At 38.1% G+C, this 230,778-nt stretch overlaps 5 long non-coding RNA genes across 6 annotated transcripts; 3 read left to right on the top strand and 2 right to left on the bottom strand.

The window, feature by feature from the left end:
* The first annotated feature begins 24,678 nt into the window (after positions 1–24,678).
* On the top strand, positions 24,679–34,424 carry LOC148114699 (uncharacterized). Its single transcript, XR_015733177.1, has 4 exons — positions 24,679–24,822; positions 28,773–28,816; positions 30,060–30,105; positions 33,830–34,424. It is a non-coding gene; the product is annotated as an uncharacterized LOC148114699 (long non-coding RNA).
* On the bottom strand, positions 27,469–40,272 carry LOC148114698 (uncharacterized). 2 transcript variants are annotated; one of them, XR_015733175.1, is made up of 3 exons: positions 40,200–40,272; positions 28,636–28,776; positions 27,469–27,615 (listed from the first exon to the last, which is right to left on the bottom strand). It is a non-coding gene; the product is annotated as an uncharacterized LOC148114698 (long non-coding RNA). The 2 variants fall into 2 exon arrangements; XR_015733176.1 differs by lacking the exon at positions 40,200–40,272 and adding an exon at positions 39,303–39,388.
* LOC117677323 (uncharacterized) lies at positions 39,493–171,654 on the top strand. The gene is made up of 3 exons (XR_004594748.3): positions 39,493–39,658; positions 84,098–84,214; positions 171,213–171,654. It is a non-coding gene; the product is annotated as an uncharacterized LOC117677323 (long non-coding RNA).
* On the top strand, positions 39,666–45,428 carry LOC117677321 (uncharacterized). The gene is made up of 2 exons (XR_004594745.2): positions 39,666–39,834; positions 45,274–45,428. It is a non-coding gene; the product is annotated as an uncharacterized LOC117677321 (long non-coding RNA).
* Positions 171,655–182,135: 10,481 nt separating the features above from the next.
* Positions 182,136–183,880, bottom strand: LOC117677095 (uncharacterized). The gene is made up of 2 exons (XR_004594654.1): positions 183,803–183,880; positions 182,136–182,523 (listed from the first exon to the last, which is right to left on the bottom strand). It is a non-coding gene; the product is annotated as an uncharacterized LOC117677095 (long non-coding RNA).
* Between the last annotated feature and the right edge of the window lie 46,898 nt (positions 183,881–230,778).

Genomic DNA, 230,778 nt, shown 5'->3' with positions numbered 1-230,778 from the left:
GTACCGTGGGCTCGGAGACACATGAGACCACTACAGTGGTTTCTCCTCCCATTTCAAAAATCGGGACGCAGTACGACACAGTCTCAGATTCTACTACCACCTCAAGTGCGCTTGTCTCTCAAGTGGTGGGTGTCTCCGGCACTTCAAAAAGGTTGTGTGTTTCTCGAAGTAAACCGTCTTGTGATAACATCGGATGCAAGTCTAGTAGGATGGGGAGCCCATCTGTTGGATCAAGTGGTACAGGGTCGATGGTCTCATATAGAAGCAACAAACAGCATAAACTGGCTGGAACTAAAAGCAGTTCGCCTTGCATTACGACACTTTTGTCCCTTGCTGAAGGGTCAACATGTATTGATAAGGACGGACAATATAACTACCAAAGCTCATATCAATCGGGAGGGAGGTACTCATTCTCAACCCCTTATGATCGAAGCAGAACGTCTACTGGCATGGGCAGAGAGACACACGGCATCTTTAAGAGCAGAACATATTTCCGGAATAACGAATGTACAAGCAGACTGGCTCAGCTGGGAACAGCTGGATCCAGCAGAGTGGCGTCTTCACCCAGACAATTTCCAGGATATAGTTCAGAGGTTCGGCCAGCCTCTGGTGGACTTGTTTGCAACGCCACAGAATGCGCATCTCCTTCGTTACTATACGAGATACCAGTGCAAAGGAGCGGAAGGAATCAATGCCTTAAGATGTCAGTGGCCTCCAGGGCTACTTTATGCCTTTCCGCCGCTCCCGTTGATTCCTCAAGTAATTCGGAAAATGATCAGAGAACGAGCGGAACTTCTATTAGTGGCACCTCTGTGGCCAAGAAGACCATGGTACGCAGACTTAGTAGGCCTATCTGTGTCTCCTCCGTGGACCATTCCGCATCAGCAGGTCTCTCTCAGCCAGGGGGTCATCGACCATCCAGACCCTCAATGGCTCAAGTTGACCGTCTGGCACTTGAGAGGGTCCTGCTGAAGAAGGATAGAATTTCTGATAAAGCAATTGAAATTATACAATCAGCGAGACGTCCATCCACGAAGCGCATTTACCAAGCTTCATGGAAAGCTTTTGCAAACTGGTGTGTGCCTCACCATGTGGACCCTACATCGGCCGATATACCTGATGTGTTGGAGTTTTTGTTGGAAGGTTTGTCCAAAGGTCTTAAGGCAACAACTTTACGTCGTCAAGTAGCTGCATTGTCTACGGTAATTAATTGTGAACCTCACCGATCTTTGTCTCAGAATCCCAGGATTCGCAGCTTTTTACGAGGAGCAGCTATTAGGTCTCCTCCTGTAATTCATAGATACCCATCTTGGGACTTACCGTTTGTACTACAGGCGCTTACTGTTCCACCGTTTGAACTGCTGGGTTCTATTCCTATAAAGTTTCTTTCCTTTAAACTTACCTTCTTGCTGGCCATAACATCTGCAAGACGCATTTCCGAGCTGGCGGCTTTATCAATTCGTAAAGATTTATGTATTTTTTATCAGGACAGGGTAGTCATGAGACTAGACCCTACGTTTATACCTAAAGTTAATTCTACATTTCATCGAATACAGGAGATCATACTCCCGAATTTTTGTCCCAATCCGAGAAATAGGCGTGAGCAAGATTGGCACACGTTGGATGTAAGACGTTCTCTGAGACGTTATATTAAGAGAACTGAGTCATTTAGATTATCTGAGGCTTTGCTGGTATCATTCCATCCATCGACAATGGGAAGGAGAGTGTCCACGGCTATGGTCGGAAGATGGATAAAAGCTTGTATATCCACAGCGTATGACAAAGCAGATAAACCTTTGCCGAGGGGAATTTATGCACATTCAACACGTAGTGCGGCGACCACGGCCGCGTGGGCAACTCAAGCATCTATTTTAGACATTTGTCGAGCTGCCACTTGGACATCGCCCTCTTCGTTTATTACTCATTATAAAATTGATTCTTTTGCATCAGCTGATGCTTCATTTGGATGTAGAGTTTTACAACAAGTAGTTTCAATACCGGAATCAGGGAGCAGTCAGCCTCCCGCCCAGGATTTGTGAGCTTGGGTACATCCCGTACTATGGATTGGAGGAGCAGCGTTATGGAAAATGAACGTTGACCTACCTGAACGTTCCTTTTCGGAACGCTGCGACTCCAATCCATGCCCACCCAGTTGGGCTTCCTGCCCCTGTTTAAGAATTATATTGTCTATGTTTATGTTACATTATTTAAGATTTTGCAGTTCCTGCGCCTTCGTGAGAAAGACTGGCGTAGGAGAGGCAGTGTGGGCGTGGCCAAAAGAAACGTTGGAAGAGATCTGCACTCAGTTCCCTAGTAACAGGAAGGAAGAAGATCCCGTACTATGGATTGGAGTCGCAGCGTTCCGAAAAGGAACGTTCAGGTAGGTCAACGTTCATTATCTCAAAAGCTCCACCTCTTTTGGTGTGCATAAGGGGTGCTATTCAGCAGGTTCTGACAGGTTCTGGAGAACCGGTAGCAGAAATTTGGAGTAGTTCAGAGAACTGGCAAATACCACCTCTGGCTGGCCCCAGAGTGGGGTGGGAATGGAGATTTTGCAATATCTTTCCCCTAGGAGTGGGGAGGGAATGGGGATTTTGCAGTATCCTTCTCCTGGAGTGGGGTGGGAATGGAGATTTTATTTATTTATTTATTTATTTATTTATTTATTTATTTATTTATTTATTTATTTATTTATTTAATTTATATCCCGCCCTTCTCCTAGTGGACTCAGGGCGGTGCACAGCCAGAACTAAAACACATATCAATACAAAATTTAAAATTATTAAAAGAATTAAATAACTGTGGCCCAAAAATTTAAAACATTGAAACCCTAAATATTTTGCAGTATCCTTCTCCTGCCACACCCACCAAGCCATGCCTACCGAGCCACAGCATGCCCACCAAGCCACACCCACAGAACTGGTAGTAACAAAAATTGAATTCCACCACTGGTGTGCATGTGGGGTGCATGTGGTATGATAAGACATATAGCAAAGGGGCTGTTTGAACCACCATGATCCTCTTTGCCCCCTTCCCTATGGGTGCCATTGAAAGAAGGATGAATTATTACTTGAAAACTCATTTGAACTAGGAAAATATCTGATGAAGCACAATTAATTACAGGTGGGTGTGGGGAAAAAAACATAGTCTTAAATCTTTACATGCCATCTCCATAGCCACATATTATTTTAAAAAAGTAGTATAGTATTCCACAATTTTGAGCAAAAAACAACCATTAAAATAAAAAAAATAAACATCAAGCTTTTTTCCCCAAACAGAAAAAGTTAGAAAACCTTTATGGTTCTCATCTGCATCATCCATCCAGATAGCACTATAACTCTGCTTCTGGGCTCATCCCATTCCTTTAAAATTTCAAATGGGATCCTGATAAACAAAAAGGCCTACCAGTATATCAGAGGGTCAAAAAGGTCAAAAGTGACCATTTAGTATTAGAAGCTCTTTGGCTGCAGAAATCATGCAGGTTCTTCTGCTGGAATGGAATGGTTTCCATCTGTTTTTCTCAATGTAAGAGACAATTATTCCCATTCAAAGGCAGCCTATCATAGTCTATCCCAGGGGTCAGCAACCTGCGGCTCTGGAGCCGCATGTGGCTCTTTCATCCCTCTGTCGCAGCTCCCTGTTGCCGGTCAGCTCCACAGTGGATAGGGCTTTTGGTTAGGATAGGTAGAAGAAAAAGGACGCCACACTAGGAGGAGACTCTATGGTGGGGGAACCAGACTTCCAGTCGGCTCCAGAATTGAATGGGGGGCTTCCGGTTAGGACCTTTATGGCTCTTTGGTTGCTGACCCGTGGTCTATCCAGAGAGGCACCCAATCTAGGAAACAACATCCTAAGTGGAAAACATTATATTTTAAGCACAAAGTGCTCTTGCAGCAACATCAAATACGTTAGCTCTTGGAGACAAATCATTCTTTCGCTTCAGCAAACAGTTGCAGAGATCACTCCTGAAGCAATATCTTCTGTTGTCTGCAAATTGAGAGAATAAAAGACTCTCTTGGTGCTTTCTCTATTTCTCTTTATTTTCTTCTTCTATGGAAACAATTCTACAAGCGGTTATGCTGTATGCTGTAAATTCTCCACCACCCCTTACAGATCATTTGCTTTGTTGTGCTTTCAGTATAAATATTGTTCATAATCATATCCAACAGAGAGAAGACACTCCATTGGAAACCTCAGTTCTCTGCAAATATTTCACTGTTTCTTGTTCCCCAGTTTTCTTTTTCTTTTCTTTTTTTTTTTTTAAAAAAGGAAGCCTAAGGCCTTGTAGGTGCTCTGCAATTCCAAAGTGATGAATCATCTAAGGAAATGTTTTTTTTTCTCCCTTGATTCATGAAAAAAGAAAAACATTGTAGAACCACTAAGCAATGGAGTTTAGATTTATTTCTTTATTTTCATTTTCACATTATTTCTAGTTTCAGCTCTTTCTAGCTATCCTACATATGTTGGTTCGTAGAGAAGTGAGCGTGAATGAAAGATGATTTAAAGTTAATAACCAATTAGTCTTTAACAAAGTTAATATGCTATTTGACAACCAGTGTTTTCTCACTCCATGTTGCCCTAGATCTGTACATTGGTCTCAGGTAAACTTGTAACAGTTAAACAGAATAATGGAGCTAGAAGGGACCTTGGAGGTCATCTAGTCCAACCCTCTGCTCAAGCATTAGATCCTATACCATTTCAGACAAGTCGCTGTCCAATGTCTTCTTAAAAGCCTCCAGTGATGGAGCGCCCACAACTTCTGAAGGCAATTTCTTCCACTGATTAATTTTTCTAACTGCCAGGAAATTTCTCCTTAATTCTACGTTGCTTCTCTCCTTGATTAGTTTCCATGCATTGTTTCCTGCCTTCTGGTGCTTTGGAAAATAGGTTGACCCCTCCCTCTTCTTTGTGACAGCTTGAGATTTGCAGATTACTATGCTCCTCAAAACTTTGGGGTTGTTATAATTGATAGCTCACATCTGTAAACATGATTCTGTCTACTCTCTCAGGTCCGTTGGAAACCAATGTCTCACAAAGAGAAGCAAATCTGGTGGGTTCTTGGGGCAGAGCCTTCTTAGCTTAATTGTATTCTACTTATTTACTATTTTGATATTATTAGTCAAAAGCATCCATTTCTTTCTGGCTTGGGAACAGAGGTGGTATTCAGCAGATTCTGACCAGTTCTGGAGAACTGGTAGTGGAAATTTTGAGTAGTTCAGAGAACCGGTAAGTAACACCTGTGACTGGCCCCGCCCCCATCTATTTTCTGAGTCCCAGCTGATCGGGAAGAAATGGGGATTTTGCAGTCACCTTCCCCTGGAGTGGGGAGGGAATGGAGATTTTACAGTATCCTTCCACTGTCATGCTCACCAAGTCACACCCACCAAGCCATGCCATGCCCACCAAGCCACGCCCACAGAACTGGTAGTAAAAAATTTTGAATCTCACAACTGCTTGGGAAGCCAATTCCCATCCAAAGACCAGCTTTAGCAGAAGGAGAAGGCAGCTCTGATGACTTCTTCAAAGTAAAACTCTTTGACAGGATCACTGTTTTGCTGTTGCTGCTTCAAAAATCCTTATTGGACAATAAAGCACTACATAACAAGATGATTATGTAGAAGAATAAGAATAGAGGAAAAGGAAGGAAGAGGGGACTTGAGAAGTTTACCTTTCCTAGCTGTCTTGATTTTTCACTAAGATACTTTTCCTTGCTCTAAAAAGGCTGAGGAAAGAAATCCCTGTTTTGCAAAGGATTTCCCAAATGTAAAGGTCGGGCAGGTTTAAGTATCAAATTGTTTGCTCTGGGAGAGATATTGTCATTGATGGCACTTTAAAATACCAAAGAAATATTTTTATTTGATTATGCTGTTAGTCTAACATCCTGGGTTTTAGCTTATTATGCTGCGTTTATATTGCTATACCGTGTCATTTTTATTCTGGACTTTGGGGGAAATAAAAAAGAGGAACAAAGATGAGAGGAATGAAAAATGAGCTAAAGTCAAAGTCTGTAGATATGATTTATTTCATCTATTTATTAAAATACTTATATAATCCTGAAGTAGTTTATATACAGCATTATAAAATAAGCCAACAAAAGAATAAATATTAAGAGAGACTAAAGGCTAAGATAAAAAGACAACATAGAAAAAGCATTTCTAGGGAAGTGGTACCGTCGTTGGGAGTCTACGGAGAGTCCAAAAGAAATAATTACACAGGGAGGTTTTGCTGTAAAGATTGTTCTCTGTATTAATTCCATTCTCCAAAATTCAGTATTATTACAACAGAAGTAATCTGTATAGGAAAAGGGATACTGAATCAAGGAGCATACAGATGTGAAGGGAACAGGGAATAGTGTTGAAGACAGGGGTGAGATGTAAAATTTGTTGCTACCGGTTCTGTGGGTGTAGCTTGGTGGGGTGGGTAATGTGATTGGGTGGGCATGGCCACCTTTTTTTTTTTTTTTACTTTTCAAAGCATTTTTTCTAATGCTTTGAAAAGCCTCTGCCGATCAGGCACTCAGCTGGGATCGTCAGAAAGGCTTTTTAAAAAATGCCTCTCTGCCGATCAGGCAACTCAGCTGAGATCGTCAGAGACTTTTCAAAGGATTTTTTTTACCACCTCTTCAGCCAAGAGGTTGCAGAAAAAATGCTTTGAAAAGCCTCTGACGATCCCAGCTGAGCCACGTGATCATCAGAGGCTTTTCTTTTTACTTTTAAAAGCATTTTTTCGTCGGAAGAGGTTGTAGAAAAAATGCTTTTAAAAGTAAAAAAAAACAAACCCTCTGATGATCGTGCGGCTCAGCTGGGCATGGTTGGGGGGTGGGATGCACAGGGATTTTTGCTACCAGTTTTCCGAACAACCCACTGCCATCGGTACTGGATCAGGCGATCCAGTCCAAACTGGGAGCATTTCACCCCTAGTTGAAGGACAGAAAGAAGGAATAGATTTCAATCCAAGCAATTATCAGATAAGTAGTGCTCAAGTCTAAGTCAAAAGACAGTATCTCAATAACTGGAGACAATATCTCAGATGAAACCCCTGCCTAGTTCGCATGAACATAAGGTGACTTGCAAGATTCTGTTATCAAAGCTATTACAATAAGTAATCATGACCTATTTGTCATTGTTTTTTTTTTAGTCAAATCTGTAGAATGTTGCCCTACTCAAAGCAGGGAGGTGGGATGCAAAAGGAGAGGAAGTTAGATGTTTATTTACAGGTATTCTATTGGCTGGAGAAAAGAAAATAGTTTAACAATACTAAAGCATTTATTTAACATTGATTCCTGAGGGAAGGGGGATTATCTGTTCTGCTTCATCCAGATTTCAGGTAAGGGAGACATCTCCCCATTCAAGAACACATGGTGACAGTTTAATTACTTTGTCAGACAATATGATTTTCTCTGAAGGAAAAGTTGTACCCAGAGGGGATGAGACAATCGACTTCCTAGAAAAGAATATGGCAGGCTTGTATGAGTCTTGGTGACAAACAGATCAACTTGTTCCTGTACCACTGGGGGTAATTCTGCTTTGATTATTTTGAACCTGTGAAAGTGCCAAACCAATTGGAGATTCAAGATCAAAATGACTAGTTTGAGAGAGAAAAGTGGGTAAAGGAAAGGCTGTGTAGAAGCAATTTATTTCTTTTTGCTTTCTTCCAGTTTAAAATCCTGTAATCTTGAGCCAAGTATCTCAGCCCATCTCTTTTCCCCACAGAAATGTTTATTAGGTCTATAAAAGGAGTTCATTTTATGTTGAGTTTACCAGGCAAAAGGGGCCTAATTTTGAAATTACTTTTATTGAATGATCTATCAAAGGTATACTTTTTTATTCTCTCCAGGTAAAAAAACAGTTTCAAGCCATGTGATTATTGAAAGTTTAGATTCAAGTAAATTACAAAATCAATGTTTTTGAAGTAGAGCATGTTGCCAATTGTGCCTGCCTAGAGATTTTGCAAAGTTCATAAGCACCCTGCGATTGTGAGAGGTGAGAACTCTTCAGCTGTGATGATGAGATTGTTGAACATCTGGAAATTAATTCCAATTTTGGGAAATTTCAAACCTTTGCCAGGTTTGGAAAAAAGATGAAATATGCAGAAAATTTAAACTGGTTTTTATTTTATTTTATTTTATTTTATTTCCAATTTATATACCGCCCTTCTCCCTGAGGACTCAGGGCGGTGTACAGCCAGAATTAAGAACATGAAATACAAATATTAAAAAACAATTAATATATATATATAAATTTGGCCCAAAAATTAAAAATCACAAACCAATTAAAACATTTAAAAATTTCTTCTTAAGCCAGCCTGGCTTGCTGGAAAAAGTGGGTTTTAAGGGCACAGCGGAAGGCACTGAGGTCTTGGATTCTCCTTATCTCTGGGGGCAACTGATTTCAGAGGGTAGGTGCCCCCACAGAGAAGGCCCTCCCCCTGGGGGTCACCAGCCTACATTGTTTGGCTGATGGCACCCTGAGGAGGCCCTCTCTGTGGGAGCGCACGGGTCGATGGGAGGTTGTCGGTAGCAGCAGGCGGTCTCGAAGATAGCTAGGCCCTATGCCATGGAGCGCTTTAAAGGTGATGACCAACACCTTGAAGCGCACCCGGAAGACCACTGGAAGCCAGTGCAGCTCACGCAGGAGCGGTGTTACATGGGAGCACCATGCTGCTCCCGTCACTACCTGCGCTGCTGCGTTCTGGACCAATTGGAGCCTCCGGGTGCTCTTCAAGGGGAGCCCCATGTAGAGAGCATTGCAGTAGTCAAGGCGAGAGGTGACGAGGGCGTGAGTGACTGTGCACAGGGAATCCCGATCAAGAAAGGGCCGCAACTGGCGAATCAGGCGAACCTGATAAAAGGTCCCCCTGGTAACAGCCGTCAGATGTTCCTCCAAAGACAGCTGCCTATCCAGGAGGACTCCCAGATTGCGAGCCCTTTCAGTGGGGGCCAAAGACTCGCCCCCAATAGTCAGTGATGGAGTCAACTGACTATATCGGGATGCCGGGAGCCACAGCCACTCAGTCTTGGAAGGGTTGAGCTTGAACCTGATCTTCCCCATCCAGATCCTCACAGCCTCCAGGCACTGGGACATCACTTCAAGGGCATCATTGGGGTGGTCTGGGGTGGAGATGTACAGCTGGGTGTCATCAGCATACTGGTGGTATCTCACCCCGAAGCCACGGATGATCTCGCCCAGCGACTTCACATAAATATTGAACAGAAGGGTGAGAGGACGGATCCCAGCGGCACTCCACAGATGAGAGGCCTCGAGGTCGACCTCTGTCCCCCTGCCAGGTTGATATGACCCCCTGCCAGATTGATATGAAAGGGCATTCTTATGCACATGCACAAGTCATTACTGGGTAACACATATACTGCAAAATGAGAAAACAGTTTTGAGTTGTATTTGTTTAGGCTTTGAAGATAGTATAATAAAAATGCTCACTTATCTCTGCCTTTCTAGGCCTTCCTCCAAAAGGGAACCCCACCTGATAGATCCCTCATCCTCTACAGCTCCCCTCTACCTGTCTTTTGTGGCTGGATCTCTCCCTGACGCTGCTCTCAGCCACCTCGGAAGGCTCTCAACTGACAGAGCCTCTCTCTGAACTGCAGTCCCCACAGCTGCAAAGTGTCCTGGGCGCCCAAAAGCCTGACACAAACTGTACTTCGACGAATGGGTTGTGGTGAAGGGACTGGGATGGAGGGGCCGTGGCCCAAAGTGCCAGGGCATAATAACGCAGAGGCAAAACCCTGGAGTAGAGAGAGGCAGCACCAAGGGTTCGAAATGAAAAGTCCCATTCTGCACTTTTTCTGATGTAATCCCTTTAGTTTTCTTTGCTTTATCTGCTGCTTTGTCTTCTCATGTTGTACCAATATTACCATAGTCCCCTTTACCACTTTTTTTGTCCCTTATATATACTAGGTTACATTTATTTATTTCTAGCCAACCAGTGGATATAAATGTGACTTCAGGTTGCATATATTAAATGAAAACCCGAAGAAAAGTGTATTGCAAATAAAATAAAAAACTATTGGTAGAACAAATCCACAAATCAATGATATACCGTACAGCTGGGGTTCACCAAATCATACACTTACACTCCTAAAAGATGGGCTTATTTTTAAGATTAGACTAAATTGCAAAATCAATGTTTTGAAATGGAGTATATTGCCAATTGTGTCTGCCTAGGTTGGGTAAAAACTAAATTTTAAAACTTTCCTGAAGGCTCACAAGGTCATATCTATCAGAATCTGGTTTGTGTGTGTGTCTGTGTGTGATTCCAAAGAACAAATGCTGCAACAGAAATGACACTCCTTCTAGATCACATCAGAGGACATTGCCTCAAGGAGAAGAATGTCAGCTCTTCAAAATGGACCGGACTTGGAAATCAAAGTTATGAATGCTAATACAAATTTTATTATAAGGTTACAGTACCAAAATGTTGCAAGTCTAAATACACATCCCCACTCCCCTTATCTTTATCAGAATTAAATAGGATTTCAGTAAGCCTTTAATTTAGACTCCTGCAAGTCCCTTGGACTGCAAAGTGATCAAACTGGTCAGTCCTAGAGGAGATCAACCCTGACTGTTCTTTAGAAGGCCAGATCCTGAAGATGAAACTCAAATACTTTGGCCACCTAATGAGAAGGAAGGACTCACTGGAGAAGAGCCTAATGCTGGGAATGATTGAGGGCAAAAGAAGAATGGGACGACAGAGAACGAGGTGTCTGGATGGAGTCACTGAAGCAGTCAGCGTGAGCTTAAATGGACTCTGAGGGATTGTAGAGGACAGGAAGGCCTGGAGGAACATTGTCCATGGGGTTGCAATGGGTTGGACACAATTTCGCAACTAACAACAACTAGCCTTTAACTATTAATTATTAATAATTTAGTTTAATGGGGGATTAATTTTAAGTGTACCATGATTTCAACGTATAAATTGGAGAGTTTATTCCAACCTTAAATGTTATAATCAACATAAAAGTGAGGTGTCACTAAATACAACAAGGGTTGAAGAGTAATGAGCAATTAATAGTAGAAATTGTAATATTGAATACTGAAATTGAATATTCAGCATTTTTCAACCATGTATGGCTTGGGAGCAGATTATAAAATGGTGCTGAACAATAAATTAACACTTCCTGCAGTAAACTGGGCATTTCATTTAAAAGTCAGCAAAATATAACAAACATTACTTTGGCAGCAGCCTCTCAATTCCAAGATTCACAAGAGAGAAGTAATACTTGCCAGCCCTTCAGATAAAAGGCAGCAGGTTGATGAAAATATTCCCAGAGCTGCAATGTAACTGGAGGAATGAGTTTTTCATGAGATAACCCTGGATATATTCTTTTATGATAAAGTTTGGTTCTATAGCTTGGAGCAACAGCACATTCTGAATAACCGATAACACAAATAGAAACCATTTGGACAGTTGCCTCTGGGAATATTTTTTTTTAATCTATAGGTTGATAGCCTCCACAGGTGACAGACCCTGACCAACCTTATCTCAGCTGAGAAGCTAAGCAGGATTGGGTTTGGCAGATAGGTGGATAGAAAAGACTTTCTTGGAATTTAAGGGTTATAACTAAGCTGGAAAGTAAAAAAAAAAAAAGCATCCAGAAGAAGGCAATAACAAACTACTTCCATATTGCTGCTGAAGAAACCTACATGAACATATCTATGAAGGCATCAAGAGTAGGGTTCAACCTGAAGTAGACTTTATCTCATAACCTGATAAGGAGAAAGGGTACAATTTTGTTATTCCATTTTGTAGATGTTAATAAATATCAGCCATGATAGGTCAAAATAACCTAGATAAAAAAAAGTAAAGAGCAGATTCATTATGTTTGTTGTCCTCAAAACCAGGAAAAAGCAAATGCAATTGTGAATGTCTTAAATGAACCTGACATAGTACAGTAGATTACGAAGCCACTTTGAAGGTCCTTATTCAGAAATACACTAGAGACCATACAAGACAAACCCATGCCACCTTGATTGACCTTGCCTCTACCTTTGATTCAATTGACTGGTTCCAGGTATGGGAAAAATTAACTAGGACATACATTGACAAGGGTTTTATCCAGTGGTGAAATCCAATTGTTTTTACTACTGGTTCTGTGAGTGTGGCTTGGTGGGCATGGCAGGGGAAGGATATTGCAAAATCTCCATTTCCACCCCACTCCAGGGAAAGGATACTGCAAAGGATCCTCATTCCCTCCCCACTCCTGGGGGAAGGATATTGCAAAATCTCCATTCCCAACCCACTCTGGGGCCAGCCAGAGGTGGTATTTGCCAGTTCTCCAAACTACTCAAAATTTCCGCTGCCGGTTCTCCGAACTGCTCAAAATTTCCGCTAAATTTATTATTTAACTTTTATAATAGTAATTTTATAGTCTTGAAACTCAGAGCCTTTAGCACTTTTTATTCATCCTCCACCTCTTTCCCTGGTGTCCTTCTTTCCTCTGTAGAAGAAAATGCTAAAGGCTCCGAGCCTCAGTGTTCTGAAATGCTGAGGCTTGGACTCTTTCAGAATGTCAGTTTTGCTAGTGGTTTCCTCTCTGGAAGAGAAAACATTAGCAAATAACATCATTCTCACAATGATTTAGAAGGCCCCTATTCTAAATCATGCTATTTGGAGAAGGAGACTACTGAATCGTCATGAGAATGGGTCTTGCATGCAGGATGGAGTGAGTTGCCAGGAAAGTAGTAGACTTTTGGGGCAGGGAGAAGGTCCACATGCCCACGGACTAAGCTAGGCAATGCCTTTCAGCCTGTGGCAGATTTCTGCCTGGTAGTGGGTGCTGGGCCTTCCAGGGCTTTCCACATCCCCGGAGGCAACCAAGTGTGGTCTCTTAACAACTGTAACAGGGAGAGCTTGTATTATGGTCATTGAGTAAGAAAGTCTCATGGGTGCCTTGCTAAATAACTGCAATGACTTATGACCAAAATTCCAGGCTCAGTTGAGATCATACATTGAAGACTACCTGTAATAACATTCACTCACAGCCTTTGCACACTTTAACCAGTTCAAAATCAAATTATTCTCTTAATGAAAAATCGGAAATAAATAAATAAATTTGAAAATTTATTTCAAATATAACCATCTCCTGCAACCTCCAGCGGCATCATGCTGAATGAAATTCAGTGGCAGATCAACAGTGCAATGTGATTTTACCATTTTAATAAATAAATAAATAAATAAAATAAGTAAATTAGGTCTGTTAAATTTTAAGAAATCTATTTTACTACCTCCCTCAACATTCCCCAATGAACGAAAGGACTGAGAATTGCAGCCCCACCGCAATCTTAATCTCCCTGGTGACATTATATTTACTAGTATTTTCTGAAGCTCTTGAAGATACCTCTCTATCATACTTTTTAGTAATAAGCCAGATATACATAAACTTTTTTGGTCCAGATAAAAAGGCATGTGATACTAATTTCAATTTGGTTCTGCACAAGATTAGCTGAAACAGACAGTTTCCATAACCCATGTCTGAAGTGCCTGGACAGCATCTCTCCCTTACTTATTCTGTCTTTGTTTTAAAATCCTTTAGTTTCACTCAGAATCCAATGTCTATGCAAAATGGCAAAGTGCTTTGCAGCAATAAATGATTGCAGAGCTCAGCAACTAAGTGCTTACAAGCCTTTTTGGATTTGCACTTGAATCTTTAATGGAGAAAAACAGTATAAAATGTGGTGTGAAATATTAACTCAATAGTTTTAAAACTTCCTTTCTTAAAGGGAACCACATTCATCAGTCGATATCATAATCAAAACTTTGTATGTGGCTTAGGATCCTAGGACAGAGTTTATAGCACATGCATATATTAAAAAACAGACTGTCTTAAATATACAACTGGGAGGTTTTTTTTTATTAATTTAAAAAACATACACATATAGAAAAAGAAAAAATACAAGTAAAACAGTAAATTACATATACAACATTAACGTAGTGTCTTATTTCTTAAGATAGTACATCGGTAACTTACATTTCTCAATATCTCTATGCACATCTCTCCTTATATAACGATATTTTTAAGTTCTATCTTAACTCTAATAAGTCTCAATTGGTACATGAATTAGTTTAAGTTTTTAAGGTCGTCTTTACTTTGTTTTCTTTTTCTCCAACCATTGATACCATTTTTCCCAAACCAGGTAGTATTCAGATTCTTCCTTTTCTTGGAGTTCTTTGGTGAGTTTGTCCATCTCGGCACATTCCATTACTTTTGATATTAATTTCTCTTGCGTTGGGATTTCCTGTAATTTCCAATTCTGTGTGAAAATGATTGTCGCTGCGGTCAAAATGTGTGTGATTAAATATATTGTTTCTTTTTTGTAATTTTTAGTGAATATACCTAATAAATATGTTTCCGGTTTTAATGGTATTTTTTGTGCTATTATTTCTTCCAGTTGGGTTTTGATTTTATTCCAAAATTGTTTTGCTTTTGGGCATAACCACCACATGTGGTAGTATGTCCCTTTTTGTTTTTTGCATTTCCAACACAGTGGTGAAGTATTGGGGAACATTTTTGAAATCCGTGCTGGGGGGAGGTGCCATCTATAAAACATCTTGTAAGCATTTTCTTTATATGATACTGATAGTGTCAATTTACTATTAACTTTCCATATTTTTTCCCATTTGGTTAGTTCAATACTGTATCCAAAGTTCTTCGCCCATGTGATGTTTTCTTTTACTATTTCCTCTTCTAATTTATATGTAAGTAAAAAATTGTAAATTTTGGTTATTAATTTCTCGTTTGGGCCCAATAATATTTTATCCAAATCGTTTGGTTCTTTTTGAATTCTGTATTTCTCCATGTCTGATTTGTATCTGGATTTTAGTTGTAAGTATGGCCACCAGTCCATTTCCTCGCCTTGTTCTTTTAATTCTTCTCTGGTTTTTAATTTCCTCTCCTCGCTTAAGAGATCTTGATACGTCTTCATTTTATTTGTGTCCATGGTATTTGGATATATTTGTGCTTCCATTGTTGAGATCCACCGTGGGATGCCATCATAATGTTTTTTCCTAATTTCAGTCCAAATTTTTAGTAGTGTGTCTCTTACCATATGCCTTCGGAATTGTTCATATTTTTTAGGTTTCTCTTCCCATAGATATGCGTGCCATCCTTTCATCAAATCAAAACCTTCTAATGTTAGTATGCATTCATTTTTGAGTTCAATCCACTCTTTAATCCAAGTTAATGTTGATGCTTTGTAGTAAATTTGCCAATCTGGGAGCCCCATTCCTCCTCTTTCTCATTTGTCCTGTAGATTTTTCAGTTTGACTCGTGCCTTCTTCCCCTGCCAGATATATTTTAATATCATCTTATCCAGATCTTTAAAATAGGTTTTTCCTGGGTTTATTGGTATCACCTGGAATAGATATAGCATCCTTGGGAGGATTTTCATCTTAATGGAGGCAATTTTACCTAGGAATGATAGCTGTAGTTTAGTCCAAAGTTGTAAATCTTTTTCTATTTGTTTGGCCAATTTATTGTAATTATCTTCTTTAAGAGTTGATATTCTATTGGTAAGCCAGATTCCTAGGTATTTTACTTTCTTTGCTGTTTGTATTCCTAGCATGTTTTCCAATTCTTCCTCTTGGTTTTTGGTAAGATTCTTGGTTAACATTTGTGTTTTTTGTTTGTTAATTTTCAGCCCTGCCACTTCCCCATATTGTTCTATTTTAGTCAATAGTTTAGGTCCTGATTGTAGTGGTTTTTCTAGGATAAGTATTATGTCATCCGCAAATGCTTGCAGTTTGAATTCCTGGTTCTTTATCTTTAGTCCCGTTATTTCTTTATCTTCCCTAATTTCTTTCAGTAGTATTTCCAGTGTCAGTATAAACAGTATGGGGGATAGGGGACATCCTTGCCTCACTCCTTTCTTTATATCGAATTGTTCTGTTGTTTCTCCATTGATCAATATTTTTGCTGTTTGAGTATTATATATCCTTTTGACCATGTTTAGGAATCCTTCTCCAAATTTCATCATTTCCAATTGTATTATTAGGAATGTCCAATTAAGATTGTCAAACGCTTTTTGCGTATCCAGAAAAATCAATGCCAATTGTTTATCTGGTCGTTGTTCCTAATATTCAAGGGTATCAATGATTGTCCTTGTATTATTTTTAATTTGTCGTCTGGGGATGAAGCCATTTTGATCTGGATGTATGTAATGATTAATGAAGTTTTTCAGTCTCTGTGTTATAATGGATGTGAATAATTTATAATCCACATTAAGAAGAGATATTGGCCTATAATTCCTTATTTCAGCCGGTCTGAGTCCTGTTTTGGTATTAATGTGATTATTGTTTCATTCCAAGATTGTGGAGTTTGGGCTTCCAGGAGTGCACCGTTAAATACCTGGATCAGAATATCATCTAATGATTGTTGAAATGTCTTGTAAAATTCGGATGGTATGCCATCTGGTCCAGGTGTTTTGTTGCTTTTTTGTTTCTTCCTTGCTTCTGTTAGTTCTAACATGGAAATTGGTCCATTCAATGATTCGGTATGGTCCTCTTGAATATTTATTTTGGCTAAATATTGTATGATGACAACTAGGAGTTTGTTTGTGGAACTAGAACTGTACTGAAACCACAATCCTTTTTAAATAAAGTCATAATCAGTTGCCTAAATAATGCAAGAAAGGATCATATTGTTTTTTCAGTTGTTAAACAGTTGGGAGAAGGAAAACCATGAAAACTTCTACAAATAATTCAGGACCTGATATACACTATTGTTCAGATACAATTCTTCTTTGTGCCTATGTGTTCTAGCATAAAGATCATTATTCAAAAAGAAAGCTATGTCCAATGGAAGTGTTCCATAGAAAACATCACATGTCCTATTTTCCCTCATGGATAAGCAGGGTTAAGCAAACAGCCACATAAAAAAGTATGTCCACCATTATAGATCGTGTCCCTGAGAAACTCAAAGCTCCTTCAACAAATTAATTTGGAAACCACTGCTAAATGCTGGATAGTTATATAGAATCCCTCTTGATGGTAAAGTAGGACCATAGAGTATCTAGATCTGCTAGACATATGGCATGTTCTTTGATCAGAGTTAAATATAATGGAAAATTATCAGATGATACAGATGATAGATAGATGATAGATAGATAGATAGATGATAGATAGATGATAGATAGATAGATAGATAGATAGATAGATAGATAGATAGATAGATAGAAAGATATGAAGGTGTGGCTAACTGATGAAGGCAAAATAAGCCGGAAATAGATCTATTTTAGTGTCCCTTAAGTCTTGCAGCAGACAGCATAATGCTGCTTAAATGTCTGATAAAGCCTAGAAAATAGTGATTTGGGATGTCACTTAACTATGGCTATACAAACATCTTGACTTATGTAGGAAAAACCCTGGCTAGAACAGTAATGCATAGATAGATAGATAGATAGATAGATAGATAGATAGATAGATAGATAGATAGATAGAGATGATAGAGATAGAAAATCTGTTTTTCCCACTACCTGAATGCCTCTAAATCTTTAAAATATGCTTTATTTATTTATTTTATTTTATTTGTTTCAATTTGTATACCGCCCTTCTATACCGCCCAATAGGACTCAGGGCGGTGAACAGCCAAAATAAAAACAGGACATACAAAATTTAAAAGCAGTTTAAAGTAATTAAATATTTTTGGCCGCAATTTAAAACAAACCCAATTTAAAATCAATTAAAATTTAACCCAAAACTGTGGGATCAAGCCAGCCCGGCTAGATATTCGATTTTTTAGATATTTGTTTTTCAGGAAAAGAAGTGGAAACTCTACAATGAATGGAAAAATGGATAAAACTGTTACCCTTTCTCACTAACTGGAGCCTTCATTGATTCATTCATGTCAGCATGAATGGAAAGTGCTTTTCCATTCATAGAATGGCTAATTTCCACCCAAAGTATAGTCTAGAATGATATATGATTACAATTACAAAGTACCACATCAAATTCTTCATAAATCTAATAACATGTCATAATTAAGAATCAATTAAATTATTTAATATATCATAATTAAGAATGCATAAGGAATTTACCTTATTATTTAAAGAATGGAATAATTCTATAATTTGTCATTTTTAGGAAGAATCTCAGTAGCTTGATGGAAAAATTATTTCCTGAAATATACAATTTTTATTGTCATATTTTCCCATTTAACTAAATAATAATAAATGGTAGAAAGAGTTTGCGATTTATTTTTATATATTATTAACTATTCTAGAATTAAAGTGATTGCAGTACATGATGAGAAAATAGAGATGTCCTATCTTTTCCCAATTTAAAGTTTTTGTAATGCTCTTAATCTTATTAACTGAATGGATTAAACTTCTTAAACTGGACAATCCATAATTTGTGAATACCATAGCTAGAACTTCTTTTCATGCCTTGCTTTGTGGAAAGATAGATATTAGACCAATGCAAGTAAAACTGAATTTATATTAGCTAATTTATTTAGAATCAGGGCAGAATTAATTTAAATCTCTCAGCAGAGAATTCAAATTAAGAACAATGTGGCATGGTCTGAAAACATCATGATGCAATCAATATAGGGATTACATTATATTAAGGGGTATGCAAAAGAAATTTCTTATTTAATTAACATTCATTTTAAAAACATAGCAAACTGTGTTGGCTCCTTTGCCACACAGTATGAATTTTTCACATCATCTGCCAGTTCTTTCAAATTGATGACTTTCAGTTTAGAAAAAGGGCTATTCTTTAAAGATAGTGACATTGGTATATAATCTTTCCATTGCATTCTATTAAAAATGTAGCCACTTTTTGATGACATTATACTACAGTACCAAAAAAGCACATCATATACAAATAGAAATTTCTCTTTTTAATTGACCCATCACACGTATATTTGTGCGTATGTGTGAATATATTATATTATATATGTGTATGTGTATGTTTATATGTACATTTCCTCATTAGTCACCCAATTCATTCTAGCAAATTTATCATCAAACTTAATGGCCACTAAGCAAACTATGAGAGAAGGGGGAGGGGGAGAAAGAGGGAGAGGGAGAGGGAGAGGGAGAGGGAGAGGGAGGGAGGGAGGGAGAGAGAGAGAGAGAGAGACAGAGACAGAGACAGAGACAGAGACAGAGACAGAGAGCGCCATCTGATTCACATAAGGTCACTGTCCTATGCCTAACCCATTTCCCCCCATTTTTGCCCATTCACAGACAAGAGAAATACTTATATCTCTTACCTACCAAACAAAACTGATGGCAATTCTATGATTCTTAGAAATATATCTCATGTGAGAATTTCTTTATTTTCTTTCCTTTTCTTGATGCATCCTGTTCCTTTCCCTGTTTTGCCAAATTTCTAAATAATTTAAACATTGTGAGTATAAATACAAACACCACAGTGTGTGTGTGTGTGTGTACATACCTACCTACCCAGACATATAGATATCTGTATCTACTTGTGAGATTACAACAAGGCAATGTGATTTTATTTGCAACTAACATTTATCTTACAAGGAGCATCTTCTAATCCAATAGGAAGGAGAGGGTCAGGCTTTTGTAGAATTGTAGTAAAGATAGTTAGGTGTTTCTAATTGTAATACCCAGGAGCCCTGATTAATATGACCAAAAGGAAAAGAGATGCCACCTCTAGGACCATAGATTCTCTTTAACATAGTATGTCCTTGTGGTAGGCAGGCGATGATATAGATATTTCTCTATTTAATATATATATATATTACACTTCAGTCACAATTGACTCCAAGCTATGTATATGATATGCACAGTAATAATAAATATAATAATACAATATTACAGAACAATAAATCAATGTGAAAGAGAAAATAGATTTTGTATGTTTTGTATGTATGTCTTGTTTTTACTTTGGCTGTTCACCGCCCTGAGTCCTATATTGGAGAAGGGCGGTATAGAAATTTAAACAAACAAACAAACAAACAAACAAACAAACAAACAAATAAATAAATAAATAAATAAATAAAATTTGATAATTCTGGTTGACAGTAGCACAATTCACTCATGGAAATATAGTATGCTATTTTTATGAAAGTCTTCTAGATTTTAACAAGCTTCCAGAAAATTAGAAGGGGAAGGCTAGTCTTAACTCCAGACAAAACTATTCCAAAGAAAATGGTTCCAAAAAAGAGGAACTCCTAAAGAAAATGCCTACTTAACCCCTTCCCACCCAACTTCTTCGTAAGAAGGAGACCTCAACTCTCTGCTTGTATACATATCAGGATGTAGGCGAGTTTTCTTTAGTTTGAGGGTAGCTTTATGGGTTTCTTTATTTTTTTGGAAAAGTAGGTTAAGACTATTTTAGGATTGTACTTCCATGTATTTTTTTGCTTCAAAATGCTGAGAAGCAGAGTTCCATGTTCAGAAAATGTGATGGAACGTATCTGGAGGAGCAGTGGGAGAGAATTTTGGCAACATAGAGCCTTCCCAGAGAGAAGCCTGGATGAAGAAGATTGTGCAGTCCCAAGCTGGATGGGAAAGGAGGGAAGGTTGAGGAGAGCCACAACAACGAATGTCTCAGGATACACCAGATAGGGTAGAAAGTTATAGATTTATCTTGACAAGATTCTGTCCATTAGGTGTAAGAAAATAAAAAATTAAACTCAATTTGCTGTATCATCTCTGTGTTTGGGCCTGACAGGAAAAAAAAATGTTTAGAGGCCTTTGGCCTTTGGGATATATTTTCCTCCCCTTCTATGGAGAATGTTTAATTTCAATTTGCAATCCGTACAAATACTAGTGGGAAATATGAATAGATATTCTTTAAGTGTCAACAGTTAAGAAGGACTTTTAAAGGATTTACAGAGATGGAAGCTAGTATGGCCCATTCCCAGAATATAAACATTTTTAAGTTCACAACTACCAAGACTGCACTGCATAATGAATATGTCAAATACTGAACAAAATTCAGCAATGAAACTTAATTCAAGAGCAGTTTGAATATCATTAAAAGTTCTAGAATTTAAAAGTGACTGTATCTATTTCCCAAATTACACTTCCAGACTAACTATAAGGTAAAGGTAAAGGTTCCCCTGCACATGCGTGCTAGTTGTTTCCAGCTCTAGGGGTGGTGCTCCTCTCCGTTTCTAAGCCGAAGAACCAGCACTGTCCAAAGACATCTCCATGGCCATGTGGCCGGCATGACTCGATGCCAAAGACGCACAGAATGCTGTTACCTTCCCACCAAGGGTGGTCCCTATTTTTCTACTTGCATTTTTTATGTGCTTTCAAACTGCTAGGTTGGCAGAAGCTGGGACAAGTAACAGGAGCTCACCCCATTACATGGCACTAGGAATTCAAACTGCTGAACTGTCAACCTTTTGATCGACAAGCTCAGCGTTTTAGCCACTAAGTCACCACACCCCCCCTAGACTATAGCAAGCTGAAATAGAAGATGAAACACACAGCTTGGGACCTTTTCCCCGAAATCAGAGGAATTCTTCTTCCTCTTCTTCCTCTTCTTCTTCTTCTCTCCCTCCTCCTCTTCCTCCTCTTCCTTCCTTCTCCTGTTAACAATTTTTCATAAACCATTATTTGGGAACACAGCTTGAGACCTTTTTCCCCAAATCATGGTTTGGGGGAGAGAGGGGGAGGGAAAGGGGGAGGAGGAGGAGGAAAAGACAAAGAAGAAGAGGAAGAAGAAGAGGAGAAGGAGCCACCACAGCATCTACTTTTAACTATGGCTGATTCATATATTTCAGTATAAGCCTAAAATTAAGTCCTATTGTGAATTTTCATGCTCCATAGAGCCAAATAAGTAGGCGTAGCAGGAAAGGGAACTTTTTCAGCCCAGAAATAAAAGTGATAGTGACATGACACCCTGTCAGCCAATCCTTGCTTCCTGCCTGCTGTTCAAATGTTTGAAAATCCCAAGCTTAAAAGGAAAACAAACCAAACAAGCTATGTTGAAGGCTTCAGATGCCTGTGGCATTTGATAACCATCTTGCTATTAATATGCATCAGAGAGCAGCACTGCAAAAAGAAGCACTATGGAAAGTTCTGTTTTTCAGGGTTGCAGCCAGCCATCTTTTCACCTCCCACGATGTGCCATTTCATCTTCTCTCCCGATTCTCTTTTCAACCAGCAAAACTCACACAGCTACCAAGTAGCCTTTGCTCTAATTATGGTGCATGAAAGGACTTCTACATTACATAGGCCTCAACCTTACTTCATCATAACGAGCCACAGAAAAGGAATTTCAGAATAAAGCTGAATAGTTCTTTGCCATATGATTTGGATTAGACATTATTAGGCAGAAAAGTGAAAAGGCAGCAAAAGGGGCAAAAGAGAATCATGGCAAAGATTTTGGACTTTTCTTATCTAGTTCGGTCTTGAGTTTTGAGTCAGTGTCTAAATATGTATCATGTTTGTCAGCTAACCCGAATCTCCAAATATTTGCTTCATCGATTTCCAATATACACAGAGATTTAAAGGAGTTAAAACATCTAAAGTATATGAAAAAGTTTATCTTTCCCTAACCCATTGCCCACAACCATGACCTCTTTCTAGCTATTAAAGTTACTTCTTGAGCCCTGAAAATGAGAGCAAGAGAACAATGAGAACAAGAGTGAGATAAGGATCTGGATCGAGTACCTTTCTATCTTCTTCTATTGTTAATCTTCATGATACACTCCAGAAGTGGTATTCAGCAGGTTCTGACCAGTTCTGGAGAACCGGTAGGGGAAATTTTGAGTAGTTTGGACAACCGGTAAATACCACCTCTGACTGGCCCTGCCCCCCATCTATTTTCTGCCTCCCAAGTCCCAGCTGATCGGGAGGAAATAGGGGTTTTGCAGTAACCTTCCCCTGCAGTGGGGAGGGAATGGGGATTTTACAGTATCTTTCCTCTGCCACGCCCACTAAGCCATGCCCACAGAATCGGTAGTAAAAAATTTTTGAATCTCACCACTGATACACTCTGTAGGAGCATGGTGGCTCACATGGTTAGGATGCTGCGTTGATGATCAGCAAGTCCATGTTCAAAACCTGAGTACTGCTGTGTGATGGGGTGATCTTCCACCATTTGCTCTAGCTCCTGGTGACCTAGCAGCTTGAAAGCATGCAATTGCAAATAGATAGATAAGTACCACTTTGGTAGGCACATTAACAGAGACATGAAAGGAGCCCTGAACTAAGCATCCCCCCTCCCCCCCCAGACAACAATGATGTCATCAATTAATCCTTTCAACCCGGAAGTGCCTTGATGCTTTTGACACAAACATGAGTGAGGGTACATTTCTGTCTTATCTTTGTTTTTTTTTCTTTTCGGTATCAGAAAAGGCTGACAGGCTAGCAATTAATATTCCATGCCAAGGAATTATATGAAAAAAGTGCAAATTTCTTTCTTTCTTTCTTTCTTTCTTTCTTTCTTTCTTTCTTTCTTTCTTTCTTTCTTTCTTTCTTTCTTTCTTTCTTTCTCTTATTTATTTATTTATTTATTTATTTATTTGTTTCTTTGTTTTCTCAGGACATGAAAGTCATACCTAATCAATGAAGCAGAAAATGTTTTAAAACAAATGTACCAGTATGCTGTCACGAACTGAAACGTAAAAGGGATAAGAAAATGATGCCATTGCAATTGTTTTCGAAGCAGAGGCATTATAAATGTGGGTATATATTCGATTTCTCGGCTAGAGAGCAAGCTTCACATTCCACCCAGTTTACCGCACTTTAATGAATACTTCTGAATCATTTCCCAAATATTCTCAGGCCTACTGAAGACTTTCCAAACTGTTCCACATGTTTGCATTAATTTTAGGCATGTTAAAAGAGCCAGAAGGCATAACAGAGAGTTTGTACCACTGTTGCTCTAATCCCTGCAGTTAGTTTTTGCACTGCTCTTTTTGAAAGCATATATTGAAAATATGTGTAGTTATGTCTTCTAAAAGGCTCACAAAGCACTATCCTGTTCAAAGAGTTGATTGCATTGGAAAATTGAATTCAGCAGGACCTCTTCTTATGCTCTTCAACCAGTGGTGGGTTCCTCCCGGTTCTACCCGGTTCCGCCGAGCCGGTAGCGGTGACGATATGAAGTCACCGAACCGGTTCTGCCCCCCCGCCCCCTGTTCCCCCACCCCCTGCATTATTCTTACCTTTTATTTGGCCCCACCCCCAATCTGTTGCTGCCTCCTGAGTCCCAGCTGATCGGCTAGAGGGAAAAAAACTGTTTAAACTCTTGCCGTGGGGCTTCAAAGGGCCGCCCTACAGCTGATCAGTGTTAAAAGAAAACAAATCAGTAGATTGGTGCCTGCAAAAATAAATGAGTAGACCGGTGCCTGCAAAAATAAATGGGTAGACCAGTTCCTCCAAAAACAAATGAGTAGACCGGTACAGCTCTGCAAGCAGTTAAAAGCCTGGTAGACCAGTATCTCTGCTAAATCCTAAATAATTGTCACATGACCATCAAGCCATGCCCACAAAATAAGCCACGCCCACAGAACTGGTAGTAAAAAAATTTAGAATCCACCCCTGTCTTCAACATAAGCAGAGAGCTGAAAGAATAAATAAGTAATATTGAGTAGCAGAATCCCATTAAAATTGTTCATAATCCAGAGAAATATAGTTGTCTTGGATTCAGAGTATGGGTTTAGTCCAGGTAGCAGAAATGCTATGAGATGTTCATTGTATTTGAAGTAGAAGCTAGAATTATCAAGAAATATATGAAGATATTACAGCGTCACCTCTTTCTAAACTACATGTTGAAGACAGGAAAAATTGATGAAGTCTGAAGTGAATGAGAGTGAAGAGAGGAAATCACCTTATCTCTTAAATAAGGAAGGTCATTTAACCAACTGAAGAGCTGGTGAGTATTTGAAAGAGATACAATGTGACACTATATGAAGATCCATTCCATATCTATTTCTCACCATTTGTCCTGATGGTCAAAAAAGCTCATAGCTACAAAGAGATGGGAAGGTACCATCTTTGAAAGTGCAGTTCATTTGCTATGAACTAAAATTTCCATGTAAGAAAACAAGACTCAGCACCTTGTTTTCTCCAGGGATACTTTACTTAATTGTTTTGGACCAAATGCTTCCATTTGATGGTTGGTCGACACTAAATTGCTGGTTTAGTTTCTTAAGACCAAATAATTTTTAGATAAGATGAAAGAGTAGTGTTAAAACAATGTATATATTATAGTTAAATAACCCTGGGATGTGGCAATTACATATGGAAAATAAACTCCTTCCTAATAATCCCTTTATCTGGATTTTTAAAATGCACTTTTAAAGGGGCGGGGACTTCCTGCCTTTATTGAAGATGATTTCAAGGATGGGAATTTGCAAGAATGCTTCTTGTTTTATGCATAAAACATAAACCAAACCTCCCATTGTTCTGTATGAATTTTTTTGGTACATTTTGGGGCTTTTTTTTGGCCCGTTTTTGCATCTTTTTTTGGCCTATTTTTTCAGAAAAAACAGGCCAACCCCCCCCCCTCAAAAACAAGCCAAAAAAGCTTCAAAAATAGGCTGAAAAAAGCCTCAAAAATGGACAAAAAAAGCCTCAAAATTGGGACAAAAAAAGCCCCCAAAATGGACAAAAAAAGCCTTGAAAACAGGCCAAAAAAGCCTTGAAAATGGGCCAAAAAAGCATAAAAAATGGGCCTAAAAAGGCCTGGAAAAGGCTGAAAAAAGGCCCAAAATGGGGTGTGCAGAGGCCAAAAAACAGCTGGTAGGTGGATGGGGCTTTGGGAATATTCAGTCTATGAGATGCACAGACATTTTCACCCCCTTTTGGGAGACAAAAAGTGCATCTTATAGTCCGAAAAATACTGTGTGTATGTGTGTGTGTGTGTGTGTGTATGCTAAATTTACATTTTTACTGACAAAGAAATAAAGGGAGACTAGTATAGATCTATTTCAAGCAATTTAGCTCTCATCAGCTAGCCATACCCTTCTGGGATACACACACACACATACATACACATACACACACGTTGTTGATAGTCACAAAGTTGTGTCTGACCCATCGTGACTCCATGGAAAATGTTCCGCCAGGCCTTCCTATTTTCTACCATCCCCCAGAGTCCATTTAGGCTCAGGCTGACTGCTTCAGTGACTCCATCCAGCCACCTCATTCTCTGCCATACATACATGCATACATAGTGTCAGCACTTCAAGCTGCATTTACTCTAGTGCTGACATAAGAAGGAGAGGTGGAGGCGTCTGAAAAGGGACGTTTGACTTTTCACCTACTTATTTTTCCTGGACATAATATCCCCTAGGGGATGGGATGGGAGGAGGGAAATTCCTTTGAGCTGGAGCAGTAGATTAGGGGTAGAATGACTTGGAAGATGGCCAATGAGTGCAGGGGAGTGAGGAATAGAAAGGGAGGGTTTTGGGTCTGGAAGTCAGTGTTGGCTTCCTTGGAGTTGGATTAGAATGTCGTGCTTAATAAATAGGAGTTTTTCTTCAAAGACTTCGTTTGAAATGCAATTTATTTGAGACGACCTCGAAACCTGACACATACATACATACATACATACATACATACATACATACATACATACAGTAATGTGGGACAAATCAGGGAAACACATTTTCCAGTGTAATAAGTGAACATTCTTTAAAGTCTGCCGAGTTCGTCCTGCTGTACAAGAAAGGTATTATGTTGTTGGGACTACTTAATAAACTCTATTAACATAAGGCACTTGCTTATAATGTGATATTTGGATCAATGTCTGCTAACTCAGATACATTCATATGACCATGTGCTCTTTGTTCCATGAATGATTAAACTGTAGAAAACATTACTCTCTGAACTGCCTTCAGTTATTGGCTGTCACATATCAGACCAAGTAAATGTTGGATGAGAAGCATAATTCTGAAGCTGGGCAGTGCCGAAATTGAATGAATGAATGAATGAATGAATGAATGAATGAATGAATGAATGAATGAATAGATCATACTCCCTCCTGGTTAATTCTTTAAATAGCAAGGACATATAATTACAATATTGTGGTTCCAAATCTAGTTGAGGCTCGGTAATATGGCTTAACTCTGCACAGAACCCAGTTTTTATTCCTATGCCTTATTATGTGTAATACTTAGTTGGGAAAGATAATTGCAACTTCTGGCATTATTCTTGGTGTCATAGAGGAGCACAGGAAGTAGGATCCAACTCAGAATACTGCCTAAGGCATCAGTGATACCCATTGGCAGTGCACCGTATGGTGCATCATCTTCTCAGCCATTTTCTTCTAGCCCACTGGCTTTCTCAAATGTCTACTATTCTCTCCACCTTGAAGGATGAGTTATGGCTGCCTAGGTATGCTAGTGAGTTTTAAATTTCCAAGTGCAATTACAGATTTCTCGATTCTTCAAATAGACACTCTTGCTTTGTCTGCTTTTCTCCCTAGGTTTCATTCTAGCATTTCATTGTTTTAATCACCTCATTTGGATATTTCACTTAGGTATCCAAATTCAAATGCCCAAACTAATTTTAAACTCATTAAGAAAAACCTTTTATTACTGGAGAAAATCAAATTTTACACATGACATATTAAACAGTGACTTCTGTAGTTCTGGTAAATTAAACTACGATGGCCATAATGTAATGGGGTGAAGAATTGCTGATGTCTTCCGATAACTACATTCTAAGAAAGAAGGAGAAAATGTAACAATATAGAGAAGATTATTATTGTTATTTTTTTTAAAAAAGAAAACCTTATATTGTGAAAACTATTTCTCCAGAACCAATTTTTAAAAACCAAATTTTATTTCTTGAAATATCATAGGAATCAGGCAGATATATTAATTCAATATATAAATGCTTTTAAGTATATTCCAAGTAGAACATAAACCAGGAAAAAAAAATGGAGGCCCGTGGGTGTGATCTATTCTTTGCTGACCCTTTACAGTTTAAGTCAAAGGCTGTAATATATTTGGGTCTTCAAACTTTGCTCATTCAAAGCAGTTTATTGTCTGCTGTCAAATTATCTGGAAGCAGTAAAATATGCCTGTTGAGTAGAATGGAATATAAATGGGCAAAAGTGGATTAGTAGTCATTTAGTTAGATAATAATGCTTAAGACCAAATCACAACCCAATTAGATATTTAAATTTTATATCAAAGCCTTATTTACACGACCAAATAAATAGATGTATAATTCAAGCTTTAAGGTGCTGGTAGATCAGAGGTTGAAATATCTGGCCATTCCCACACTAGAAATGATAGTGATTGCTAGCATTATCCAGACTCCTACCTATTTCAAGAAGAACACACACACACACACACACACACACACACACACACACACACAGGAGTGAAGGATCTGTTCTAGAGATCAGAGCAACCTATTGTACCCAAAGGATTTATACACTGTGTTCCTTCTAAGCGGGATATCATTTTCTTAAACAAGGATTCAAATCCAAAGCCTTCAGAATAGGATATATACAGATATATATATATATATATATATATATACAGATATATATATATATATATACAGATATATATATATATATATATATATATACACACATACACACACACACACATATATATGTGTATAGTTAATATTTCAGGTTTCTTCCCGTGTAATTGGGGATATATCCCTAAAAGGGTAGAAATATATATATATTTGGGGAAACCATTATCTGAGAAAGAGACAATACCTCAGTGGCAGGGCAAGGAAGGCTGCAATTCATTTCTGGAGGTTGCTGTACAATAAAGCATTTGCCATTGCTGAGAAAAAGTTTTTGTTTACTTTTTGTATTGATCTGATGTGAAGAGTTTTCATTGTTCTTTCCAGAGTTCTAGAGAAGCATAAAGAAATAAAGGCAAAGATTTATTTAGGTAGGTTTTCAAATCCCCTGCTTCATTCTCTTTCTACTTCCTTGGCTAGCAAGTCACATCATTCCGCATCCTTTCTTTCCTTCTATGGGATGGACTAGATAGTTATTAAATTGCTATTTTTTTTAATTTTCTTTCTTCAGTTCTAGTGATTGAATAAATTGTTACTTATGCTATGCTTTAGTAGATATTGGAAAGCTTTTCTGAACAGACAGCAATATGGTTCTTGGGAAGGGAATTGGAGACATAGTGGGAAATAGCTATCATATTTGAGCTAAATCATTACCACTTGTGTTCCAGAATGTTAATGCCTTAAACTTGGAAAAGTAGCAATGTGTTTTGAGAGCTAGTTTATCTACGGTAATAAAAAAATGTTTTGAAGAAACGTTTAATGGATATATCAGGAATTTGTAATGGTGCCTTAATCTCCAGGAAATACATTGCTGCCATCCATGACTCATATACCACTTGAAAATTAAATTAAAATTACTTTTCAGTAAAGATTTATAGCTGAAATATTGTAAGATCAACAATTGCCCCAGGTTTACACTAGATCACTGTATCTTCACAAAATACCATGGTAGAATACCAAACTTTTCAGAAATTTCCATAAGGTTTCACAAGATCACAGAGCAAAATTTTCAAACTGACTACAATACTTTGCCAGAATGTAATAGTATGTCAAGGCAGAAGTATCCACCATGAAGTTTATTGGCTTCAAAATAGTGGGTACAATTTGGTAATAGAAGACTCACCCATTTTGACACCATTGTACAAGGTGGGCAATGCACTTTACAAAGAGATGAGCCTCTGATTGCCTAGTTGTATCCACCATTTTGAACTCAGTGATCATCACAACAGACACCTCTGTTTCAGATTAAAACTGCCAACTTCACATAACATTTTGAGCAATTTGGGAGGCGTGGATTTCATATGGATCTAAAATTATTTCTCACTTAGTCTATATTCTTTTTTTTAAGCTTACAAATATCAAGTGACCTTTTCAAATGAAGTAATGATGTGCATCTATTATTCTACAATAACAACATTTGTTAGTATAACAGAGCAAAAGTAAATATCTAAAGTAATATTCTAAGATTTTTAACTATTGTTATTACTATGGTAGCATCCATATTAAACATAGTTGATATGTCTATTGTGATGAAGTTGGGAGAGGAAACATTGCTTTTACCAGCCTGGAATGTATTAAGAAACATTTGCTAATTTTAAAATGTTCAAATTGCAGGAGTCAGAACAATTTTAATAGCAAAAATGTGGCTTTCCAGTTTCTTGTAAGTACTAATGCCATAAAATAGATCCCAGCCCCAGTATAAAGTGTTCTGCACTTCAATATATAGTGGACATATGACTGGATCCAGATTAGGTTCACTGATACTGAAATCAAAGATAGATGTGGCTAATGTGTTAAACTCAATGAATTACAATAAGAAGCTTATCTATTTATTAAACTTATATCCCGTTTTTTCATAAAAAATAAAGCTTGCTATTCATATGTAACAGATATATAGGAATTTATAATTAAACTATTGATTAAAAAGTAATAACCAGATAAAAACATATCACATTGAATTTAATTTTCTTCAAGAAAATATGTCAGAATAAAGTAGTCTTTATAGTTCAGAGCAGGGCTGTCAAACTCCAGCCCACAGGCTGGATGTGTCACAGACTGACCACACTGAAACCGAGTTTAGCGACGGGGGAAAAAGTCCCAATATGTCATGTGATGCCACCATGATGACATGAGTTTAACACCCTTGGTTTAGAGGATAAGATGTTCACCACATGAGAGTGATAGTGTTTGACAGACAAGGGCTTCTTTGGAAAGTCCTATAACTGAGCTACATTCATTTTTGGAAGAATGTGTTATTAAATAATTTGGCCTAAAACGTTTAGTGCTTTCTAATAATCCACATTTTGGTTGCAATAGCTACCTCTAGCTGTCCTTTATTAGTGATTTCATTAAAACAGAGCCTCTTTGGAAGATTTGAATCTATTTTTTTCTAGATTTTTGGCAATTGAGCCTTTGCTGACATCTATTAGGTAACTGTGGAGTCCTGGATGCTCTTTGATTATTTGCTTGTGGAAATTTCATTACCCAACTAAGTAACATTGTCAATGCTAGGGAATGTGGGGTTGGCTCTCTATTTAATCTATAGTAGTTTAACATGCTGTGACTACCATTCAATCTCTTCCATTGAGTCTCTTCCTGCATACCAGAGGTGGTATTCAGCAGGTTCTGACCAGTTCTGGACAACTGGTAGCAGAAATTTTGAGTAGTTCAGAGAACCTGTAAATACCACCTCTGACTGGCCCCACCCCCATCTATTCTCTTCCTCCCGAGTCCCAGCTGATCAGGAGGAAATGGGGATTTTGCAGTAACCTTCCCCTGGAGTGGGGAGGGAATGGAGATTTTACGGTATCTTTCCTCTGCCACACCCACCTGGAGTGGGGAGGGAATGGAGATTTTACGGTATCCTTCCCCTGTCACACCCACCAAGCCATGCCACCACACCCACCAAGCCACGCCCATAGAACCGATAGTAAAAATAATTGAATCCCATCACTGCTGCATACCCCTGAGAGCAGAGTAATCCTATACAAAACGTCTTTTGATTGACTAGAAACATCTTATCTTTGCCTGGATGAAGTTGGAACTGTTTGTGAGGCTCACAGATGTTAATATAGGTCTTGAACAGTTTCTTTGAATTTAAATAAAATGGTAACTAAAGAGCTTGGTATTAAGCATACTGGTAATCATAAACTGTAAATCTCTAAACAAATTCTTTTAAATGGCTCTTTAAATTATCTAAATGGTTAATTATATTCTTAGTCTGCTCATTAATTATAAATTATAAATTATTTATTAATATTTAAATAATTAAATTAAATCATAAATTATTTTAGGTAAATTGTTCATTTTGTGGATATCAGTTATCCATAACTTCTGTAAAAAGCCATAAATAAACTCTTGTGTCTGGGTGTAATGCAAATAGATCCATCACTGTAAAACATATACACTATAACTTTGGCTAAGTAGCAGGTTCTCATTTTGGGAGATTTGTCTACATCAGTGATTTGTCTCACTACAAAACTTCAGTCACACTTCAGAAGTTATCCACTAATAGCACTACTAGTGGATAACTACTTATCCACAGAAAGTATCCACTATTAACCCTATTATCCACTAACACTATTAACACTATTACCCACTAACACACTATTCTGTTGCAGATTTATTTGATCTTCTCTCAGCAGAATTCACAGTGTTTGTAAACAGATAAAGCCAATCTAGTTGTGTACAAAATGATCTATGTTAGAAAAAGTTGCATATGAAAGGATCTAAACTGAAAAAAAGCATTGAAATCTCCCAATAGGCCAGAAAAATTGACCTATGAACACACCAGATATCTATTGATCCCCCTAACCTTAATCTAATATCTTGAAACGCTTTCTGAAAACCACTGAGAGAAGACACTGGGAAAAAGGGGAAAAGAACTGTATTATAGGGAAGTACCACAGCAAGAAGCTCTGAAAAGCACTTTCAGATGGATTTGTGATGTGAAGAATCTCGGAGTTTCAAAACTCTTCCCTCCAGCACAGGATTGCTAAGTATGATTCAATTTTGTAGCATATGAATGATGTCTGGATCTTTATCAGAATTCCTTAAGAACATGCCCACTGTGACTAGCAGTCATTTGCAATGTGATTTCTTTTGTTTTTTGAGACTGTTTACAGCTGCTTGCACTATGAATAGCAGTCTTCCATTATGTGTTAATCTATGTCATACAAGAATGCCTGGCAGGAGCCCTGAACATAAGGGTTGATTAGGTGAAGTTCAGCATGTTAATTGATGCATTTTTCACATGGAGTGCAACTTTTCAGAGTTAAATGCTCCTATATCACTTGAACAAACACACCCACAGTCACATACTTTTAAAGAAAATAAATCCCAATTACGGATTCTTTTGGTATCATATAAAGAAACACTGTTGTACAAAACAAACATCTAAAAACTTTGCCCAAAAGCAAAATGCTAAAATGCTATTCGCTTTTTATTCACTTCTGCATTTTATCATGTAGGGTTTTTTTATAGAAGTCAAACTGATAAAATTCAGGGTAATTCAGGAAATTAAACTAGCCAAACAATGAAACAAAAGATATGCCATCCAATGTACTAGAAGCATGAAGATAAAAGTTTAAATATTTAGAAGAACACATTTTTCTATTAAATTCTGTCAATAAAGAAGTTATAAAAAAGAGATAAGCAATAAGTTTAAGGGCGATACATACAATTATCCAATTATATATTTGACCAGAATATTCTATATTCTTATCCTTATTATCTTTACAGATTAAATTCATGAAACAATGCCATATATTATAAAGATCATTTGAATATATGTGCATTGATGCTCTTGCTGAAGAATTTTCAAATTCCATATTCATTTCCTATATACTTAAGGTTGCATAACTTCTTGTTCAATCAAAGGTGGCTCTGAGATCAAAGATTTGGATCCCTGGGCATGATTCCAAATCCTGAGATTAGAATTCTAGTCCAAGCCTGAACCTAAATACTTGGCATGTTAGCTTTAAGTCTTAAGATTGAGTTGAAGTGCATTTTGGGGTGTCAAACAAAGCCCTAAGGACATTTGATTGAATGGCTTCATAATCCCTTAGGTTTGTACAAGTTGTATCCCATATAATAGTGGGGAAACTGTTTTATAGCCATAAACAATTTGATTGCTGCTGGAGTGCAATTTGCCCCCTGTGACCTATAAAATTTAGTTACGGCTTGTGTGTTCTTTTGGGCAATAGAAGTGGCATAATTTACCTGGGCTGTTAATTTCCTAGAGGCCTGAAATACTATACCCAAGTATTTAAAACATTTGCTCTAATTCATGGAAATCAATTTTCCACTTGTGCTTTTGTCTTTTGTTGGAAAAAACTACAACTTTAGATTTATTGCAATTGATTATTAATTGTTCCTCCTTACAGTGGGATACCAGAATTTTTAGTGTCTACTTCCTGCCTATAAAAGACAAGGAGAGAGGAACTGCATCATCAGCATAGAGCAAAATTGGGAAATATTTATCAGCTGATTTAGGTGCATGGATATTAATCTTCTAAAGGGTTTTAATCAACTCTTGAAAAGCAATGGTGCTAGTGTAGGAAATTAGCACCCACCCTCCTTCTAGAAGAATGAAATATTCTAGGAAATATTAAAAAGGCAGAATATTATTTTTCCCTGGATGAGAAAAGGACTGCCTTCCCCCTCTTCAACTCCAGGATGATGGGATTAAGACATGGCCCTCAGGACATGATAGGATTAGCCCTCTACCCATCTCACCATATGGCACCTGGGAAGATTACATCACCCAGCAAGGCTCAACCAAGCCTGGGACACAGACACCCTACAAAGTTAGCTAAGACCCCCACCCCCTGGGAGTCTGACAACCAATCAGAATACAAGCTCAAATTCACAGCCGAACAGAGGGTATAAATCTCTCACTCTCTCTCAACCATGTGCTTTTTGCCCAGGACCTCAAACCATGTGATCCTGTCCATCATTAAAAAAACATCTTTCCAATCAGCCACCATGTTTCTAGTGTTTTTTTCCCCACTTGGAACTGAACCCAGAAGGATATTTCTTCCAACACTAGAATACATCCTAGTTTCAGCCTCTTGAAAGTCTGAAGCCAGAAACATCTTACTCTAGGGATGAGTTAGGTAGTCCTTAATTTACAACAGTTCGTATAGTGTTCATTCAAAGTTATGGTGGCACTGAAAAAAAAGTTACTTATGACCATTTTTCAGTTATGACCATTGCAACATCTCCATGGTCATGTGATCAAAATTCAGAAGCTTGGCAACTGACTCATATTTATGACGGTTGTTGTGTCCTTGGGTCAAGTGATTACCTTTCGCAACCATCTGACTAGTAGTCACTGGGGACACCAGATTCACTTAACAACCATGTTACTTATTTAACAACTGCAGTGATTCACTTAATAGCTGTGGCAAGAAAGGTTGTAAAATGGGGCAAAACTTACTTAATAACTGTCTTGCTTAACAACAGATATTTTGGGCTCAATGGGGGTAGTACATCAAAGACTACCTGTAGTTTATGAATTAGGAACAAGAGTCTTTTGTCTGTAGAGCAGGGCTGTCAAACTCCTGGCCTGCAGGCCAGATGTGTCATGCATTGGCCACACCCACACCCGGTTTAGCAAATTGGGGAAAAAGTCCCTATACGTCACGTGATGCCACCATGACGATGTGTGTTTGACACCTCTGCTGTGTTGTGGTCCGCCAGCAGCCTGTGGAGTCGGACAGCAATGAGGCTGAGGAAGAACATGGGCCAGTCCTGGAGGCTGGGGAAGGCCCAGATGAGGGCTCTGAATTAGAGGCAGAAATGGGGCCAGGGCCATTGGGGCGTGATGTGCAGACTTCGGAGCCTCCAGAGCTGACAGTAGAGAGGCAGAGGAACAGGAGGAGTATGTTCCCAGTGCACATATGAGAAGAGCTGCCAGAAGGCAAGAGCAGCTAAAGCAAAGAGGACAACTCAGGAGTAGGGCCAAAAGATGATTGGCCCCTCCCATAAGGCTTAAAAGACCAGCAACGGCTCTTGGCCTCTTTGCTGGAAAACAACCATTGAGAGAATTGCTTCTTGTTTCACTGTATTCATTTCTTGTCGCCGCCTTCTGTTTCTAAACTTTTGCCAAGAAAAGCCTTGGCAGTTTGCCTAATTATCCCACGGTCAGGTGATAAACTGTGGAATGGTGTTTTGAAGAATTTGCTTTAATTTAGTTTGGACTGCACTGAGAATGAGTTAATTCTCAGCTGTTCTAATAAAGTCTGTTTGTTTTCGAACTGTTTGTATTTAATACTAACTACTTGGGCCTGGGTCACAACACACTGTAGAGCAGCACTTCTCAACTGGGGGTCCCGACCCTTTTGGGGGTCGAACGGCCATTTCACAGGGGTTGCCAAAGCCCTCTCTCGCCCCCCCATGCTTTCACTCACCCTCACTCTCTGCTCTGTTGGATCGCCGGCCGTTCACTTACCCTGCCCACTCCCAATCTATTGCTACCTCCTGTCCCAGCTGATGGCTAGAGGAAAAAAAACTGTTTAAATTCTTGCCGCGGGGCTTTAGTGATGGGCGAGGGGTGAGCGAGCCAGCAATTTAACAAATGGTTCGGTGTTTTTTTGTAATTTTATTGGCCCGTGGAGCTTCAGCATAGGCTAATTAGCCCTTGATTAGATCGGCTCCCGACTCTCAGCTGATTTGCTCTCAGCTGTTTTGCTCAGGGCTCTGCTGCTTGCTGGAGAGATTTTTTTCCCCCCTATCTATGCTGAAAAACAAAACTGAAAGTAAAGCAGGCTGTTGGCTTTGCTGTTGCTGCAACGTTGGAAAATTAGCCAGGCAGATTTCTTTTCTTTTTCCTCACCAAAAAAGGTAGGTGCAAACAATGGGAAATTTAGGGAAAAAGAGGAGAGTTCAAGATTTTAAAACACCAACAGCCTTGGTAGTACAGTGGTCTAATGCACCCTGTTATTAAGCTGGTTATTAAGACCAGCTGCCTGCAATTACTGCAGGTTTGAATCTCGCCAAGGCTCAAGGTTGACTCAGCCTTCCATCCTTTCTAAGGTAGGTAAATTGAGGACCCAGTTGTGGGGGCAATAAACTGACTTTGTATAAATATACAAAAGAATGAAGGCTATTGCTTAGCGCATTGTAAGCTGCCCTGAGTCTCTGGAGAAGGCGGCATATAAATCAAATTTAAAAAAAGAAAAAAAAGAGAAAAAAGCTCTATTTAACTAGGGAATTGTAATAATTGAGATACTATTAATTGTATATTGTGTTGAAAGCAGAAATGGTTAAGTTGTGGTTTGGAGGAATATATGGGGGAAATTATTTGGTTTATTATTATTGGTAAATATAATTAATTGATTTGTAAGAAATTGGACTGCATGGAAATAATTGGAATATTCATGTTCATATTGATTAATATACAAAAAAGGTAGTTATATAACTAATTGATTTATATTAAAATGTTGAATTTATATTAAACTGTAATATTACATAATTAACAATGTGAGGATGGATATAAAAATAGATGACAATGGGAAGGGGTATAATATAGAATAGAAGGGAAAAATTAATTTGATTAAGATTAGAGATGAGGATGAAGGGTAATATTGGTTTTTTACAAAAATAGATGAGGAATAAATATGGCAAAAAGGAAATATAGATATTGTAAATTTAATTGAAATGACTAAACACTGTTTAAATTTGTGAACTGGCCAAATACTCTGTTCAAAGAAAATACATTGTATGTTTGTATGTGTGTTTCTAATTATTCTTATTTATTCATATTTGTTCTCTTTTATTCTTTAAAGTTTAACAATTCATTCTTTATCTTAATATATTTATATTTGTTTAGGGCTGGCTTTCTTCCCTTTCATCTTTTTTATTGTTCAGCAATCTTTCTCCTCAAACCTACCACCTCTCTCTTTTCTTTCCTTCTTACTTTCTCTTCCTCCCCCTCTTCTTCTCCTCCCTACTTCCTCTTCCTTTCTCCTTCTCTTCCTCTCTTCCTCCCTCTCTTACCCTCACTCCTACTCTAATTTCCCTTCCCTTCCTTCATCCCTCTCTATTGCTGTATCCTTTTATGCATATGGACTACTCAGGGGGCTGAAAAAGTTATTTCTGACTGGTCCTCGCACTTTTGACCAGTCCTCGAACTTACGACTGTCCTCACATTTTACGTTTTTGCCCTATCTTGTCACCATGGTGAAGAGAAGCAGTTGTGAAATGAGTGACATGGTTGTTAAGAATGCTACAATGGGCATAAATGATGACCAGTCATAAGTGCGAAGACCGGTCAAAAGTGCAAGGACCTGTCAGAAATCACTTTTTTCAGCCCTCTGGGTAGTCCTTTTGTGCATATGGACTACTCAGAGGGCTGAAAAAGTTATTTTTGACTGGTCCTCACACTTTTGACCAGTCCTCGAATTTACGACTATCCTCACATTTTACGTTTTTTGCCCTATCTTATCACCATGGTGAAAAGAAGCAGTTGTGAAATGAGTGACATGGTTGTTAAGAATGCTGCACGGGCATAAATGTGAGGATGGTCATAAGTGTGAGGACCAGTCAAAAGTGCGAGGATCTGTCAGAAATGACTTTTTTCAGCCCTCTGAGTAGTCCCTATACACATAGCCATGGCCACCCGGTCACATGACCAGCTAGCCACGCCTACCCAGTCACATGACCTCCAAGCCACACCCACAAAATAAGACACGCCCACAGAACCGGTAGTAAAAAAATTTAGAACCCATCCCTGGTTGGGGGTCACCCCAACATGAGGAACTGTATTAAAGGGTCGCGGCATTAGGAAGGTTGAGAACCACTGCTGTAGAGGATCTGCTCAGACTATCCCAAACTCTTACCCTTGAGAGACTGTTAAAAGCTGCCTTGAACTCAATAAAGGCTGTATGTAGATTCAAATCAGTGTGTCTAAAAAAAACCCACCTTTGATACAACTATGACCTGGATAACAGAGAATTTTCATACACATCAATTCAGGGTCGTTTGTACTGTATATTTGCCTGCCAGACGTTGAAGCACTAGGCAGTAGATTGTCCTGGTTGAAACCCTGTTTGCTCAGGGTCGATTATCTCCTTCCCTGTTACCCAGGTTTAGAATTTCATAAATAACTACTTGGTATATAGTTTACTAATGATGCTCAGTAGACTAATTGGCTTTTAATAGCCAGATCATTCCAGTCACCTTTTCTATATAAAGAGACAATTATGGCTTTCCCCCGGTCCTCTGGAATCTTGGCTGTGTAGCTAATGTATGAAAATAAAGAGGCCAGTATAGAGGCTCACCAATTTGAATAGGATTTAATTAGCTCGTGGGGGATACAGTCACCCCCGGGGGGGCCTTACCACACTTAAGCTAGTTAATGAGATTTTTGACTTCCTTACATGTGACCGGGGACCACGGCAACAGTGAAGATAATGCTATATCCATCATTTAGGTGCTAGCATGTGGATCACAGTAAAGTCTTGGAAGTGGTGTACCCAGGTACTTTAGGGCATGCTACAATGTAATTGTGTAATGTTGATATGTGAATAGTTTGTTATAATATGCCAAAATAGGGAAGCATTTTTGGCCTTTGTGGCTTTAATTAGTGACAATTTTTTTCTCTGATCTTGAGGGGTTTTTTTTCCTTCTATATTTCGAATAGAATAGAATAGAATAGAATAGAATAGAATAGAATAGAATAGAATAGAATAGAATAGAATAGAATAGAATAGATTTCTTTATTGGCCAAGTGTGATTGGACACACAAGGAATTTGTCTTGGTGCATACGTTCTCAGTGTACATAAAATAAAAGATACGTTATTATATTGTCTTTTGGGCTTCTTTAAAATGTGGGTGGAATCTAATGAATTTACCTTGAGTAAGGCAGCATAGAATTCCCTTAATGCTGTTTCGTGGCAAGGCAAGATTTTTCAAACGAACTCTTAGACCACCATCCCTGCCTGATCATATTGGTATTTGCCTTTTTTTTTTTACAAAAGGTTGGAGTTTAACTATGAGATCATGATATATATCAAGTATACTTCCGTCTCATTGGACAGTTGGGTCTGAGCATGCCTCTAATACACAATGGGCTGAAAAATATGTAATATCTTTCTCTGAGTAAAACCATTGGATTATCCTACCTTCAAGGGGCCCATTCCATCTGATCCTAAAAGAGATATCTCCTATCAAGCATTTTAAATGGTCCTTAACTTGGTCCCTAATTACGGTAGGCCTTGCCTAACTTTGCAAGTGAGAATTAAAGGGAGGTTATCATTTTCTGATCTGGGGCCCATGCCAAAATGTTTAAAGCAAGGGGCCAGATCACTAGAAATTGTTAGATAATCTACAGCAGATAATTTGTGAGCTGACCAAAATATATATTGCCTGAGGAAATCATTTGAGGTGAGCTTTTTACTCTTCTAGTTTAGCTACTTTTATTTAGCTTTAAAATCATTTACTTAGATATTTCTTTTAATGTCAATTAGTAATTTTATTCCCCTGTACTAGATTTAGTAATTTTAGAACTTTAGAATTAAGATTAGTTGGTATTTTAGAGCCTGGAATCTAACTGTTCCTAACACCTACTGAGGGTATGAAGCAGTGATCGCCACAAGGCAGGGACAAAGAAGAATTAAAAGATAAAGAACAAGCCTAGGATGTCACAAAGAGAAAATTTCAAGCATTCTGAACATTCTAAGCCTTCAGACAGTTATAACATTTTTTTAAAAAATGTTTTTTATTTTTATGTTTAAACAAACAATACATACTACGTAGCAGGTAAGTCCTCTTTCCCTTTCCTTTGCAATCTTCACTCATAAATCCTATGCCTTATCCAACTCATGATTTCCCTTCCTCCAATAACAACAATGAGGCTTCTGTAGGGGATAGAAGAGAGGACACATTTAAAGCCACAAGTAATTTAAATGTGGATGTGGACTGGCTAAGGATTGCCTTTTAACTGCTAAAATAGTTACTGCAATTTTCAATCCACTATTAGATGCCAGTCTGAAAATAGATGAACATAAGGCTATAATGGAAAAACATGTAACTAAAACTGTTAAGGAGTCAGTTACCAATTCAGTTATTCCAGAATTTACTCAAAATCCTTATGCTGCAAGAAGACCCTATATGTATGGCAACTGTCAGAGATGAGCTAGTCTTGCAGTGACACCCATATTTTGGTCCAGACTTGAATTAATCCTCTTAATGAGGGCAGGTGGCAAAATAGATGAGCAGCCCTACACCGCCTCTCACAACTCCTTTACTGCAGAGCATATTCCAGTGAGCTCACAGAAATCTCCTGGCTTTCCAGATGGCATGGACTTGAAAGAATAATATTGATTTTTAGGCATTTTGCCTTGAATGATCTTTAAACTTAAAAACATTTTCTAGGGGGGTTTGAAATTACACCAATATGTGTCTTTCACAATACTAGTGTAGGGCTTCTGCAAAATTCTGGGATGAGAGCCAAGCACACAAGAGAGGATGGCATAAACCACAGAGTTCATAAACTCAGCCAGCAATTACCTACACAGCAGAATGCTCCACCAACTCCAAGGTCAGGTCCAGATAAGCACAGGAGGCACAACACTTTCGATTTAATTAAGGAGAAGATACAGTCATCAGTCGACCCTATGGAGGATGAGAAATAACTAGCTCAGTTGTTTCACACCCTCTCTACAGAAAATCAACAATTATATGCAAACTTGAGGCAATTAAATCAATGCTTCAATCAGTAACTGCTGCAACTGAGTTTCTCAACATGTTACCACCCTCCCACTGTCCTCCTGTTGAAAAGCTGACAAGTTCATTTTCTGAGTGCTTAACACTTCTCAAAAACAATGAAAAAGAAGGTGCTCCAATTCAAAACCCATTCAGATAAATGCAGGAAACACCAAGTTAATCAATGTAACACAGCCCTTTTAGGACTTTCCAGATGTTTATCCCACAGGTGATTCTTGACTTACAACTGTAATTGAATCTGGAATTATGGTGGTAAGTCGTGGTGCTCATTAAACAGGCCATCATGTAACTATGTCTGATTTTATGACTATTTTTGTGGTGGTTGTTTAGCAAATGCTGTGGTCACTATGTAAATGCCACAGTTGTTAAGTAAAAGCCACAATCATCAAATAAATCCATTTTCTTCAATAGACTTTTTTTATTTTGGCCAAAAACACCAAGTAAATGCTGGAAACAAACAAAAACACTGAAAACCATGGTAACAGGACTGCGGGATGCCAACTAGCCATAAATGCAAGCCAGTTGCCAAATGTCCAAAATGTGATCATGCGACCTAAAGAAGGGAGGGTGCATCCATCAGAACTTTGGAACTGAGTCATTAGTAGCTGTGGGGCGTTCCATTTGGCCTTATTTGCTCTGCTCATGAAACTTTTTCTTTGAAATTACCTCATAGGCTCAGGACAATAGCCACTCTAGCTGACAGCAGAAAGTCTGCTCTGTAGGTGGACCCCTATCTATCTATCTATCGATTGAGATGATTGAGTTAGAGATCAATAATGTATATATTTTGCAGGACACATGGAAGTTGGTTTCAATTTCCAACTATTTTTCTCTACTAGGCACTACACAATGTAGCCTCAGAGATATCAGACTCAAAGGTGGACTTGGTCTATTTATAGCTTCTAAATTAGTATATTCAAACTGTAAAATAATTACCTCAGGTTAAGAATGCTGTATCAGCTTTGTCAATCTTTGAACAATTTCTTTGTTGCTCCTCAACAGCCCATTCACAGGTCACCCAAACCTAGAACCAGGTTTATTATACCTTCCATACTCTTAGCTGAATAGGTTCCAAGTAAACATAGTCGAATACATGGGGATTTCACTGTAAGAGCAGGTTGCAATGATGAAGTTCTCTATGGATGCCCCAATGCTTTTCCTTTTTAACAAGTAATTGAGCTGTCATTTAGGTCCAGATTCTTCAAAGTTAGAAAACATAACCTAATTGTCTTTAGGCTGCTATATCTCACAAATAGACTTAACCTATAAAACTCAAACCAAAATTTCTTCTCAGCTCCAAGAGAGCCATATTATCTAATTGTCTTTCCAATTCTCTAGTGTATAACTTCTGTCTTACTCTCCAAAATGTCTACTTTGTCATTAATTTGTTTTACATTTCCAGGCACTTGTTTTACTGAACTTTCTATCTTCTTAAATTCTTTTTCATCTCTTCTTTCATCTTTAGAAGTCATCTTAGAAGTCGATTTAGTATCAAATGATTCAGTTTATTGCCAAGTTATTCAAACATTTTCTGAAGCAAATCTGGTGTAATTCTTCTCTCTGCAGGTTGCCGAAGCAATCTTCTTCTTCCCTCTACTATTTTTGCCACTTTTCTGTCATTATGGTATTATAATCCAAAAATGAAACTGTTTCAAATGGGGGGGAGGCAAGCTTTCTCTCCCCTCCCCCCACTTTTCTAGCTCCTTTTGTCTCAAATGACATTCTGTATTTACAAACAGCATGACAGTCTGTCTCATATTACTTTTATATTTTGTTTTGTAAAATCCAATAGTCTGCACTATTTAATAGTAAACAAATAAGAGTCACAAGAAAGTTTGTCTAATTGAATTCCAATTTATTTAAAAGTACTTTCCAAATAACTATCTCCTTTATCCTTTTAAAACTTTCTTATGTTCACTCCTTGTTAAGCTTTTTGTCAAATATTAAGTCTTAAGACTTACTTTTTTTCTTTATTCCTTTGTAATCAAGAAAAAATATTAACTCATCAAGCAGATTTTTTTTTTTATTGTGAAGCTCAGAAAGTATCTCTAGAGCTGTAAATTAGTTACGTCCAAAAATGTTTAAGAAATGAGGCATGTGTAAACGTTGTGTCCAATTAGACTGCAATACAGCTGTGAGCTTGGTTGAAATCAACTCCAGTCATGAACTTACCGCAAAGAGCTGTCCAGAGTGCAGGTGGGTGATCTCTTGAGCTCTCCTTTTTCCAGACAGACTTCACCAGCCAGAATTCACTGTCTGGTCATTGCTCTGGATCCACTCCTTCAGGACATCTAGTTCTCCATAAAAGCTCCAGAAAACTGCATGGTGGTCATTTATATTGGCATCCTTCAGTCTCAAGAGACTATGGTATCATGCTCTGGAAAGAGGTCCTAAAACAGCACCTAGTGTGACTAAAAAGGCCAATTCGAGAGTGGCAATCCCTTCCACACTGAGGGCAGATACATTCTGTCCCTTGCCCAGCCCCCAGATTTCGCTGGTTCCAGGACTGCCTCTTTGCCTCAGCCTGTCGAACAAGGCTGAGTCATTAGGAGTCAAGATTTGAAGGCATACTACTCTCAAAGGATATATGTTACTGTTGCACTTTTTGCTTCAGGCTCTAAATACTGTTTTCCAATACTTTACTTTAAACCTTTTTTCCTGATTCTATTACCTTCCAGAAATACTTAATTACACCAGATCAGCTACTTTTCAGCTTTCTCCCCCCGGCCTGCCCCTTGCCACCACTGCAAATTATTTTCTTTCCTTTCATTCATTTCTGTACAACATGTCATCTGCTAAAAAACTTTTTTTCTCAGCTTTACTGTCAATCCTGACTCAATATTTCTGGAGTTAGAGAAATAATAAATTATGCTATATGGATAACATTCATTTCCTCCTAGAGTTTGGCAAGCAGAAAATACAATATCCGTTACTTGGCAATTGAGCACACATCAGTGCTGCTGATATCTATTTACACAAGAAAGTAGTGGTCTGTTAGTTCACACTGATTTATAACCGGCAATATATGTCAATAAGGAGATTCAGTGTGACTGTTCCTAACAGATTATGAGAAACTTGGGACTCACTGAAGTTTCGGAAATAATGTTAGATATTAGCAACTATATTTCATTGTTTTGCTGGAGGCAATGGCTATCTTCTGTTGCCCAGATAAGTGGAAAACCAAGTCCTATTGGTTCCCAAATGACTTTATTCATAATGGATGGAATAAGGAGAACTGAAATCTAACTTATCTGGAAGATGCAGGTTCATAAGATTGTTCAATGGAATCACAGTTATTGGTCAAACTGGCTTTTTTGAAATTGCCAATAAGGTAAAGGTAAAGGTTCCCCTCGCACATATGTGCTAGTCATTCCTGACTCTAGGGGGCGGTGCTCATTTCTGTTTCAAAGCTGAAGAGACAGCGCTGTCTGAAGATGTCTCTGTGGTCATGTGGCCGGCATGACTAAATGCCAAAGGCACATGTAATGCTGTTACCTTCCCACCAAAGGTGGTCCCAATTTTTCTACTTGCATTTTTTACGTGCTTTCGAACTGCTAGGATTGGCAGAAGTTGGGACCAGTAATGGGAGCTCACCCCATTATGCGGCACTAGGCACGTGCCAATAGCTACAGTTTAATTCCTGAGAAGCTGTACTGAAAAGGAGAAGCAGCCACCTCAGCTAAGATCACATCTAGGCAAGAATGCATTAGTGTTATGTGTCATTTTTCTGTCCCAGAATAGTGCGTTTTGGCTCTTCTCTACCTTTTTACCTTTACAATATCCCTGCTTTGTAGTCAGGATAGGGAAAGTGTCATTCACCAAGGGCTATAAATGAACTTTAAGGGTGGATTGGGATTTTCATTCTGTTTTTTTTTTTTCAAGTTATATCCATCAAGTTCACTGAAGTAATTTAAACTCAAATCTAGCCTTATTAGGGCAGATTGAAATCTAGGACAGTGTTCAGAGAGACTCATCAATAAATGTGTCTACAGAATCCCTTTGTGGTATGAACCACAAAGATTTGATCTTTTCACATTTTAGTGTTCTCCTGCACGTTGCAGGAATTGGACTGATCTTATATTTCTTGCTGATTTGTAGCCCTGCAGAGTCCAGAACATAGTGAGAATGTGGTCCAGGCAAAACAGAGGTCAAATCCCAGGAAAGAAGCTGCCCCAAGGCAAAAAAAAAAAAAAAAAAAAAACAGAAGCAAATGAGACACACAATAAAAGAGCAGCTTTTAACCTTTGAACAAACTGCCAGCAGCCTCATTTCAATTGTTAAATAAATCTACTGCAGGGGTAGGTAAACTGTAGCCTTAACATCATGTGGATCCCTTTGGGGCCTAGTTTCAAAGCCCCTATGTAAGCAAGCAATTAAAGTTGGGACTGCTAAAAAAAAATCTATTCATTTTTTTCTTTCTGCATTCATTTTGCTTTGCTTCTCCCATCACTAACTGCTGCAAACCCCTGCAAGATTAACATTGCAATTGAATGCATTTGTATGTGATTAAACACCCATCTAATGGATATTATTTATGAGTAACCATGTATGCTCATATTTATAATTCTGTTTATGGGATGCATTGTGTAGTAGTGCTAGAAAAGAAAAAAGGGTTTCTTTGGTAAATATGCAGGGTAACTATGACTCTAAATTTAGTCTCTAGAAATATATCAGGAAGCAAGCAAGTTTACAGCCTTCAGCAGTCTCATTTCAGCATATAAATGGGCATAAAACAATAAGAAATAATTTGTTGGACAGGATATTAGCTTATTTGCAAGAGAGGAAACAAAGAGTTAGATGGCCTTAAGCCCTGGGTTTCAGAAGAACAGACAATTCAGTGATAAAATTGGCATCAAAGGAATGGGTGTCGGAACTCAAGCAAACCAGAAGAAAAGAAGAGGAGGAGGTTAATTTCACAAAACATTAATAAATTGCTGTGAATAAACCAAAAGAAGAAATAAAGGAGAAAGCAGCCAAACTCCAGCTCTTTATCTAGTATGAACTCAGCAGCTTTCTGAGCAAAGAGAAATAGTAGCAGAAAGAGAAGAAAAAGGATTTAAGTCAAAAGGCAAGCAAGAATAGGAGGAGGAGAAAGAGGACGGCTGGCCATATCTACTTTGAGTTCTGATCCTATTTGTTTCTTGCTTCAGTCAGACGCTCAAGTTTAGATTTTTTTAATTGCTTCAAATACAGAAAGACAAAATAATAATAATAATAATCAGCAGAATTTTAAAAGTACACAACCCCCCCCCCAAAAATACTGCTGTCACGAGCAGTATATGTCAATAACGAAAAAACAAAAATTTTCATTTTCAATAACAATTAATAGGTTATCTTAGATATACATATACACTGCATCTCATAAGGTGAGATCTCCTATCATATTAGCTCCAACACCTGGGGAACAACCATGCACAAGGAAACAACTAGTGACTTACTGTGTTTTCCCGAAAATAAGACCCTGTCTTATACTTGTTTTTGAACCCTGAAATAAGCGCTTGGCCTTATTGCCATGTGCTCAAAAGCCCGATTGGGCTTATTATCAGGGGATGCCTTATTTTGAGGGAAACAGGGTAATAACTGGCATCAACACCCCAATTAACTATTAAAAGCCACACAAAACCAGGCACTGCATAAATACTACACATGGAAAAGCCCAATGTACACATTTTGGAGAGAAAAATTCCCTGAGGATGGGCTCCAACATGAGTCTGAAAGCTTGGAAGACTAAAACTCTGGTCCCGGTGACCAATTCCGATTAGTGGCCAAGGCCACTAGTCAGCAAAATGTGCCCCCAATCTCATTTTCATAATGCCAGGGGAGCCAATTACCATTATTGTCATCTCAAGGGAAAAAAATCTCAAGAGTTTCACCATTAAAGACAGGGTGATTGACAATACTTTCTGGCAGTTGATATTGTTGCTGCTCCTTACCTGCTGGCTCTAATGAGTGGTAGGATTCAAAAAAATTTACTCCTGGTTCTGTGGGCATGGCTTGGTGGGCGTGGCATGGCTTGGTGGGTGTGGCAGCGGAGGGATACTGTAAAATCTCCATTTCCTCCCCACTCCAGGGGAAGGTTACTGCAAAATCCCCATTTCTTCCCGACCAGCTGGGACTCGGGAGGTAGAGAATAGATGGAGATGGGGCCAGTCAGATGTGGTATTTACCAGTTCTCTGAACTACTCAAAATTTCCGCTACCGGTTCTCAAGAACTGGTCAGAACCTGCTGAATACCACCTCTGGCTCTAACGAGTGCCCCAACAAATGGACTCCAGATATCACTAGAGTGGATCATTTCTTAACACACCCACCTTTGTCACTGAGAGTCAGTTTGGTATAGAGGTTAAAATATCAGACTAGAAATGAGAAGACTCTGAGTTCTAGTCCCTGCTTAGGCACAAAACCAACTGGATGATCTTAAGCCAGTCACTCTTCTCAGTGCTACAAACAAGAAACTGGCAAAAATGCTTCAATAAATGCTACCAAGAAAACTGCAGGAATCAAAACTGACCTGAAAGGACAATTATTTTCCTCCATTGCTGCAGCCTTGCTGATTGTTAAACAGTTGATAGGTATATGTTGGCAGAAGTGACCCAACTCTACAGCTGCTTCTAGTCTTTCTATTGTCTTCAACAGCAACCTCCCACCCTTTCTTCACTGCACTCAGGGTGAACCATCTCCCCACTACCACCCTGTTCCCACATAAGCAATTAGCCCTTTTCTTTCTGATGGCTTGACTTGATTTTCCATATATAAGGTAGTTATTAAATGTGAATCTAATTGGCTAGTAATTACACTCATTTATAAAATTTGGTTGCAATCTAACTGGCATGATCATTCAGAATAGGGTCATTTGTTGAAAGGCAGCCTAAAAAAGGTCAATATCATATACAAATAAGCCATCATCGCCAAAACTTTAATCGTAATCATTTTTAGCTCATCCTTATTTATGCTATTGGATAAATGTGGATTTTAAGGTTCTATATATACAGCATTCATATTCAGTTACATTTATTTTTATTTCTCAGTAGCATAGATAGACCTCACATTTTAAGGTTCATTGCATGTAAAAACTTACCAAGAACAGCTAAAAAACAACAACCCCTTTTCAAGGCTGTCTCTGAGCCACAGAATACCATCCAACAAGTTTTCTTCTAAAGGGCAGCAGTTGGTCTGTTCTTTGCTTTGTAGGTCCCTGACATTCATTGCTACCCACGTTTTTAGATCTGGGAAGCCAAAGCATTGAAGCCAACTTTCAGTATGTGTATTTTGGGCCATATTAGTGTAGAGTAACACCAATTATATCTGCTAAAGGGCAAGGGATAATAAATAATTCACACCTGTCCTGTCATTACATTCTGGGCTGGGTAACTTTGCGAACACCAAATGAAATGACTTGGGAAGATATTTGTGTTAGTGTCAGAGAGATGGCATGATCAATATATTTATGGGGTTGGAGGTGAGTGTTGTTATCTATTGCACACAGACAGCCAATGCTTTTCAGCTTTAGTTGCTTTGGTATTAACAAATGATGCAGTTCAGAAGTCACATTATGCTATTTTTGGCTTACTTTTTCCCCCTCTCTATCCGTGCATAATTTTTCAAACATCGAATGAAGTATTAGAACACAACACCCCTAGTTCTAATTTCACGTATTGCTCAAAGTGCTATAACAAATTTGAATAAGTAAAATAAAGGTGGTATCACACAAGGTTATGTTCTTAATTCCTTGTAAAAATATGTCTGTGATTCAAGCTAGTATTTTTAATTAAACACTAGAATAATGTCCTAAAGAAGTCTTACTTGTTTATGCAGCGATCCCAGATGTATGTTGGATCTTAACTTCTCTCCATGATATTAAGCGGAGAAATTGAACTGATTTTTGAGAAATGATGCCAAATATGAAAGAAATCAGTGTGGGAATTTTCAGGCTTCATGCATTTATAATAGATTCTACTTTTAAAAAAAAAAGAAAACAAACGAAAATTGTCTCTATTGGTATCATTTTTGGGAGGAAATAGAAAAGTAATAGCCTTTCCTATGGGGAACATTTGTGCCAAAGTTCAGATAGATACAATTTTGTGTGAAAGGAGTCCTTAAGGAATGCTGATGTCCTTTTCTGAATAGTCAAACTGAGCATTTCTGATCTTCCAATCAGATTGGAAGGATGACTAAATATGACTAATGCACTGTTGATATCTGAAGCAGTAAATTCAATAGATATTTAGTATTTCTTAGGTCTTCACTTGGATTGCAGTTGGAACCAAGATCTTTGTCATCGATACACACACACACACACACACCCCTCCAGATGCAGGTTCAGAGGAGGAGGGTGAGTTTGAGTCCCAAGAGGAAAGTACAGAGCTGGGTATTGGTCAGGATGGGGGCTCAGAGAATGCTAGCCTGATGCAGCAGCCTCAGCTGGGTCATTGGATGAGTGAGGTGAGCCACAGCTGCAATAAATTGACTAGGAGGTTCCAGGCAAGGACTGGGAGCAACTGTCACCCATTAGCAAGGAGGAGGAGGTAGAGTCCACACCTCCGTCTGATCCAAGGATAGGTAGAGCAGGCACAACACCAATCACCTGGACTACTCATGAGGAGGCAACCTTGCCTCTTGTGAAAGGCTCTGCTGCCTACTTAACCCTGTCCTGAGGACTTGAGTGTTGCTGGAGCAATGTGCCCAGTTCTGTGCCTTCTGTTGTGTATCCTGGCCTGTTTGACTCCTAGACTACTTTCCTGGACTTTGTGTGTGCCTATTGGACTTGGTTACCCAATGACTCTTGCTGTACTGAGCTTGAAATCTGGGCCTGCACAACAGGAGTGCTTTCTGTGGACCTATTTGGGGGGTTTGGATAAACAGCTGTGGAACACTTGCCATACATGTGTGTGTGTGAGAGAGAGAGAGAGAGTGTAGCAGAACATTCTTTTTGTAGTCCATATCATTTTCTAGATAATTATCCAAAGGGTATGTATAATTGTATGGCCACCGCCATGTTGTTTTTAGTGTCCATCTATTGTCAGGTAAGTATATAGTCTTCTACATCTATATTTCTGTTCTAATGTTTTTATTATAACATCTTTATCATTAAATTTCCTAATTTCTGCTTTGATCTTTGAATGAGAAGTTTAGCATTCATCTTTCTATTGCATGCTGTTGGAGAGAGAGGGGGGGATCTGCTTTATAATTCTTAAACACTGTCTCAGCAAAAGAATTAAGTTCTGGAATTTCAATGACATTATTTCATTAAACAAAAGGATAAAGGCATATGGTTTAACCACAAACAGACAACTTCCACCAAGAACTCAAGGGCTTAATACAATACAGTAAAAATAGTGAGATCCACACTAGATGTTCTAACTAATGCCACAGAAGAGGATTGAAGATATGCAGTGGTAACACACTATATAACTCATTGTCAAACTTGATTTATCAGTGATGACACATCAGGATGCAAACCACATATTGGCCTCCTTTACTCCTTTTCTCTGACACAAGATAAAGCATTCTATGCAGCTACCAACTTTTCAAAGGTGGTGAAAAGTGAAAGGAAGGAAATAGAAATAGAAATTACTTTAATTGGTCCTTATGCATTTACCATTTGGGTCTGGATTATTCCAGAGATTCTCTTTCAAAAGACATGGTAGAAATTATGCATTTATTTAATCAATTGATTTATGCGGCCACCCATCCCTCTGTTATGACTCAGAGTGGTGAACATAGCATCCAAAAAACAAAGAACAAAAGACAATAACTAATAAGAAACAGTAGAATGCAATAGTGACATAATGGCACATAATTGAAACCAAAATCATATTCATGCAAAAAGCAGCTTGGCAATGTTCATCTGGAGGTACTTTAATGACATGATCCAAAGGTGCTTTTTTCAAGAAGACTTTCTGGTTTTTCTTTGGAAACATTTTGCTTCTCATCCAAGAAGCTTCTTCAGCCTTGACTGGATGGTGGGAAATGGAAGGATTTGTACTCCTTGCAGATAGCTGGATATTTGCATTCTTTTAGTGGGTCATTATGGTCACCTGGAAGTTTATTTGTGTCATCAGGGTCACCTGAGTGGTGGACAACTATGACCTGGAGGACTGAGAATCTCCGTAGACACTTAATGACGTGATTTGTACACATAATTACAGCATTTATAGTAGTCTTTTTCAGGTTGTATCATTACACAGATTTCACAGATGACAACAGCTCCAAGTATATCCAACATCGTTTTTCATAATTTATCAAAACTAGCCAATCATGGACTTATTTCATTTTTCTAAGCACTTCCAACCAAAACACTGAGTTGAAGCTGTTGGGTCTTCTTTGTCAGATGTTTGACTGGATCACTGCAATCTCTTCATTAATGAATTGGTAGAAATGTTTCAGATTCAACTGAAATTGGAAATTCTGCATATTATGTACATTTGCATTTTGTATCTGCTTATTTTGGCTGTAGCTGTTATTTGCTGCTTTATTATTTCCAGTACTTCCTTAATCTTCCTTGTTTCTAGGAGATATTTCATGATCAAGTATTCATTGGTCTTCTTGTTCTTCTGCTTCTTTTCTTTCTTCTCTTCTAGCTTCCTTGTATCTGATCTTACCATGCTGATTTTATTTTCCAGGCTGATCTTCCATGTTGGTAGTTTCACTGTTTGGTTTTTTTTCTTGGTTTTTTAAATTATTATTATTTACTTTATTCATTAAACATGAAACTCAAGTCAACTGAACTTTCAAAGATGCATAACATTTTATTTATTTATTTATTTATATTATAATAATTATAAAAATTAATAAATATATTATTATTATTATTATTATTATTATTATTATTATTATTATTATTATTATTATTTCTTTGCAGGTATTCAGCTATAACTGCAGAAGTGTTTCACATTGTTGCTTGCAGTGAACTGTGCTTATGTTTGATATTACAATACTAGCATATTTTAATACTTAGGCTGTTTCTCTGCAACAAGCTTCAATGAAGGAACCTTATTGTGGAGTTTTTGTGCTGTTTTAGATGCTCAGTAATCAGTAGTTTTGATTCATCACCTTTTTTTAGTCAGAGGACTTTATTTTTCTCAGGAGAAGGCAAAGGAGAGAGTGCCTGGTTTAGGAATGAATAATAGAGTCAGAAGGGAAATTCTAGGTCTACTAGTCGAACCCCCAGCTCAAGCACCATTTCAGACAAATGATTGTCCAATCTCCTTTTTTAAAAACTCCAGTTTTAGAACATCCACAACTTCTGGAGGCAAATTGTTCTATTGATTAATTGTTCTAAAAATTGTTCTGTCAAGAAAAGTCTCCTTAGCTTTAGGTTGGTTCTCTCCTTGTTTGGTTTCCATCTATTGCTTCTTCTTCTGCCTTCAGGTGTTTTGGAGAATAGGTTGACCCCCCTCTTCTTTGTGGCAGCTCCTTAGATACTGGAAGACTATCACATCATCCTAGTCCTCCTTTTGATTAAACTAGACATACTCAATTCCTGAATAGTTACTGAAAAGGAATCAACATCTATGTTGGTTTCCTCTACTGCAGTTTGCCTCTGCAGTCTGAGCTACTTCTGGCAAGGCTTCATTTTCTTTTCTGTGGGTAGACTTTTAAGTTTTTTTCAATTCTGGTTCTGTGAATATTGCATTTTATATTATAAATCAATGTTGATTGGCTTGTCTCTCTTCTGTTATTTTTTTTTTTTTATTTTGGATGTGTTCATTCCAGGACTGGTACATTCTTTCAGATAACCTTGTTGTTGAACTTAATTTGTTACAACATATATTATTTCTTTGTTTTCAATCTTTGTGTATTTGAAATAGAACTTTCTTTCAATAGTCCTGCACTGATTTTCCTGGTTCCTCAGACAACAGTCCTGAGCCCTGTAGCCCATTTGTTGGCTACAGGACTTATGTCAGACTTCGATGCTATCTCAAAATAAATGAATTTCCAAACTGCCAATCTTTAAGGAAATCTTTTCTTTATTCGAGCACAGCAACTGGATCATGACTCGATGCGGCCAAGACTGACCTTTTGCCCCCCAATTCCTCCCTTTCTGATCCCCAATTCTCTGCTTCTCATTGGCTGTCTTCCAAGTCCCTCTCCTGACTTCTTGTCTCATCATTTCACAGGAATGTCTCCCCCCCTCATTTCCACGATGACTGAGCTTCAAAAGGATTTAGCAGGCAAAAGTTCAGAGCTTATCTCTCCTCTCTATGCCAGCGCTGAGGCGCTGACAACTTGTTGATCTGAGCAACAACTAATCCAGTATGAATTCATATAAATTTCATCTCAACATATTGCTAATGGGATACAAATTATTTGTTGGCTCTTCTGATGAGATCTGCCCAATATGGTAGAACCTCTGGCATAGCTCTCATCTTCTTCAGAATACACAATCCCCTCAACTATATCAATATAGTGCTTCACTGGGGATCAAGGTAGTGCCTCATGGGGCAAGTTATTATTATACCTAGGATGGGAAACAAGAGGCAAAGGAGCTTGTAAATTCTAGTAAGTTCATGGCAAAAGCCTACACATCTCTCACTTTTGATTTGCAACTAAGCTAAATATTGCACATTCTGAATGCAGACAATCATGTATGAGCCTCATCAGGACTTCACTAACTTCCTGATTTTACAGTTCATCTTAATCTGGAAAAGATTTTCAGGCATATGTTAGGCCATAAGGCATGTCTATTGGGCTTCAAGAAGATTGGCAAGACAAACTTTTGCAGAGTGAAAGAAAGTAAGAGGGAAATTGGCTCTAGTTATTGAAGTCAAAAGATTTTGATTCCAGTTTGGCACTGTTGTATGCAAAAGTGATGCATACATCATTGCTTTTAATATGATTTTTATATAGCTTTCTCCATCACCCTCTTCACTGACTGCATGTCTGATTGTAGTATCAAGTGTAAATGGCTACAAGCTCTATCTGGACATGTGTTGAGGGCAGATTGCTATTCTGCCCTCTTTTCAGCAAATTAATAGATCTGCTTTTGATACATTAATATGAAATGTTGCTCCATGAAACTGGGTATTTTTAATGACAACATTTTTTTCACATACACAATCTAGGGCACCATATTTCTTCAAAGAATATCAGTTCTGAATGGTGTATTATAAACAATGTAAAAGAAATGATTGCTTCCAGAGAATTGAAAATATATAAACCATTTTGCATTCTTTATAATGTACTGTGAGAAGAATAAATACCTTTGGTCCATATAATGTATTAATGACTATTTGATTCAAAGATTTTGTGAATTTTAAGTAACTATTGAGGTTTGACCTAGATACAGTGGCAATGGTTGTTATCATTATCAATACAAACAAATAGAAGGAGTACCCATGGGATCACCCCCCTCACCTGTCATTGCTAACCTCTACATTGAACACTTTGAAACCCAAGCTCTAGAAAAATCTGATCACAGACCCAAACTCTGGCTCAGATATGTAGACGACACCTTCATAGTCTGGCCACATGGGAAAGAAAAACTGGACAACTTCCTCACACACCTCAACAGCCTACACCCCAAAATACAGTTCACCATGGAAACAGAAGCGAACAACCAACTTCCCTTCCTGGATGTCTTAGTCTACAAAAAATCCAATGGCTCCCTAGGACACACCATCTACCAGAAGAAAACACACACAAACCGCTATCTGCATGCACTCTCACACCACCACCCAGCACAGATCAACTCCGTAGCCAAGACACTCATCTCCAGAACAAAACGCTTAGCTGATGAACAACACCTAAAAACCGAACTACACACTCTCACTAACGTACTAACATCCAATAGATTCCAAAGAAATAAGATTACCAACCTAATCCAAAAAGAAACCCCCACTAAAATCCAAGACAGAGAACAAGAAAACGGCAAAGCCCTCCTCCCATACATAAAAGGCACCACAGACAGAATCAGCAAGATCCTCCACAAACACAACATCAAGACAGCATTCTGCACAAACCGAAAAATATCCACCATCCTAAGAAACCCCAAAGACAACATTGAGTTAGAAAATCAAGGAGTATATGAAATCCCATGCACCTCCTGCCCCACCACATACATCGGACAAACCAACAGAAGAATAAGTGCACGCATTGAAGAACACAAGAACTCAGTCAGGAAAGAGGAACCAACTTGTTCCCTGGTCCAACACCTCAAAGCCACAGGACAGGATATTGACTTTAAAAAGACCAGAACTATTGCCAAAACTGAACACTTTAACAACAGAATAATCAGAGAAGCCATCGAGATAGAAAAACGTCCACACAGCATGAATAAACGAGATGATACCTCCTGCCTACCAGCCATTTGGAAACCCGCCCTTATTGACAAATGAGTCCCTAACACAAAGAATGACACCAGACCCACACTCACGAGAGCCACACAGGATGTAAGCACCACACATCCACGCAGAAAGCAGACTCAAACCCACACTGATGATGAGGCACGACCCTGGACCAGAAGCCAGACCACAGCTACATCATTAGCCACTTTAAACCCCTCCAATCCATACATGAAGCAGACTGACACCCACCATGAAGAGGTGACACAGCCACGAACACGAAGCCAAACAACAGCAACACAGCTCACCAGCTCAAATTCCCCTGCTACTCAGACTAACCCAAGCACAACCAAGCCCCCACCTAAACAGAACACACACCCATCCAATCAGAGCACAGCCAACCCTCCATCCAATCAGAGCACAGCCAAACCCCCAACCAATCAGAACACACCTCCGCCCAATCAGAACACAGCCAAGTTACCACCCAATCAGTTCACACCCCCACTGGCAGTTAAAAGGAAGAAACAGCTGCAATCACACACATTGCTCCTAGAAGCACGAAGCCAAGAACACCAGCCTGAAGATGAAGAAATTTCGGACAGGGATTTGATTAAAACCAATTTTTTCTTAGATTGTTTGAACTTATGCATACAAACCCACGTTCTCACCTACTCATAAAAATGTTCTTTGAAACTGACCAGGCAAAATACAGAATGATGAAAAGACCTGAGGCACCCAATTGATTAGAATTATTTTTTTTAACTCCACCTGTCTTCCCCCCGCCCTTTTAACAATAAAACTTATTCCTTTCCTCTAAAGAAAGAATACTTTCTTTTAATTCTCCTAGGAAGGATGTCTGGCTTCTTTTAAGCTTCAAATAGGATGAAAGTGATCCAATGGATGGAATCTCATCCAGATGAAAAACTGCTTAATTATCCATTGTCCAGCACTCCAACCTTATCTATCCATGTACAATTATTAGCTGGAATTTAACTTATTAGGGTGAGAATGATTTCTGGACCATGGATAGTGAAGCAAAGACAACTTCTTTTCTACTTCTGTTACAACTTTTCACACAAGAGCAGAATAAATAGAACTTGCACCAGGATGTCAGAACACTTATGTTGCTATCAGCATTAGTACGTGAGGACATGCATGAAAAGGTGTGGTAGAACTTGGGGTGGAGTGAAAAGAGGGTTCAGCCTAGAATCTCTATGTCGCCACAAGTGAACTAAATTCAATCCCCACCCTTGAGTTCTATTGACTTTTAATTAACTCTAACCAGGTGCTGAGAGGAATCCTGTGCATAGGCTTTTACAATAAATCAACTAGTCTTTTGTACCTCACATGACTCGATTCTGGATATATTCTGAAATAGATTTGAAGTATAAATAATCAATATATAAACTATATGTAACATGTGTAGCATATGCCACACAGAGACACCTTGTAGGGGAGATGCGCAGCATAAATAAAATTAGTTTAAAAATAATAAATAATAATAAAAATAAAATAAAATAAATCTCACCTTAGGCATTTGTCAGACTCTCTGTCTAAACAAAAAGCAATGATTCCTTTTTCTAAGCACATTTCTCACAGAATTTCTTTTGCAAGATTTATTAAGAAAAATGGAATGAGATTACAAGTTTCTGGAACTATTTCCCGTGTACAAATCAATATAGCTGAAAGTATGTAGGGTGAAGTCTTCCTCTAGTTCTTTTTTTTAGTTTCTTTCTGTGAGCTGGCAAAGTGATGGGTCTCTTCACTAATAATAAAGGAGCTTTCAAGTAGTTATTTATAAAACCTTCTCTTGCATCAGTCTGGCTTACATCTAGTAATAATGGGCCTTCCTTTAAAATAGTTAGGCATAACATTTATGATTGGTGAGCAGATCTCTCTATGTTATTTATACTAACACTTTATCTGCAGTTGCTTTGAAACTTGAATGTGTGATTTCTATTTTTTTCTGACTAGAGTTTTAAGGTTGTTTGGACTACATTACCAAATAGATTCGTTTCTATGCTTTTATGGGAAAGGGGGATGACTCCTATTCACAAAGGCAATATTTTAAGATAAGCTATATGTTAGGGTTTTTCATAGACACACCGTCAATATTTTTACCCAAATTCTATTTTATTGCACAAAATATAAACTACTATCTTATTCTAGGGACTATTTTCTATCTATTTCTAGTCTTCTGTTTTCCCCAGGTCTTCACCTCTTCTAGCCATCTCAGTCTATTTGTACATGAAAACCCCTTTTCATTCCTTTCTACAGAGGTGCAAATGGATTTTTCTCCCCAAACCTGACCTCGTAGTCTTTTATTTCTGGAGCTGGTTTGTAGATCTCCACATCTAGGCTCCTGCAGGGGTGGGCTGCTGGGGGTTCACAGGGGTCCAGGAGAACCTCTAGCTAAGATTCTGTGCAGTTTGGAGAACCCACAAATCCCGTTCCTGGCTGGCCCCGCCCACCCCACCCTGTCCCTCCTAGTAGTCCCCATGCGGCCCATTTTGGATGCAGGTAAGTGCAGGGTGCGCATGGAGGCTTGGGGAGGGCGAAAAATGGAATTTTCCTGGAAGTTTGGGAAGGCCGGAAATGGGCCTTTCCAGCCTCCACAGGGCCTCCGGAGCCTGGGGAGACCATTTTTGCCCTCCTGGAGACTCAAGGAAAGCCTCCGGAGCCCGGGGAGGACAGAAACATCCCCACCGCTGTGGTGCAGGAGGCTGACTAGGCCACGCCCACCATGACCATGCCCACCCAACAACTGGGCAGAGAATCCCTTGCTAAAATTTTTGAAGCCCACCCCTGGGTTCCTGCATGCTGTGAGTTTGGTTTGTTTTCTCCAGGCTAGCTTAGATTTTCTCTAGCTGCCTAAAGATTACTGCTGAGGTGCTTGCCTTTGGGTTGGAGGTTTCTCTTTTCCACATCTCTGTTGTCTTCCTGCCTTAACTCCTTTCTTGACATATCTACACACATGCTTGCCTTTAGTTCTTCTTTATAGATCAAACTCTCCAATTGAGAAGAGGGTGTGGCTGGCTGTTTTAATCCTTCTCCTTAGGTAACACTGGTAACTCTGGATCCCAGGGGAAAAAAAAAAACACTGGCTCATTCCAGATTGTACAAGATCTTCTACTTAACCAGGGGTTTGGACAGGAAGACTTCCAAGGTCCCTTCCAACTCTCTTATTCTTGTCATTCTATAGGTTCTATAACTTTTAACAATCTCAGTTTCATTAACTTCTGAATCAAACTTTCACAGAATAAATGATCAAAAACAAAGAAGAGGGCTAAATGTTATCAAGGAGTAATAGAAAAGTAATTATTAATGAATGTGAATGAATAATATTGTTAATAACTATTTAATAAATTATATTAAAATGTATTGATTTTTCTTATGGGTGAAGCTTCATTCCAGGTTTGATAATATAGGCTTCTGAGTGCATCATATTCAACAGAAACCTTGCTATTTCAGTCTTTGATTCCAATTGACTTTGGAAAAGGAACATATTTGATCTGAATTTAGTACAAAGAACCAGAGTAATCCAATCCAATACAAATTCTGTTTGTGGGAAGTATAATAGAAACTCTTAATATAATCTTGAAGGAAAATGTAATAGTGTCTTTTAGCAAGATATTTGGAAGACAGAGTATTGAGTTAGGTTAATAATAGTCAGAGGTAGATTGCTTATGAACATGAAATATCTTTGTCCTCGTTGAAGCTTATTAAAATAGCTACCTTACAAAAAAGATATCTAACTCCCACTTGAAGTCATCCTGATGGCTTGCGATTTTCAAGTTTCTTTCATTTAAAAGTTGATTCCAACACAATTTTATTACATATAATCATTTAATCAATCTTTCTCTTTGAAAATGTTATCTAGAAATCAGGAAGTTGATCTGAATTGTTACCAAAGTGACCAGAGGTGAAACATGCCTAAAGTCTGCAATAGATAATATACAGAACAGGCTCAAACATCTTTCTAATTGAAAGAAATATAAGAAATAGGAGGAGGTACAACACAAACAGACTGACAAGATTATATTATTGCAGTCAATCTATATAAAAATATCCCAAAGGTGTTTTTTCAAGAGGCAACTGGACTTTCTCGTTTTTCTTTGAAGATTTTTCATTTCGCATCCAAGAAGCTTCTTCAGCTCTGCATAGCTAAATATCTATGGAGATTCTCAGTCATCCAGGTCATGGTTGTCCCAAAGGTGCTTTTTTCAAGAGGCAACTGGACTTTCTGATTTTTCTTTGAAGACGTTTTAGTTCTCATCCAAGAAGCTTCTTCAGCTCTGAAGAAGGATGAGAAGTGAAACATCTTCAAGGAAAAACCAGAAAGTCCAGTTGCCTCTTGAAAAAAGCACCTTTGGGAACACCATGACTTGGATGATTGAGAATCTCCATAGACATTTAGCTATATAAAAGTAGTTTTAATTTTCTTGTAGAGTTGATTTCCTGGTCTGATACTTCTACTTGATAGAGTTGACAGTATCAGGTTCTTTTTTTTTTCTCCCTCACAACAAAAACAGTGAAATGACAATCCACAACAGAAGGTCAAATTAAGAAAAGCCTAAAGAAATCAGATAGCAAAATAGCATGAAAAATGATTAATGCTTTAGAAACATATGTAGCTTTTAACTGATGCTGAGACTGCAATCTTCATGGTGAGCAAGAGGTATAAATTCTTTAAGGTTGTGATGATCTTAGCCATTGGCTTATTGTATAAAAAGAAAACAATGTCATCTTTATAGGAGTAGAAGAACTTTCCTTCATGGATATTTTTGCCTTTATACAGGAGATCCATGAAGTCAGCAGAGTGAATTAATCCATTCCTACTATGACTATTTGGCAGCTAGTAGTTGTTATGTCGTATCTTCATTTTTCATCATCTTCCTTCCTGAAATGGCAAACTTTCATAGGCTCAGCCTAATGCCAAATTTTTAATGAATGCCGCTGGATTCCGTTCGGAAGAAGGGAACAATCTGTTGTTATTGTATCTTATTTCAGCTTTTCTTTACTTTTTCTTTTAATCAAAGAGCAATGGCTTTTGTACATTTGCATGCATGTGCATTTTTTTCCCTTTTTCAAGAGGGTAATTAAAAACTCGGGTAATGAAACACATTTTTTCTTCTTTGAAAACTGTCTGAATGACACAGTGCCACCCTAGAATTCTTGTGGAATTCAAGTTTGTTTTGAATACACAAATTTTACAGACTAAATTTGCTTTAATTTCAAAATTGCAATTGCAAAATCTATGTGATCAGAACCTTGCAGTAAGACAAAAGGATTGATTGAATGGACAATGGGATAATGTGTAATGTCCAAAATAAGATACAGTTCTATTGTTTCATAGATGGTTTTGTTTCTCTTATGCAAACCAGTGCTTTTAAAAAAGGTAGTTTGAAGAAATTAAACTCCAAGGTAGACTAATTGAATTTGATGTGTCAAGCCTCAGGATGCACTGATTCACAGAAAGGAGAGGAACATTTTCAGTTCCAAACTGACAAGGACACTTTGCTGACTGCTCAGTGCTGAAGTCACCTAGAGATACAATAAAGTTATGGCAGCCTTTTCCACTTGGGAATAGGGTTCTATATAACATTCCAATGTTGACCGGAACTGTTAGTTACCTATTGTAGTTCCTTTGTCCTACTTCTATGCAGTAGATGCACTTTGGTCTTCAGCTGAATTTCTTTGTCAAGGAGGAAAATAGAAGTTTGCATGTGACTGTAGGGAAGGAGAGGGGGCATTCCAGGTATGCAGGGCAGAAATGTATTTGGTGAGGACTGATCTGAGTGTCAAGATATCTGGTAAGGGAAGAACTGGACACCATCCTTGATAATGGGAAAAGAGATGACTTTAATCTGCAATTCTATCTATGTTCTTCTTAGAATAAATCCCACAGGATGTCTTTTCTAAAGAGATCTGTGCAGATCAGAATTAAGTTCAGAAACAGATGGACTACAGATTACATTTCTGTACAAGTCTCTTAAATTCTGATTAACCTTAAGAAAAAATATAGCTTGAAATGTAATATATACAGTATAATATATTATATATAATAATCTCATTCTCTGTGTGTGTGCCTGTCTGCCTCTCTCTCTTTTCCTCTCCCCTCCCGTTGTCAATTACATAGTAGCCAAATAAGTGAATTTTGTACACAGCAGGAAATTTAATAATTTTGATCTTTTCTGGTGACCTTATTTATCATCTGAAAATATTCTGTAAAGAAACCTGAATAAAGGCATTAACTAATTTCTAACCAGAATCCTATAATTGATATTTGTAGAATATGTGTTTGTGCTAGTTTTTCAGGAAAAAAAAAGGATTAATATTGATATGTTGTTTTAAAATTGTGCACAGTTGATATAGAGACAGAACGCCTTTGTGGTTCTGAGGTTTTTTAGAGTTGCACATTTTTATTTACTACAATTGTAGGAAAATTAGAGAGTGGAGGGAAGTCTCCACATCATTTGAAAGGTTGAAATGTTTGAAATCTCTGAAAGCAGAATACATAAAACTGTATCTTATAGTCTCTGGAAAGGCCTTTAGGGTTTATGTATGCATATAGTATTTATTTCCAATAGCAGAAAAATTATGAAGATAATCTGATAGTAGTGACTAAAATCCACACTGAGGCAATTTCTTTATTATAACCAGTGAAAATGCTGCATAAGATGTATTTCAATTATTCTAATTAGTTCTAATAAAAAGTGCTACTCGTTATAGATTTTTTTAAACAAAATATTCTGAGTCTTTAGAATCAGAAAATATTCATCATGACATTTACTTTTGAAAAAAATATAAGTTCCTAGTTGGTAGAAATATATTAAAGTGTATTATACTGGAACTGAAACTTCCTATCTTGCATGTTCATAACCAAGCATATGATAAATAGCTGAGAGTCCAAATGTGGGTCAGTTTTAATGGTTATTGAGGGTAACAAGGAAAAATGTTGAAATCGGCTTGAGTTTGAAATGTAGCATTGCAGAAAATCCAAGGATTGTCTCTAGCACAGATGTTTTACAAAAAGAAACAAAGAGAAAATAAAGCCAGTGTTATACAAAAGAGATAAAACATATATGAAGTGGCATTTATCAGAAAGATAAAGTATTTTGGTGGGGTGGCATGCCTTTCTATGGTACAAAGGAACTAAAATACAGGGGTATTTTAGAAGACATCAGATACGTGAAGCTTTGTTTTTTAATTGGGAGAGGATTAAAAAATATCATTATTTGAAGATTCCAGTTTGGGTATCTACAATTGAAGCTTTTTCATATCCGGTGATATTTAAAGGGGAACAAATTGTTAGATATAGCAAATTATTGGATGAAAAGGGTGAACTTAAATTAAAACAAGATTTAGAAAACCAGGGATTTGGAATTGTTCGGAAGGATGATGTTTTTATGTTGTTTTTGTTTTAAAAATAAAAAACTTTTTGCAAAAAAAAAAAAGATAAAGTATTTTGGGAAGATGGTTAGTAAAAGGACAGCTTCAGACTATCTCTCTTGACTGTAAAAGTAGCTCCTAACATCAAACTGTAAATTAAGGAGTGGAATGAGCCCAATGCTACACAATGTTCATTAAACCATCTTCTTCAATCTGATATACTCTGGTTGCATCGGGCTTTAAGACTCAACTCATTTGGAGCATATTAGATTATAGAATCAATTCTGACACCTGCGCTAATCTAAGGATGTGCAGCTAATCATGTTTGGGTGCTCAGCACTTCTCAGTATACCAAACTCTTTGCTCCTCAAGTGTTCCTGGACTTAAATTCTGATCATTATCTACATTGCCCAGGGCTATTGGGAACTATAGTTGAATAACTAGTATAAAAACCAATGGTTCGCCTTTCCCACTTTAACTGGGAGAGGAAGAACTAGATCTCATTGGGAGGAGTTTTGTTTAGTGGTTAAGGCACCACGCCAGAAACCAGGAGTCAATGAGGTCTAGTCTGACCTTAGTCATGAAAACCTGCTGGATGACTTTGGGATAGTCACTCTTTCTCAGCTCAAGGTGGTTGTTGTGGTAAAAAAAATAAGAGGAGGAATAACAGAATAACAGAGTTGGAAGGGAGCTTGGAGGTCTTCTGGTCCAAACTATGGCTCAAGCAGGAGACTCTATACCAGTGGTTCCCAACCTTTTTTTGGCCATGCCCCACCTAAGCGTCTCTAAAATCCTGATTCCCCCTCCCCCCCGTGACATAATTCTTACTTTACTCAAAAAGTGAACTCTACTCGTGCGGAGGAAGCCATTAACTTGGTTTAAACAAGGTTCAAATTGCCCCCATTAAAAATCAAATTGCCCCCCTGTGGGGCATGGGCCCCACATTGGGAACCACTGCTCTGTACCATTTCAGACAAATGGTTGTCAAATCTCTTCTTAACTTCTGGAGGTAAGCCATTCCACTGAATAATTATTCTCACCATCAATAAATTTCTCCTTAGTTCTAAATTGCTTCTCTCCTTGATTAGTTTCCATCCATTGCTTCTTGTTCTGCCTTCAGGTGCTTTGGAGCATAGGCTGATCCCATCTTCTTTGAGGCAGCCCGTTAGATATTGGAACACTGCTATCATGTCACCCCTAGTCCTTCTTTTCATTAAACTGGACATACCCAATTCCTGCAACCATTCTCCATATGTTTTACTCCAGTCCCCACAGTCATCTGTGTTGCTTTTCTTTGCACTCTTTCTAGAATTTCAACATCTTTTTTATATCTTGGCGACCAAAACTGGATGGAATATTTCAGATGTGTATGTATGTGTATACTGTCTTGAATTATTAAAAAAATAAAAATAGACGCAGGATATAAAAAATTTAAACTGAAAAATATGGTGATGCCGTGATTTCTGATTCTGCTCAGCTTCCCAAAACCAGTTGTGAAAAGCAAACTTGGCTAGATTGCTTCACATTTTGCAAACCAGTCACAACTTTATCAACCAGGTCTGCATGAAAGATGAGATAAATTGTACTGGAAAAGGTCTTTCTATATTCCTTCTCTCTCATGACATTTGTCAAACACACAGTGTGCTGATGTGAACAGGAAAGAGATGTCTCTGCAATGTGTTCAGACTCAGAATGGGCTTAGCTGCTTATGGGTGCTTTGCCATATGTATCCCTGGGAATTTGTTGCTACTATTGTCACTTAGCTGCAAACGTCATGGCTAAGCATGATGTGACTGACAGCAAATCCCTTGAAAGTAAGCCAGCAAAATGAACGTAAACACATGTAAATGGGAATGATAAAAACCTGAATTCTACTCGTCACTGATGTATGTTAAATCAATAGTAAATAAGAATCTGCCTTACATTAAATCAGAGCATTAATTCATCTTCCATCTACCCCAGCATGGTCTCTATCCAGGGATGTTGTAATTTAATTCCCAGAATCCCTCAATGAGTAAAACCACTTCTCAAGCTAGTATGTATTTGGTGTGTGAAACTGAGCTGGCATGGTACTGTCAACATAGACGTTAGGTGGAAGAATGTTGCTCCTTTTTGCTCCTGTTTTAAAATGACAGTTAAATCTGGGACTTTTAGTATGCAAAGCCTGCTCTCCCTGGTTATGAGCTATAGCTTGTTCCCATGTGTCAGGAAATGTTCCACAGTGAATAGCCTCTCCATTCTTTTTAATAGCTATAAGAAAAACCAGCTTATTCTTCCCCTGAAGCACTCTGTAGATATAATCATTCTCTTTCTCTTACATCGGCTTTAGTTCATTCTTCAGCCTGTGGAATTATTTCTTGTTTAATTCCATCCACATGACAGAAAAATTTGGCCTTTGGCCTCCTTGTACTGGAACACTCTTAATGGAAAAATATTAAAAGAAATAGGTCATATGAATGGGAATATAAAATGTTCAAGATGGGGTGTCCCCTGCTATCTTTTAAGTAGAACTCTAATTTGACACTAGCACAAGAAATAGAAATAATTTCCCTCTGAGCTTTCATGAGAACTGTCAGGATGATAAAATGCAATATGCTTTAAAATCAGCTTTTCTATGGACAGCTGGTTCATCATCATTAGTATGGATATATACTTATTAATATCTAGGCCATACAGTTCTGCAAAGCATTTTATTGGAGTTTCTCAGAACACATGTCTGTTCCAGCTATTTGATGAAAGAATGTGTGTTGCTAAGCTGCCTGTAAAGATGAATTTGCTGTAGGCTTATTGGTGACTTTTAAAAAACACACATCCAGATTGTCCCCCATTCCAGCATATTAGGCATACAACTCTCTGAATTCCTAGGAGTTGCAACTAATAAAAACCTTATGGTAGGGGAATCTCCTTAGCTCACAAAGTACAATATGGTGTATACACACTTACATAGTTCAGTCTTCTTTTCCAAGGTGCCACACTTTTACTGTAATAGCAGCTATTACCCTTATTAAATCAAGGACCCTATTTTATGTTAATATATCTTTCATTTGATCTGGTGGCCTAGAGGTGGAGCTCTTGCCTCACAATCATGAGGCTATGAGTTTGATCCTAGGTAGCAGCAAATATTTCTCTTTCTGGATGCCAAAGAGAAAATATCTGCTGTGAGCTCCATGTAGGCATCAGGAATGGCATCCAGCCAGTAAATGCTCAGCTCCATTAAGTTGTCCTGATTCCATCCTGATGTGATTACAGGGTAATTAAAAATAATAATTTCATTTGATGAAAAGTGTGGGAATAAACTTTCATTGGCTTATTTGTATCTGTAAAAGGGAGAGAATACACTTTTGTTTTCTATTTCCTGTTGTAGTTTATTCCCTCCCCTTTAATGTATACAAACAATAATATGTAATGATACCCTGGCAAGAATAGTATGAAATATTAAGTTTAAGATAGAAAATATTATAATACAAGTGGTTTGATGTATTTTGCGCTGTTTATTAATGACATATTTTGGATGATACATTTAAACAGTGTTATGTTTATCAACACTGATTTTTAGAAATCATAGTTAATACTGATATATATTTATCTCTAAAGGTTTAAGTTATAAAAATATTACAGCGTTAATCATCTCTAGTCAATGTTGTATAAATACCACTGCATTCAATAGAATGTACTATTTTATAATACAATAAAACAAATTGTGGGGAAAAATGAATTGAAATCTAGATAACTCCAAGTTGCAAAAACCCAGTTAAGAATGAAACTAGCACATCAGGTAACCAATAATGAAACTACCAGAGAAAGAAACAAATTCCAGCTGCCTTCTATGATGCTGAAGAGAAGGACCAAATATTCATTAAGTCAGAAAAGCAAGTGAAACATTTAGAATTTAAACCCTGGATCACTGATTTACATATCTGAAATAATTAGGCTGTATCCAAGACTTTTCCTAAGAATAAGCCATTTCCAGAAGAAGGAGATGAGTATTTGCAGCACAGCCTAGATTTACAATCATGCCATAATCCATTTACACATGTAACGGAACAAGGAGAATACTTCTTGTTTGTCTTCACTGCATTTTGAAATAACTCTACCAATGTTTTCACAGTTTCAGAAAGACAAGAAAAGGACAAGCGCTCTGCTTCCCTGTCTTAAATAATTCAAGGAAATAGCCCAGAAAAGATAGGCCAGCAACCTTCCCAGTACACAAATAAAGTTACGCTATCTGTGTTTCAGATTGACTTTAAAACCTCTTAACAGGAGTGATCCGCTGGAAACCAATCTAGTTTGTAGGCAACAAGATGTAGAAGCTTAGCTCTCCAGTGAGGAATTTAAGTATTAGATTTATACCACAGTATTATCTCTACTAAGGTTTATAGATGTCTTAAAATAGAGAAATAATGTGACCTAAAAATCTGGAAATATTATCTGGTGAACTAGATTTTTCCCCATTGCCTCTGAAACATGACAGCTCGGCACTCCAGCTCCTTCAGGAGCTACAAAACTACAAAGACATTATGAACAACTGGAACAGAGAAGCAGTATGATAAACCTTCATAGGGAGTTCCCAGTAAGGAAGAGAAAACAAAAAAGAACTAGTGGATTAAGAATATCATCCGCAGTTTACCTAATGGGGAGTGAAACTAACCTCATATAATGTGAATTGTTTCTGAAAAGAAATTAAGGTAGGATTCTGAGATCATTGGGAAGAAGAATCTTTTGAGATGTGGATGTAAACTTTAAAAGAAAAGTTGTGATATCAGAGATTGCAAACAGATTGAGGGTGGCCCAATCCCTAATAAACAAAGCTGATAATAGTGTATTATTTTCTATGCATAAGGGGGCTAAATTAGAATTGATACTTACAGAATCTCATTTCCTTCCTTCAACATTAAAGTTTTATTTTATCTGAAACATTTATTGAAGCAGAACCGGTTAACATTGGAACATGTATTGGAGGTGAATCTTTCAGTTTATTACAATCTTAGACGAGTAAGAGCAATGTGTCCATTCATTTCAACTGGTAGTTATAAATCTACCTTAAAAGTTAGTGAATAAAATGTAAGACAAGGTTAAAATTCATTTATAAAACAACCTGATTAAAATATGTGAGTGAAGTCCAAAAGGAGCAACCTATGTTTAGGCTAACATTGGAAGCCAGACTCCCAGGATAGTACTTCCAGAATGCCGTAAACATGAACTTTCAACAATCATCCCAAGCACCATTTTCAATGGTGCTTTATTTTACTTCAAGGCTATCCTTCAGTATTTAAAGCAATTTGCATTCTTGCAAAAAGAAAAATAATCAGATCTTCAGTATTGGCATTTAACAATGGAAGAGTATTCCCTTGGAGTGGTGATTTACTTAGTCTAGTTTAAGATTGCATTTTTTTTTCTTTGCTCTCCAATTAAAATAGGAGAAAATACCACCTAAATAAAAAGAAGTTGGACTTTCTCAACAACAATAAAATAGTTTGTGTGCCTATTTTATCAACAAATAAACTGTACATTGTGCAGTTCAATGCTGCTACTTTATCATCAGCAGTGTGAGGAACTGATTTGTCCAACCCAATCCAGCAGTAGGGACACAAATACACTTATCAAACAAGTCCCAGTGAAGCACATCAGCTACTTCAAAGTGGGAATTAGATTCAGTTCCTTTTCTCCATCATGATTTTTCAGAGAGGCTAGAAATATGAAAGAATTCTACCACAAGTTTATTTTGAAGCAGAGGTTCCCCAGAGGAATCCTTTATGAGGTAAAATGGTAGCCACAGAGAAGGGTTGACCCAAAGAAAATGCGATCAGACTTGGCTTCCTCCTTTTCAAAATGTACGAGGTCACCAAGAGCATCCTCCAAGCTTCCTTCACCCTTAAAAAGCCTGCATGTTTACAGAAGAACAGAATATGTAAGGTCAGATAAAATAGTTAGTTCAGGAAGAGCAAGGTAGGGTAAAAAGTCTTAAGAAAAGAGCCAAGAGAGTTATGTTAAGAATACCAGACTTTTACAATGCTAAACAGAGTGAAGAGATCCCTTGCCTACCTTATCAAAATAACAGAGTTGGAAGGGACCTTGGAGGTCTTCTAGTCCAACTTCTTGCTCAGTCTTCCTCCTATGCCCTTTCAGACAAATGGTTTTTCAATCTCTTTTTTAAAACCTCCAGTGTTGGCGTATACACAACTTCTGGAGGCAAGTTGTCCCACTGATTAATTGTTCTAACTGTCAGGAAATTTCTCCTTAGTTGTAGGTTGCTTCTTTCCTTGATTAGTTTCCATCCATTGCTTCTTGTCCTGCTTTCAGGTTTTTTTGAGAATAGGTTGACACCCTCCCTTTGTGGCAACCTCTTAGATGTTGGAACACTGCTATCATGTCCCCCCTAGTTTTTCTTTTTATTAAACTAGACATACCCAATTCCAACAACAATTCTTTATAGGTTTTACCTCCAGTCCCCTAATCATCTTTGTTGTTCTTTGTTGCTCTTCTCTGCACTTATCCATTTTTAAAAAGTCCACCTGCCCTCTTCCTCTGCCCCAAATGGCTTTTTTTCAAACCAAAACTCTTTGTAAAGAATACCCAACAAAAGCAACCAATAGACTAAAGATTTTTGAGGATCTAGATAGCTTTACAGGACACATTTTCCCATCCCTCTCTTTATCTGTTGAAACAGATCTGGTGGCTGCAAATGTATAATGAAAACTGTTAAGGATATGTGAAGCATGGACTTCCTACAGTTCTTGTGGTGGAATTCTGTGATCCTCATTTCGAAGAGCAAGGCTTCAAAAGGAAGCCATCAATGGATGTCTTTAAAAAATTTGGAGTTCTAAGAGCACTTCTTGCTTGGCATCCCTCTTTTCTTCTGTTTCTTATGGAGAATTCTTGCTCTATTTTTAACATTTCAAGTCAGTCATGTTTGTCTATAGTAGCTGAAAATTGAGTCTGATGGCACCCTTTCAGTCTAACAAATTTATTAAAAGGGGGAAAGTTTTGTTCACTTCACTAGATATATAGAGTGGTTGGATGATTTAGGCTTTAAAATGGGATGAGATAAAGATAGTCTGGCATGCTGTAGCAGGGGTGAAATGTAAAATTTGTTACTACAGGTTCTGTGGGCGTGGCTTGGGGGGTAATGTGACTGGGTGGGCATGGCCAACTTTAAAAAAAAAAACTTTTCAAAGCATTTTTTCTACCACCTCTTTGGCCGAAGAGGTTGCAGAAAAAAATGTTTTGAAAAGCCTCTGACGATCCCAGCTGAGCCGCACGATCATCAGAGGCTTTTTTAAATTATTTTTAAAAGCATTTTTTTGGCGTAAGAGGTTGTAGAAAAAATGCTTTTAAAAGTAAAAAAAAAAGCCTCTGATGATCGTGCGGCTCAGCTGGGCATGGTGGGGGGCGCAGGGATTTTTGCTACCAGTTCTCCGAACCACCTGCCACCATCGCTACCGGATCAGGCGACCCGGTCTGAACCGGAAGCATTTCACCCCTGTGCTGTAGTAGTTAAAGTATCATGCTAGAAACCAGGAGACCATGAGTTACTAATTCCATCTTAATACAAAGCCATTTGGGTGACCTTGGATCAGTCACAAAGCCACTTCTGAAATCTTGCCAAGAAAATTGATGAGACTTGTCCATAAAGTCATGGGGGGGTCAAGACTGATGGGAAAAGATCCCCCCTTCCAGCTTTCCTCCCCCAAATAAGAGAGAAAGGAAGGGGAATACGGGTTGATAATTAGTTGTGCACATGTCTCTACATGGGAGACTTTATCAATTAACAATTGTATTGGGTTAATAACCCATTAGGCTTGTTGAAAATTTCTGAGACAGTCTGAAATCTTTTGTTGTCTGTCAGTTTAATAATCTCGGTTTCATAATTGTACATATTGTACAAATTGTACTCAAATTCCTTTTTTTTTTTTTTGCAGAACAGCTACTTTGAGATCGGTAATGGTGTGTCTCACTGGAGGGCTTTGATATTATTTTATCCCTGTTCTTGTCCTAAGATATTTGTAAGAATGGCTTTTGCTAAGAAATGTCTTTATTTGTAAACAGCTGGAGTTATTTGTAATGTCAGGAGTCTATCCAGATTTTTTTACACAAGATGCCATTTCCCTGATTTAGCTTCTGCAAAGACACAGTGGCTCTATCACTAGCCTAATTTTGCCTTGCTTGTTTTTCCTTACTTCTGTCAACAATTTCTTTCACTTTAATTTGCTTCTAAATCAGACCAATAGAAATGTATCCATAAGATTAAAAAGTTTTATGAACTTGACATTCTGTGAAGAAAAGAAATGGACTCCCCTATGCAAATATCCAGATCCACCAGCCATGCATAAAGAGATACATGTCAGCTTGTGTGACTAGCAAGTTTGGTTGGTTTGGCTAAACCATACATTTGCAATCCTGGCAACAAGTTAAATAAAAGTGAAATCTTGGATCAGTTCCAGTTCTAAAACACTCTTCTCCTGTGCCTCTTTAACACATCCCACTTTATCTGGCAACAGTTTATCAATAACATGCCTGTTCTATTCTATTCCAGTGTTTATACAGTCTCCAAAACTTGCTTAGGAAAGAAAAAGTGCCATATTTCAAGGGTAAACATATTGTGATGAATCAAATATGTTGATGAGATGGAATGTTCTGCTCTTCAGCATCTCTTTCAGAACGAAACATGGCAGATGGCTAATAACAAAAATCTTAATTGTTTAGTAAGCGAGAAGCATGAAATAGACTGCAAATTTCATCTGTCATCTCTGTTTTTTATTTGAACATTAGACCTTTCTTCTTTTTTCCCTTAAGGTCTTGAGGTGATTCTAGTAGTACTGAACTATTCTTCATTTAGCAGAATATTACACATTCTGGGGGTGCCTGTTCAAAAGAATCAATGCATTTCATTGTGTTTATTGAAGATTCTGCCTTTCCAGTTTTTAGAACATTTTTTTCCTCACTCCAAAGCTGAAGCAATCTTTTTTTCCACAGATGACACTTGAAAATTGGCATCTTATCCATGCATAATTATGCTACAGACTTATTTTTTAATGGAACTGTTCCTTTTATATAAAAGTCAGAATCTGTTACTGAAACTCAGTAACAGGCCTATCCTTCATGATGTCTATAGCTTTTGAAATGCCGGGATAAGCTAAGGGCTATCATTGACAATAATTATGTCTTTTACACAAGGGCTTTGCAGAGATCCAAATTCAAACAGCAAAACGTCATTTGGAGCATGTGTGGGTACATATGTATCACCTGATGAAAGCATTTTGAAGCTGCTGAGTCTCTCTCTCTCTCTCTCTCTCTCTCTCTCTCTCTCTCCCTCCCTCCCTCCCTCCCTCCCTCTCCCTCCCTCCCTCCCTCCCTCCCTCCCTCTCTCTCTCTCTCTCTCTCTCTCTCTCTCTCTCTCTCTCTCTCTCTCTCTCTCTCTCTTTTGCTGGGCTGCCATGTGGAAAAATGTTTTGTGCCCTACAGATTTGGCTCTCTGCACAGTCCTGTTTTAGACAACCATGTCTGACTTTTTCTGACTGAAAAACAGGAATTGTTCAAATTGACTTACAAACCACGATAATCAAAAATTGGCTATTAAAAATGTATACTAAAACAAAAGACAGCTATAAAGAAAATCACAAGGAATTTAAATGATTAGTCAAATTTCAACAAGGACAGAATGAAGTATTTAGGGTAATTCAACCACAGATGAGAGGGCTGGGGAAGCAAGAATTGACCAAAAAGTGTAATGAATGAAAATGTGGGTTTTTTCTTTTTCCTATCACATATGGTACTTTAATCTAGCTTGTGCCTAATAATTCCAAAATGCTTGAAGACTTTCAGTGGTATCTACTGAAAGGCTGGGGGGAGTCCTTATTCACACACACACATACACACACACACACACACTGATTGTGCTGTTATGATTGTCATCTTTATTTTTTGAATATGCTACTCTGGGTGCCATTGCAAATGTTTATTATTGAAGGGAGTTTTTGAGATTTAAATCTCTGGTGCGGGCAACTATTGTATTATCTAATTTTTAAGTTGATTTTTAAGAAGTTTCAAGGGATTGAGGGTTACTTTAGGTATTATCATGAACACTGTTCAGAGTCAATTGAATGGGTGATATTAAAGCAATTCTAAAATAGATAAATAAAGTGTTATGAATCAAAATAGCTACTATTTTGGAGCTCTAACGGAATGATCTTTGACACCGTAATTAAATGAGCCTTCAGTAGTTGACTATAGAACCCTAATGAAATTATTGTTTAACTGAAAGCTGCAAATATTAGCCACAAAATTAGATCCCCTTTTTAACTTCTCTTCTGTTACTTGGGTGAGGACCAGCAACTGGTCTCAACAACAACTAAAAATAATTTCTGAAGTTCTGACAACAGCCCACTTCACTGAATTTCTTCTGGAGAACCAATTGCCTCCTCTGAATGTCTGAATATATTTGAAGGGCTCTCTTTAGACGGTTCAGAATATTCACAACTTGAGTTCTGTAGCTGTCATTTGCATTTTGATGAAATATTTCAAAAATAATCCTTCATGCTGCTAGAATGAAACTGAGCATAAAATGATGATTTCTGTTCTTCCTGCCTATAAAGTGGGTGGACAAACAGTGAAAGTTCCAGAACAGTGTCTAGCATGTGGCATTTCTCAATAACTGGACTGGTTTTGCCAGTCTTCCTTCATATATTTCCCTCTTCAATGAAACAAGTTGATATTTAGGATTGGGGTTTTTTTCCCCTTAGGATAGTCCATATTGGGCCACAAAATGACTGTGGCTGAAGCTTGAAGTAGATAATTCCAAAAATAAGGAGAGACATCCATTCCCTGTCTGGTACTCTGTCAGGGTTCCAAGTAACACATCCAATGGAATCAAAACTCCAAGGCAGGCATATTCTTCAAAGTATAGATTTATTAGGCATGTCATATTGGCATATCTGGGGAAACCCGACTCTAAACCCCCCTCGGGTTTCCCCCTACTTACAAGTAAAGTTTTCTTTTCCCTGTCCATGCAGTCCATCACATGGTCCAATCAGGTCCAAGGGTCACTTGGTCTCAGTTCCCACTTCCTCACACCTGGTGGGAAAGTCCTTGGTTCTCAGAGGAAAGAATTTTATTTTGGCTACAATGTCCAGCTATCTCTACCTCCCCCCTCCCATCCCCACAGCTTGACTCATCTCCACTGTGGCAGCCAGGTGCCAGGGGAAAATTGCTGACAGTACTCCATTTTCCCTACTTTTACTGTCAAAGAGGGACAGATGGCTTTTAATACAGTCTCAATTTATCTCTTATAAATGGATTAGAATATAGAACAACAATTTAGATTACATGGAATTAATTCTAGGGAAGCAAGACACCCACCCCTAGGTTATTAATCCTTGACACTTTTAGTGTCAATTCATTTTCATTTTTTTAAGCTTTATTTCCTAATGACATTGCATATCACCAAATGTATAGAGAATTATAATTATAACAATAACTTAGAAAATATGCACATTGTCAAACATTTGCCTCTGACAAGTATAAAAGGCCACACTATTTGGATCTGCACCTATACTTTACAACATCCTAAGTTCTTAGGAAGAACTGTATGTATATGAAGGCCATTACCAACTAAAGCTGTAATTTCACATTTTGTGTATTCAATAATATTAATAATCTGAAGCTGCATGAAAAAACACCATGTGAAATAGAATCAATATCAACACTGTCCAAGCATATAGCCAAGATATTGCAATGGAGTTCACTCTTACCATCAATAGTGAAAAGTGGAGAAAATGCACTGAAGCTAGCACAGTATGAAGGATTATTAAAAATCACAAAGAGTAGAATAACCCATTTTTAAAAAGACCAAATGGAGAATAGAAAAGAGATACAGCAAAGCAAAATATTGCATGGCCAGCATATTAAAAAAAAAAAAAACAACCCAGCAGGCAAAGCAGATAACCACAAGACCTGGCAATGGCTGAGAGCAGCAAAGTTGAAGAAAGAGACAGAAGGCTAAGTCTAGTTGCACAAATGAAGCTTTAAGAACAAATGCTTACAAAGGCAGAATTGACAAGACAGCAACAGACATCAAATACTGCCTTTGTAAAGAAGCTAAAGAAACAGTGGATCACCTGGTTAGATGGCACAGACTGATGACAAACAACACAGAGCATTGGAAGATCTGCAAGAAATACCATTTGCCTGCATGTAAGAACTGGTGGGACAACAATATAAACAAAGTAATAGAAAACAAAGAAGCTAAAGTAGTCTGGGACTTTAGAATTCAAACAGAGAAGCATCTGTCGCACAATGCTGTTGACGTCACATAATTATTGATAAGAAAGATTAAAAAGTCTGATTGTGGACATTGCAATACCTGGAAAGAAGCAGAAGGGAAGAGAAAGATTTGGACAAAATCACAAAATATGAAGATTTGCAAATAGAAGTAGATTGATTGTGGCAAAAGAAAGCAAATATAGTACTTGTAGTAATAAGCAACCTAGGTGCAATCCAAAAACTAGTGGAGTACCACTGGAACAAAATCATCAACTGTTAATTGCAAAAGGCAGTTTTACTTAAAACAACTTATATCATGCAACAATTCTTTTGATTCCTCTTAATGTTTCATTTCTTTAAACAACAACTTTTGCCTATCCAGATATTTGAATGGACTCCATAGATGGACAAAAATGTCAAATCCATTCTAAATATCTGGCTGACTGTACAACCAACTATAATATATTTTTCCTTGACTGCACCATAAAATTAAGAAGGAAAAACTGATTTTGTTATATTGAAACATTAATATCCTGCTACTTCTGCATCAGTAAGTACACTCATTAGTGTTTTAATTCGTAGCGTTCTTGCATAGATACCAAGTCAGCATTATCTACATAGGTTTTTTAAAAAACTTTTTTTTAAAAGAAGGAAAAATAAATCTTTTCCTATTTCATTGTTTCTTCTATGGATGTACATATGGATCATAGTAGGGCTATTTCTTGCAGATATTAAGTATTAAGACTGGATGGCTGATCTATGGGAAGCAAGTTTATAATATATGACTGATACAAATCTATCAGTCAACAGATTGATGCAGCCATGGATCACACACTTCCTACTTGGAAAAGGGAATCTCCCCAATACCAGGAATAGGAGCCTATGCTGAATTTGGGGGGGTAAGTGGAAGCTCATGGTTTGCCTTCTGATCACAAAAAATGTATGCAATATACTTTACCACTATGCTGAATCTTTCTTGGTACTCAGAACCTGTTATGTGCTATACTCATAATTTCATTAACGAAAACTTAAATGTCTAAAACATAATATGGTTTGCTACTGCAGGATCTTTCTCTACACAAAGGATAAACTATTCAAATGAGATAAAAAGTAATTACTGTTTTCATAATGTGTGTACATGCATCTGTTTATGTGTGTAATATATAGGCATTATGCATTCAGTAATTGCCTGGTTGCAATATCTCCTATGAGAAATAATTAAAATATATGAGGTGGGTGAAAAGTTCACGAATACTGTATGAAATGTGCCCTACGTCAGTGAATTTCAGACAAAAGTATATGAAAATCTAGTTATTTAAATATGTTTTATAAATTCTTGTATTTACAACTTTTATGACTCTGTATGAGGATGTTTTGAAGAGGGAGGCTCAGCACAATTGGCTCTCTAGTCTTACAATTGCTTTACATGGTATAGTCGCAGTATTATCTAATCCACTGTGTGCACTCTATGCTGCCTGAATATATACTATGCTAAAACATTAGTTATAACAAGAAAAACATTGTATGCCTATATGCAGTCTTGCAACATCCTTCATCCTTAACTTCATGGCTTGAAGGGTAACCTCTAGATTAGAGACCCTGGCTTGTATAGGGTAGAAAGTGTGCTGGGGTTAAAACTAGATTTTGGGTAAAGGGTGCCCAAATTGACCAGTATTGTGCTTATGGCAGCTGGGAATGCTACAACTGGCACAGGTACGATTAAGGTTGATAAAATCTTCTAAAACTCCAAGTCTTGATTTCTTTATACCTCTTTGCTTGTTTAGGCTGTTCAGAGTTCAGAGTTCTGAGCTTTTCTGCTGCTTTCTTTTTCTATAGTAAGCCATTAGCAATCTCCACAAGTCACTGATTGAGTCTTCATCTAGTCCCCGCCTCTGCATTATCAAATGGTGTAGTGCCCTGTAATATAGATCACATCCTTTTGAAATTTCCAGACTCTTTGGTAAATAGTGTACTTGCTTCCCTTCTTTAATATGTTATCATGATACCTGGATTCAGAATTAAAAGGCTCTTTGTTTACTTTGAAAAGAAACCCGAGAGTAGACGATTCAGTCTTATTTGATTACAGTTGCTACAAAACTGCTGGCAAAGATGTAATTAAGCCTATTTACATTAAATGATACAGCTTTGTATTAGGAATAGTCAAGCAGATGGCAAATCTCTTAACTCTTAAATCAATTTAGCAAGGATTTAGACCCCCACCCAAGGGGAAAAATCTTCTTAAACTTGTGGAAAGCTTTCTCTTACCATATTATCAAGGAAATATAAGGGAGCTTTCTTTAAAAAAAAAATCCCCTGTATTTTATCAAGATTTCTGCAAACATGAAACCCTATCTTTTTTCCCTCCTATTGCCAGACTGTATATCTTGACAAAGCAGATTTTACAGCTCACTATGAAATTCAGGTGCAAGTAGAAGATAAGGAGCTACTGACTACTGAATTTCCAAAAGTTTATAACTTTATAAATAAAGTTATTTATTTATAAAATAAATACATTAGGCTCTGGCCCAGCTGCAGTACAGGAACTCAATAAATATGTAGCCTTGAGATAGACAGAGGATGATTTTTATATTGCAAGTCATTCAGAATTCATTTTTTCTCCTTCATCCAATCGTATGTCTGTTCAAAAAAAAGCTTTTCCCCTTCTTCACTTTAAATTATCCACCTGGCTTGAGGCCTGGCTATAGCACAGGAGGAGCCTTGGTTTTTTTCTCTTTGATGAATATTGCTGAGAAAATTATATGGGGAATGTTTATTGTATTCATTTTTCTAGACTTCTCAAACGCCTTGGCGATAGTGAACAATGAGATATTGCTGGAGTGGCTTGATAAGTTGAGAACCAATTCCATTCCAGTCTGTAGAACCACCACCAGATAACAGCAGAGGGAGATTTGAGGTGTGGTTTTTGAGTTTGTGAAATCGTACACTTCATTTTCTTACTGATATCTGGCATTTACCACAAGGCAGTGGTAATTTAATGACTGGGAGTTTGATGTTATCAGCATACAGATAATTTTCAATTTGAGCTTTCCTTTCCATCTGAATCAGGAGAGGCTGAACAAGAATTTAACAATTGTCTGGTGGCAGTGATGGGTCTCAAACTTGGAATTAGGAAAGCTGGCTGAGGAACTAGTCCATAACATGTGCATTTTTCTTGTTTCCAATCATTAAAACAACAAATAGCCTCTGTGACAAAATAGCTTAAATCTTGCTTTGATAAGCATGGTATCTATAGCCTGCCTATACCAAGTTTTAATAAGGGACACAGTGGCTCAGTGGCTAAGACGCTGAGCTTGTCAATCGAAAGGTTAGCAGTTCAGTGGTTCAAATCCCTAGTGCCACATAACGGGGTGAGCTCCCATTACTTGTCCCAGTTTCTGCCAACCTAGCAGTTCGAAAGCACATAAAAAATGCAAGTAGAAAAATAGGGATCACCTTTGGTGGGAAGATAACAGCGTTCTGTGTGCCTTTGGCGTTTAGTCATGCTGGCCACATGACCATGGAGACATCTTCAGACAGTGCTGGCTCTTTGGCTTTGAAACGGAGATGAGCACCACCCCCTAGAGTCAGGAATGAGTAGCACATAATAACCACTTAATTGGATTAGTTCAATGGTCTTTAGTGCTGAAGATGACCTGGAAGTTGCCACAGATGTAGAAGGTAGCTCTTATCTATTCATGGATATGGGGCAGCTAATGAGGACCACATATTTTTGTTTATTGATTTACTTATATATCATAATGCTTGTCTTAATAATGCTGCATTCATTGCCTATGAGCTATCATACTCTGTTCATCTTTAAATGATTTAGGATTTAGATGTGATGGAATGGAATGTGCACCTGGAGAAGCGCTCTCTCTCTCTCTCTCTCTCTCTCTCTCTCTCTCTCTCTCTCTCTCTCTCTCTCTCTCTCTCTCTCTCTCTCTCTCTCTCGTGTGTGTGTGTGTGTGTGTGTTTGTGATTTTGGCAACACAGAGCTTCTCAGAAAGATGCCCAATCTAATAGTTTCTTCAGTCTTGAGATGAAGGGGGGAAGGGGGAAAGGAAACCACACCCTAGACTAGGCCTGTCAAACCGGTGGCCCATGGGCTGGATGCATCATGCGCAAGCCACACCAACCCCGGCTCCACAAAGGCAAAAAAAGTCACAATACGTCATAATACATCATGTGATGTGAACAAGTTTCACCTCCATGTCCTAGACTCTCTGACCTACTATATCTAGTAGGTTAGAAGGATATACTGTAGCTTTAGTATGGCACGATTCTGTCCATTAAGTGTAAACAAAAATTTTAGACTTGATTGGATGTCACTGTGTCATCTTTGAACTAGGGAGTGACAACCAGTTTTTCACAGTCATAAAGTAAATTTAGTTCACAATTTAGAAATCTTGAAAATGGGCTTCTGAGTAAGAAAGGCTTATTGAGAATGTTCACATAATAAGCATTCTTACTTTTTGAACTTCTGAGTAGGACTACTTACTCATTAAGTGATATTGACCTAATTCTGTTCAGATGAACTCAAGTTTCCATTTGCTTTTATTTGAAAAAGATGAATTATATAGCTTTATCTGCCTTCTTGAGCTATATGTCTTTTAAAACTGATATAAAAGGATAATAGAATTTGTGAGTTCCTTCCAGTTGTATACAAAATGTATTATTCAGATGGCAGAAGTAGGATCTGCACATTTGTCTTCACTATTGCACTGAAGGTTACATAGGTTTATTTTAAGTTTGTTACAAGATAGTTGGATATGATATATTGCCTACACAAATAATTCTGTTGGCTAAGTTTCTAAAGCCTGTAGCTTCATATATTCTGAATCTCACATCTCATGTTAGCCCTTTTTTCACAAATCATTTAATTCGGTCAAATTTCTTTATCATTTTTTTTGAAGAATGCATATTTATGCTAAGTTCTCAGTTGCACATCCTGCTCCACCTTGAGAAAAATGTCTTAAGTCTTTTTGCTCTGCATCTAAATCAAGTGTTGCTGTGAGGTGTGTTTGTGATGCTTCATTTCATTATATGAAATACTTCCACCCTAATTGTCTAGTGCAGGGGTGTCAAACTGAATTTCATTGAGGGCCACACCAGGGCTGTGGTTGATCTTGGGGGGCCGGGTGTGCATGGTTGACTGTGTGGGTGTGGCCAACTGGATGGGTGAGGGCAGCTTGATGCCACTCACTGGACATGGTCGACTGGGTGGCCATGGCTGACTGGATGGGTGTGGCCAGCTTGACACCACTCCCCAAACTGCTGGCATGTTTCCTCTTTGCACTGGGTAGAATGGGCCAAAGCCACACTGGCCCAATGTTTCTGTCAACTTGCAAAGCTTTCAAGTTGCCATAAGCAGGAGAGTGGGGGGAGAATTGATGGAACTGCTTGATTGCCCTAACTGAAACTACATTCCACAAATGCCTTTCTATAGATTGTGTCCTAGGTTACCGGAGGAAGCAGGAAGGGTGTGGGTTTCACAGCCCGCCAATGTGGTCGATTGGAGAATGTGATTTATGACATGGTCAGGGAGGAGAGGGGAGACAGTGTCACCGTAAATCTGGGGATGTTAGTTCTGACTGCATCGGATTATTGCTGGAATGGTGCTCCTAATAAATGACTGTATTTCTTTTGAAGTTTGGCTCGTGGCTCATGAATTAATTAGGGCATCTTTCAGAAACTTCACAGTTTCCTCTTTGCATTGGGTAGACCAGGCTGAAGCAATGCAGGCCAGCCCCTTACATTTTCCAGGATCGCCTCGTGGGCCAGATCCAATGGGCCTTGTGTTTGATACCCCAGGTCTAGTGTATGTCATTGCAGACTTCCTACCTCTCCTCTAATCACTGGAAGTTGTCTACCATGGCTCTTTCATTTTGGGCTACTGGGCTACATGCTCTCCTTTAGAAGCATCCATGTAAACCTGAATGCATTTTGCTCTGATAATCACATCTCAGGCTTTATATGGGTTTCTTTATAAGCCCCGGTATTTTGGAACAATCAGACATGGGTTTCTGTATGGATATGGCACTGTTGTACCACTAATTAATTTAAGAATTTCAGCTGGTATCAATGAGTAATGTGGTAGTTGCTTCCAACCAGCATGACTATCATCCTATAGAGAAATATTCTAATGAATGCAGTGGAGCAGTGACATTTTACCTACTTTAAATGCCATTTCATTCTGGATGCTTAAGCTATGTGCTGCCATCATTTGCTTGTAACAATTACTAATTTTAAATATGTCAGAACTAGGGTGAAAGTGAGAGGAGGAGGCCTAGTTTCTCCTTCTAACCTAAGTGGCATTCAAATGTAACATGGATGGACTTTTGTTCAAAAATAGCTCAGTTGAATTTGATGGCTGAAAGATGGACAGGAGCTTCACCCAATACCATTTTTCCACCACACTGATTTTTCAGAATCTCTATTTTTGGACACAAATATCACTCTTAAAGAAAACTGATGGATTTAGATACTGGTTTAGTGTTCTTCCTATCAGCTGGGTTTCCAGAATTGTAATCTGTACCAAAAAACAAGTAACGGGACATTTCCACAATGGTGCTCTGGCAACTTGAAAAGCGATTAAAATAACTGTTTTCAGTACACACACTTGCTCAAGACTGCTAAACCATACTTTAAGAAGATAGATTAGGAATGTTTTCCCTTTGCTGAGTTTGGTGGGAAGGCGGAAATAAAGCCAAAGAATCTTGAGAAGGAAGTAGAAAAAGGATGAAGAGTTCCTATGGAGAACTACCAACAGAGGACAAAATAATTTCTGCTGCTGGTAATTGGCACCAAAGGAGGCATTCCCAATCCTTCTTGTGAACTTCTCCATACTTCTTGTGAGGATATAGGCACTTTTTACCTCATGGCTAAAATAGCATAGAGTAGGGCTGTCAAATTTGCGGCCAGTGGGCTGGATGCATCACGCACCGGCCACAACCACACTCAGTTTAGCAAAATGGGAAAAAGTTCCGATACATTACGTGATGCTGCTGAGACGATGAGAGTTTGATACCCCTGGCATAGAGGGATTGGCACATTTTATTTTATTTTATTTTTGCTTTAATTTATATGCCGCCCTTCTCCGGAGACTCAGGGTGGCTTACAATGCGTTAAGCAATAGCCTTCATACTTGTGTATATTTTATACAAAGTCAGCTTATTGCCCCCACAATCTGAGTCCTCATTTTACCTACCTTTGAAAGGATGGAAGGCTGAGTCAACCTTGAGCCTGGTGGGATTTGAACTTGCAGTAATTGCAAGCAGCAGATGTTAATAACAGTGCTTTAGTCCACTGTGTTACCAAGGCTCTTTAAGCTTGCTTCCACTCTGGATAATAGCATTTTAATGCTGTTGTGCGGAAGAGCTCTAATTGGGTCAGAATCCATCATTTTGAAGCTATAGAGTTTCTTTCTTCTTATTAGGTACCTGCCTAGCTAACTGTTCTTGCATAACTCTATCAAGGCAGATAGTGTCACTGGAACTGTTTTTGGAGAGTAATAATTTATTCTTTTTTTTCATGTTTGATCCCTCCCATTGACCCTGTATGGGAAGAAGACTATCAAGACATAACCTATGAGATTGAATTAATTAAAGGCTTTGTCATCTGTTTCTGACTCATAATTTCTTCTATCATGTATGTCTCATATTATATAAAACAGAGTAGCAAGGAATATGGCAACTATGGAAAAAATGGCTTTCATTTACTTCATTTTTTTTCCAGATTATGTCCTAGTCCTTGGGAGATATGAATGAAGAGAATATGATTTTATTTGAACTGGACATAAAATGCATTTGATTGAATACATTTAATGTGATATCTTGATATCACAAAAGTAAATTGTTTATCATAAAATACTGTATTGTATAGCTTTATTGATTAGCCTATAGGCCATATCAAAGCACAAGGTCCAGACACATATCACCAATAAAATTCTATACAAACAATTTAAGATAAAAGTAGGGTAAAATACAATAGTTATAAGATAATATACAATATAATTTAATACATAAATATGTAAAATAGAATAAAATGACATAAAATTATTTTTCAGTGTCACCCTTACAATCTGCCCCAATCAGTCCCACGTATGCAGATCTCAACCGAACCATTTTGTTTAAATAATGTGCTGTGTTAAATGTTATTTTCAGGTTTTGGCTGTACATAAAGTAAGTTGTTTTGATATTTATTTATTTATTTATTTATTAAATTTGTATACCGCCCTACTCCCTAAGGACTCAGGGCGGTGAACAGCCATAAAATAAAACATGTAGATACAAAATTTAAAATAAAGATAAAACTAATTAAATAAATTTGGCTGAGACATTTTAAAACCCCAATAAATTAAAACCAAATTTAAAATTCCATTTAAAAGAGGAAAAGTTTAGGTCAGGCCAGCTTGATGGAATAAAAACGTCTTAAGTGCGCGACGGAAGGTACGCAGATCCGGAATCCTCCGTATCTCCGGGGGGAGCTCATTCCAGATCGTAGGTGCCCCCACAGAGAAGGCTCTCCCCCTGGGGGCCGCCAGTCGACATTGTTTGGCCGACGGCACCCGGAGGAGCCCCTCTCTATGGGAGCGTACTGGTCGGTGGGAGGCTATTGGTGGCAGCAGGCGGTCCCGTAAATAGCCAGGTCCTAAGCCATGGAGCGCTTTGAAGGTGATAACCAAGACCTTGAAGTGATATGGGGTCCCAAAATTTTTAAGCAGGTGACTTTCTTTCTTGAGGGGCAGGAGTTGTGATCTAAAGTAAGAGAAATATATGCAGATATATTCTGCAAAATTGTACAACAATATTGAATCCTAACTCTTAAACAGTTTCACATCAGTTATTGCTTGTCTCACCACCAGGGGATAAATTAATATGCAAAAGCATGAGATACCTTTGTGGTTTGCAGATTATGTTAATGTTTCATAGGAAACTTTTAGTATCTTTTGAAATATCTCTAACAGCATGCCTTTCTATGTTTTTTTGAAGGACAAATGTTAATAATAATCATAAAAATGAATCTCACTCCAAACGAAGATGTTGAACTAACTGGGACTTAAATTTGAAGAAGTATTGGGGATAGTCTAGAATCTTCTCAGCAAATGTGTAAGTTACTGTTAGAGTTTGGCTGTTTTAAGACAATGTGAGAATAGTTGAGAACATTCCTGAAATATTTACTTTTTTTTCTTGTCTGATTTTTAGCATGGATTTCAGGGCTCTGAATCTTTGTAGACTGCCAATGTTGAAACTGAACTATATAGATTTTTACTCTTAAATTCTGAAAAGGCAAAATGGTAAGCAATCTAAACATTAAAGGGAGGTAGGGGACTACAAAATAGGGAGCACTATTTAAATGTGATGGCTTCTTTTAAGATTTATTCTACGGATTCATTGTTTTCCCCTAACAAATGGTAAGGCACTGCTGCTGATTTTCAGAATCCCTAAGGGGGGAGAAGAAAGAAAGAAAGAGGGGGGTGGGTGGGTTTGTTTAGGTTTTAAGATTGTTGTTACTGTTTTTTGTTTCCCTTGCCTTGTTTGAAGTTGCCAGAAAAGACAAACCTCTTTGAATGAAATATGAAATATGACACATTAGTGGGCTTTTGAATATTACAGCCATCAACATTTGGATAATTTTTCTGGGTATATAAGTGACTTGGCAGCATCTAAGCACAAAAATGTTTCACTTTAGGCTATATCTGTTCTTGCTGTTTTCTGTTTATCTTTTGCATTCATTCATTCCTTATCCAAAGCCTTATTTCTAATATAAACTTGCCTGTAACCATTTCTGCACTTCTTTTATAGTGGTTAAGCATGTGTGAGTTTAACTACTTAGTAACTTTAAGGAAGTTATAGTAAATCTCTCCCCTTTACAATATTGGGAAAACAACAACTTGTGATATAGGATGTAGGCATTACTGAGAACTTCCAGAACACTACGAACATTTTAGATGTACAATTCAAGTTATCGTAGATTAATATCACTCTACATATACGTTATTATTCCAACTGTAAAGGTAAATTTGCTCATACATTACCATAATGATACACCAGGATCATTTGATGTGTACATGGACAATGTGGGCAACTGTCTAGGACTCAGATAAGGAGGAAGCTCTATTAGCAGCATGATTTAATATTTGAGATGATCAGATGGCTTTGATAATTTTCATTCAAGAAATTAAATCTATATATTATTTCTTTCAAACATTCCTCTTTACTGAGTCATTACATTTAATTAAAAGAAGTTGAGAATTGACATATGGTACAGTTAGAAAAAATTGAGAGTAGATCTAATGAACATATTGTTCTGACCTTTCAGGGATTAAAAAAGTCAGCAACATCTAAACAAATAGTATTTTCTTACATATATTATAGATAACAAGTAGTTACTCGGTACCTTTTTTTGCAGATCATTATATAAACTTCTGCTCTTGTATGAAGGAAATTTACAATTCAGAACCTCTATATTATTACTATTTGGCCTTGAATAGATGTTTCTGTGATCACAGTTGTAAGGAAATCCTCTTGGCAATATTTTTGCCATGCATGTGAACATTAAGGGCCCATCTGGGATATATTATGTCATGGAATAGAACTGGTTCCTGCAAGTGAATTTGGGTATGCTCATATCAGAAGCCTTTTCCAGCTGTTTTATATGGTAGCTAGACCTAAGCAAACTTTGCTCTTGCAAGTAACAGGGAGGTATTCCACAATGCAATTTCCTGCAAGGACTTTACTTAATTTTTGTCAAAGCCAAAGATCAGCTTGAAGTTCTGAGTGGCTTTTTTTTAAAATACAATTTTATTAAACTTGTTAAGAGTATAAAATACAAATGAAAATGAAAATATTGGGAAAAGAGGAAATGGGAAAAAAAGAAGTATAGGATGAAGGGGAAAAGTTTGAAAAAGCATTAACTTCCTACTCTTTTCAGGGGAGTAAAATGAATATTATAATGTTGCAGGTTCAACTTTTTACTTTGCTTATTCAATGTATACTAGCCATTTCTATACCTCTCCAAAAGTGTTTAATCAGTAAATCCCAGTCAAAGTTTCATTTTTTTTTCTATCTCAAGCACAAAATCCAGAAGCAGTTTCTAGGTAGAAACAAAGTTAGATGTATTCTTCTCTTTGATTAACCTGTTAATATGGACATCTCTGCTAGTTCCATAATTTTTTCCAACTATTCTTCCATTGTGAGAATTGATATCTTTCTATTTTTGAGCCTAAAGCATTCTTTCTCCTATCAACATATATAACAATAAAGTTTCAATTTTTTTTTCAAATTCTTTAACCATTAAATTGAAAAGAAAAGTCTCTGGTTTAATTTATATATTCTATATTAAAATATGAATCATACTCCAATATTTCTTCGCTTTGTCCAACAAAGATGGCAGAAGTTCCTTCCGTTTACATTTCCAACATACATTTGAAGTATTTTATATTTTTTTAACAATTTATCAGGTGTTAAATACCAATGTTCCATCATTTTATTAAAACAATTCTTTTAAGTTATAGTTCAATGAAAATTTAAGCCCTTTGTCTACATTATTCACCTTTTCTCATTGAATCACTGTTGTTTGAAAGTTCTGAATAGCTCTAACATATTCTTCTCTTTTGCTGTTTTAACTATGTCAGATGTGCACATCTCCAGCATAGTTTTGAAGGTGTGAATGGGAATCAATTTGATTTTGATTTTTTTTAAATTTATTTATTTATTTATTTATTTCATCAAACATGTATTCGATAACAGATACAAGTATAAACATGATTATGAATACATGAAATTGATATGAATAAATGGGGACAGTAGGACAGGGATGGTAGGCATGCTGGTGTGCTTAAGCACGCCCCTTAAAGACCTTTTAGGAATGGGGTAAGGTCAACAGTAGACAGTCTAAGGTTAAAGTTTTGGAGGTTTGGGGAAGAAACCACAGAGTCAGGTAGTGCATTCCAGGCATTGACAACTCTGTTAGTGAAGTTGTAACAGTTGCAATCAAGTTTGGAGCAGTTTACCATAAGTTTGTATCTATTGTGTGCTCTTGTATTGTTTTGGTTGAAGCTAAAGTATTCATTGACAGGTAGGACATTGTAGCAGATGATTTTATGTACTACTCTTAGATCTGACCAAAGACAATGAAGTTCTAAGCTATCTAAACCCAAAATTTCAAGTCTGGTGGCATAAGGTATTTTGTTGCGAGCAGAGGAGTGGAGAACTCTTCTCATGAAATATCTCTGGACTCGTTTGATTTATGTATTAATGTCTGATATGCAGTGTAGGGTTGGATTGAAATGCAAAAAGTCCAATTACTAAAATCTAGAAAGAACTAGTATGGAGTAATGGTTAAAGGACTGGATTAAAATTTAGAAGATCCTGGATCACTCACCCAGCGAGCCATGAAGCTTAAAAGTCTTTGCTCTGTTTATCTTACCTTCCCAAATTTTTGGGTGAATACAAATGGGCACAATCTAAAGCTGTTTTGAGGAAAGTCAGGATGAATAAATAAGAGATAAAGAAACCTGCCTGTCTTTTCTGCTCAAAAGAATTTAATTGAATCTAGGTGTAAACAGAAGCAAATCAATCTACATTAATTGCTTAGAGCAGTTAACACAAATACATGAACATAATCCTTACAAAACTCAGTAGTGGTTTCTTTTGAGCAGATCGGTATATGATTGTTTGGTTAATTGTAGCTTAAATCTTTGGTCAAGGGACTTGGAATTACAGGTTTATTTATTTGTGCAAACAGAACATGTGTAACACCTGCTTTGAGAACTCAAGTTTCTAATTAGTTTCCAATTTCATGAATGAAAACAATATATAACTTCTAAACTAGCAAGTAATAAAATCCAGTAATAAGGCAGTCTTATCACTATTTGTATACATACTGTATATTATACAGCAAAAAGAAGTCTTAAAAACCTGCTAAAACGGTATTTTTCAATCTTGGAAACGTTAACATGTGTAGACTTCAGTTCCCAGAATTCTTCAGCTAGAATGCTAGAACCATGCTTCCAACAGCATGCTGGTTGAGGAATTTGGAAGTTGAAGTCCACCCATCTTAAAGTTGCCAAGGTTGAGAAACCCTGTTCTAAAAGGACAATTGGCTAGTGTGTTGTTTAGACATTAGTAGACATTAATGGCTGTGTGTTGCATTATTTTGAGGGGACAGCACATTTACACTATTATACAAGGTGTATACTCACTACTTTACATTGTAGCCAAGTGTCATTTCTTCAGTGCGGTCACATGAAAAGATATACTTAGATATTTACAAAATGTGAGGGGGTGTACTCACTTCTGTGATATACTGTATGTATGTGTGTGTATATATATATAAGTATAAATATACTATTTTAATATAAATATAATATTGTAATTTAAATATATTTATATATTAAATATAAATAAATATAAAAATTTAAGTATATCTTTTCATGTGACCACACTGAAGAAATGACACTTGGCTACAATGTGAAGTAGTGAGTATACAGCTTGTATAATAGTATAAATGTACTGTCCCCTCAAAATAATGCAATACACAGCCTACTAATGTCTAATAACGTCTAAAGGTGTACTCACTTCTGTGATATGCTGAATATATACAAACACACACCAATATCATAATAGTGGTGCGTTTCCATGACTAAGCAAAATTTAATTAAAGGGAATGTTGGCATTTGTCATGATAACTGAGTTTATGTTCCCAATCCAATTGCATTTTATTCTCTGATTATGTTTTCTTATCTAAAGAAATCCAAATAACTGTTTGAGGAAGAGTGATTTCGTGCAGATACATTATACATAACAAGATAAAAGTAGATTTATCCTAACTAAATCTAATGCTATTGCTATTTCTCATGAGTGGAGAAAAAAAGAAATGGTTCTCTTTTACATCACGTTTTTTCATTATATCATTGATTTTAAAAGGTGGTGATATACAGTATCTAACTTTCCCAGTCCTTCTGATTAAGTCTGTCCATATTACTCTATTTTTAATTTCAACAATCCACATCAAAATGGTATTAAATCAATAGCATTCTGTTACTCCCTGAAAGGATGCACCAATTATAGTAACCCACTCCATACTTTTGAATAATCTCTCCTGTTCTCTTGATATTAAACAGTATGTGGGACAAGATGAATCTCCATGGGAACAGCATTTTAGAAGCATAGCAATAGTCTCCTAGGACCATCTTCTGGATTTAGCCAATAACTGTACAGATGTCTCAGATCAAGAGAACACTTCCTTATTAAAAATCTTCCATCTGCCTCCTTTAACAGGAAAAACATTAGGTCTGCAAGGAGGTATTAATTCCCTCTTTTAATCAGGAATCCAATTTTACCTTTGCCAATCATTCAGCCAGAAAGGATGAATTCCATTTCTGTAAATTCTACAAAATAAAAAAAAATTAAAAATCGTATCTCTATGATCCATTTCAATACTGGACAGCCAGAAGATAGCAATTTGTGAAGTTTGCAATTATAAAGGCTGTTAAGGCTTCTCCTACCTGGCAAAAAAGACAACGCTATCAAGTTTTATATAGATTCAAGGGGACAGATAGGTAAGCACTCTTCATTGGCATGGTGTGTTTTTGGGAAGCTTTGAACTGTGCTAAATCTAATCCCCAGAGAGATCCTCTACTTATGCATCGTTTGTCATTCAATTTACCGTATCACCTCCAGATCTTTACCAACCAAGAGGATGATTTGCCTCTGAAAGAGGGGAGAGAATGCTTAAGAGGGGTAGTCAACTATTAAGATCATTTTGGACTTCAGTCAGAGCTTAACCAACATTGGCAATGGATAAAGTAAGAAATTCCTCAAGTGCATCCAGAAAAACATCCAGATATGGCTTCTGGGTTGGGCCACATTGATGGTCCTCTATTCATATAGAGTTTGAGAATCAGTTTGGTCTAGCAATTAAGGCACCAGGCTAGAAACCAGAAAGACAGGGAGTTCTAGTCCTGCCTTAGGCATGAAAGCCAATTGGGTGACTTTAGGCCAGTCATTCTCTCTCAGCCCATGGTATCAGACTCAGATGATAAGTCAGTCGATCAATTCCTATTGCAACCAGAGGTGGTATTGACCAGTTCTGGAGAACCAGTAGTGGAAATTTTGAGTGGTTCGGAGAATCGGTAAATACCACCTCTGACTGGCCCCGCCCCCATCTATTCTCTGCCTCCCGAGTCCCAGCTGATTGGGAGGAAATGGGGATTTTGCAGTAACCTTCCCCTGGAGTGGGGAGGGAATGGAGATTTTACAGTATCCTTCCCCTGCCACACCTACCAAGACACATCCACCAAGCCATGCCACACCCACCAAGCCATGCCCACAGAACCGGTAGTAAAAAACTTTTGAATCCCACCACTGATTGCAACTAATGGATCGATTGATCTGAAAAAAGTAGACCCTGCACTTGCAGGAAGAATATGAAGAACCAAAATATTCATACAAGAGCTGTTCCACCTGTAAATCTCTCCCTCTTTCTCTCCCTCTTTCTCTCCCTCTCTCTCTCCCTCCCTCCCTCCCTCCCTCCCTCCCTCTCTCTCTCTCTCTCTCTCTCGTCTATCTAATTTCCCATTCAATAGTTTCTCATGAAGAATTGTGGAGAATGCATTTGTTTTATATATTTTTAATTCATGTAGAAAGCCATACACAATATAAAAGGGTGCATCTGTGGACTTACCTACAGCAAGTTACAGTAGCCTCCAATTGGCCTCTTTGAAATAATTTTGTGCAATTAGCAGCTATAATTTTGACAGTTTAATGGCAATACTATTAGGTAACTGTGGATAAGGTTGCATCCTGAAACATTTATTTAAATTTGTGGGTATGAGGTATTCCATTTGCTCCAATTATTTTGAAGTTAAAATTGCTTTACAGGAATATCATCTGGATGATTCAATTTTATCGCCATTTTGCATGACAACAAAATGCTTTGATTCTGCTTGTGTGAAGCATCTATTTTGCATAATCTTTCTCAATGTGGAAACCAGCTACAGTAGTGAGTAGTTCATTTCAATTAATACACTGCTATTCATCCCACAAGGCCAATGGCAAATGCTTTCTGTTGTTATGCAAAATATTGATTGAATCTGGCAGCTGTTCATTATGCCAGAAATATTACTCGTAAAGTCGTAGCTTTAATTTCATTATGCTTTACACTGGAAAGTTGAAGTTCTTCTATATTCCAAGTATAAAATTGAGCTTCAGTTAGCTTATTGCTTATTTCATAAATGTATTTTCAATTTATTCAGTGTTCTTCCCTTCCTTATAAAGACTGCTATTATCTACCATAGGATATTTTGATTATACTTACGTTAAGCATAGATTTGCTTTATTTACACAAATTGCAATGTGAAATTATTTCCAACACTGCATCACAGCAGGAATAGAACCACTGCTGTTTCTGCTATTTCCCCCTGTAAAATAGTTGTGTCCATTACCAATAATTGGAACAAATAAATTTAGGTGAATTGTACTAGAGTTGGTCTAGGTTTTGGAGCATTCAGGAGTAATAGCAGAAACGTGGAAGAATTTAGAACCATTCATATCCAAAATAACAGAATAACAGAATTGGAGGAGACTTTGGAAAGTCTTCTAATCCAACTCTCTGCTCAAGCAGGAAACCCTATATCATTTCAGTAACAGAGTTGGAAGGAACCTTGGAGGTCATCTAGTCCAACCCCCTGCTCACGCAGGAGACCTGTACTAGGGATTCGAACTGCCGAACTGCCAACCTTTCTGATCAACAAGCTCAGTGTCTTAGCCACTGAGCCACCTAGTCAGGCACTTGATGTTGTCCAATCTCTTCCTAAAAACTTCCAATGTTAGAACACAACTTCTGGAGGCAAGTCATTCCAGTGTTAATTGTTCTGTTTGTGCGTTTGTGGGCTGAGAGGAGGAATAGAGCAGATTCTGAGGTTAGAGTTTTCTCCATTGTAAAGTCTGATAACAGTGAATTGTTCAAATTATTTTATAACAAAAACAAAACACCAGAATCCCTTCTGTTGGAATTCTTTTATATTTTTATGCATATTTGGTCATTAGTAAAGGACAATTAAGGTTCCCCTTTTCCATCTCATCATACTTGTATGGTTTATACCTCGGCAGATTTGCTTGCGCTGCGAGATGCCCCCCTCTTGCGGCGATGGCCTTCCACTCTATCGAAGGCCTACCTTAAGGACGGGCTTTGGAGCCCCGAGAGGTGGCATGTTTTAAAGCGGGGATTGAGGGGTTTTTTAATTAGGGTTTTTAATAATCTTTTAAGGGGAACTGGGAGGGTGACCAAAGGGGATGGGGGGGGGTAATCCACCTAGGTCAGGGCCCAGCCTGGCACAGGGTAACGGTCTGGAGGGCACAGGATGAGGGATTGGGGATGTCATCAGCACGGTGGATGGGAGGGGCAGATATGGCGGGAGCAGAGGACCTTATCTTGTGCCGGGGGTGTGCACTCGCTACTTGAGAGCGATTGCATGCCCCGGTCCTCAAGGCTCCCCTTGGATACTAGGTGGCTCAGATACTCAGGACCTGGGCCTCCGGCTGATGCTGTGCAACGCCAGGTCCGTGGTAAATAAGGCCCCCCTCATTTACGATCTTATTCAAGAGGGGGGAGCGGACCTGGCAGGTATTACGGAGACCTGGTTGGGCCCGGAGGGAGGGGTCCCTCTGGTTGAGATGTGTCCACCAGGCTTCAGAGCATTCCATCAGCCGAGGGCCCAGGGGAGGGGCGGGGTGGTGGTGGTTATTATTAACGAAGGTCTGGGTCCAAGGGAGACCACTGTGCCACAGATTGCCGGATGTGAGTCCCTCTTTGTGAGATGGGGTCATGGGGTTCAGATGGGCTTGCTGCTTACGTACCTGGCTCCCTGCCACGTGGCAACGGCCCTGCCCGAGCTACTCGACGTGATAGCCACGGTGGCAGTTGATACACCCAGGCTTATGGTCATGGGTGATTTCAATCTGCCGTCCGTTGGTGAAACGTCAGAGATGGCTCGGGAGTTCATGGCTTCCATGACGGCCATGGACCTGACCCAGTTAGTTCATGGCCCCACTCACAGGGGGGGACACACGCTGGACCTGATTTTTGTCTCTGGCCAGTGGTTGAGTGGTCTTATTATAGGGGATATAGACATGAAACCCTTGTCATGGTCAGATCACTCACTCCTTCGTCTGGACCTTCGAACCGCTACACCCCGCCGCAGGGAGGCGGACCCAATTAGATGGATCCGCCCCAGGTGCCTGATGGATCCTGATAGGTTCCAGACGGAGCTTGGGCCAATTCCTGAAGATCTGGCACACGACTCGGCCGAGGACCTGGTAGCTGCCTGGGATCGGGCGGCTGGTGGGGCCTTGGATCGAGTCGTGCCTTTGCGGCCTCTGACCCGGTGTCGATCCCTCGCGGCTCCTTGGTTCACCGAGGAGCTGAGGGAGATGAAACGCCAGAAAAGACGCCTAGAGAGCGGTTGGAGGGCCAGTCTCGCTGAATCTGACCGAACACTGGTAAGGTCGCATATTAAGACCTAACTAGTGGCGATAAAGACGGCAAAGTTTAACTACTTTTCCGTCTCTATTGCGTCATCAGGGAATCATCCAGCTGCCCTGTTCAGGGTAACCCGCTCCCTGCTCCATCCGGGAGCGCGGGAGGATCCCTTGGAAGGCAGGGCGGAGGATTTCAGACAATACCTGTATGACAAAATCGCTCAGATCCGGGGGGATTTGGACTCTGACTGGGTAGATCAGGGCAGGGTGACGAGGAATAGTCTTGAAAATGTTACCTGGGAGGAGTTTGATGCTGTGACTCCGGATGATGTGGACAGGATTTTGGGGAGACTTAGTGCGGCCACATGTTTACTGGACCCGTGTCTCTCCTGGTTGGTACTGGCCTCCCGGGAGGTTACACGAGGCTGGCTCCAGGGTGTTATCAACGCTTCGTTGAGTGAGGGTCACTTCCCCGCCGCCTTGAAAGAAGCGGTGGTGAGGCCTCTCCTCAAGAAGCCGTCCCTGGATCCGGCAATATTGGCCAACTATCGTCCTGTCTCCAACCTTCGCTTCCTGGCGAAGGTTGTTGAGAGTGTGGTCGCGCGACAGTTTCCACAATTCTTGGAGGAAACATCCTATCTAGATCCATTCCAGTCAGGTTTCAGGCCTGGACACAGCACGGAATTGGCATTGGTCGCGTTGGTTGATGATCTCTGGAGGGCTCGGGACAGGGGTTGTTCCTCTGTTCTGGTCCTGTTAGACCTCTCAGCGGCTTTTGATACCATCGACCATGGTATCATGCTGCACCGGTTGGAAGAGTTGGGGATGGGGGGCACTGTATTACGGTGGTTCTCCTCCTTTCTCTCCGACCGGTCGCAGTTCGTGTTGGCAGGGGGGCAGAGGTCGACCTCAAGGCCTCTTATATGTGGAGTGCCTCAGGGGTTGGTCCTCTCGCCCCTCCTGTTCAACATTTATGTGAAGCCGCTGGGCGAGATCATCCGTGGCTTTGGGGTGAGATACCACCAGTACGCTGATGACACCCAGCTGTATGTACATCTCCACCCCAGGCCACCCCAACGATGCCCTTGAAGTGATGTCCCAGTGCCTGGAGGCTGTGCGGATCTGGATGGGGAGGAACAGGCTCAGGCTCAACCCTTCCAAGACTGAGTGGCTGTGGCTCCCAGCATCCCGATATAGTCAGTTGACTCCATCACTGACTATTGGGGGCGAGTCGTTGGCCCCCACAGAGAGGGCTCGCAATCTGGGAGTCCTCCTGGATAGGCAGCTGTCCTTGGAGGAACATCTGACGGCTGTAACCAGGGGGACCTTTTGTCAGGTACGCCTGATCCGCCAGTTGCGGCCCTTTCTTGATCGGGATTCCCTGTGCACAGTCACTCATGCCCTCGTCACCTCTCGCCTTGACTACTGCAACGCTCTCTACATGGGGCTCCCCTTGAGGAGCACCCGGAGGCTCCAACTGGTCCAGAATGCAGCAGCGCGGGTAGTGACGAGAGCAGCCTGGCGCTCCCATGTAACACCGCTCCTGCGCGAGCTGCACTGGCTCCCAGTGGTCTTCCGGGTGCACTTCAAGGTGTTGGTTATCACCTTTAAAGCACTCCATGGCATAGGGCCTAGCTATCTTCGAGACCGCCTGCTGCCACCGACGACCTCCCATCGACCCGTGCGCTCCCACAGAGAGGGCCTCCTCGGGGTGCCATCAGCCAAACAGTGCAGGCTGGTGACCCCCAGGGGGAGGGCCTTCTCTGTGGGGGCACCTACCCTCTGGAATCAATTGCCTCTAGAGATAAGGAGAATCCAAGACCTCGGTGCCTTCCGCCGTGCCCTTAAAACCTTCCTTTTCCAGCAAGCCGGGCTGGCCTAATTTTTTTTTTAAGTGTTTTTAAGTGTTTTGTTTATTGTTTTTAATCAATGGGGCCAAATTTATATATGTATATTTTAACTGTATTTTAATATTTGTATTTGATGTTTTTACTTGGCTGTTCACCACCCTGAGTCCTCAGGGAGAAGGGCGGTATACAAATTCAAATAAATAAAAAATAAATGAGCAAAAAGAAGCTTTCTCTACATTAAAAAAAATATATAATTTCTATTTAGGGGTATGGGCATTGTCTCTTTCTGGAGACTTGAATCAAACTAATTGCTTGCTTGCTTGCCCATCTACCTAGTTTTCAATTCTCTGAATTGGTAAGGAAGTGTTCTGACTCAGCCTTAGCAGAAGCAAGAAACAGACTCCTTCTCATGAAAAAACCCTCTTTATTTACGTCTTGTGAATCAATTGCATTCACCCACTGAAAACTCCAGGCAATAGTCCTTCAAGGAGTTAACTGCAGTACAAACCTTATCAGTTCCTTGCAATAATTGCAAGGCCTTGAGCTCCCAGTCAAAAGGCTGCAAATTAAGTTCTGGCAATCAGTCTTTCTGACACAAAACACAATGAGCAAAATCTTCAGAAATACGAATGATTGTCACCTATGACAACCACTCCCCTTTCCTTCTATTTATTCCGCAGCCAGGGAGGGGCCATTCAGCATCCACATGGGCTTTGCTTCCCGAGACTCCTTGTCCTCCGTTGTTCACCTCTTCTAACTGTTCTCCACATATGTGCATCTAGAACAGGCCCCAGCTGTTCTTCCTCCTCACTCATTTCAGCCTCTAAAGGCAGCTGCCTCTCCGGTGACTGGGAAATGTCAGACGTCCCTGGCTCTATCTCTGCGTCCGATGCAGAGCATCCATCAGAGCCTTTCCCAGACTCTAAAGCTGGCCCAAGTTCCTCCTCAACCTCCCCATCATCAGAGTCTCCCGCCAGCTCCACTGGCAGCTGGTGGGCCACAACAGGAAGATTTGAATAGCTGGGATGCTTCCACAATCAACCATTATGGCCAGAGAGGGATTTGGAGATGTTTGGCAACCTCAGGAAATGTCATCAAATGTTAGTCCCAAGGAGAAAGACCTTTGCCTCCTGTTCAGAAACAAAAATGTCAAAAAAGATAGAGAGAATATATCTTTGAAAGCTAGGGCGCCTGAGCAAAAAGTTACATATTTTATTCTTTCTCGGTCAATCACATGGGAAGAATAGTCAACAGCATTCAAACTTTAAAAGGAGAAATGATGGAAGACATAGAAAACAGAACAGAATAAAATCTGGGAGGGAGAGTGTAGCTGAGAGCTTTCTCAGAAGAAATAAGAAATATTGACTCCAAACAAGTGTGGTATCGAAAAGGGGAGCACACTATCACAATTAGGTATATATGGGGAGAGTGGTAAACCATGCAAAATGTGTCAAGTTTGTATGTAATAATTACTGAATAATTGATTTAAAATTCTAACAATGTTAAAAGGTGAAAGAAACGCATAATTGCACTGCAAAGCAACATACTTTCAAACAATGGAATTAATGAATGGAACATAGTTGTAGATTATGAAGATCTGTAAGAAAGATGTAGGATTAAAGATAATTACAGAAGAAATATCTAAGATTTCAATATTGCTGCAAAGATAGAATTTTGTTCCTTTGTTCTCTTAATATGAAAAGATGACAACATCCAATAAAGCTAATATTTGTAATGAAAGTGAAGCAATGCTGTACCATAACTACAGGAAGCAGAATTTACATATATGGATACACATATTCCAGACTGATACTTTGAAAACTTAAAAATATAATTAACCCAATAAGATATATGCATGTAGATGTATGCATATGTGTGTGAACTAGTATTAACTATATATGGTATCTTTATCTAAACATTAAGGAAAAACTAAGGGGGAAAAGGGGGCATGATGGCTTAGCAGTTAAAGATACTGAGCTTGACAGCTGGAAAGCTGACAGTCTGAGTTCGAGACCCAAGCAATGTATGAGTTCCCCTTACTTGTCCCAGCTCTGCCCACCTAGCAGTTCGAAATCATGAAAATGTAAGTAGATAACAGTAAATAGGCACCACTTTCCTGGGAAGGTAACAGCATTCTGTGTGCCTCCGTTTATAGTCATGCTAGTCACATGATCATGGAAGTGTCTTCAGACAATGTTGGCTCCCTCAGTTAAGAAACAGCGCTACCCACTAGAGTCAGACACAACTGGTAGGGGAAACCTTTACCTTTGTCTTTAAGGGGAAAAAAAAGAAAATGGATACTTCTTGAATTCACTTTAGAATTTACAAAATAAAAAGAATTCTTTAATAAATTAGTAACAAAAATAACATCCCAAAATGTTCAAACCTTCTTAATTCCACAAGTTGCCTTTCAGGGCCCCTACTTAATTGCTGAATGAGATTTGCTTTTAATTCTTATCCATTGGAAGCTGGTAGCTCTTTCCAGGCGTCACTTTCCCCTCAGCTTAAGTTATTTGTATTTTTCACTGTCTCAGAATGGGCCAGTGAAACTTACCTGGACAAAGTTTTCATGCAAAGCATAATTAATTAAAATAATTCATAGAGTTTTCTGACACAAGATTTGTAACGTCTGTGAGTTAAGATACCATTTCAATGTGATGGGACAGATTCCTGGAAGAAAAAATATGCTGTGGTAATTGGCCATATCCAGATGCCAGCTATGTGGCAGTTCTATTCTCTTCATTGTTTGCTTGAGTGCTTCCTGGATGATTTTTGTTGGTCACTTGTAGAAATAAAATTCTGCTGCCTTTTAGCGATCAAATAAATGTGTAGGCTGTGACAACTTTGTTCTTCCAAGGTGCCAGCAGCATTTTTGTGTAAAGCAGCAGATTTTTCCTCATCTCTTAAATGACATCTCAGACATCTTACCTCTAAAGCCCATTTTTATTTATTTATTTTATTATCGGACTTATATGCTGGCCTTTCTCCATAAGGACTCAGGGCGGCTCACAGCAATAAACAACAACAAGTCCAATTAAAATGGATTATTGCAACGCTCTCTACATGGGGCTCCCCTTGAGGAGCACCCGGAGGCTCCAACTGGCGCAGAGTGCGGCCGCGCGGGTGGTAATGGGAGCGACATGGCGCTCCCATATAACACCTCTCCTGCGCGAGTTGCACTGGCTCCCGGTGGTCTTCCGGGTGCGCTTCAAGGTTTTGGTTACCACCTTTAAAGTGCTCCATGGCTTAGGACCTGGTTATCTACGGGACCGCCTACTACCACCAACAGCCTCCCACCGGCCAGTACGCTCTCATAGAGAGGGACTCCTCCGGGTGCCGTCAGCCAAACAGTGTCGACTGGCGGCCCCTAGGGGGAGAGCCTTCTCTGTGGGGGCACCTACTATCTGGAATGAGCTCCCCCCGGAGATACGGAGGATCCCGGATCTGCGCACCTTCCGCCGCACTGTGAAGACCTTTTTATTTCATCAGGGGGGCTTGGCCTAATCTCTTCCCTTTTTTAAATATCTAAATTTTAATCTGTTTTTTAAATTATTGGCGTGTTTTAATCTGTCTGGGCCAAAATGATTTAATTTGATTTTATCTGGTTTTTAAATTTTTTGTATCTATGTATTTTATTGTTGGCTGTTCACTGCCCAGAGTCCTTCGGGAGTAGGGCGGTATACAAATCAAATAAACCTAAACCTAAACCTAAACCTAAAATTCAACAATAAAAACTGAAATTCCCATTAAAACCCCATTCAGTCCAGGCCAGCTTGGTGAAACAGCCATGTTTTAAGGTGATGGCGAAAGGAGCGAAGGTCGGGGGCTACCCAGAGCTCCAAGGGGAGCTGGTTCCAGAGGGTAGGTGCGCCCACAGAGAAGGCTCGCTCCCTAGGGGCCGTCATTTTGATCAACTATTTCCATTCCTGATCCCTCATTCATAGTAAAAGGAGGGGTTATTTTTTGTTTCTTACTGCACACGCCCCAACGATATATAAATTTCCTAAAGTGGGTACCAGTTTCAGTATATCACACTTTCTGAACATCACAGCTGAACATCAATTTTAAAATATATGTGTGTTGAATAATTTCTTAACTAATTTACAAGATTTCTGCTTGCCACTTTTGCTGAACACTTCACAGGGAAATCATGTGATAATCTCAAATAGCATAAGGCTGGAAAAGGGCTTTCCAAAGTCACACAAGACAAAATAATTAAAAACTTGTAATCATTCAAATAAACAAAGGTGTGTAGTTTCATCTGTCTATTAAGTATTGATGGACTGAGTTAAAACAGAACTTTAATTCAGACTAATGACTTGTGTAGAAATCAGTGTGACAATGATGTTTTTATTTTTATACTTTTATAACTCTCTTTTTTAGTTATGTAATACTAATAGATGATGAGGCTGTATTTCAAGAACTTAGGTCAGTTAGCAATAGCAATAGCACTTAGACGTATATACCGCTTCACAGTACTTTTACAGTCCTCTCGAAGTGGTTTACAGAGTCAGCATATTGCCCTCAACAATCTGGGTCCTCATTTTACCCACCTCAGAAGGATGGAAGGCTGAGTCAACCTTGAGCTTGGTGAGATTCGATCTGCCAAATTGCAGGCAGCTGGCAGTCAGCAGAAGTAGCTTGCAGTCCTGCATTCTAACCATTGTGCCACCATGGCTCTTATTGGTTATATGAAAAAAAGGTTAGAATTTGAGTTTTACTTTCAGTTCATTATTTCTTTATTTCTAGAGCCTGTTCTCAGACTAAACTTTATTTCTAGAGCCCGGTCTTAGACTAAACTTCACAAAAAACATTTTGTTGAAGGAAATAAAATCATGTTAAGCCACAGAAAAAATTGGCACATCATTTTTTTAAAAAAAAAACACCCCTCTCAAGATCTCCAAATTGAACTGGATAATTTTGACTTTATCCCAAAACCCAACAAACTGCTTCTTGTTCTGGAAAATTTACTTCCATAAAATTGATAGATCAATCCCAGAATAGTCATATTGATCTCCTCTAGAAGATGAACAGAAAATCTAGAGTTCCCCATAACATTTTGTCTCTGGACACAAAATATTTGCACATATTTACTGTTCAGTTTTATGAAATCCATCACTTGCTGGAAACAAACAATCTCTTCAATAATTGAATACATGTATATGTACTACATATATGTAGTACATATAGCAGCATATATACCAGCTATTGTATGGATTGCACCAGTGGTGGGATTCAATTTTTTTTAGTACTGGTTCTGTGGACGTGGCTTGGTGGGTGTGGCAGGGGAAGGTTACTGCAAAATCCCCATTTCCTCCCGATCAGCTGGGACTCGGGAGACAGAGAATAGATGGGGCGGGGCCAGTCAGAGATGGAATTTACCAGTTCTCCGAACTACTCAAAATTTCCGCTACTGGTTCTCCAGAACTGGTCAGAACCTGCTAAATACCACCTCTGGATTGCACCTGCCAAGTTTGAAGGAAAAATGATTTGTATTTGTGTAGCTTGGAACTCTACACAAACTTAGCTCTTCTCAGAAGTTCTTTGGGATTGATTGTAGAGCCAGAGGCATTTGTAAGAATATATGCAAATATGTTTGGACTATCAGTAAATTTGATAATATAATAGATAAATAAGTAAATAAGTAAAAGAAAACTCATTAGGAACCTGAAGCACAAAATTTACTCTAACAAAAGGACCAGTTGTTTTTCAAGTATCTAGTCTTTGCTTAGATATCTTTTCATATTGGGTTTTTCTAGCTTCACTACTGCTATAATTCAGGAAGAATTTTTCATGATTTATTTTTATTTTATTTTCTGCATGAATCCCATAAGGAAGGGAGGGAGGGAGGGAGGGAGAGAGGGAGGACTCCAAATCTGTTTTGGAGGACTTTCTGCCCCAGAGCATGGTTAAATTCTTACTAAAAGTATTAAGTAAGATTACGTTAAATGAGAACACTTTGAATACTATCAAACCAGGAAAGAAACAGCTGGAAGTGATACTATAATTTAATGTAATGGAATTAGAACTAACTCTGTAATGCATAGAAGATCATGACAAACTGATCAGAAGCACTGATATGATATTATATTACATGATCCTCTCTTAAACTATAAACTATAGAGCCGTTCAATGGCCTTTCTCCTTAAGACTCTTTTTCCTCAGCATTTTTGTTTGAGTTATAAATATATTCAAGTTACATGCAACATAAAATTGCTACTATCATATACTAGTCATAATTATGACCATGTGATGTCTGCACAGATACCAATATTGAAATTTATATGGAGATATTAGAACCATCTGTCACTCAGTGTCTCTTTTACCCATATCTTTCTTTCTTGAAGACTCAGGCCAACTATTTCATAGTTGGTATCAAAGTATGGAACATTATAATGCTTTCAGACTGAATGCGTATAATGTTGAATTTGCTTAATTTTTGTATGGTGCATTCTGTGTATTAATTGCAATGATTGGTTATTGATGGAAATAAGTACTTTACCATAATGCTGGTCCATGACCATAATAAAAATTATTATTGTTACTTTACCCATGTCATGGTATCTGATGCATCTTTTCATGCTGTTAGGAGGTACAATAGTATTTTATGGCTAGAAGAAATTTCAACCATAGGACTTCAATTCCAGTGAAAAGTTGAGCCTTGGTAGTACAGTGGTCTAAAGCACCCTGTTATTAAGACCAGCTGCCTGCAATTACTGCAGGTTCGAATATCGCCAGGCTCAAGGTTGACTCAGCCTTCCATCCTTTCTAAGGTAGGTAAATTGAGGACCCAGTTGTGGGGGCAATACGCTGACTTTGTATAAATATACAAAAGGATGAAGGCTATTGCTTAGCGCATTGTAAGGCGCCTTGAGTCTCCGGAGAAGGGCGGCATATAAATCAAATTTAAAAAAAAAAGTTGTGTGAAACATAATGTTTAACTTGCTAATATCACAATGAAATAGCACTGCATCTTTTTAGTGCGTCTTTGCACTAAGAGTTCAAAACCATTATGGGCTTGAAGGTACCAAGGATCTTATATTACTTTCTTGAAAATATAGTAATTGCTACATCAGGAAAGCAAAGAAACATCTTCTTCAGTAATGATTAGAAAGGCAACCTGGTTCTACGTGCTAAAGTTTCCTCCCAATTGGATCTGTACTATAAAGGATTTTGGATTCCCAGATAGATAGATACAGTAGATAGGTAGGTAGGTAAGTAGGTAGATAGATAGAGAGATGATAGAGAGAGAATTTTTATTTAAGATTTTTTAAAAAGTATGAATACAAACTAATATAACATAAGAAAAGGGGGAAAAATCAAGCTAAACATTTTCTCTAGTATTTTGTATTTTCTCAAATGCCAGTCAGATGTTCTGAAAATGTCTCTGCCAGTCATTTTTTTGATAGTTTCAGACTATACAGTTCAAAAGAAGTCACAAACGACATGTAGAAGATGACATCCCAAGGATGTCACTTTGACTTGCAAAGAAGTTGCCTCTTTTGCAGACTTGCAGAGTTCTGAAATGTTAGAAGAAGCAACAGGGGTCCTAGGAAGATTTGTTGTTTTGGCACACGGTTTGAATACAACACATATATTTGTCAATCTCAAGTTCTTTCTGTATTGTTTATGAAGACTTTATGGACTCTAGTAAGTTTTTTCCCTTCCTCCCTATCTTTGATAGAAACAAATAAAATTGTTATAGTCTTTTACCTCATAATTGTAATAATTTCAAAATGCCATTGTTTAGGGTAGGAGTATGATACATAATTTTGACTTAGAAATTGTAACTTATCATCCTGATATACTATGAGATGCAGCGATATCAGTCAGAAGTGATGGGATTGAATCACCAGTGTCTGCAAGCTCTATCTAAGTGTAAATGCAATATCATGACACCTACAGAAGAGGATGGATCTTTCAACTTGTTTCAGGGATAGTTTGGAATTGGGGGCCTCCAGGAGTGGGGAGTAGCAAATTTTACCCTTTGTTTCCCATTCTCACTTCATATTTTTCTGGAATTATTTAGTAAAATGTTACCTCATGGGCTGCTAGCGAAATGCTGTGTGGCTACATGCTGTCCATGTTTTCTGCATCTTTGTCTGCATCTTCTGCATTTTATCCCATTTTTTATTGACAAATTAGGATTCCCCCAGCTAAACATATAATTGGCATCCTTATATTCCTCATGATATTGTTTAATGGAAATGGAAATTGTCTGGAAAAGTACTACAGTCAGGGGTGGGTTCTACTTACCTTTACTACCGGTTCGCAACGGGGCCATATGCGTGAGCGAGCGAAGCTTGCGCGGGCTCTTCTGTGCATGCGCAGAAGCATTCTGATGATGTCAGGGGTGGTAGGTGGAGCCTCCCACCGGTTTTACTACGGATTCTGTAGAACCAGTCCGAACCAGGGGCAATCCACTACTGACTATAGTCCATGAAAGCTGAAATAAGAAATTTGTTGTTTTAAAGACAAAATATGATATTTTATTATTTACTGACTGTGCAATCTTGTGCTGGTTAATCAGAAATAAATTTCATATATAGTTACATTGTTTGGCAATTATCTATCCATCCATCCATCCATCCATCCATCCATCCATCCAGATTGGTATTTTTTGATCTTGCTTGACTGGAAAATTCTGGGAGATTAAGTCCATAGATCTTAAAGTTGCCAAGTTTGATAAACTATGGTCTAGATCTTGCCAGCTTTGCCTTTGATCATGTTGGCTGGGACTCAACTACTTGGAGGTTTTGCATAGGATTTAGCCATTTGTTAAAATTCTATTTCAGATATTATTTTTCACTGCATTTAGATCTAACTATGGAATAATATACTCTACTAAAGAGTTGCTGCATTCTATTGAAACAAACTTGTTTTCTTTTTTCTTTCTGGTATTTTCCTGCAAGTACAGGGTCCTTTTGCAGGTGCAGGCACCCATTGGTTGCAACAGGAAATGACCAACTGGATTGTCATTTGAGCCTGACATTGAGGATTGAGAGAGAGTGACCGATTCAAAGTCATCCAGGTGGCTTTCATGCCAAAGGCAGATACTAAGTCTTTTAATTTCTAGCCTGTTGCTTTAATCAATAATCCAAACTGGCTTTCTATGAACAAATCTGGAATGTAAACAACAACAACAACAAAAAAAAACCCAATGTCAGTTGCGTGATGCAATTTATAGCAGATTGTGGATTTCCTGCTATTTGTTTGCAATTTTTAATCTACTGTAAATTACTTCAGCACCTAGTATGATTCACAGGGCATTTAAACTGATACATTTGACCTTAACAACCCAGATTTGTTTAAGTGAAGATGAAAGAAATTAGCTGATTTATATATCATTTTTCCCTATATATTTGTTTTCATGGCATTAGTAAGGAACACTGAGAAGCAGTTTTGTGTAGCAGTTGAAGCATCAGACTAGAAACTTGGACCCATTAAGAATTGCCTTCTTTTTTTTTAAAAAAAAAGGCAGAGAAGCAAAATCCTTCCCTCCCTTCAATCTGAAAGGCTGCTGCTGCCTTTAGTGTTTTCAGCAACTCAAAAGTAATCAAGAAGCAGCATCATTAAATGGAGGGTCATTATGAAAAGAGGTTCAATTCAATTCAATTCAAACCTTTATTGTCAGAGTACAACATGTGTACAATGAGATTGGCTGAGCCTCCCTTCGTAAAACCCCCTCAACACAATACAACTCACAGTGAAAGACAAAAAAAAAATCCCTAGCCCAGTGAATCCTACTACAACCACTCAGTCCTATTGCACCATTTGAACTTATTGCATGTCATGCCTGCCACGCAAGTCAATCATACTATGTTGTTGTAGAGTTATTTTTCATTCCGGAGTCCGACAGCCCATGAATAAAAACTGAACGACAGTTTTTATATGCAGCTGCCTAAGCTTCTATAACTCCTTCCAGGTGGTAGGAGAATAAAGAAGGGCTGACCAGGGTGTGAGTAGTCCCTGAGGATTTTCCTCACTCTTCAGGTGTAGAACATCTGAAAAGACCAAAAATTGAGCTACCATTTTCTGTTGTATACTACAAACATTTAAATGATTGAAACTTGAATTCAGCTCTGTCAGCCCTATAGAAAAATTGCTGTTCAACAAAACAGAATTCCTATCAATATTTTATCACTGATTGGGAGGGGAAGACTTTTGTTCATGGCCTTCTGCCACTGCTTGCAATACCTCCCCCACATTTTATTTTGGGCTAGAAACCAGCAGTTGTCAGACTGTTCCTGGAATTCAACCCCTAGTATCTCACTCTCTGGCTGTTCAGTCAAGGAATTGTCACAGCTTTGTTACTATGGGAAACCCATAGATTACGCAACTCTGGAAACAATATTGCAAGAGAGGACAAATATTGCAGCTTCTACAATTTGCCATTGGACACTTTGGCTAAAGCTGACAAGAACTAAAAGCTGATCTGCATGATGGGAATCAGATTGGCTGCCCTTGTATTAGGAACAAATTGGGCTTAATTTACTGTATGCACATTCTCTCTTGACAAACAGCAGCAATACAGATCTGCCTGAAATTTCAGGAAAAGCACATGGCTCTTATAATAAGCATGCCATGATCGAGAGGTGAAATCCAGCAGGTTCTGGAGAACCGATAGCGGAAATTTTGAGCAGTTCGGAGAACTGGCAAATACCACTTCTGGCTGGCCCCAGAGTGGGGTGGGAATGGAGATTTTGCAATATCCTTCCCCCAGGAGTGGGGAGGGAATGAGGATTTTGCAGTATCCTTCCCCTGGAGTGGGGTGGGAATGGAGATTTTGCAATATCCTTCCCCAAGGAGTGGGGTAGGAATGGAGATTTTGCAATATCCTTCTCCTGCCATGCCCACCAAGCCATGCCTATCAAGCCACACCATGCCTACCAAGCCACGCCCACAGAACCGGTAATAAAAAAAAATTTGGATTTCACCACTGCCATGGCCAATCAAAGCATCTTTGAAGATCCGCCTATATTTTCAGCTAAATTTTCAAATGAAACCTACCTTCTTGTTCCAACTTCTTACTTCTATAAGCAGCATTGCCTTTAAACACTATTTGCAAGATGTGGGGAGAAAGTTTAAGGGAATAAGGGTTCCTCATAAGCAGTGCCCTGAAATAGCTCCCTGTCTCTTCCAACATATGCTATTTTATGGAGGTACTTCTTGTATAAATCAAACATGTTGCAATATTGGGACCATAAGAATAAGAACCTCTTAGGAGAAGCTGAGAGGATGGGAGTTTATGACAAAATTACAAAACCAATAACTTCCTCCTTCGAATTCTATTTCATAATTACTTTTTCCCACTAAATTATTTTTTTCCTTTTTAGCTTCTACCCCCATGGATACATTTCTGAACTGGATTCATACTTACTCCCTGGCACTTCTCTCTTTTTTCCCTTTTCCCCTCTATTTTGGAAAGAAATGACTATCACTCAAATTATACAGTGTGAAGTAGAATTAGTCCATGGAGGAACTTTGGACTCTGCAGCTCTAGTCATTGACTCATAGCCTCTGAGACCGAAGCAGTTCTGGACATTGTTGAATGTTGGCAGACAACGGACTAGCAGGAAGTATTATGCTGCTCAGGTCAGGTTCTTTTGGAGAAAGAGCCACTTCAGGAGGTAAAACCACAAGGAGTGACCTGGAAAGGACAACTCCTGGGCAGTGGTAGGATTCAAAATTTTTTACTACGGTTCTGTAGTAAAACATGGTGGGCATGGCATGGCTTGGTGGGCATGGCATGTTGGATATGTCAGGGGAAGGTTACTTTCCTACTGATCAACTAGGACTCAGGAGGCAGAGAATAGATGGGGGCAGGGCCAGTCAGGGGTGGTATTTACCAGTTCTCTGAACTACTTAAAGTTTCCGCTACTGGTTCTCCAGAACTGGTCAGAACCTGCTGAAACCACCTCTGCTCCTGGGAACTTTACCAGGCAATCTCAAAGAGTGCTGGAAACTACATTTATACCTGTTTGGAAATACTTTCTTGGATATACCAACCTCCACTTGGAATTTATTCACTCATCTAGGCTGATTCGCCGTACCATAATTCTTGGCCTTGGACCTTTGAATAAGCCTTTTGCTTCAGTGTCTTAGCAGCCTTCAAGCTTTTGACCTTGAAACTTATGTCCAGATTATAAATTCTTTAGGGCTGAGATCAATTTTAACGAATCCTCTGTAAATGACTGTTCCTACTTATAGTACAGTAATAATAGCAACTACTGTCATCCATCTCAAACTGTTGGAAAAGAGATGAGGTAGATATTGAAACAAATGAAATAATGCAAGAGACAAAGGAAGCTGGTACTTGACAAGCCTGATGAGACTGTACAAACATATTAGTAGCTAATATGTCCTAAATTATTGTGTTACTGAATTAGTGTTATAGGAGGTATTAATTTGATGTGCAATTTAAGCTTAGTGACATTGGCTTTATAGCAAATGGTTCTAGGATACTTTTAAGCGATAGTCATATTAACAATTGTTATTACATTCTAATGAACATTGTTAAAAGGTGTATTAGATTTAATGTAGTCAAAAACTACTAAAAATAACACACCTCATGTGTCATTAAACCTATTATTAAATGTAAGCATAAATCTAATTCAGACTTTTATAACACATTCTTGTTTTAATGAATGTTTCTCTTTGTCAAGCAATAGAATTTAAATCTCCCAAATGTATAGAAAAGCACTTTCAAATAGACAATGATTTCTGGCCTTTCAACAACTTACAGGTACATGCAGGAGAATATTGTTCAATTGTATGATTCTGTGGGGACAGTATTATTTCAAATATAACTTTATTTAACTGCACTGAGACAAGTATTGCAAAATCCAAGAGCATGAGAAAGATTTCTGACTCTGCAACAAGTTGTTTTGCTGTCAGTAAATTTGTGCAACTCTTTTGCTTTGTTTTTTCTTAAAAAAAAACCTATTGTGGGACTACGGTGTTTACAGTTGCAATAAATGTATCTTGTTGAACCAAATAATTTTTTGGATGGCCTAAATCAGGGGTCTGCAACCTTAAACACTCAAAGAGCCACTTGGGCCCATTTCCCACAGAAACCAAAACATCGGGAGCCACAAAACCTGGGTGGGTGTGGCAAACTCGACATCACTCACTCCCATCCAGTCACATGACACCCCCCAGCCATGCCTACGCAGGTTTTGTGGCTCCAGGTATTTTCTTTTAAACAGGTCTCTCTCTCCCTCCCCCATCTTTCTCCCTCTCTCTCTTTCTCCCTCTCCCTCTTTCTCATCTCTCTTTCTCCCTCTCCCTCTCGTGTGTGTGTGTGTGTGTGTGTGTGTGTGTGTGTGTGTTCCCTCTTGAACTATTTCCAAAAACAGGCAAGGGTTGGGTTTTTTTTTTTCTGATGTTCTTTCTTCTTTGGGTGCTTTTTACCATATGATTTAATTTTAAATCAAGAGTCATTTCAGTTTCCCAGATAAATGAAGCTCTTTTGTCCCCCTGCTGGGCTCCCTGTCAGCTGGCTGTGCCCCCCACCCTCCACTCCTCCTCACTCCCCGCCTGCCCTGAGAAGAGAAGGGCGGTGAAGGCGGATGGAGACTCGATCCGTATTTCAGAGAGGAAGCAAAGTGCTCCTCTACTTGCCTCTTTTTCTGGCCCTTGTTGGGAGATGTGCGACTTTCTCTACCCCGAGACACTGGCTGGGCTCCCCCGGCTGATGCTCTACATCATAATGGGCTCCAGGAGGAGGAGTTGGGGATGCTGTCTCCCCCATTGTGCAGTGCACTAAGTTTAAATGCAAGAGCAGCAAGCAGCCATGGAGGCAGCAAGAGAAATATGGGGAGATGTGCGACTTTCTCCGCCCTGAGACACTGACTGGGATGCGTCTCTCCATATTCCTCTCTCCGCCTCCATAGCTGCTTGCTGCTCTTGCACCTAAACTTAGCGCACTGCACAATGGGGGAGACGGCGTCCTCTTGTCCTCCTCCTGGAGCCCATTACAACATGCAGCATTAGCTGCAGCCGGGTGGCCCAGCCAGTGTCTCAGTGCAGAGCAAAGTCACGTGTGTACCCCAGCGGCCGAGGTACATACAGCACCAACAAGGGCCAGAAAAAGAGGCAAGTAGAAGGGCACTTCGCTCCCGCTCTGGAATACGGAGTGAGTCTCTATCCACCACAGCTGCCCTTCTCTTCTCACGGCAGGCCAGGAGGGAGGGGCAGGGCCACCCAGTGGTGGGATCATCTGACAAGGAGCCACAGGAGAGGGCCCAAAGAGCCGCATGCAGCTCTAGAGCCGCACATTGCTGACCTCCGGCCTAAATTAACAAAAATGGTTTTTCATTTAAAAACAGGTGAACCTAATTGTACATATGTATTTTTCATAAGCATTTTTCTGCTATTTTCTCTGAAAGGACATGATTTTCTTTTTTTAATTTTTGGGAAAAAGCAGCATACAACTAAAATTTATTGGGAATATTTTCAAAAACAATAATGTTTTCAAAATACATAGTTCCAAAGAATAACGAATTGGGGAGATACAAGTTTTTCTAATAAATGTTATGCTGTGTGATCATTTTGATTTGGTTTCTGTTTGTGAAAGAGAAGACAAAATCAAACCAGAATGATCGTAATTGAGCAATATGAAAACTCATAATTTCTATTATGATTCTTATTGGAGTGATCACTTGACCACATAGGGCATATCAGGGCATTTTATGGCCTTGATTCAGAGTGGCTTACAAAAAAAGAAGAAAGAGGGGGTCTCTCAAATAACTCAGTCCCATGCCATATAAAGTTTTATAAGTCATTGGAGCTTTTGGTTGACAATTTTTCAAAATATGTCATTTGGAAGCGAGTTTTTCCCTGATACATGCAAGGGGTTCTGGCATTTTCTTCTAATGCTCTCTCTCTCTGTGTGTGGGTGGGATGAAGAGGTGAAGAGTTTTTCTTGATATGTCTTCATATCCATAACCTGGAACTGAAGAGACTGTTAATTATTATTGGCTGAATTACTGCCTGTGGAAAGAGTTGTTATCTGAAATCAAGGACTTCAAAATGTTCTCTAAGATTGGTTTGTTTGTGCATGTTTTATTACAGCTGTATTTCTCAACCTCAGCAACTTTAAAATGAATGGATGTCACATTAAAATGCAAACCAGATAAAATGCTTTATGCATAATTTCAGAAATCATATATATCTATATATAATCTATATCTATCTATCTATCTATCTATCTATCTATCTATCTATCTATCTATCTATTTGTCTTCTTAAGTTTTCGCGGGTGTGCATATGCAAAACATTAAAATCTTGGGTGTTTTCCCGCATCATTGTAATTGTAAACACCCGAGATTTTTTGCATATACTTACATACATACATACATACATACATACATACATACATACATATGTCTTTGGTTATTCGGGTCTTCTCCCACGTAAAATTGGAAGTGTCTTGGCGACGTTTCAACAAAGTCTCATTCGTCATTTTCAGGCTGGTGTTTTCAGCTTCGTGATTCTAGGAGCAATGTGTGATTGCAGCTGTTTCTTCCTTTTAACTGCTGGTGGGGGTGTGAACCGATTGGGTGGGAGCTTGGCTGTGTTCTGATTGGATGGGGGGTTGGCTGTGCTCTGATTGGCTGGGGGTGTGTTCTGTTTGGGTGGGGGCTTGGTTGTGCTTGAGTTAGTCTGAGTTGCAGGGGGATTTGAGCTGGTGAGCTGCGTAGCTGTTGTTTGGCTTCGCGTTCGTGGTCGTGCCACATCTTCATGATGGGTGTCAGTTTGCCTCATGTATGGATTGGAGGGGTTTAAAGTGGCTAATGATGCAGCTGTGGTTTGGCTTCTGGTTTGTGGTCGTGCCTCATCGGTGTGGGTTTGCTTTTTGCGTGGATATGTGGTGGTGACATCCTGTGTGGTTTTCATGAGTGTGGGTCTGGTGTCATTCTTTGTGTTGGGGCCTTGTTTGTCAATAAGGGTTGGTTTCCAAGTGGCTGATAGGCAGGAGGTATCATCTCGTTTATTCATGCTGTGTGGGCATTTTTCTATCTCGATGGCTTCTCTGATTATTCTGTTGTTAGAGTGTTCAGTTTTGGCGATAGTTCTGGTCTTTTTAAAGTCAATATCCTGTCCTGTGACTTTGAGGTGTTGGACCAGGGAAGAAGTTGGTTCCTCTTTTCTGATTGAGTTCTTGTGTTCTTCAATGCGTGCACTTATTCTTCTGTTGGTTTGTCCGATGTATGTGGTGGGGCAGGCGGTGCATGGGATTTCATATACTCCTTGATTTTCTAACTCAATTTTGTCTTTGTGGTTTCTTAAGATGGTGGATATTTTTTGATTTGTGCAGAATGCTGTCTTGATGTTGTGTTTGTGGAGGATCTTGCTGATTCTATCTGTGGTGCCTTTTATGTATGGGAGGAGGGCTTTGCCGTTTTCTTGTTCTCTGTCTTGGATTTTAGTGGGGGTTTCTTTTTGGATTAGGTTGGTAATCTTATTTCTTTGGAATCCATTGGATGTTAATACGTTAGTGAGAGTGTGTAGTTCTGTTTTTAGGTGTTGTTCGTCAGCTAAGCGTTTTGTTCTGGAGATAAGTGTCTTGGCTACGGAGTTGATCTGTGCTGGGTGGTGGTGTGAGAGTGCGTGCAGATAGCGGTTTGTGTGTGTTTTCTTCTGGTAGATGGTGTGTCCTAGGGAGCCATTGGATTTCCTGCAGACTAAGACATCCAGGAAGGGAAGTTGGTTGTTCGCTTCTGTTTCCATGGTAAACTGTATTTTGGGGTGTAGGCTGTTGAGATGTGTGAGGAAGTTGTCCAGTTTTTCTTTCCCATGTGGCCAGATTATGAAGGTGTCATCTACGTATCTGAGCTCCCCCAATCCATACATGAAGCAGACTGACACCCACCATGAAGAGGTAGCACGGCCACGAACACGAAGCCAAACAACAGAAACACAGCTCACCAGCTCAAATCCCCCTGCTACTCAGACTAACCCGAGCACAACCAAGCCCCTACCTAAACAGAACACACACCCATCCAATCAGAGCACAGCCAACCCCCCATCCAATCAGAGCACAGCCAAACCCCCAACCAATCAGAACACACCTCCACCCAATCAGAACACAGCCAAGCTCCCACCCAATCAGTTCACACCCCCACTGGCAGTTAAAAAGAAGAAACAGCTGCGATCACACACATTGCTCCTAGAAGCACGAAGCCAGCTCCCTCCTTCCCTCATTTGCTTAAGGGGAGATATATTTTAATCTACCAAAATATATTTCATCAATCTAATTACATCCCTAATACTGGCACCTCTAACTGTGTTTCTATATTTTGTTCTTCATAAATTATGCATATGGAAAAGTTTTCCACAGCAATATGAAAGATTATATTTTGCACTAAACATATGGGCACCAAAGCCCTTTTATGCATCTCAACTCTGAGGCTCATTAAGAGAAAAATCTCATAGTAATGCTCTTCTCAGAAAGGTGAAATTGAATTCCCCTTGGCTCATACTCTTGAGGAGGTTGGTAAAACATTCTGCTAATTGGAAAAAAAACATTATGGAAAGCTGAGTAAATATTTGACTGATTATCTCCTTTAACTCTTTGAAACTGAAATAATTTGAGTTGAGGTAATTCAGCAGTATATATTGGAATGTATGCTAGCATGTTTGATATCTGCATCAAAAGTTGATGTTAAATAACTTGAATTACATGAAATAGGTAAAAATGAAATTAGGTAAACCCTAATATATGAAATTAAATCCCTGAGGCACAACTTGTTTGTCTCTAATATTTTCTCTTCGGAGAAAAGAGGAAAACAGCTTTTCTGGAGGGCTTTTGGGATATGGTGCCAATATTATACTGTTGGGATTTTAATGTATTTTCTTTAAACATTTTTGCCATTTTTATGTTCTTCGTTATTGGAAGACACTGAGAATAATTACTTTTAGTGACTTATAATTCCCATATTTTTTAAAAGCATACTAATACATATCTATAATTTTCCATAACAAGGAAACAAACCAACCAAAAATTGGTACCAATAGAAGAGAATATATGAAGCTCAGGATTGAACTGTGAGGTCCTTGGTGTTCTCTGGGCTTGTTTGCTTGCAGATGTTTCATTGCCCAACTAAGTAACATCATCAGTGCCAACCAAAAGTTGGTGTACTGTGTTATCTTTAATTTTCTTGATTAAAGTAAAGTGTACCTTTAGGTTTAATATTGGAGGATGACTGTTCTATTCAACTGTATACATTCATTCATTCATACATACATACATACATACATACATACATACATACATACATACATACATACATAATTTTTATTATGGTCACAGAGCAGCATTACAAACAAGTTAATATTAATTAATATTTAACAGTGATTGTTGTGGGATATAAATTAGAGACAGAAATGGATAGATAGATAACAGATGAGAGATAGATGAGAGAGAGAGAGAGAAAGTAAGGATTACAACTTTTGGGTAGATCTAGGGGTGTGGGGAAAAATTATTCAAGGGAATAATTAAGGGAAATATGCACAAAATAAATCATATTTAGGGGAAAAACACATGCCAAAAATGTGTACAAATGTGACAATGGGATAAATTAGTTGCATTGATTTTAATATGATATTGGCAATCTTGCATCTGTTTACTTGGAAGTAAGTTTCATTGCATTTACTGGGACTTCCTTCCAAATAGATTACAGTTGAAAGTACTTTCAGTAGTTCTTGGATAGAGGAACTATTGAACTTGATACTTTGGTTCAGACCTTTATTTTAACCTGAGTGTTACTCAGTGATACTGGACAAATGATTAGGACTTAATGTAGTACGTGCATTCAAAACACCTTGTTTGCAGCAATCAAATGTTTAATAAGCTAGCTATTCTTTCATTTATTTCATGAAATATTTACTGCATTTATCAAGATAATTTGTTATTTTTTGCCACAGAGTACATTTTTTCATATGGGTTCATTCCATATGGGTGGGCAATTCTAAAAAATGTAATCCAGGATATCTGGAAAGCATCCAATAAGAATAAAGGTGGAGTTGGAAGCACTGGAGGAAGCTTGACTTATATGTGATGGCTATTTCTTTACTGGCTTTGTGGAAATGGATATAATTCAGAAAACCTAATAAAAATAAAAGAAATTAGCAGGATTATTTTGTTACCTTAATAGTAATGATATTGTCTATTTAGCAATCAGTTTTTTCCGAACCTACTAAGAATACTTTATAAATAAATTTAAATAAATTTATTTTTTTTAAAAAAAACAGTCTTTTCCAGTAAAATTTAAAAGCTTTGGTTTTAGAAATGGAAGGTAAATCATTAAAAGTTTGCTACTCAAATAGTTTGAGGTGCGGATTTATTGATTTTAAACAGCCTGACTCAACTTTGGTTAGTGCAGGGATAGACCTTTCCAACTAGCTGTTTTTCCAAGGTGTAATTTGGGGGAGCGGGTGGGGGGGAAGTGCTTAAGCTTCCCATATTTCACAGAATAAAAGTGAAAATATCTAAACAGTTTTTTATTTAGTCAGAAGCTCATGAAAAAAAAGACAAAAACAAAAAGAAAGAAAGAAAGAAAGAAAGAAAGAAAGAAAGAAAGAAAGAAGGAAGGAAGGAAGGAAGGAAGGAAGGAAGGAAGGAAAGAAAGAAAGAAAGAAAGAAAGAAAGAAAGAAAGAAAGAAAGAAAGAAAGAAAGAAAGAAAGAAAGAAAGACCCAAATTGAACCTGATGTAAGGGACTGAAACAAATCATATTTCATGGAAATTTGTGTTGTTTGTCAGCGATATCTTTATAATTGGGGTGACAAAAGATAGATTGTCTGCAGAGTTCATTGTGTTGAAGACAAACTACTTGGTTATTGAATTTGATCCTCACTCTCCTTCCCTTCCTGACATGGCATTTTATAAAAGCATTAAGAAGATTTTATTTGTTTGCTCTTTTTGGTCAATTAGAACCAGAGTTTTGCAGAACAATTTGAACTGGGGTTAGAACAGGGTAGGTTAGCGCAGTCTGATCTGCCTTATGAAATGCTAAATTGTTCAATTTTTTTCCTGATCAACTTCAAAATCCACATTTTATCCCTGCACAGTTCTTATTTATTTATCATACTTCTACTTTACCATAATCAAGTAATCTCAGTGGCTCTCAGGTTGTATAAACAAAGTTAAATCATCTACAATGAAGTGAAATCCAATCCACTTTTGGATCAGAGTTCCATCCTACAGGGATTTCTGACTAGTTTATATAGGCGCTGAACCACTATTACTCATACTTGTTTTTGATGGTTTTATCTCACTGAGTTTTCCAAGGAAATGTCTATTTCATCTTGTGTTTGTAATGTTTTACCAGTTCCTGTCTAGAACGAGAACATCTCAAATGTAAGGAGTAAGTTTTTGTCACAGTTTTTGAATTGAAGATGGGAACAAATTTCTTACCCTACAAAGGTGGCCCAACAAGGATAGGGCAAAAACAATGTATAATCCAAGCACAATTCTTTCCTGGCTACAATAAAAGTTTGTTCGGTTCTGTATATTATGTACTTAAACATTGCATGGGAATATAAGACTCTAGGTACCATGTGTCTAAGGGACAGAAGTACACATCATTCTCCAATTCTCCCTCACCAATCTTCCACTACCACTACAGAAGGTTGTTATGCAGCAACACAGTCAAAATAATATCAGAATACCTAAGATGATAGAAAATGTGTGTGTGTGTGTGTGTGTGTGCACTTCTGATACAAATGTTGATAACCCAGACAAATAGCAAAATATGCACTGTGACATCATGCCACATTTCTGTCCATTTGTACTTAGTTTATCATATTGCATACACTATTAGCCCCCTCTTGCAAATGTCAATGTTCTATACTACACTATAAGTACATGAACAGATTACAGCACATTCAGTCAAGCACAGTCTGTTTTAGTGGTATGTAAATAGTAGATATTATGTTTAGATAGCTTATTTTCTCAAGAAAAAATGGAAGGTAAGGCCTAAGTGATTCTGAGTTCTGAAACATTGCATGAAACATTCCTACTTCAGGGTCCCTTACTTCTAGGACATGATGACACAGTGAAGAATTATAGTTGACCAATATAGAAAGTTTGGTCATGAAAACTCCAGCTGGAGTTCAATTCATGCATCCCGAGGGGGAGAGAAATAGCTCTTCTCAAATGTATAACCATCACATTTATTGAGACTATATCTTTCCAGATCTCAAGAATTAAAAAAAAAAATGATGTAGACATGTATACAAACTTCCATTTTTCATTTCTTCTTTTTATGAGAACTTCACTGTCATACCAATCAAATTCCTCATCTTTAGTCTTGTCGAAAGATGACAAATCCAAAACTGAGACTACTGATTTTTTACACCAGTCAACAAGCTTAATATTGTAATTTGATTTTTCTTGGTTACTCTGCTTTATGGCTACCCAGCTGCTTTTTTCATACATTTGGTTAGAAAACACAACTGAAATTTGGAACAAGGAGAAAAAAATCACCCATGGCCATTGTCTTTCAATCAAAGCAGCTGTCAACTATTAGGATAACAATATGAACATCTGTCCTAATAGTGGGTTTATTAGGAAATTAAATCTGTGCCAACACTTTTTCAAAGAATATATATTTAACTGTGTGTTCTTTTGACCATCTGGTCTTATAGGTTCCCAAGCCTGTTCTTCCCACTTACAAATACTCATCATAGCCCAAGAGGATCTACTAATTAAGGTTCAAGGAGGACACATGGATTTCCTTATATGTTTTTCTCAATGAATCTTTTCCCCAGAAGTATCAATAACATTAGTTATCCTTCTCTAGTCATCCCACTACAAAAAACATATTATCAGATAACTATGATGCATGCCTATGTGGATAAACCTATACTTATCTCATGGTGTGTCCATTAGAAATATCCTTTGACAAATGCCTTTGGGCCAGTTGGCAGAAGCAGCAAGCCCACAAAGAGTCGTAGCCTGTAAATATAATGAATTGGTTCCTTCAGCAATAGCTTGCAATGGTAAGATGGTCCCATTCAATTTTCCATCCCAGGCTTGTAACTAAAATAGCCACTTTGTTGAGCCCAAGATGGGTCCAGAAATTGAGGTATTTCAGGTCAGAGAAGTGTAATAAAAAGTATGTGTGCTTTGCTTTCTCCCATCCGGTTTCCACCAGTTATATTCCTTCACATGCTTAATATAGGGCAGATTTAACTGAAAATTAATATAGGAGTAAAGACTGTTATAAAAGATTATCACAGGTATCAATTTGACTCCTGTTAAAATAATAGCACCACTAACAACATTTTCTGCAAGTAAATAAGATTATTTTATCTTTTAAACAGATAAAACCCAGAGTCAATAGGAGAAAAATAATTCACCCCACTACAGCAAGTCATGATTATTTATTGATTTATTTATTCTTTCTCCTTTGTAAAAATTAATAATACTAATAATAATTAAAGCAGCTTCCTTTTCATCAAATTGATTAAAAGCTATAAAGGGGAAGTGGATGAAAATTGTAAATAAACAAACATTCCTCAAACATTTCATTTGTATTAGAGTATTAGTGACTTAAATATAGGGGGGAAAGTTGGCCATTAAAATGGAAAAAATATGAGGACATATTGAAATATAATTATTGAATTTGGTAGAAAATAGAAAGATTGAATTTAATAGAAAACTATCTATATTGCTTATTCCAACCATGGAACCAGGGAGAATCATAACATGAGGAGTATTATAACAATACATTACTTACGTTGGCAGATTTTAGATTGGCAGATCTCTGGAAAGAGACAAAAAGTTGTGAGGGATGACACAGCTTAGATATTCCAAATTTTGGAATAACGTGATTTTAATCTATATAAATCTGTCACAGAAAAATATAAAACGATAGAAATGTTTCATACAGGAATGCTTTGATATATTGGGAGGATAAATTATTCATAAATATAATGTCAAACATTATACTATTTTTAAGCAAAAATGATTTGATCATAGACCAGCAGATAAAACACAAAAATCATAAATAGTATAAAGAAGGAAAAAATAATTGATCTAAAAAGTATTAGGAAAAATACTACAATGTACTGAACAAACTAGAATGATACTTAGCTAAGGTCAAGGAAATAAAATTGATCCTGTAATAAAGGTAAAGGTAAAGGTTTCCTTTGTCCAGTCATATCCGACTTTAGGCGTCAATACTCATCTCCATTTCTTAGCTGAAGGAACCAGCATTGTCTGAATACATCTCCATGGTCATGTAGCCAGTACGACTATACACCAAGGTACACAAAACACTGTTACCTTCCCACTGAAATGTTACCTATTTATCTACTCACATTTAGAATAGAATAGAATTCTTTATTGGCCAAATGTGATTGGACATACAAGGAATTTGTCTTGGTGCATACGCTTTTGCATGCTTTTTTTTTTTTTTTTTTTGCATGCTTTCAAACTGCTAGGTGGGCAGGAGCTGCAGCTAGGACGAAAGCTCACCCCATCACATGACACTTGGGTCTTGAACCCCAAGCTGTCAGCTTTTCAGATGACATGCTCAGCATCTTTAACCACTGAGCCATCACATACACATACCCAATCCTATAATAAGTTAAGCTACTCAAAATGACCCTGATGTTTAATAAAAGATGGAGATAATAATTTCTGGTGAGGACTTGTGTAGTTCAGGCAATTCAGAATAATACACGTTCCATCATTTCAAAATTCACTGCATGGACATAGTTTCTGTTCAAAGGGGATCTTTTCGTATCTTCCTTCAGTAATGGCTGTTGGAAGAGCATTGAATCTAAGGATAAATCCCTTCTGAATTTTGTAATCATTATGGGACTAATTCATCTAGCTGGTTAGGGAATGTGTGCAGAGTGACTGAAGAGAGTGTTACTGGGTAGAATAGTAAAGTTTGCTTGCAGCTGTAAATCAATCCCCCACTGTTTGAAATCAGCTAGTGTGCATCCACAAGCCCATCAAAGTGATGACTGGCCATGAAAAGCCATACAGTTGCTGTTTGGCATGCTTTGTCTGGCACCAGGAAGACTGAAAGCTGTCAATCATAATTAAAGCGGCCAAGCTGACTGGAAAAAAAAGGAGAGCTTAAACCAATAAGAAAAGATGAAAAGCTACTTGATTTTAAGTAGAGAATTTTCACAACAAAGGACCACATTTTAATCGAGCTCCTTTGGAAAAATAGAAGGGTTGGAAAGCCACTGTTTTTTCCTGGATTTAAAGTAATATAGCTGGCATGAGATTTACAATTGCCCATAGCATGGAAAACAATCCCCAGATATTTAAAGGTCTTGACTTTTTCTATTAAATAGTTATTTAGTCACCAGACATGTGCCTTAGGATGCTTAGCAAAAACCATGACCTTGGTTTTAAAGTAATTAATTTCTAGCCATTCTTCTTGACAGTCCTCAGCTACAATATGAAATACTCATTTCAGGCAATCTGTGTCTGAGAAAGCAGCACAGCATCAGAAATGTGTCCATCTCCCAATTTTGGTGGATGAAGAGATGGGCTTTTCAGTTTGTCTTTAAAGAAAGTTAATGAGAGCTAGAATACATCCTTATTCTACTTTCCCCTTTTAAAAGGAATTTCTCTGGTGCAGTGTCCTTGGGCATTGCATAGACTAGACTAGACTAGACTAGACTAGACTAGACTGAAATTCTTTATTGGCCAAGTGTGATTGGACACACAAGGAATTTGTCTTGGTGCATACGCTTTCAGTGTACATAAAAGAAAAGATACATTCTTCAAGAATCATAAGGCACAACACTTAATGATAGTCATAGGGAACAAATAAGCAATCAAATCATATTAGGAAACAGTCAATATAAACATAAGGATACAAGCAACAAAATTACAGTCATACAGTCATAAGTGGGAGGAGATGGGTGATAGGAACGATGAGAAGATTAATAGTAATGCAGACTTAATAACTAGTTTGACAGTGCTGAGGGAATTATTTATTTAGCAGAGTGATGGCATTTGGGAAAAAACTGTTCTTGTGTCTAGTTGTTCTGGTGTGCAGTGCTCTACAGCATCGTTTTGAGGGTAGGAGTTGAAACAGTTTAGGTCCAGGATGTGAGGGGTCTGTAAATATTTTCACAGCCCTCTTTTTAACTCATGCAATATACAGGTCCTCAATGGAAAGCAGGCTGGTAGTAATTGTTTTTTCTGCAGTTCTAATTATCTTCTGAAGCCTGTGTTTTTCTTGCTGGGTTGCAGAACCAAACCAGGCAGTTATAGAGGTACAGATGACAGACTCAATAATTCCTTTGTAGAACTGTATCAGCAGCTCCTTGGGCAGTTTGAGCTTTCTGAGTTGGTGCAGAAAGAACATTCTTTGTTGTGCTTTTTTGATGACGTTTTTGATGTCAAGACCATTTTAGGTCTTGAGATATGGTAGAACCTAGAAATTTGAAGGTCTCTACTGTTGATATTGTGTTGTCTAGTATTCTAAGAGGTGTTAATATTGCACTTTTTCCAAGAGTTTTCATATAACTTATATATAAGAACAAACAATCTTTTATCAACCGAGGAGCAGCTCAATTTCTCTTATAATTTGGATCTAGATATGAGATCAAAAACACATCTAAGATACACTGCGTGGAGTGATGAGGGAGCTCCGGAGGAGTGTTTCTCAACTAGATATTGGGGGTGGGGTGGGGGTTTGAAGCACGGACAATGATGAGTAGCCTTCTCTGAAGCCTGCCTGCTATCAGCCACATTTTTCTATTATAAACTAATACAGTAGCTTCTTATGTAAATGTCTAGCATATAAATAACTGACTACACTAAAGAAGCTAATGGGATGGTAATTGGTAGGTAAATCTCTGCCTACTTTTTTGTAGATCAGGATCACCATTGCTACATCCCAATCATCAGGACCCTTAGCATGTTATCAGTGTGAGGGAAGGCAGAATGGGTACCAGCCAATCTAAATTGTTTTGGATACCCTCCAAGGAAATAAAGTATCCTGAAGCTTTATTCAGATTCAGGAATTTAATCAGTTTTGTGATTTTAGAGCCTGATACAGGGGGGCAAGAAGGGATAGAGGAACTTTATAATCTAATTTCCTCTTTGGGTGGAGTAATTCCACCTGTGTGTACAGCAATCTGAAGTGTTCTTCCCAAACTGAAGTGGGAATGAAAGATGAAATTTTTTAAACCAAAGGAAGCATTTGCAGAATAGAGCTGAATCCTTAGAAAAGTATCAGAAATTAGTTGATTCCAAGACTGATCAAAGCCTTCCTTATTCTTTGCTTGTAATGACCAGTGGTAGGATTCAGCCAGTTCACACCACTTTGGGAGAACCGGTTGTTAACTTTCTGAGCAGTTTGGCAAACTGGTTGTTGGAAGAAATCATTAGGGCAGAGAATCGGTTGTTAAATTACTTGAATCCCACCGCTGGTAATAACTATTTATATTTTCTCTTGAAGAACAACAAATCTTGGATTGAATAAGAGAGAGGATCCTTTTTATATTCTTTAAAGTAGGAAAATAGTTGTTCTTTCGCTGAATGGCATTCACTATCAAAACAAGGTTGGTTAAAAGAGTACTGATTCCTTTAAACATAGATGGATGAATAGATAAAATTGGTTGAAAAAGCTGAACTAGTTGAATGTAAGATGGCAAAATCTGATTAGGGAATCTATCAACTGGAATAGATTTATGTAGTTGAAGTGTCTTATTGGTAGAGAGTTTTTGGGATAATTTGTCCTTCAGCTGATCTGTCCATTTTGTTCATATTTCTCTCTTGGGAATCTCTTTGAGTAGAATAGGGTGCATTTCCAAAAAGGGAATACCAAAGTGTTTCATTATATAAACCTCTAAATGAGTCATTCAGTGAATTATCAGTATTGTCTGAATTTATTTTTAATTTACTTTTACTTGTCATCATGTTTGCAAACTCCAACTTGCTCATCGTGTTTTTGTTTTGTGTATGATTCAACATCTTTTACTATTTTGATCATGTATTTTAATAGGTCCTTTAGATTAAAATGATGCTAATAAAATGTCAGTTTCATTTTCTGATTTTCCACTTTTTCTTTCTTCCTTTTCCTGTGTCTATTAAACTTGTAGTTATAATTATTTATAAGGCTTCCCAAAACATAGATGCCAGCACATGTTCTTCACAATTATTGTCTAAATAATTACAAATAACTTTATAATTTTTTATTTGGCATTTTTCATTGGATAGAAACACTTTTGTGGTTAAATTTCCACCAAAAAAAACCTAATAGCAATTTTTACTTCTTCAGTTCAAAAAATTGGTTAAAATTTGTAATTTGATTTATAATTTTAATCCAACCTGTGGAGACATCTGTAATTATACTAAGATTTTAAAAATCTGAATGTAGTCTATTTGTATGAAGGTGCTTTGGGCACCTAAAAATATAATTAGCATATAATGATATAGCATTATTATTATATATTTTTGTAAAATATATAATATTTTAATATATTTGAATGGCTGTCCATCTCACTTAAGTGACTCTGGGTGACTTACAATGGTTAAAAACAACAGCTCAATTTAAAAAGTAAAAGTCATACAAATAAATAAACCATTAAAACAAATTGATCATGATTAATGGCAAAACCCATTGCGAACCAGTAGTAAAGGTAAATAGAACCCACTCCTAGACTGGATACTCTTTAAGTATAACCCCATCTAGAGTGCAATACAGTAATATGTGACCAGGACAAGAGAGATGACCAGGGTATGACCAACAGTGGACAGAGCCTTCTAGTCCAGGAATGGGTATAATTGGCATACAACACGAAACAGTACAGTGGTCTTCCTGGCCATGGCTTCACCTGCCACTTGCTTTTTGAATAGGAGTCAGGAGTCCAGAAGAACCTCCAGAATGCACACCAGGTCTGATTGGAAGACATGCCACCCCATCCAGAACTAAAGATAAGTCCCTGGAAACAGTATGACCCCAAAACCAAAATCAATTGTATAATTTATTTTTAACTTGAGGTGCTCTTTGAAAGAATGTGAGCCTTTAATAATTCCAATTGTTCGATTTTAATTTTCACTTATCATTATTTAGCATTTCACAAAAATGTGATTTCTTTTTTAAACAGTCCCCACATTCAGTAGTATGAGATGAACTAAAACCTGAACATTGTTTACTAAACAATGTATGTTTTAATTAAGCTTTTAATTAACTTCATAAGTTTTTTAATTACAAATAATATCTCGTTTCATTTTCTTTCAAATAAGGACTGATGTATCTCTTTTAATAATATCACCCACTGTCCTAATACTGAGATAAACTAACTTGATTTCCACTAGATATTATAATTATATGAAGTTGATGGTATTGACCCTATTTCTTCTTTCTATGATTCTTAAAATTTTTGTACCTAATATTAGCTGCAGTATAATTACTAAAAGATCCATTAGTAGAAAATGTAAAAAGCTTTTTTTCCCCCTGACATACTTCTCTTTATTTGTGCATGATCATTCCGGGAGGGGGGGGATTTACTCATTAGCCATCTCCCATTAGAGATTTAATGCATTAATATAGCACCATCCAATAATGTTATTTTGGAATAACAAAGGATGATGATATAATACATTATAAGTGGTTAATGGGTGTTAATATATTGGATTGCATTATTTGTAAGTAAGGTATAATGAATGGATAAAAGAAGCCCAGGGGAGGGGATGCGGTTCTATTTGTGATGTAATCTGTAAACTTCCACTAAAACCTAGCAATGTATTGGATTTATTTTATTAATTCCTCTCTGTTTGTTGTGCTATCAAAAAGAACAAAAGAAAAACAAGCAATGACTAGAACTCTATTCTATCTAGGGCAGGGGTGAAATCCAGCAGGTTCTGACAGGTTCTGGAGAACTGGTAGCGGAAATTTTGAGTAGTTTGGAGAACTGGCAAATATCACCTCTGGCTGGTCCCAGAGTGGGGTGGGAACGTAGATTTTGCAATATCGTTCCCCCAGGAGTGGGGAGGGAATGGGGATTTTGCAGTATCCTTCCCCTGGAGTGGGATGGGAATGGAGATTTTGCAGCATCCTTCCCCTGGAGTGGGGTGGGAATGGAGATTTTGCAGTAACCTTCCCCTGCCATGCCCACCAAGCCATGCCCACAAGTCACACCATGCCCACCAAGCCATGCTCACAGAACTGGTAATAAAAAAAAATGGATTTCACCACTGATATAGGGGTTACATCATGCCCCAATAGTTCTTATGAAATGTGCTGTGAGAATAACCTTGGGAGACAGAAAGGATGAAAAGCTACAGCCTAGACAACAGCCTGATAAGAGAAATCTGGGTTCAAAGAAGGGGCAAAGTTGGAGAATGCATTTGGAGCAATCATCTCAGAAGAGACCTTGTCCGGTTCTCTTAAGTAAAGGAGAGGAAGAAGTGCTTTCAGGCTTGTAAGATTCTGTTGAAGTAACCTTACAATAAAGGTAACATTAATATTCATAATATTGGTTTCTTATCTGTATTACCTTGAAAGGCTGACATTTTGTGAATTAATTAATTAAGATGTGCCCTCAAGTTATTCTCATTGATATTCCTGGCCTCAATTCCAATGGTTTTTACTGATTTATAATTCCTATACTTTTTAAACACATATCTATAATTTTCTATAACAATGAAACAAACAAACCAAAAATTGGTACCAATAGAAGGGAATATATGTACCTCAGAATGTAACTGTGATGTCTTTGGTATTCTTCGGCTTGTTTGCTTGCAGATGTTTCATTGCCCAACTAAGTAACATCATCAGTGCCAACCAAAAGTTGGTGTTCTGTGTTATCTTTAATTTTCTTGATTAAAATGAAGTGTATCTTTAGGTTCAATATTTGATTATAACTGTTCTATTCAGCTGTTTATAAAGATACTCTGTTTCCCCAAAACTAAGACATCCCCTGATAATAAGCCCAATCGGGCTTTTGAGTGCATTATAATAAGGCCAAGCACTTATTTCAGGGTTCAAAAAAATATAAGACAGGGTCTTATTTTCAGGGAAACATGGTACATACATACATACATACATACATACTGTATTTTTCAGAGTATAAGACATTCCAGACTATAAAACACACCTACCTTTCTTAGTGAGGAAAACAAGAAAAAGAAATCTGCCTCTGCCTCCCAGCAATTTTGCCTCATTGCAGCAAACAGCAAATAGCCTGCTTTACTTTCATTTTTGTTTTCAGCATATCTTGATTAGCACAAGAAAAAAAAAATCTGTTCCCAGCAATTTACCTCCTTGCAGCAAACAGCAGAGGCCTGCGCAAAACAGCTGAGAGTCGGGAGGCCGATCCAACAGACAATCAACTTGTGCTAATTAGGTTGTGCTGAAGCTGAAATGGGATGTTTCTTTTTGCTGCTTGCTGCAAAGAGGTAAATTGCTGGGAGGCAGAGGCCAAAGGGTGGGGGCCAGTGGGTGGATGGGGCTATATTCGGTGTATAAGATGCACCTAAATTTTCACCCCCTTTTAGGGGGGAAAAAGTTGCATCTTATACTCTGAAAAATACGGTACATCATTTTTATTATGGTCAAAGACCAGCATTACAAATGAGAAGCATTAAAAATAAAATAATAAAAATACAAGATAATATTTAACAGTTAATGATGGGTTCTATTCAACTGTTTTTCCTTCTCCTACTATTTCCAATGTTTGTTTTTGTTTTCCCTTCTTCAGGATTTCTCATTCTTTCAGTTCAGACTCCTTGATTTAAAGAGCAATAGAAACTCTCAGGTGTTATCAGAAAGGTCTTAATTATTTTGTAATAAACAGATTTACTGGGAGAGGCCAATGATATATTATTCTCAATCTTGTAATTGTTGGGCATTGTCATGAAGATGACTTTCTGCTAACTTCTTGAGCCAAACCTTGAAGCATTGTAGCTTAATATTCCTCTACAGTATTTTGTTTATATTTCTTCAAGCTGCCAATACATTATGGAACAATTTTCTCTTGAAAAAATTGCCAATCTTCCATGAAGTAAGAGTTCTATAGTTTATTTGTGGTTCTATTACATTCAGAAAACTTAAAATTATGTACAGTCTGTTTTACACACATGGACAATCAATTGTAAATTTGCATATATTTGTTGAGTGATAACTGTTTCATATTCATAATTTTCAATCTATTTTCAAAAAGGCATATTCAACCCTTGCTAAACAACTAGCCTCACTTCCCAACATCTTCTTCACTGTGATACCTATTGCCCGGTATCACAATGAAAGTTTGCAATATCAAAGCCTAGCTCAGAGAATTCCTAGCAACATAATTTGTCAATCTTGAGCTGTACATATTTTCTACCATCTTCTTTTTTAGAAGGGTTGTTGGTTGTGATTTTTAATCTCTAATCTTTGTCCTATTTCAACAGCTGTTAAGGCAGTTTGATTTGATGAGTATATCTATTTCCGTGTGAGATTTTTTTTTCCCTTTTCAAATTAAAAAGAAAGCATTGTCAGGTTTCCATTAGGTTTTGTTGAAAAGAAGACTACTTTAAATCATCTTTAAAATCAGCCTCTTTTCCCTGTTAATTTTGTAAATCTTTAGACACTTTATTGCTTGGTGGTACCATTTTATTAGTAGTTTCAGCAATTGGAGACACTTCGTTATCTTTTTCCATTTGCTTAAAATATGAACTAAGCACTCTTTCATTTAATTTAATTACAGGAGTTTGCATTCCCATTACCTTCTTAGTAGACTTCATACATCTTTAGTTTTAAGATTTGGAAATGCTAATTAATAATTGGGAGAGGAGTGTATATTCATACATTTGTTCTTGTTCTCATCTTAGCTATGACCCAAGAAATATAACACAGAACGAGATTCCTTTTCAATATTTTTTGTCTAATATTAAACCATTATATCAAGAATTTGTTGCCCCATCAATGAGAAGAATGCCACAGTCCCTCTGCCAATATTGATAAGGGTGAAGACAAGTGAAGATGCAGATGAGTTGCACAAAATTTTGCTGGAGAAAAAAGAGGAGGTCTGAGACATGGCATTTCCAGCATCACATGGAAACACCACCAAAACCGCTGCTGCTCTTTTTCCCCACTTGACTCTTTAGCAGTAAACTTTTTAACTCATCGCTCTCATATTTTAAGGACCGTCTTGGAAATTCTGAAGGGTTTGAATGAGGGAAAAAAATAGAAGGTGGGGCCGATGAAACCTTAGCATGGATCTTTTCTCCCCTTCTGATTTCGAAATATCTACTGTGCAAACCATCCGTCAATAAAACGTGTGAACGAAATGGGGAAAAAAAGAAAAAGAAAAAAAGAAGAACTTGTTGCCTAACTGTACCACTGCCTTCAGGGAATTTGTTACAAATTCTAGATCTGTATTTCCACATAGACATTTGGTATTCTCACTCACAGTTGCTTGGTGTAAATCTATGGAGACACTTCTTTGTTGTCATCCTCTGTGATTCCAGGGCATCACCAGATGTGTATCCCACTGGATTTCTGACTACAGCTGATCAGTGCTGCCTAGTAATATTTCTCTAGAGCTATGTTATAGAATAAACTAATTAGAATCCCCACTTGCATAAGTGATACTGCATCCAGCTGAAAGCTAAATGAACAATTAACAATTCAGCTTCAAGATCATGATGCCCACAGAAAGAGCCCGTGGAAACATAGTAGAAAGAAAAGGCAATTTTGAACTACCTTAGAATATAAGATAGAATTTATAACTTCACTCTGCAAGAGGCAAATCAACTGGAATCTTCCTAGCATAAAATATGGATCTTATTCAGGGATGTTGTGAGAACCTGTAACTGGGTTAATCCTATGTAAAAAGTAAGGAAGAGGACCTTGACAGAGATATGCAAGATATGTTGCCAGGGCAATAGTCTGTGAAACATATTTTAGGTCCACAACAGACAGATGACATTCAGAAGCAGCTCCCTAAATCCCTAAACTATAAGAAGGAGGAGGAAGTACAGAACTATTAAGTTTGTAACATTCTCTTATCGCCAGTCTCAGTGAAAGTAACCTTCCTGTGGAATTAATTTCTTGGTTTGATCAGGGATTAATGTCTTGATCTGGTCTCAGGTAGCTGGGTAATTTCACTTGTGTATTTCTGAAGGATAAGGAAAAAGAGTCTCTATCATTTTTAAAGTTCCTTTTTGACCGTTGTCAATGACTTCCAAAAATATATGCTCCTTGGATCTCAGCAGGCTCAGATGTACATTAATGCTAAATGATATCCAAGATATATCATGAGGGAGAGATGTTCTTTTGTCAAGTAGGCCCAGAAGTGTACCACCAACCCTTTTCTTTAAAGGTTAAAGAGAACAACATTTTGTCATTTTCAATCTTGAGGCAGAACTTGAGGAGGAAACTGAAGGAAAAGCTTTAGGTTGAAGCTGAGTAAAAAGAGAGACTAGCACCATTCCCCAGAGGCTCAGATTAAAGATGGAATTTCCAAGAAAAAATGAAAATCCAGGCAAAAGGAATCATGGGTCAGTTTATTTCCAGATAAATAAATAAAACAAAACAAAACTATGTATTCTAGACAGAAATATATTAATCTTATTTATAAACTCTTGTAGCTGATACGAAATTGCATCATTCTTTTTTCATGAGAAACAAAAAAAAATCACTTGTAGCAGACCATAGCCTTCATGTAGTCTACCTAGAACAGTGATCGCGAGACCTGGACTCAGTTTGGCACTGAGTGCCAAAAAGATAGTGCAGAAACATCATGCCTGCGTGCGCACGCTCATCGGCTCATGTTCCAGAAAAGCCAAACTTCTGGGTTCTGGCATGCATATGAGCACACCATTTTTTGGCATTGCCGCATGCACGAAGGAGAGCTGATCGTTGAGCGCACATGCATGCCAGAAACCGGGAAGACAAACAGGCAAGGCTGTACGTGCTGGGCAACATGGCTTTGCGTGCCATTTTGGGCATGCGTCAGTGGTGGTTCCTCCCAGTTCGGTCCAGTTCGGCCGAGCCGATAGTGGTGACGATATGACATCACTGAACTTGTTCTCCCCCCTGTCCTCCCACGCCCCCACCCCCCCACGTTATTCTTACCTTTTATTTGGTCCCACCCCCAATCTATTGCTGCCTCCTGAGTCCCAGCTGATGACTAGAGAGAAAAAAACTGTTTAAACTCTTGCCGCGGGGCTTCAAAGGGCCGTCCTACAGCTGATCAGTGTTAAAAGCAAACAAATGAGTCGGGTCGTAAGTGCGAGGACTTCCAGAAATGACTCTGACCAGCTAGCCACGCCCACCTAGTCACATGACCTCCAAGCCACACCCACAAAACAAGCCACGCCCACAGAACCAGTAAAAGAAATTAGAAACCACCCCTGGCACGCATGCCATAGGTTCGCCATCACGGGCTTAGAATATCAACTATAATGTTATACCTTTCAAGATTCGCACACTCAAATTTAAAATTACATTTGATTTTGTTTATCTTTGGTGAAACTATTCTATCTCTCAAGGAAAGGAAGTGCTGAAACCTCTTGCCACATACCTTTATAGCAGGGGTGAAATCCAGCAAGTTCTGACAGGTTCTGGAGAACCAGTAGCGGAAATTTTGAGTAGTTCGGAGAACCAACAAATACCACCTCTGGCTGGCCCCAGAGTGGGATGGGAATGGAGATTTTGCAGTATCCTTCCCCTGGAGTGGGTGGGAATGGAGATTTTGCAGTATTCTTCCCCTGCCATGCCTACCAAGCCACGTCTACTAAGCCACACCACATCCACCAAGCCACGCCCACAGAATCGGTAGTAAAAAAATTTGGATATAATATTGACCAGGAGAAAGCCTTATTGAAATTGATTTTCAACATTTTTCTTTTTATGTTTTTATTGCCAGAAAGATATAGAAGTTTATGAGAGGCCTATATTTCACACATCAAAGTTAGATAAAGGTGGTAGGCAAGGCATCTCCTGAAAGTAGACAGGAACAGCCAAGGTGTTATACCAAAGCAGGAAATGCAGTTAGTGTCTACAGAACTCAATATCTAGCCTACAATTTGATTGTTTCAGCAGTTTTGATACAGTGACATTCCTTTTATTGTTGTTATTATTATAAGGAATCAAAAGAAAATAAGTCATGAAGTACACTTAGCATATTTCAAGGCTGCCTTGTATATAGTTTTGAAGTATAGCATCTGAAGTAAACAGGTGGGGGGCCTTTAAACTTCAATATTACTCTAACTCCCAAGGCTCCTAAAATGAGGCTCCAGGCTCATCTTTTTGTGTAGTATGTGATTTTATTCAATGTGGAAATACAATAGGTTTAGAAAGATAAAGAGAGAAGAATCTAAAGAGGGCTCCAATCTCTTTAGAATATGCTTGAATGAAAACCACTTTTGAATATTTTCTTACTTGCTTGTATAATGTTCTATTTCAGAAATATGATTCCTCATTTTTTTTTTAATCACAGAATCTATAATACATTTTTCTTTTTTCCACGGCTATCCTTCATAAAACCATAGAAAATCTATTTAAATAAAGCAAATTGATTGGTGGAAGTGCTTGTAAGCAGATGCCGAGAATAAGAGTATGGCTGCTTTACTGTAAATGTATTTTTGGAATGTATTTTGAGGGTGCTTTTAAGCTTTGCTATTGAAAGGTGGCAAGGAATGCTAACATTATTGCTTTTTTTCCTATTATTTTGATAGTTATGCTAACTGTCCAGCTGCCCGTATTTCCTGGTCTAAAAAACAAATAACTGATTTTAATTAATTAATTTTTATTTTATTTTATTTAGGAGATTTATATTGCCGCCTATTCTCACATGACAACTCAAGGCGGCTTACAAGAATATAAAAAACCATCATATAAAAACAATAAAACTAATAAAAGAGAGAATCATATATAACAAAATAAAATAAACCCCCACCCCCTGCCCTGGCAACAACACATCATATGAGCCATTTAATGGGCTCCATCCCGCTCTGCATTCCCCAGACCTGCTGGCAGAACCAGGTATTCAGCACCTTCCAGAAGAGTGTTAGAGTGGGAGGCATTCTAATCTCTGGGGGAATGATGTTCCAGAGAGAGGAAGCTATCATGGATAATGGCCTTTCTTCTGGGTCCCAACAGGCGAATCTCCCTAGGGGATGGGAACTGCAACATTCCTTGCCTCCCCGCTCTGATCGGTCGGGTAGATGTGACCGGCAAGAGACAGTCCCTCAGATAACCTGGTTCCAAGCCATGAAGAGTTTTAAAGGTGATAACCAACACCTTGAATTGCACCTGGAAGCAAATAAGCAATCAATGCAGCTCCTGCAGGAGAGGTAATACATGTGCACAATGAGGTCTGCAGAAAACCATGCAGTTCACTGCATTTTACACCAACTGGAGCTTCTGGATGCTCTTCAAGGGTAGCCCCATATAGAGCATGTTGCAATAGGCAAAGTGGGAAGTGACTAGGGCATGAGTGACCATGAGTAGGGATTGTTGGCCCAGGAAAGGGTGTAACTGGCACACAACCCACAGTTGCTCAAAGGCCCTCCTGGCCATGATCAAGAGTGAGAAGTCAAGACTTTGGTGAAATGATTGTAGAGGGAAAAATAAGACATTTAAGGACATCATGTTTATCACTCTTCAAATTAAAGTAAATGCAAGAATCTTACATCTCACTAATAAAAACATCAACTTTTTCTTCAGCACAAGAAGGGAGGGAGGATTGTTTCTGATGCTAAAATAATTCGCAGAAAACACAGTTTTTGTTAATTTAAAATTAACATGTGAAGATTTTTGAGGTTCCCTTTCATCTAATTTTTCAACAAAATCTTTGGCAACTTTTATAGTTCCAGTATCTCTAGAGGTAGGAGGAAAAAGAGTTTTTTAATTATCTTACCATGCAACTTAGTAGATTTATCTGAACTTAAATGCCTTAATTTTAAGGAGTTAGAGATAAGACGCTTGGCTGTTTAAAATTATAATTGAATAGATGGGTAATTACTCAGGACACCTCTTCTGCCTAATGAAGAATGCATGCGATCATCATAAAATAACACAAAATAGGGAACAACTTAAATTGCTCAAAATTGGGAGGGGAAGGAACCAAGGTTGTGCACTGTATCATTCATATTATTTCATTTATATATTAAATTCATTTATTTATTTAACTTATAAGTAGTCTATAGGGTGAGAAATGCTTGCCTAGAAGATACAAAATTAAAAATTCTGATACCACTTTAGATACATTGATAATACAACTGTGATTGCAGCAAAAGAGAACAAACATCTACTATCTCTTGTTGATAGTAGAAGAGAGTGCAAAACAGGGTGGAGTAGCTACAAACACAGTAGGTAATGTGAGGTAAAGTTAATAGGTAATGCTAGTCCGTAGAAAAGCTGAAATAAGTAACAGAATAGCTTCTTCAGTTTTTTAGAAAAATCATAGGAATGGTGTATGGTGCTATACAGATAGTTGCTAAATGGGAGAAAGGCTTTGAGGGCTCTAGACAAAACATTAAAGTGCAGGGACATCACACTGCCAGCAAAAGTCTATACTACTCAAGTCTTCGGTTTTTCTTAAGAAAAATTGGAAAGGATGAATAAAGAAAAATCAATGCTGTTGTACTGTGGTGCTGCAGAAAATACTTGAGAAAAGCTTGGATTGTGAAGTGAACAAATCATTCAATACTACATGAAGTAGCACCACGTTGCTTACTGGAACAATTACGAATGAATCTAAAGCTAAGGTTTGATGGACTTAATGTTCACTCAAGAGTAATTTAAGAAGAAGGTCTTGATACTTGGGAAAATAAAACATTCTAAATAGAGGCTGACAGATAATAAACCTACTAACTGTACTAATACTATAGATACTATAACCGATGACATGCATTAGAACTCAAGAACTCATAGAGCAGTTATTGGAAGACACTGCAACTGATATCCAAACGTCTGTCTGTCTGTCCATCCATCCATCCTTCCCGTCATGGAATCTCTGATACTCTCTGAGCTTGATAGTTTGCTTGCAGACATTTCATTACTAGTGCTAATGAGTGTGGGATTTAATCCCTGTTTATGTACAGTAGATTCTCCTGCCATTGATGGTTATATCCTTGCTAGTTGCTTGATTTGGGTATTGTTTTCTACTTGACTTTTCTGGTATTAATCCCTGCACAGTTAGGTATTGGTTGTTGAAGAAGATATGTTCTGATCTTTTTGTTTCCAACTTTTTGTTGTTTCTTTTCAATGATGTATTTTATCTCTATGTGTCTATTTAAAGCTGATTTTCTAAATGCAAGATTTCCAGGAATTCTCTAACATTTTTATTTAACTTGGTCTAAGATTCTTGCAGTTTCCCAGTTGAAAACTATGGTTGATTTTGTCCAAGTCTTCTGAGATTAAAGACTTTTCATTGTGTCTTCTGACTGCTACCCGATATTCATGGACACACTCTAAAAAAATACTTCTAAAAAACCAGGAGTTATGTACAACACACAATGTAATGACTGTTACAGTCCCTATGTAGAACAGACAGACAAAAGACTAAAGGAAATCTTTCCCCTACAGATAATTGAGAAATTCAATTTGCATAAATTCTACTATGAATTGCCTGATCCACAATTCCCAAATGGATAGTAGATTGAAACATTTATTTTCTACAGTTTTTAATGTTTTCTGCTTTGTGAAGAAGAGGATGGTGAAACAGGAGAAACACATAACAAATATTTGGATGTGTATATTTAATATACAAAATTTCTGATATATTACAAGAAGCCAATTAGCCAATTAGGTGGTCCCAAGATAGAATTGCAAATTTTGAGTTCCATTAAATTGATACTATCAAAGCTTTTCCATCTGTTTTGTTCTCTCCCAGGTCCTCTCTTTTGTATTTCTCTCCTTTGAAACCTATTTCATTTTATTGTCCATTTTGGCAGAACAGTTTTGCAGTCTGTTGTTTGTACATAGAAATATAAAAAGAAAATTTATACAAAAGTTCATTAAATTGTGCTTATATGATTTGTTGTTTAATTAACAGATGAGCTGAGAAGTCACATTCACATCATTTGGTTAAGTTGTAAAATCCTCTGGGTGCTCATAGACCACAACCGAGAAATTTTTATATTGCTTCCTAATTTCCTTATGAGGAGGAGGGGTAGGGCAGAGGAAATACTGTTGCTTTAAGGAAGCCAGTGTATCTCTTAAAGAAACAGTATCTCTTTTGCAGGTTTGTGAAGAAGTTTGACAAAAGTTGGGGTTTCTTTAACCAATATCAAAGCAGTGCTTCACTCACACACGAAGCATCTCTCTTGAACCATTTTCAAAGCATGTCCAGTCCTAGCATTGAATCTCTCATAGTTTGTAGTAGGTGTAGAAGGGACAAGGATCCTAAATCCTTCCTAGTAGATTGATTCGCTTACCCTTCTGAGTTTGGATGCTGCAGACCAGTGGTGAGTTTCAATTTTGTTTACTACTGCTTCTGTGGGCATGGCTTGGTGGGCATGGCTTGGTAGGCATGGCAGGGGAAGGATACTGTAAAATCTCCATTCCCTCCCCACTCCAGGGGAAGGATACTGTAAAATCCCCATTTCCTCCCGATCAGCTGGGACTCGGGAGGCAGAGAATAGATGGGGGCTGGGCCAGTCAGAATTTTTACTACCGGTTCTCCGAACTACTCAAAATTTCTGCTAGCAGTTCTCCAGAACAAGTCAGAACCTGCTGAAACCCACCTCTGCTGCAGACTATTATTATCAGTTCAAATGGGGTATAGTTAGGATCCCAGTCTATATATTGTAAGTCAGTGGTGGATTGCCCCCAGTTCACACCGGTTCTATAGAACCGGTAGTAAAACTGGCGGGAGGCTCCGCCCACCAACCCTGACATCATCAAAACGCTTCTGCGCATGTGCAGAAGAGTGCGCGCGTGCTTGCTTCGTGCGCGCACACAGCCCCATTGCAAACCAGTAGTAAAGGTAAGTAGAACCTACCCCTGTTGTAATTGCTTGGTTTTACTGTCTAGAGAGGAAATAACCACTTGCATAAGGCTACTAGCAATTTAAATCCCACTCTTTGTCAATCATCACAATCTCACACTGTGGAATTTATTCTGATCTAGCCCCAGCTAGACTTTCAACTGTTCCATTTATGCCTGCTCTAGAAATGTTTCTACATGTGTAGGAAGACAATAACAGTGCAAAAACTAGTGCTGGAAAGAGCATAAAAGAAAAAGAAGCATCCATTTGCTAGTAGTGTTATGACATTCTGTGTCTGAAGGGACCTGTTTGCTGCATACTTGTCTATATGTCTGAATGGTCCTGGACAATACAGGATTTGTTTTGAAAATATACCATGGAAATATATGAACTCTATGCCTGCAAGAATCCTATGTGTCCAGAAATGGAAAGAAGCATTAACTCTCACAATGGAGAAAGGATTGAAATGATGGTGTAATTAATGGAGATGAAGTTCACTGTAGTAATTAAGGACAAAAATGTAAATATTTTGTTGTTATTTGGAAGCAACCTCTGGACTTTCTGTGAGAAAAAAAAATGAAATTTTGATTTTGGGTTTTGATATTAAGTTGATTGTTGCTATAGAAATGACTAGTAATTATTTGGTATAGGAAAAAGTTGATACTATAACTTTGTTAGATACCTTACCAAAAAGGCAGAACTCACTGTTTTGTTTTGTTTTTTTGCTTCCCCCCCTTCCCTAACTTTATTTCCTTTTCTGTCACACGTTTCCATTGTTTTTATTTCTATTTTATATTTTTAAATAAAATATATTTTTAAAAAGGAAATATATAAATTATTTTTCCCTATATATCTCTGATACTGACCATAGCTCTGCCTAATTCTCCTGATGTGCTTGCCTTCTTTTCTCTCATCATTTTTCTCTCAACTTTGTGTCAGAAGCATCACAATTAAAATAAAGCGTAAAGGTTCCCCTCACACATATGTGCTAGTCATTCCCGACTCTAGAGGGCAGTGCTCATCTCTGTTACAAAGCTGAAGAGCCAGCACTGTCTAATGACAACTCCGTGGTCATGTGACCGGCATGACTAAATGCCAAAGGTGCACGGAACGCTGTTACCTTCCCACCAAGGTGGTCCCTATTTTTCTACTTGCATTTTACTACTTTTGACCTGCTAGGTTGGCAGAAGCTGGGACAACTAATGGGAGCTCACCCCATTACACGGTGCTAGGGATTCGAACTGCTGAACTGCCGACCTTTCGATTGACAAGCTCAGCGTCTTAGCCGCTGAGCCACCATGTCCCCTAAATAAAATATTTATTTTCTTTTCTTATATTATGTTATATATATATATTTATATTATTTTATTATAAAATAAAAAAATAAAGCATACTATATGACAAAAAAATTAAAATATAAAATGCATGTGTACAATATGGATATATTAAACAGAACTTGTCCATTAATTGCATTCTGTCATGATGTCCTCAAGTGTACACTGATTGGGGCACGAAGGGCAGGTTTACATATGTGTTTGTTGTCTGCATGTCGCCACAATCGCAAAGAGCAGAAGCAACCGGATAACCCCATTTGTTCAGAGTGCCTCTACCCGTGTGCAGTCTTTTCAATGATTTCCATACTTCCCAGCTTTCATCAAACCCAGAAGCCAGCCCCTCCATTGGTTCCACCCAGTCTTGGTTCTTTGTTACTTTCCTTCATCTCACAATTGTCCCAAAGGTGCTTTTCAAAATGCAACTGGACTTCGTTTTTGTTTTTTCCCTTTGAAAACATTTACCTTCTCATCCTTCTTCTTCAGTTCTGATTGAACCACAGGGAATGGAAGGATTTATATTCTTGCATCTGATCGTTAGCACTCTGAAGGTCAGTCATTAGCTCTCTGAGAGCCATTGAGGCCACTTCAGGGGTTTATCTCTGCCCTTAGGTTCACCTGAATGAGAATAATTTGAACTGCTGCTCTCATATCAGTACCATGGCTGGAGATTGGGAAAGACCAGCTTGAATGATTCCATCCTCCTCTCTTTTTCTCTGATTAAACTAATGTATGGAAGGAATTGAATAATTCTGTCTTTAGCAGTGGCAATCTGTTTCTACTCTGCTCAGTTATAAGGTACTTTCGGTCTAACAGCAGGACCAGATGGAAGGATTCATCCAAGAGATGTTAATTCAAGCCAGCAACACAATGAAAAAGCCATTGGAGAATTATTTCTTTTGAAAGATGAGTATATCTGATGGCCTTGCCCTTTTAATTATTCATTTGGTTCAATGTGTTTGAGGAAATTGGAAGGGGGAAAAAAATACCCAACCATATCTCATTTCACTTTTGAAATGTGGCTTTCTTCTCCCATTGTTCTCGGGCCTTATAGGATTATGTAACATTAAAAAAAGGATCCTATTTTTGCTATGGCTGTCAGATTTATTGTGGCAAAACACTGGAAAACTAAAGTACATTTTTCTGCAGATCAAAAGTGTTTATAAATGTGAGACGTTGCAGAAAATTAGCACAATAGAAAACAGTTTTAAAGAATTCTTTAGTTAAGAATAGTTTCATTCATATCTTACACCCATAGTTTAGTTATATTAACATAATTTCTAATACATTATCTCTTTCTGTGCAATGTTTTTGAAAAGAACATTAACCATGTCTATGTACATTTTCATAGCAGTCCATTGCATTATAAACAAATAGTACACATGCATATGTGAGGCCATATTTCGCCACCCTCTCTCTCTCTCTCTCTCTCACACACACACACACATACACACACACAAACATCTATCTGCCATCTATTATCAATCAATCAATCAAAATGCATATGTGTGGTTTGGGGTGTTTTATTGAACTATTTCAATAAAAATGTAAAGAAAAGAAGAAAAATGCCTCTCATGCATTATTTAATTTCTGCTTACAGTGTTTTATACTTCAGAGGCAAACATTTTATCTAATCTTAAGAGCTCCTTGCTTTTCTACCATCTTGTTGTATTTATAAATGTTAAGGTGGCATTCAATCATTAGACAGACTTATTGTATTAAAGAGCAGATTTTTTTTTCTAATTTCAGCTGTACTGTTCACATAAGTATTTCCCTATTTTAAGGTTAGTTATGTCACTTCTGTGTTTAAAGTTGTATTTCATCAGTAAATAAATTGCAGTTACAAGTAAAGTAAACTGGCTTGTCTTGGGCAGGGATTCCCACTGCCATGAGAGGGCAGTTGTGGTTCTATGACATTGAACTGACTGTGCAGGGGTGGGAGCTCTGCAGTGGCCAAGAATATCGTCGGACAGAACTCCCAGTCAAAGTTCGGGATGCCGCCATGGTGAGAGGAAGATGGTGGTTACCAGCTATGCCTCACCCAGGTGTTGTGAGGGGACGCCTGGGTGAGGGGGTTCCCGATGTTTGGGAGAATCTTAGCCAGTTCCTAGCCCACTATTTGCCATTTTCGCACCCTCTTCCATGGCTGCTTATGGCTCCATGATTGTATTCAAGATTGGATTTATGGGCTTTGAGGAATACCCCCCATTCCTGGAAGTGGCCTACTGGCCTTGCCAAGAAATACCTCAAAGACGGGTCCTGGGATCCCAAGAGGTGGCATGAAGGCGTTGGGGATTTTAAAAGTTCTTTTTCCTCTTTTTTAATTTGCTTTTTAAGGGGTGGGAGGGAGAATGTAATATGTACGACCGGGGTGGGTTTGGGGGGCAACCCACAAGTGTTGGGGGGTTGGGGGGGATAGTTCCTATATTGGGGAGGGCATTTCCATTGGCATTGTGGGTGGGAGGGGCAGATATGGGGGAGCAGGGGGCCACATCGTGTTAGGGGAGGACGCACTCGCTACTTGCGAGCGATTGCGTGCTCCAGCCTCCAGTGCTCTTCTCGCTCCCCAGGTTGTTCAGATCCTCAGGCCCTGGGCCTCTGGTTTATGTTGTGCAATGCCACGTCCATGGTAAATAAAGCTCCCCTCATTTGTGATCTGGTTCAGGAGGGGGGTGCGGACCTGGTAGGTATTACGGAGACCTGGTTGGGCCAGGAGGGGGGGTCCCCCTCATTGAGATGTGCCCACCGGGTTTCTATGCATTCCATCAGCCGAGGTCCCAGGGGAGGGGTGTGTGTGTGTGTGGCGGTTCTTGTAAAGGAAGGTGTCACTCCAAGGGAGGCCACTGTACCTCAGATAGCTGAATGTGAGTCCCTCCTGGTGAAGTGGGGACAAGGGAGGCAGATGCGCTTGCTGATTACGTACCTGGCTCCATGCCACATGTTGGCTGCCCTGCCCGAGCTACTCAAAGTGATTGCCAAGGGGGGGGGGGTGCAGACCCCCAGCCTTATGGTCATGGGGGACTTCAACCTGCCATCTGTCGGCGAAGCGTTTGAGGCGGCCCGGGAGTTCATGGCTTCCATGACGGCCATGGACCTGACCCAATTAATTCATGGACCCACTCACACGGGAGGACACACTCTGGACTTGATTTTTGTCTCTGGGCAGTGGATGAATGATTTTGAGATAGGGGCGGTAGCGATTGAGCCCTTGTCATGGTCGGATCATTCCCTCCTTAGGCTTGACTTTCTAACCACCACACCCCGCCACAGGGAAGCGGAACAAACAAGATGGTTCTGTCCCAGGTGCCTGATGGATCCTGATAGGTTCCAGATGGAGCTTGGGCCATTTCCTGAGGCTCTGACTCATGACTCGGCTGAAGAGCTGGTGGCCACCTGGGATAGAGCAGCCACTGATGCTTTGGACCGAGTCATGCCTTTGTGGCCTCTGACCTGTCGCCGAGTTTACCTGGCTCCTTGGTTCTCTGAGGAGCTGAGGGAAATGAAGCACCAGAAAAGACGCCTAGAGAGCAGTTGGCGGTCTAGTCACTCTGAATCTAGTGGCGATAAAAGTGGCAAAATCTAACTATTTTTCCGCTCTTATTGCATCAGCAGATAACCGCCCGGCCGCCCTGTTTAGGGTGACCCGCTCCTTCCTCCACCTGGGAGCACGGGAGGATCCCTTGCAGGGTTGCGCTGAGGATTTTGTTCAGTATCTGCACGATAAAATCACTCAGATTCGGGAAGGCTTGGTCTCTGACTGGGTAGGTACAGATGGGATGATGGAGGCCGGTCTTGAGAATGTCATTTGGGAGGAGTTCGACCCTGTTGCTCCCGAGGACGTGGACAGGATACTGGGGCGGCTGAACATGACCACTTGTTTATTGGACCCGTGTCCCTCCTGGTTGGTGCTGTCCTCCCGGGAGGTTACACGAGGCTGGCTCCAGGGGATTATCAATGCTTCCTTGAGTGAGGGTTTCTCGCCATCCGCCTTGAAAGAGGCGGTGGTAAGGCCCCTCCTCAAGAAGCCCGCTCTGGATCCAGCTGTTTTGGCTAACTACCGTCCGGTCTCCAACCTTCCCTTTGTGGCGAAGGTTGTTGAGAGTATGGTGGTGCGACAGCTTCCTGGGTACCTGGATGAAGCTGTCTATCTGGATCCGCTCCAGTCCGGCTTTAGGCCTGGGCACAGCACGGAAACGGCATTGGTCGCATTGGTGGATGATCTCTGGAGGGCTCGGGATAGGGGTTGTTCCTCTATCCTGGTCCTATTAGATTTCTCAGCGGCTTTTAATACCATCGACCATGGTATCATGCTGCGCCGGTTGGAGGGGTTGGGAGTGGGGGGCACCATTCTGTGGTGGTTCTCCTCCTATCTCTCCGACCGGACGCAGTTGGTGTTGGCAGGGAGACAGAGGTTGACCCCGAGGCGCCTAGTTTGTGGGGTGCCACACAGGTCAGTCATCTCGCCCCTTCTGTTCAACATTTATGTGAAGCCGCTGGGCGAGATCATCCGTGGCTTTGGGGTGAAGTTCCATCAGTATGCTGACGATACTCAGCTGTACATCTCCACCCCAGGCCATCCCAACGATGGAACGATTTGCCCCCGGAGATATGCATGATACCAGATCTCTGGGCTTTTCGCCATGCCCTAAAAACTTTTCCACCAAGCAGGGCTGCCGTAACCCCCCCCCCCCTTTGAGAGGTTAGATTTTTAATTGTCTATGGGTTTTAGTTGGGATGTTTTAAATTTTGGGCCAAAGTTGTGTAATTCTTTTTAAAAATTTTAAATTTTGTATTGGAATGTTTTTTTTTTATTTTTGGCTGTGCACTGCCCTGAGTCCAGCAGGAGAAGGGTGGTATACAAATTTAATAAATAAATAAATAAATAAATAAATAAATAAATAAATAAATAAATAAATAAATAAATGAATAAATAAAGTAATCTAATTCGTTTTTCAGGTCGCTTCTTGAAAAGATTAAGTTTTGTCATTTAGTTTTAACCTCATGCTGACCACTACGACATTTGAAGATGTGAAAATTACAAGCTCCAGTTGAGTTGCTCTGTCAAGATCAAATAAACTGGTGTTGGAAAAAGCTGAATCACACCCAATGCCATTCTCAGGGTCACCTTTTGATGTATTCTTGGCTTGAGTTAGTTATAGCAGATAAGTACAATATGAAAAATCACCACACACCTCACAACACAGTTTGAAATGAAAATGTTTTCTGACTCATACTAGAACTTTTGTCACATAATAATTTGACCAAATTATTTATTCTGCCAGGTTCTTTGTTTGTTTACTTTTTAAAAATATGTTATTACATTTTTAGCTGAAATGTGTTGGTTACACTAGAACTCAGAGAGGCAACTGAATAGTTCTGCTTTTTTACACTCAATCCTTGAAAATAGATGAGCTAAGTAACTGAGTAGGGGAAGAAAATTGATACATGAAAGGAATGAATTGTTCCTGCATTACCGAGAAATAGAACAACTTAATTTCATGTATATATTTATTATTTTGATCGATATAGCTACCCATTTCCAATGTTTTATTATGGCTTACAATTCAAAGCAATACAAAAAGAAAACAAACAAAATACAATACAATATAAAATTTATAAAAAACCTGTAAATCTATGTAAAAGAATTCTAGGAGTTGAAGTCCACATGTCTTAAATTACCTGAAGTTAAGAAACATTGTTTTACATTGCATTGTTTCATTAATAATGATATTTTATTAGTAATCATGCATTTAAAATTATAAAAAAAGAGGTTGTTCTTAAATAAATACATTCAGATATAAACAGCAAGACAAGTAGTTTGTTAGTAATTTCTTGGCTTGAAACATAAAATTCAATCATTCATAATGACTTCTACAGTCTGTGGCTGTAGAATACAGGCATGAAGAAATGACATGGGCAAAATGTGAATATGCCATTTTACTAAGGATGAAAAGAGAAAAGGGCTGAGTAAAGAGATGTCTGTAAGTCTAGAAACTCTAACAACAGTTGCAGGTGCTAGCAAGGAGCACTGGAAGCAGAGAGAGATCATCTGAATCTTCCAGATAGTTTGGACTATAACTTGCATCAAAATATACATACACACATCTAGCATGAGCTAGACTTGGATGATAGTAAGTTGACCAACTAGACTTGGAGGATAGCAAATTAACCAACTAGACTTGGATGATAGCAAGTTGACTTACTATTGCCCATTCTGAGTCAATTTAACTCTTGCATAAGGGAATTCAGTGCTTTTCTGAGCAATCACCACTTTTATTTGAGATTGCCTAGCTTTCACAAAGTATCAGTATGGTAAGTGATGTCAATTATTTTTCTTTTAAAAAAAGCTTATTGAAAGGAATTTCTAGGTTAAATTATTTCCTTCCATCCTGGATAAGATATTGATTTTCCTAGTGAGCATGACCATAACAGACAAGCCTGAAATTTTCTTAAATGTATCATATTTATTCAGAAGCAGTATTATAAATTTTCAAGGTGCTTCAGTATTTGATACAGAAATATCAGATGAAAGACAATCTCATTTCTGCCATGTCCAAAGGTGCTGTACTCTCAAACAAAAAATTCAAGCACCAAATATTCGTTGTTAAATAAGATTAGAAGTGGCTTCCAAGCAGCTATTTTAGAGGTGATGTGGGATTTTTTTTTCTTTGATGTGCTATTTAAATGTTTATATAATACTCGGAAGTCAAATACCCCAAAGTTAGCTGTTCCCAGCTGTTTGTATAGTACTCGGAAGTCAAATACCCCAAAGTTAGCTGTTCCCAGTAAATATGGATTTAGATATCAGATTATAACCCTGGACTGAGTTTAAAGATATTGAAAAAGACACCCACAGAGAAGCAATTTCAAAACTGGATGGAACTGTCTCTAATTGACAAGTGTCATATCTTTTAATGATTCTACAGATTATATGTCTCATGTAACTCTTTTGTATGTAGATCTTATGTGCCATGAAATACAGAAACAGCTCTAGGTGGTTCTAGTAAAATGTATTGTTATTATTTTGGGCAATTAATTATTCATTATGGTTATGAATTCCAAATTAAGGCACTAAAATTCTTTGCGTAATTATCTATTTTTCTTCTTGACTCTTTTCTATAGTACAGTGATGGCTAACCTTTTTTTGCTGTCGCTTGGGGGGAGCACGGGAGGCTTCCACGTGTGTGTGCCCACACCCATAATTCAATGCACACACATGCACGCGTGACCCACCCCCACTCCCCCAGCTTTTGGCAAGTGATGGAATGGTGGGCCCGTTTTTCACTCTCCCCAGGCTCGAGAGGCTTTCTAGGAGCCTGGGGAGGATGAAAACTTCCTCTCCCCCCCTGGAGGCCCTCCGGAGGCTGGAAATAGCCTGTTTCCCGACTTCCGATGGGCCCGGAAGGGTTGAAAATCAGGTGGCTGGTGCGCGCATGCATGGTGGAGCTCAGCTAGGGCAACGCTTGTGTGCCCACACATACGGCTCTGCATGCCATCTGTGGCACACGTGCCATAGGTTTGCCATCATGGCTATAGTATATATTTAATGATCAACATCCCACAACCCCAGCAAACCCATAGGTTTTTGATATGTTTGGCCAAAATCTTACAAGATTTTAGTTGGGAACATTATTATCCCATGAGATTTAGTGACATTATTAATTTTTGCCATTAAAAAAAAAAAAAACCTAAATAACATTGTGTGCCCTGGATAATATATCGAGGTGATGGTGGAGATGGTGATGTGTATTATAGTGTACAGTGTTAGAAACTAGCTCAGTAGATATACTTAAACACCTTTCTTACACTATAGACTTTGCAGGAGAAAGTCTGTTAGTCTTTGGTCCATAAAAACAAGGATGACTTTGTTAGCACTTTTTTTGACAAACAAATTTTATTAAAAGATGGACACTTTGTGAACTTGAGCTTTCTTCCTTAGTTGCTTACAGTGGCTAGATTGATGTAGGATTTAATCAGGATGACTTCTTCTAAGTCTATTGAGCCTGTTGACCTTCTAATGGAATTCTTTCCCATTTGTTTTGTCAGAAAATTCTATATTGTTATGGTTGGCTGCATAGACAGCTAGATATTTAGATTGGATTTGACATTTTGGTCCACCTATAAGATCCTTCCCATGGACCTGGGATAGGCAGAAGTTGTTATTTAATACTTCTAAAAATTTTGCTACAGAAAGTAAACTGTTTCAAGTAAAGCTGCCTTTGGCAATTTCCTGATGGTGATTTTGTCGATGCCGATGGTATTCAAGGAGTGCTCCAGATGTTTTGGGATTGCACCCAAGGTGTCTATTACTATTAATACTATTGGTACTATTTTTGCTTTCTCTTGCCACAGTCATTCTACTTCTATTTGCACTTCTTTGTATTCTGTGATTTTCTTCAGTTCTTTCTCTTCTATTCTGCTTTCTCCAGGTACTGCGATGTTGTTATTATTATTGCATTCCTGTTCTTTTGAAGAGATAGAGTAAGGATAAAAACAAGAGTGCTACTTCAATCTTTTTTTTCCCTCTTGCCTTACTTATTTATTGCTTTTGTTGCACACAATGCTTTACTGCTCACATTCCATCTTGTTTCCTTCTTCCTTAAAACAAGGTTTTGGCAGTATAAAAATATAGGTGCTCAATCATTTATACTCCTTATGGATTTGGAAGCAATTTCTCCACTTTCTACTGTTACGTAATGAGGAAAGGTAATTCAGAGTAGATGTTTTCTTTGCTCTCTCTCCAGAAAAGAACAAGGCGATTATTTATAACAATTTCCCAAATCTTATGAAGGCACCAAAAGCATCTTCTGCCCTTCGTTATATAGTTTCTGTTGTAGAGGATGCCCTGTATACTCCTCCACAAATTTTTAATAACATTGTTATGGTGAAGATGGTGTATTTTCAAATATTTTCAATGTTTCATAATAGCTACCTGCATTTCAGCTCAGTAAACTTTATTTCAGTTCTCTTTATATACTTGCAGCTGTCTTTCTTTCTCCTTATGAAGGCTCCTAATTGGTTGGCACCGAAATATGTGAGATGTCACTTCTGATTACATCAAAAGAAGATATTTTGTTAGTCACTATAATGAAACATTGTTAGATGATGTCTTTGTGGAAATATGTTTATTTTGATAGAATGAGACATGGAATATCTGCATTGTGATCTTCTTCCCCCACTGGATGTGTTGCTTAATAAACCTGATGAAAAGCCTAGAGTGAGAAAAAGACTCCATTTATGTAACAGCTTCAGTTTGATGATTTTTTCCCCCTTTTATTAAAAGCTCTCCTATCCTGCACATCTTTTGTGGAGTTTTTCTTTGTTTCTAGCTTATACTCCTTTAATTAACCTAAAACTACAACTTGGTTAAAAACTTTACCAGTCATGACAGCTAATTTTGTCACACATGAAAAAAGAATTAGAGAATAAGCAATTTATATCAAAGGAAAAGGCTGTTTTCCTTTGAATATTCTCATTTTCAAATGAAATTGAGTTTTCGAGTAACTCCAGGATCAGCAAGATAATTGTAGAAATGCCTACAGAGAAAAAGTCTTATGAAAATGTTTAGGATATTCCAATCAAATTATTTTATGTGACATAATAAAATGCATTGCTACTGAATTTGTGAAAAAAACATAATTCTCTTTCTAGCTATGGGATAAAAAATGGTGATTTTAAGAAAATGATGGGTAGACAAATTACTTCTTCAAGGAACTGAAATATATATACTGAAATATATAGAACTTTGTGTCTGGTTGAAATAGATCTTGCAGTGTGCTCCTCTTGAAATTAATATCATATTTGCTCTTAAGGATACAAAATAGACTCTAAACTCTCTTCTGTTTCAGGGGTGGTTGTAACTCTAGACAATCCTTTTTTCTTTTTGCTTAACTTTTTTTCAGTCAAAGTGTAAATTTCTCCAATTTAAGCCAAGGTCTATTAACAATTAATTAGAGACCACTGCTCTGAGCTACTTAGAGGTTCTCTAAACTCAATTGCCCCCAATTAGCAGCCATTTTGAGAAGAGACCAGCACCAAAAATGGTGTTGACCACCTTTGTGAAAAAAAGCCCACTAAGATTTAAATATCACTCCATCCAAGGGAACTATGGTTATTTTTCCCCACAGAATTGAGCCATTAGTTCCCAAAAATATTCATAGCTCTGGCTTTACATTATCCTTCCATTACTGACTTTTTTGTCAATAAGTTTGAATACTAATATAAATATTGATAAGACATTAAGCATTATTATATTTAGGCTGCAAAAATCTGAACACCCACAAGATGGCAATACAAGTTTAGAGGTTATTGGTGTTGATATCTTGCGACCAGTGATGTGAATGAAATCATTTGAAGAAAAAAAATTCTGCATCTTCTTCCTCATCTTTTTCTCCATCTTCTTCCTGTTCCTCACTTAGTGTAAATTTCGGTCCTTTCACCCACATATTTTCCCATTGTTTCATATTTTATTTTAACCATTTTTAGCCCACTTTATCATACATTATTTCTGTTGTTTTTCACCTGTTTCAAGTTTCATACGAGTTTATACCAGCGGTGAAATGTACTTACCTTCACTACCGGTTCAGGAGTGGGAGTGCGTGTGTGCATGCACTTGCTACACTCGCACACGCCTCTTCTGCGCATGCGTGGAGGGTCATAATGGGACATAATGACGTCCTGGCAGGTGGGCGGAGCCTCCGGCCACCAGCACTTTTGGTTTGCGTGAGCCAGTTAGATTCAACTGGATTTCACCGCTTGTTTATACATTTTAGCAATTACATGGTCTTCATTTGTACACAATTCTATTTCAACCTTAGCCTTACAATGTTCAAAGCCATAACCTCTTTTGTCTATTTAAATTTTTCTAACAACTGTAAATCAGAGAACCATTGACAAATGGTAGGACAAGAAGCAATGGGTGGAAACTAATCAAAGAGAGTGTCAGGTTTTGAGGTCGTCTCAAATAAATTGCATTTCAAACAAAGTCTTTGATGAAAAACTTCCATTTATTAAGCACAACATTCTAACTCCAACTCCATCGCAGCCAGCACTGACTTCCAGACCCAAAACCCTCCCTTTCCGTTCCTCACTCCTCTGCACTCATTGGCCATCTTCCAAGTCACTCTACCCCTAATCTACTGCTCCAGCTCAAAGGAATTTCCCCTCTCCCATCCCATCTCCTAGGGGATATTATCTCCAGGGAAAATAAGTAGGTGAAAAGTCAAACGTCCCTTTCCAGATGCCTCCGCTTCTCCTTCTTATGTCAGCACTAGAGTAAATGCAGTTTGAAGTGCTGACAGAGAGAAGCAACTCAGAACTAAGGGGAAATTTCCTGATAGTTAGAGCAATTAATCAGTGGAACAACTTGCGTCCAGAAGTTGTGAATGCTTCAACAATGGAAGTTTTTAAGAAGATGTTGCATAACCATTTGTCTGAAGTGGTGTAGGGTTTCCTGCCTAAGCAGGGGGTTGGACTAGAAGACCTTCCAACTCTGTTATTCTGTTAAATATGTCCAGCAGCCACCAGTTTTTCTCTTTAATTTTTCATTTATCTTGATAAAATTCTAGTATCTCATAATAAGTTAGCCATTTGTTTTTACCTATTATTTCCCATCTAAAAAAAATGAGAAAGCCACAAGTTGTTTTTGGGCACAACTTCAGTTTGCATTTATTCCATATTCTCAGTATGATATGTTAACATATTTATATTTGACATCAAATATCCATGCCTCCCACATTTCAGGTCACATCCTTTTAACTCCTAGAGCCTTTGGTTTCTCAGTAGCACCTACTTTTTCATTCAAACCAAATACTAAACTGCAAAATACCGTATTTTTTGGAGTATAAGATGCACCTTCCCCCCTAAAAGGGGGTGAAAATTTGGGTTGTCTTATACACCGAATGTAGCCCCTCCCACCCACTGGCCCCCACCCTTTGTCCTCTGCCTCCCAGCAATTTACCTCCTTGCAGCAAGCAGCAAGAAGAAACATCCCACTTCAGCTTCAGCACAGCCTAATTTGCACAAGTTGATTGTCTCCGACTCTCAGCTGTTTCAGGCTGTGGGGATTGCCATTGCCTATTGCTGTGTGGGCCTCTGCTGCTTGCCGCAAGGAGGTAAATTGCTGGGAGCAGATTTTTTTTCTTGTGCTAATCAAGCTATGCTGAAAATGAAAATGAAAGCAAAGCAGGCTGTTTGCTGTTTGTTGCAACAAGGGAAAATTGTTGAGAGGCAGAGGCAGATTTCTTTTTCTTATTTTCCTCACCAAAAAAGGTAGGTATGTCTTATAGTCCGATGCGTCTTATACTCCGAAAAATATGGTACAATAACAAATGAAGTAAACCCAATCCACCCATTTTCTTTACATCTTGTAACACCTAATAAATATCTTGCAATGTTAGTTCTCCATTAACAATTATCTGTGCTTTCTGTAAAGTGTAAATGAGTCTTACCTATATTATAATATTCTCTCCAAAATTCATATCTTCCAAAACCTTGAACAAGGAAGATAAATTCAAATTGTCAGAGGCCTTCTCGGAATCTATGCAATGCAGCTTGTTTTTCATTATGATGGTGAGAATCTTCCAAAATGTCCATTGTCCTTTACTTGTATTTTTAAGTAAAAATACACATTAATACTCATGAATAAATTCTTGCAAAACTGCAAAATCTATGTCTGGAATGCGAATAAGCGATCTCATGAACTCTCCTTTTTCCAGACAAATTTTGCTGGCCAGAATTAATTGTCTGGCCTCCATTTCCTTGCCACCACTATGCCATCTCTTTTCCTTCAGAGATGTCTATTTCACCATGAATCCTCATCAGAGGCAGCTAGACTTATTTTAGGGAGCACAACTGGAACTGGCAATTTGATCATTAAGCCAATCAGTCACTAAGTGAAATATCATGATTTTGCAATCCTTCAGCTTTTGTAAATGTGAGGACTGGTCTCAAAGTTACATTTTTTATCACTGTATTAATTGCAAATGACTACTAAACAAAACAGTCACTAAATGAGGACTACCTGTAGAGAAAATACCAAAGTAGAATAGGGAGAAAAGAAAAAAGTTTGAATTTCAAAGGGAGTTGTTTTACTTGCACAGCTGTCCAGTTTCATATATTTATAGTATGTATGTGTTTGTGTATACAAACACACACACACAAACACAAACTGTGAAACTGTATGTCCAGCTAGAACAAAAGAATAGGAAAACACAACAAATTGCCAAAGTATCTCAGTCTGAACTATTATTTCCTTAAATCATTTTAGAGTTAAGCTGACAAGAGCTCACAGGACACAAGCAGTTTAGGTGCTAAGTGTGGATATGCCCTCAGTCTAAAAAGGTCAGGTAAATGATGCACTGGCTTTACAACTGATTTATTTAATTGATTTATTCTTGTAACACCTTGGCTGATCTTGAAAATGACTTTATCGTTGCCTTCTGCAACTTTTCTACAGTAAATTGAATCAAAAGAAGATCGCCACAAACATGAATCTAACAAAATAACACATAAACCTTTGTGAACAATTTGATTTAACACACAGCAAATGTGAAGATAGAAACAGTAACACAATAAGCAGAGCATAAGAGTTGGGAATCTTGATGAATTCAATTGTTTCTTTCAATCCTTTAGAAAGTAGAAACGAAGCTATACTTTGCTGACTCAAATTAAAGACTGAAAGTATCGATGTTTGATTTCCATAGAAACAATTTTCACAAAAAACAGTCTTTACTTGAGAATAGCAGCCAAATCTTAAGTAGTTTATGTAAAAATGTCAAGTGATATTGAACATTCAGAGTATTACAATATCTAAAATTTAATATACATCTTTGCAATTATGCTAATGTTGGATGATTGCATTGTGTAGATAATGAACATGCCAGTTACCTCTACAATTGGACTCTACAATCCACCGCCAAATTGCATTGAATTATTTTGACTGGATTGCTACATGATCTTGAATATTATTAAGAGACTTATGGTTCCATGGATTTAAATATGAAGAATCTTTTTCTATTTATCTTTATAAAAATGCTCATTCAGTTTGAATCCTGCTGCATTTGTCACAATGTTTAAAGAGGTATCATAATGTCATGCCCCAAGTTTTGCTCTTTTGGATGCAGGTGCAACATTATGATGCATGTGAAAAAGAGGTAGGGATTGCATCCCAGTGCCATAATTCTAATTTCATTTCTGACCCTTTGTAAATGGTTCTCATGTCATCAAAAGATGCTCAGTAATCTATCTATATAAATCATCTGTATCAGCGGTGGGATTCACTTACCTTTCTTACGGTTCGCAAATATGAGCATGTCCATGTATGCTCACTTCGCTCACATGCACCTCGTCTGTGCATGTGCATGGCCTTATGTGCATGCATAGTGCTCATGCATTACGTCCAGGTGGGTGAACGGAGCCTCCCGCAGTTGGCACTACCTGTTTGCCCAATCTGGGGCAAACTGGCTGAATCCCACCACTGGTCTATATCTATAAGGGGCAGGGGGAGAGAGGGAGATCTACATTCATTCCTCTTTGGGTTTTCTGTCCCATTTTTGCATCTTTTCAAATTGAACACAACAGACTGTTGTTGTTGTGCATTGCACTACCTATGGCTGAATAGCCAAAAGGGATGTGTGGAGCAAACCATAGTACAAAGACATCACCTTCTATATATTGTTTAACAATTTTTTGCTTGTTGGTGGGTATGCCTACAAGTTCATATGATATGAGCAGGAAGTGTCTTTTAATATGTAGATGGATCTAGAAGGATAAAGGCAAGTCCAGATAGCATTTTTGAAAGTTTGTCTCAAATTTGTAGGATATTTTTCTGGAAAGTAGGAAATAATTCAGGCCTATAGTAAGCTTTCACTTAGTCTCCAATTGTACTGAGGAATCTTGACCACTTGTCTTTCAACAGAAGTGTAATTATAACTCAGATGACATGTTCTACAGAGAGACAATCATGTAACACCTAATACTGAAACTGTGAGGAATCCTGTTTAGGGTCAGAAGCCAAAACAAAGTGCATTAGAGTCTAGAATTACTGAAACACTAGCATTAGGTGTTAGCTATGCCATTTGGTAAATCCTCTGCCTATTGGCTCTAAAGGGTAAAATATATATATTTCCTAAAAACCGCTTTCATTCCTCTTTGCTGTAATGTAGCTGCAAAACTGCTAACCTGTTTCTGGAAAGTGAAAAATAATCAGGTGAGGGGAACAATTGTAAAAACTGACTTCACAAGCATTACTAAAAAGCCTGAGCTAGAAAGCCAAAGTGCCAAGTAACTGTGTGAATAAACATGGATTTTAAAAGGCAATTTACATGAAAAGGACAAATGATATCAAATAACAATTTTTCTGAGGAATCTCTCTCTCTTTCTCCCTCTCCCTCCCTCCTTCCTCCATTGGTTGCTTATCCTGCCTAAAATAGGGTTTATTAAGAATAAAAGATCAATAATCATGAATTAATAAATAATAAACAATATTTGCTACAAAACTCTTTTTTGCTGTTAAATAGCAAACAACAGAGGAAAATAAGCAGATTACTAAGTATGAATTAATAGCTAGTGGTGTACATGGTTCTTAACCAAATGTCATGTGTGTTTACTTGATATATTCTTATGAGAAAATTGATATATTCTTATGAGAAAATTTCCATTATCAAGAAAAAACCCTATCTTAAATTATTAATAATTTACATAAATCATCATAAAAATATGCAAGTATACTTAGGACTTCTTATCAAAATTCAGATACGTAAGACATCCAAGGCAAATGATGCAACTCAACATGCCTCAATTCATATAAAATATTCTCTTTTAGACATAAAACAAAGGAGATTGATATTTTTATTATGCATGTACGTATGTCTCTATTGAGCTGCTATCCTTACTTCAAAAAGCAAACATTTCTATGTGTATATGTTTCCACTCTTTTAATCATTGTAGTAACTTGCAATGATTGTAAGTAACTTGCATTAGGAGGAAAGTGACAAGTGGCTCAATATTATCCATGCCTGAGTAAAGATTTGATCTTAGTTTTTTCCATCTATAATTCTGACCCATTAAAACTGAAAAATACAGGCGTGCATCAGTGGTGCGTTACTACCAGTTCACCCTGGATCAGCTGAATTGGTAGCAGCGGTGGTGGAAGGCTCCAGGATGTCTCTGCACATGAGCAGAAGCGTCACACGCGCCTATGAGCACAAGTGTGCCTGCGAGCAAACTGGTAGTGACCAAAATTGAAACCCACTACTGGTGTGCATGTAGGAGGAAGATGGCATAATCCAGTCCTTCACTCAGGAAGTAGTAGTTAATAATATTGGTGGTAGGTCAAGCAATTGATCTTCAATTTGTATTCCATTTTTCTAGCTCAAATCCAACCAAACAAAATTAAAAAGATAATCAGTGATAGCATAAAATATAATTAGAGTATAGTGATGTATACAGTGACCATTTGTGAATTCAGAAACTTGTAATACAAGCACATGTGATGGATGGTTGTGATAGTGGACTTCCTCAAAGTTCATGTTGCTAAACTGAAAGTCATCCTGTGTGATAAATACTTTTGTATATGAACTTCTAGAGGCTGGGGTGGGAGTAGTAGAAATCTAAAATTTATGAGCTTATCTACAGAGCAATTTTGGCATGTTGCAACAAGCTTTCAAACCTAGGAGACCAAGATCCTCTTTCAGTTTATGTTTAAGAGGCCCATCAATGATGATGAGCGAGGAGGCTATTTCTTGGGCCACTTGAGAATTAGCTCAGTCAAGGATGCACTTTGAGTAGAGACTAACCTCATATTCATTAAAAGAAGTCTATTCCTCTCGGTGGTATTCAGCCGGTTCGTACCAGTTCAGGTGAACTGGTAACCAAGATTGCGGTACTATGCCGTCCTATTTAGCCATGTTTTTGGGGCCGGGTGCATGTGCAGAAGGTGGCATGCGTGCATCGCGAACCAGTAGTAGAAATAAGTGAAACCCACCACTGATTCCACTGCTGATGGTGGAACAGCAATCAACCTTATTTTGAAATTTTGACTAAGAGTTGAAACTATGGATCTATGGAATGAGGTGGGGATGGGGGAACATAGGAGTAATTTCAGTCTGAGATCTTTTAGTAGTTTTGAAAGGAAAAAAAAGTTTTCCCGGCAAAAAAAAAAAAAAAAAGTTTTCCCGGCAGCTGGAAAACCCTTCTGAAAGAACATTAATTTCTCTCCATAGTCCCTAAAAAGCTAATTTATTTTAAAAAGAACTTTAATTTTTTAAAAAATAAAGATAATGCCACCAAGAGCAGTAGCATAGCAATTATAACTCCAAATAAGATATTGCTCTATTCTGTAGTACAGTTGTTAAATAACAATACTATTGTACAACTCACTGAAAATGCTGTTGATGTTCTTTCTGTAATATAGGGAAGTTGTCTCCATCTGCCATCTTCCTGCAGCACTTTACAGTGATGTTTGAGTGAAATTATCCTTCAAAACCTCTCCTTCAAAACTGCAGTGCTCTCCTTCCATCCTAGTGGAGCAGAGAGGTTGAGTGTGTCTCAACTTCAAAGAGAATAGGCTGATTGAAGCAGAGATTAGTTCAATCCTTACACTATGAGGAGGTGGAGCAACTTGTATACCAAGGTGCTTCATTGCATAAACATTGTCAATTCAGTTGAACAAGGAGCTTCATTGCCTCTGTGAAGTAAATCTGTTTGTTCAGTTTGATTGACTACAATCACTGGAAAGGGTGCTAGCGGACAAAATAGTATTACTGTTATCTAAAAATTCTTCTACTCCCTCTTGCTTCCTTCTACTATGCAAGGAATTCATGCGGTAGTTTATGGTAACACACAAACCTAAAGATATAAAAATACAAGTAATTAAAAATGACTTGTTCATGGAAGCAAGAGATAATGAATGAGCAAAGCATGAGTTAAATATATGTTATAAGGAAATGTATCTTTAAATTCAAGAGGACATACATTTGATAGCTTGAGCAATACCAGGGATGTCTCAAATGGAAAGATGTCAGGATTCAGATAATGAAACTTGGGGTATAAAACTTCTAACTCAGTTATTGAGCTGTTTTTTTAAAAAAATCACTGGTTTATTTTCTTTTTTTTTTCTTTCCAATTTTTATTTATAAGTACAAACTAAACAGAACAATGAAACATACAAAACATATAAACATCTATTTCAATACATGTCCAGTTTGTCGCAACTGTAATATACATTTCTCTTTGTATTTTGACTCTTCCTTATTTGGTCATTCCCTTTTGTCTATCTACTATTGATCTTTGTTGACCTATGTCTGTTTTTTGTTTCCATCATATTATATTTGGTCATTTTGTTCACTTCCTATTGCTTCATCTCTTTCCTATCTTTCAACCAACTATACCATTTTTCCCATACTAAGTAAAAGTCATGTTCTTCCCTATTTTGTAATTCCTTTGTGAGTCTATCTAATTCCGCACATTCCATAATTTTATTGATTACCTTATGTGGTGTTGGTATATCACTACTCTTCCAGTGTTGCGCGTATAATATTCGTGCTGCTGTTATCATATGTATAATTAAATATGTTATTTCTTTTTCGTAGTATCCATTCACTATGCCTAGTAAGAAGCTTTCTGGTCTTAATTCTATCTTTTGGTGTGTTATTTCCTCTATTTGTATTTTGATCCTTTGCCAATATTGTTTCGCCATTGGACAGGTCCACCACATATGGTAATAGGTGCCTTTGTGGTGGTTGCATTTCCAACATGATGATGGCGTGCCGGGGAACATTCTTGCCAATCTGGCTGGTGGCAAGTGCCACCTATAAAACATTTTATAAATATTTTCTTTATAGGGTACAGACATTGTCAATCACTGGTTTATTTTCACTGCAAATTAAAATAGGTTGGTTTTGGGGGCAAAGAAACAAACATAAAAAAATCTGCAAAGAAACTAAGAGGAGTTTTGAAACATTATCTTGAGTAGTCAAGATGACCAATCTAACATAAACAAGAGTTTATTAGTTTCAGAGAGAATTTGTACATGCACACTGCTCAGACTATTAGAAATGTATAGATAGATTCATATATCCACAGTTGCATTTTATCTTTTGTTGTCCCCTCTCCTATCTATCTATTGCCAAATTATGAAAAAGGCTTCAATCTGCTGAATGTTTCAAGTGTACCACTCATACTGTGGGGAGCAGCACATTCAAATCACGTATGACAATAAAAAAAATCACTATAAAACTAAATATTGTTTTCCAGCTTTGCAATATTTTATTTAAAGACAGTGTATAATTTATTTATATCCTGCAATTGCCTTCAAGGAGCAAAAAGCAACATTTATGATTTTCTTTTTGTCATCATCACTACAATTGCTCCAAGCTGAGAGAGTAATTTTGTTTCTAAGTCATCCTGGCCATTTTCCCCTGAAAGGGGATTTTAAACCTGGGTCTCCCCAGTACTTTTCTGACAACCTTTTATATCAAAGCGATTCTCACTGAGTATCAAATCCCATTTTCTATTCCTCAATAAATAAGCCAGTTCTTTTGATATTCAGAGAGAGTGATTTCAAAGTTCCATAATTTAATAACACATGGGGTGAGGTGTGTACCTTTCTGTAGGTAACTATACATTAAATATTATCTGAGAGGGGAGAAAAGATTTCAATCAGAAGTGAGAAAATTGCTGGTTTTATTAACACCCTTATTCCCAATTTGAGAAAGAAAGAAAAAAGCAAATCCTGCTTAAGCGTTGTTAAATTAGGAAGAACAAATCTGTTTGTGAAGAATTGGTATTCAAATTCAGTCGCTATCAACAAAAAAAGCAGTTTCCAGCCAGTCGCTGTGAAGATGATTAATTTATTTGGCAGCAAAATCAAGATTCCCTATAAAAAGGGGAAAGAGGGAAGGAAAAGGTCTGGGATGCAGAGTTTGTTTTAAATTAGTAGAATAACTACCCACACTAATAGCTCAGTGGTGTGTACGTTTCCTCAGAAGCAATTTCTTCTGAGTTGATTGAGAATGGCTCCCAGCTTGCTAAGGATAGGGTTTCATCAGCCTTAGCACATTTCCTGGACTAATCTGCTCTGACTTCAGATGAGAGGCTATGTTCAAAGACTGTTTGCCACCAGAAGGTTTAGCACTTAGAAGCCATCTTCAATCTGGTACCCTCCAGAGATTTACTGAGTAAATCTCCTAGCCCTGTTTTTTTTCCCCCCAAAGTAATTTGAGCATCTCACCCAGATTTAGCTCTGGAGAATGCTAACTTCAGACAACATCCGCTCATCAAAATTCTTTCTCTGTCTCCAAAAGAAATCTGAAGGAACGATCCATTTCTAAAAGTTGCAGGCAAGACTAACAGTGAATTTAAAAAGAAAGCCTTCTTTGAGAAAACCTGCAAGAAAAGAAAGTAGTGTGATTTAGAATAGAATAGAATAGAATAACAGAGTTGGGAGTGACCTTGGAGGTCTTCTAGTTTAACCCACTGCCCAGGCAGGAAATCCTACACCACTTCAGACAAATGGTTATCCAACCTTTTCTTAAAAACTTCCAGTGTTGGAGCATTCCAACTTCTGGAGGCAAGTTGTTCCACTGATTAATTGTTCTAACTGTCAGGAAATTTCTCCTTAATTCTAAGTTGCTTCTCTCCTTGATTACTGCTTCTTGTCCTGGCTGCAGGTGCAGCCAGGTGTAGCTTGACTCCCTCTTCTTTTTGGCAGCTCCTGAGATATCGAAACATTGCTATCATGTCTCTCCTAGTCCTTCTTTTCATTAAACTAGACATACTCAGTTCCTGTATTTGTATGTGGGTGTGGGTGGGTGGCGGATAGACAATTATTTTAAATTTTGAATCAGGAGGAGATGTGTAGTAAGCCTACATATGCAATGAAAGGGAACGTAAGCAATGACAATATTGTCTATAATTCCTTTAACATAATCTGTAAAAGCATAGTGGATTGGAATGCTGCCTACTAGCACAAGCTATAAAGCTGATAGTATATATATTTTTTTTACGGATTTGCAGGCCATAAATATTAAACTAGTTTTCATAGTGTCTAGAGGATTACAGGAGTTGAAGTCCAACATTCTGAAGGACACTAGATTGAAAAAGTAGAGTCAAAGGACACAAAACAACTATAAATTGGTAAAAAATGTGAGAGAATACATTGTGTGAGTTCATAGCAGAGTAACTCTCAATAGCAAGGTGGCATATAAATTTAATAAATAAATGTTATATAAGTATATACCCATACATATTTATACATACATATCAGTGGTGAAATCCAATTATTTTTACTACCGGTTCTGTGGGCATGGCTTGGTGGGCATGCTGTGGCTTGGTGGGCATGGCTTGGTAGGCATGGCAGGGGAAGGATATTGGAAAATCTCCATTCCCACCCTACTCCAGGGGAAGGATACTGTAAAACCTCCATTCCCACCCCACTCTGGGACCAGCCAGAGGTGGTATTTGCCAGTTCTCCGAACTACTCAAAATTTCCGCTACCGGTTCTCCAGAACCTGTCAGAACCTGCTGGATTTCACCCCTGATACACACACACACACACACACACACACACACACAAATATTTTCTCTTCAGGGTATACAATATAGTAATAACAAGCAGCTGACTTCCTCCAGGTAAAATAAATGCCCTTTCTCTTATACATTTATAACTGTTACAAAGCAAATACTTACGGATTTTATTTTTACTATTATATGCTCATTGGTTGGGATTCTACTTACCACTGAACATTAGAGAGACAAGACCTAAAAGACAGAAAACTACATTTATGCATGATTTCAGAGAAGCCTGAAATATGGATTCCCATTTCAGAACATTTCCCCAGCCTAGGATAATAGGGAAGGACAGAATCTGCCAGGCTGTACAATACAAGAAAGGGCCAGGCAATATGACTCTGCTTTTTCTTCATGTAGTCATGGTCAGATCTAGGCAAATGCTTGGAGGTAGCTACTTATGGATTAAATTATGAGATTTATGACTCTCCCTAGACACCATTTTCCTAAAAGTCTCCCTGTCTTGGGGGGGGGGATCAATATATGAAGAGAAACAAGCTAATTTTTGTTTTTTAGGCTTGAAATTTTTAAAAGAAAGGAGTTTATTTTGACATTTATTGAGAAAGGCTTTGAATAAATACCTCTTCATCTACAAAGTAAAAGAAGAGAATCCCAGAAAAGTTTTAGCACTTGATGGTCTAAACAATCAATGGAATAAGTTTTATTACCCAACATACAAAAATTAATGAATAAATAAGATTTAATATACTTGTTGAAACTGCTGCAATGAAACCAATTTCTCAAGTTTGAAAAACTTACAGGCCTTCACCGAAATGCCTTGAGCTCTTGTTTGATTTTTTTTTTTGGCGGGGGTGATGAAATGTAGCACAAAAGAGCTTTATGGTTTACCAAGGCAACTAGTCTCATTTATGGAATCCTGATTAAGCAAAAAAAGAAGGAAAAAAAAGTACAGGATGAGGAAAAGAGTTAATCAGCATCCATTGTCATCCTCTCTGAGCTTATAGACTATCAAAACAAGTGTGTGTGTATGTCTCTCTCTGTGTGTGTGTGTGTGTGTTACACATGCATTAGAAAGGAATACTCAGTGATACAATGAAATCCATGCTGCAGCACAGAGACATGGGAAAACTAACATTTGCAAAAAAAAAAAAAATCTGGATTTTTAGGTACTTCATGAAGCACTGGAGGTGGTTTTAAAGTTATTTTCTTTACCATTGCATTAGAGAGTTTCTGCTAATATTTACTCTTGGTCAGTGGTGAAATCTAAAATTTGTTACTATCAGTTCTGTGGGCGTGGCTTGGTGGGGGTGTAATGTGACTGGGTGGGCATGACCATTTTTTTTTTTTTACTTTTAAAACCATTTTTTCTACAAACTCTTCGGCAAAGAGGTTGTAAAAAAATGCTTTCAAAAGGCTCTGACGATCCCAGCTGAGTTGCCTGATTGGCAGAGACTTTTTTTCTTTTAAATGCCTCTGCTGATCAGGCAACTCAGCTTGGATTGTCAAAGGCATTTAAAAGAAGAAAAGGTTTTTTTTTCTTTTAAAAGCCTTTGAGGATCCCAGCTGAGCCATGCGATCATCAGAGGCTTTTTTTTTTTTTTTTTACTTTTAGAAGCATGTTTTTGGCCAAAGAGGTTGTAGAAAAAATGCTTTTAGAAGTAAAAAAAAAAAAAGCCTCTGATGATTGTGCAGCTCAGCTGGGCATGGGGGGGGGCAGGGATTTTTGCTATTGGTTCTCTGAATCACCCGCCTCCATCGCTACCAGATCGAGCGATCTGGTCCGAACCGGGAGCATTTCACCCCTGCTCTTAGTTCTTGAATTGTTGAACCAGCATTGGTGTTTTGCAGTGTGTCTGTTATGTATATAGCCGCCCAAAATGTTTGCATATGGGGGGGGATATTTAATAGCAATAGCAATAGCATTTAGACTTATATACCGCTTCACAATGCTTCACAGCCCTCTCTAAATGGTTTACAGAGTCAGCATATTGCCCCCAACAATCTAAGTCCTCATTTTACCTACTTCAGAAGGATGGAAGGCTAAGCCAACCTTGAGCTTGGTGAGATTCGATCTACCAAACAGCTGGCAGCCAGAGATCAGCAGAAGTAGCCTGGAGCAGTGGTGAAATCCATTTTTTTTTACTACTGGTTCTGTGGGCATGGCTTGGTGGGCATGGCAGGAAGATACTGCAAAATCTCCTTTCCCACCGCACTTCTGGGGAAGGATACTGCAAAACCTCCATTCCCTTTTCCTCCTGAGGGAAGGATATTGCAAAATCTCCATTCCCACCCCACTTGGGGGCCAGCCAGATGTGGCACTTGCAGGTTCTCCGAACTAATCAAAATTTCTACTACCGGTTCTCCAGAACCTGTCAGAACCTGCTGGATTGCACCCCTGGCCTGGAATAATACACTCTAACCACTGCACCACCGCACTTAATAATAATATTGTGCCCCAAACTTACACTCCTCTGAGAAAAAAGTATATGCATATCTACATGATTCTCAGGCAGTCTGATGCTTTTGAGACGTAATCACAGGAAGTTTTAAATCTCTCTTGGTCATTGTGATGAGTTCATTGTAAGGTGCTGCTAATATTGTTTTATTTTACACTTCCTTCCATCATTGGGAAGCTCCATTTTCCAATCTGAAAAAAAAAAAAAGGAAGAACTTCCCCTCAAATGCCTTTCCTCACGATTTATTTGGCCTATGGCAAACCAAGAAGGTAGCCAATTACTGGAGAGAAGATGATAAAATTAAAGATGGGACATGGGCATAGAATACTTGATCATTTCATAACTAAATAAGCAAAGAAAACACCATATTCTATCCATAAGAATTTCAGTGGTATTCTCCCTTGCTTTTTTTTTTTAAAAAAAGAATGTTTCAGGAAACAAAATGTGAAAGTGATTAAAAATGAAGATTTCTCTCCTCTTTGACACTACTTTAAAACAAATTTTAAGTAATTCTACATCTAATTAACCAGGCTTCATCTAGTGACATACAAAGATCTATCTCTGACTCAGTTATTCATTCTTTATATTGGAAAATATTTTCTTTACCATCTTCTGTTTCCTGGTGGCTTGATTTGCTGACCTTTGAAATGTGATTGTTTTCTGTTTAAATCTTATCTTCTTGTATAGTAAATTTATACAATTTTGAATTTCATGTGTAAAAAGGTCCCCAAATTGTTCTGTGGGTCAGGAAGAGGAAACAAAATGGCAGTGTTTTTGTATTATTGTTATTTCATCTCACTAAACCTGCTGATTCAGCCTGGTTCCCTGGAATTCAATGTATAATAGTTTTAGACATTTAATGACACAACCAACCCAAGTCCTCCCAGCAGCCATGTAATTATTGATTTCCTTTAGTTGTCCCAGATGGGCCTCAAAATCAAATTGTCTTGACTAAGGATGTTTAATATTCAGGTTCATGTTATCAGTTTTTAGACAAATTAGCCTAAAGGACATTTCCAAGACTAATAAGTGGATCTGGATGTAACAGTTGTTTACATTAATGGAGTTTTCTTTTCTTTTTTTTCTTCTTCTTTTTTTGCAAAATTATTCTCTGCTCTCAGTATTCTTTATTTGAGTAACCTGCACAAAAACTTCCATACTGTAATTTGATCCCCCCCCCCCGTGTATACATTAAAATCATTCACAGTTGAATACCAGGGTTGGAAGAGTGGATTTGTACACACTACATAAATTGATACATTTGTAATTAATTAACCATTCATATGAATAAAAGCATTTCATTATATATTTGAGGGCTGCCCTGCAAAAGAATATTATCTTCCTGTTTTCAATATTCTAGTATACTATCTCTAATAATATTTTACAGTGAGACCTGCTATTGAAGAGATATAAACCCTTTGGAATTTATTTTATCTTTTAATCATATAACATCTAACATCACAACACCCTTCTTAAAATTATGGGCTCCTGTACCATGTTAGGACTCAATTTATGTATCTCAGAATTGAATTTTCTCAAAAAAGCAATAAAATAATAACCTTCTTTTTGCAGCAGAGATATAACATTCAAAAGACTGTTACTCAATAGGGAATTAATTAGAAAATGTGGTGTAGGGTAATATAACAGATAAACACTCTTCTTTTCAAGGGGCATTATTCTATACAGCTTCACCCACATGATAATTAAATAGATCAGATTTGTATTCAACAATGTTTCTGTAGAGTGACAGCTAACATGTTTTTTTTTTCTTAATTAAAAAAACCCTAGCACTATGAACAAGACACAAATATTTTGGTCAGACATTTTCTATGGAATTAATGCCAGAACTAGAATTCAGTGAAAGCTTTTCACAATGAGAAAATGCTTTTCAAAGATAGGGATCTGGCCCATCACAGGAATAAACAAAACTGGTAATTTAGGTTCCAGAAAAAAAAAAACTACTCAATGAACCCTTCTATTGTTCTATTGAAGAAGAACTGCAGAAGAATTTCATCAGGCGTAGCTGCAATTGCACTAGTGTTGCCAATTTTCTAATATGTAAACAGTTTCTAAGAAGGAATCTAGAACAATTCATCCTATATTCTTCCTCCCCCAACTCACACACCCAGTGACACACACACAAATAAAAAAAGTTGCTGTAGAAGCTCCCAACCTTGTAGTCCCTTGAGCTTGACTTCAGTGACTTCTTGAGTTTTACTCTCTTGATCACAATGGGTCTGTTGTTTGCCATTCCCCCCCTTTTTTTATTTCTTGTTGTATCATACAGTTCCCCTAATGCCAGTGGTCTCATTTCGAAGTATTAACCAGCTAGGTGAGATCTGGAGCAGAGAAAGGAAAAAGAATATATCAAAACATCACTAACAAATAGCATAGGTATGTCTCAGTATCAGGTTGGGAAAAGAGGCCCTCAGTTTTACACCTGGGAAAAAAGAGAGGTTCAGATAAGTCCCAGAGATATCATCTTAACAAATGCACTTATAAACAACAAGATGAATTTTGTTTATTCTATTTCCAAGAGTCTGTATCCCAACTCTTCCTTTTGTTGTTGTTAAACCCAATTAATAAAACTCTATGTGAAGGCGAATATACGTATCCCAGGATAATGTTGCAGAATAAAGTTGCGGGATCCAATCTGGGTCAGTCACCGAGACAATTAATAACTTAAAAGCCAGTCATCAACATATCCCAATCAACATCTAAAAAGCCACTTACAACAGGCACCTATAAATACCACACCCAGAACAGCACACACCCTGCTAGAGAGAAGTTCCCTGAAGATGGGTTGCAGCACGAGTCCGAAAGCTTGGAAGACAAAACCTCTGATCCCGATGACCAACCCAGATTGGATCCTGCAAAACTCTATATGAATCTTGTTCCTCATACTTGGCTATTAGGTGCCTGTCAAAATTTGGGGATCAGCTAATAAGTGCCAGATGTTGCCATCTACTGGGAATGAAAGAATAATATCAGGGAACAATAATATCAGAGGTTCTGATGGGAATAGTGCTCCAGAAGTATCTACTTACCTAAAGGACCTGACTTTAGATTTTATGAATGGATTGACTTTATTCACACAATTTATTAATGCAATCTTCAGCATCAGGGCCGGATTTAGATGAAAAGAGGCCCTAGGCTATTCCACTTATGAGGCCCTTTCACCTATAGTGAAAGTTTAATTTTAATTTTGCTAACAATTTGAATGTAGGCCCCTCTTGATCTTGAGGCCCTAGGCTAAAGCCTAGTTAGCCTATAGGAAAATCCGGCCCTGTTCAGCATGTAGAGTAAATGATTACAGCTAAGGTTCTCATCCCTTTTTGTTTGCCAAAGGATTATGGGCAAACCCAGGAAATAAAAAAAAACTGAGTACATACTTTAGAGTTGCTAGCAAAAGCAAAAATTGTTTTGATAGAGAATTGACAGAATTTTAGGCGACTAAAAACCATAAGGTCATGGATATATTTTTGACCCTTTAAAAAAAGATTATTTTTGAGATGCCAAGGAGAAGCCAAGAAGCATATTGCAAATTTAGCAGCAAGCAGAATCTGGAGAAGAGCAAAAGTCATGGAATACCAGTGGTGAAGACCAATGAGGATGATCTGATGACAGTGAGAGTTTGAATTTTGATTCATTTAAAAAAGGTGAAATGTGGGACATGAGGAAAGGATTATATGAGAACAAAAACTATACTTTGTAACAAGAGGCCCAATGCAAGAAAGAAAATATGTGTGCATGTTAATGAGATGCACAGTACTAAAAATTTCAATTGAGATAATCTTAATTGGATTAATGCTAAAGAGCCTCTACATGTTTTAAAAAAACTGTTAGGAATGTGCTAAAAGTGAAGAAAGATGCTAGTTTGTGATATGCAAGAAACAATTTAGAAGGTGTTTAATAATTTGAAAAGATTCTAACAAGAAATAAGGAGGGAATGGAAAAGATGAATTTAAAAGGGAGAGGTTATTACCTCAGGGGCAGAAAAACATGAATTGGATAGACTTGTGAAATGCTGTAGGATTGTAAAACTCCGATTTAACTAACAGATTTTTTTAAAAAATGCTTAAAGCAAAGGAGCTGCAAGACTGGAACACAAACTATAAAAAGGAGAATAATAAAAATCTAATTATTGAAATGTCTTTATATGTTTTAATGCTAGATTCCAGTTTGATATCACTGATGTATATTACCATGACATAACACTTAAAGAAGGCTACTGCTTTGTCATGGACTAGGATAAGTATGAAAAATATCTCAAATGGAATGGCATATTTGAAATGGATTATGAGGCTAGAAAAGACAAACTTGTACGCACGTAAGAAATATTTAAGCTGTCAACATAAAACACTGGTTCACAATATTCAAATACAGTAAGCAAAAGATGTGAAGTTAAAGCCTTGCTTATGGACTCTAATTGTATATGTGATATAGGAAATTGGATCTACTTTTCTTCAACCTGAAAGAGAAATAGAGTGTCTACTTGAGATTATTCAAAACAGTATCTGTGGATCACTAGGTATGATGATACCTACAGTACGGCATCCACCCAGCTGTTTTGAAAGAACTCAGTATTGCTGGCCTCCTATCCATAATTGGTAAATTCTGCAAATCAGAGGACTGGAAAAGAGTTATACCAATGGATGTTGAAAAGTTAAGGAATTACAGGCCAGCTGTTTAAATCCAGGTAGAAATGCTAATTAAAGAAATAATAATTAATGGCAGAGATAAAAAGAAATCCTTTTTTTTAAAAAAAGTCAGCGTGGATTCTGCAAAAATAAGTTCTGACTTGCTAACTTAGAGTCTTTTTTTTACATCAAGTTTTTATTTTTTAAAAAATGTATACATATCATTATGTTGATGGTGTGGTGTTTGACTATCATACATTTGAGTACAGATAAACATATTCATAATTATTACATTCCATTTTCCTTATTCCATATTATAATAATATGAAATAATATGCAACAGAGTCTTTTGAGAGCGTGAACTGCTCTATGAATTTAGATGACCCTACTGTCATTAAGGGGAACAGCTATGTTGGTGTGTAGCCCACAAAATGGATATGGAGTCCAGTAGCATCTTTCAGACTAGCAGAGTTTTGGGTATTTTTTTCTTTTTCTGAGTAGTAACTCACTACCAGATTCATGTTGACATTTTGTATTTTTGTATTTTGTATTTCACAAAATTCATTATCAAATCCTCTTGAACAAATTGAGCAGACATGGAATAAGCAGTCTTTTCTTTTTATAGACTCTTATGTGATTAAAAAAACAGAAAACAAAGCATACAGATCAAGGTTCTCAATGAAGAGAAGTAAGAAGTGATATTATGTTGGGATCACTGCTTTTTAATTTGTTCCTAAACTATCTTGCTTTAGGGTTAACAGTAAGCTGGTCAAAGTGTTCAGGTTGGTGCAATCCAAGGCAGATTGTGAAGACTTCTAGAATGAATTCTTAAAACTGGGTAAATGTTCAAAAATGGCAATTACAGTTCAGTTTAAGTAAGAGTGAAGGGATGTACCTTGGAGCAGAAAACATTAACCTCTCCTTTACTCTGATGAGGTCTGAGCCAGATAAAAACAATCTTGAGGTCATAGCTAATAACAAAATGGAGATGTTGACTTAGAATATGGCATACTGTAGTATAACATGGCAACTTCCATGCCAGGAATCATTAGAAATATGATTGAAAATTAAATTGCCAACACTATAATTCCATATTCAAATTATAGTATATCCACATCTAGAATCATGTATACTGTTCCACATTCTGTTCCACAGGATTGTGTGGTGTCATAAGGAACACTTCCTTATGATACAATGCAAGAATGTTCAGGACTCTTTAGCCTGAAAAAAATGATGAAATGGGTAGGGACATGATAATATTGTAGAAAATCATGTATGGCAAAGACAAGTAGCACAGGAAAAAGATTTTTTCTTCATTTCCCCAAATACTAGGAGAAGAACTAATAAACATTTATAAAACATTACTGCATGTAACAATAGCAATAGCACTTAGACTTATATACCGCTTCATAGTGCTTTGAAGCCCTTCCTAAGTAGTTTACAGAGTCAGCATATTGCCCCCAACCAGCTGGGTCCTCATTTTACCGACTTCAGAAGAATGAAAGGTTGGGTCAACCTTGAACCATTCAGAATCAAAGTCCTTGAGTGAGCATTGAGTTAGCCTGTAGTACTGCATTCTAACCATTCCATCACCATGATTCTTACATGGTCATTGCTTTTAATTTAAAAATTAAATTTAAATTTAAAGGGGATTGGATAAATGCAAGTCAAACACGCACTTCTAGTATTGAATATTAATGGTAATTTTGCATTAGTCTGAGAGCAATAGCCAAACAAGAGTGTAAACCAAAAAAAAAAAAAGATTATTAAGAAGAAATTGTTCTCTGGGTTTCTAAATTCAGCAGAAGTTCTATGGAGAAGAACAAATTACCAACATAGTCTACATATGTAGGACTATATGAATTAGGCATGAAACCAAGCCTGGTATGAGCCATGTTTGGATTCAAAGTTTATATGTACATTTTACTGATAAAATGAACTTTACTGATTTTTGGTGGGTGACCACAATAGTGTGAAAGATACAGAATTCTGGATGAATACACAAATAGGATCAAGCTGGTAGACTTTCTCCAGTAATTCCAGCTATTGCCCCAAGCATCCCAGTAGAGGAAGAATCAAAGCAGCAGTCACAGCTGAGTGACAAACTAATTGTGTGATTTGAGCCAGCTAGAAATCCCTGAATGAGAATTGGATGTATAAACTGAACGAGAACCAAGACAACAGTGAGACAACAAGACACCACAAGAAATTTCCACCTAAAAGAATCTGTAAAGCAGGGAAGAAAAAAGCCATTTGCTCCAGCTGTGAAACATACTCCCCTAAGGATGCTCTCTCAGTAACTGCAAGGAAGATGCATGTAGATTACTTACTGTAAAGACTGCTACTTGCAAGGAGAGATCAAGGAAGGCATTTGTATGGAACTACCACTAATGTTTGAAGAACCCGAAAAAGAAAGATTTTCAAGCTTCAAAGGAGCATTTATGATGTGAAAGGAGGAATAAGGGCTTGGAACAAAAAGCTGAAACTATACAGTGCATAAAGAGGTGCTTCTGCAAAGAGAATCTGATTCCTGCCTGTTCTTAGGTCTCAGGAATGACAAATGGACATTCCTTCTAAGCTATGTAAAAAAAAAACCTGATTATATGTTACTAAGAGACAGAAGGTAGTCAAGACAAGCTACATAACATTGCGAAGTACCTAAATAAAAAGCTAGAGATAAAAGAAGTAGGAAATTTATCTTGACATTTAAACAGGAAAAAAAAAGGAATTTCTACAATACCGAAAGAGTTTGATGGTGGTGGTGATGATGATGATGATTATGAAAGACATTTTGGAATATTTCCAATTAACAGAGGTCAAAGAAATGGAATAATAAGCTTGATTAAAATTAAAGCAAAATTAAAATGAGCATTTATCAGATAACCAAATAGATAACTGGAAAACTCCTGTATGTATCCACAGAAACAAGGCATGACACTATGACAACTATAGGAATGTTAAACAGAAGAAAAAAAACCCATTACTCTGAGCTTGCTTGTTTTCTTGCAGATGTTTCATTACCCTAACTAGGTAACATCAGTACTCTGATGATGTTACCTAGTTAGGGTAATGAAACGTCTGCAAGAAAACAAGCTCAGAGAGCACCAAGGACCCCTCATTTCAATCCTGAGCTACAAATATTCACCTTTATTGGTAGAAACATTACTGAATTGCTATGCAAACTCTTGGAAGATATCCGAAGAATTACCTTAAATCTACAGAATGTCGAAGTAATAGGCAGCAGGAATCCCAGACAGATGGGATATATTCAATGGTGGGATTCAGCCAGTTCGCACCACTTCGGGAAAATCGGTTGTTAACTTTCTGAGCAATTTGGTGAACTGGTTGTTGGAAGAAATCATTAGGGCAGAGAACCGGTTATTAAATTATTTGAATCCCTCCACTGGATATATGGATATGTAGCAGGCCAAAGACCAGAAGGATACAAGCGGCATGTGTTATACTATGCAATTTGGGTAATCAGGTGAGTCAACTAGAAGTAGTCAGTTGTTGCTCTGTAATTAAAAAAGTAACATATGTGTCAATGGCACAGGCAGGAGTGTTACTGAACTGTTGAATTAATGAGCAAAAGTCAGTTGAGATGTTTGAAAGTAACCATGATGTGTTCCATTCTCACAGGTACAACCAAACAATTAAGTCTTAAATAAGTAAATTGAAATGAAACACCTTTCTCATACAAAATACTCAATAGAATGTGAAAAAAAGATGCCAGGTAGCTTAACCAACATCTTATCAATGGATTATGTTGTATCATCTAGTTAGAGGTACAAGTTTGTTTTATTTGGTGGCAACAAGTTTCAGAAGCATCATCACTAGTAGAAACATTTGCTCTCTGAGTCAGTATCAAACGTATTTGAAATCTAGATCTGACCATTTTTAACACATTGCTATGCCACACCACCAATTGTCAAACAGCTGATCAGCACACCAGTAAACAGCAATACCAGACTCCACACCCATCTCCAATCCTCTGGCTAGACACTTTGTTAACCCCAAGGTATACCAGACCATGTAACCCTTATTGCCTGCACACACTGTCCACACCTCTCTGCCCTTCTTTTGCCACTTTTCTGTGGTATTTGTTATTTGTCTTCACATCAGTGTTGATGCTTGATGACTGTCTGGAAAAGTCTCTGGTTTGAGAAGTGGTTCACCATTGGCCACTGCTTAGAGAGTAACTGACCCAGGGCCATCAGCTGGCTTTGTGTGCAAGGCAAAATCAGAACTCCTGGTCTACTGGTGCCTTAATCTGACTGGTTCTATGTAGAGACCAATCATGTTCAAGGTGTATGGTGTTGGTGACAACCTTTAAAGCATTCCATGGCTTAGGACCGGGGTATATATGAAACCGCCTTCTGCCACCAACAGCCTCCCACCGCCCAATACACTCCCACAGAGAGGGGCTCCTCAGGGTGCTGTCGGCTAAACAATGTCGACTGGCAACACCCACGGGGAGAGCCTTCTCTGCGGGGGCACCAGCCCTCTGGAATGAGCTTCCCCTAGAGCTTCGTCTTAGCCCTGACCTGCATACCTTTCGCCGCACCCTGAAGACCCTTCTGTTCCAGCAAGCTGGATTGACCTAATACGAATTTTATAAGGGGTGTATGTATGTTTTAATTTTTGAGCCAAATTTTATACATTTGATTTTAATTGGTTTTAAATTTTGTAAATCTATGTTTTTTAATATGGCTGTACACCGCCCTGAGTCCTTCGGGAGAAGGGTGGTATAGAAGTCTAATTATAAATATAAATAAATAAATGTTCTATTCCTGGCTGGGACACTGTAGATGACAATATGGGGTGGGGGTGGGGCGGGGAATCTCTTATTAAAACTTCCGTATGCAAAGATATTTTTCATGAAGTACATTTATTTACTATCGCCTGAAGCAGGTGGCCAATTTCTGTACATTGTAGAAAATATTTATACTATATTACATGGGATAAGTGTTATTGCTAGGATTAAGGGAAAAAAAATATGCACAGCACCTTTCAATTAAATTGCAGTGGCTAGCTTTGCCAGAGTACATTCTCATGCATTAGTAATTTGCATTTGTCAATATCTATGTAAATTTAATGCTGCAGACTCATTAGCATTATAAATGCTAATTTTTAATATGGTACATCCATACTAACTCTCCTCTAACTCTCAGTGTAGCTTCTCAGTAGCTGAGTATGGTTCTCTGGTGTGTCTCCTCCTTTCTCTGTAATTGGTTCCAATGGATATTAATGGTATGTTGGGTACCTAAGATTTAGAGTTCTCACCCCTCACATTCAATATCTACTACATCAGGGCTGTCAAACTCATGTCAGCTTGGCAGTGTCATGTGACATATCCAAACTTTTTTTCCCTTTGCTAAACCAGGCGTGGGCATGGCCAGCATGTGATGCATCCAGCCCATGGGCCAGGAGTTTGACAGTCCTGGGCTACATGAAGCCATTGTGATGCCATCCAGCAGCAAGAGCTATCATCCATATATTGATGATACACACTTGTACATCTCTATTCCGGACTGGAAAAGTGATCCCATTCAGAGGCTAAGCTTTGGTTTTGGGCTTCTTTGGATCACAAGGGGTTAAAATCCATAACTCTTACTGGTGTTGCTTTCCCTAAGACACACCTGGTGCATAGTTTGAGGATCCTCATGGATTCATGACTCCTGCTTGAGCAGCCATAGTTAGAGGAAGCTTTGCCCTCATCTTGTGTGTCAATTGAGCATAGGCATCTGGTATAAACCATGATGATAATCATCTGCATCATGAAGTCATTGCTCAACTGACAGAATGGTAATAGGTAATGTACATCAGTGTACATTATGTAATTATGTAATTTGCACCATTTGAACAATAACCCACATGATGTCACATGTCCTCTTCCCCCCTTTGCAGATGCCCATATCAGAAGAAAGGGTATAAATTGACACCTTGCTGCACTTCAACACCGGACCTTTTTTTTCCCCAAATAAAGAGAGAGTGAGAGAAAGGAAGGAGGGACATGGGACATGCTTTTGAAGACTACAGGTGTTTTTCCTTACTGCAAGGCAAATCCTCCTGCTGAGAGCTGGACTTTGTTTTTCTCCAGTTAATTTCTGCAACTGAGAATAAATTGAGATAGATCACCCTGAAACTGATCCAGTGTAAATCAGCTATTTCCATAAGGTGACCAACTTTTTTTTACAATGAGAAGGAGGACACAAATAAATTGAAGAAAAAAAATGTCATAAATAAAGGAAACATTTTATTCATTGCAACAATAATACAGAATACACTATAATATGATAAAGGCATAAAAGGCATTTGTAACAATAACATTTTATTTGGTTTTTTTTTATTAAAAATTTATAAATTTTATTAAAGCACAAATTTGACATTTACACAACATACGACATATAAGCTTATCCTTTTTAAGCATTGTTTCATAGTGGTTTTCCATCTGATATTTTATACTTCTTCCCCTTTTTCTTAGTCTAATACTCCTTCTTTTTCCCCTCCTTCTCCTTTTCTTCTCTTCTCTTTTTTTCTCCCCCTCTTTCTCCCTATAAAGATCTATATATTTTGATTATATCTTTACTGTTTTACATTTCTACATTCATATTATATACTATATATATATATATATATATATATATATATATATATATATATATATATACAGCCAACCAGAGCACAGCCAACCCCCCTTCCAATCAGAGCACAGCCAAACCCCTAACCAATCAGAACACACCTCCGCCCAATCAGAACACAGCCAAGCTCCCACCCAATCAGTTCACACCCCCACTGGCAGTTAAAAGGAAGAAACAGCTGCGATCACACACATTGCTCCTAGAAGCACGAAGCCGAGAACACCAGCCTGAAGATGACGAATGAGACTTCATTGAAACGTTGCCAAGAAACCTCCAATTTTACGTGGGAGAAAACCCGAATAACCAAAGACCTATATATATATATATATATATATATATATATATATATATATATATATATATGTATATATATGTATATATATATATATATATATATATATATATATATATATATGTATGTATGTATTTAATTTCTGTTCTTTTCTCCTTGTATTTATTTTTCTTTATTGATAGTGTTAAACCAATTATACCATTTATTCCATATTCTGTAGTAGTCTGTCTCTTCTTTTTCTTTAATTTATTTTGTTAATCTGTCCATTTCAGCGCATTCTAAGATCTTATCTATTAGTTCTTCTTTAGTTGGGATTTTTTCCTGTTTCCAATTTTTTGCATATGTTATCCGTGCTGCTGTTAAGATATGTAGCATCAACATTTTATATTGTAATTATGCTTACATGCCTATTAATTATTATTTAAATGAGTACTTTTCCATTGAATGAATATTTTTTGTCAATGTATCATCTTCTAACAATATATTGGAAATATCTGAACAAGAAATATCCTTCATATAGAATTTTATGGCAAGTGCTGCAGCTAGAGTATCAACATTCAGTCTCGATTTCTCACTTTTCCAAAAATCATTAGCATTTGAAAAAACCCTTTCAACTGCTGCATTAGTTCCAGGGCAGCACAACGTAAATTGAACAAGAATAAATAAATTTTCACATGGAATGTGTTCATTTTTGAAATGGCTGAATATTTCCACCCATCTTTTATCAATTTCAACATGTTTATTTTCCCATTGTATTAATTTTTCAGAATTTAAAAATACATTCAGTCTTCTAATTTCTTCAAAGAGACAATTGTCATCTATTTTAATGTCTGGCATTTCTTTAAATAAAAACTCAACACAAGATTCAATATCTGTCCAATATACTTGTGATGAAATCAAAAAACACCATTGAAAACTGTTATTTCCTGTGATGTTTGTTTCAGACCATTCTTCAATATATTGAAAACATGTTTGGTAAAAATTCTGCACTTCTTTGATAAACTTTTCTGTTATGCCCGGATTTGATTCCTCTAAGTATGACAATTTTCTTTTTATAACTAAAGGAAGAAATTTTTCTTCAAATCGAGTTTTATATTGAAGGATAAAGTCATTCAAAATAAGACTAACTTCTGGAGCTGAAATGTGTTCACTTTCAATCTTTTGAATCATTTTGAAAAATAGATGCTTGATTATGTACAAAATACATTAATATCACAGATATTTCATTATTGACAAACGATTCCAAGATTTTAGGACATTTGTCTCAACTTAAAAAATATGAACGGAGGGGCTCAAATAATTGTAAAACATGCTGTATAGCAGGTGTTAGAGCAAGCCATCTAACTTTTGAATATCCTAAAAGTTTTTTGTATTGAACATTCGCTTCTTCACAAACTTGTTTTAAAATAGTCACACAAATGGTAAAATGACTAAAATACAAATAAATTGTAGTTATTATTACTTCTACATCAATTGCCATGGCACATGATGCCATGTTGATTGCATTTGACAAAATATGTACATTACAACCTATTCCTAGTATTTTCTTTTGGAGTAAATCTTGTAACTTTGCATACACATTATTCACCCTTTTGCATCTTCAGCACCAAAATTTGTGTTTGTATTATCAGCTGTTAGTGCAACAACTTTGGATTTCAAATTATTTTCATTTATTACTCTGTATAGATGGTTTGACAAAATTTCAGCAGTTTTGCCCTCAATGGATTGTAAATTTAAAATTTTTACTTGAATGCCCTTGGTAACATTAAAATATCTTACTAGTATTGGATACAATTTAGTTTCATTATGATTGGATACATCAGATAAAACCGTTACAAATGCTGCAGTTTCCAAGTCTTCTATAAGTATTTTGTCACAGTAATTTTTAAATTCTGATTTAATAATAGCCTTGCACTTTGTCCTGGCACATGAAAATTTAGCATCGTGAAAATTTTTCAATAATTTACTTGTACAATCCATACTATGAAAACTTTGATTATGAATTATGGTATGAAATGCAAATGCTCCCTCCATTGCAGCTGTTTTTCATCTTCAGAATAATTTGAAGTTTTTAAAAAAACTTGTTACTTTACAACTGGAAGCAGATGCATCTGATGATTGCTTATTTTCTTGGTGGTCAAGTGTTTTGTAATAGCTGCCCCAACTGCAATACAAAATTCTCCACTGCAAATATTGCAGAAAACAATGTTATCCTTCTTTGATATGAGGAATGAAAATTCCTTATTCAATTTATCGTTGAAATGGCATTTCCTCTTTTTTGATTTTTCCATCCCTAAATGAAATTTAAAATTAAAATTAAAATATAGAGCTACACGAATGATGCAAGCACATACATTATGAATCAATAAAATTAATCATTAAAACTGAAACAATAACATAAGTGAATAAATTTGTAAATAAAATTACACATATTTGGAATAATACATAATTATTAAATAGATAATGATAATAAAACATGAATTATTGGGCTCACCTGTGTATGTTTGAATATTCACTGAGAAAGAAGTGAGTCTAATGCATGCATGTGTGCCATGTCATGTTTTGGTAAGAAGTAAACAAAGCCACTTGCGTGCAGCACACTCTTGCACATGGCACACTCTTGCGCAGGGCGCACTCTCTCAAAACAATTCTCCTGTGCGGAGTGCAAGCGTCTCATAATCGCATCTCACCGCACTGTAACAAGCCTTAACAAATCATCATGTCAAATACAAATATGTCACATCACATGCAATGGAAAGGCTCGGCATTGATCGAATACGGAGATTTACAGATTAGCCTTCAAATATCAAAAAGGAGGACAGGTAGAAGGACACTTTTTGAGAGAGGACAGAACTTACAAAAGAAGGACTGTCCTCCCTAAAGGAGGATGATTGGTCACCTTAATTTTCAGAGTCTCAGTCTCAACAGAGTCTTATACACGCACACACACACGTGCGCGCACACACACACACAGACACAGAGAGAGAGAGAGGGAGGGAGAGAGAGAGAAGGAGGGAGAGTGAGTACAACTATTATCAAATAAGGCCCTGAGAGAGCGTCTTCAGTTTTAAAAGTTGTATCACAAGGAAAATCTTAGCAAGTAGACTTTCTATTCAGGCAGGACTATAGTAGCTCAGGGGTGTCAAACTCACATCATCACGGCAGCATCATGTGATGTATCGAGACTTTTTTCCCCTTCACTAAACCAGGTGTGGGCATGGCCAGCACATGATGCATCTGGGAATTTGACCCAGCTGAACTATCCACCTTAACTGGTTATCTATTAGAAGAGTTTTTACAATTACAGTGATATCATAGATGGCACTTGATTTATTCCTGGGTAAGTATGCTGTGGATGGTTGCCTTATTTGCACAGGAAGTTTTCCAGCATCCGAACCTGGCAATCTTAACATTTAAAAGATACAGGCAAATCCTAATATAAACCAACTTTCGAAAGTAATGTGGCCTGTTACCAAATGATATTGATTCAAAAAGAATGAATTACTGCATCTGAAAAGCAATATTCTCTGTATGAGATTTCAGGAAATGTAAATTTTCCTGGAAAGATTTATGAGTTCTCCTGACATACTAAATTGCTGTCTAGCTCAAGAGTTTAAAGGCAACTTGACTTTAAAGACTGACCTCCCATTTAAACATATATTGAAAAAAAAAATCCTCTGGAAGATAAAGAGAAATGTGGCCACCTTTGATCTTCTCTACTGATCCCTATCACTTTAACAATCAAATGCAGAGTGTTTGAAGTTGACTAAAATATTACTCTCTTGTATCATCTCTAGGTCTAGGAGGTTGTCATAAAATGTAAGAAAATTCCCAATAAAGCAGCCATAAAGTCATAGCATTTCCCCTCCCTCCCAGGCTGAACCACACCCAGATTCAGCTGCAGATGACAGATGTTTAAAATGACTAACAACAGGCCAAATGTTTGTAAGATCTCTTTTGGCTTTGTAGAAAGTTAAAATCCACCCCTCTCCTTGAAAATGAAATATTTTAAGAAATATTAAAAAGTACAGAATATTTCCCTCTAAAAGGGAGGCAGAAACTCATTCCCCACACCTTTGTCAATGGGCCATTAAGGCCTCAGCATCTCATCTGCAACACAAAGAACATAATAGGACCCATCTAGCAACAGAAACTCACTACATGGCACCTGGGAAGATTACATCAGCCATCAAGGCTAGCTAAGACCCCTGCCCCTGGGAGTCTGACAACCAATCAGGATACATTTCTTATACAGGAACAGGAAACACTAAGGTGGGGGCCAAGAGAGGGTATAAAATCAAGGAACTCTCAGCATCTTGGCCCTTTTCTCCCTTTTTTCTTCACCTAACATCTTGAAGCATGTGATCGACCTTTTTTGCCGAGGACCTCAAACCATGTGGTCTTGCTATCCACCATTAAGCCTTCCTTCCAAGCAGTCTCCATGTTTCCAGGGTCTTTTTTCCACTTGGAACTGAACCCCAATGTACATTTCTTCCAGCAGCTTCTTGTGAAAGAGATATGAATTTTAACACTTATCTTTCAATCAGCACAGTAAAAGAATTTGTATAAAATATTGGCAGAAAGGAAGGGAAGATTCCTTCACTTGGAAGTAGATATAGTATGGGGAATTGGGGAATAACTATCTCCCATATGCCACTCTCTCCATCTGGGTTTTTCTTCTAAGAACAATCTCTTGGCAATGGTGGAATCAGATGACAAGGAACTGCAAGATGTAGGATTGTCCCTGTGTCTCTGAGATGCACATGTTGAAAAGAAAGGATCTCTCTTCCATAGCAATGGCTCTTAGACTTATATGCCGCTGTAAGCCCTCTCTAAATGGTTTACAGAGTCAGCATATTTTCCCCAACAATCTGGGTCCTCATTTTACCCAACTTGGTAGCCTTGGTAGTACAGGGGTTTAAGGCACCCTGTTATTAAGCTTATTAAGACCAGCTGCCTGCAATTACTGCAGGGTTCGAATCTCGCCAAGGCTCAAGGTTGACTCAGCCTTCCATCCTTTCTAAGGTAGATGAAATGAGGACCCAGTTTGTGGGGGCAATAAGCTGACTTTGTATAAATATACAAAAGGATGAAGGCTATTGCTGAGCACATTGTAAGCCGCCCTGAGTCTTCGGAGAAGGGTGGCATATAAATCAAATTAAAAAAAAAAAAAACCTCAGTAGGATGGAAGGCCGAGTCAACCTTGAGCCAGTCAGTAAGATGATCCTCCATGACTTCCTGAAAATTCTTCTCTGGAATTCTGTAAGAACATTGAAGCTTCTTTTTCATTTTGCTGCCATTAATTCATTCCACCGCCATCATCAGCCTCAATTAAGGGGGAAAGAGTCATTGGGCTCTGCAGTAAAAATGAAGTTCATTTCCATTTGGCTACTCAGATGCAAAATTTCCTAATCTTCTTATCTTTGTTTTGACTTTGTTATGGATTGAACTATGATATCTTATAAGGTGTGAAATGTGTTTTCATTTGTCAAAGTATGCAAGTTATTCAAAAACAAAGGGATTTTTGACACTTACTGCCAAATATGGTTAATAGCAAATATTGGCTTCAAAGTATCATTTATCAAAGTAAAATAGCTAGTCTCATGAAATTTGCATGTGTTCACTCTCATAGTTCAGTTTTTGTTTTGTTTTTTGGAGATCATATGAATTCAAAGTACAAATCCAGGGATTTTCTATTTTTACTTCTAGATTTTACTTCCATTTTTACTTCTATAGCACCACATCCAACAGCTGAGAACAAGTTGAGGGTCCTCTTGGACTTGAAACTCCTGCTTGAAGAGGAAGTGGTAGTTGTAGCTAAGAAAGCTTTTGTGCAGCTCCTTCTCCTATAGAAGTGTTACCACTCTAAACAAGTCACTCACATTCCTGTTACCTCACTGCTTTATTATTATAATGTGCTCTTCATGGGGCTGCCCTGAAAGATCACTCAGAAACTTCAGTTAGTCCAAATCATTAGCAGTGATGGGTGCCTCAAGACCTCACCTGGAAGAACTACACATCCCTGGTGGTTAGTAAGGCTCAACAGAGACTTCATTTCCTTAGAGTCCTGTGGAAAAATCAGGTGGAACAACAGCTGATGACTTCTTTCTATCGGTCCATGATAGAAAGTCTCCTCACATATTGTATAACAGTATGGTATGCTGGTTTAACAGCCGTGGACAGGAAGATGCTACAAAAAGTGATTAATTTGGCACAAGAAACCATTGGTTGCCCCCTAACATCACTGGATGACATCACCAGGTCTCACTGTTTCAGCAGAGTAAGGAAGATACTTAGGGATGATTCACAGCCTAGCCAGTGTCTCTTTTCACTTTTACCATCAGGCAGAAGACACAGAAGTATAGCCAGCCAAACAGGTTTTAAAAACAGCTTCTACCCAGGGCTGTCAGACTCATAAACACAATATAGCACCACAAACAGATTAATATGATTAATTTCACTGGTGCCAGTGTAGCGTGTAATATGTATATACCATAATATAAGATCATACACCAGAGTAATTTATATGTAGCACAGAATATGACGTACATATGGAAATGTATGACTAGTTTTTTTTCCTAACTACTTGTATAAGGATTATTTTTTATATTATTCATGTTGCCTTGTATTCTTGTATGGACTGCACCAGTAGAGGCTAAACCAATTTCATTGTATACATGATGTACAATGATAATAAAGGCTTTGAACTTGAACTTTGAACTTTGAACTTTTGAACCTGAAGATGCCTACGTGATACCTCTGCTGCATAAGCTATACTGAAAGTCATTAGGCTTCCAGGTATGTTTGCAGGAGCAATTTCTTACCCCAGTCATTTTTTCCCTATTGCTTACTTCATTTCCCTCTCCATCCTTTACTTCATCACTTGTTTCATTAGCTCTTCATTGTTTGCTCTAGCATCCACTCACATCTCATTCCCTCTCCCATCCCCTCATTTTATCATTTACATCATCATGTGGTCCACTTCATTCTGTTGCCCCTTTTTCTTTCTCCTTTGTTCTTGCTCTCATTCTTGCTTTCACTCACCTGTCCCTTTTACTTACCATTCCCATGCTCTTACCTTTTTTTCTTATTATCCTTCTCTCTCTTTATCTCCTCTTTTATTGCTCTCTCTCTCATTGTCTAAACAGAGCAACCTGACAAGTGATTCACTTCAGATATTTGATCATTCCTGGTGCCCAAGCCAAAATGATTCTGGACAGAAATCACCCAGTGATTGGGTGGGTGAGTGAGGGAGATACCTATAGACCCAAAAGTAGCCTATAAGAGCCAAGCAAATCCCATTCCCTGCTGCTATTGCCGTGACTTCTTTCATTAGAATGCAAGCTCAAATAAAGAAAGGCTAGCCATCAGATAGACCCCCTTTTTTTACAACTAGAGAAAGGGAGTTTCCACATTTTTTTAAAGTTTAGCTTAACGTTGGACTGAAGTATTGAAGCAAGCTAGAGGAAGAAATCTTGGAAATGCATGTCCTGTTTATATGGATTTTTTCAGTTTATACATTTTAAGAACATATAGAAGGCATATAAAGAGGTAAGGATCACACCTACTTACTCAATGCTTGTCCCTACTGATTGGTTACTTTTAAAGAGGGTGCTATATTTCATGTCTCAAGGGAGTTAATCTCTCTGATCTTCTTTGCATTACCCAACTAGGTAACATCATCAGTGTGAGTATGGTGTTTACTTCTTGTTTATATAACACAATCTTCATCATGCTAGATCGGTGTCTAGCTTTCATTCCTTGAATATAGTCGTCATTTGGTAGAAATTCTGGAGCTTCCATTTGGAATTTGGCCAGAAGAAAATGCTGGGAAACTACTATTCAGCTACAACCAATATATTAAGAACTCCTGGTATAACAATTATATTCAGCCAGAGGCCAAAATGCACAAAAAATCCTTAGTTACTTTAGAATTCTGCATTAATAATGCTCTTAGATAAATATGTAACTTTTTTACCATAGATATTCATATTTGATGCCCAATGTGGGTATTTGAATATCTGCATCTGAATATGAAATGGGGTGTTGTTTTCAGGTATCTTCTTATTTTATTGCTATCTATGCTCTTTAAAAAACAAACAAACAGTGTAGCTAAAGCAATAAATAGGTGGATTCAGAAACAAGCAAATGTAAGGCAAAATAAAATTGTTAGCACAAATGAACCAGCTGATCATATGTTGTGGAGACAGCATGGTCCATGTTAATGATAGAAATCAAATATCAACATCAAAGCCAAAAGAATATAAAAGATCTTATTGGACTAAATCTCCTAAATGAAATAAATCATTTAGCTTTTACCATGATAAGATTTCCAAGGATCTCCAACCACACACTTTTCCACAAAGGATGGCTGCCATTAATTATTTGAGAGAAAAAATATTCATATATTGTCTCTTGACTAAACCTTTCCCATTTGCTTTGGGTTTTTCTTATTTGTATTTCTCTGCTCTAGATTCACGTGAGCTTGCATTCACATTTATGGAAAATGCTTACTTAAAAAAAAAAAGTCGGGCCTTCAAAGGCAAAACAATTTATATGATAATATCATTAGGATTTAAAAAAAAAAACTTTGGAAGCTTAACATACCTATGTACATTAGGGTAGGTATCTAGACACACACTCTTATACCAGAAATATAAAAATGGTGCTCCAAATTGCAATTTGATAACAAAGTTCAGCAACACGGTTTTGGTGGGTTACTGGAATTGGAAAATCTAGACAATGGGCCTTGGCCATTCTTCCAAAATATAAGACCCATCCAGTGGTGAGATTGGCTTGGTGGGTGTGGCATGGCTTGGTGGGCGTGGCTTGGTGGGCATGGCAGGGGAAGGATACTGTAAAATCTCCATTCCCACTCCACTCCAGGGGAAGGATACTATAAAATCTCCATTCCTTCCCCACTTCAGGGGAAGGTTACTGCAAAATCCCCATTTCCTCCCAATCAGCTGGGACTCAGGAGGCAGAGAATAGATGGGGGCAGCGCCAGTCAGAGGTGGTATTTACTGGTTCTCTGAACTACTCAAAATTTCCACTACCAGTTCTCCAGAACTGATCAGAACCTGCTGAATACCACTTCTGGCCCCATCACTTCATAATGGCCACTATATGAATACTTTTGAGAAAGAAGGCTGGAAAGTAAAAAAAGAAAAAAGAAAGGAAGTAATAATTACATTCCATTCAGTATATGAAAATTTAAAGTAGCACTTTGTCATGTCACTGTCTTTAAAATGTGTTAAGTAATGAGCAGCTGCAAGGATACCTCTTAGAATTAAATCTTCTGTTGCAATGAAAATTTTGTCATAGTGCAATTTCAGGATGGCAAAGCCACAACCTTTGAACTAACACACCAGGGTTTTCTGACAGCTTTCTGCTGACAAAAATTAGATTGCTTTTAAGAAAACATAAACAAAAACTCAGTTCCTATGTAAGACGCTTCTGTCTCTCCCTAATTTGCAGAAATATTTAAGTGATTCCAAATAGAGAGTGCTTAACTCTTAAACTCTTAAAAATACATTAGGATTTCCAAGCAATGATGACTCAAATTTGTCCCTGAGGTGTTCAGATATAGAATAATCTGATTTATTATGACATTAAAATTGTACATATAATTAGGCTATTCAAAAATAGTCCAAAATAGTGAAAACAATGTCATTTGTTTTCATCCTTTCCCTTATTAAATATTTCTGTTTTTACTGATCTAGTCTTGTTTTCATTACTTTAAATGTGAATTCTAAATGTGAATTGATTTAATTGTTGGAAATGCATGTTTATTTGCAGCTTCATAATATGTCATCTTAGGACAATTATCTTCCAATTAATATTAATATATCATAGTTTTGATCAGTAGTGATTTGAATAAATCCAAACAACTCAAACTCATCCAAAGTAATATTTAATTGAGGAATGTAGTTTTGGCTAGATGCAAAAGAGAATAAGATTTTTGTTTCTTTTATGTAAAACAGAAAAATCTAGTAGATAGTGCTCACATCATAAACACACATTGTTTTAAAAGCACATTACAATCAAGTAAATATTTTCTTCTTCTTTTTTTACCTCTGCTGTTTTTTTCTGCTGCTTTTTATTGTTGTGTGAATTTTAAATACAATGTTAATCATTGGAGAGCTTATCTAATTTGCCATGTAGACTATTGTAAAATGAGAGATTGACCTTCCTGGAATCATCATCAGATACGAGGCAGCTGAGACTGCAGGTGGATTGGGGGAATGGCAAACATCTCAGAAGGGACCATCCCTACTTTCCTGGACTGTAATATGAGGAGGGGGAGAGAAGTACATTAGATTTGCAACATTCTGTTAATGTAAACTTACAGTAAAGTTAAAGCTAGCATTTCTGGGTGTGCTTCTTGCCTGGACCATCTCACAAGGCTAACAGCTACATAGAATCTTTTGCCCATGTAAAACAGGTTGATCTTAGAGCTAGCGAGTGACCCCACTTCTCCCAATCAGATTCTCCCAATGGTTTAGGAAGGACTCCTGTCTGAGCCAATGCAATACCATTTTGCACCTTTCGTTAACTAGTTTCCACTGTCCCGTTTATGTGGCAGTGCAGCCTGTAGGACAAAATGAGAAGGTTCTCCCACCCAGTTCTGTGGTTGTGGCTTGATGGGCATGACATGGCTTCATGGGTGTGGCTTGGTGGGCGTGGCTTAGTGGGTGTGGCAGGGGAAGGATACTGCGAAATCTCCATTCCCACCCCACTCCAAGGGAAGGATACTGCATAATCCCCATTTCCTCCCAATTAGCTGGGACTTGGGAGGCAGAGAATAGATGGGGACGGGTCCAGTCAGAATTTTTACTACCGGTTCTCCAAACTACTCAAAATTTCCGCTACCGGTTCTCCAGAACTGGTCAAAACCTGCTGAAACTCACCTCTGGCCCCACCCTTATAAAAGACATTTGTGTCTCTTTCCTGTTTCTTTTATATGGGGCGGAGGATAAGATAGAGATAATAAAGTTCTTACTGGGTTAGATAGTCTCTATCCTGATTATACATGGTAGTAATTCTCATATTGGAAGGTTAACCTCATTTTAAAATATTTTTATGTTTCTATGTATCTTGTATCGTTACGATTTATATTGACTGTTTCCTAATATGATTTGATCGCTTATTTGTACCCTATTACTATCATTAAGTGTTATATCTTATGATTCTTGATGAACGTATCTTTTCTTTTATGTACACTGAGAGCATATGCACCAAGACAAATTCCTTGTGTGTCCAATCACACTTGGCCAATAAAAATTTTTATTCTATTCTATTCTATGTACTGGAGTTTGTGGTTGTGTAGATGGAAATTTAATTAAATCAGCTTTCATATGCAGTCTAAAGTCATACGGTCCAAATATTTTGTAGTCTTCTGATCACATTCAGGCTGAATATTCAAATGCTACAAATGTGTTGTGTGAAAAGCTGCCTGTATAAACACACATAGATGCCCACTCTTAATATCTCTGAATTCAACAGGTTTTTTGTACATTATATCTTCGGAATACTTGTAAGAGCATTTGGACAAAAATGCTTACCAGCTCCCTGGTAAGCCAGTATTACCCAGGTTCCTAAGCTATCCTCAGTCAGAAGACTGTTTGAAGAGAGTTCTGCTTAACAAAGGGGTAGGGAATGACTTGTCTTTAACTCCCAGAATTCCTGAGCCAGTCCATAAGTCATAAAGGGGGCATTGTTCCCCATCCTAAGGAGAATTATCTGTGGTTTGACCATCCTTAGCCTAAGGATTGGGCAGTGCACATATATATACATTTTTAATTCTTTCATACTCTACTTTTGAAATAGCATAGGTTATATCTCTTTTTGAGAACTATGCCGAAGCAGTGTTGCTGTGAAGTTTAATATGGTAAAGTAAGATGACTGCAGTAGTAAAATCCATAAGCATAATATTATGAAGAAGATATTGATTTTACCATTATATTTCATTCAAATCTTCCCTATATAAATTCTAAGTATCTCTTCCGACTACTTTCAATGAATTGTATAAGCGTATATTTAACCAAACTGGTGTACTGTATATTATATCTTTTCTGTTGCTTTTTCTTTTTGGTCATTAATATAAACTTATAAAGTCATGGGCATGGTGTCTCAAAATCTATGACAGAATAAAAACAGGTTCAAAGGCAGCTTAATACATTTTTCTATCTGAAACCAAGCGTACAAAAATTAGGTTCTCCATATCTGTAAGGTTGAAAAGCATAGCAGTTACTGATAGATACAAAGTTTCGATGCTGGAACGGCCTGAGAAATGAGGATCCAAGGTAGCTGTCAAAGCCTCAGGCCTCAGCTGTAGAACAGAACAATTACTTTCCCTGAGATGAAGAATTCTCAGACAAACACACTTTCAGATAAATATTGGGTAAGCTCCTCTAAAATGATATAGGAGTGAATAATGTGTTTATATTTTTAAGCAAGTCCTCATTGTTCAATATTCTGGGAAACACCATTTTATGTCCTTTGGTAACATTGCACTTGAATGAGGTACAAAGCCAGGGTACCGTATGATCTGTTGATGCCCACTGAATGTCCTCAGCTGTTCTGGATGAACAGGACGCATCATTTTTGTTTGAATCGATGCCAAACAAAATTGTGGTTCAGCTGTGTAGTACAGAATATCCAAACAATTTATTTTGAAAATACTCTATGGTTCTTCTGGAAATCAGTTTATTATCGGATGTGTTATATATCTCCTATTTATATATCTATATGTATATATGGTATCTCTCTCTCTCTCTCTCTCTCTCTCTCTATCTATCTATATCTTTATCTATATCATGTATCTATATCTATATCTATATCATATATCTATAACTACTGTATCTATATCTATCTATATGGGATATCTATATCTATATCTATGAGATAGATATAGATATAGATATATCCCAGATAGATAGATAGATAGATAGATAGATAGATAGATAGATAGATAGATAGATATCCCATATATATATCTCCAATATCTCCCATATGTTAAGGTATACCAAAAGAGCCCCGTGGCTAGAATACTGGCCTAGGATGCAGGAGATCCAGTTTTAAAGTCCATATAACCATAGAAGCTGACTATATAACTTAGTCCATTCACTGTTTCTCAGCCCAACCTTGACAAAGTTGTTATTGCTAGGAATTACAATGGAATTCTTGTAGGATATTCAAGCAGATTATGTCATTTTAAAAATGGTTTCCAAATTATTTAAGGTTTTTTTTTGGGGGGGGGTGTTATTTCTGATGACTGCCTGGCATTATGAGTACTGGCTAAGCTTTAGGTTCTCACAAAACCATAAAAGCTATATTTCTCTTTTTAAAATGCTTTCTAGTTTTTATTTGAAGCAATATTAGCTATCAGGATGTGGCCATGATCTTCTAGTGGTTTTACAGTTAACAGTATCTAAAACTACATCTTTAAATGATGACACATAAAATTAGAAGTGATTCCTATGTGATGTCAAGTCCCTGTAGTTTTTGTTGCAAAATTTTGGAAATAATTTGCTTCCTTATTAGGGCTGAGAGAGAGATTAACTAGCCCAAGCAACACAAATGGCTTTGTGCAAAAGCCAGGACTAGAACTCATATTCTCCTGGTTTCTAGCCTGTTGCTTTAATCACTATACCAAACTGGCTCTTGTTTAAGTTTTAGCTTAGATAAAGTTTCTCTTGGAGTTGAGGAGAGGGCCTTCTCTGCAAGAAGTTCAAATCCTGTACAGCTTTTTCAAGATAAACCAAAGTTGGCTCAGTGCTGATATCCATGACAAGACATAACAAGACAAGAGGCAGAGATGGCTCAGTTCATATTTTTATTGAGATAACCATGAGATCTTCATGAGAAGGTGTGTTTTCTGATTCTGGTTTGTTAAAAGAGGAATCTACAGGCATTCTGGAATTGCATTGAGAGGTTATGAAAAGTTATGCAAATCATGGTTAATTGGTTTATTTTGCTATTGGCAAGAGAAGCCAAGTGGAGTGAATAAAGGTAAGCCAACATTGTTCAAAAGTCTGTTACATGTGAATTACAGCTATTAGTTTAGGATTAAGCACTACAGAGTGTAGTCATACTTATTTCTGAGTAAACATGCATACAATTGTACTTTCCATGAGCAATGTGCAACTGAGTACAAAGAAGCACTATTATGTTAAAGAAATGTCATAATAAACTTTCAATAATGACTCTAATAAATTTTAAGAGAGTCTTAAAAAACTATTTGTTTTGCTAATGATTTCACTGAAAAATTCTAATAAGGAGCAAAAAATAATAATAATAATTGGCATTTGCCCTAATTAATATTGTTAGACTATACTAAAAAATAGAAGCATTATGAGTACTGGCTAAGCTTTAGTCTCTCACAAAACCATAAAAGCTATATTTCTCTTTTTAAAATGCTCTCTAGTTTTTATTTGAAGCAATATTAGCTATCAGGATGTGGTCATGATTTTCCAGTGGTTTTATAGTTAACAGTATCTAAAACTACACCTTTAAACGATGACACATAAAATTAGAAGTGATTCCTATGTGATGTTGCACAAAGCAAGCAAAGTTGTTGGTTTTATGAGGTTGGATGGCTTTTGCTGTAAAATATCGTTTTTATACTGCTGTATGAAATATATTTATTTTCCAAACAGTACACTCTTAAAGAGATTTGAAACATCAATCTTGTATCTGACAGCTGAACAGGGGATATTAAATGTTTTGTATAAAAGCTGAAAATAAGAATTTTCACAAAATTCCTGAATTCAGGAAACACAAAAAAAATGTTCATATTTGTTGGGAGATCAACAAAAAGAACTAATTAGAAAACTATTCATATTTTGTGCATGCTTTTTTATTTTAGATTACTTTTTATCAAAAGTTTATTTTTAAATACATTTAATGAGTGTGTGTTTGTGTGTACATACCAGTGGTGGGATTCAAATAATTTAACAACCGGTTCTCTGTCCTAATGATTTCTTCCAACAACCAGTTCACCAAACTGCTCAGAAAGTTAACAACTGGTTTTCTAATCTGTTATTTCTACCAAAGGGATGAAACACTAATAATGGAATGGATACTCATGTACCCTTATGATTGTGACAACTTCATCTTGATTATATTCTTCGGAAGAAAAGAATTATTTAGTTTGAACTTGCCACCAAACATATATGCTTCAGTGCATTGGCAACATATTTTAATACAGTTTTGATTAGCAAAACCATAACCTGTTACTGAGAAAAAAATATCGGTTTCTTTTTGAGAAGTTCTCAGTTTGTTAACATAACCCAATGAAATAGATTCCTTGTGGAAAACAAAGAATGGCTCTTTCCCTTAACCCAGGGGTCTGCAACTTTAAACACTCAAAGAATCATTTGGACCCATTTCCCACAGAAAAAAACAAACAAACACCAGGAGCCACAAAATCTGGGGGGCGTGGCCAACTCCACATCACTCACTCCCATCAAGTCACATGACCCCCCTATCCACGCCTACCCAGCCAGTCATTAGGGTAGTGAACCGGTTGTTAAAAAACACCAGGAACCACAAAACCCTTCTCTCTTTCTTTTTCTCTCTCTCTCTCCTCTCTGTATCTCTCCCCCCCTCTCTCTCTGTGTATCTATGTCTCTCTCTCCCCCTCTCCCTCTCTCCACCCCCTCTCTCTGTATCTCTCTGATTTCCAAGGCCAGGCGAGGAATGACTGGGAGGGAGGGCAAGGGGCGGGGCCAGCCAGTGATGGGACAGGGAGCCATAGCAGAGGGCCCAAAGGGCCACATGGGGCTCTGCAGCTGCGGGTTGCTGACACCCACTTTAACCTAATGAAAGATTAAAATGATATATTCAAAAACATGTACAATGCATCATTGCAAGAGTGGATTAGGATTTTATGTTATATATCTAAGCAGGCATTGACTTAATCTAGTGGTTTGTCTTTCACTCCCCCAAAAACTTCTTAAACTGTACAAGGTTATCCTGGCCTACTTGACTGACTGTGTCATAAATCCACAAAACTGTCCTGGCTTGTTTGATGGCTCATAAATCCATAGTGTTCTCTTGCTAGGGAGCACACATGAAAGCATAAGCCAGTTCATACATAGAAATTTCCTGCTGGACATCAGAAGTACAAAAAGGGCAAGGCATATAGATGACTTAGAAAATACTAAGCAGAGATCATAGAGCCCAGATAACAGTCACAGCTAAGTTGTCGAGATTCGGGTTAATGTCAGGGTTCCAAGTAACACCTCCAATGAAAGAAGGCTCTGAGGCTTGACTTTCCTCAAAGTTTCATTTTATTAGAGATATCATTTTGGCACATCTGGGAAAAGCCGAATCTGAAAGTTTCTAGGTTTTCCCCACCCAAAGGAAAGTTCAAGTCCATGCCCAACACCCACATGTCTACCACATGATCCAATCCAAGCACTGTCCCAACTGGAGATGCCTCCCAGTTCCAGCAGCCCAAATGCAGGGCAAGATGTCCTTGACTTTCTGAGAAAGGAATGTTATTATGACTATATATCACCCCTGCTCCATACAATCTCCCCTCCCAGTTTCCCACAGTAGTAAATGTGGCAGGCCTGAAGATCCAACGAAAAAGTTGACTTCCAGGCCTGACATAAGTTTGAAGCATCAAGGAGGAGGTTATCTCACCTCCAGCAATAGAATGTCCCCAGATAGAATGTTAAATCTCATAGATTGCCTCAGAATCTACCTAAGTATAGTTGAGGCTAGTTTATGTTAATTAAAATGAATCTGTAAAGCCTCTGCAGCTTTAGATCCTTTTCTTTGCTGCTTTCTGGAACTTTATTCTGCCAGTCTCTGTTGTTACTTAGGTATTGAATAGCTGTGTTCTAAATGCAAAACCCAAGTCTCTCTGGTTGAAATCTAGGTTGGCTTGGTCAGATTCTGACTCCACAAATGCATGGGTTTAGCTCCTTTGATTCTGAGGTAACTGATTGAATTTGTCCTTACCCTTCATCTGAGAAAAGTTTCACTAACTGGGCCTGGATTGAGATGCCTACAATTCTTGATTTTTCTTTAACATAGTTTACTGTATGCTCACAGTATGCAAGCTATGGTGGTAGAATTTATTATTTCACCACTTCCTTGATTGACTAGGCAATTATGCGGTTCAAGGAAGTGCTGCAAAGAAGAATGAATGAAGCACTTTTACTTGAAGAAAAAAATGAATGAGGCTTAGAATGTTACATTCACGAACTTACTGTAAATAGGTCAACATTTTTTCCTCCCATTATTCGTTCGGTGGAAATTAGTTCTGATTAGATAAAATAAATTATAATTGAATCGGTACATTTATTCTAGTTGGTCAATAAATGAATAAGGTCACTTATGATATTAAAGGCTAGCAAATAAATCAGATTGATGTATGTATGAATATATGAAATCTACCTTGCCTTGACATGCTGAACTGGAATAAAATAACTTTTCCTGTAAATGTTTGTATAGTTAATAATATAACATACATAATAATATAAAATCCCTTCCTTCCTTCCTTCCTTCCTTCCTTCCTTCCTTCCTTCCTTCCTTCCTTCCTTCCTGAGGAAGCTCTTCTAGCTCTTTCCACATATACAGAAGATTGTGGTTCAGCATGTTGACAATCCAACCATAGTTTTAGTATGTTGTATAAGTCAAGACATCACAAAAATAATATTCTTTGGGGCAAAGCATAAATCTCTCTGAAGACAAGCAAAGTAATGCAAACACTAGCTTTTGTCACAGAAGCAAAGGTATTGTTTCAAATAGATGCTTTGCTCAATTCTTAGTCAACAAAAACACCCCACAAATTACACAGCCTTAGTGCTTATGTGAGCTAATATTGTAGTGCAAAAAAAAAAAAAAATTACCTGCAGTCTATAATCAACTGTAAATAAGACAGTTCTGCATTTGTTAATTACATATCTTAAGACAGCAAACAATGCATAAAATCTGGGCCATGGGGCCAGAATCTACTATTCATATTGCTGAATAGTAGATCAAGGGTCACATGGAATTTCTTTTTTCCAGTCCATTTCCAATTAATTCTATTTTAAAAAAATGTCTCGGAAATGTCTCGGAAATATTAGAAGAGTCTAATGGGAGGGAACCTAATTTGGGGAGAGGGATGTACAAAACAGTCAAGAGGGAAATTCTTTCTTTCCATATAATTAATACACCTGTTAAACAAAACATTGTAATGTTAAATTTAAAATTAAAATTAAACTAAAACATTTCAGGGGCACCGAGCAAACTAAAAGCAAACGGTTAAGTAGTTTAGACTATATTTGCATTGCATTGCTTTGCAGAAAGTGAGACCTTTGTCTTTAATGTTTGTGCAAAAATTATTCACTGGCAAGAGAATGTAAACATAACTGAATTTAATTCTTAGCATAGTATCAGGTCATTCCTCTACTCTACAGTTATTGAATCAGCTACCGAGTCATTTTCCTCATTGGGGAAATGCATGGAATCTTTCTGACTGAATAATCTTTATTTGGGGGGGGGAGGTGAAATGTCACCCAGTTTTTATTCACTCATCAAGAGTTGTTGAAAGAAATTGAAAATGATACAGTTAGTATCAAAATGCCATTCTGACTGCCTGTCTGTCTGTCTCTATTAAATGCATATGACTGCCCATCGCAAGTACATGACCCTAAGCAGCTAATAATTATGCGTGGTCCTGTGATAGGAATATCAAAGGATCATCCCCACAACAACAACAACAACACAATCAATGTAAAAATTAATTTTCCCATATTGTTGGGTTTTGGAGAGGCTGTTACAATAAATAGATGATAGATAGATACAGAGAGAGAGAGAGGGAGAGAGAGAGGGAGAGAGAGGTTGGGAGGCAGGCAGGCAGGCATAGGCATAGGCATAGACACAGATAGTCCTTGAGTTATGAATGTAATGGAGCCTGCCCATTCCATTCGTAACCCAAGGATTCATGGGAGTGAATCTTGTACCTTGAAAGGGATCACTCCCTCCTTTCGCCCACCCATTCACTAATCAATGCAAGGCTCATTAAATGCACATGAGGTATTTCAGGGTAGGGAAGGCCATGTGGGGGGGCTAGTGATGGAACAGGCCACCTGCTTAAGACCACCCAAGGCTTCCCCAACCCACTGTAATACCTCATACGCCCAACAATTGCTTTTCCCCCCAAGCAACCTGCCATACCGGGTCTCTTACCATGTGATGATCTAGCAAGCTGTCTCCTCTCCAGCCTCTCAGCCACATGCACCCCTCTGCAGCTCCATTTAGGTCTGTGCAGGCCTTGCCTGGCACTTTGCAGGCTGAAATGGAGTTCTGAAGGGGCAGATCCGCCCCTTGGATGCTCCATTTGGGCTTCTAGAGGCTTCCCCTGGCACATAGCAGGCCAAAATGGAGCTTCAGAGGGGTCAGGATTGAACTCCAGACAGTGGGCAGAGTAAGCTGCAGTACTATAGTATAACTACAGTGTTCCACATTTTACAAGCAGCACCTGACACCATTACCTGCATCTCCTACCACTTTAATATTGATGACAAATGCCTATGTGGAAGACCACAGTAAAGATAACAGGACATAATAACATGAACATGAAGATCAACAAATTGGACTCTCAGTTGAGTGAAATGGTGTTCAATGATCCAAAAAGCAGATTCTACAACTATGGGAAAACAGGAAACATATGAAACCTTTGAACATTTATGCAAGACAATCCATAGGTAGATATATTGTTTTTATGAGTATTAATAAGGCTCTTGATTTCCCTTAAGCACTTGAAGCAGAATATTCATTCACTGACTCATAAACCAATCATAAACCAAAGAGATTGGGAGTAAAGTTAAAGACCTGATAAATTGCTAGCCTCTTAGTGGAGATAATTACGAAGGTTTAATGTTATCTCTTCAATGAAGAATGCTCAGAATAAAATATATATAATTCTGACTTAATAAATCAATAATCTTTTTAAATTTTTTATACTTGATTGTGTAATACTGAGTCCAATATAGATGAGGTTTAAATTAATCACTTTAATACAAAATTTAGCTAAAATCACACAGTTTTTTCTCTCTCTCTAAAATTCCATAAAATTTATAGAAACAGGAAAACTTCTGGTTTGGAATGCTTACCACGCTGAGTGGTATCATAATAAGCTCTTTGTTCCAATCCTCTTGGAGATCTATAATGATACCATTTGAAATAATTTTTTCCCCATTTCCTTCAGGGAGGCTAATATAACTCTGATTTTGAAGGCTCATAAAGATCGTGAGTGAGCAAGCTGCTGGCTGATTTCCTTGTTAAATGTTGACACAAAATTATTGACAGACTTTCTGCCATGTAGATTAGAGATGATATTACCTTTGATTTTCTATCCAGACCCGTCCAGTTTTCCAAAAGGTCACCATACGACTCATAATATTAAATTACTCATTAACATTCTAGAGTCAGTTAGGCAGTTTTGCTGTGCACTGAAGACCCTGTTGTTCTGCCAGGCCGGGCTATCAACATAATAGTTTTAAATTGGGGTATTTTAATTTTTTGGGGTTTTAATTGAGCCAAATTTATTTAATCATTTTAAATTTTAATTGCTGTTTTGTCTTGTGTTTTTAAATAGGCTGTACACCGCCCTGAGTCCTTCGGGAGAAGGGCGGTATAGAAATAAACTTTTTGTAGTATAAGACGCACTTTCCCCCCCCCCCAAAAAGTGGGAGGAAATGTCTGTGCATCTTATACAGAGAATGTTCCAAAGCCCCACCCACCCACCAGCCCCCACCCTTTGGCCTCTGCCTCCCAGCAATTTACCTCCTTGCAGCAAACAGCAAACAGTGTGGTCAGGTTCAGCACAGCCTGATTTAGCACGAGCAGCTGATTGGTGGTTGGATCTGCCTCCCAGAATACTGCCAATCAGCTGTTCCAAGCTGTGGGGATTGCCACCACCTGTCACCACCATCACCGCCGGTCACCAATGCCGCCTATCACTGCCTCTGTGTGCCCCATTTTCAGCCTCTGTACATCCCATTTTTGTCCTCCACGCAACCCATTTTCAGCCTTTGCGCGTCCCATTTTTGGCCCATTCCAGGCGGCGGGGATCCCCACCACCACCTATCCCTGCCTCCTGGAATGGGCCGAAAATGGGATGCACGGAGGCTGAAAATGGGGCACGCAGAGGCGGAGATAGGTGACAGCAGCGATAGGCAATGACAGCGGCAATGGACGGTGGCGATCCTCACAGCCTAGAACAGCTGATAGGCAGTATTCCAGGAGGCAGATCCAACCGCCAATCAGCTGCTTGTGCTAAATCAGGCTGTACTGAAGCTGACCATGCTGTTTGCTGTTTGCTGCAAGAAGGCAAATTGCTTGGAGGCAGAGGCAGAGGCAGATTTTTTTTTCTTGTTTTCCTCCCCAAAAGCTAGGTGCATCTTATACTTTGGAGCGTCTTATAGTCCGAAAAATACCTTATTTTTAATTTGAAGTTAGAACTACTGGATTACCTTATTAGATAAAGAGGAGCTACCTTAGGCATGAAAGAACTGGAGTTGGAAAAAAGGTTTCCTGAGTATGATATATTATGCATTTATAAATTTATTGTCATTGTTGGATAATTTTTCAGATTTGCCAGCTAACTGGAGTATTATTTACTATTTTTTAAATTCATTTACTTGTTGATTTTTACAGATCACCTTCCATCTAGGAGTTCAAGGCAGCATATGTAATGTTTCCTCCTCTTCTTTTTTTTCCAAATATTTTTCCATTTTTTCCCCCAAAAATTCCAATTTTTCCCCATCCTATCAGGTAGGCAAGGTTGAGACACAGTGACTGATCCAAAGCTGGGGTGGATTGAACCCTGGATCTCCCCACTTTCTGGTCTATTATTTTAATTACTACCATCACTATCATGACTCTCTATAGGCTCTAACATCTGTATGGACCATTTATATAGTATAATTGGGATTTTAACTATAATTGTAATTTTTTAAAAAATTCCATCAAAAGTTGTTGCATGGCCACTTTGTTCATTTGTGTGTGTGTGTGTGTGTGTGTGTGTGTGTGTGTGTATGCATCCATTCATCCAAGCCAGAAGTTGTCATGCAACAACTACTGATGGAAGTATAGTCACTGATCAAAATGTGTATCATTATATATTTATGTATTTATATACATATATAGTCAGACATGTCTATATATGTCTGGAGTAGAGGGGAGAGCAGAACAAAGGCCTTTCTGGACACACCAAAAAATGTTTGATGGTCAACCTCATCATGTTGGAAAGCTAAGAACACAGATGAAGATAAACTTATCCATATTGCTCCATTTTGATTTAATATCTGTAAATTTGTTAACAAAGACTGATAGGAACTAGATTTATAGGATCTATAAATGCACTTTTTGTCCATGTAATAAAGACATGAAACTGAATATATAAATATGAACAATTATATATTTATAAATCATAATGTATGCAGAAAAGAACATTTTTTTTCAATATCCGAGTGATAGCATGAACCCACATTTAAAGTCTTGGACTGATGTTTATGTGTTAACTTTCAGTCTAGGAACTGTTTCTGTCAATGTAATAGAAAAACTGATCAATATTATTTCATATAGCCTGGGATTAATGATTTATTTAAAAATTAGGCTGAAGAATTTCCTACATGTAAGATGGTTGTGTGCTTTTCCTTTCCTTTCCTTTCCTTTCCTTTCCTTTCCTTTCCTTTCCTTTCCTTTCCTTTCCTTTCCTTTCCTTTCCTTTCCTTTCCTTTCCTTTCCCTTCCCTTCCCTTCCCTTCCTTTCCTTCCCCTTCCTTTCCTTTCCTTCCCCTTCCCCTTCCCCTTTCCCTTTTATAGTTTATAGCTCAAATAATTCCCACCACTAACTGTTCACTTCTATGAATGATCTCTGGAGATACAATTATCCAACTATGAACTTTTTTCCCCATATCAGAGTTTGACATTCAGGCACTTTACAAGAGTAGACAATATTTGGAAACATTTGAAAGTTGACCGGATGTAATAGTCAACATGTGAGAGATGAGACTTAAAAATGCTGCATTGAGTTACATCCTAAGCCTTGAACTGCCAACTCATACTCTCTGAACCATATGCAAGATGAGGCTTCCAAAATGCATAGCCCAGTTGATGATGGCTGCATTTGGAGGATAAACTAATCCCTGAAATAGGTGTGTTTAATCTATGGGAAGCTTAACATATCCAACTCACACAAACCTTAAATGAAAAGTGATAGAAAAAGTTGGCTCCAGATTTCCAGTGCATCATTGCCAGGTTCTTTGTACCTTTCCAACAAGGCTCTGTAAAATATGTTCATCCTATTCATCTCAATTCCTTAGCCAAACTCTCCAGAAACAGATAGAAAACAATGGAAATCTGGTATAGTATTTCACAATACCTATAGTTTTGTTAAATACCACCTTCTAGAGATCCTTAAATTGCAAATAAAAATGCCCCTTTCTTTGTTTTGGAATACTGGAATCTGGGCAATTTATGCAAGTAGAAAATGTTCAACAATGAACCTTTTTACAGTGTTCCCTAACTCTACTGGATTGTGTATATGGGAATAACCAATGAAAATCCTAACACTCTTGGATTACTTGTCTATGGAGATTCTCAGTCATCCAGGTCATGATTGTCTTAAAGGTACTTTTTCAAAAGACAATTGGACTTTGTTTTTTTGTTTGTTTTTTGAAGACGTTTTGCTTCTCATCCAAGAACTTCTTCAATTCTTTTTTTTTTTTGAATCAAGTTTTATTGAATTTCCCCCCCACATTCACCTGCATCTTTTTTTGAACAGAGTATTGGCCATATCTTATTTTATACAATTTTTCAAGTTCAAATACATTTTACTCAATTACAATTTTGCCAAAATCTTCCTTTTCCTCCCTATTTTTTCTTTAATTCATATCTCAATATTTCTATGCTTGTTTGTATAAACAACATCTTCATTCGCTTTCAAATTCTAATTTTCCTACTTATTCACATTTATTCTTATTTATTTATTTATTTATTTATTTATTTATTTATTTTATTTATTTATTTATTTATTTATTGGTTCTATTTATATGCCGCCCTTTTCCGGAGACTCAGGGCGGTTTACAATGCGTTAAGCAATAGCCTTCATACTTTGTATATACCTGCTTAGTAGGGCTTTCGCCCCCCCCCCCAAGCGGTGTTCTATTTTATACAAAGTCAGCTTATTGCCCCCACAATCCGGGTCCTCATTTTACCTACCTCAAAAGGATGGAAGGCTGAGTCAACCTTGAGCCTGGTGAGATTTGAACTTGCAGTAATTGCAGGCAGCTGGTGTTACTTAACAGTCTTTAGTCTGCTGCGTCACAAAGGCTCATGTAATTATTATCTTATTACTATTTTATAATATTATCTTATAATTATAAGATAATATAAAATTATCTTATTACTATTATTATATTATTACCTTCTTTATCATAATATTTATATGTATGTTCAGGGTTGCCTTTCTTCCATTTCCTCTTTTTTGTTATACAGCAATCTTTTTTCTCAGTCTCTTCCATCTCCCTCTCTTCCTCCTTCTTACTTTCTCCCTCCTCTCCTACTCCTTACTGCTTCCCCTTCCTTTCTCCTTCTCCTCCTTTCTTCCTCCCTAACTAACCCTCTCTCCTACTCTAATTTCCCCTCTCTTCCTTCCTCCCCTCTCTTCTATCCCTCTCTCTCCTTCCCCTTCTCTTCCATCTCTCTCTTCTTTCATCTTTCTCTATTGCTGTATACATTTTCAATTTAATATTTTCCACTATGGTGTCCAGGCAACCCCAACCTTTCTTTCATTTATTAAAATATATTTCTCAAAATTCCTCTTATCTTTTTAATTATTAACAATATATGTTTATAAATCACATCTTAATCATTTCTATTTCCCCCCGACCTAATTAGTTCTTAATGTAATCTTAATTCACCTTCTTTTCCCTTTTTGATTACATTTCATATATAAATATATAATTTAAAATATTACAATTATTACAATTCCCCCAATTAAATTTATCCATATTATTACAACTTATCATTTTATAAACCTCCAATACTGTGATTAAGAATATGGCAATTCTTGCAATTTCTCTAATTTTCAATATAGCATATTTAAAACATAAAACATAAAATGTAAGTCTTATTTCATTTACTTCATACATCTCTATATTTTCCCATCATTTTAAGTCAATTAATTGGTATCACTATTTTATCTTTTTTCCAACATTCTTCTTACCTGTTAAATCTTGCAGTTCTAAATGTATTCCCTCTTTCATTTCTTTCACCTTTTCTTTCTTTCTCCTCTTCTATAATTTTTTTTTCTTCTCTCTTCCTTTCTTTTGTGTTTTAAGATTCTGGGCTCTCCACTCTACCCTATATTTCCCATTATTTCTCCTCTCTCTTTCCTTTTTTCTTATTCCATTGTTAATCCCAGTAGATTCATAAAATCTTTTGTTTTGCCCTTTATTTCCCATTATTTTCCATCCCTTTTCCCTCTTTCTTGTACTTCCACTGTAAATCCAGGTGTAATCATTTAATCTTTTTATATTTTTTCTATTCCATTCTCTTTTCCTTCTTTGTTTTTTCCTCTTTTTCTATATTCCCCATTATTAATCCCACTGTAGTTTTTAAGGTTCTCCCTTTTATTATTACAATCCATATCATTGTTTAATTTTCCATAGTCAGTCTCTTTGTCTTCTTCTTTGTTGTCAATCTCTCTTTCCTGTTTTTCATTGGTTATTTCCTTTTCAGTTTCCATGTATTCTGGCTCAGTCTTTGATTCATCAAGTTTTGATTTTCCGTGCAAAATTGTAATCATTTCCTTTATTTCCAAGCACATCATCTTCATCATTTCCTTAAGTTCCTACGCCATTTTATTCTTTCTGAGTTGATATTATTCCAATTTAAAGCCACATTGTAATCCTCCTTTTTAATAATCAAAGTCTAACCACTTGCTGGTTAAAAAGTGTTCATTTTGTATTGTAATCCACTTTATCGATCTTTACGAATTCAAAAAAGAGAAAAAGAAATTTTTCCCACTTCTTCTTTAATTTTATATCCAACCAATCAGTTTATAATCCAATGCAAATCTGAAAAGTCCAAATTCTAACTTTGCATTTTCATTCACATTCAATTTTAAATCTTTAGTTGAGCTCTCCTATAGAACACTTGTCACTTCTGTATTTTCTCTGTGTCCATTGTCTCCCCCTGTCGCTATTTAGCCACTATTTCCATGCTGGGGTAATTCTAAAATTTTCCAAATTTTCTTTTTTTACCTGTGAGTTGGCCAGTCATTCAGCTGGTACCAGTACTCTGTCCAAATCTTCACTCCTGCACAATGCTTATTCTGGATGCTCCAGCTTCATGGCGATTCGCACTGATCGCCATCCCCATTGCCGGATCAAAGAGCTTTTCTCGGGCTTTCCGAGGAACTTGCCTGTTCCTCTTTAGCTACCAAGCTGCCTCTCCTTCTTCACCGTTCCTACAGGACAGATCGGGTCCAAAGACCCCCCGGCGACAGTTCGTCTGTCAAACTGTCAGTATACTTCCTAAAAAAGACAACACTTCAGCCATCTTCTAAAGCAACAGCTACTTTTGGTGGTTGGTGTTCATAGGAAATAAGCATACTCATGCAGAGCCCTCTAATAAGATGTGAAACCACAGAACACTGACTCAGCCATGAAGTCCAGCATCAGCCATTAGATTAGATATCCCAGGAAGAAGTCACTAGGATATGTGCTTACTTAGAACTCCTAGCCAGGAGCTTGAGTGGCCTCTTTCAGGTAGACATTTTGAAATCTCCTACTTATCTCTGCTTGCAGATCTTGCAAGGGTGAGAAGGGCACAAGATGGAAGAGGCATCATGAAAAAGAGAACATGCACCCCTTATATGACACCCCTTTCCCCAGCTGTACTGTAATGTAGGTAATATAATTATTCTTTTATTGGTGTAGAAATAACATAGAATTTAAAGCTTAGAATCTATTTCCTAGTACAGTGATGGCGAACCTTTTAGACACCAAGGTGCCCAAACTGTGTGTGTACGTGCATGCTCAAACTGAAGGGTGTGAATGCATGCATGCACAGACATGCACGTGTGCATGCGCAGACATGCACGTGTGCATGCACAGACTTGCATGTGCACATGCACAGACATGCACATGTGCATGCATGGACATGCAACGAACATGCACGGACATGCGCAGACAGCATGCACAGGCAGACAGCAGAGGCCTGAAGACCAGCTGGCTGGCTGGAGCTGGGGCATCCCAACACTGGCAGCAAGAGATAAGATCTTTTTCTTTCGTGAGCTTCTATTCCGTCTTTTGCAGGGAAACAGAAGCTCATGAAAGAAAAGCCACAGAGAACTGACCTGGGGGGATGGTGCATGTACCAGCAGAGCGGGCTCTGAATGCCACCTCTGGCATGCGTGTCATAGGTTCGCCATCACGGTCCTAATATGTGGAATCGAGGCTTGCTCTTAGCTATACTATACATTATTTCATTATTTTATTTTCTCAGAGTGCTCATGATTCTTACTGTCAAATTTTCATTTAATAACAAGTAAAGTCTACTGCTCATTAACTTAGTCTCATAGCTTTTCTTGTATGGGTATTAGCTCCCCCTTTTCAATTAATAAATGCTGCAAAAGTGAACCTCACATAAAACTGTAATGTACGGTAATTATTAACTGCATGGCTTAATAATTACCCCCAAAAAATGGAGATTAAGAAAAGAAGGGTTTTTAACCCTTTAGCCTGACAGTACATATTAACCTATGTATAGATAATAGAGATATAGAGACAGACAGACAGACAGACATCGCATGATCATGGGGATGCTTCAAAAGTCAAAGCTGTGAAAAATGGTCACTTCTTTCAATGCCATTGTAATCTTGAACTGTCACTAAATGAACTGTTGTAAGTCAGGGACTACTTGTAGATTGTTTACATTTTGCAGAGGTGTTGTGTTTTTCTGTGTGTGCATGCATATAGTAATAATTAAAGACATCAGAGAAGCACTGTGCACTTTATTTATCTATTTTTTCTGTTACATTTAGCAGAAAAACAAATAGAAATCTAACATCAAAAAAGTGGGAGAAAGTAAAAATGTCCCTAGGCTGAATCCATTTTTTTCAACATTTTCAGAAAGTGTTGACATCTTTATAATAAAGGAGGACTCTGAAGTGTATTAAAGAATAGATTTTAAAAAAAAATCCACTACTGTTGTCTATGCATCCGATGGCTGAAGTGAAATGGCTATAAATGGCTGTCAGAAGTATCCTAATACTTTTAAAGGTGCACTAAAGCTACTAAGGAAGTAACAGCATAGTTGAAATGGTTTCTTTCCCCAAAGTTTTATCCTGTTTGTTGAAGTAAGATGAAGGATTCCCTCCCCTTCTTTGTATGATTTCATTTTGAAAAGCTTGCCTGTAAGCCAACAAAACTGTTCTTAGGATCTTTTGATGTCCAACAAATAATAATAATAATAATAATAATAATAATAATAATAATAATAATAATAATAATGTTTCTTTGGTGCCTTCATAAATCCCTAACCAATTATTACTGACAATTTATAATGCATAAAACTGGATGCCTTAATACCTTTCTGTATTTCTTAATGCCTCTTATTTATTTATTTATTTTAAAAAAATCAGTGTCCAACTTTTCAAACTGCCAGAGAAAATTCAGATAATATTTTGTGAATATTTTGTGAATATGAAACTCATCAGGTTCTCTGTGTGTTTTCAGATTACCAAGTCAGTTGAAGTAATATGTAATTGCAGGGAGCAACACTTTAAAAAATACCTCCAAGGGCTGCAGAAATTGTAGTAGTGACAGGCTGAAGAACTACACTTTTGTTTGGATTCAAAATCTCTGAGGCTCAGAATAAGGAATGAGATAAAACCACCCATGTTCTATGAGTATCTGCAGTCGCTTGCTGCTTTCATCACAATGATAAAAGCAGCATTGAGGTGTCGTGCTGAAAGATCTTCCTCTTTCATGTATGTATCTGACATTGTGAGGTCTATACAAAAGAGGGCAGGACTTGTGTTGCAATGTTCTAAGGCTGCTTTGTCATTTGTTTTCTCTTTATTCCCTCCATGGATGTGATTGATCCCACCCACTAGAAAACTTTGTCTAAGGTTTAGCAGTGGAGCAGTCTGTTTCTCTGAACCATAACTTGTACTGATGATTATTTTCAGAATCTGATAGCTCCCATGCTACTTACTTGTATTAGACTCTCTGAAATACATAGCAAAGTGGGAGAATGTGGTGCCCTCCAGTTATTTTAGTTTTCACCTTCCACCTAGCTGCATCTGGAACTGCCAATGTAACCACACAAAGCAGATGAAATTTTGAAATGTACTATCTATCTATCTATCTATCTATCTATCTATCTATCTATCTATCTATCTATCTATCTATCTATCTATAAAACAAGGCACTAATTTTCTAAATGAGATCAATCATCATGTATGTGATATATTTGGATTTCAGTCTTTCTCAGATGATTCCCATATGAAGGCTTATAAAGCTATACTTTAAACAAGCACAAAGGAAATGTTCAGGCAGTTCTTATATTATGGCCATGTTTACTTCTTGCTTGTTAACATTAATACTTTATGGCAGGTTAGTCTTTTCCTTCAAAGAATGAATGGCTGGCTTGGACTCTGTTGTGAAGCATATCTTCTCATTTAACATTTCTTTGTATTCCTTCTCCTTCATTATATCCACGTGGGAAAGTCTATGAAAAAGCAAGCGTAGTGTGAAAGATGTATAGATGTAGATGAAATAGTTATAGAGACAGATACACAGATACACATTTGTGTATTTGGATGTATGTGTGTGTACTTGATCAAGTATTGTATGAGATTAATTGAATGCTATGCCAAAAAGGGGGCTGATCTAAAAGACCCTTGAAAATATTTCAAAGAAGCCCAGTATGCTAAAAAAAAAAAAAGTCTATGATGTGAGATGTGCATTATTGCATTATATGAACAATTGGCATACAAAAATAATCCCCCTTTTTGTTACCGTTCAGGATTATTGAATCAGCTGGACAAAATTTTATATTTTAAATCTTTCAGCAATTAAAATTTCCATTCAGTTCTCTAGAGTCTTTTTTAAAAAAATCTTTTTGAAAGGGTCTGTATCAAAATGTTCAGCTCACCTGATTTAAAATCTCTTTTTAATATATCTGTGTAAATGTAATGCAAGGGGCAGTTAAACAGCTCTTCATGCTGTTATTCGAGAACGTTGGTGATCCGCTCATTATTACTTTGAATAGACCTCACTGGGTGAATAAGATTGATTCTCTAATTTGAAACAGAACCAAAGACCTCTTGATATTAATAGAATTTCTTCCCATTATAAATATGATTAAAATATAATGTATTAAATCAGTCTACATGTGATATAATAATTGGAGGGTCCCACACCCTGGAAAAACCTAGCTATCCTATTTCTCTCCTTTGAAGACTGTACAGTTGTGCTGCTCTCAGCCCATTGATCGAATTGCTTTGAATGCCTAATCATAGACTATTTCTTCCCTTCTTTCTTAGATGTCCAATCATTTTTTTAAAAAAAATAAGGGGGGGGGGCATTCATTCCAAGATGAAAGGGAATGGCAGAACCTATATGATGTGTGTGTCTGTGTCTGTGTTTTTTTTTTTTTTGTTTTGTTTTTTTTTTTTTTGTTTTGTGGAAAGATGAACTGGACTTTTTTTTTCTTTTAAGACGCTTCACTGAAGAAGCTGAAGAAGCTTCTTGAATGAGAAGCAAAACATCTTCAAGAAAAAAAACAAAGCCCAGTTACCTTTTGAAAAAGCACTTTTGGGATTAGTGTTACAAACCTAGAAATAGAACATGGTGCTAGAAATTGATAGATTAAATAAGAATAGAAATAGTTGTAAATTTATAAAGAAATTATCTTGCATTTTTTCTTCATTTGATTAAAATGAGGCAATCTAAGTTGATAGTAGAGTATTTGTTCATCAAAAGAAAAAGTAGCAATAGCACTTAGACTTATATACCACTTCACAGTGCTTTACAGCCCTCTCTAAGTAGTTTACAGAATCAGCATATTGCCCCCAACAATCTGGGTCCTCATTTTACCAACCTTGGAAGGATGGAAGGCTGAGTCAACCTTGAGCTGGTGAGGCTTGGATGGCCCAACTGCTGGCAGTCGGCAGAATTAGACTGCAATACTGCATCCTAACCACTGCACCACCATGGCTCTTGACCTTAGTAACCTTAGAGAATTCTCCTGGATGGCATGGGAGGCAATAATCATGTGAAGGAAAATTATTTATAGCATGCTTTTCAACAACATGCTCAAATGTATGTCATCAACAAATAAGCATTTGACAAGTAGATAAGATTCTTTTTTGTTTTGAATAGCAGGGGCCTAAAGACCAATATTAAAACTTAAAATTGGGACATTGTTCTTAGAAAGAGCTAGTGAAGATACATAGAATTATGAGAGAACTGGGTAAAGTCCAGGATAGTATGAATTAGAAGTATCTATTACTGATCTAGATCCAAAGGGAAAGTATTGTAGAGGAATACTTGTCAATAAATGCAAAACACTCACTACAGCTATTGCTTCTGTAATTACAATAGCCAAGATAGGGTGCTATTTACCAGAATTCCAAAATTCCTGAAAGTTTACAGAGTATCACTGAGTAACCTTGAACACCAATGAATCAGGGACAGAAAGAAGAGAATATTGGAATAAAAATTAAGAATTTGGTTTATCTGTGTTGAGATGATGCGCATTCACCCATATTTAGATGTCATATAGACAAGCAAAGATGGTCTTCCATTTATTTAGCTGTGACATGGCCAAACATTATGCATAAGAGTCTAGCCTTTCATTATACAATAATCTCCAAAGTCTGCAGCCTGTTTGCTTTCCCAAATTTCAGTAAATTCCAAGAGAAGGTATTACAAATAAATTCCTACCGTTGAACTTTTTCAATAGAGATGTTATTGTCATTTGGGAAATAAAAGTTCTGCCCTTCAGAGCTTGCTGAGAACCTGTTTGGTTGAAGCTATTTGGAGTAATTGTGTACCCAGTTGCTCTCTGTGAAATTGAGTAGAAAATTTTGAAAGGCCATTTGTGTTCTGTCCCAGGGGAAAATATATATATTCTCCAATGAAGGCTTTACTTCAGATATCCACACATCTGTTTTGAAACTATTGAAGTTCAGTGTTTGAACTTTCAAATTGAGATAATGGGATGAATTTATAATGCATCAGTAATCACTGCATTTTCTTGTGAAGATGATGGGATTTGACCATATTGACATATTTTATCATATTTTAGTTTAATGCTGACTAGAAACCCCCTCAAGACTTTGTGTGAAACAACAAAAAATGAATTTAGGATATATGGTTTTGATAATTAGAAAAAAATATAGATTATTTTAAAAATTAAAACCAGGTACTCATAGAATAAGATGTTAATTTACATCTATACTTATGACTGTTGTAAATTAAATAGAAAACTGTTAGTTTATATTTTATTTCCTTTTTTCTGAACTTTTGTCTTCTTTTCTTTTTCCTTTACTTTCTTCTAAATATTAGTTTCTCTTGTTTTTATATCTCTTTTTATATTTACATTCTTTTTATTTTTGAATAAAGTTAATATGTACTACTAGCGGGCCACATAACAAACATATAAACCAGCTACAAGTACCATGGTATCCAGAATCAATAGGAAATAGGGAGCAAGGAAGAGAGGAATATCAAGTACCACCAAAGAATGAGATAGATTCTGGAAAGCCAGCTTAATGCGAAGAATGCATATCATTAACACATATGTCCTGCCAGTCATCAGATAGTAGCTGGCCAAAGGAAGACATGCAAGCTGCCAGTTTGAAGACGTGGAAGCTCTTCACAATGTAAGGAGGTTTCCACCACAAGTCCAACATTCAGAGATGGACTTGGAAATAGGGCAATCAGAGTCTAGTGAAGGTCAAGACCATTGTCCTGGACAAAACCCAGAACATCCAGAAATAAATTAGTAAGATGGCAACCAAAACATGTGTCACTGAGAGAATGCCTGAGGCAGTAGAAGACATGGGAGGAAGATCAAGCATAAGAAGTGCCATTGCAATACAAGCCCCTGTATGGGATGTGCCATCCATGGATCGCTGAGGTGGCAGACAATAGGAAATCCTATTAGTGGCTGGAAAGAGCTGGGCCACTGATCATAGCAGCACAAGAACATGCATTAAACATCAGATCCATAAAAGCAGTGATCTACCATATTAAACGGACTTGAAGTATATAGAGAGGCCTCAGAGATAGTCCAACATATAGTGGCAGTGTGTAAAATGCAGGCAGGAACAGCATACACTGAATGGTCCACCTAATAGTTGGCATTGTACACAAGAGCAAATGCAGTGTATGGGCTAGGTTAATCCTCCCAAGTTCAGATGGGAGATTCCACAGAAGGCCATGAAGAAAAAGAGGGCTAAAATAAGTGTGACTTCCAGGTCCACATGGACAGACAGGTACCAGTCAATTAACCAGATAATATGGTAATAAACAAGGACCAGAAGACAGCAGTGGTGACAGATATAGTGAGGCAAATAACAGCAACCTCAGAAACAAGTATGAGAAGCTGGAGAAGGAGCAGGGCTTGAAGGAAGAACTAAAGAGGATGTGAAAAGTAAAGACCAAGATGATCGTAGTGATTATGGGAGCACTTGCGGATGTGACTCCTAAGCTGGAACAGTGATTCCAATATATCCTGTCCAGAAGAGTGAAGTGCTAGGAACAGCTAAGATACTGTGCAGAACCGCTTAGTTGTAAGTTTATTATTGTATTTATTTGCTTCACTCTGTTCCTGCTCTTTCAGATTTTCACTGGCCATTGACCAAATAAATATGATTGATTGATTGATTGATTGATGTAGAAACCTCAGACTCCCAGGCCTCTGATAGATGACCAGAAATTGAGGAGGAGTCTAGAACTGTCTATACTAAACCATTTGTTCTAGTTTCAGAAAAAAGTCTTTCCTATTAAATGACTCTTGTAACTGGTACATTAGTAGTTGAATCTGGGGCCTTCTACATATGAAGAATATGTTGTACTCTGATTTATTTATTTATTCAATTTATATAGCTGCCCATTTCCCTTTTACATGATTCTAAGCAGCTTTATAGTCTCTTGGTGTTTTCTACACATCTATTACTTTAGTAATTTGGACAACAATCCCTTTACATAAAATAAATATAGATAATATTGATAAATCTGTGAATATTTATTTTATCTCTGAGTCTATAAAAATAGGCTTTGCTTATTCTTAAGTGTCTGAAAATAGAATTGGCTACATAGTGTTCTCCCTTAGAATACTTGTCCTAAAATCACATTGTATCCACACAGGAAATATCCCAATTGGGCAGAGACTTATAATGTTGTTGACTGCTCCATTCTACGGTTCCTTCATTCTTCATTCTTCCTTCCCAGTCATTTAAACCAGAGAAGAGATATTTTAAATGTTTGGGAAGAATTACAAAATCTGTTTTCTATAACTTGTTCAAAAGGGATGGATATTATTTTGTGATGTAATTGATGTTACTACAGAACTGAATGGGCAGAATGTCATGTGCTCTTGCATAATTGGCATTATGACCTACTGAAGTTCAGAGATTTGACAGTAATTTGCTCCACACCTTGGCTTTTACTGAGGAATTGATTGTGTATGCGTGTACATGTGAGAGAGAAAGAGAAAGAGAAAGAGAGACAGAGAGACAGAGACACACACAGAGAGAGAATGTTCCAGCTGTTCTCCTAATTTCCTAGGATTCATGTTTTCTTTTGTTTATTTGACACAATGTTTGTCTAGAGATGGATAGATAATGATATAAATATTTGCTAGCAGAGTCAGTAACCTTATTTGCACTTTCAATTCAGTCTCTTGTCTTAATGAGAAAGATTTATCTGCTCAAGAATACATTCTGTAAACAATATTTTGAAATGTTGGTTGCTATGGAAACTGTGTTCCGTAGTTGTTTTTAAATGCTCATCTCTCTTTTATTTCTCAAGAGCTCTTCATGTGAATGTGTTCAATGAATTTATCACTCAAAACATGTTTGTTTTCTGATACTTCCCTGCCATATTATTTCATATGGTTGATTCGACGACAGCATTGTTTCACCTGATAACACATCTCTAGAAAGATAGTAGCCACATTTCTGAAAGAATGTAGTGAAAAAACGTCATCTATTAGGTTTTTTTTAAAGCTGTCTGCCATCTTGCTAAAAGCTTGGTTGCCTTTGCTGACATTGAATATAGCATATCTCAAGAGCATCTCTAGATACACTTATACTGTGTTCCCCCTCCCCCACTCCCCTCCAAATGTTATTTTAGAGTCACTACTTTAACAGTTACATGGCTGGCATATAAATTTAATAGGTAAAGGTTCCCCTCACACATATGTACTAGTCATTCCAAACTCTAGGGGGTGGTGCTCATCTCTGTTTCAAAGCTGAAGAGCCAGAGCTGTCTGAAGATGTCTCCATGGTCATGTGGCCAGCATGACTAAATGCCAATGGCGCATGGAACGTTGTTACCTTCCCACCAAAGGTGGTCTCTATTTTTCTACTTGCATTTTTTACATGCTTTCAAACTGCTAGGTTGGCAGAAGCTGGGACAAATAACGGGAGCTCATCCCGTTACGTTGCACTAGGGATTTAAACTGCTGAACTGCCAACCTTTCGATCGACAAGCTCAGCCACCGCATCCCTGTTATAAATTTAATAAATAAATAGATAAATAAATTTTGTACAGAAAGAAGAACATACAGTATTTCTAAATACTGAGATATGATATGTCCTTTAGGGCAATTAAAGGATTTGTCTGTAAAGCAGCCTTCCTCAAAATAAGAGACAATTATAATCTCACTTCTATCTTCCCATATTCAAAACCAACCTGGACTGTAGGATATAGGTTTAGCATATTTCTAGAAAGTCATATGGGAAAAAATCTGTCCTGAATTAGTTGAAGTAGTCTTCGCTGAAATGGAATCGTTCTGCTCCAACAAAACATTAGCAGGAATTTTTATAGTTTTTATATTTCTGCATAGGTTGTAGCTTTGAATTTTGTATATTATCATTTTACTGATTTTTTTTTTTTATGATCTCATCTGAATACGTAAGTTCAAACTTCCTTTATGTCACTGGTCTTGTAAGATGTCTTTCCCAATTAATATTATGGGGATGGCAAATAAGGAGTTGTGTTTTAGAATAGTCACATATAAATTATCAGGATTAATTAACGACTATTTACAATTTCGTTTATTTAAATGCATCTATTTTAAGAATAACAGAGTTGGAAAGAACCTTGGAGGTCTTTTAGTTCAACCCCTGCTCAAGCATGAAACCATATATCATTTCAAACAAATGGTTGCCCAATCTTTTCTGATGGAGGACCCACATTAGGCAAGCTGAACAACTTGGACCCAGGCAAGTTGTTCAACTGATTAATTGTTCTGACTGTTTCTCTGATGTTGTGTGTATCATGTGCCCTACCTCCAGAAGAAAAAAAAGGAAGATTCTGTTAATTTGAGTAAGAATCTCATTCTCCAAAATAAACATGTGGTTTTATGCAAAAGAAATGTTTTATGTGTTGAGATTCAATATTTTTTTTTTCAGAAAGCAATATATACTGTTGTTTTCTACAGATCATATAAATCTTTCCAGGAAGAGCTAATAAATATAATGGATTGTGTGACTTCCCCTCAAGAGTAGCAACAAATTTATTTATTAACTTTTCAGCAAACCTTCTGTCATTATTTAATCAGTAATAAAATGTGTTGGAGACAGAGATAGTGGTGTTCCAAAACATGTAAAGGTGCCTAGCTGAGTTGCTTGATAGATCACTCACCAATTCTTCTACCATCATTATTTACTACCATCAGTAAATAATGAAAAAAAGTCCAGCAGTATTATAGTGTCTTGCATGTAACTCTATTTCAACATTTCTAGGCAAAGGGATTGATAGACTTCTATCAACCAAAGAATTAACTCTTCCTAAGTAGGGTGACAGTCTCTCTCTCTCTCTCTCTCTCTCTCTCTCTCTCTCTCTCTCTCTCTCTCTCTCTCTCTCTCTCTCTCTCTCTCTCTCTCATCTATTTCATGTCTGAGATGTCACACCTTTATTTACAGGTGTGTTTGTTCTTGTATACGATTTAGATGAATTTGCTTTATTTTATTGGTTGCATTTTTCCCATTTAGACAGTCACTATTTATTTTCAGAGGTTGGAGTTAAGAATTCATTGGGCAGAGCTATGGTAAGTGTATTGAACTGAACAATTTGAATGAATTAGTTTTTGGGAGGGAGAGTTCTCCAAATTTTGGAAAAGAGATAATAGGTGCAAAAGAATTGTAGTTTGTCTCTGAATTAAGCATATAGGTGAAAAAATATATTTGTATCAAATTCCATACATGCTGGACTATGAATTGAATGAGAATAAAAATTCTCATTGAATAAAACCAATTTGATGTATTTGAAAATAGGAGAAATTTTTTTGGCTTTCTATTTTTATTTTATTCAAAACGTTAAAATAGAAAACTCCAAAAAAAAATTTAAAAGAAAGAAAAAACACAAAGCAAAAACATTAAAAAGTGCATTAAAAAGACATAACACATATTATCTCTCCTAGCTGAATACTCGTTAATATATTACTATAATATTATTCCTACCCCCTGTGAAACAGGCCCCCCAAATTTTAAACTGCTAAATCTATTTTTCTATATTAATAACAAAATAGTTAACAGGAAGAAAAATAATAATAATAAAAAGTCCCGGTTAAAGTTTCAAAACCCTCTCTTAACAAACTGTTATTGTAATCAACTCATAGAAAATTTACCATGGAATCTTATTTATGCCAAATTGTCCTGAGAGTTAAGAATAATTCATCCTTGATCAATTATCCATCTTTGTTTTTTAATATCATCTCTTACTGAGTCTTCGGAGAGGGGTGGCATATAAATTGAATTAATTAAATTAAATTAAATTACCAATTATTGTCTGGTTAAATGTAACAAATTCAGTCTCCACAATCAGTCAATCTTCCCAACAAAGTTCAGATGAAAATGGTTTCCAATTAAGTGTGATGTAGCCATTTCCCAATCTTCTTCAATTCTCCTAGGGAAAAACAATTTAGTACTTCTCCATTCAATCAGATTTCTTGTATTGTAAAAGAATGCAGGCTTGAATTTCAGAGAGGCATATGCTACCAACTCAGTTATAGTCTGTAGTCCATAGCCCTTTCCAATGGGTCTACAACTTTCAAATCACATTCCTTTTGTGAAATTAATTTATCCAGAGCTACACGCATCTGAATATTTTCCACAATATTCCATCATAATTTCATAAAACCTTTTTAAAAAGCTTTCAACTAAAAATTGCATGTTACCAATAGTCTTTTTTCAGATATCAGCCACCTTTGATTGGCTGTAATTTAATACATTGTTGCTCTGTGTAATTTGTGTCAGGAAACAAACAACACTGAAGCAAAGTGAAAAAATAAATGAAAAAAAGGGGGGAATTTTTTTTTCTGGATATTTTGATCCAAGATTAAAAGAAAGATTTAAAAAATTAGTTCCAAATATTTTTCAAATTAATAAAATGCAAAACCTATGGTGAGAGTCCAATATTAATGTAAATCAAATGAAAGCACTTTCGCTATCTAAGAACATGCTGTGTTTCCTAATGGAGAAGTGAAAGCTATTCAAAACAACAACATAAATCAAAGGGAAAAAGAAAAAAAAGGAACAGATAGAGTCCAGGAAGGGATTAACATAAACAAACAAACAAATAAATAAATAACCAGACTGGTCAATTTTTAAAGATAAAAAGCAGAGTAAAACAGAAGATTCAAAAAGTGAAATTAAAACCCAGGCATACTTAAGATAACAAACTGCTGAGAAGATAGATCACCAACTGAGTTTCTGACCACTCCCACAGAGAACTGGAATCTTCAACATCCCTTTCCTGGGTAAGTCATATATACTTCATATATGAATGTAGAAGCTTTTCTACAGAATTCTGTTCTCTAGGTACAGGTATAAAATTCTGTGAATTTTTTTTGGCATTTCCTAAAAACTTCTAAAGATACATTTTATTTTAGAGAAATAAACATTAAGCAACTGAAATCATTTGTTCCTAAAGTTGGCTAGAGAGCTATGCTATGATTATACCCACCATGACTTTAGCTAATACAGGGCACAAAGAAAAAGAAGCAGAATGTTTGGGGTAATCTCTAACTTTGGAAAAATACAACATACAGTATACAGTATATAACTAAACAAAAAAGGAAGCTAACAAGCAATATCTGAGGACACGACAGTTTCCAACAACATGTCATAGAATATAGAATGTCAGCCTGGAACATTGGGAGCTGGGGGTGAGCAAAGAGGATCTTCCTGTGAGGAAACCTGAACAGAAGCTCTTTAGTTCTTTAGAGACAGAACTGATTGCAACATTTTGTGTGCAATATTAGTAAAGCAGTAATCATTGTACGCTGTGCATTAAGAAAGCTTGTTGATCAAGAAGAGCTTTTCTGAAGTGTGTGTGTGTGTGTGTGTGTGTGTGTGTGTGTGTGTGTATGTATGTATGTATGTATTTATGGGAAGCCACCACTTCCTAGAAGAATGAAATGTTTTGAGGAATATTAAAAAAGCAGGTTATTATATTTCCCCAAAGGGAGAAATGGAAAAAACATGCTCTTAAGGGAGACCAGTCTCAGTCCCAGGCTCCCTGCCCCCAAGCAGAAACTATATATACACACACACATACCCTGTTTTCCCCAAAATAAAACATCCCCTGATAATAAGCCCAATCAGGCTTTTGACCACATGGCAATAAGGCCAAGTGCTTATTTCAGGGTTCAAAAAAATATAAGACAGGATCTTATTTTCAGGGAAACATGGTACATATACATACATACATACATACATACATACATACATACATACATACATACAAAATAAATTTATAAAAGTGAATAAATTTCCAGACATTTCTAAAATTCTGGTTTAACATTGTCATTATCTATCATCTACCTAACTATCATCTATCTATCTATCTATCTATCTATCTATCTATCTATCTATCTATCTATCTATCTATCTATCTATCTATCTATGGGTTGGATTAATGAGAAAATCTCAGCAACTGTAGAATCAGGCTGCAGCATAATAAATTTGACAAAAGTGAGTCTGAACACTTTCTGAATGCTGAGAGACAGACAGAGAGAGAGCGAGCGAGCGAGCGAGCAAGAGAGAGAGAGAGAGAGAGAGAGAGAGAAGAGGGGTTTTTGCTCTAATCATTTTGGAAATTCTATAGGTTTTTCTAATAAATGTGTCTTAACTAAAGGAAAATAGATATTTACTTAGACGTTGAGCCATTTAAATTGTAAGCATACATTCAAAACAATTTTCAATTGAATGCCTTTGTGAGCAGGTTTTATTATTTGTAAGATTTCTGCATTTATCAGGGCATCATCTCTTCGTGCCCATCTTTCTGCTATGAGACTTTGCAGTATTTTGGAAGAAAGTTTGATTCTTAATAGCTATATAGTTGAGAAACAGCACTGGCACTCTCATTCAGCAGCTGCTGCATATCACACATTACAAAATCTACAGCTTAGAAAACAGAATTTTATGAGATTGGGAGGTGGGCTCTGTTCCCATTTTTGGAAAATCTGATCCAGCTCCACTTCCCTCTACATATTAATGAATTTGATTATTGCCAGTTCAGTTTCTAATCAGTTTCCATCTCTCTCTCTGTTTGTGTGTGTGTGTGTGTGTGTGTGTGTATGCTTTGGTATGCCCTACCTACCTACCTACCTACCTACCTACCTACCTACCTACCTACCCATCCATGCATCCATCCCCCCCTCATCTATCTATCTATCTATCTATCTATCTATCTATCTATCTATCTATCTATCTATCTATTATCTATCATCTATCTATCTATCTATCTATCTATCTATCTATCTATCTATCTATCTATCTATCTATCTATCTATCTATCTATCTATCTATCTATCTACTGTATCTATCAAGTTCTCAGGAGCTAGTTTAATAGTTAAAGCAGCAGGCTAAAAATTTAGGCACAAAGCCAGCTGGGTAACTTGGAGCCAGTCATTCTCTCTTAGCCTTGGGAAAAGGCAAAGGCAAACCATTTCTGAAAATCTTGCCAAGAAAGGTACATGGATTTTCCAGGCAGTCCCTGGATTCAAGAATGACTTGAAGGCTATTTCTATATATACATTTCCTCATAAACATAAAGAAGCCATAAACTTCCCACTGTCATTTTATTGGGACTGTTAATAACCACAGTAAATTCACTCATACACTTAAATCTGTACTATTTATTTATTTATTTATTGAATTTCTATACCGCCCTACTCCCGAAGGACTCAGGGCGGTGCACAGCCATGAAATAAAACACATAGATATACAAAATTTAAAATCGAATAAAATGAATTAAATAAATTTGGCTGAATTAATACCCAATTTAAAATACCCATATTTTAAAATCCATTAAAAATTTAGAATTTACACTTAAAAGGGAGAAGATTTAGGCGAGGCCAGCTTGATGAAATAAAAGCGTCTTCAACTCACGGCGGAAGGTGCGCAGATCCGGAATCCTCCGTATCTCTGGGGGGAGCTCATTCCAGATCATCGGTGCCCCCACAGAGAAGGCTCTCCCCCTAGGGGCCAACAGCCGACATTGTTTGGCGACGGCACCTGGAGGAGCCCCTCTCTGTGGGAGCGTACTGATCGGTGGGAGGCTGTTGATGGTAGTAGGCGGTCCCGTAAGTAACCAGGTCCCAAGCCATGGAGCGCTTTAAAGGTGGTAACCAGAACCTTGAAGCGCACCCGGAAGACCACCGGGAGCCAGTGCAGCTCGCGCAGGAGAGGTGTTACATGGGAGCTCATGTTGCTCCCATAACCACCCGCGCGGCCGCACTCTGCGCCAGTTGGAGCCTCCGGGTGTACCTCAAGGGGAGCCCCATGTAGAGAGCATTACAATAGTCCAGACGAGAGGTGACGAGGGCATGAGTGACTGTGCGTAACGAGTCCCGATCTAGAAAGGGACGCAACTGGCGAATCAGGCGAACCTGATGAAAAATCCTCCCGGTCACGGCCGTCAAGTGCTCTTCTAAAGACAGCCGTGAGTCCAGGAGGACGCCCAAGTTACGAGCCCTTTCCGTGGGGGCCAATGATTCGCCCCCAATAGCCAGCGATGGCGCCAGCTGACTATATCGGGACGTCGGAAACCACAGCCACTCGGTCTTGGATGGGTTGAGCCTGAGCCCGTTTCTCCCCATCCAGATCCGCACGGCCTCCAGGCACTGGGACATCACTTCAAGGGCATCGTTGGGGTGGTCCGGGGTGGAGATGTACAGCTGGGTGTCATCAGCGTACAGATGGTACTTCACCCCGAAACCACGGATGATCTCGCCCAGCGGCTTTACATAAATGTTGAACAGAAGGGGCGAGAGAACCGATCCCTGCGGCACCCCACATATAAGGGGCCTCGGGGTCAATCTCTGCCCCCCTGTCAACACAGACTGCGACCGGTCAGAGAGAAAGGAGGAGAACCACCGTAAAACGGTGCCTCCCACCCCCAACCCTTCCAGCCGGTGCAGCATGATACCATGGTCGATGGTATCAAAAGCCGCTGAGAGGTCTAACAGGACCAGGACAGAGGAACAACCCCTGTCCCGAGCCCTCCAGAGATCATCAACCAACGCGACCAATGCCGTTTCCGTGCTGTACCCAGGCCTGAAGCCCGACTGGAACGGATCTAGATACGACGCTTCATCCAGGTACTGGGGTAGCTGTCGCGCAACCACACTCTCAACAACCTTCGCAACGAAGCAAAGGTTGGAGACTGGACGATAATTAGCCAATACTGCCGGGTCCAGGGAAGGCTTCTTGAGGAGAGGCCTCACCACCGCCTCTTTCAAGGCGGCGGGAAAGACACCCTCACCCAACGAAGCATTTATAATCCCCTGGAGCCAGCCTCGCGTCACCTCCCGGGAAGCCAGCACTAACCAGGAGGGACACGGGTCCAACAAACATGTGGTCGCGTTCAATCTACCCAGAATCCTGTCCACGTCATCTGGGGTCACAGGATCAAACTCATCCCAGATAACAGTCTCAAGACCTGTCTCCGTCACCCTCGCTGGATCTATCCCGTCAGAGTCCAGACCTGCCCGAATCTGAGTGATTTTGTCATACAGATACTGAACAAAATCCTCGGCTCTTCCCTCCAAGGGGTCCTCCCGCGCTTCCTGGTGGAGCAGGGAGTGGGTCACCCTAAACAGGGTGGCCGGGCGATTATCTGATGACGCAATAAGAGCAGTAAAATGAGTACATTTTGCTGCTTTTATCGCCACTAGGTAACTCCTAATATGAGATCTTACCAGTGTTCGGTCAGATTCAGAAAGACTAGCCCTCCAACAGCTCTCTAGGCGTCTTTTCCGGCGTTTCATCTCCCTCAGCTCCTCGGTGAACCAAGGAGCCAGGCGAGATCGGCGCCGGGTCAGAGGCCGCAAAGGCACGACTCGATCCAGGGCTCCAGCAGCCGCCCTATCCCAGGCGGCCACTAGGTCCCCCGATGAGGCGTGAGCCAGAACCTCCGGGATTGGCCCAAGCTCCATCTGGAACCTATCAGGTTCCATCAGGCGCCTGGGGCGGTACCATTTTACCAGTTCCGCCTCCCTGCGGTGGGGTGCTGCGGTTCGAAGGTCAAGGCGAAGGAGCGAGTGATCTGACCATGACAAGGGCTCGATGACTATATCCCCTATCTCGAGATCACTCAACCACTGTCCAGAGACAAAAACCAAGTCCAGTGTGTTTCCCCCAGTGTGCGTAGGGCCATGAATTAGTTGGGTCAGGTCCATGGCCATCATGGAAGCCATGAACTCCCGAGCCACCTCAGACGCCTCACCCACGGATGGGAGGTTGAAATCCCCCATGACCATAAGTCTGGGGGTATCAACCGCCACCGCGGCAATAACGTTGAGTAGCTCGGCAGGGCTGCCGCCACGTGGCAGGGAGCCAGGTACGTGATCAGCAAACCCATCTGAACCCCATGGCCCCACTTCACAAGGAGGGACTCACAACCAGCTGTCTGAGGTACAGTGGTCTCCCTCGGCCTAAGGCCTTCTCTAATAATAACCGCTACTCCCCCACCCCTCCCCTGTGACCTTGGCTGATGGAATGCATGGAAACCTGGTGGGCACATTTCTACCAGAGGGACCCCTCCCTCTGGGCTCAACCAGGTCTCCGTAATACCCGCCAGGTCCGCTCCCCCCTCGTAAACAAGATCACAGATGAGGGGGGCTTTATTTACTACAGACCTGGCGTTGCACAACATCAGACGAAGGCCCGGGCCCTGAAGGTCTGTACTACCTGGAGAACGGGTGGAGCCTTGGGGGCCGGAGCACTCTACCGCTTGAAGACAGCGGGTGCGTGCTCCCTTAACATGATATGGCCCCCTGCTCCCGCCATATCTACCCCTCCCACACACAGTACCGATGGTGAAAGCATAGTCTGGACCAGCTCGACCCCCTCCGGATCCCCCACCACCCCCGCCGAACGTCCTGGCCAAGCCCGACTCTCCCCCTAGTGGGTTATCCCCCAAACCCACAATCCTAATTCCAATCCCACCCCCCTCCCCCCTCCCAGAACCCCTTAAAAGTTTAAACAAGGACAATTTTAAAAAACCCCGCAGCCCCCTCTTTGCGGCATGCCACCTCTCGGGACTCCAGAGCCTGTCATCGAGGTAGGCCCTCGATAGAATGGAGGGCCAAGCCTGCGAGAGGGGGGAGTCTCGCAGACCAAGAAGCTCCGCTGCTGAGTACATTAATCATAATGGGTAACACGACCATATCCTGAGGGTGTATATAAAGGACCGAGGAGAAGATAAAAGAATGGGGGATCTCAGAGACATATTTGCAGGACCAAGTCCCCTGTCCCCTCACAACAGAGGACATAGTCCAAAGCCAGGACGACCACAGTTCCAAGGGGGAAATAGATCTAACCACCCTCTCACGGTGGTTAGGTCAGCTGGACAACCCCCTCTTGTGGTGGGGTGGCAGCAATGAACCGATGCATATAGACAACGTCCGGGGGTCAGGTCCAAAAATCGCCCTCTCACAGCGTCCAGGGGTCAGGTCCAAAAATCGCCCTCTCACGGCGTTTTGTCCAGTGGTAAAGACCGATGGTAAAGTCCCCTCGCTGGTAAAGTCCCCTCGCTGGTAAAGTGCATATGTGTGGAAAGCTGGTAAAGTGCATATATGTAGAAAGCGTCCCGGTTCAGCCCCCAGGGGCTCTGACACCTGGCCACCCTCTCACGGTGGTCAGGCAGATGTCTAGCCCCCTCAGCCGACGGGATGCAGCCATGTACCGGTCTCCCGTTCAGATGGAAATAGCCCTCTCCAGAGTCAGGGGGATTCAGAATAGTAATAATAATAGGGCATAGCGCCAATGAGTCCCACAGGCTGACAGTTGGTCCAGGTGGGCCCAGTTCTAAAAGGGAACGCTGGAGGAGAAAGAAATGGGGCAGAAATGGGGCGGCTTTCTCAAGCCCCCCGTCCCCCGCACAACCACAAATTGAGGCCTCCCGAGGCCCAGAAAATCGCTCCGGGTCCTTTCCGCCCAACCGTGGTTGCAGGTCTCCCAGACCTGTTGGTTTGTTGCCCCCCCAGCTCCTACTCCAAAAAGGGGGGGTCCCCAGCGCCGTCTGACCGCCAGCTAGCCTCCACAGCAACCGCCATCGCCGCCACCACCGCGCCATCGTTGCCAGCCCCCAAAGAGCCTGGCGACGTCCCAGAGGTCTTCAGGGGGTGCCCGACACATCGTGTAGCACTTCGGGCCACCCCCCCGGGCTTCGAAACTTGCCGCGCGGCGGGCGCCCCCCGGCACAGCGCCGCTCCCACTAATTGATGGCTCCGGCTGTGAAAGAAACGCTGCCGACGCTGCCGATGCCCAGCTGATCAGCCTGGCGCTCCACGCATCGCCCCTTCCCCTCGGCTCAGTCACGGAGGGAAAGAAAACCCTCTCCGTGCTGGCCGGGAACTCCCCTGACAGGTCCTGGGGTCGAGGATCTTCAAAACGACCCCCAAAGGACCCAAAGGGTAGGTCGGCGCCCCATCCTCAGATCGCCATCCCAGCGGGCGCCGCCATCTTGGACATGCGCTTTAGAAAGGTTTCTGTATACTAGTATACAATGTTCATCAAAGTCTTTATATTTTTATTTTTATTTATTTTTATATGCCGCCCTTCTCCGGAGACTCAGAGCGGCTTACAATGCGTTAAGCAATAGCCTTCATACTTTTGTATATTTTATACAAAGTCAGCTTATTGCCCCCACAAACCGGGTCCTCATTTTACCCACCTTAGAAAGGATGGAAGGCTGAGTCGACCTTGAGCCTGGTGAGAATTGAACTCGCAGTAATTGCAGGCAGCTGGATGTTAAATTCTGCCTTAATAGGAGGCATTAGCCTCCTAGGCCACTCAGGCTCTTTTATAGCTTTTGTTGCATAGTTGCTAGTTGTATTTAATTTTGGATATGCTGGCTCTTTAAAGAAGAAACACAAATTGGAATGTGCTTTTTTTTTCTGGAAAAGAAGAAGGAGTAGGAGTAGGATACATATAGTTTAACTAACTGACAATGTTTTTAAAAAGCAGCAAGAAATAACTATCTGAAGAATTATAATTTTATTTCTTACATTTATTGCAGGAAACGGTATGCAGGAAAGTCACTATGAACAAGAAAAATTCAATATGGAGGAACATTAAGGAAGATTTGCAAAATAAAATTTTTATTATTATAATTTATAACAATGAAACGGTATATATCTATTGCGTAGCTGCTTGAACATTGTACACAATTGTGACAAAAGCACCACCGAAAGGATATCCTTCATTGGGAAAGATGCAGAAAAGGGCAATTACAATCAAGGCAGGGGTGAAATGCTACCGGTTCGCTCCAGTTCGGGGAACCGGTAATGATAAAAACTACCAGTTCCTCTGAACCGGTATTTCCAGCGATCAGCTGTGCAGCGGGGTTTAGCTTTGCTAGAAAGCAGGATTTCCTGCTTTCTAGCAAAGCTAAATTGCATGCCACAGCTGATCCCCCCCTAGCTGTTCTACTTACCTTCCCAAGCCTCCTTTTGGTGCACACTGCACATGTGCGTGCGTGCAGTGTGTGTTTGGCACGCACTGCACATGGACACGCAGGTCGCATTTGGCATGCAGCACGCATGCGCAGCCCGCAAACCAGTAGCAAACCGGTTGGGATTTCACCACTGAATCAAGGGGTTTAAATCTGCTATGAGAAAAGATGAAAACCTCTTGAGTTCCTTAGCTTGAGGACAGATGAACTGGGAGAACATGACAGAAATATATAAAGTATGCATTTTAAAGAAAAAAGTATACAGATAGGAACAATATGCTTATAAGCTTTGATCTGAAGTATTAAAATCATATAACTATATTCTTTGAATCAAAGTACCATTTCAAATCTGTTTGCTTTGATAAACTAAACAAAGCTAAAAAAATAACTTGGATCACAGTAAGTCCTCACAGCCTAATGACTACCTATTAGCATGTTTTTCTAGAATTAAACAACTTGATGGTGTTTGTCACTAGATTCTGGAAATATGAGCAACTTGATGGAACATTTTATCCTGTTTGGCGAATGTGTAAAAAAGCCAAACAAAATTCTAGTTGCAAATACAGTAATTCAAAATATTTTGAAAATTAATGAACAACAGAAATCAGAAACCTTTCTTTTGGGATTAATGGACAGACAGCTAGGAAAAAAAAACAATGGAACTACACTTTTATATATGACAATTGCAGCAATTGTTCAAAAGTAGAACAATTTAACACAACTCACAATAGAGGAATGGTTGATGAACTTGATGGAACTTGTGGAAATGGCTAAATTGACTTCCTTGGTTAGAAAAAAATGTACTTACAGTTGGACTTGTTGCGATGATTAGAAAAATATAATAGAAAAAAATGAGCTTTTTTGGAATCACAGAGTAAGAGATAACTTTGTAATCATGCTTGTATTCTCTGCAAAGGAAATCAAAAGCTTCTTCCATTTCTTATCCCCTCTTTCTGCATTTTGGTCTTTTATTCTGTAATCAATTTTTGTTAGTTTTTATTTTTAAAAAACCTTAACAAAACTTTAAAAAGTTTTGGCTCTGCCGTCAGGCTTGGAGGTTTGAAGGAAATATTGATTTAATGAGGTGACTATATTATTTGTAACTTCTAATGTTCTCTCCTGGTCTTTTAACTTTTAACAAAGTAATATTTTAATTGTGGATTTTTAAAAATATTGTTCACTTTGTCTGTGTACAACGTTTTTGGAGTGAGACCAATTTTGCACATTTTTTTTTCTACAGACAATTGCTGTCTGAGAATGAGTTTAGTGTGGTAATTAAAACATCAAGATAGAAACTGGGAGACAATGAATTCTAGTCCCGCCTTTGGTGCAAAAGCCAGCTGGGTGATCTTGAGTCAATCAGCTTCTCTCAGCCCTGGGAAATAGGCAATGGAAAATCACTTGTTCAATCTTCCTAAGAAAACTACAGTGACTAGTCCAGGCATTCGCCAGGATTCAAGAATGACTTGAGGGCGCCCTCCCCACAAAACAAAACAAAACAAAACAACCCCCCCAAAAAAGCTGCTTGGTGAACATACAAAAATGTAATATAAGAGGTACAATATTTTTAATGAATTCTATTGTCATACACCAATGCTCCATGTTCTAATTCTAGGAAAAGTCACTAGTGCTGGGAGGGTCACATGTATTTTATTATTTCTGTTATTTGTACAACTACAAGCTACATGCCTTTGGTAGCAATATCATTCGGGAAGAAATAGGAGGTCACAATATTTGTTCAAGTTGGTGCTTTAAAAAAAAAAAGCTTTCAACTAAATGCTTGTGTTGCTCCCTCACTGTGCAAGAATACAAGATGTTTTTTTTTTTTTTTCCCCAAGGCAATTCAGTCTCTGGTTGATCAATATTCCACTTCCTCATTTGAGGGGGGAAAATATATATATTGTAATGCAATATTTGGAAGTAACTATCAGCCAGTGCCTCCCACCTTCTGATGATTCACTGCCGGTGACCTTTTCTGACTTTATGTTATCTCAGCACACACATTTGAGAACATGCATTTATTGAGTTAATTTCCTCAGAAGAAATGCGGTCATTTATGAAATCAAACCAAAAGATAGCCAGTGAACTTTCTGCGGAAAAAAATAATAATAGAACTGGTAAATCCTCCTGCCACCAGGACATTTAATTCAGTTTTATGTCCTATTTTGTTATGCAAAGCTTGTTACACAGTTCATCTGGCTGGTGAAAAACTAGCTGGGGAGAGTATTAACATTAACCTGCCAACCCAAATCAGGGCAGACAAGCTAAACATTTCTTCATAATGTTTTTTTTTTTTAATGATTAAAACTTTCAGGGTCCAATGCAATTTCTCCAAAAAGGAAGAATAATGCTAAGGAGTCATGTGAAAAATGCATGGAGGCTTCCCTAAACACTCTAAAGCTCCTTTTGTAATGTTCTGAGCTTTGGTCACTAATCTGGTTTTGCAAGGCTGCATTATTTGGAATAAAAAAAAATTTGTTAGGGTTACATCCTTTGCCTGGGTTCTCTGCAATTCATCAGCTTTCCATTTGCCAGAGGTAAAACCAGAAAAACAATCCTAATAGAAAAGGTAAGGTAAAAAAAAAAAAAAGATGTAATACTTAGGAAGAAGGAAATCCCAATTAGCTGGAAGCATCAGTGAATCAGAATGTGTCTCTAGAAATCCTGAGATTAGAGGATTCTGTTGTGGTCTGCCAGCAACCTGCAGAGCTGGCACAGAGTCGGACAGTGAGGAGGCTGGGGAGGAACATGGGCCAGTCCTGAAGTCTGGGGAAGGCTCGGATGAGGGCGCTGCATCGAAGGCAGAGAAAGGACCATCTGGGAGGTATGTGCTGCCTCCGGAGCCTCCAGAGTCAGAACTCAGTGAGGCAGAGGAACAGGGGGAGCCTGTTGCCAGTGCGCGCATGCGCAGAGCTGCCAGAAGGCAAGAACAGTTAAAACAAAAGGGACGACTCGGGAATAGGGCTTGGAGATGATTGGCCCCTCCCATAAGACTTAAAAGAGGAGCAAAGGCACATGGGCCTTTGCAGGAAGCAACGTTGTTAATTCTGTGCAGTTTAAAGTCTGTTTGATTCTGGACTCCATGTGGCTTTGCCAATTAGGTTTTTGGCAGCGTGTCAAGGGAGATAAAGGTGGGTGATTATCAGCCTTATCCCAAAGGACTCTTTACAACTATTTGGGACTCATCTGTGAATGAACAGAATTCACAGCTGTTGCAATAAAAGTGGTTTTTGGGACTACTCGTGTGTTTTACTGACTCAGGAAGCCTAGGTCAGAACAGATTCATGATTTCATTTCTCATGCTCCTGCTATTCTCCATTGGCTCCCATTTGGGATAGAGACCTTTACAACACAATAGTGTTATGTACAGTAGTGGCCAAAATTGTGGAAACCTTTTGGGAAAAGTGTATTTTCTAAAACTAGCTAATAATACCACTATTTCTTTTGGAGTAGTTCCATTGATTATATATCAATGGAAAGATAATTTAATCAAGAATGTAATGCAATAACTTTTATAAAAGATTTGCTATTAGAATAGCAGTTATAGTATAAAGTATAAAGAAGTATAAAGAAGAAAAGTGAAACGTAGAAAAAACAAGATATACAAAAATTATCACCATAAAAAAAATGAGATATACAAAAATTATTATGTCAGTTAATAACCTTTAACATGAATTATGGCCTTACAACGTCTTCCCATGGAGTGAACCAAGTCTTTTAGTTCTGCAGCTGTTATAATGTGAAACCAAGATTGAATGATTGCTTCTATTAACTGGATTTTATTGCTGGGTTGCTTCTGACTAACAAGTTTCTTTAGTCGGCTCCATAGATTTTCAATTGGGTTAAGGCAGTGTTTCTCAACCTTGGAAGCTTGAAGATGGGTGGACTTCAACTCCCAGAATTCCCCAGCCAGCAGCACTGGCTGGGGGATTCTGGGAGTTGAAGTCCACCCATCTTCAAGCTTCCAAGGTTGAGAAATACTGGGTTAAGATCTGGGCTACTCCCAGGCCATTCCAGCAGTGGAATATGATTATCTTGAAACGCCAAAAAAAAAGTGGCATTATTAGCCATCAAACCTCCGAAATACACTTTTCCCAAAAGGTTTCCACAATTTTGGCCACTACTGTATAAAGTTGAATTCATCTAGAGCAGTTATGAAACTGGGTAGGGAGAAAGGCATGATTGATGTTTTGGCAAGAGATCCAAATCTGCCATTACAGAAATGAACTTTAGGAACCTGTATTTGTTGAAAAGACTGTACTGTTTCTATTTGTACTTGCATCTTTCAGAAAATGTAGGGCTTAGTTCTTTACAAATGTGAATTTGATGTATTTTTCAGTGCTTATCTTTATTTATCCTAACTTCAAAAATGAACCAGAAATCTTAAACAAATAGGTTTCTTAGAGGAAGTCTATTTTTAACTGTACTTCTGTCTGCAGGAACAATGAACTTCTCAGAAGCAGGGATGAGGGGAGAGCTTATCTAAACCTGCATGGTCTTCAATGAAATTATGTTATCAAAGGGAAGGTTGCAGTTCAAATAATGTAAAATTTCCACAATTGTTCATGCCCGAAGCACCAAATTAAATGTTTAAGGAAGCAAATAATGCCATGGTGCTCAGCGCATTATGTGCCATTTCTCATGCCTGGAAGGGATGATTTGGAAATAGGCCTGCTGAGGACTATCGAAGTAAGTGAAGGATGTTAGTTGATGTCATCATTACAGTCGCCTTTCTTCCTTATGTTTCTTTTAGCCTTAGCCAGAGAATTAAATCAAGTGGGCTTAATGAAGACTGGAACAAACCCCAGGAAGCACTGACTGTGCAAAGACCAAGGGAGAAATGAAATCTTTAAGTGGCTGTTTTATTGAGCAAGCCAACATTTCAGAGCGGGAAAAAATCTATCTAGCTATCTGGGTTGGCAAAATAAATATTTTAGTTCTATATTTATTCAATAAAAGAGATATTTCTTTTCAATGCCAATGCTAAGAGGATAGGGACAACAGCATTCTTCTTTTTATCTCAGTTCTTCACTTAATATCACTGCTGAAGTTGCCAAATTGTGAATGCTAAAATGCTTACTTAGATCCCAAGAGAATTAGCAGTCATTCTGGCAACAACTCTAAGATGTCTGACTAATCAATCCATTCTTCAACATGCTTACTGATTATTAAACAAACTGATTGACTAACTGGTGAAATGTTGCCATCCTTACATTTTGTATAAATTAATGTACTTTAATGTATATTCTTATTTATTTAGTATATTAGCTGTCCTTAGGCAGGCTAGACTCCCTTTCTGATTTAGTTTTCCTTAGTTGATAATAATGCTAACTTCTAGAGGTGTTTCAGAAATGGAAAATGAAAATTGTTTATAGTTGAAAACAGAACTTCCCACTTATAATGTTAAATCATTTTGAGCCAATTTTGATGTGATGAAACGGAATTTGAATTAATAAATATTCATAACTTTGACCAGGGGCTTTGACTAGTTCATTCATAGGATATGCTATAGTAGGAAACTCCTACTTCTCCTTTATTTTTGATCCAGAATCAAAAAGATAGGATAGAAACATGTAAATGCTACCAGCATGTCAGCCTGTAGAAAAATCAGCAAATTTGAATATATATATATATATATATATATATATATATATATATATATATATATATATATATATATATATATATATACATATATATATATATATGGTTCATCCTTATCTTATACTTCCTTCTTTGAATTCATGTATAAATGCATCCTTCATTTGCCCTTGGGTTATGATACTTTAAAGCAGGGGTGAAGTGCTCCCAGTTCAGACCAGATCGCCTGATCCGGTAGCGATGGAGGCGGGTGGTTCGAAGAACTGGTAGCAAAAATCCCTGCCTCCCCATTGCCCAGCTGAGCTGCGCAATCATAGAAGCTTTTTTTTTAATTTTTAAAAGCATTTTTTCTACAACCTCTTCAGCCGAAGAGGTTATAGAAAAAATGCTTTTAAAAGTAAACACAAAGCCTCTGCCGATCAGGCAAGTCAGCTAGGATCATCAGAGGCTTAAAAAGAAAAAGCCTCTGCCGATCAGGCAAGTCAGCTGGGATCGTCAGAGGCTTTAAAAGCATTTTTTTAACAACCTCTTCAGCTGAAGAGGTTGTAGAAAAATGGTTTTAAAAGTAAAAGAAAAAAGTTGGCCATGCCCACTCAGTCACATTACCCCCCCCACCAAGCCATGCCCACAGAACCGGTAGTAACAAAATTTACATTTCACCACTGCTTTAAAGCAAGGGTGGGAACGATGGCCTTTTTATGACTTCCTGAACCAGCCATTATTGCATTGTTGTGATTTAAGAATCAGTCCTTTTGTATATGTATGAGAGATATAACAATGCACATACAAAAAGGCAGAGCTTGTGTTGCGCTAGTATGATGCTGATTTTATCATTTACCACTTGATGCTGCTACTTGCCCCTTGACACCTCTGATTTCTGTGGGTCTATAAGTCTAGGCTTGCCAGGTGTTCACTATTTGAGCAGACAGTCCGCTTTTTTCACATTATGTTCACTATTTTTTTTCACAAAATAGTGGACATTTTTTTTTATTCAAAAGCTTTATGATGAAATGGTACGTAATCTAAAGCTGTACAGTCTAAGAGAATAAGGATAGGAGAATTGCGTTTTGTCTTTTTTTCATAAGTTAGAATGAGACAAAGATTATTATAATATATTTGATGTTTTGAATTTTAAGTAAAGTTTTGAAGTGATTATTTTAATATGTGTTAAAATGTTTGTAAGAAAATATATAATTTAATTGTAATTTTTTAAATTTTTTTAACTACTTAACCCCCCCCCCCGCCGCCGCTTGTCCGCTATTTTTTGGAAGCAGACCTGGCAACCCTATATAAGTCTCTCTTTAAAATAACAACAACAACAACAACAATCATAATAATAATCGTAACAGGAATACAGAAATCTTAATGTCTCTAATCATCTTTCAAGTCAATTACCTTCTTCAGGGTATCCAGGAGAATATCCTGGCAGAAAATGAATTCTAATTCTAATTCAGTCCATTAATACAAAGTTAATGTTTTAAAATAAGCTTCTGAATCTATATTGATTGTACCTAAACCAGGCCTGCATACTTTGCAGAGGGAAAAGAGTCACATTAAAATCCTCACCAACTATAAAGGAATACCCAGCACACAATGACTGTGCTGGCTAGTGGAGCACTAACAGCAGTGATGAGACTTGGAGTCACTCAGCAATGCATCTTTCTGTGTGGTAGTGAATTTATTTATATTTTAAGACACTCCAATGGGCTGCAAAAGGTTGTTTGGCTGGCTATATGTGGCCCACAGGCTGTATGTTGTGCAAGCTTATTGAAGAAATTCAAGTACATGAGCTTCCATACACATATATGTAAAGGCTCATTTGCAGATATGGTTCATCCACACTTTATGTTTCCTCTTTTTTTTTTCTGGGGGGAGGAGAGCCTGAAACTGTTTGCTGAAAAAGAAGGAAGGCAGCAAGGAAGGAAAATCTGCTGCCAAGGAGACACCCCATGCCCAGAAACCACAACTTAATTATTTTTCAGCAAACGTTTTTGCTTAAAAACATTTCGCTTCTCATCCAAGAAGCTTCTTCAGTTGTGAATCAGTTTGAGAACTGAAGAAGCTTCTTCGATGAGAAGATTGAAACATCTTCAAGAAAAACAAAGCCCAGTTGCCTTTTGAAAAAACACCTTTGTGACAAACATGACCTGGATCACTGAGAATCTCCACAGACATTTACCCTAAGTATTATTTTTTTTAAAATATATATATATATTATTATTAGATTTATTTGCTGCCCATCTCGTAGTTCTAGGTATTACATTGTCTCGATTACATTTACAGGCAAATTACATTTGCCACCTCAGTGGCACTAGAATGTAAGAATGGATGTGTAGTAAATACACACTGCCTCAGAAAAGCAAGCCCATTTTTTACATTTGAAGTGCTAAAGAAACAGGGAAAACCAACATGTTCATATATGTCTTTCTGGTGAAATCCACTTTACACTGCATCAAAAATTCATAAAGCATGACCAAAGTACATTCACTACCACCTACCAGCAGCACTCAACTTTGTTTTTCAAGCAGCATAGTGTCTTTACCAATTTTTCAGTGCAGTATGAAGTCTCAGAAATAAAACGGAGTGAATACTAATGGTAACGAAAAACACCAAAAAAAAAAAAAAAACAAACCCATGTAGGAAAGCCAAGAAACATTTAGCTTTTGCAAATGCACTCAAAATGAACAACCATAAAAGAGCCAATATTCAAGTAGTCAATCAAACCAAAGCAAGCCATTAGTACAGAAAATGTTGGGGTTTTTTTTTGGTGGGGTGGGGTGGGGGAAACAACATTTATGCCTTGTTAAGCTTAGGCATGCATATGCAATTTTAAATATTCTCTTGATTGGAGTGCCTGAGCCTTTAAAGATGAAGACTTGCTATATTTATAAAGTATCCTGATTTTCAAAATTAGTAGGAGATAGCAGTGTGACCAGAATGCATCTCAACAGGCCAATCAAAGCAATGGTATATGTTTGTTTTTCTTTTATAGGCCACTGACTCACATGGAAATAAATTTCCCATAGGAAATCTGAACAAAAACACCAGTGGTGACATACTGTTTAGGCAATTAGGCAATGACCCAATGAGTGCAAGAATAATCACATCCGGAATAGGTCCCTCACTGTGCCTTGTCTTCCTTAAAGTCCCCCTTGTTTCTCACTCCTGATCACTCTTTCCACTCTAAGCCAATAGAAACAGGAACATGACTAATCCTTCCTGCTATACAGGCCCACAGAGGAAAATTTAGAAGAAAATACTCCAGTTGCAAGAGACAAAACAGTTTCATACCAACCTAAACAGTACAAAGTACTCAAGACTACTCCACTTGAAATGGATTTGGAACACCATGTTTAGTTTTGTACCCAAACTAAACCAGCTCTCTTTTGTAATGTTCTTGAACTAGAACTCACGTAACATGTGTTTGGTTTGGAATGTGACCACCCCCCTTTTTTAAAATAATCATTTCAAGTTACAATATGAAACCCTATTGATTTCCTTTACAGAGTTATTGTAGTTATTACAGTTCAATAATATACCGTATATAGAGCATGGGAAATACCTCAACATACTCCATATTCCTTGTTATTGCCTTTTTCTACATCCATCACTCTGTTTCCAATATGTGTAGCTACTTTTGTAAGCTTCCCCCCATCCCTAGGGGGACAAGGCAAAAATGAATCCCTTATTTTCTCGTACCTATTTTATCTCCTCTTTGTGCTGTCTTTTCCTCTCTTACAATACTTACAGATGAACTTGAAATTGAACTGAGTATATTATCTCCTGGAATCTTTTGAAAGGGATTTCCAAATACATTCATGTGTCATATGCAGCAAGACATAAAGAAGATACAAGATATGAAGAGAAAAATAAGTGGGTTTTTTTTCAGTTTAATAAATGTCACGGTGATGATTGGACCCTTGAAAAAGTTTATAAAGTGATAAAAGAATTAAGATACAGAACCAGTGAATATGACAAAATCTGTACAAAATCCTGGTTCACCAGCTATGTTGATAGGTGAGTCCTAAGAAAATAAATGAGAAAAGCAATTCATGCATAAAGGTAAGTGTGGAGGAAGGAACGTTTTGAAGTCCCTTACTGACATTTCAAGGACTTGGCTTGCATGGCATTCTGTTTCCAGCAATAGCCAACCAAATGCTTTCCTAACAGGGCAAGAGATTGCAGTTCTTTCCTGATACTTCTTTCAGGAAATTGTGTTCAGAAGGTTGCTATCTCAGAAAATGAAGGCTCCATTTGACTTATAATGAGTATGATTCATAGACCTGTTCTCCATGAATTTGTCTAGTGCTTTTTAAAAATAGTGTTTAGGCTAGTAACAGCCTCACATTAAAAAAATTATTTTGAAAAGCCAAATTAAACAACTCAGCATGTTGGAGAAACTCTCATTTTTCTATATTTTCAACTCTGTCAATGAGTTTTATGATCTTGTTGATCTTGACTTGATCAAATTCTTTCCCTCCTCTTCCCAAACTTTTTATAATTTAGCAAATGTGTGTAGCATGGTAATGATGCAAGAATCTTGCCAGCTCAGATATGAATCCATCTGTTATTCACAAGCTTTTCTTTTATTTGTGCTTATTTGGTGTGTGTGTGTGTGTGTGTGTGTGTGTGAACTTTAACATGTTGCTACATGCATATTGATCAGACTTTGAGTATGTTATTTAATCTCCCCCCCCATGTAGGAATTATACAACCTATGTTCAGCAATACTTGAAATATCCTTTCAGTTAAGGATATCAACAGTCAGAAACAAAAGCTCAGAATTTTGCAAAAGGATTTGGTCCATTTAAATACATATCACAAATGAGCAGAATCTGAATTTAAAGAAACTGATGCTCAATTTTTAATACAATTCAACATCACTATGTAGATAAAGCTATATTCCAAACCTATAGAATTAAAATTTTGAGGAAATTATTAATTCCATCAACCTTTATTCTTGTCTATTTTTTCAGCAATAATGGAGGGTATTTAACATACTTATTTTGGCTCAATATTAATTTTCTGTATTCATTGTCATTATTAATGGATATTGGAAATTTCATTACCTATCTGAGTCAAATAGCTGCCTTAAATCAACTGTCAAGCTGTTAAAGTCAGACATGTCAAATAATGCACAGCAGGATAAACATCAGAATTAACCATGTGTTTTCAAACAGAATATTTATATATGACAATTGTCTGAGAATATTTAAAAATATGCTTTACAGACTACCCCCAGTAGTTTATTTGCCCACATGGAAGAACTGTGATTCTGTCTGAACAGTCATAATAGGAAAGAAATGTAATTAATTTTACATTGCAGATGACATTCTCTTTTGTTTAATGAGCTTTTTTTAAAAAATGGCTGTTGTAAGTGTGGGATTTGCTGCCTTCCTTTTCTGAATGTAGTGAATCAACTCAGAAAAGGCAAATTTACAGGGAGCAGTAGACTTGGATTTTATAAAGGGTTTTTTTCCCCCTGTCCCAGTGTTTACCTTAAGTAAAATATTCTCAGAATTCATATTTTCAGACAAATTACTAAGGAAAAATGAATTCTCAAAAAAAGAAATACAATATCAGGATCCATTGTCCAAATCTTCAATTTAACTATAGCTCCTAGTCTTGGTAAAATGGGGACAGGACAACTGGGGACGTTGAAGTTTTTGTGATCATTAGCTTGGCCTGGCTAAAAAAAAAAAACCTCCATTAGTTTCA

Source organism: Pantherophis guttatus, chromosome 3 (genome assembly GCF_059756535.1).
Source record: "Pantherophis guttatus breed Tessera chromosome 3, ASM5975653v1, whole genome shotgun sequence".
Taxonomy (NCBI): domain Eukaryota; kingdom Metazoa; phylum Chordata; class Lepidosauria; order Squamata; family Colubridae; genus Pantherophis; species Pantherophis guttatus.
Note: the sequence above shows the minus strand (reverse complement) of the source record. Positions and strands in the feature narration are given on the sequence as shown.